The sequence below is a fragment of the Alosa alosa genome, chromosome 5 (assembly GCF_017589495.1).
Source record: "Alosa alosa isolate M-15738 ecotype Scorff River chromosome 5, AALO_Geno_1.1, whole genome shotgun sequence".
Classification (NCBI taxonomy): domain Eukaryota; kingdom Metazoa; phylum Chordata; class Actinopteri; order Clupeiformes; family Clupeidae; genus Alosa; species Alosa alosa.
In genome coordinates, this window is record NC_063193.1 from 2,054,979 (window position 1) to 2,343,336 (window position 288,358).

General features: G+C 39.9%; 8 protein-coding genes across 32 annotated transcripts in view; 5 read left to right on the plus strand and 3 right to left on the minus strand.

The window, feature by feature from the left end:
* The window catches only part of LOC125294227 (2-oxoglutarate dehydrogenase, mitochondrial), a 40,046-nt gene extending 5,171 nt beyond the window's left edge, over positions 1–34,875 (plus strand). For 2 of the 8 annotated variants that reach the window (XM_048242702.1, XM_048242703.1), the window contains exons 3-25: positions 6,855–7,043; positions 7,897–7,999; positions 11,097–11,141; positions 11,686–11,727; positions 14,577–14,692; positions 16,179–16,333; positions 16,584–16,730; positions 17,922–18,012; positions 18,120–18,299; positions 19,187–19,315; positions 20,081–20,260; positions 20,455–20,607; positions 26,727–26,829; positions 27,072–27,200; positions 27,334–27,484; positions 27,759–27,886; positions 29,196–29,374; positions 29,597–29,668; positions 30,570–30,695; positions 31,093–31,165; positions 31,296–31,459; positions 31,975–32,129; positions 33,654–34,875. In XM_048242702.1, the coding sequence (XP_048098659.1) occupies positions 6,855–7,043; positions 7,897–7,999; positions 11,097–11,141; positions 11,686–11,727; positions 14,577–14,692; positions 16,179–16,333; positions 16,584–16,730; positions 17,922–18,012; positions 18,120–18,299; positions 19,187–19,315; positions 20,081–20,260; positions 20,455–20,607; positions 26,727–26,829; positions 27,072–27,200; positions 27,334–27,484; positions 27,759–27,886; positions 29,196–29,374; positions 29,597–29,668; positions 30,570–30,695; positions 31,093–31,165; positions 31,296–31,459; positions 31,975–32,129; positions 33,654–33,774 (2,931 nt within the window). In that variant the 3' untranslated portion in view covers positions 33,775–34,875. The other 6 variants (XM_048242708.1, XM_048242709.1, XM_048242705.1 and 3 more) reach the window with 6 other exon arrangements.
* A 2,295-nt stretch (positions 34,876–37,170) lies between these two features.
* Positions 37,171–68,297, plus strand: LOC125294479 (zinc finger MIZ domain-containing protein 2-like). 2 transcript variants are annotated; one of them, XM_048243273.1, is made up of 21 exons: positions 37,171–37,848; positions 42,366–42,465; positions 49,230–49,344; positions 49,427–49,620; positions 50,944–51,124; positions 52,307–52,510; positions 52,896–53,066; positions 53,736–53,834; positions 58,263–58,446; positions 59,315–59,456; positions 60,440–60,518; positions 60,884–61,015; positions 61,635–61,740; positions 63,847–64,004; positions 64,103–64,170; positions 65,725–65,793; positions 65,903–66,189; positions 66,629–66,792; positions 67,049–67,243; positions 67,639–67,719; positions 68,056–68,260. In XM_048243273.1, the coding sequence occupies exons 2-20, from the start codon at positions 42,416–42,418 to the stop codon at positions 67,693–67,695; spliced, it is 2,655 nt and encodes an 884-aa protein (XP_048099230.1). In that variant the 5' UTR covers positions 37,171–37,848; positions 42,366–42,415; the 3' UTR covers positions 67,696–67,719; positions 68,056–68,260. The 2 variants fall into 2 exon arrangements, with proteins under 2 accessions (XP_048099230.1, XP_048099229.1); XM_048243272.1 differs by lacking the exon at positions 67,639–67,719 and having other exon boundaries at positions 68,056–68,297.
* Positions 68,298–79,082: 10,785 nt separating this feature from the next.
* Positions 79,083–109,485, minus strand: atp6v0a2b (ATPase H+ transporting V0 subunit a2b). Of its 4 annotated transcripts, none has more exons than XM_048243140.1 (21): positions 108,689–109,485; positions 107,995–108,073; positions 105,655–105,752; positions 100,289–100,426; positions 98,900–98,997; positions 98,583–98,709; positions 98,359–98,441; positions 98,171–98,264; positions 96,264–96,292; positions 96,080–96,170; positions 95,422–95,572; positions 94,681–94,820; positions 94,188–94,345; positions 91,492–91,582; positions 91,282–91,400; positions 89,894–90,104; positions 88,819–88,938; positions 88,577–88,696; positions 85,294–85,411; positions 82,173–82,344; positions 79,083–79,606 (listed from the first exon to the last, which is right to left on the minus strand). In XM_048243140.1, exons 1-21 carry the CDS (start codon positions 108,800–108,802, stop codon positions 79,504–79,506), a joined length of 2,454 nt encoding a protein of 817 aa, XP_048099097.1. In that variant the 5' UTR covers positions 108,803–109,485; the 3' UTR covers positions 79,083–79,503. The 4 variants fall into 4 exon arrangements, with proteins under 4 accessions (XP_048099097.1, XP_048099099.1, XP_048099098.1 ...); XM_048243142.1 differs by having other exon boundaries at positions 95,422–95,498; positions 96,080–96,138; positions 96,215–96,292; XM_048243141.1 differs by lacking the exon at positions 96,080–96,170 and having other exon boundaries at positions 96,215–96,292.
* A 9,148-nt stretch (positions 109,486–118,633) lies between these two features.
* On the minus strand, positions 118,634–176,405 carry si:ch211-225b11.4 (thyroid adenoma-associated protein homolog). 5 transcript variants are annotated; one of them, XM_048244623.1, is made up of 32 exons: positions 176,233–176,405; positions 175,906–176,080; positions 164,013–164,099; positions 163,900–163,927; positions 163,654–163,802; positions 160,867–160,989; positions 160,670–160,790; positions 154,316–154,458; positions 153,899–153,980; positions 153,667–153,803; positions 147,803–148,000; positions 146,812–147,523; positions 146,563–146,715; positions 144,626–144,735; positions 142,066–142,226; positions 140,234–140,388; positions 138,548–138,706; positions 138,068–138,213; positions 134,312–134,449; positions 134,095–134,199; positions 133,311–133,511; positions 132,650–132,800; positions 131,625–131,874; positions 130,694–130,933; positions 127,532–127,736; positions 127,252–127,440; positions 125,939–126,162; positions 124,464–124,634; positions 122,098–122,143; positions 121,868–121,910; positions 121,567–121,760; positions 119,293–119,430 (listed from the first exon to the last, which is right to left on the minus strand). In XM_048244623.1, the coding sequence occupies exons 1-32, from the start codon at positions 176,328–176,330 to the stop codon at positions 119,401–119,403; spliced, it is 5,124 nt and encodes a 1,707-aa protein (XP_048100580.1). In that variant the 5' UTR covers positions 176,331–176,405; the 3' UTR covers positions 119,293–119,400. The 5 variants fall into 5 exon arrangements, 4 of the variants coding, with proteins under 4 accessions (XP_048100578.1, XP_048100579.1, XP_048100582.1 ...); XM_048244621.1 differs by having other exon boundaries at positions 118,634–119,430; positions 121,868–122,143; XR_007193655.1 differs by lacking the exon at positions 119,293–119,430 and having other exon boundaries at positions 121,663–121,760; positions 121,868–121,964.
* tctn2 (tectonic family member 2) lies at positions 162,699–210,966 on the plus strand. 5 transcript variants are annotated; one of them, XM_048244628.1, is made up of 15 exons: positions 162,699–162,805; positions 184,035–184,135; positions 187,495–187,694; positions 189,422–189,542; positions 190,608–190,746; positions 190,832–190,927; positions 191,052–191,180; positions 191,661–191,735; positions 191,822–191,908; positions 196,836–196,953; positions 197,141–197,244; positions 197,809–197,941; positions 200,012–200,149; positions 200,832–200,920; positions 210,099–210,966. In XM_048244628.1, exons 1-15 carry the CDS (start codon positions 162,736–162,738, stop codon positions 210,218–210,220), a joined length of 1,722 nt encoding a protein of 573 aa, XP_048100585.1. In that variant the 5' UTR covers positions 162,699–162,735; the 3' UTR covers positions 210,221–210,966. The 5 variants fall into 5 exon arrangements, with proteins under 5 accessions (XP_048100585.1, XP_048100587.1, XP_048100583.1 ...); XM_048244630.1 differs by lacking the exon at positions 162,699–162,805 and adding an exon at positions 168,130–168,469; XM_048244626.1 differs by lacking the exon at positions 162,699–162,805 and adding an exon at positions 181,636–181,848.
* A 19,640-nt stretch (positions 210,967–230,606) lies between these two features.
* On the plus strand, positions 230,607–237,270 carry gatc (glutamyl-tRNA amidotransferase subunit C). Of its 3 annotated transcripts, none has more exons than XM_048244633.1 (6): positions 230,607–230,839; positions 233,050–233,100; positions 234,495–234,664; positions 235,331–235,434; positions 236,400–236,469; positions 236,651–237,270. In XM_048244633.1, the coding sequence occupies exons 1-5, from the start codon at positions 230,666–230,668 to the stop codon at positions 236,423–236,425; spliced, it is 525 nt and encodes a 174-aa protein (XP_048100590.1). In that variant the 5' UTR covers positions 230,607–230,665; the 3' UTR covers positions 236,426–236,469; positions 236,651–237,270. The 3 variants fall into 3 exon arrangements, with proteins under 3 accessions (XP_048100590.1, XP_048100589.1, XP_048100588.1); XM_048244632.1 differs by having other exon boundaries at positions 236,666–237,270; XM_048244631.1 differs by having other exon boundaries at positions 236,400–237,270.
* Positions 237,271–238,954: 1,684 nt separating this feature from the next.
* Positions 238,955–271,941, plus strand: polr3d (polymerase (RNA) III (DNA directed) polypeptide D). Of its 2 annotated transcripts, none has more exons than XM_048244618.1 (9): positions 238,955–239,117; positions 239,523–239,710; positions 243,886–243,929; positions 245,755–245,909; positions 260,446–260,570; positions 264,649–264,805; positions 264,942–265,192; positions 265,672–265,821; positions 271,503–271,941. In XM_048244618.1, exons 2-9 carry the CDS (start codon positions 239,552–239,554, stop codon positions 271,617–271,619), a joined length of 1,158 nt encoding a protein of 385 aa, XP_048100575.1. In that variant the 5' UTR covers positions 238,955–239,117; positions 239,523–239,551; the 3' UTR covers positions 271,620–271,941. The 2 variants fall into 2 exon arrangements, with proteins under 2 accessions (XP_048100575.1, XP_048100574.1); XM_048244617.1 differs by having other exon boundaries at positions 238,957–239,117; positions 264,649–264,832.
* Positions 271,942–283,772: 11,831 nt separating this feature from the next.
* The window catches only part of arid5a (AT rich interactive domain 5A (MRF1-like)), a 21,015-nt gene continuing 16,429 nt past the window's right edge, over positions 283,773–288,358 (minus strand). For all 3 annotated transcript variants that reach the window (XM_048242475.1, XM_048242474.1, XM_048242473.1), the window contains one exon: positions 283,773–286,598. In XM_048242475.1, coding sequence (XP_048098432.1) covers positions 285,339–286,598 — 1,260 coding nt within the window. In that variant the 3' untranslated portion in view covers positions 283,773–285,338. The remainder of the gene's footprint in view (positions 286,599–288,358) is intronic.

Consider the following 288,358-nt stretch of genomic DNA (forward strand, 5'->3'; position numbering starts at 1 on the left):
AACTTGCAGGCTGATTTCAAAACTGAATTTATACATAATCTTGTCTGAAAATGTCTTTTTGAAAATGTGTATGTACAAATTGATGTTTTACAAAACCTGTGAACAGTAATTCAGAAGAAAGTGTACCCATTTTAAGCAGGCTTCTAAATATGCCTCTCCCACCCACAAATGCATCATATTACGTAGGAGAAGGTAAACATCTTAAATTGGTGCTTGAGCTCTGCTGTCATTGCGGGTGTAGTTACTAGTCTGGGGTGTGTTTCCCAAAACCATAGTTGCTAACCTGTTAGCAACTTAGTTGGTTGGCAATGGGAAATTGCATTGCAACCAACAAAGTTGCTAACTTAGTAAGCAACAATGGTTTTGGGAAATGCACCCCTGAGTAGTGGTTCATAATGGTCAATCATTGTGTTTTGTTCCAGCCTGTCGATATATCATGTCCACCATTTTCCTAAGAAAGGCAAGGGTTTTCCTGCTTGGGTGTGTTTTGTGCAGGTAGCCTAAATAGAGGGGACTTCACCGTCTCATCTGTCACAAAACGGTTACGTGCAGATTTATTAAGTTAAACGATATCAAGATAATGTCAATAGATGTAGACACAGTGTTAGCCACTGTTATCACTGAGTGATTCACCAAAACTCTAGGGGCCCTATCATGACAATCAAAAGCGTATCGTCACTCGTCAAAAGCTTATTCAAATTTAGTAGGATGTCCAGTCCACATTGGGAGGGTTTTCCTTATCAAACGTGGGTGGTTCCTAGGTTTTTTAATCAGTCATGGGTGTGTTTGGGGCGTAACATCATTTAAACCAATTAGAATGACATCTGTCATTCCCTTTAATGGCGCAAAGCGCAATGTGAAATAAATGCATCGGTATTTTGACATTCAACGGTGCATTTGAAGGAGGCTGCTCGCGAGACTGTATGGAATAGTCATTCCACTAAACCATGCTTTACTAAAAGCCTAGCATATAGTAGCCTTCACGCATTTGCACTCCTCTATTATTTGAACTTATTGGCAAAGTGAAACTAACTTCACCATGATGTCAGTCAATGACAAGACTGTTATATGCAGTTACTTTCACTATTGACTGACAATGGGTTACCATCGAAAACATAGATTGGAAAAAGACTCAAATGACTGAATAAAAAAACATTTTTTTTATTCAGTCAAAACAAACAAAACATATCCTGCAGAGGAGTTGCTTATATCTCGGGACAGTCAGCAGCTGTGCTCCATACGTGTCTCTCGCCTCTCCCCTAATCACTTTTAACCGTCATTACCAATTTGCAAATGATGGTGAATAACTACTCATCATGAGATGTACAGTATTTCATAATATCTTTATTCTAATTATGTTTCCCATTATAATCGTGCAATTTGTATTGTTTTGCATGGACGTGCGCTGTTGTGCGTTCATGGATGATAGAAGGATGGTGCATTGTGTACCCACCCGAGTTTTACGCCATGCGCCAGGGTGCAAAATATGGCCCTAGGCCGCTCTCCTGCCCGTCGTTCCTTCCCCATTTCTCTCCCTGGCCCCTATCTCCGCCTAGGTTGCTCATAATTAAAGGGCGGTGGCCTGTATCCAGGATCCATTACACCATTCATTGAACTTGACCTGTTTACCCTGTTACCTCAGTTCCGGTTAGTGGTTTATTAATTCAGAAGTTATTATGACCGCCACGCAGCGAAGCTTTAGTTTAGTCAGATTTTTTTTTTTCACATGTCCAAATTTCCGTCAAGGATTCCCGGGACACTGAAAGACCGGGGTACACGAAACTTGGTGGGCATGTAACCCCACATGGATAGCATGGAACCATTGTTTTTCGTTTTGATCTGTAGCCCCCCAAGGACTGGACCCCGAAGGAGGGTAGGGCAGACACAGTTTTCTGTGAATATCTCGAACCACAGGGTTTAGGAGGACCCTTTTTTTTTTTATGTTGATCTCAAGGGGCCATGTCAACCCATTCCATAACCACTCATTTCATGTATAGCGCCACCTAGTTAAACACAAAAAAGTAAAAATGAGGTGTTTTAATCACAGGTATCTGTGACCTAACATAGTCATAACTGCACGAAATTGGAAGTATAGGATCATTATGACACCCTCTGAATGCACGCCAAGTTTCATGGAATTCCGTTCATGGGGGGCCACACAATAAATTAATTTAGGTTACTATACACCAACTGGCCTGTAGGTGGCCGGAGACAGTTTTCTGTGAATATCTCGAGAACCGTAGGGCCTAGGAGGTCCATCTTTTTTTTGTATGTTGGTCTTAAGGGGGCATGTCAACTCGTCCCATTAGCACTTATTTCATGTATAGCGCCACCTAGTTAAAAATTAAAAAGCAAAAAATTAGGCGTTTTCATCACTATCTCTGGCTGACATGGTCAAAACTGCACGAAATTGGAAGTGTAGGATCATTATGACAACCTCCGAATGCATGGCAAGTTTTGTGAACTTTCGTTCATGGGGGGCCCTACAATAAAATAATTTATGTGTACATTTAGTGACCGTACACCAACAAGGATTCCTGGGACACTGAAAGACCGGGGTACACGAAACTTGGTGGGCATGTAACCCCACATGGATGGCATGGAACCATCGTTTTTCGTTTTGATCTGTAGCCCCCCTGCTGGACTGGACCCCCCGAAAGGAGGGTAGGGCAGACATAGTTTTCTGTGAATATCTTGAGAACCGTAGGGCCTAGGATGACCAATTTTTTTTTACTTATGTTTGCCTCCAGGGGTCATGTTAACCCATTCCATATGCACACATGTGCATAAACCGATACACATGCACACATTCACAGTAATCATACGTATGACGCATACTCACACAGTAGACATATGTACGCATGCATGCACATGCACAAACACAGGCACATACGCAGGCAATATGAACAGGCAAGATGGGGGTGGGGTTGTATAAAATTAATTTTACATGTGAAATCTATGAACTAATAATGTTTTGGTACTTGTTGTTTAGCAGGTACCAGTGAGAATTTAGTGAGACAGTTAGAATCATATAGGCCTTTCAGCGTGATTTATTTTTGTGGAAAACATGTGCTGGACTGGGCGGCGGTCATATTTTATCTAGTTTTCTCACAATTTTCTCACAATATGTTGTTTCTGGCGTAGTTATCATTTTTTTCTTTCTGAGAATCTAGGTCCTTCATCATTTATCTACGCTATGCTTTATAGGAGTTTCCGTCCTGCAAGTTGTTCTTTAAAAGCAGAGTTGTAGTCGATGAAGAGCATCCGTACATAGGTCTTTTTCTTATCTAGGTGAGAGAGAGCACAGTGTTCAAAGTGAACCTGTTTGGCCTATAGGGAAAGTGGAGTGGGTCTAATTTGGGAGGATGTAATATGATCTTTAACTAACCGCTCAAAGCACTTCCATGACCACAGAGGTGAGAGCAACAGGGCGGTAATCATTAAGGCAGCTCACTGTTAATTTCTTAGGAACTGGAATGATGGTAGCCTGGCTAGCGCCACCACTTCTCAATGAGACGTGGTCTGGGAACCAAACGTTAATTTTCTCGTATTTGAAAAAAATGCCCAGATCCGTTTATTGGGTGCCACGGATGTCTATCAAATGCATCTGTGCATAGCTCATCATCGTCTTGCTTTCCCCCTTGTTCTGTGATTGGTCCCCTATCTCAGGCGAAAATTTGCTCCATGGTCTCCAGGCTGCCTTAGCAGCGTGAATCAAATCGCGCAAGGCAGCATGGGAACACCCAGGCTAGAATGATGGTGGTCCTCTTGAAACATGCAGGGATAACAGACTGAAACAAAGGGAGACTAAAGATGTCTGTGATGGGATGTTGTCAGGTCCTTGAGCTATATGTGTATTCACCCTCCTTTAAGGATTTACACACATCTCTTTCAGATATCTGAAATGGGCAGCAATCTTGCTGCAACAGAGACTCTGGGCCAGATGTACGTACATTTGTGAATGTAGCGTTATTAGCGTCATGGACAAACCGCAGATTCTGAACGCTGTCAGACCCAAGTTTCCGTCGTATTTATCAAACTAGTGTAAACTGCACCTTTCTCTGCCTTTCTCCGCCCATAAACGCAATTTACGAACGTCCACAACTGAATGGCAGATCCTATACAAGCGCAGTTGAATGAAGTTAACTGATGACAACATTAAAAAGAATCAAATGTTTAGCCATCATGAAATTATACCATACATGATAAGATGTCAACAAGCAGGGAGATAATGAAGATCAGTAGTTTTACTCAAAGTACTTGTGCACGTAGGCTATGGAAAATTGGTCAAATCTAGCAAGTAGGAAAGTTTAAGTGAATGACGTGAAAGTGAAAGGAAGACATTCAAAAGGCCAACGAAAGATAAGGTTGCTTTTGATAGTACAAATACTTACAAAACTGCACCTAAATAGCGATTCTGTTGTCTTTGAAAGGTTCTCTTATTGACGCATTGAACTGCAATTTGGATTAACACTTGCAAGGCGGAAGTATTTAGGCGCAGAATAGACATGCACTTTCAGGAGCAATCTTTGTACATACCGCGGAATACATAATTAAGCGCTCTTTATCCTTCCCCTTCCATCTTTTTACGCTAAACTCCCAATTTCCCCTGGATCCTCCCATGAATGCATATAGCATGACACGAAAAATGCAATTAGCCATGTTCAGCTCCCGTGACAGGCAGTTTGCACTTTTACATCATTGCGGCCTGTTTGTACATACCTCGCAATGATTTTACATGCACGTTGCGAAACAAATACGCCTGAAGTGGGCGCAAACGCGTTAGTACATCTGGCCCTCTGTTCTCAAAGCGGGCATAGAGGGAGTTCAGCTCCTCTGCAAGAGAAGCAGACACCTCCTCTACTCTGCACTTTCCTTTGTAGTCTGTAATTGCCAGTGCTAAGCCTCAGTGCTTTAATCAGAAAATAAATGTATTCCCATGTATAGCCCTCCCCTGTGTATTAACCTCATAGCAAAAGAAATGTGCAAAATCAATAAACCTTGGTTAATAGACAGGAAATTATACCTTGTGAAGGATGCTTTATGTGCTTAACTGTTAATATTCCACTGGGCAAAGATGACAACAGCAAGTTCTGAAACTTTGCCTGAACGTTCCTCGCTATGACGTTAATGCCGAGGTGGCATTGTGGGCGGGATTTAGACACAGAGGGACTATCAGCCTGATGATGGGGAAGCAGATGTTTTTTTTTTTTTTTTGTGAAGCCCCAACTGTTATCTCGAATATTGCCTTATCTTGGCCTGGCTCGAAATAGGATTTGCGGCTATTGTTTTCAACCTTTGGTTACACTAGTCACTTGTCAAAGACTTGCATCAACAACAACCGCCTAAACATTTACATGTATTCATTTAGCAGTCGCTTCATATGTCAATTATATTACAAGGGCCTGAGCAACTTGGTGTCAAGTGCCTTGCTCGAGGGCACAACGGTGGAAGCCGGGAATTGAACCCACAACTTTTTAAGCTAGTACATGCTGTCCCAGCTCCTTAACTTAACCACTACGCTACCACCGCCCACAGCTCTGTACTGAATGACATTTTTAAAAGGCCATAGGAACTGTAATTCAGTGGAATAAAATAGTCAGAGATGTACTTAATTTATATGAATTATATATTTAAAGGTGCTATGTGTACCGGTAGTTTATAATGTTCAAAAATGATGTAGAAGTAGCAACAGAAGGTGAAGAAACAACTGATTTGACATAATGTCAACAATGCCATTGCTTTGTGTTGTCCAGATATCCACTAAAGTTGGCACCCAAACCAGCTAGTGTTGGGCTGACCTTCTTGTGATACCACTTTGTAGCACGTTTGGCATTGTATTAAATACAATAGAAGTAAATGGAAGCAGTGTTTCCCATACATTGACTTATTTGTGGCGGCCCACCAAAAGATCAACATTGACCACCACACAATGATTTTCCAGGTTGTACTACATTGTGCTTAAATCTGGTTAGCATCATAACCACGTTGCGCTAATTAGTTAAAAACTGTTGCATTCAAGTTCATTCTCCAAACCTACCACCACAAATAGAATTCAATTCTGTGGGAAACACTGGGAAGAGTATAGCATTTTTAGCCCACCTTTGCCTCTTACGCCATCTTTCCAAAACTCCTAGTGACCTTCATTATCACCATGTAATAGGATAAAATAACTTATAAAGCTGTACTGTATGGGCCTGACTAACTATTGATTTGTAAGGGTTCCCTAGTTACCTCAGGTAGCATGCATTCAATCTATTATTATTTATAATACGGCTCTTCACAATGTTAGTAGAATGCTCGATTGGCTTGAACGGGATTTTCCTAACGTTCTACGGTCAAATATGCACCATGTAATGACCGCTGTCAATGGAACAGGTTTTGTGCTTCTGATTAACGTCTTTCATATCACTCCACAAGTAGTCCGGTAACTTCTTGAAATGGAACTTCATTCAAAAGTGAAAGCAGACGGTTGATCAGCTGTGTTCTAAATACTGTATGATTTTAGTTCAGCGTGTGTTGCGAACTATTTGTTTCTCAGCCAAAGCCACGACAAAACTGTCAAAAATATTTTTTTTGTTTTGGCAAGGAGCCGTATAATAAGTGGGATAATGTATAGAACTCCGGTCATTAACAGGAAAATAAGTCCCTTCAGGGTAAAGCAAGACCCCTCCGCTGGCGTGTCAGGGTCCGGTTCGCCCTGTCTGGGCTTATTTTCCCTATAATGACCGGCATTCTGTACATTACATACAATCACGTATCTGTAGAATGTGGAACAAGTTATTTAATGCAATAAAACCGGTTCAGTCTCCCTTTGTGTCTCCCAGACTAATTATATTTTTCCCCGTTCCCAGTCTTGGGATATTTTTTTCAGGAATGCTAATGCAGGGGCTCCTCCCGGCACAGCTTACCAAAGTCCCCCTCCACTGGGCACCAGCCTAGCAAGCCTCACACAGGCCCAGTCTCTGGTTGGGGCACAACCAAATGTGGATAAAATGGTGGAGGATCACTTGGCAGTGCAGTCCCTCATCCGTGCATACCAGGTTAGACCACAACCAGGCCAGCCTTATTTATAATGAAAATAATAATTGTAATGTAATTTAGTAGTCGAGTGATGGTTAAAACATGAAAAGCATGTTTGTAGTTTGATGAACTGCTCTAGGTTTAATATTGGTAACTGCAGCTATAACTGCTCAAGGTATAATATTGATGTTAACAGTCTACAGGATGTATTTCAGTCGAACAGGGGGATATTCTACAGTAAGTTGTCAAATACATTCAAAGATAAGTTAGATAAAGATAAGTGGCTAAATTTGAGAATGAAGTAGTGTTCAGTGAAATTGATGATTCAGTGAGTTCCATGAATTCAGTAGGTAAAATTAAAATAAAATCAGTCATGTTGAGAATTTAGTCAGATCAGTTGAACATGGCACAGTAGTCGCATATTATCATATGACTGCTGTTACCTTACTTTCAGGTGATGGGGCATCACAATGCCCATCTCGATCCCCTTGGCATCAGTTGTGTAAATTTTGACGATGCCCCAGTAAATACTGGGTTCCAACATGTTGGTGAGAAATGCTCAACTCCTCTAGCTCTGCAGAACACCAATAATGAGCTTGTGTTGTGTTAATGTTGCTTTCCCTCTCCCTCCTCCTCTCTGTCCCCCATCTTTCCCTTTCATTTTCTCACAACTTTTGTCCTGTCCACTGTCCTGTTGTGACATCTGTCCTCTGACTTCATCAAAACACATCTGATGTGTTTGTGTTGTGCTACTCTCTCCCATCTCCTCTACGTTTCCCCACCTTTTCCCCTATCTACCTCCTCTCTTCTTTCTCTCCCCTTGTTGGTCGTTGTTGCATTCCGGCCCCACTTTGGGGTTTTATTCTCCTGTAGATTCGAGGGCATCATGTTGCTCAGCTGGATCCCTTGGGAATAATGGACGCCGATCTGGACTCTAGCGTTCCATCTGACATTATCACATCTTCTGACAAACTGGGTGAGGAGACAAAAGCAAGCCAAAGATGACTGATTTGTCTGAGCCTTTATGAACCTTCTCACTGCTGGATGACATGGCCACAGGGAAAGCAAGGCCCTCTGCTTCTGCTTACTGGCCATGTTTGGCCTTTCTTTCTGAAGAGCAAGCCTGCTCCCCTGTTTTGCCTAGCGCAAGTCTTGCACCTGGGTTTATCACGATGCTTATTTCTTGCTAAGCTTGCCCTTTTCTATATTAGCGTTGGGCACCTTAGCTGCTGTTATGTGTCTTTTCAGCTTCAGTTCCCTTCAAAATATTGTAGTCTAGTTTCCATTACCTGCCTTTTATATTCAGACTGTACCAGTGCTCCTGTCTTTTTGGGTCCCTCTTGATTAACTCAGAGGTTTATTTAAGGCTGGAATCATGCTTGTATTCAAAATAATGCATATCTCACCTCAACTTTACAGGATTAGCACAAAGTGAAGCAAAATTTGATTCAATGTTAAACTGGGAAATGACTGAAGACTGCTTCCACTGCTTTCTCCTTTGACTGACCGTACTAATCTTTCTGCTTGTCTTGCACATTGCTGGAAAGAATTTTATTTGCACTAAATACTGACTACGCTTTCTTCATGTAGCAGCATATTTCTATCTCTCAGACTATAAACACAGCAATTTATCATATTTATTCTAGTACAATACATACTCGTATATAATGCCCACTGACTTTTCGTTATTATTATTCAGATCGTCAGCGGCAGGCCATGTCTTGATGTATGGAAAAATGTGTATTTACTCAGGTTAGTTACTAAAATACACATGCTATTACCATATAAATCTGTTAAAAAGAAAATGTTTTTCTTCGATAGTTACTAAAATACAACATAAATAAAGAAAACAGCAAACTCAGACGTGACTTTAAATTTGAAAAATGTTTCTTTGCATTTAGTACAATTTAGTACAATTGTGTATAATGTGCACACCTAATATTAATGTTTTAAAATGGGGGAAAATGGGTATTGTACACAACTAAATGTGGTGTATTTGCTTTACATTTGGGTGGCATGGCTTTTGTGCATTTGTAGTGCCCTAGAATTTTGACATGCTTTGCACTGTGTAGTCACCAGCCTCGCATGAAACCACACAATTAACATGTTCTACATTAAGGAGATTAAAAAACATAATGCCGTTTTTTACTTTTGGGAAATAAGCTGTGTTGCTGACAATTTCTCACCAGAAGTCGCTGTTGGCTGTCTGTAATGTCACTCCTATCATATATGAAGCGCTCACCTTCTAACTTTATTGATGGGGCTGTTGAATATCTATTAGGTGTGTACAACATCTGTTTCCATGTAATGAAATGTACAGATATTCCATAGGTCAATAATTACATTATAAACCTAGGCAATGCTGGATGCAAAATAAGTCTGTACAGAAGGAACATCTTGTCAGTGTAATTTGATTTGAGTGAAGGGGAATGATAGAAAGCAGTGTTGATGTAGTTTCATGATAATCATAATGTATGCTAATAGATTTTTTTATATTATTAGCCATTTGATTGTAGTCATTAAAATCAGCAATGTCACATAATGTCAATAGCAGAATCGACACTTTATGACAAAGAAATCTACTAAAACTAGCATGCTAACCAACAAATACCTGAAGTGGCCAGTCACTTCAGTAAAAAAAAATAGTAAGAAAGTTTTGCAAGTTAGTAACAAGCCCATTGGTTAACATTATTGGTTAGTTTGTCATCTAGTTTAAAATCGCCAGTACAGATATGCAAGGATCGATTTGTGTTCGCTAAATTACTATAACATATAAACATCAAACTGTTTTGATAAAGCCAGTAATGATTACCTAGATACATTATGCATTTTTTCATGCTACAAGTGGCCTTTAGCCTCCTCTTTCTAAACCAGACTATTTGGTTCATCCTTTGAGAGGAAGGAGGTAGGTCTGGATTAACCTGCCCCCACTTTGCTAGTTAGTCCTGCATATTGTGCTTTTATTGCCAAATTAATGTCCGGGGTTCATATTATGCACTAAAAGAAAGAAATTGTTTCGGCAGAAAAGCAGTTCGGGGTCATTCCATATAAAGTCACCTGATATCGGTCCAGTAGTGACCATAAAGGTTGTGTGACCATAAAGTCTCAACACTACAAATGACTTGTTTCACAAGTTCTGAGGCTTGTCCACATGCTGTTTGGCATATTGTAAGTGAGCCGTTTTGTGACATTGGCACAGTAATAGCTTTTTTCCTGGCAACCCAATTGCAGCTCATTTTTGTTCAAGTGCCTCATTATTGTGGGTCATGAGTCACACCATTTTCTTGCAACGAAATACTTATTTATGGTGAAGTAGCTTGAGGGTTTTTCTTTGCATCCCAACCAATTTTCCTGGTAGTTGAGGCCAAAATCTATGTTGGTTTGCCTGACAATGGCTTGGTGTAATGTAATGCTAGCTGTCTAAAAGTAAAAGTTATATTTGTTTTCTTCAAGTGACACGCATATTATATGAGGTGATTAGGTGGCTTATCCACAGACATAGCTCTGTTTTGTTAAGGTTACATATTAGGAATCCATAGGGAGAGCTGGGAGGAATTATTTAATTTAACGCCTTTAGCAGATAGATCATACCAGACTGAAAGTAACTATTCCATGTGTTACATTAATCCAATGCTTATTGTGTAGCCATTGTTATCAACTGAATCCCTTTAAAAAATCTGATCACTGATCGAAAATCATAGCTTCTAAAGCAACTCTACAGAGTTTTAGGCTGAAGTCTGAGTGCGGCTGGTACTGATCTGCTTTTGGCTTATTTGCGTTCGATTGGCAGGGCTTAGCGATAGGTCAATAGTTTGGGTGTGTGTGTGTGTCTGTGTGTGTGTGAAGGTGGGCATGTTGCTTCCCGTTATAGTTTGAGACGCTTTGTGTGTAGAATACTGTGTGCAGTATGTAGAAACATTTGATGTTATGCGCTGTGAGCTATCAGCAGCAGATGTGGTGCGAAGCGCTAGCTTCTTGTCCTGCTTCATCATAGCTTCATGAGGACCCAAGCAAAAACTGGGTGGGTGACTAACCCCATTGGGTCTCTTTGTTTCTTCCACTGCCTTCCCCAGACATGAGAATTGTCAAGGAGCGACTCAGTGTTCTAACTGTTGGAGGTAGGCTCTACAGGATCGAGGTGTTTGTGTGTGTGTGTTTGTCGTCTTTTGCATTTTTTGGTCAAGCCAGAGCTTTTCATGTAGAATTTTTTAGACAGTCAGACAATCTCTATAATCAGAATTTCTACAGTATTCTTTATATTGCATACAGCTTTAGAATGTCTGATATGGGCTATACAGTGCTCCATTTTGTGGCTAATGGGCTAGTGCATCTCAGAGTTATAACTGAACTCTTCTCTTCTAGTGATTGTCTACAGTACAGTGCTCTTTTTACTTGGTGTCTGTGCAGCCTTTACCATGCAGTTTTGAATTGAACTCATGAGCACGATACACAATTTGAATGGGTATTTAAATCATGGGTTTTTGCAATAACTCATCATAGTAGTTAAATATTAAATGAAATGTAAATATTTTTAAAGATGGGCTGTTATATGAGTGGCCAAGTGGTCATTACTTTAATTTTCTAACATTTACTCTTTAGTCCCTTCTGAAAACAAACCAGCATATGTGTGTTATTTCCTGTCTTCCTCTTTTCACTTTTCAGAATCTGATTGTGTTCCCTATGTTAGGGACTGTGTGGAACAGGGTAATACTCATCTTACATCACACACTATAGCTTTTTCAGCTTGTGCCCAGTAGTTTGGTTTTTTGACAGCAAGATAAAAGGTTGCACTGAAAGATACGGTTTGGCATTCGGCTTTGGATGCTGATCTGCTCTTAGTTTTTGAAGGTCACTGAGGACTCGAGACACTGTCATGGTTTGGAGTTGTTCTGTCTTGATACTTAAAAACAATATCTGTACAAAAAGGCATGTTGCTCAAGGAGGGCCTCTTTTTCTCCTTTGATCTTTATATTGCCCATATAAAAACGTTTTGCTGCCTACTTGCACCTTGGAGACCTCCATGTGTCCGCCTGTGACTTCACATTGTATTGGTTGGGGTGGGGTGCAATTACCCTTGGACTTTGTACCACAGCTGGAGGCTCAAGCCTTAACTTTTTTCCAAGTGCATTGTGATCCTCTTACACTGTAAGCCCTGCTTTTGGGTTGTTGAGTGCTCTTTAATTTCCTTCTCTTCTTCTCTCCTTTCTCATCTCTTCTCACTTTCATCACTCACCTCTCTAAATCATATTCATTTACAATTTTGAGCATATCCAGATTCAGTCATGTACTCCTGTAGATACACAATGATACTCACCCATAATCTTACTGGTTTTCAATCCCTATTCCCTAGACCCTAGACTAGACTTAATTTTTTCCTAATAATTTTCCTCAATTTCGTGTTTGCCTTTACTTATCTGAATAAGTTCAAGATGCTATATAATATAGAAGATGTGTTCTCCATATTTCATGTCTCCCATATAACCTATTTCATTGTACATAAAATGCTACAATATTTTTTCCATCACTGGCTGACCCATAATTACACAACATTATGCAGTATGCTACTTTGTATGATTTGCCAAAAGGATGTTGTGCAGTGTATTAATTCACACTAGTATTAGTATACATATTATTAGTATTAATGTTAGGATATTCAAATGCAAGAAGAAATTAAATTGTGCATGTTGGTGCCATCACCACTACAGAATTTAATTCTACACTTACATCTGCTGCTTCCTCTTTGAAACACTTTATAATCAATGCCATGTCATGACTTGCTGGTCTTCAAAGTGCTTGCATCATTTGGCTTCAACTGAGTCATATTTTTTGAGGTCAACACTTGTTTTGGAGGTTATGTAGTTGGTCTAAACGGAGCCTCCTGCAGTTGCCTGAGAGAGTGTGTTTGAGCGTTTTGTCTTTTTTTTTTACTTTTGCCTAGGCATCCACCGATATACATTGGTATCAGTCAATATCTGCCTTGTTGGCTGGTAATGGCCTGTTAACAAATAATATGACATTTACCAGTGGCAGTAGCAGATGTTTATCTGTCATGTTGCATCAATTCTGCATGTGCACAATATATTGTGTTATGCGCAGACTGGCACATTTAGAGATAGTGCTATGAAAGGCTGAAAAACTTGGTTCAGTGATTTTTTTTTTTTTTTTTTTTTTCTTTTTTTATACATAATGAATATTTCTGTTTCATGGCCACTAAATGGTATAATTAACAAAAAGTGATTTGCCACCATCCATTTATGCATGATGGTCATCTGCCTTTTGCTAACTGTGATCTGCCTATACCATTGTAGTGGATTCAACATCAAGAACATTAGGTATATTTTAGAATATGGGAGTAGTAGACACACCTGCTGATAGATGAATGAAAGGTAATTCAGTATAATTCATTTTAATTCTGGCCCATTTGCCTGTGCTTGTTCATTTCATTTATGTCTAAGTGCAGTAGCAGGAGCTTTTTCCATAGGAATACATCAAAAAATGAGTCTGCTTGTTATTATGAGCAGGTTTTGTTCATCGAAAAACATTTTGTGGTACAAGAGGCAGGTGCTGGATCAAAAAGTATAAAAGTGTACAACAGCAGGGAATGTCTGCACACTTGCTCCCCTTTCAGTTCTTTTATTAGAGCTTTCACCAGCAGTTACGTTTTGAGCCTCACACAGATTTTACAAGTCTGATGAAGAGCGTGAGGCTCGAAACGGAATTGCTGGTGAAACTTCTAATAAAAGTTTTGTTCATTGCAAATGAATTTCAGCATTAGTTTCTCTTATGATTTTACTAACATACACTGGTGTAGATGCAGTGACAGTACGTTTTTTGAGGCATTTACCATTATGAGAGAAGTGCAACAATCTTTATAAGTCAACATAAGCCAATACTAGACCGCCATAAACATACAGTATATCACTACTACTGTCAGATTTGGAGAGTGTATGTACTGTTCAATCATGTACATTTTACAATTTGTATATTGTGATTACATACCGGTAATTGTGTTACTTAACAGTATATGCTTTTTTTGTCTTTACCTCTATCATTATTTAAATCTCTCTCCCCCTCACTTCACCCCGTCTTCCTGCCTCTCATTTCTCACCCTTTCTAACTGTGCTTGTCTTCTGTGTGTCTTCATTGTGTTTGTTCTGTTATCGGTGGCCATAAAAAAAAACTCTTTTGCGCTACCTTGCATATATGTTGTCATAACATTATTAACACGTTTTGGCTTGACATTTTTCATTTGTTTGCTTTTAAATTAAAATCACTGTGTTTTCCTGATGACACATCTCCATTTTGCACCCCCAATTAACCCAACTTTCTTTTCTCCCATTTTTACCACCCTTGATTTTTTGGTTTGGCTTCTCTTTCTGTATCCTTTATTCCATTTCTGTGGACTGACTACATTGTCTCATTATCTTTCTCTATCTCTATCTCTATTATCTATCTCATTTTTACCTTGGCATCTGTCCTCTTCTGCTCCTGTTTTACCGTTACACTATCCCCTCCCTCCCAACCCCATCTCACTGGGGTTGCTGGAATATCAGGCTTTTATGGTCTAGATGAATCCGACTTGGATAAAGTGTTCCGCCTACCAACCACAACCTTTATTGGTGGGGATGAGAGTGCACTGCCCCTCCGAGAGATCATCAGACGGTTGGAGGTGAATGGAGTCACATGCTCTGTTAGCTCACCACCACACTACACATACACATCTCACATCTCACAGTAACCTAGCATCCTAACCCAAATGACACACATACAGTACAATCACAGTTTTTCCATTGTGATAATGTTGTTACTGTAGGTGTGTAAAATGTGTACAGGTGTGTATTGTGCCAACCTAGGTCTAGTCTTAGGGTGTTTTCACATATAGTTCCTTTTAAAAGAACCAAACTCGGTCCACTAAAGGGGACCAGAAGGTGGACCAAAACAAAAGGGACTTGGTTCATACCTTCTCTGCTGGTCTCAGACCTGCTATGGATTATGGGCTATGTAGTTGCTCTGGGTTATGTATTTTCATTATCATTCTTTATCAGGTTGAAATAATTGCCATAACCCATAATTGGTGTGGTGATTTTTGTTTCATTTTCTGAAAAATAAATATTATAATATCTTTTCAGAAAGAATTCTGATCTGAAGTTATTGCAAACATCCTCTTGTCTCTTGTATATGTATGCAATGAGATAATAGCCTAGCACAGGGGTGGGCAAACTGTGGCCCGCGGGCCGGATCCGGCCCGCCAAGCATTTCATTTGGTTATCAGGCTGCTCGCTATTTTTTTCCCTCCGATAGTTGGTTAGCTTTACTGCAAACTGCTTTTCACTCTCCTTAGAGAACATTTACAATGTCACTGTCAAAACATCATGTTAAATAGAGATAACATCATGTTAAACTAAGTTAACTCTTAGTTATCTCCTTTGCAGCAGATCTAACGTGAACATTATGCGATCCATTTAATTGGGAACGCGTCTGCACTCACGAGAGGGAGAGAGAGCCGCAGGTTCTGGCTTGTCATTGTTGATAAGTGATATGTCCTTCTTATAAGAAACTTTTAAAAGGAAATCATGAAGGCAACAGTAGATCCCACTACTGACCATTTAAAAACTGAGAGGGCCCAGCCGTAGGTACAGCACTAGCCATAGCGGAGCAGGCAGAAGATCATTGAGAAATAAACGTGAATTAAAGCGTGAATTAAAATTTATACATTTGTTAAACAGCATAAAATTAGCAGTATTTTTATATAAAAATATTTTATTTTGTGTGTGGGGGGGTTTGTTGTGCGGCCCGCCGGGGCAATTTTCAAAACCCAATGTGGCCCTTGAGCCAAAAAGTTTGCCCACCCCTGGCCTAGCAGATCATGAAAAATAGTGAGCAATGTATTCCAGAGTCCACTGATTTCTACATAGTTAGTTAGCCTACTAATAGATTGGATGAAAAGATATTCAGAGTTTGGTTGGCGTGGCGTGTTCACATATGCACAAAAAATGCTGAGTCATCGACCTGAGTTCGTTTAGAAGGCTGAAAGGGACCAAGTGTGAAAACACCCTTAATCTACCAATTTGTTAATGGAATATAAACTGTAAATGTTTCTAATGCAGTCTTTTCCTTGTGCTGCCCATAAGCCCATTCTTTGTGTGTTGTGTTAGATAGCATATTGCCAGCACATTGGTGTTGAATTCATGTTCATCAATGACCTGGACCAGTGTCAGTGGATCCGACAGAAGTTTGAGAAACCTGGTATTATGCACTTCACCATAGAAGAGAAGAGAACCCTCCTGGCTCGTATGATTCGATCCACCCGGTAGGCCTACTAAAAACGTACCACTATAAACAAACATGTGCTTTAGTTTTCCAGGCTGACCTGTCTTGGAATAGAACATGGCCATTTCTATTTTTACGTTTTTGTTCATGGGAGGTTGTAATGATGTAGAAAATGCGGATCTTAATGCTGTTTGAGGTGTCTTGGTGCTGACTTTTTTGCCTGATCAACCAAATATGACGCTTTTTCTACAGTACTGTAAGATCAAGCCATTTGTACTGGTATGTTGCAGGTTTGAGGAGTTCTTGCAAAGGAAATGGTCATCTGAGAAGCGTTTTGGCCTGGAGGGCTGTGAATCACTCATCCCGGCACTCAAAACCATCATTGATATGTCCAGTGAGAAAGGAGTGGAGAATGTCATTATGGGAATGCCTCACAGGTTAGTAGTACACTCAGACCACTGCAGAGATTGATGGTGTTGGGAGCTGACCAAGCCAGCATAATGTGTGTGACAGTGCAGTGAGGCAGTGATCAATAAGAAAAAAAGTTTTAAGACTTTTAAGTTTTAAAGTTTTTAAGTACAACTTGATACAGGACATTGAGCACGTTTTCATGCCGGGATGAAAACGTTTTGAATCAGTTTATTGCCCAAATTCCGTTTATGTCAATATTCCGTTTAACCTGTTTACATATAGAATGTCACTTTTTGAGCATATTCCTGGTTACAGAGAAATCGACATTATTCCGAATAAGTCAGCGACGCAGCCCACAAATAGGCTCCGAACGTCATGATGTAAATCTCCGCTGGTGGAGGGTGGAGCTGCTTCAGGGTCTTCCATCTGTATTTCAGTTCTTCAGGTGTATGTCGATAGCCAGCCTCATTAAGTCTTTTACAAATCTTTTTAAAAACGTTGCTGACAACATTTTCTCCCGTCGATGAACTCCATGACATTTGCATGATTGCAAGACATAAGTTTGTCTCCTCGTCTTTCCAAAACTGTGCACGTTGTTTCGCCATGATTAGGAAAGTGAGGCAATTGCGTGAGGCAATTGGTTCATTTTATCCTAATTCTGTGTGAATTGAGCATGCGCAGGCCTACAACACTCTTCCTTCTGGAAGGAAGGTTTATTAGTAAACCGAATATGGCCTTTTTCAGTTTATTTCAATCAGAATAAGGTGTTTACAAGACACACAAATTCGGTTTATTCCCAATAAACTGGTTTGAAACCGTTTATTGGCTGCATGGAACCATGGTCAATGTTGAGAAGTGCAGGCCGGCGTATTCAATATGTATGCACATGTGGAGCAAGTTAATGTCATCACATGCCACAACACAGTGTAATTGTTGTTGTATCTATGTTGTTTATTATGTATTGCATACACTGTATGTTTTGTATTCATTATTTCTTTACAAACGTAAACCCTCTTCACCTACCTCTTGTGAAAGATAACTCATACATGGTTTCTTTCCTTCAGAGTTACTACACATTCATTGTGTCATTTATACGGTCATCTTTGATCAGTATTCCAATGACCAATGGTTCCTAGAAAGTCCTGAAAATCCTCACAGATATAAAGCATTCCTTCGATCATGGTATGTCTGAGCTTTTCAGTGTTCTGTCTGTCTAGGGGTCGTCTGAATGTCCTGGCCAATGTAATTCGCAAAGAGTTAGAGCAGATCTTCTGCCAGTTTGACTCGAAGTTGGAGGCTGCAGATGAGGTGAGTCCACTTACAAATACAGTGGGCAGTCTGCATCCATGTGCAGATCACACCAGCCAACACACTGTAAGGGTACGGGCGTAACCATGCCTTTTTGTGTTTATCAGGGCTCTGGTGATGTGAAGTATCACCTTGGTATGTACCACAGAAGAATAAATCGTGTGACTGACCGGAACATCACACTCTCTTTGGTTGCCAACCCATCTCATCTGGAAGCAGTCAATCCAGTGGTTCAGGGCAAAACTAAGGCCGAGCAGTTCTACTGTGGAGACACGGATGGCAAAAGGGTAATGCATCTCCCCAGACATGTTTCATGCTGTAATGAAATTAGGCATTAGGAGTTTCCACAGGGTCTTAAAAAGTCCAAAAAACTCTAAAATCTAATGAGTGTTATACTTTTCATGCAGTAGGTCTTAAAAACGTTTAGGTTGGTCTTAATTTGTTAACATTAATTTAACGCTACTTTACAGTGGTTATTTAACATTTTTGCTCAGCAATTCTGCGTACATTGTATCAATGGTATCAATATTATGAAATTATTATGATAACTACAAATGAAATCAATATGGAACTGATAACTGATGTCCCATGTCCATGTGGCCTGTGGTTTTATGTGCAAGTATAGTGGTTGTGTGTATGTACACTATATGTGGCTGTATAATGTGTGCATGTATAGATAGTATGGCTATGTGTGATACTGTACATTCTTATATTGTCTCGTATAGAGCTGTCTCTCCTGCTTCAACTCCCCTTGTTTTGAGCTTTTGGCTGCCAAAGCTTACCAAATGTGTTTGTCACTTGTAACAATTTGGTGGCCAAGGGCAATTGGGCAGCCATTAATGTCGAGCTGTGTTTTCCTTCGTATTTTACATCTTAAAAAGGTTAAAAAGAAAGTAACTACTTGAAGCCTGCAGAAATCCTGAGGGTATGCAGAGATATAGCTTTGGGCTCAGATCACTATGCTAATTGCTGATATCAAGGTGTTTCCTGCATCACTACTTGCAGCTTTATTTCATATGATTTTCATGTTTTTTTCTTGTTCAAAAATTCAGACTTTATGTGTGTGTGTGTGTGTGTGTGTGTGTGTGTGTGTGTGTGTGTGTGTGTGTGTGTGTGTGTGTGTGTGTGTGTGTGTGTGTGTGTGTGTGTGTGTGTGTGTGTGTGTGTGTTTCAGGTCATGTCAATCCTGTTGCACGGGGATGCAGCCTTTGCTGGTCAGGGTATTGTCTATGAGACATTCCACTTGAGTGACCTGCCGTCATACTCCACTCATGGCACTGTGCATGTTGTTGCTAACAACCAGGTACCTGACCATTAATGCTGTCTGAAAAGCACAGTGGCAACTCATTTCCAGCATTTTGTAGAATAAGCACATAGAACCAGTTGGTTGAGAATAAGTTTGCAACAATTAATTAGTTGTCAACAATTAAATGAATTGCCAACTATTTTGGAAATCGGTTTGTGTCATTTTTTTTAAGGAAGATGCCTCAGAATTATCTGATTACAGCATTTAAAACTAGAAAATGTTAAGCTTTAGTTACTCTTCTATGAATGTAAACTAAATATCTGGACAAAACAAGGCATTTGAGGACATAAACTAGGGTTTTGTCAATATTTCAACATTTTATTGATGAAACAACTAATCCATTAATCGAGAAAATAATTGACAGATTAATGTACTATGAAAGTAATTGTAGTTGCAGCCCGAGTTTAGAGCTAATTCTGTGCAATAGACAGATAACAGACAGGTACCAGTAAACTCTAAGGGATCTCAGTGGGAAACTCTCAATTTTAGGATGTCAGAGAGTAGGAACAGTGTGTGAACTGCAAGGCAGCTTGGTGAAATTTCCAACCTATTGTAGTTTTAGATGGGTATAATCCCAGAATCAACTATCAATTCATTTTTTAAATAGGTTAAAAGGCCTTTCTATAAAAGTAGTCCAGTTTTGGTCACCTTGTATAATGATAGGCACCAGTCTTTTGCTGAAGTTAACATTCTGTCTCTGATATAAGGAGAGAGATTTTTATTGACACCTTCATCAGTTTTATCTGCCCTCTGTCTATCCAGATTGGCTTCACCACCGACCCTCGAATGGCGCGCTCCTCGCCCTATCCCACTGATGTTGCACGTGTAGTCAATGCTCCCATCTTTCACGTGAACGCAGATGACCCTGAGGCTGTGATGTATGTGTGTAATGTTGCCGCAGAATGGAGGGCCACCTTTCACAAGGATGTAGTGGTTGATTTGGTGAGTGTGTTTGCTTGCTTTAGAATATCAACATTCTGACTTTTTAGGGAACTGGAATATTGAGTGGTGTTTTGAAGAGTAATGTCTCAGTATATTTTATTCTGTCTTTATTCATGTGCATTTCAAAGAGCTTGTTCTGTTAGTCATTGAGCCCTTAGTGACTTGGTGTGTGTGTGTCTTCCTCTATTCCTTAGGTGTGCTACAGAAGGAACGGCCATAATGAAATGGATGAGCCCATGTTCACTCAGCCACTCATGTACAAACAGATCAAGAAGCAGAAGGGTGTTATGCAGAAGTATGCTGAAAAGCTCATTGCGGAGGGCTCAGTAACTAGACAGGAATATGAGGTAAGGGGCCCAATGTACCGATCTTTTTGTACAACTTGCTATAGGATCCTCCTACAATTATCCTTGAATGGGTCGAGACAAACTTTACATTTGCCAGATTAGCATACATCTTGCAGGTAAATCTCCCCACAGAAGGGTCGTCTTCTGTGGGGATGGATGGATGGAGGTGAACTATTCCTGTTGTGTCCTATAGGTTTATTAGGGGAATTAACTACAGTCTGTTACATTGATTACATTGTGAAAAGCTGACATTGCCGCAAAACACATTTTAATACTGGTTTCAACACTGTTAAATGGTACTGGTAGAGTTTACCCGTCACTGACCGATGTGGACATTCATATTTCACAATTCCAGCAACACACAAAATGAACAACTACTGGGTGTATGTTTTATAGTCAAGTCAACTTTATTTATATAGCACATTTAACACAACAGAATTGATCCAAAGTGCTTAAAGCCATTATAGTACAACAGAATAGAACAGAACAAATTAGAAACGCTTTAGGGCCTGTCTCCACCAATCACGTTTTTTTTCGCTGACAGCGGCTATTTTCTATACAAATCCTGTGAAGTTCAGGACGGCGCTATCCGTTTTTTTTTTTTTTTTTTTTTTTTTCGCAACGCTCCGAGCTCTGAAAGTTGAAATCTGTTCAACTTTTAGAACAGCGCTAGGCTTGTCAATGTCACTTCTCTCTCGATGACCAATCAAAGCATTGTAACCTAGCAACAATAAACACTTGACTGAAAATAAGGTTGAGGGCACTGTCTGCACAAAAAACGTGATTGGTGGACACAGGCCCTAAATGTAACAAATGTATTTTGGTCCAGCGACAGCAAAGGCACGGCCCTCTTTTTGTGCAAGCAGACCGTGGGTCAGTACAAAGCGATTGAGATGCAGACCTCAGGATCTTTGCCTGTTGAATTAAATTAGCTGAAAATAGGCTAAATTAAGCAATAACTAGGTCTACAAGAAATAATTGTCCACCTTTTAATGTCTTAACCATTATAACCTTTCCTGCTATTCTGGTTTGAAACATTGATTGATTGAATGTTTGTTTTTTGTCTTTTGCCTGCTCCATTTCTTTATTAGAAGTTTGTTGCTTTCTGCAATAATCCAAAAAATGTGGGATGTCTGTGAAGATATTTCAGAGCCTTGCTAATATGTAGAGTAGAGCAAAAGTGCAGGGCTGTTCATAATGAGTGCATGCAACACCCTATAGGCTAGGCACTATAAGTTACATGATCAGTAAAGTCTTTTTTTTACAGCAAAACCAGACCTATGCAAAATACAAGTTAATTTTTGAGTTGTCAACATGTTTTATAGATCACACGATATTAGGCTACAGTGCTGGCCAAAAGTATTGGCACCCATGCTAAAGTTGACTGAAAAGAGGAATATAAAATCATCTTTTGGAAATTGATCTTAACCCTTAGAACCCGATTGACGCAAAGTGCGTCAAAAAACACACCCTTTCTTCTCTGTTACATTGCTCCGCGGCTGTTCATCGCAGCGAGATGATGAAATTTTTATAGCATGACAGAGAAGAAGTGGGGCTTTCCAACGAGACCACGCACTTGTCTGTACGATCAAGTATGAAAATAAAAAAAAATCATGAAATTAAATCAAATAGCATCATATTTACAGTCTATACTTCTCTACGTTCACCTGCGCACCCATTACTCTCGTTTGAATTACTCGCGAACCCGTGATCGCATAGATATGGCAAGCATATCAGATGAAAGAGGAGACACAGGGCTATCCATTGGTACCATGTATATCGATCCTTCTGGCTTATAAAAACAGACAAAGTGACTGCAAAATGTTAACGTCATGTACACAAACCAACGCTGCACACCCATTACTCTCGTTTGAATTACTCGCGGACCCATGATCGGATAGATATGCCACACATGTCAGATGAAAGAGGAGACACAGAGCTATCATTTGATACCAAGTACATCCTTCTGGGTTATAAAACAGACGAAGTGACGGCAAAACAATGACTTCATATAGCTGGACTTACCCCACGTTTTTGTCTGTTTTTGTGGCAAAGTATGTTTATAATCCAACGCTATCGTGTGTTTCTCTACGGCAAAGCATGTTCATAATCCGGTTTTGAGATCCTAGCAAATTCCTGCATGGCATCCAATTCAAGGCTCACATTGCATCCCAATTTGTTGAACAAAGAAACGCCTTTTTTGCCTTTTCTTTGTTCATGGCAATGCAGTAAAAAGTTGAGAATCATTATGGCACACATGCTAACACGCAAACTTGGGTCAAGTCAGGTCAGATCAGTTTGTGTCATAGATATGGAGCGCAGAAAGGTCATTTTTCATCACTAAATAAAAAATGGCATTTATTTCCATAAATCACACACCACATATTTCTGTAAATTGCTCAGCCCCAGAGTATCCCTCCAACATGGCAATTATATTGCCCGATTCAGGACAGTCTGCCCTACACACACATGAAATGCATGTAGAGCTATGAGCTTGCTATGGTGAGATACAGGTCAAAATATAAGAATTTTTATAATACGCTTTTTATATTTTAATTCTTTAAAAATCAAAATAAAATCAATGCTATTACTAATACATGACATGATGGCATGACGGATCTGGATAGCCTAGACTCTGCTGAAAAAAACAGTATATAATATGTGTGTGTGGCACTCACAATGACCAGAATAAATCCTTATGAATAAAGGTAGTGAAAATGCCCTAAAAATGGTCATAAGTATTGGCACCCCTATGTTAAATTCTCAATGAGCATCAAACCAGCTAATAGGCTAACTGAAATAACACCCATGCCAATCTCTAGGTATGGTGAAGGGTATGTGATGATGTGGGGCTATTTTAATTCCAAAGGCCAAGGTAACTTTATCAGGATGCACAGTATTCTGGATCCATGAAATAACTGGCCTTTAAAAATAACAATCTGCCTGTCTCTATGGGAATTTAACATAGGGGTGCCAATACTTATGACCCCTGTATTTTAAGGAAGAACATTTATTTATTTATGATACATTATTCATTCACTAAGAAAATTGGTGTCCTTAAAGGTTAGATATTTCCTCATTTTTCACTTAAGGCATTTAGATCAATTTCCAAAAGATTTTATATTCCTCTTTTCAGTCAACTTTAGCATGGGTGCCAATACTTTTGGCCAGCACTGTATTTGGTATGGTTATGGTTATTGTTATGGGATTTGGCAGACACTTTTGTCCAAAGCGACATACAAATACAAATACAAAACAATATAATACTTTAAATTTAGCTGGGAACAATTTAAAAATGTTGGTCAGACTACATTAAGGAGAATAGCAATAATAAACAACAATGTCAATTCAGTCAATTCAACCAATAGCCTAATGAAAATGAAGGGAAATGGCAACAATAAACAATAATGTCCATTCAATGAAATATAATAACAATAACAACAGCATGGTAAGACTACATTAAGGAGAATATCAATAATAAAATATAGCTGCAAAGCAGCAATGAGGGGGCCAAGGTGGTTGCAGATACTTGAGCTGCCGAGATGGCAGATAAATTTGACATTACCAAGGTCTCTACTGCTTCGCCTGCCAACTGCCTAAAGGTCTTTACTGCACTGCTTGCCCATTGCCCAGGGTCTCTCAACTGCACTTCACTGCAACTGACATGCATCAGCACTTCCTGTTCCTCTAGCGCCACCCTAGTGGTCAAACATTACTAAATGTACTGTGCATCCTCAGGATGGGGTCCTGAGTCTACATACCAAGTTTGGTGTCGATACGAGAATGTGTGGCTAATTATAGCGCCCCTTGTGGTCAACGGTGACTAAATTTATTGTGCGTCCTCAGGATGTGGTCCTGAGTCTACGTACCAAGTTTGGTGTCGATACGAGAAAGTGTTGCCAATTATAGCGCCCCTTGTGGTCAACGGTGACTAAATTTATTGTGCGTCCTCAGGATGTGGTCCCGAGTCTACGTACCAAGTTTGGTGTCGATACGAGAAAGTGTTGTTAATTATAGCGCCCCTTGTGGTCAACGGTGACTAAATTTATTGTGCGTCCTCAGCATGTGGTCCCGAGTCTACGTACCAAGTTTGGTGTCCATACGAGAAAGTGTGGCTAATTATAGCGCCCCTTGTGACCTTATGACCAAGTTTGGTGTTGATATGAGAAAGTGTTGTTTATTATAGCGCCCCTTGTGGTCAATGGTGACTAAATGTATTGTGCGTCATCAGGATGTGGTCCCGAGTCCATGAACCAAGTTTGGTTTTGATATGTGAAAGTGTTGCTGAGATATGAGCCTACTTCCTGTGATTATAGCGCCCCCATAGTGGTCAAAAGTCACCAAATTTATTGAACCTTCTCCTAATTGGGTCCTGAGCCCATGTACCGAGTTTGGTTTTGATACGTGAAAGCTTGGCTGAGATAACATTTCACTTCCTGTTTGGCGGCTTTGCCACCAATTTCGATTGGTCGTCACAGCCGACCAATTTTGAATAAAGGTCCAAAAAGCAATGCGTTTGTGAGGCATGGTCTGAAGATCATCTGTGCCAAGTTTCGTGAAAATTGGATGAAATTTATGACCTGTGAAAAGTGTTTTTGATGAAATTCACTTTGAAAAGTGTTTTTGATGAAATTCAATATGGCGGAACGTCAAACATGGCGGATATTGACGTCATGGGGTGCGTCGAATTCGGTCTCATCCAAGGATTCCAGATATACCTTAATTTTCAAAATGTGGTGCATGGTTGAAACGTTAAGTGCATAGATGTAATAAACAATTTTAAATGTTGGTGGCGCTAGAGCACTCGGAAGTGCAGATATGAAACATATGACAAACATATGACTGAACCGAATCAATGTGCCAAATTTCCCAACTTTTTACTGTATGGTTGTATGGCAAATTAGCGTTTTGTAATAATAATAATAATAATAAGAAGAAGAAGAAGAACACGTAGAATCACTATTGTGCGTCATCAGGATGTGGTCCCGAGTCCATGAACCAAGTTTGGTTTTGATATGTGAAAGTGTCAAATAACAACAAATAACAACAATGTCAAATTAATCAACAGCCTAATGAAAATAAACAATACTATAATATACAAACCATAACGCATAAGAAGCGCTTCATTTGATATAATTGGTATATTTCCCTTCTGACGGTTACATAATTAATATGTTTATCTTTCAACTACACATGGTACCAGTTAATATATTCCGGTTAATTTCCCTTCGCCTTTGGAATTAAAATAGCCCCACACCATCACATACCCTTCACCATACCTAAAGATTGGCATGGTTTTATTTCAGTTAACCTAATAGCTGGTTTGATTTGCATTGAGAGATGATCTTATGGAAAGTACCCCATGCCAATCGTGAGATATGGTGAAGGGTATGTGATGATGTGGGGCTATTTTAATTCCAAAGGCCAAGGTAACTTTATCAGGATGCACAGTATTCTGGATCCATGAAATAACTGGCCTTTAAAAATAAAAATCTGCCTGCCTCTATGGGAATTTAACATGGGGGTGCCAATACTTATGACCCCTGTATTTTAAGGAATAGGCATTTATTTATTTACGATACATTATTCATTCACAAAGAAAATTGCTGTCCTTAAAGGTTGGATATTTCCTCATTTTTTTTTACTTAAGGCATTAAGATTTACAATTTTCAAAAGATGATTTTATATTCCTCTTTTTAGTCAACTTTAGCATGGGTTCAAGAACGTATGATCCTCACTGTAGTTAACAATATGTGAGAATTCCTAACCGCAGTCACACTGATCATGTAGGCTCTGTGCATCATCGTTACTTCCTCTTGCTTACTTGCCATCACCTATCAGTAAATCACAGATACTATGCTTATGCCGCCACAAGACCATGCACACAGGTGTGCATGTTTTCCTGTCAAGTAACTTGTCATAAATGTTTTATGTGTAGAAAAGTGCTCATCACAATTTTATCATGTGGCCCATAGAGAGATATAGTACACTTCTGTTTTAAGCAAATTTAGCACTGAATTAAGCCCTGAAGTGAGTGAGAACAGTGACTCGCCACAAAAAGACAATTGATATTTTGGTCATATTCTGATGCACATATCCTTCTCTTTACATTTGTTTAGGAGGAGATTGCTAAGTATGATAAGATTTGTGAGGAAGCACATGCACGCTCAAAAGATGAGAAAATCCTCCACATTAAGCACTGGCTTGACTCCCCTTGGCCTGGTAAGTAGAAAACAATATTTTCCATTTTGGGAATACATGATTCAAATGATGTGAGAAATCCTTCACTTTTGTTCTGCATTATTAGAACGACTAATATGTAGGTTGTTAATGTGTATTATGTAATGTATATGCATGTCTTGTAGGTTGTTAATGTACTGTATATGCATGTCTTGTAGGTTGTTAATGTACTGTATATGCATGTCATGTAGGTTGTTAATGTAATGCATATGCATGTCTTGTAGGTTTCTTCACTTTGGACGGCCAGCCCAAGAGCATGAGCTGTCCCTCTACTGGTCTGAGCGAGGAAGAGCTGACACATATCGGACAGGTGGCATCATCTGTACCTGTAGAGGACTTCACTATTCATGGAGGTGACACTCTCAAACCTCAAGCTAATTTTTTTAAATTCCATCATTTAAAATAACAGATGCTTCCTATGCGTCTCTCATGTCCTTTGTATTTCTCTTTGGCTCCCATCTACCACTCTCCTCTCCTTCTTGCCAGGGCTAAGTCGTATCTTGAAGAGCAGAGGTGAGATGATTCGTAACCGCACAGTCGACTGGGCTCTGGGAGAGTATATGGCTTTTGGCTCTCTGCTGAAAGAGGGCATTCACGTGAGGCTCAGTGGCCAAGATGTGGAGAGAGGCACCTTCAGGTAACAACAGAATAGATATCTGGACAGTAGAAAAGATTCCAGAGTCCCCTGTTGAATGCTGGAACAGATTATTTTCTTAATCGTAAAGGAGGTTTTTGAGTATTCTTTCATAAGAAATGAAATGTAGTCATAGCTGCAGCATATATGTGAGGCAGAATTTTAAAAGTCTACTGCTGCCACGTTGGGGTTTAAATCTTCCCAGCTGTTTGTTACTGGCTAAGAGTTCTTTGAAGCCCTTGCTGTTTTCTGAACAGTTGTTTCCGTCTTCTGTCAGCCACCGTCACCATGTACTTCACGACCAAAATGTGGACAAGAGAACCTGCATCCCCATGAATCACATTGACCCCAACCAAGCACCATACACCGTCTGCAACAGCTCTCTGTCTGAGTATGGAGTCTTAGGTCAGTGAGTAAGGTATAATTTTCAATCAGGGTAACAATTAGAAACAAGTTAAAACAAGTTGTAAAATAAATACTGTACAGATTGTATGTGACCATCCCTCCTAATTAGTAGGTTGAGTTTCCAGAGCCACACCCATTGCAAGTGCACAAAATGAACCATGCAGCCGTACAGTGCAAGACATTTGCAATAGTGTGGGTTGCACTAGAGCTTAATGGCTCCAGTAGTGTATTTAGTTACTGTTTTGGATTGAACACCAGTGATGCTGTAACTGTGCTGTAAAGCAGGCTGCAGAGCACACAGGTGCACACAGTGCAGCACATAAAAGCCAAAGGCAATCGAAGGATGTCTGTTCATCAGCAATTGATTAATAATTGATATTTGGCCAAGGTTGTGGGCACATATGCTTGATATGCAAAATTGTAGGCAGATATGCTTGTATCTTATTTGGCTGTAGTGAAAAGAAAATGCATAAAGGGAACTATGATTTAATTTGTGAATGTCTTCTATGATAAACAACAGGCAATGTGCAGAATTTACCCCACCATGGAATAATCATTGTTTTACAACTTCAAAGTAGAAAAACATTTATGTCTAAATCTGTCTCTGAAATCTGTGAATGACAAATGAATGGCTGAGCCATTTTGCATCTGAAATGAGGCTACACATATAATATTAGCTTTATTCTTAAGATGCAATCTGACAAAAATGTGTCTGTGAATTTCATAACATTAAGGCCATGGTTCCCAACGATCAGTATCCCAAAATTAATGGTGATTAGTTTAACTCTGTATGCAAGTAAGCCTGTGTTATTTATCTTATACACAAGAGGGCACACTTGAACAATGGTCAGCAGAGCTGGCTCTGATTGTCAGCAACACCGATATAAGAAGCCTAATATCGATACAAACTAATAAGCATCAAAGTAGGGCAGTAGTGGTCTATACTGTATATCAGCAAAACTGATATATTGGTCTATCTCTAGAGAGCACCCATCGACAAATCAAGGTCCTTAAAGAAATATCCCTCTGTATGCTATGAAAAAACTGTAGTGGCCCACACAGAGTCCTAACCTCAACCCCTCTAAACTCCTTGGGAGTATGAGGAATGTCTGCATTCTTACCCAAACTCACTAATACTTTTGTGGCTGAAGGGGAACAAATTACTGCAGCTAGGATCCAGTGTCTTACTAAAAGCTCCAAGATGAGTAGAGGCTGCCAATAATGACAAAAACTATGTTAATACCCTTGGGTTTAGAATGATGTGTTCAGTTCTTTTTTTCTCTTGTCTGTTCTCTTGCATGATTCATAGGCTTTGAGCTTGGCTTTGCTATGGCAAGTCCAAATGCCCTGGTCTTGTGGGAGGCCCAGTTCGGTGACTTCCACAACACTGCACAATGCATCATTGATCAGTTCATCTGTCCTGGGCAGGCCAAGTGGGTTCGTCAGAATGGCATTGTATTGCTGCTGCCACATGGTATGGAAGGCATGGTGAGTAGTGGTTTTCTCTTCTCTTCATCCTGGATCTGCAAGTTGTTTGTTTGTCTGAGTGGACATAAAGGAATGTCATAACTGAGTCACTCCACCTCAAATCAACAAATGAAGATCTGTAATGTTTGACTAAAGGCATTTGTTGATTCGGTATGGAATGTTGACTTTATTTCCCAAATCTTTGCTGTTAATTGTTTTGTATCATTTTACCCCTTGCTACAGGGACCTGAACATTCTTCAGCCCGCCCCGAGCGTTTCCTCCAGATGTGTAATGATGACCCTGACGTCTTTCCGGTAAGATGCTGTGTTTTCCACAGAATTGGATTCAATTTGTGGCGGTAGCTGACTTGGACAGGGGGGGGGGTGTATAGGTCTAACTGAGTGCCTGTCACTTTAAGACGTTTGTGAGGGAATCCTTGCAATTGTAACACAGTTAAAAGACTGCTGATGTGTGTATGCAATTCATAACGTTTTCTACATAGTTAAAATAAAGGTTCGTACTTCTCCTTGGGACAAGCACTTTTGAATCTTGAAAAACACTTTTCCATTTACATCGGGATTTTGCAAACATTGTCAGAGTCAATAAAATGAGCCCTGCATAAGTAACGAAATTGACAAGCAGCTGTAAGTAAGCATGCTAAACTCGACATCCAAACAGTATTCTAACGTTAGCTTTGAGATACTTTAGTTTAGTCTCCTCAGTGTAGCCTGTATGTTGTGATAAGACCTTAGCAAAGTTAACTTTAATGCAGCAGTTTTGAACAAATTTGCGCAGCATGGTCACGATGCTAAGCGGATTTAATAGCAATTTAGCCCGACGTCTTCTATGCAAGGCTTCTATGTGGCAACAACAATCCTTCAACAATCGTGAATCTTTTGTTAAATGCACATGCAGAGGAGGGGCAGCGGGCTCGTTACGAGAGAGAGTGGGGGGGCAAAGGAAAGGCTGCGTGCGTAAAAAGCACAACTCAATGAACCGTGCTCAATGAAAGGATTTTATCATATCTTTAATTTAAATAGTACAACATATAACATTAATGTCTGGCGGCCGGTTTGGATTTCGTGGCGCCCCGCCACAGATTAGTCAATGTATGGGAAACACTGAGATGGCACCACCCATGCACCACCACCTCACCTCACCTCTCCCCTTTTCTCTCCAGCCAATGTTGTTATCACTCTCTCTGATCTCTCACAGAAAATCACTGAGGACTTTGCTGTGCGCCAGCTGTATGACTGCAACTGGATTGTGGTGAACTGCTCAACTCCAGGAAACCTTTTCCATGTTCTGAGGAGACAGATCTTGCAGCCCTTTAGAAAGCCTGTAAGTCAGAGTGGAGTTTTCAGTTCTCTAGATGAAGACTGTAAAATCCTTTGGCAGTTTTTGGTTTAGTAAACAAACACTGAGAGGTACATGTAGGATTGTGTGACCATTTGTGTAAAGTAGTGTAGTGGCTGAGCAAAACGTGCCTGGGCCATGCCAATACAAACATGCTTGCATTAAGACTGCATGCACAGTTCACAGTGTTGTTGAAATCAGGAGTGCTTTCATTGTTAAGGTCATTGTTGTCAGGAGTGCTCCTGTTGGAGTTTGTAATTTCATATTAAAACTTAGGAAACCTCTTTTCGTTCTACTACATGCTTTAAAATGGTCATTTGTAAGAATTACAAGATTTGTAATGTGGCGAAATATTTTATGTTTCCTGTCTGGCTCATTGTAGCTCATTGTATTCACGCCAAAGTCTCTTCTGCGCCATCCTGAGGCCAAGTCCAACTTTGACGAGATGCTTCCAGGTATGATGTATGCGTTTTGAATACATTTTTGTTTCATGATGGTATGATTATGATCTTCGTCTGTGATTGTAACTGCTTAAAGTGAATGAATTGTACCAGAATCACTCTATCAGACCTTCTATCTTGATAGGTACTCATTTCCAACGACTGATCCCAGAGGCTGGGCCTGCAGCACAAAACCCAGCTGATGTAAAGCGTATAGTCTTCTGCACAGGCAAGGTTTACTATGAGCTGAACCGTGAACGCAAGGCGAGAGGCATGGAAAACACTGTTGCTATTGTTCGCATCGAGCAGGTAACCCAGTTCTTATCATAAATAGGGGAAATGTCAAACAAAATTATACATATCAATAGCATTTAAAAAAGCAGATGTTTCAAAAAAGTTTGCACGTGATAGAATGCACGTGAAAGAATGTCCGTTCCTGAAAATGGGGGCAGGTGGCTCCATGTATTTGTTGGTTGTAAAAGCACACAGAATGAATACAAAATCTGAATTACAAATAAAGCTGTTATTGCAAGAACAAAATTACAAGAAATTGATTCAGAATTCAGAGAAATTAACAATTACCGGTAATCACAATCTTTTTTGTATAGTGGTGGAAACCAGCTTCTATAGATTTGGCTAAATGTTCCCCAGTGAGAAATCTGTAGCCAAATGTTTGTTATTTCAAACTTAAGCATTATATGACATGTTAAGCTGCAAAGCATCATACTTATAGAGCCTTTAGGCTTACTAGGCTATGAGATAAGGAGGAATGAGTATTGACTCAAAAACATTTGACATTCACTAACCATTTCTTTTTCTCTCAGCTCTCTCCATTTCCCTTTGACTTGGTGAAGAGTGAGACAGAGAAGTACCCAAATGCTGACCTTGTGTGGTGCCAGGAGGAGCACAAGAACCAGGGCTACTACGACTACGTGAAACCCCGCATGCGCACTACCATAGACCGTGTGAAGCCTGTCTGGTAATTTTTCATCTTTGCATAAAGCAGACATAGAATGGAACAACTGTTTTACATTAGCTTTTCAATTTCAAAGAAAATACACGTCTATGTTGTTTAATACTAACCTCATTAGGGCAGCCATTGGTTGCACACAAAGCAGGGATGGAAATTAGGTCAACTTACCAGCCACTGTGGCAGGTCAATAGAGCTAGCTAGCTAGCACCACAAATATACAGTCAGATCCAGTGGCACTGATGGTTAAAAATAAGAAAGTGTCTGGTAGGGATCATGTAACATTAGCAGTAGCCTATGAGGGTAAATCACGCTGAGGTTACCTACAATAACTACCTGTGAGCCGCCGTCTCCCCCGCAGCAGCCACTGGCGCAGCGCGTCACTGTTTGCAACTGCCATTTAGAAACTGCCACTGTGCTTCCATGTGCCACTGCTATGCTTCTTTCAACATAAACCTAGCGAGATACACAGATACAGTAGATCTTTTTTGAAGTGACACACTGTTCATTGTTTTTAGGCTACTTGCACTGGTGTGTCAGTAGGTCTGCAATTCTGCACACCAGTTCAGAAAAAGGAAACGTAAACACTCAGTGGAGGGACATGTCAGTAGAGAAATCTAGTCTGTTTAGCGTTATGTTTGTCTTTCCTGCCTCAGCTCCAGACCGTAGTCATATACTTAAATCAAGTTGGATAGTTGGATTATAGAATGCTTCAGAACTCACACAAACGGAGTGTCTTTTAAAGGAGCCACACCACTTTCATTACAAGACACCTTGGTATATGAATGCTGTTCTGCTGACCTTTTAGTTTTGTGGACAGGCCAATTATGAGTTCTGTCCAACATTCGTTGTAGGTTTAGAAATAGATAAAAAAGAAAATATCATGTCGCAATAATACTGATAACCGTGATCATTTTGGTTACTATAATCATGATATCAAATGCTAATACTGTTACATTTCTAGTGGTTGGTAAAAAGGTTGAGTGGCTGGAATCCACCAGCCACAGTGGAAGTTGGACAAAATGTTTAAATTCCATCCCTGGCACAAAGTGATGTCAATTGTCATACTCATTGTCATTGTATAGCCTGTCCCATTTTTATCCTTTATTTGACAAGATGGTGAGGAGATATGACAGGATAGTGGGGAGATATGACGGGGTAGTGAGGGACAGAGGTGAGTAGTGGGTTTGGGAAATGACCTCAACCAGAGTGCCTGTGGATACTGAACCTGTTCATGGGATGCCGAAGCTACTGCTGCGCTACGGTTCCCCAATCTTCACCTTTTTATTACCCCTTACCTGTTTGCATCCCTGATTTGAGGTACATGATTTTATTTAACAGTTGTGAATTAGATGGTTTTTAAAGCAAGCAAACAGAACAATCTGTTTCTCACTTCACATTTACATCATCAATTCACTGCCATATATCTAAAGCATAATTGAGCTATGAATACTGCATATTCAAGATCCTGTCTGACATTGCAATGCTGTGTGTGTGTGTGTGTGTGCGCCTATATGTCTTGTCTGTCTGCAGGTACGCTGGACGTGGACCAGCGGCAGCACCAGCCACTGGAAATAAGAAAGCCCACTTGCTAGAGTTGACTCGCTTCCTGAATACTGCTTTAGACTTGGACGCCTTCAAAGAGCATGAGTAACAAACTGTCACAGTCCTGCAGATTACTGTGTCCATATTTAACTTCAAAACAGTGTAGATCCTATCTCTAAGTCAGGCGTTCCTCCCATGCCCTGTTTTTTTTTGTGTGGTCATTTTGCCCTCTTTTCATATCCACCCACTTCCCTTAACCCAAACAATCATGACTCAGAACCCCAAGCTCAAACTATTTGTCGGGTTAATGTCTGCAACCCCTTTTATGGATAAAGTAAAGTTGCATCTACTGCATTACACCGTTATTACGTCCTCAGGAGAAAATGTATTGATGACAAAGTTTAATATTTTACCCCAGGTTTGAAAATAATTTTATTTCTCTAAAATCCAAAAACGAATGCCCTTATGTTCTGTACTTTTAATCTCTCTCTGGGTGCCAGTTCTACATCACCACTTTGTGGCAACACAAGGCTTTAAATTATTTTGTGCTGTGATGCATTTTCTTTCTTTCCTTTTGATTGTATTAGCTTCAATATGAGTGTCCATTAACTGTTTAAGAAAACGGAGTAAGGGAAGTATGATCAGTTTCCAGCGATGTACTAATTCAGAATGGAGCAGTGCATCAGCATCTAAAAGAAGTAAACCTTCCCTTATTGCACAGTGAGTTAGTTTGTAATTTGGAATAAGGGTAATGGGCACATGGGTGGGCACATATTCCTGGGCTCATAATTACAGATTTGCCATAAAAATGATGTGTAGTGTAAATGTAGGGGTTGTATATTGCATTTGTGGCCTTGATCTCGGTTTTCTGCTATAGAAAAAAAACTCTGATCACAATTGAAATGCGTACTGAATAGCATGTGCTCAACGTACATGCACTTACAGCAGTATGATGGAATTGCAATTTTGTAAGGTGCACCTAATCTTGGTTAGTTTTATGCTCACTTCACTACACTCCGGTGCCAAAAGTTGGAAGGGGGTTGAATTATAATTCAACATTCTACAGAGGAAATCATGTCATTTTAGCTCGACACTTAACTAGAAAAAAAATTCTGTGGAGAGAGCAAATGATTTATTTATTTTCGTAAGGAATATTTTAATTCTTTCCATGTTATGCTGCTTCATTGAATAAAGACATCTTCTCACCCGCCATGTGTTACAGCTTTAAATTAAGGCTGCTTTTTAATTCAACATTGATGAGTGCAACATTTCAATGCCATTCATTATGAAATCTGAAGAGGCTAGATTAAATGAAAACTCATTTTGTCCATGTTTGCCTGTTAGCTTCTTTAGGGAATCATATTTTATGCTTTATATTTGATCTTTTTATTATTATCTTTATTAGTACTACCATTGTATCAGTCTCTAATGCTATGTTAGGCCTACAATGGTGTGTTGGGCCAACTCGGACCACGGTAGGATTTGTTGTATAGCAGGGGACTAAAGATCAGGATGGTGAAGTTGCTACAGCAATATGACATGAAGATCTCACCATCAAATATTTAGTAAATTTTTTATAAATTAAATAATTATACATTTTATTTCAATACAGGTAAGATTGCATTTACACGTAGGGGTACAGCAAAACAGGATTTGAAGGATACAAAGCAAAATTAAACAAACCCTTTGAAAGGGTTCAAAAAATAAGTCAGGAAGTAGCCAGATCCTTGAGCCGAAGTATATGATGGGTTCAGAAGTGGTGGCACCGAAACAAGCATAAGAACAGACCAGACATAAAATGCAGCAGTCCAGTCGACCACTATGTCAAAGTTTCAAAAAATCTTAAGAAAAGGTTTCCAAAGGTACTGAACACAGATCAAGAAACTGTGATTCTGTGCTTACAAATGTCAAAAATATTGTTTTTACAAAAGGAGAATTTTTTTTTTTTTTCCCTTTTGCAAAAATGCGACCCTAAAAAACTGAGAACTATATATACGTATACTCTTTTGATCCCGTGAGGGAAATTTGATCTCTGCATTTATCCAAAATCCGTGAATTAGTGAAACACACTCAGCACACACTAAGGTGAAGCACGCACTAATCCCGGCACAGTGAGCTGCCTGCAACAACAGCGGCGCTCGGGGAGCAGTGAGGGGTTAGGTGCCTTGCTCATGGGCACTTCAGCCGTGCCTACTGGTCAGGGTTCGAACCGGCAACCCTCCGGTTACAAGTCTGAAGCGCTAACCAGTAGGCCACGGCTGCCCAACAAGCACGCCTGCTTGTTTCTGTAGAATGTCCATTGTATCTGTTGCTTATCCCCAACAGTCAGTATGATCAGAGACTTTCTAATTAGGAGACAAAAATCTCCCATAGAAATGTATGGGGTTAGTTTGTAACGCAAACATGGCAGTCGTCTATACTTCTGCCCCTTCCGCCGCCAAAAGTTCATATGTGAATACATCGTGCCAATCATGTGTGCCAATCAATAAGTGACCAAAAAGCATTACATTATAGCCGTGGAGTGGAGGGACTTGCCTAAAAGGACTTTGTTATGATGTAGTAGGAAAAAAGTCATGAAAAAGTTTACATAGGTCAAAGACTCCGTGACATAAGAGGGTGCTAGCTAGTCCTTGGGCCACACCCGGGGCCAAACTTTTGTTTGACAGCTGATGCATGCACAGAATTATTCCTGCATTCTGATTGGCTGCCAAATTCCTGCATTCTGATTGGCTACTGGAGTCCTTCATTCTGATTGGCTTTTGGAATCCAGCCTAATGATAGGCTGTTAAAATTATCAGATAGCTAATGGGCTTATTCGACTTTGAGGCAGCGCTGCAGATCTCACTTGATATGATGGACGTGATGCATGGATTGAACGCAATGCATGCTGGTTAGAAATGCTATCCAACCAAAGATTGTTAAGGCGGAGCAACTTCATCCCCTGGACAGGAAGTCACCATGATGTCACCACATCACATCATTTGGATCACAGAGTTGGAGAGGGGGAGTAGCCTACAGTTAAATATGAAAGTGTAGGTCCAGTACATGTCCAGTGTTCTGGCTGCTACAGGAGGCCAATGAAGATGACCATGGAGGAGTTACAGGAGTAAAATAACAAGAATCACTGAAAATAGGTGTTGTGGCGCTGCCAGTGTTACTTGTGTCAAACAGTAGACCTATTTTTCACCCCCATGAAACGAGTAACACAAATGATAGACTGTAAAATAAATTATGATATTAAGTGTATTTCTCCCAATAATGCACTTCTTTCAGTGACCTCTTGATCCAGGAAAGTGTCCTGTACACTGAGACATACTTTAACGGTCGTTAATAATAACCTTATTCTACTTCATTAGGCTAATAATAAGTAGTATTTTTTTCCCAGCTCAATGTCCTATTTAATGTAAGCTAATGTTAATGTAAAATGTGATAATTATTGCAGGGAGTGCAATTGTATGTGATTATTGGGTCAACTTAACGGATTTTGTGTCTACGAAAAGTGTGATGGCACTTCCACCTTTGGGCATCTTGGCTGGGCAAATGTAATAATTTAGTTGTAGCAACATTGACGTGGATAGTTCTACATTTTTGTTTTGCCCTACGATACTCATTAAAATACAGCAGTGTTGTGCAATAGAACGAATGGAATGGAGTAAAACACAGATTGCTACTTCCTAGGCTGTGAGCTGTCATAGCTGTCTTGTTGTTTGGGATAGCGGTTTCACGGTCTAGCCAGCTGACGTTGTAGTGCGAAGATCCTTGAAGATGGGCAACGTAAAATATTGTCATCTTAAGTCGTTATAGAGTTTCATCTTTGTAAACTCCCTTTTATCTTATTTTTACTATCACAATCGACATGGATCAAGCAAATGGATACAATTTGTTTAAGAATACAAACACGTTTAGCTGTCGTCAATGAGAAAAGGCTAGCAAGCGTTATCATTAACGTTAACGTTGCTGCAGTCATCTATGCAGTCAACCCACGCTAGCTGGAGGGCTAGGTAGCTTGCTAGCTACCTGATCTGACATGTAACTTACGGAAGGTAATGCTAAGTTACGATTAATGAAACGCACCAATAGCTTTGCTGAATTAAGATCCGTATAGGTGATCTTTAGCCATATGCGCTGCGGCCCATCCTACGCACCAAATATTGCAACGATCAACGGTGGATAGGAGGCAAAGGTAAGGTTCCTTTGTCAACGTAAGTTAGCTGGTTTACCAGCGTTAGATGTCTGTCGCTATGAAGTTGTAGGCTGATGTATTGCTGCCATTATCACTATAACGTTGATTTAGTTGAGCTGTCTGCTGTCATTTATATTGTTAACATGTTTGACACCTCGAAGTTAGAATTCTATTGTGATTTCACGGGTATGCTTTTAATATGGCATTGCTTCGTTAAGTGTAACGTTAGCTAGTTAGCGATGGCTAATGTTAGTTTGCACATAGAAGAAACGTGCTAAGTTAGCTATAAGCTAACTAGTAAAGTCTACCCTTTGCTAAGATAAGGAAGAGTGTAGATTGCTTGGTAGCACTAGCTAGCTAACGTTTGAGCTTGCGATACAAGTCGGAAGACAACTGACAACGTGAACGGTTCTATGCAGAAAACATGAAAATAATGTGTTTTGTTTCCAACCACTCCCTAGCAAGTCCCTAGAGTTCGATAGTTTTCAGGCTCTCTTCGCGAGACCATGAAAATGAACAATGTTTCCCTTGGTATGCTAGTTATTTTTCTCCGGGTAGAATCAGAGAATGTATAGGTAGAATTCATTGTTAGCGCAGTAACTTAACACTATCGAAGTCAGCAACGTAAAATGAGAAATTGTTCAGGCTAACTCAGGCTAGCATTATTTCTTCAAAATTATAGCTGTTGCTTTAGAAAGCGTAACGTTACTGGAATGAAACAACTGCGAATATTCTGTCAACCTAAGTGGATGAGAGTGGGTCAGAGACATGATTTGACCTGCGTCCTTGTATAATGACTAACGTTAGAGAATGTTGTGCCATTTTGTGTGCAGTTACGTTAACGTCAGACTACAATATCTTTGGGTGAGCGTGCTAACCTTTCAGCTGGTAACAAACTGACTATTTGTCGGTTGATTCACGTTTTGGCAGAAGCGGCTAATTTCCTTTTCCCGAAGAAAAGATAAGCTGCAGATGACATGGCTCCAGACATCAGACGCAGGATGTCAAACGATTATTTATAAAGAGAGGGACTGTTAAACTATGTTGCATTTGAATTTATATCTCCAGTTTCTATATGTTTTTGGGTAACTACTTGTTCTCTGGAGGTGGGATAGGGATGTGTTTGACAGCAGGTATCAATAGTCAATTCTTCTCTGGACAGGGCACACAGGGCCTCAGAGTTGAGAAGAGGAATAGTTATGGCCTGTCAGTGACTGGGCCTTGAAACTTGCCCTTGGGCTTTCATAGGTCTTGCAGGGTGAAATATCTGACTTGTATTAAAGGTATACAGACGTTTCTACTTGTTACCATGAGTTAAAGGTGGGGTATGTAATTTCTCACAGCCCCTTAAAGGCGCAGTCAGGGATTTCGTAGGGAGTCACATTTGTTTGTGTTTATGTTTACATTTATTAGCAGACATTAAAATGTACATTATATTTTAACCAGGGACCAAACGAAACACGCCAGAAAGGTTGCTTACCTCTACCTTTAGTATTCCCAGAGAAATTCCACGCAAGGTTTAATTTTTGTTTGGGGGAAGGCTGCCCCCACTTTGTTTGTTTCCAGTTTTTTGAGCCTGGAGTGTAGTCATGAAGAGATCATTTCTGAATATGACAAAACATGTTATGGGTTTGAAATCGCATAAAATCCCTGACTGTAGCTTTAAAGACACACTATGCAAGATTTTCACCTTTATGAAGCCAATTTGATGGTAAACGAACTTTGTAATAGGCGAATAGTTCACCTAGCATAGCTATACAGCATAGACGTAGCGAGTCCCTACCGAGAAAACCAGCCATGCAACTTCCAAGAGTGGTGCTCCGTCATTACCTTGTTAGTAGATATAGCTCTTTGGAGATAGTTTTTGCCTGTTGTTAATCATTCACCTCCACAACAAAAGCATTGTGTACAGGGGGGATAAGTTGCGAGAAGTTTGCTATTTACAAAAGCAGAGTAACATACTGTAAGCTTAAATACATCGCGACTCTATAGGGAGCTTTAAACTCACCAAAAATACCTAAACCTGCATAGTATACCTTTTACCTTTGGTTACGTTTCTCATGGAGTGTGGTGTAACCAGTCCAGGAGTTTTGTGGAATACTTTGATTGAATATTTCAACACGAGTACAAAATTACTTTCAATCAGTTCTAATTGAAACCGATATTCGTTTGCACTTTAATTCTGGATTTTAGGGGGCCTATTAATACATTTAGCTTGGGGACATGTACAATGAAGTTGTGGTCAGGTTTACAATCCATGTTTTCTGCTGTTGGTTCAACTGAGGAAATTAGTTTTGTCCTTACATTCAAAGAGATTTGTGATCATAGGTTGCTTTAATCAATTCTTCCGCACTTTGCCGTTGGTGTGTTCAATTATGTTTGGGTGGCCTCATGGCTTCGTTTGTGAGCACTTGAAACACGTGATGCATTATGGCCTTCACTCATTCAATGTAACAGTTTCTCAATTTAGCTTGTTTGGTCTTAGTGTCACATGACAAAGTAGACATTTCTTCGTAATAAGCCAGTCTAAGCTGAATGGCAGCCAATTTTGAATGGCTGAACACCTTTTGGACTTTTTTCTCTTTTTTTTTTTTTTTTCTTTAATACTGGACTCTTTCATTTTTATTTTATTTATTGCTCCTCCATTATGGGGGTACTATTTGCTTAGGCTTTGCCATATCTGCCATATGTCTAATGTGTGTGTGTGTGCATGTGTGTTTGTTTATTTGTTGTCTGTACTGTTGGGTCTGGACACATCTTGCTGCTCCTTCACATGTGAAGTTCCTAACGGATAAATAAAGTTCTTTAAATTTAATTGAATAAGTAGCAGTACGTTCGGTTCCTTGTTCCCTGAGCAAAGTGAGCGATTCATGACGGACTGACATGATCTGTCACAATCATATTAGAGTTTCTATGGCCTAAAGTTAACATGAGTAAAAGTAACAGACAAAATATTCTTGCTTTATTGGCCCCCCATCTGGATGCATTTTTCATGATGCTGCACAATTTTGTACTTGCAAATTATTCTGCTGACCCTGTCTAGGGGTCGCAGACTACCAGGAACCCACTTTGAGAACCACTGGCCTAGTCAATATGTCTAGTAAGATTGCGGTAACAGAAAAACTGTGTGACTGATCTGAGGTCTTGAATAGTGAGGAGAAGGCAGGCAGTGTCCCATCTCCTATTCAAGCATACAAGCTGAAACCATTAGGTAGACAAATTTCTGAACAAATTGCAAAATACAATTATAACTGTACATGAGGATTTTGCACCTTGTTATAATTTATTATAATTTGGGGTGGTCTGTTAATGTTGAGGTGCTCTAGTGCTGTTGAGTGTTGGTATTGGTATGTCTGTCGGTTGCCTATCAATTGTGTTGACCATTTAAAATTATAAATATAAATAAATTCAGTGGAGGGAAAAATATTTTCCTTTGAAATTAATTTGAGTGGAAATATAGTAGTGTAAAATTGAATTATTATTAATTCAATATTATTATTGATTTACAAACATCAGAAAAACTGTGGTTGAGTACAGTAGCTTACTTAAGTATTCTCCCCCACTGGATCTGATAAAGTACATCACACACTATGAACAGAGGCCATCTGCTCATTTTGAATATTGGCATTCATTTTTTCAGCAGAGTGGATCTTTCTTAGAGCATTGCTTATTTATTTCTTATCCAACAGGTGGCAGGAAAGTCACATCTTTCTCTGCTGCAGAGGCAATACATTTGCATTTTGAAAATGGTGCTACTGACATAAAGTCTAGGCAGCGTATTATGCCACCAGTGCACTGTGGCCAGAGCGAGTCAGATGCACAAAGTGGGCAGAGTCTAGCCTAGGTTAATTCATATAAGATTTAGTGAAAGCAGACCAATAGCAGTCTTGAGCAATGCCTTTAAATGGAATGCAGAGACCAAATTCCATACATTCACTGATTTACATCTGAAGCGGTTCGATAGGAAGGCATATGAAAAGCCCACTGCATGATGGTAATCGGAATTAATAGCATTTTAGCCTGTTCTCTTCAAACCATAGACTGTAAAAAAAAAAACAATTCCTGCACGATAGCATTTCAATTGATGAGCAGAGGAGTGGCGCGTCCGTACAGAGAGAAAGGGAGAATGGGGCAGAAGCTGTAGTTAGAGGTGCGCATAGAAGGGCGCGTAATTAAACAGGACTTCACTGAATTTGAAAAGACAAGAAAAAAATCTTTTATGTGGCGGTCATTTTTGAATTTGTGGCGGTGCAGCACAAAAAAACTCGATGTGTGGGAAACACTGACAATCTTAAGTTGATGGCCAAAACAATCTGACGGAATTTACAAATTGGACATAATTTTCACAAGTTCATGTACCAGCCATTTCCACCTTTTTTGTAGAATGACCCAGTTATTCTTCACATTATGGATTTATTTGTTTATTACAGGGATGTCTTCACTACACACAAAGGTTAGCTTGATTATGTGGTAATAGCTTGTCACAAGTGTCGTTAACATCTTCCTATTTTTTGTAGACTGCCTGTAGGTTGAGCAGATTTGGGTGTGGTAACCCCCAGTTCCTCCAATGATCCCCATCAATTCCATGAAACCTGGGCTGCCTCCAACACCGCACAGGTAAACAAAATAAAACCATGCTGGCAGCAAAATGTAATGTTAGGCACCTAACCAACATGTCTTTGGTGAAATGGCACTGAACATTATCTAATATTTTATAAACAACATACAAAAAGGATTGTTTTTTTAAGTTAGTCTACAATTGGATGTTGTGTGTGTTGCAGCAAAAATATGTTGCTACACCCTTGCTCTAGGTTTTACTATGCAGCAATTACGCATTTTAACTTGAAATTGGAGATAAACTGAAAATACTACCCATTCAGGTTTTCTGTGTTATTATTAGTACTAGTTCAAACATGCTATTCCTGTAGAAAACCCATAGCCCAATTACAGGCCCACAGAAAAAATAAGATGATAGGAAAACATCATTCTAGCTAAGCATTCAGTAATGACTACTGAGTATTACATTATAATACATTATAATAAATGTGCAGTGAGCGGAATTTAAGCATGGCTGAATTTGACATTTTTTACAAATTAAAACGGCTGTTTTGAGTTAAAGCTATATGTTTATCCTATTGAATAACTTGATGATGGTGAAGACAAATTATTTTGTGGAATGATGCATCAGATATTTGCAATGATATGACTCAAATGTCTGCCACTTGTTGTCTGTAGCTGATCAAAAAGGCATAAGCCTAAAGCTTTGAGTTAAGGCTATATCGCAGGGCTCTATAGCGCGACCAATTTGACCGCGCATGTGACCAAGCGTTTGTTCTTCTTTGACCTGTGTTGCACGGTGCACCAATACTGCAGAAGGATGTACTTGGTATCAAATGATAGCTCTGTGTCTCCTCTTTCAACTGACATGCGTTGTCTATGCGATCACGGGTTCGCGAGTAATTCAAACGAGAGTAATTCAAACGAGAGTAATAGGTGCGCAGGTGAACGCAGAGAAGTATAGACTGTAAATATGATGCAATTTGATTTAATTTAATGATTTTTTTTTTTTTCCCATACTTGATCGTACAGACAACTGCGTAGTCTCGTTGGAAAGCCCCACTTCTGCTCTGCCAAGCTATAAAGGTTTCATCTCGCTGCGACTAACAGTTCCGGGGCAATATAGCAGAGAATAAAGGGTGTGTTTTTTGATGCACTTTGCGTCAAAAAGGTTAAGACCGACGGGTCTCCACTTTTTAAAAGTGGGAGAACAAATGCAGATTTCCATGACTTGAGAATAGAATCACTGTGTGGACTAAGATTGAAAATGGAGGAGATCGGATCAGCAATCAAGTTTGCAGCAGTTTTGAGGAAATATTAGCCTAGAAATCTAGACGCACCCTAGCGGCGGCAAATTAATTTGCTCAGCCTGTACGTCTAGTAGCAAACCATAGGGATTTCTATTGGCTGACGCCCTGGACGTCATCCAATCACAGCGCTCTATTTTGTTAGAGAGTCTTAAGGCGGGCTTAACAGGATGATGACAGTCCTGCGACGGTGAACAACAAGGAAGGTGGCTATTAGTCAGGGGGCCTATGTGGTTTCTGTGGGATTGAAATGTTGGAGAGTGGTTGGACTGTCTTTAGAGGTCATTGAACATGGAGAAAAATTATGTCTCCATTTTTTTTAACCTGTTTTAACCCTATTTTTGTGAAATTGTATATTATACTATAATTAACACCATAAATTTCGCCTAAATTACTGGCTATGTTGAATAAAGTTCACAAAAGTTATTTTCTTATTTTCAACAGTATGATTGTATGTCAGTATTATGATTGTATGTCAAACAATTAGGGATAAGATCAATAACCAATCAGTTTCACCAAATACACATACTCCATTGCTGAAAGATAGCAAAATCACTGAATCACAGATGAGACCTCAAACAACATTTAATTAATTTACATATACACAACATATTAGATCTCACTTTCACAATTTCCTCATCAAAATCTACAACTAGTCTACTAGACCCTATTCCTACTCACCTTCTTAAGACTGCTCTCCCCTTCCTGGATAATGTTTTGCTCTAGATTATAAATAATTCTATCAGGGCATGTACTGCAGTCGTTTAAGACATCTGTTATTAAGCCCTCCCTCAAAATTTCTTGAATTTCCCCTAGGGATCAATAAAGTATCTATCTATCTATGTATCTATGTATCTATCTATGTATCTATCCATCCATAAGTGTTAAAAACCTAGGATTTATAATTGACCAGGACCTAGCACTAAGTAATCACATAAAACAGATCACCAAAACTTAATTTTACCATTTAAGGAACATTTCAAAGATAAGGAAGTCCTTATCCTTACCAGATGCCGAGAAATTAATGTTTTGTTATCTCAAGGATAGACTATTGTAATGCTATTATGCTGGCTGTAATAATACCTGTCTAAAGAGCTTGCAGCTTATTCAAAATGGAGCTGCTAACACACACAAAAAATATGAACATATTTCCCCAATACTAGCATTTTTACACTGGCTACCTGTTAAAAGTCATTGACTTCAAAATATTACTTATAGTTCTTTGTTGGTTGCCTGCATTGAAAGAGGACACCTCATGAAGACGCTCTTTTGTCTGCTTCTGACAGAAGAAGCACTTATCTATCCTGGCAGCAGCTGCTGCTGAACAAGTGTACAAAGTCCCTCTAGAAGGACTTGATGCAGTTGCAGGTGTTACTGCAGGTTCAGAAGATGGTCTACCATGTCTTTTCTGAAGACACTGAGTCCTGCTTGCCTCACATGATTTCTACTGTAGTAGCGAATCTTAGCATGCTGCTCACTGTTACAGGTGGATTTGTAGCAGTTCCTGTGCCAAACTGCTTTGTTCTGTTGTAAAATAACTGCACTGTAACAATGTAATCGTTGGCTGATCTGTGACCCCCATCTCCAAACTCTCTCATGGACAAAAACAAGAAATTTGGCATATGTCTCTAGTGATGGGTCATTCAACAGTCCACACATATCTGCCACTGAATACATAGCCCATACCTGACTAACAGAAAGACACACCTCAGAATATAACCTAACTAGACTGTGCCACCATGAACTATGAAAATGTGCTTGCTCAAATGTAGAAGGCTAGAAGGCCACTAATATCACCAACCATGAAGAACAGAGCACTATGTGCTTCGGGTTATTCGATATTCTAAATTCTATCACTGCCAGCTATCAACAGCCAACTGTCACTGGAAGTCAGGGATGGATTACTGCACGGGCCTACCGGGCCCAAGGAGTCAGGGGGCCCAAGCCATTGCATGGAATCATTGCCTCAATATCAACACATCATATCAACACATAGGCTATGAATCTGATTGAATTAAAGTATTGGCCATCACCCAAAATGCACCAGAATACAGGAAATCACATCAAATAAATTAAAAACAATTAGTGGGGTCTTCCATGTCTTTTCTGAAGACACTGAGTCCTGTCTGCCTCACATGATTTCTAGTAGCGATGTCATAATACATCATAATACATCTGGGCCCAGGGGCCTGAAAGTTCATAATCTGTCCATGCTGGTAGTGTCTCTCTTTCTCTTTCTCTCTCTTACACACACACACACACACACACACACACACACACACACACACACACACACACACACACACAACCTGTCTGTTTGTCTATCTGATCCTTTACCCTTTCTTTTCTTCACACTTACATAGGCTACGGAAGGCCTTACAGACTTCAGCTGGTACTATGTAAAAGTCTATTAAACTTGATTTAACAGAGATTTCATCACTTTGTGCTCTGGGTGTAGACAAGAACTGACAGAGCAAGCTAGGCCTACACTCCAGCACACTATTAGGCATGCATTGAAAGTATTGAGAATTTCTTGTTAAAGAGATCAATCATGAGCCTAAAAATGTTTTATAATGTTGTATTGTTTATGTGGACCACTTTTGCACACTACCTTGTAGAACAGGGGTCTCAAACACCCGGCCCGCGGGCCAAATCCGGCCCGCGTCTGGCCCAATTCCGGCCCGCGACGTATGTCAAAATAATAATGTAATCCGGCCCTTGAGACTTAATTGTGACAAACAACGATACTGATTAAAATAGACGATAGTTCCAAGTACGGTGACAAATCTCATTTGTACTCATTTGTGCTCCACTATGTGCTAGACATCCAGAGCTTCATTCAAACCCAAAATCGCTGCGCAAAGTTTTCAGGAAATACTTGTATTACACGTGAGAAACACAAAGACGTGCATTTGTAATGACGCGGAAGCGATGCAGGCCATAGTGTTGCATAAATTGAAGCAGAAATTAAGCAGAAATAGGCCTACACCAAATGTTGAAAAACGTTTACGTATGATCGATCGTCTATTGAATGGAGGTGCGTCTGCGTGTACGACGATGTCCACTAAGCATACCATGCTTATTTCGACCCTCTGCCCAACATAGCTTGGAGGTTGCAGTGGTAATCGTGATGATGGTGTCTGTAATGGATGTGGTACAGACAGCAGGGCTAGTAGAAATAGGGCTCTAAACTACAAAGTCACCCGCAATATGATGCGAACTTCTGGGTACTCAGATTACCCGCGATAGGAACTCATTTAACCAGAATACTTTATTGTAGGCCTTGTGGTTTAGAAACCATATACATCTTAGGTGTTGGTATACTTCTTAGGTGTTTTCCTGTTAATTTGTTATGTGGGTGATATGAAAAAAGTAAAGTAAACCTGCTCAAATATATATTCATCCAGTATTTAAAAGTGCATAATTTGAGGTGCTTGCCATCCAGTGGCAAATTAGATGGGTAAATTTACCCCCTTCATAAACTTTTGTTTTACTCAGATTTTTACATTTACAGTAGGACTTTATCTCTTTATCTGATATAAAAATCCAATGGTGTTGCTTTCTTAACCCTGACGCCTATAGTTTGCCAGGTTTAAAAAAAGTTATTAGAGGAAAATATTTTTATTTGGTGTAAAACCTGTTTTTATGCTTTTCATTTGTTTTATAATTTGTATTAATATTTATTTTATCATTATTTTATTTATAAGCTAAGGTTGCTAGCACAGGTGTCTAAAACTAGATAAAAACACTTGCACTTTCTGTTTGCAGTTTTGTGTGGTGTTTGAAAAAAAGAACATTGCATTTTCAGAAATAGCCGGCACTCCAAACAGATGAAGTTGGCAGAATTGGCCCCCAGCTCATTTGAGTTTGAGACCCCTGTTGTAGAATATCTTCGCTTTTTGGCACCAAACTCTATGCTAAATTGAAATTATTCAAACTTGCATTAGACGAGTCTGTGATGGAGGTTACACTATCCGTGGGGTTGGCTGGAAGTGTTGACTGAGTAGCTATTCCTGCATTAATAAAGTGCTTGTTGAACAGTGTTTCCCATACATTGACTTATTTGTGGCGGCCCACCACAATATCAACATTGACCACCACACAATGATTTTCCAGGTTGTACTAAATTGTGCTTAAATCTGGTTAGCATCATAACCACCCTGTGCTAATTTGTTAAAAACTGTTGTGTTCAAGTTAATTCTGCAAACCAACCACCACAAATGGAATTCAATTCTGTGTTGAAAGTATAACTATCTACTATATTTTGTTTACCCCTTACTTCACCCTGGCTTGTTTTTATAACAAAGGGGCAGTCGTGGCTAGCACTTCGGACCTGTAACCGAAGGGTTGCCTGTTCGAACCCCGACCAGTAGGCACGGCTGAAATGCCCTTGAGCAAGGCACCTAACCCCTCACTGCTCCCTGAGCGCCGCTGTTGATGCAGGCAGCTCACTGCGCCGGGATTAGTGTGTGCTTCACCTCACTGTGTGTACACTGTGTGCTGTGTGTGTTTCACTAATTCACGGATTGGGATAAATGCAGAGACCAAATTTCCCTCTCGGGATCAAAAAAGTATATATACTTATAACTTCAGGGATAGTGGGGGGTGGCACGTCATCTGAAGAAGATTTAAGCTTAATTGCTTTCCAAAACATTTTGGAGTCATTAAAGCTTTCATTTATTATATTCAGATAATATTCACTTTTTGTACTTTTTATTAGTTGTGTGAATTTGTTTCTTAATACCCTATCATTTAACCAACATTTATCATTATTATTTCTTTTTGCTTTGATCCATGCTTCATTCCGGTCTCTAATAGCAGTTGCAATAGAGTCATTAAACCAAGGATTATCTCTGCCCCTCACTCTATATCTTCTAATAGTGGCATGTTTGTCAACTATGGCTAAAAAGGTCTTTTTAAAATAAAAACGTCTTTTCGTCTTTTGCTTGAACGTCTTTTCGTCCTCGTCATCCGACATTTCATATATTAACTCAAAAGTTATTTTAGGGAAATCGATCTCCATTTTTTTTCTCCAATTGCAATTGCCAAGGCTACTTGCTTTTTTGAATGATGAAAACTTTCATTTAATTTTAATTTAACGATTATTGCTACATTGTGTCAAAGCATTATAGAATCTTCGCATTGTATCGCGGAGTGATTTAGGCCTATTATTAGCTGTGCAAAGTCTGAGTTGATATGTTCAGGGATATTCCAACTCATGTCTCTCGGCCAATCAGAAACAAATAAATAGTTTCATAGAACCCAATTGTTCTATAATCATAAGTAACACACATAATGAATTTTGCTAGCACCCTATAACCCTATAGCTTTTGCTTGCACCCTGTAGCAGGCCCTTTTTAATAACATTTTACATGACATTATCAAACAATTGGAGGTAAGAACAAAAGGGGAAAATCAACTACATGGTAATACAGCTGTGTATGATTATCCATTAGCAAATTCTAATGTTGAATTGTATAACATAGTTTGACTCACAATGTTGTTTTATGGTCTCAGTGACAGCTCCTACCTATATGACCCTGCATCCTGGCAACAACAAAGCAACCAATCAGCAGGATCCCTTTCTGTGGTAACCACAGTGTGGGGTGTGAGTAATCCTACGCCAAATCAGGTAATGACCTTATTATGCATTGACTAAATTGTCCAGATATTTGTTCTACCAACAACAGTGATGAAATGTTATGATTTGGCAGGTTCTGGGCACTCCTATTGGACCAGGTGGGAATCACGTGGGTGGTGCTATGATGTCAAGTGGAGGGCCTGGTGTGAATTCTGCTCAGTTCATGGGACAGCCGGGTTACCCTGATGCAAATAAGGGCTACATGCAGCAGGGTGTCTATGGGCGAGGAGGGGGAGGATACCAATCTGGACCTGGTTATGGCGGGAGGTGAGTCTGTGTGTTTGTGGCAAAATAATATTGGCGTAATAATAGTGTTAATATAGGAAATATTTGTAATAATTGAAGTAACCATGAGCTGTCCGCATAGGCGTCAGTTTAGGTGGGGACAGTTGGGATGTGAACCAACCACTTTTTGTCATGATTAATTTTGTCCCCACCACTTTTTGAAACCACTCATCTGTCTATAAAGTACAGGAACATTTGTCTGTGTGTGTGTGTGTGTGTGTGTGTGTGTGTCGCATATCTGTCGAACCGTTCGTCTGATTGATTTCATGTGTCTTGGTACTGGTTCGAGTAAGTGCAGTGGCAAGTTTGACTTTGTTTGGATAAGAAATACAAAACATATCGGTAAAAGAAGCACACCATTGGCTTTCGCCGCTCTACACTAGCCGTTCCCTCTCTCATAAAGCACTGTAGGCTACCAGAGAGGATAGAAGTGGGGCTTTGGCAGAAATGATTCAGTGTAGGTTACAAGGGTAAAAAGTTAAGCTAGTGCAAAATGTGTGGATGATTATCATATGACATAAAGACCCCCTGTAAGCAGTTTGCTTGCATAAAATGATTTTGCAATAATTTGCTAACTAATGCAGTGGCTGTTCAAAACGACGTAGAAAATGATGTGCAATAAACTGACATTTCGAATAGCACAGGTTACTTTGGACTGTCTTTAGAAAATTTACCTGCACTGTAAAAAATTAACACTGAAATGCCGTAAGAGGTGTGAGAACGAGAGGTGTGAATTTGGTCGTGGGCGTCATTTAAGGCAGGAGGCGTGAGTTGTCTAAGCAGCCATCAAAACTAAAATGAACAGTGGGAAACACTGGTCAAGTCCTGCATGACAAACTATTTCCAATGTCCGCCAGTCCACAAGGTAATTTTTTAGTGGTGATGTTTAGGTTCAACACTGTTAAACATTTGTAGAATGCTTCATAGAGAAATTGCAAATGCATATTATGTAGCCTTACTAAAAGTAAAAAAAAAAAAAAAATGAAAACGTCATTGTCCCCAGCAGTTTCCTAAGCACACTTAAGTTGATGGTTATTGTCCCCATCACTTTTCAAAACATACGGACGCCAGTGGGAGTGCGCAGAAGCTTGCCAAGGCCTTAAGGCCCAGAAACGTCCAACTTGGTGTGTTGAAAATACCACCCACTGCTTAGGCACATAAAATGACACACGTTGACCTCAAGGTGGTGCTGTAATAACACATCTTGGTATCCTGCTGTGTTCTCGAAATGATAACCTACCTGTACGAATGGCATTATGGAACATAAGGCATAATGGAAAATTATCTTAACTTTTGCATTCTCAGTTACTCTGGAAATGGAGGAGGCTCTATGGGCATGCCTCCCCATGGGGCTCGATCTACAGACTTTACCCAAGCTGCAGCCGCTGCTGCTGTAGCTGCTGCCGCTGCCACAGCAACAGCCACAGCCACAGCAACTGTTGCTGCCATCCAAGAGAAGCAGAACCAGGAAATGAACTATGGCCAGGTAAAGAAAATGCCTGTTTTTTACTGTACTTCTCCACCGAAGGTACTTATCCACTTATGTACTTGATTGTTATATCGAAAGCTTGTCTGACTATGATCATGATTTGCTTGTCTGATTATGATTTCTATAATCCCCATTGCATCCGGATGGACTGTCTTTAAGCTATGCGTGTCCCACAAAGAATATGCAGTGATTGTGCATGTACATGAGTTTGTGTTTCATCTGTCTAATGATTGCTAAAGGACGATGAGTCCGCACACCAGAATCTGCTCCTTAGCGTTTGTATATCACCATGTGTAACGTTTCGGGCCCTAGCCCTTCATCAGACATAAAAGATAATAATGATTGGTAGCTGATGGTAGCAGCTGATAGGACGGCATGCTACTGAATGGATTATGGATGACCAAAGATGACAGGATAAATAAATAAATGCAGATGATATGTAGGCTACAAATCAATAAATCTATCTAGAGTTTGGTCAAACTGGTAGGCATAAAATAGGCTAAATTAGCTTGAGCTAAGTGATGGCCGTCTGTTTAATAACTAGGTTTCATGACCAGACTCATCTATTCATTTGTAAATCTCATAATTTATTTCTGCATTTATTTATTTATCCTGTCATCTTTGGTCCTCCATGCTCCATTCAGTAGTCTGTTGCTGTGCCAGCTGCACTTGGAGTGTCCATTACAGTCATATCCATTGCAATGTTGAATCATCTGGGTTTTTAAAAAAAAAATTAACTTCATGTTTTGGTCTCGGTGGAAATGGGAATGGTTCCGCGACCCACTATTGGGTCCCGACCCACCAGTTAATAAACACTGGTTTAGTACATGCCCCCATAACATTGCTTGTAGGCACTTTGGCTACTTTAGCTGCTAGCCAGCTAATTTGCGTCAGACCACCAATTGTTTCCCCCGTTTTTTCTGACCGACAGTATTCCGTGAACACGATCAACTGAGCTCTGTGTTAAAAATGAGGAAGAGTTTTCCTTTCACCAAAAAGGCCCTAAAATAAAATAAATTATCTGAAGACTTTTTCAAAATGTTGTCTTAGTATCTCAGAATTCTGACCTAGTATTTCAAAATTAAAGCTTAACACAGAAATAGGCATAGCCGAGTGAAAATAAAGATGTTTGACCTCAGAATGAAGTCATGCACAACACTTTTGCCTTTGTATTCCCAGATGGGCAACCCTGGCCCCTACAGCTCCCAGTTCCTTCCACCCTCTGGATCTAGATATCCCCCTGGGATGGGACCCTCACGACCACCCTCCATGGGTTCTGTGTTTGCTCAGGGTCAGAGGATGCCCCATCACCCATCATATTCTGTAGGGCAGCAAGGACCTCCACGACTCCCTCAAGGCCTCAAACGGCCCTACAACTCAGAGGTATATCTGTGGTGGAAGTAAGACCTTAACACAACACAACTTATCACCTAAAATAATGTCCCACAGATCTTAAAAGTAATTTAAATCATGTAAAATTAGAGTTATCAACTTGAATTTTTAAACTTGTCCTTTGAAATGACCTTTTCTGTTGTCTCTTATGACTTTAGTTTTTTGATGCTGTATTGACATCAGATACAAACAATCAATCATTTGTGCATTAAGATTTCACATGCTAGTCATAGGAGATTGCATCATGAAAATAGGGCTTTATTTGTATACACCAAATGAAAAACCCTTCCCCAACATCATACAACCAATCTTTCATGGTCACTTCCTTAGATATCCTGTGCTCTTTTTCTAAGCAGTCTTTCTTTTACTATTCAAGGGATATCCTGGTCCACCATATGGTCAAGGGCCAGGACCGGGTCCTTATCCTGGGCAACCTATGCAGTACTCTGGTCAGGCTTCCTCCTCTCCCTCCTACCCTGCTGTTCAACAGCAAGGGAACATTGGACAATACCCACCTGCACCTGGAAATCCTGGCCAGTACTACAAAGTAAGGTTTAACATGGATTTGTTAGAAATGAAAACTCTTTTTAGAAAGTCCAATGTATGTACACAACAATGACTGAGTGTATCTCTAACTTGTTTTAAATGAAATCCTTTTTGTTTTCTGTCTCACTGTCTATTTTGTGTAATTATTTTGTAAATAGTCAGATAGTAATATAAATAGTAATACAGACTCAGAACAGAATATACAGAGGTCAACTGCAGTGTACAGAGCCAAGTAAAGAAGTGGGAGAGCACTGAATGTTGTGCCTAATTTCTATAGAAAACCAGTATGTACAAACTGTTCCTTGATAATGAGCCCCGGGCAACACCAGGTCTGCAACTGAAGCGCTCCGTTTGGGGGTATATAAAAGTCCAAACGTACACCCCGCCGTCATGTTTGGTGTAGCCAGTTCCATTGATTACAGTTGAAGCTAATTGTTGCAGAAGATGGTCCGCGAATGGAACGCTTTACTGTAGTTCTGTGCCAGGTGTAGCCTCCCTGAAAGAGTGCCCATAGACAAAGCACAATAATGGCCACAGTCAACTGGAGCAAGACAGACACTGTATGAATTTGTGAATTAGACAATCAGCCATTAACTGTTAACTTATAAATATGGAGTATAAAGTAACTTCTAACTGTTATAGCGTTGATCAACATGCCTGTGTGTTCCAGGCAGAGCAGTTCAATGGACCAGGCAACACATCTCTGAACACATTAGCGGGGAGTGCTGGAGGACCATACAACACATTTAACCAGGTCACAGTCAATGGGGTAAGATATGAAAACATGCCACTTTCCCAGCTGACAGCTACTAGAAATCTCAGTAAAGTAAAGGAATTGTGATTTAAATATTATAAAAACAAAAATGTAATAATAAGATAGAGTACACAGATTGATCATAAAATGCAGCAAAAAGACCCCGTCATAATTTGGTTTTGGTAAAGACCCCTTATGGTTGTAGTGTACATGCAATCAGATATTTGGAGGTGTAAATAAGGGCTAATGTACTGTATGTAACCGTCAAGAAGTGTTTTGTATGTTTCCAGTGGTGCTATGATTTCAAGTAAGTAACATACAGTGGGCATCGCTTTCAAATGGCCACTTCAGTCGCGCATTAAGAGGCATGAAGCTGCGTGAAGCTTTAGTACCACTTTCAGCCACTGTGCGTCGCTCTGCCACTGTACATCGGCCCTTCTGAAAAAGCTCGATTTACCTCGATTTAGGCTACTTGGGTATGGCTTAAGGCTTGACTACACGGTGGTAACGAAAATCGAAATCGAAATTTTCTGTCTACATTATTGTCAGTGTTGGGGTAACGCAACTACGCAAATCAAAACAGTGGTGTGATAATTGAGCCAGTAGAGAAATAACTGTTCAGAAATAATCTGTAGCCTTGGGTAGGCTTCTGCGACGTTTTTAACAGGCTACGCTATAGCGGCTTAGACAACTACAGTATGACCCACGTTTTGGTTTCGTAAATTCATTTGCCCTATTTCTTGACTGCAATGTAGTCAATTGACTGTTTGACATGTCATTTTTATTTTTCTGTACAATAAACAAATACATCTGCTTTATGCCGCAGAATTACATTCATATTTGGAACTTTGGAATAGTCCAATGCATCGTTACACTACGTTAGTGTTTTCCAAAACCATAGTAGCAACGAACGTTCACAACCACTATCGTAAAGTTGTGTAGTTACAACTACACCTCTCGACCTGTGGTAGAATGCTAGTAGAAGCATAGTTCCAGGGATCTTCATGTCAAAGACGTCACTGACTCCAGTTATTTGTTTGCAAATTAATAATTATAAATATATTTAGGTTTCTAATTGATATTTACACTTCTAACCACCATACATCCATATTTTAAAATGCCCAAGGCAGAAAATACATAAATTAAAAGTCAATTTGCAGCCATGTGCACGTAAGTAAAAGTCACACACCTGCAGATAATAATAATAAGGTGGTGTGCACTTTTTGACGAGTCAGCTGAGAATATGTAGCCTCTGATTTTCATGGGGGTCCTTGTTAGTTTACGCAAACCAAGCCAAGAAATCTGATTCTGATAATATGATCTGCACAAAAGATAAACTTAGGTAAACAACGATGTCAATATTGTTGTCAAAATCTTAACCCAGATTCGAACTCTTGGACAGGGGATTGGTAACTGCTGTGCAACGGCGGCTGTCATCTGCCGGCCTCAACGCAATGCGCCACAGAAGTATGTGCAGGTGCGCGTTCACGTGCTATTAAACGTCATTAACCAGGGGCGGACTGGGACCAAAAATCGGCCCTGGCATATTTGGCCCAAGCGGCCCTCAAATCGGTCGGGCACACCTAATTAAATACAAAATTTTGCATTACCCTTAAATATGCATGTATTTTCAACTGTCATGGAGCACTGAAAGTGATAGGCCTCATTGGCTATCACTCTGTCTGATCAGAGGTAGCCATGGAGTACATGATCTCCATATTCAAGTAGCCTAGGCTATACAAGCAATTATTAAAGGAGAATTCCGGTGTGATATTGACCTAAAGTGTGTTGAAACATGATACTGAGTGTGAACGTATGTCTCATAGCCCATCTCGGCTTGTCCCCTGCACTCCAAAATCTGGCGCTAGTTAGCCGATGCTACCAACAGCTTTTTCAATGGTGATTATGATGACTTATTAACATCGCACTTTGTGACCACACCGACACGGCATCACATTGATTAGAGCAGTGGTTCCCAAAGGGGGGTACGCGTACCCCTGGGGGTACGTGAAGGCACTCCAGGGGGTACATGAGATTTTAACCCTTCGAAGCCGATTGACACAATATATATGACAATATATTGTGGAGCAATAAAATATAATCAATAAATTGATTACAAGCTACTATATTTGATCAATATATTGACAATAGCCAACTCTGTTTTAGTGACTGCTGAAAATTAGAACACTTGCCTAAAAATCAAATTTTCTTTTGTTTTCTTGAAGTACAGAGCATGCATCCATTTTATGGTGGGTACTTGTACATCACTATTGTCAACATAGTGCATAGAAATAAAAACAACAACATTTTACTTCATCTTGTGATTAGTTTGTGAAATATAGGAGGGGGGGGGGCCTTTAACCCCAAGGGGTGTTTTCCCCCACTCTACCCATGGAGTAAAGAAATTAAAGTACCAGGGGTTTGCTTTTGCGCGGTTTGCTGCAAGAAAATTGTTTATGGATGCAGGAAAACGTTTTAGTACGCCACCAATCAGAAGCCCGCCATAAGATTAACGTTCGTGCATTTCAGGACATCTTCCCCACCTGGTGCAACTAGCCACCACAACAGCTACCGTTTTTACGCTTAGAAAGTAGGCTACGATGTTCTTTCATAGCAACACCTACCTGTCCCTCACCATATCGCAACCTCTTGTCAACCTTATACAATCTGTTGCTGAAGACAATAGCGCCCTCTCCAGATTGTCGTTATCAAATGTGCAGACCGCCTGCATGAGCGCACACAGTATTGCTGCTCATTGGAAAACTGAGTTGTCTGTAAAACTCAAAATTACCATGTTTTCATTAAATGCGGATGAGGCAACAAATGGAAATATGAACAATATCTAGAATGTTCTGATTCGTTACTTTGATGAGGAAATTGGAAGTCTTGCAAACTTGATTTTATAGATTTTACTTGTGTTGAATTGCATATTAACAAGAAAAAAATCTCCCCTTTAAACACTTTTGGCCTGAAGTAATTAAATAAGAGTGTAAGTTAAAGCCTTTCTACAATATTGCTGCAGTAGAAAAGAACAGCAATGGCTAATCAGCAATGGTCAGGGATGGTACTAAAATATATTTTTGTTCATCAGGAAAACTTAATTTCAATCAAGAACACTCTCAATTCGCCTTATTCACATGGTGGCCATTGGCAGCTAAAACGAGGCTACAGGGTACACAACCCATAGGATTGTTATGTTCTATGCATTCACCTGTAGGTGGCATTAATTATATAGTAAGTGTCCCCTGTAGCCTCGCTTTGGTTTAAAACAATGGTCACCGTGGTGAATAAGGCTTAATACTCCCTTTACTTTGCTGTTTTGCGCCTTTTGTACATTAAAAACCAATAGGTCGCGACCGCAAAAGGGTGCTATCTCTATAGGTAGATATGAATGTATGACTTATGGCCTAAAAAGTTCAGTCAAACGATTTTTTTTTTTCACTTTAATCCCTGCATCCCCAGCACAGAGGAAGGCTAACGAAACGCTAGCGATTTTTTGCAAACGTGTGTATAATGGCAGAGCTGGCGAATAAGCAGCAAAAACCCTTGACGGAAGATGCAAAGAAAAAGAAAAGAGCTTCAGACCGAGCGAGGGCTCGCACACGTATCGACATGTACAGACGGTAGGGGGAGCTTCATAGAGAAAAAGCATCAGGCTTGCCTGGTATCCCTTTAAGAGCAATCATGTAGGCTAGCATTCCAAGTTACAGAATAGAAACGAATGTGTTAGCTTATGGCTAATGTATATGAGAAATCTCATAGAGATGCTAACGGTTAGCATAATCGGTAAACGTAGATACTTACGTAGAGCGAACTTCAGTCCATTTACAAAAGAGTTACATTAGAATAGTTCTTTGTTTACAACTGACTATTAAAATACTCAAAGGCTAATGTTTTCTCTCTATATAATACCGTGTGGGAAAAAACGTGACTTTCTCATCAATGTTACTTGAACAAAAGTAGCCGCATAAAATCCCTAGTAGGCTACTCTCGCTGCACAAAATAAACATTTGGCATGCGTGTGACAACGTTGTTGTGACCCACTAGTGATCACGTGACACTTGCTCTGCTGCAGCCAGGGGCTTCTCCCGCATACACCTCCTGGGAATGTATGAGTCTTCAATGCGTGATTTTGAGTGTTTTTTCCCCATAAGTAATTTAAATACTCGATAATGTCAATTTGCACATCATTAAAAGAACAATCACGATATTATCGCTGACGATATATATCGCCCACCCCTATTTTCCAGCTCCATTTCTTTTTACGAGACACCCTGCTCACTTGAGACCTCTGCCGGTTGTTGCAGCGTCGTTGCAGCGTCACTGGAAAAATACAAATTAAAGTCGCGTGATGCCGCGTGATCCCGTGCGCGGACCGCGAGGGAAGCTGGCCAAGTCGAAGCACTGCCCACTGTAATTCCACTGATTTTTTCCTTTTTCTAGCCTGGTAGAGCATTACCCAATTACCCCAGCTCACCACTGCCTGGAAACCCAACCCCTCCTATGACTCCAGGCAGTTCCATGGCTCCTTACATGTCTCCTGGCCATGATGTCAAATCCCCCTACCTGTCTGATGTCAAGCCAAATGTCACCACCTTGCAGCCTCCTGCACCTCCGCCACCCACAGGTGAAAGCACCACACTACATGTTTGCCAAGTGTGTTTATGCCAGTGTTTAGTCGAGCCAAATTATGTCTTACCTATTTTGTCTAATTAAGAGTAAAGAACTGTACAAAATTCAAGTGAAAAACTAAGAAACTCTTGTGTTATGCTTCAGTTTATAAAATGAGCTTTCCAACTGCAGAAGTTCTTTTCATGTCCAGATGAAAAGGCGCCATATCACTTGTAATGTAGTTGTGAACTACAAAGCTCCAGTAGCTGATCCTCCGCAATGTGCTTTTTTCCAGTTTTATGAGCAATCAGGGGTGAACAGTTGTAGTGACTGCTATGTGTGTGCACTTAACCTTAAAGGAGAAATCCGGCGAGTTTTCACATAGATCTCCTTTTCTCGAGGTTCACCGAGTACTGTCGGCACAGAAAAAAACGACAACAATCGGTTTTAGCCTAGCTTGAGTTGCTACAGCTAGCAGCTAACACAGCCAGGCAGCTACAACGCTAGAGTCTGGGAGCATGTAAATGGGAGCTCACAGATATGCCTTTGTATGTAAACATGCTGTAATAAACCTCCATTCTAACTTGCTGATATTGCCAGCTCAACCTGTGGGACAAGTTAGCATCTTTCTTGAAGAGAAAATAATGTAAAGCGAGTCACCGTGACCTTTTTTGAAATTATTTTAATTTTGTTAATTCATACGTGAACCATTTGCATTTTGGAAAGAAGTCATTTGTATTTATTGTATTTGTAATTTTGTTACCACTTAGCAGAGTCTGGTACTCCTTACTGAGCTTATGCTTACTAATGACAAAAAGATGGCTGAAATTTGCAGTTATGCTGGAGATGCTCACTAACTCTTCCTCTGTTAACCTCCCATATAGCCAATCAAGTAGACGAACTGCGGCTTACATTCCCTGTGCGTGATGGTGTGGTTTTAGAACCGTTCCGCCTGGAGCACAATTTGGCTGTCAGCAACCATGTCTACCAGCTGCGAGAGACTGTCTTTAAAACGCTTATGATGAGGTAAGCAGAGGGTGATCAGGTTTTAAACCACTTCTGTACTGCCTCAGTGACATCAGCTATTTAGTTGTGTAGTCTTCGATTATAATCCACTATCACACTTTTGTTGAATTCAGCGAAATTATGAATGAATGCCTTTATTGTCATTGTACATAACAATGAAATTCAATTGCACTTCCCCTAGTGATGACACATAGTATGACAAGACAACATAGTAAAACATGAATTAAGACATAAAAAAGAGAGCTAAGAAATATGAACACAGTAATAAATAAAATAGGTAAATACAGGGTTCCCACGGGTCATGGAATTTCTGGAATATCATGGAAATTTGATGGTCTTTTCCAGACATGGGAAGTCAGGGAATTGTATCATTTGTGGGGCAGTCATGGAATATCAGGGAATTTTGTTAGCAGTTTAAAATGTACTTGCCAAAATGCAATAATGCAAATTTATTTCCAGGCAGAATTGGTGTGCAGTATATCCGGTAATTAGCTTTACTGCTGTCTTAAGTGGTAGTGGTTAGCCCAACTTTTGTTTATTCAAAGTCATGGAATTTTACATCTGACTTAGAGTGGGAACGCTGTAAACAAATGATAAGAATTGATAGTGTCTAAAAGAAGACATAGTCCATAAAGTGCAGTGCAGTCCATATGGGTCATGAGTTCAGGTGTTTTATGGCACTTGGATAAAAAATATTCAAAAGTCTGGAAGTGCGACCCTGGGAAGATCTGTAACGCCCTCCAGATGGCAGCAGAGTGACAAGGTTGTTCCCCAAGCTGTTTATCCAGTGTGTGTGACCTCCAAAATAATTTGCTCATGCACGGTCGGACATGCACAGGCTCGGACTTAGTTAACAGTATTTGAATACACCATTATTATCATGATACGGTAGCCCTATTATTGGCCTGCATAGCATACATGTTACATACTGCGAATTGTTATTTTTTGATTAACTCTAAATTTTAAATTTCATTCACCCCCAGACCAGATCTGGAACTGCAGTTCAAGTGTTACCACCATGAGGATCGACAGATGAACACTAACTGGCCAGCCTCTGTACAGGTCGGTCCGGCATAGTTTTAGGACTAAACCTGTGACCTGAGGAAAAAAGCATTGTTATAGTGTTATAGTCTTATAATGAATAGGAATGTGAGTACTTATTACCTGTAGGTAACACATGTACCCGCAAGTTTAAAATTCTGGTTAATTCCTCATAACCATTGTACCATGTTTCCTGTTGACTTTTCCTGGTCAAGGCTGGCTTGGCTAAGCTCATGGAACCCTGTCAAAGAGCTCATCAGAGGAAAAACCTTAACTGTACTACATAATTTTCTTGCGGTCTTGTTGACATTTTTCTCAGAATTGAATGTGAACATATGTACAAGTTTATACCCAAGACGACATTTACAAGCCTATTTATCTCTCAGGTGAGTGTTAATGCTACTCCACTTACCATTGAACGTGGGGACAACAAAACCTCTCATAAGCCCCTTTACCTGAAGACTGTGTGTCAGCCTGGACGCAACACAATCCAGATCACAGTCTCTGCTTGTTGTTGTGTGAGTACAACTTTATGTGAAGCTCATCTATCTACATCACACATCTGTCCATCTACCTACATTCATTCATTCATCCATCCATCATCCATCTATCTTTCTACATCCGTCCACTCATCCACCCATCAATCTGTCTAATTCTCACATGCATCCATCATCTATATCTACATCATCCATCTATCTACATCCATCCATATATCCAGCCATGTATTCATCTATCCATCCATCTATCTATATCCATCTATATTTCAACATCTATTCACTCATCCATCCATCCATCTATCTACATCCAACTATTTATCTATCTATCTACGTACACACATTTTATTCATCTGTGTATTTATTTACATCCCTCCAATCTTAATGGTTTATCATTTACTTTACAATTTAAATATTTAAAAAAGGCTTTGCCACTGGCATTTCCTTTAGGAAATTAAAATCTATTTTCCCTTAGTATTTATTCTTAGCTGAGTTTTTGTAGTCGTGATGAGCAATAGATTGATTACGCTATTGATTAGCACTATCAAGTGGAGAGTGATTTTAGCTGTTGACAAATATCCTCTTTTCCCTCATTCTCCCTATGTGTTGGTGGACTCTCTTTGTCTCTGGATGTTCTATCCAGTCCCATCTGTTTGTGCTGCAACTGGTTCACAGACCATCAGTGCAGTCCGTTCTTCAAGGTCTAATGAAGAAGAGACTGCTGCCTGCCGATCACTGTATCGCTAAGAGTGAGTTTTCTACTTTGTAGTTATTGCATCAGTCACATTTGGAATTGTTGGATAACACTATAAGGGTGCGAGTTTCGCAGCAAAGTGGTAGTGGGAAGCTACATCAAGGCAGGGACTCTGAAATGGGCGAGACCTGAAGTAAATTTCGATAAACCAATCACATGCAACCAGCATGTTAAATTCTGATCTGTATATCAGCAAAAAAAAGTGCAAACATCCCTTTATCGTTAGAATGGGACATTCTGTGAAAAAGCAGGACAGTAGGCTAAAGCAAAAATGCATAGGCCTACGCTATTTGATTTAACAGAAAAGTGGTACTACACTACCCAAAATTCAAAAAATGTAAAAGCCTTTTGATTAGTAGATCACCTTTGCCATGGAAATGTTAATGCATTAACTCCCACCACGGCAAGCTCGTTTATTTCCTCGAACTGCTTGAACCAAGATGGAGGAAGAGGCAGTCAGAAGCGATGCGTGGCCATCTGATGAAAACAGTTTTTCTCACCTTTGAAAGTTGAATTTACTCAATGCAAACGGTAGAAAGTAAGTCATCTTGTTTTCTTACATTCAACACTAAGAAAACAATATTATCAAAATATGAGAGTTTTTAAATTGTGTTGGTTAAAAATGACTACTGGTCGATATATCGGTTATCGGCTTTTGAAACTCTCAAATATCAATATCGGTATCGGCCTTCAAAATCCCATATCGGTCGGTCTCTACCCATTACCCCCACGCGCACACTCACAAGTGAACACACACAAAACACACACACACATGCAGGTAAGCAGACACACACACCCCATTAACCCCACACACATACTTACAAGCGAAGACACACACACAGAGAAGCACACATATAAACAAAAGCAAACGCACACATGCACACACTCATTTACATACACAAAAGTTGCAAGAGTAAGGTATGGAGTAGGAGATGGAGACAAATTGACAAGTATGATTTATTTTTGCGGAGAGAATGTGCAGGACTGAGCACCAGTCATATTTTGAGCCACTTTGTCTAGTTGCTCTCCAGAGCAATTGAAAGCTACATCGCTGCAGTACCTTTTTTGGTTATACTGTAGGTAAAATATATAGTTTATTGTTTTTCGTTGTCTTTGTACTTCACAACCCTACCCTGGGAATCCAAAGTTCTGGCAGAGTTCTTTGCTCAACAAGTCACTCTGGCAATGAGTAATGATGCACGTTACTTTTGTCCCTTGTATCGCGAGGAACCAATCACATCTATCTGATATAGGCGGGCCAGAGGCGAGCTAAACAGATGAGAGTTGTAGTGTTATCCAATTGCGTCGAAGTCCAGAATAAGTCGGTAAACATTGGTCGTATAGTGTTATCCAATTGCGTGCAGTGAGATTTTCATATGCATGCTTGGTGCCGCCCCTCGAGTTGGGCCATTACATTATTCATGGACAGACCCTTTTGGATTTGGTTCTGGAATCTCAAGGCTACCTGTACTCTGCACAATGACAATAAGGTTGAATCTAATCTAATGTTTTTTTACATTAATCTACCGAAACTATGCCATTGCCGTGGCCCAAAAACTGTGATGCATATGGTGAACCATGGTCATACTGTACCATTGCATCCTTAATGTCCATGTTAACATAGTTTTTTGACTGATCAAACAATGCAGAAATGTAATTTATTCCAAATCAAGTAAAGACCATAAGGCGAGGATTTCATCAGCCAGCGGCACGCGGCAAAGGTAACGTAACGCTCAGACCATAATACGTTTTATCTCGTTCCTAAGCAACACCAATGGTTTGTCAATTGAATACGCTCGTGTTGTGCTTTGAAAGTTGAACCAAGTTCAACGCTCAGCTTGTTCAACGCTAGCGTTACGCCAGCGTTGCCACCGCTCCGCTGCCGAACAATAGAGACCAATAGGAAACCTAACGCTTGCCGCTGGCTAATGTGATCCCCGCCGTGTGGTGAGTAGCATGAGGATGCTGTTATTGCAATTATTCTTCTCAGCTTTGTATGAGCCTACCCATCTAATTATGTCATCTTGTCCCAACATAATTTGTTTAGAACAATAATAAAATGCCAGCTTCACACCTGTGCACTTCTTCGCTTCTTCTTCAGTTAAGAGGAACTTCACCAGTGGCACGATACCAGGCTCTGTAGGGCCAAATGGAGAGGACGGAGTGGAGCAGACAGCCATCAGAGTGTCCCTGCAATGCCCAATTACATTCCGCCGCATTCAACTTCCAGCACGTGGTCACGACTGCAGGCACATTCAGGTTAGCAGCTACAGAGCTTACTAATGCAGATATGGATGGTCTTCTGGGGAAGTGATTATTGGTGTATTTATTCCCCTAAAAAACCTCTCCCCGTCCAGTGTTTCGACCTAGAGTCATACCTGCAGCTGAACTGCGAGAGGGGAACCTGGCGTTGTCCTGTATGCAAGTGAGTCATCATTTGCTATATGCATCAACACTAAACCCATGCATTCATATATAGCAGGGTTTTTTTTATATTTTTTAGTAATGGGGGGCCAGTTCATCTGAGGGGCCTGAGAAATTCAGCTTGAAATATGAGTAATCACATTAACAGCTGTAGATACAGTAAAGTATACCAGCGACATAGGAGTTCATATATTTTATTTTGTAAAATATAATTTGCATAATCAGCAGTTGCCAGCTAGTTGCTGGTGGTTATTTTGTTGTATTTGTGTTGTGGGAAAATTTCACAGGCCTAGGCTACTGTAGCAGTTAAATTGTAAAGGTAACTCTACATTGCTAATATGGATAATGAAATCTGTGATAACAGATCAACAGCCATGAAATCTGTGCTTTGTGCAGACCTGTGCTTTCCAGTGAAAACAAACAGGATTAAAACACTATTCAGGTGAAATAAATGTGTTATCAGTTGCGTTTGTAACTCTTCTCGACTTCTTGTTTTCTTGGGTCATTCCATGTCAATTCAACCAGGGTCCACGCACTTAGGTCTCAAAAGATTTGAGCAATTCGTCAGAGCAAAATTTACAAAAATGTACACATTTTTTTTTTACATGACCCTTAATATCACCAGTTTTGCACTTTCTTCCATATCTAAGGTCTTATATAAAACGAATGGGCTTGCAGTACGGTACAAACTACGGTCTAGTCATACTGTGAACATGTTTGTCTTCTACCGTGCAAAGTTTGGGCAGGCTAGGAATAATACTTTTCAATACATTAATGCCCAAAAAATGAATAACCCATGTCCTTATGGTTAATTTAGAAACGCATTCACTCATGCTCAACCCAATTACTGTTCATGCTAAGCCACTAATTTCAATACATAAGATCATGTTCCTTAAGTACATGGTTTGAAATGAAGTTGTTGGGCATTATGTAAGGGATAATGTATAGAACGCCCTTACACCGGTCTTGTTCCGCCCTGAAAGGACTTATTTTCCCAATAATGACCGGCGTTCTATACATTATCCCGCTTATTACACGGCTACTTGCCAAAACGAAACTATAAACTCCCCACGATGTGACTCTTTAGCCTACATAGCCTAGGCTATAGCCTATTTGTTACCGTTTCATCGTGGCATTTGGTGAGAAACAAATAGTTCGACAACAGCACACGCTGAACTTGAATCAAACATTCTTTAGAACACAGCTGATCAACTGTCTGCTTTCACTTTTGAAGTTCCAGTCCTTGCGCAGTGATATGAAAGACGTAAATTAGAAGCACAAAGCCCATTTTCCTTGACAGCAGTCTGTTATACTTAGCAAGGGTCTGTTATTGAGAATTAGCAGACCACCGAACGTTGGGAAGGCCCATTCAAGTGAATGGAGCATTCTGCAGCACTCTGGTGCCCTTGGAGGCAAATGCCTGTAGCTCATTAAAATTATTTTGTGGCTCCAACAAGTGAATGACACCCATGTTAAATGTTAGCACTTATACAGCAGTATCTTATGACGTTAACTTTAGGTGCAAACACAATTTGACATGCTGCATTTTTCACAGTAAAACTGCATTGCTGGAGGGATTGGAAGTTGACCAGTACATGCTGGGCATTCTGATTTATATCCAAAAGTAAGTTTTCTTCTGTACAATTATGACCAGATATGTTTCAGTTTTTAATCATGGATAATAAATAACTGCCTGTTCTGTCTCTCCCACTCCAACCATCATGCTATTTTAGCTCGGATTATGAGGAAATTACAATAGATCCAGTGTGCAATTGGAAGCCAGTTCCAGTCAAGCCAGACATCCACATTAAGGAAGAGTCTGACGGGCCTATTCTGAAGCGCTGCCGCACCCTTAGCCCTAGTCATATGATCCTGCCCAGTGTCATGGAGATGATAGTTTCCCTTGGGCCTTCTTCAGGACCTGGACCTGCATCCACCTCAAGCTCAGGACCCACCCCTTCCTCATACCCCTCCATAACAAGTGGAGGGACTGGAGGGGGTCAGGACTACAATGCTCCAGGTAGATGGCAAACTGGGCATTTTTGTATTAACCCAATGGGGTTATATTTAGGAAGATTTAGAAGTATTTCTGGGAAGAGTCTGTGAGTCTTTAGAAAGATTGCCAATATGTGAGCTTAAAAGGCAATCAGCTGTCACTTCAGATATTATGTCATTGTTAGGCCAACAACACTCTGGAGTCTGAACCCTTTCTGAACCCGTTTGAGATATGGTTATTTGACATGCTGTTGTATATTTCTATTTTTCCCCTATGGAAAAAATAATGTTGAGCCCAAAGTGGTATACTCTATTATTAATCACGCTAATCTTAGAGCAGTAATCATTAGATTTCTTTTTTAGGTAACGTCCCAACAATATGGGATATTGTTCCCTCCCTACCTGTCATTTAGCAATTTAGCAATGCTCTTTAAGTCGCATTGTTCTCACATGTCATTTTGCAGGTTCAGGATTCACCAACCAGTCAGGCTTCACAGAATTCCAGAACTCCCCTGGAACTCCAACCTTGGGAGAGTTTCCCTCTGGGCGCCCATCTATGACCTACCAAGCTGACCATCCCAGAAGTGTCACAACAGAAAAGCAAGCAGGAGTTGCTGCACCCTCACAGGTCTGTCTCTTATTCTTTGATCGCCATGTTTGCATAAATGGGAGTGTAGTGGCTAAGGACTAGGCTAGCATGTAAAAAGTCATGGGTCTGATTCCCAGCTGCCACTGTTGTGCCCTTGAGCAAGGCAATTAACCTTGATGTGCTCCAAGGAGACTGGCTAAGTGTCATAATGATGATGACAAATTACTCATGATAATAATAATATGCAGCTGTTACTCCCATCAGCATCAGTATGGTTGTTTGTGCTCTCATTTAGGTGGCCCATTCAGGCAGAATGGACTCCCACAATTCATTGCAGAGGCAGCAACAACAGCAGAGTGTGCACAACAATGTTGAGAGTTCAGGAGTACCTTTGCCTCCACACACCTCCCAAAATCCACGGCTGAACCCAGAGGGCTCTTTTGGATTTGTGGGCCCCTCAGGAGCAGAGATGACAGATCCTGCTCTGGATGTAAGAATATTACATTTATGTTATTAAACTTATCTTATGTAACATATAAGCTTTAAACACAAGTAATAATACTTCAACAAAATACACTGCTGTACAACTGCAATTTTAGATGATTTACGCTCTAGCAAAATTTGCATGCAAGGTTTTTCTTTCATTCTAAATGAAATCACTCCAATTGAAATACTCCATTCACCTTTTACATCTGATCTGAATACTGATCTAATCAAGTGAGTTTACATGTTCTCAAAATGTGCCAAGAATAGTATCTTGATGCACTAAAAAAATAGTGGGGTGTACATACAAAAATCATGGAGTTTACATTGTCTGCTTTGCAGTCATTATGTGGATTGTACGTTTACTTGGCTTTTAGTCGCTGATATTTTCCTATCAAATAGAATGTCAAGGGTTTAATCCAGCCCTTCCAATCCAGCTGTTCAGACCATCATAAGTAGGATGCTCTGAACCATCGGAATAAGGTGATTACATGAAATTTCATTCTGATTGGACATATAGTGGGATTATTAATAGAATATTATACAAGTTGCCATGGAGCCATTCATATTAGTTGGATTATGTTTTCACATTATACAGTAGGTTACTTAATTTAACATTACTTACTGTATGCACAGCAAATCTATATGGAATATAACAATTAGATTAAATAATTAAGTGAAGAATAATTCAGTTATTCAGTTTGAAAATCATGAAAGGTGTATATGAATTACTTTACTTAACTCTGACTATTTAAGTTTGGCTCTTGTGTGTTTTATATTGTACAGCTAATCAGTTCTGTATTTGCCTCTCTTCTTTAGTTGCTCCCTGAGTTGACCAATCCAGACGAGTTGCTGTCATACCTTGGTCCTCCTGATCTCCCAAACAACAGCAATGATGATTTGCTCTCTCTTTTTGAGAGCAACTGAAAAGGACTTCATTCACATTGTTTTAAGATCTTCTCAAACCGTCCTCCAACCTAAGTGTGTGTGTGTGTGTGTGTGTGTGTGTATCTGTGTACCTGTCTGTGCGTGTGTGTGTCTGTGTGTGTGTGTGTGTGTGTGTGTGTGTGTGTGTGTGTGTGTGTGTGTGTGTGTGTGTGTGTGTGTGTGTGTGTGTGTGTGTGTGTGTGTGTGTGTGTGTGTGTGTGTGTGTGTGTGTGTGTGTGTGTGTGCGTGCGTGCGTGCGTGTGTGCGTGCGTATGTGCTCACACATATTTGGTTCCTCCTTTGCTTCCTGAAGAGATTCATAGATTTTATTCAACCCCCCTGAAAGTCATCGCCATTTTCTGATTTACAAAAGATACTCACACATTTTTCAAATCAGTATTTTCATTTTGAACACTTATGCAGTACTTCTAAAGACTAAGTTATTTTTCTAAAAACCTAAAATATTCCACTTGCATAAGTATAACCGTATATGAGCATAAGCATAAACCGTAAATGATGGTTCTGTTCCAAACGGGAAAAACTGCTGCCTTTCAAGATATCTAACAGGGACATGAGACAACAAGTGTGTTTGATCAAACTCTTTTCATGCCTTCTAAGATCCCTTCAAACTACCCCCAAAACGGTAATTTTTGAAGGCCATGTATCCTCTGTGTTGCCTATTACCCACAAATCTATGCGGCAACTCTCTGAGACAGCTTTTGCTTAGATTTGTAAATCTAGCAAGAAATAATAACTGTACTATTTGATTATACCGTTGTTGTTACCATTGATGGCGTCTGGTCTGATTTATGTGCCGTCTGTCAGACAACTTTCTACCATTAGCCTGCTAGCCTCTGTAAGCTAGTTTAACGTTCTTGCTTGTGCTAAAGCAGAGACTTTCTAATGAAGAGATTTTTTAAAAAAAATCCTCCAAAGTTAAATCCTCCTGTCAAAGTTATCTTAAAAGACTGTTCAAAACCATCATTCTTAAAAGGTGCCGTCACTCCAAAGTCAGTCTTATGAGACACCCTCTCTACCACAGCAGCGAGGCAGCAAGACAATGCCTTCCGTTTGGAACTGACCCGATAATAGGAGAGAAACCTTTGCTGCAATAACAGCTTAAGATTTTCAGACGGTCAAGACAGAACTATCTATGTTCATTGTTCTGAAGTGTTACCCCCTTTCTTCTTGGTAGAATTTGATTCTGACTTTTGTTGATTGGATAGTTGTCCTACAGTAGAGTGCAACAGGTTTTCTGTAAGATTTTGATGAGGGCTCTGAGCCATTCTACAATATTCACTTTGTTGTTTTTGAGCCACTCCACTGTTGCTTTAGCCTTGGGTGATTGTCTTCCAAGCCTCACTTTTACAACAGACTGCAACAGCTTTCTTGTGATATTGTATAGAAATTAATTCCATTTATTTTCACTTAAATTCTAAAAAGTTTCCCTTTTCCTACAAACAAGAACTATCCCCATATTGTACAGTTGGTATAGCATTTTTTGAGGCATTGTCAGTTTTTGATTTGTGCCACAGGTAGTGCTTTTAGGATTGGCCAGACGGCTCTCATTTGGTTCTTGCATGGCCATAGAAAACTCCACATCTTTACCAATCTCCACACATGTCTAATGCAGTCCAGTTTCATTAATAGTTATTAAGATTGCACCACCTACACCACTTCCAAATTCCAGTCACTGAACACTGAACTTTGAAGATTTTTCGGGGTGGTGGTTGAATTCTGTTTAACCTCCTCCACAACTTAATATTTCCTGGAAAGATTAGTTAGAGTCACAACATTGTAGGAGGGACAATCCTACAAAGCAAGCAAGTGATGTAATGCAAATTTCAGTTTTCTTCTTCTGGATCCAGTGGTGCTAATTTGAACATCAAAACACTTGGATATTTTCTTGGAGAGCTGCACGAAAGCGTTTTGCACCATTCAATTCCATTTGAATCTCTAGCAAAAAGGTAAATGGGATAGAACTGCTATGCTATAGACTGTACAAATAGATACTTGCAGGAATCCTCAGCTCTCTTTCTCCAGACTGCTGTCCATGCATTGCCCCTCTATCGTATCCGAGGTATATGTTTATAGTTTGTTAGAGACATTTCTTGCGCTGTACAGTGGTAACAGATAATTGCGATAATTGCGGAGGGTGAAGTGAAGTGAACCCGGTCAGAGCCGCTCTGTGATCAAAGTTAGAGTTGTGGCACAACAAAAAATGTAACTTCAAGTTGAAGCTCCCCAGTTCGACCCCATTTGCCACTGACTTTTCAGTGTTTAGACAATGATTTGACAGTGTGACACAAGCATGGGCAGAAATGTAAAAGGTTCCACTACAAAATGAAGAGGCTAATTTCATGCATTTTGAGCTTCCCGGAGCTGTATAATGTTACATCTAAAGCTTACCATGATCTAAATTTAAAAAAAAAACTCCTGGAGAGAGAAAAACGGCGGGATGGGACTTCCAGGTAGCCTAGTTAATTTAATGCAGGCTATTTAACACATGCACATGTATTTAAGCTCAGATACAACCTTAAATATCAAGGTTTTGCGTGCTCATTAAAACAACACTTCTGGGAATGCATATAGCTATATTTCAGAGAGAGTGTCGCATCAAGCCCAAGGTTAGCTTTGCTCTGACCCCCCAACAGCAGTCATGAGTACGCCTTTAGACAGTGACTTTTATATCCAAGGAGGAGTAAGGATAAAGGACGTACATACTTTACTAAGCCATTTATAGATAGTACCTAATAATGATTATTTAACTAAAGCATCATCTGAAAATAATTTGTCAGCTTCTTTAAACTGGAACTCAAAAGCACAGATGTTTTAATACTTACACAAAGAGTCAGGTTTTAATTTATATATAATGTTATCACACAAATGAAATATACTGCTTTTGGCAATATTAAGTGTAAATGTTCACAATAAAAATACTGATTGGGAAAATAAGTGTAAGTATCTTTTGTTATTGTGAAAATGGTGATGACTACTGTACGTGGGATTGAATACTTTTGCAAGCCATTGCAGAATCTAAGAATATAATGGAAATTGATCAAGATATAAACATTGTTAAATTCACTGGCAAAGTGGGAAAGCAAAAAATATAAATAATTTTTTGACACAGTGGCCTATATCTGTGTCACTGTATCTACTATGAACTGAATGATAATATTTTAATGTTTTATATCTGTCAACAACTGCCTCTTGTAGCTTAATTTTTACTCACAGCTTTAGTTGACAAACTGAGGTTTTGCTCTTCTGTCTGTGCGTGAGTGTGGAGAGCTCATTTCTCACATGTATTGTACATTTAAATCAGTGCAGTTGTAAATTGCACAAGTGCAATGTGTATGGTGGATATGCCCAAATACCTATTTGTGGGTAGTGGTGAAGTCCACCTTGAACCAAGAAAAATATTCTTTTTAATTTAATAAATGGTAAACAGAACAAAGCACTGAGTATGGTAGTATTGTTGTTGTTGTTGTTGTTATTCAGAATTGTCCAGTGCTTATTGCTGCATTATGGGTCATTCCATGTCAAATCAGACAAAATCCAGGAAATTGGTTGCTGCACCGTCTCAGATGTTGCTCAAAGTTTGTCTACATAATATTTAGATCCCAAAACGAAGACCTTTCAAATATGTTTGTTAAATTCCAATGTTTTCATAACACTTTTCACCCTTGATTTTGTATCATTTTTACACTCTCATGAATGCCTTATCTTGGAGGCCATGTTTGGGCATTAATATCTTGAAAAGTATTATTCCTAGCCTGCCCAAACTTTATTGGGTGGAAGACATGTTCTTAGAATGACTGGACTGTTAAAAGTTTGCACTGTAAGTAAGTAAATTAAATTATAGAGCACATTTAAAACAGTTTCCACTGACCAAAGTGCTGTACAGAGGATATGGCTTAAAATAGAAAATAAAAGCAAATCAGAACAAGCAAAATATAAAAGGCACTGCATGCCCATTTGTTTTATATGGCAGTAAGGCAAGCGGGACGCAAAAGTAAAGTTTCAAACTGAGGATTTATTTTTACAAAAATAAAAAAAACATAAATTGTGCCTTTAAAGTAAATCTTTAATTGAAGAATAACAAAGACATTCTAAACCAAAGTGAGGTCAACTGAACAGAACTTAACACAAACGATAACAGAACTGAACTCAACCACTGACCTACCAGACTGAGACACAAAGGGAACATATAGGCTGATCAAACCAATAAAACACAGAAGGGAGAACCACAACAACATTCAATTGACAAGAGGACAACCACGAAGACCAGGCCAGTTTAACATAAATCACTAAGGTGAGTAACTAATATCCTATAACTATAAATAAATATAAAGAATATCAACAAGGCATAAATCTAACTAAAGTAAACATAAGTTCCTCCTGTCCCCATGACGTCATAAGGCTGGTAGTTGTGGCCGAGGGACTCAACTTGGCTTCCTTCCAACCTCGGGTCTTTTACCGGAACCAGGAAGAGATGCGCCCCGACACTTGCCACTAAAAGTGAAAGGAAGTCCGCAGTCACATTGGCCCATCCCGGGACATGGTGAATGGTTGCATTGCTAGGACCAGCGAGTCACCCTGCTGTTTGTGTCCTTCATCCTTCCCATCCATTCCAGAGCCTTTTGGTCAGTTTCCAGAATGAATTCCCTTCCCAGCAGGTAATATCTGAACGAATCAAGAGGCATCAGTCTGAAGGATAAACATCTGCTCAAAGTCTGGACTGTATAAGATTGGTTTTCTGTTGGATTGCTTTTTTCTGTTGGATTGCTTTTCCCAGCCGTTCGTTCATGTCGTCAATTGACCTGTCGCTAAGCGCCACCCTTAGAACACTGATGAGCCGGCCCCAGCTGTAGCGCAACTGGCTGGGGCACCTGCACCGTACGCCGGCGACCCGGGTACGATTCCCGCCCCGTGGTCCTTTCCGGATCCGAATGACAGTCAAGCCTCAATGAGACTCGGACATCAGCTCGGACAACTACATAGGAAACAACAGGGAGGAGGCATAAATTATTTATGGAGTTTATTAACTCAAAAAACCCCAACAGATAACCGTGATCAAACGTTTTGCATGGGGGACATGTAATAATGATAGCCGGTACCCCGAGAGGCTAGAAAACGGGACATTTTCATCAACAGTAGCCTACAGGACGTCTCTCGCATTTGCAACAGCTCGACATAATGTATGCTACTAAGCCAACAACATGGGCACAGGTTAAATCCCAAGATGAAACTGCTCATTAACCAAAATACTATATTTTTACTACATCAAATATTAAAGGAACCGTATGTAAGAAATGTATTTCAGTTAATCATAAAATGGCCCGGATATGTCACTAGACATTAAGAAATCATGTTAATTTCAAATACTTATATCACTGACAACAGCAGTCCGGCCAGGACATTGTCATTTCAAAAGTGAAGTTGCAGCCCTCAACTGATGTTGATGTTGTGTTTTGTCATGTCATGTGTTTTGGCCTGATGCGCCACCCTCCACCTATGTACTAATCACGAAGTCAGTAGTGTTTCGGCAACCTCGAGTCGAGGGGGAGGGGATACACTGCTCTACTGTCATTTGAAAGTGATTGCAGTACCAGTTTTGACCACAATCTTACATATGGTTCCTTTAACGTAACCTAACAAATCTTAGTATCAATCTTCCACTAGCTAGCTAGCTAGCATTAACATCAGTGGTTTTTGCACGGTGATTTACAAGGCTACTCGCCACAACTGCTTGTCACCTTGTATGTATTCTAAAGTTTTGAATACATCCTCCATAGCATAATTAAGTCCCTTTTGATAGCTTCTGGAGGAAAGTAAATCCTTTATCGACCAAAACGTCCTCAAAGTCTGCTTTCATATACTGTCAGCTGCCATTGTCCACAATGTATTTCTAATCAAGTCTGGATTGTTTGTCTGAGTTTTCACACGGTAACAATGGGGGGCGGAGTTTAGTGACAGGTCAATTCTAGGTGTTGGGTAGCAGTCAAACTTTGACACAGAGTTCAAATAGCGAAAGTCAATACAGAACCTAATCGCACCATCTTTTTTTGGTACTAGCACCACTGGGTGGCACCACTCACTCCTTGATGGCTCGATAACTCCCATGGACAGCATCTGGTCAACCTCCTCCTTCAGGGACTCCAACTCAGGGCTCAGGGATCCTGTAGCTCATGCGCCTCACTGACACCTCCTCCTTCAACACAATGTCATGAGAGACAACATGTGACAGCCCAGGAGTCTCAGAAAAAATGTCAGGAGTGCACAGGGCCCTCACCTCATGCTGTTGGTCCTCAGGGAGATGTTGTAGCTGTAAGTCCAGTGGTGTTTCCTGGGTAGGTACTGCTCTTCATCATTGTCCTCTTCCATGGGAAACACTCCTTTAACAGGTTGGCATGAAGGACTTTGGATCGCCTCTTCCCTGGGGCCGAGACCCGGTAAGTAATTGGCTCAACTTTCTCCTGTATGACAAATGGATCTTGCCACTTCGCAAGCAATTTACGGTCATGACTAGGCAACATCACTAAAACCTTCTGACCAGCAGTAAAGTTTCGGTGGCGTGCTAACCGGTCATACCAGGACTTCTGACTCTTTTGCGCCTGGGCCATGTGTTCCTGTGCCAGAGTGGACATCTGCTGCAGCTTCTCCTGCATCTGTATAACATAAGCAGCTACATTAATGGGATCTTCCTTCCCTTTCTCTCTCTCCCAGATCTCTTTAAGGAGTGACAGGGACCCCCTCACCTCATGGCCGTAAAGCAACTCAAATGGCGAAAAGCCCGTGGAGGCTTGGAGTACCTCCCTATATGCAAACAGAAGGTAAGGGAGCAATTGATCCCAACCAGAACCAGTGTCATTGACAAATTTCCTCAACATCTGCTTAAGCGTCTGATTGAATCTCTCAGTGAGTCGGTCAGTTTGGGGATGGTAAGGTGTTGTAGGTAGGCTTCTGATACCTAACAGTTCGTAGACCTGCTTTAGTAGAGTGGACACAAAGTTGGTGCCTTGGTCAGTAAGGATTTCCCTTAGGAATCCAACTCTCGCAAACAGCTGCACCAAACAGAACGCTACCTGTTTAGCCTTGACTGTTCTTAAGGGAAATACTTCAGGATATTTTGTTGCATAGTCAGTCACCATCAACATGAAGCGATTACCTAATCTGCTCTTTTCTACAGGATTCATGGCTTGGTCAGCTATCTGCACCTCACCATCTCACCACAGGGGTCCCCCAGGGCTCAGTGCTGGGCCCCCTTCTCTTTGCTATCTACACCACCTCCTTGGGACAGATTATCCGTTAGATGGCTTCTCATACCACTGCTATGCAGACGACACACAGCTCTATCTGTCCTTTCCACCTGATGACCCCTTGGTTTCAGCACGGATCTCGGATTGCCTCTCAGACATAGCTACATGGATGAAGGCACACCACCTCCAGCTGAACCTCTCAAAGACTGAACTGCTGGTCCTCCCAGCTAAACCTACCATACACCACGACAAATTCAAGTCTCTAACGCTTGCCTACAAATTAGTCTCAGGTTCTGCTCCCACCTACTTGAATGCCCTCATACAGACATACGCTACCTCCAGACCATGCGGCTCCTCAGGCGAACGACGTCTAGCTCTACCCACCGGGCAGCTCAAGCCAATCCAAACTTTTCTCATCTGTTGTTCCTCGTTGGTGGAACACACTGCCAGTTCCTACAAGGGCAGGGACATCCTTCTCCATTTTCAAAAAACTTCTGAAGACCCAGCTCTTTAGAGAACATCTCCTCTCATAGCAACACTTACAACAAGTCTTACTGATCCTAGCACTCACCAGCCGTCTTAAACTGACAAGTAACTGTTAAAAACAGCACTCACTGATGCACTTATTCTTACTGTACTCTAATGTTTTTAAATTGTCCTAAAATTGTTGAGAATTGCTCTAAAACTTAAACTGTTTACCATGTTGTTATAGTCGCTTTGGCTAAAAAAAGCGTCAGCCAAATGTAATGTAATGTAATGCAATGATTCCAAAAGCCAACCAGAATGCAGGATTCCAACAGCCAATCTGATTGCAGGATTCTGAGAGCCAATCAGATCGCAGGATTCCTAGAGCCAATCAGATTGCAGGATTCTGGAAGCCAATCAGATTGTGTCCTGGCTAAATTCTGAGAGCCAATCAGATTGCAGGATTCCCACAGCCAATCAGATTGCAGGATTCCGGGAGCCAAACAGATTCCAGGAGTCTGGGAGCCAATCAGATTACAGGGTTCTACGAGCCAATCAGATTGCAGGATTCCCACGGCCAATCAGATTGCAGGATTTCCACAGCCAATTGGATTTCAGGATTTTGGGAGCCAATCAGATTGCAGGATTACAACAGCCAGTCAGAATGAAGGATTCCAATAGTCACTCATATTGCAGGATTCTGGGAGCCAACCAGATTGCTGGATTTCCACAGCCAATCAGATTGCAAGATTATGGGATCTAATCAGAATGCAGGATTCTGGGAGCCAATCAGAATGCACGATTTTGTGAGCCAATCAGATTGCAGGATTCCAACAGGCAATCAGATTGCAGGACCCTGGGACCCAATTATATTGCAGCATCCCAAGAGCCAAAGTGCACCATACCTTTCCATCTGAACTTTGAAGTTTGGCTTCTTTGGAACTTTCTTTTAAAACTTATTAGATGCTGTTCTGTGACCTGATAGTTGGTGGGCTTGACTGTTTTTTTTTACTCCTGAAAGGTAAGTCTATACGGTAATGTCAATCTTGCAGTTTGATTGACTGCTCAGCAATATTTTCTTTCACTGACATTTCTTTGTCATCCAGTGTCTCATAAAATCATAGTTGTACTGTTGTACAAGAAAATCTTCCAGCTGTGCAACTGATATTCTATTTGTTGTAAAACTAGTCAAGTCAAGTCAAATCAAGTTTATTTATATTTCATACACAGAGGTCATTCAATGTGCTTTACATAAACAAAACCAAACAGTAATAACAAATAAAAGCACAAAAGGGCAATAGTGAAGGAATAGTTGCAAAGGTAAAGATCATAATAATGATAATACAAATAAAATAAATACATTTTAAAAAACATAAAACGCACAAGGTAAAAAACATTTAAAAATAAAGAATAATTAAAAAGACAAAATAAAAGACACAAGGTAGATTAATTTTCAAGGCAGATTCAGAATTTGTAACTCAGTGCAGTTAGCAGAAAGCATCTGAGAACAGTTTGGTCTTAGATCTAGATTTAAAACTGGCTACAGTTGGGGCCTTTTTAATGTCATCCGAAAGTTGGTTCCAGAGCTGAGCCGCATAGCAGCTAAAAGCTGCGTCACCATGTTTAGTTCTAACAGCAGGTTTTACTAACAGGTTTTTCTTCTGAGACCTGAAAGGTCTGGAGGGTGTGTACTGCTGAAGCATGTCTGAAAGGTATTTAGGTCATGCTCCATTTAGTGATTTATAAACAAGCAGTAGTGCTTTAAAGTCAATTCTGTGACTTACTGGAAGCCAGTGCAGGGACTTAAGAATTGGAGTAATGTGGTCAGTTCTTTTAGTTTTTGTGGGAACCCTAGCTGCTGCATTTTGTATCACCTGAAGCTGTTTGATAGTCTTTTTTAGGAAGGCCTGTGAATTAATGAGTTTTTCTAAATCATCTTTTAACATCAGCCCTCTAAGTTTGGCAATATTTTTGAGGTGGTAAAAAGCTGATTTAGTTATCACTTTCATATGGATGTTGAAGTTTAGATCACTGTCAATTAATACACAAGATTTTTGACAGTATCCTTTGCTTTCAACCCTTTTGTGTCAAGGACAGTGGCAACCCCTAAGTCTTTCCTCCTTTTTACCAAATACTGTATAATTACTTCAGTTTTTTCTTTGTTCAGCTGAAGAAAATTGAGACATCCCGGTGTTGATTTGTTTTATACACTGACACAGAGATTCAAGGGGACCATAGTCGTTTGGTGACAGCTAAGTAAATTTGTGTGTCATCTGCATAGCTATGATATGAAATCAAATTATTTTGGATGATTTGTCCAAGTGGGAGCATATAGAGGTTGAATAATAGTGGCTCCAAGATTGACCCCTGGGGAACACCACAGGTCAAGGACGTAGTTTCCAATGGCAACAAAGAAACTCCTTTCTTGTAGATATGATTTCAGCCAGTTGATGACTATGCCTGTAAAACCAACCCAGTCTTCTAGTCTGTGTAATAAAATATTGTGATCAACAGTGTCAAATGCTGCACTAAGGTCCAGTAGCACTAGGACTGATGTTTTACCTGAATCTGTATTGAGCTGTTGGCTGTTGATTATTTTCCATGGCTTCAGGAGCATTGTTTCAAATCAACAACTCCCACTTCAGCTTTGAGTTTTGGGATATGGAGCTCACTCAGGTAAGGCCACCTAGAAAGCTCTTCTTTCCTTGGAATGCTTTTGATATCCACAGGCATACTTTTCTGAGTGTACACTTCTGGAAGCGCCATGAAGTTATTACTGTAACTTTACTGTACTGTTACAGTAATTTACTGACCTCTTATCCTTTTACTATGTAAGTATTCACAGATTTTACCTGATTTATGGTTCTTAGCTGGATGTTACTATGTTTCCCAGTGATGTTAAGTCTGCTCAGGATATTTTCTGTGCAAAAAGTAGCAGAGCGGCCTAAATCTAGAAAGGCATAAGTGTTGATGATGTTACTATTTTTGAACCTGCACAGTTACAATGGACAATGTGCATTTTGGGAAGCTCTGTGTATTACCAGCCCTACGATGCCCACTTGTTTTGAGAGAAATCTGCATAGTGGTCACAGGTGTTTGCGCTGTTGTCTCTTTCACTTTGATATGTAAGGCACTGGGATGTTGCTTATCACATACTAGTGGTGTGTTCTATAACAAAGCACAGAATGATCTTCATTAAATAATAACAAATGATTTTTAATCATACATTTAATCAGAAATAAAATGCAATGAAACAATTTGGCACAAAACAGCCAAAAATAGTCTAAATTCCACATACCATTTTAATTCACAGATAGATAAAATACCAAGTCAACCTTCAGTGCACAGAGAGAGACTGCTTTGCAATTACTTCATAGTAGAGCCTATGAGCATGTTTTAAAAAAGAAGTGCTCATAAACACAGAAGATAATATTTATTAAAATAAGTTGATTTCCAAACTGGTCTCCAAGCACTAGGAATGAAACAATACTCATTTAGCTGAATTTGTACAAGGATATCTGAAAAAATACATCTTAACATTTATTTTAAGTCAGCAGTGGTGGTACAGAAAAAAAGCAGATAAAGAAAGTTGGTCTCCTACTAGCTCCTACTGTACTTAGAGAAGGCTTTCACTGTTGATACAGTTGTGGAAGACAGAAAAAGTAAAGGGGTTGAACTTCGTGCCAGCCCCACTGTAGAACTTATTTTGAAATTCCACCCTTAAAAACAAATAGAAATTCAAAGTGACACACACATCACCACAGACCAATAATACAGTTGCAATGTAAGATACAGTATATCAAGCTTTCATGGCTAATCTTGCTTTAAATGAGTACAATTTTCTTGATTAATATATGCTTCTCATTCAGACCTACACAAGCAAAATTACGGGACTGTAGTGCCGTTTCATACTCCGTGAGCAAACAATCTTAGTTCGGAAAAAATGATAAAAATACTTGCAGCGTAGAACTTTGTTCTTTGTACAATTTTAACCACGCAAGTGAAACTTATTTCACAATGGGTGTGCTAATGTAAATACTATACACTCACTCTACTCTTAAAATAACACGCAGTGGGAATTCCCTTTTTGTCAATGTTCAACTGACTGGATACCCATTTAGCACTAACAAGGTACCTATTTGTTTAAAACTGACAAAAAAGGGTCATGCACCTGCCGCAACAATGTTACATAGTGCAATATCAGGCGTTCCAGGCACACAATTGTAATGTCAGAGACTCCATTGTTACATATTGTAACATAGTGCCAGTGTAGCATTAAAATGAGATTTAAGCTGTTATCTTAAGGTAATTAACTGTACAAAAGGTCTGACCATGACCAGACCACAGTATTTGTAAATTGTGCAGGAAGACTGTTCTTCTTTCACCCACTGTGGCATGCAACATGTTATGACGGTAATAGTTTTCTCTACCTAATAACTTATGATCCATCTGTTATCTAACTAGTTGGTAATTATAGCCGTATCATTTGTCCAGCTACAGTTTTGTATAGTTTAGACAAATTTAAAGGTTAAAATGGGGGCATACAGGGCGGCGAGATTTTATTTTGGTGCCACCCCACTAAAAAAAGGAATATCCGTTCAAAAAGGGCCTATTGGTGCATTCCATTTGTACTTGCAAGTCATTTTCCCGAGTCGTTCCTCCCAGTTATAAGCCAGAATTGCAAATGAAACACCCCCGAAGACGTAAGTTCAACTTGTCAGCTTGTTAGAACCCTAAGTACCGCAAGTTAGAATTTTCCAGATGGCTGCGTCACATTAACACACACACACATACGTTTCATGCAATATACAGTGAGCTATGTATGGATAAAAAAAAACAGCAAACATCACCTCACCCTCTGCTAGCTGCCTATCCCCTGAATACACTGTAAAAAAGTGGTCTCTGTGGACAGCCAGGCTCCAAAAACGGCAACAAAAACAGCCTGGTCCAGTGTGAACCATAACAAACAGTTCCAGCCAATCGCAGACGAGATGTGCGTTCAGGAGTTTCAGTTGCACGGAAATGAGGTGAGGGATGAGCTAACTTTCTGTTTTGGTTGAACGCCAACAGAAGTAACGTTACCCAACATCGCTTAGAGCATCTTTAAAGTAAAACAGAATCCTACCATTCCTCATAGCCATCGAAATGAATCGGGCTTTTCCAAACCTTGCCATTTCATGTGTTTTTGGGCTTATAGTCCAATCGTTGCTGAACGCCTTACTCCTATGTTTTTTTTGTAAAGAGTTTTTACTTTTGAATGAAATGTATTGTTGTTGAATGCATGGATGATTCACATTTGGTTCGCTTAGGCTGAAGGCTATGACTGAATCTATTAATTAGGGAGAGGGGGAGATACCACACATAATTATTTATACATTTAGGATACCTTAATGCCATCTGCATGTAAAAAGACTGTTATAGTGCCACCACCAGGAACTGAGCAATTAGGGCTCCCAACATCAAAAACTCAAATTAACAAATTAAAAATTAGTTTAGTACACATGTGCAGGGTTTAGGCTAACCCGGCTACAGCCAGAAATTGGCAAGTTTTACGTGTAGTTGTCCAACATTACAAAGTATAAATGGACGGAATGTCTGGTGGAAAATATGCTAATGGATTAAAAACATAGTAAAAAGGCTATATTGTAAAACATAAAGTATGTTACCAAGACAACTTAAATAAAAACTAGGGCTGTCAAGCGATTAAAAAAAGAATTAATTACATACCCTGTGATTAATTAATCTAAATAAATCGCATGCATCAATTTTTGCTATGAACGTATTGAAGCTTGTTCAGCAACGTCATGTGTTGCCAGGTTAATGTGTGTACTGTTCTAATAGGCTGTATTACCTGGGCCAGAGTGCATGAATCAGGGGCATGAATCAGTCTATATTTTTTCGCACAATAACAGACGCCAGTCTTTAGCTTGGCCAAAAACTATCATTTGTATCATTTGAATTATCTACACTACACTGTCAACAACTAAACCAGACAGCCACAGACTGGGCAATAGGCTATTGGATTTGCGTCATAAGCTGCAGATAGATTCGATCACAGATGCATTCCATGTAACCAATGTTCTTTTAATTTTTGGTAACTGTTTATGCTTTCAACACTCCAACTGCAGACCGCGCTCATTCTAACAGGTAAGTCAACGATGTGCAGATGCACTCCAGTACTGTGCATTTGTTTAGGTCTGAGTGAGTGACATATATTTTTAAAAGAAACAAAGTGATTGTGTTTTCTTAAAAATCAATATTCAATAATACAAGCATAACACTAACCAGTGCAGCCTCAGAGCATGCAAGAATGCAGACAATCCCTCCATTATCAGCAGAATGGACACAGTGAGCACCGCAAACAGACCGAAAACTGGCACCAGAAAAACAACACCCACTCTGGTGTCCACCCGTAGTCCTACACGCATCACCATTGACCACAGCACCTCAGACAGCTCTGAAAGAAGAAAGTGCAGAGAAATCTGTTAGGGTCTGTGGAAGCAAATTGTCACACAAACAATAATCACAAACCTTAGTCTGCTTGGGCCATGGTGCACACTATCAGGTAGGTTTTTGAATTATGATTTTTGACAGAAAAACACTACATTCAACCATTTTAATCCTCTTTTGAATTGACTTGAATTCAGTTCACAATTAGTTCAAACAGAAAATAAAAATCTCTCCAAAAACATCCACAAGCAAAATTGTTCAACCCTTATCAGTATATCATTAATAAATCACATACTAGGCAGTGTGACAAATACTGTATCAGTTATGTACAGGCCTTTACTAATCCAAAACTTCATTACACCAGAGGTGTATTCTGTCAAGCAAGCTAAAAGTCTCACTAATTTAAGTGAGAATTCCATTCCATTACTGTGGCTTACACTGAACTAGCCTGTTCAGTCAGACATTCTCGCCAAGCATGGGCTTACATATTTACTAGTTAATATGGAGTGACACTTTTACAGAAAATTGTACCACTACGACATTTAAATTCAGTCGCCCTTGCTTGTTTCAGGTTCATTTCCCATGTAAACCCTGAGCAGGCTATAGTAGTCTATTCTGCTCTTGATATATAGCTAATCTATCGATGTTGGTATTATTTGTTAGTTATGTTAGTTATTGAGAAAGAAACCCAGAATGTTTTTATTCTCGCTACTTCATAATTCCCAAATGAGACAGGGGCTTCACCCTATTCTCAATCTGAATATTCTGAATGGTCATTTACGCAAATTCACCAGAATGCTCATGGGCATGATTAATCAACGATCGATAGTTGATCATTAAGAATTTCGTTGATCACGTTAATTTGTTGTCGATTAAAATAATGCAGGTTGCGTTATACAGTGTGTCTTGAAGCAATGAAATTAATTTCACTGAGTGGCAGCAATTAAACATTATAAACATTATACCACCAGGGAACAATATGACGCTATAGGCTACTCAGTTACCTACGAGTTTCCATTTTGATTTATGAAGAGTTCACGGTGAAGTGTGGCGTGGGACGTTAGTTCACTGCAAACACTGCGATGTATAATTGCCTACCAGTAGGGCTATCAGTGCACAAGCAGTAGAAGACATTGTTTCGATTTAACTCAATGAAATAAGAGCTCTTCTTAATATTTCATATTGTTGGTTGGTTTAATACCTTATTCTCAATGAAAAGTCGTTGTCCTACAGCATGGGTCTCCAACACGTCGTAAATAAAAGACCCCAGCCATAATTTGAGGATTTACGGTAGTTATTTTTTTATGAGGCTTTGTTAAATAGCCTAATTAATTGTTATAGGCTAATCTCTCACCCTCTTTCTCAACTCCGTGCCTTGGATAGTTTTGAGTTACATTTTGACAATACCAGTTAGATCTAAGCTTTATTATGTTTTTGGTTATATTAAGTTTATTGTTTAACATGATTCTTTTTTATAATTTATTATTTTGGAACAAACGAGGGTCTCTGTTTAATCTGAACGCAGGCTTGCATTCCGCTGCTTTAGAGCACCGCAGCGCTTAATATCTTCAAGTTTAGCCTAACCGAACGTCCAGTTTAACTGCCACAAGTTATTCTTCTTGTGATAAAGATCCCATCGAGGAAAAAAAACGCTGTATTTTTGTACATTTTTGTTTTCATTGCATTTTTAAAATGTATAAAAAGGTAAATAAATAATGAATTTTAATATAGGCCTAGAAATATTAATGATTAATCGATAGGCAATCGTTAATTCTCCCGAAAATTGTATTGAATGCCCATCCCTAATTCTTACTCACAAAACACTATTTCATTCAATTTGTCCTGAGGACTGGTTCACAATAGTAGATCTTATAGACACATTTTTTTCATGTGGGGGTGCCGTCATTACATGATCAGCCCTAGGCCCATCATCTCAGTTATAGGCTGTAAGTGAAACGAGTGTGGTGTACTATGTGATGAGCAAAACTTTTTTCATTACTTTATTTTGATGAGGCAATTTGAGGGAATGTTAATCATGGCATGTACCCTGAATTTTGCAATAACTATTTTAGATGTAGGATAGGCTACCCCGAAATGCTCTCAGTAGGGCCCTAATTCAGTTAGTTTTGAATGTCCTGTAGGTATTGCTCTGGTGTCTTACCTAATTATTAATTCCAAAGAAAGAGATGAGCTGCAATGGCTCCTCAGCACAGAGCCACATTGTAAAGTTAAAGTAAACGGTTACACTTTACTTGACCGTGTCAACATAAGAGTGACATGACACTGTCATGAACGTGTCATAAACAAGTCATACACGTTTATGACATAACTCTTCTGTTAAGTGACATTTGATTTTTGTCATAACAAGTTATACCAAGTTAGGATTAGAATTAGGGTTAGGTTTAGAGTTATGGTTAAGGTTGGGGTTAGGATTAGGGTTAGGTTTTACAGTATGTGTCATGTTTTCATGACCGTGTCATGTCACTTATGTCGATACTGTTAAGTAAAGTGTTACCAAGTAAACACATTCGAGTGTAGCTCAACATTTGTCTGCGCATTAGGTTTGTCTGCTTTCTACAGTCAGCTCATCGTCACAAAGGTTGAAGTGAAAATGCAAGCTTAAATTTAGATAGGCAGTGAAAACAGACTTAACATGGAAGTCTAGGAATACCACATGAGACAATGTCTACTATTCCATTGAAAAGGTGTCTGAAGCGATTATAAAAAATATATTGGCGTTTTGCCAAAATATTTGTTCAACTGTTAACTTTTGCTGTTTAGAATGATTTTGCATATTATTCTGTGGAAGGAATTAGGGTTTCTTTAAAACATGTCAGGTAGACTTTTAGTGTATTAAGTCTTTGTTGATGCCATTTCATTGAATTGTACTCACAACACCAGAAGTCTTGGAGATTAAGGGGAGTGAGTATGAAACAATGTGTTTCAGGTTTCTTACGTGCATGTGCCAAACTAAGAGCCCATAGTCGTAAGTAGGATGCCGTGTTGGAGATACAGCCGAGGCAGTACTCTATGGTATGAATAGCTTGATGCAAGAACTCGTCAGCAAAGTCAATCTGTAGAAGACACAAAGTCCAAAAGCAGAGTGAAATTACACACATACTAGGGGTGCAACAATACACAAAAGATTTTGAAGTCACGGTTTGATTCATTTTCGTTAGAGTAAGGGGAAAAAAAGCACAACAATTATAAATGAAACATAATAAGTAAAAACAAAAACATAGAATAATAAACAGAATTCCCAAATAATTTAATCAAACTTCTATGCCCTGGTGAGTGGCCCAGCACACACCCCTGTACACGTTAGGGAATTCAGTTGGTTAATGTAGCAGAGGTTCACAGGCATAGCCTGGCCTTGGCCTGTCTACGTACTTCCGGTCGATTTCTTTTCCCTACAGTACTCCGTCTGGAATAGGTTGATTCACGCTCGTTTACTTCGGCAGTTGGGCAGCCGACCAACCAGCGAACAGTGGGCGTCCCTGAGAGCGATTACGTACCCAGGCATGGTGTTTCAATTACTACGTCCCCGCCCCTGAAGCAGATCGCTTGGAATACATCAACGTAGGAAGCGAAAATGACTTAATACTTATGAAATCTTTGAGCAAATGTAAATAATAGTTTAGCCTATTAACAGGAGTGTCATGAACGAAGTCACAGTGGAGTAGAATGTTATATCGTCAGCTAAACTTTAGTAATAGATTTTGTCACTAAAGGCTACGAACGTACCCGAGTCAAACTGTAGTTTAGTAGGCTACATGGTCGGGTCAAAATCGCTATTTTTTCAAACACTAAGAAGGCTCGACATAACTTGAAACTTTGATCGGAGCATCATCAGTGTCTCTACATGTGAACTCGAGCATTAAGAACATTGTTCGTGTACACATAGTTTACTAAAAAGAAAGAAACTCCTTGCAAGATGCCAAGATGGCAGCGAGCAGAAAAAACAAGCGAGTTGTTCAAAACCTCTCTTTTAGTAAACTCTGTGTACACCAACAATGTTCTCAATGCTCGAGTTCATGTGTAGACACTGATGATACTTCGATCAAAGTTTCATGTTGTGTCGAGCCTTCATAGTATTTGAAAAATAGCGATTTTGACGCGATTGTATCAAAAAAGTAGTAGCCCTATAGGAATCCCATTCAAAAGGTAATTTCACCCGAAAACGACAACGCATACAAGCTTAAAAGTGGCGCTTTGGACGTACTTATGCATTTATATGAAAGTTTGACTTGGGTACATTCACAAAACACTATATGATGCATTTTGGCGAGAGTTACGCAGATGAAACGTGTGATTGTTTGCTGATAAGATGCACCCGTGCTTGTTATGGGCGTGCTGCAGAGAAACTTCTCTGTATGACGAAACGCCGGTTGTTAGTCATTGGTTCAAAGCGGTTCAGAGGAACTCCAATGATTCTAAACCTCAAAACTGTGCCCTCCCACCCGGAAATAAACGAACGCCGGGGGCAGGCGAATTCCTGGAAGTAGAAGAATCGACGTAGGCTGGAGGGACCACCTCTCTGCTAACTCCCATAGAAGCCCATTCATTCTAGGATTTTTTTGAAATACCATAACTTCATATAACATATATCCTGTGCCGATATTGTAGCTTCTGTGTAATCCACAAACACTACAAAGGCAAAACAGACTCCACTAACTCGTCCGTAACGTTGGTTAACCCGTAAGAAGAATGGTTAGCTTGTTCAGTTGGAGGGAAGCTAGCTTTGACATAATCTCTCTTTCGCGCCGTAGGGAGATAACCGTATTGTTTGGACAAGAAGCTCAGAACACCTTACTGTCTACGGAGAGCCTGGCCACTCCGTATTAAGTCACATTGTACTGAATTTTGGTTGCAGTTCCAACAGATTTCCACTGGGGGCGATTGCCATGAGTGCAGAATGAATGGGAGTCAATGGAGTTAGACGGCTAAATTTGTGTTTCACCTGATCGTCGTTGACAAATCTCAGATTTGATTGTAGTTTGTATAACTTCAACATGGGTTATAGGTCAAAAGTTGAATGAACGAGTACTTATGTCCTTTTGATTTCTTACAGTTTGGGTCATTGTTGCCCATAACACGCTAGCATTGTGCTAATGAGTGACATCATTGACACGTTTAAAACGCTTTTTAGAACAATTAAGTGACTTTAAAAAATATAATACTCCACCAAGTGTATTTTCTTTCTGTATTTTCCCCTTTCGAATACAATATTCAAATTACTTATAATTTTTTTTCATCCCGAGAAAAGTGGATTTTGAGAGGTACAGCTCCATAGACCTCCATGCATTCTGCACTCGTGGACGAGCGCCCTCATGTGGAACCACAAAAGGAACTGCAATCAGTTCAGAAACCGGAAGTTTTCTGAGAGTGGCAGTTCTCCCCTTATTAGACATTCTCTGGCCAGACTCTCGGCGAAGTCAGAGAGTCTGGTTTCCAGGCTATCACAGGCAGGCAACACAGAGTTCTGTTCAGAGCACATGCTGCAACAATTAGCTTCCATTAGAATCAATGGAACTGGCTATGTCGGTTTAATTTTCCCTCCAAGAGCGCTTAACTTTTAGACTCCGTAACATGATCAGGATATATCATGGGTAATAATGACATTCACTTGCACACCGAAAGCACAACAGCCAATCATCTTGAATCGTTTTTTTTTTTGAGTCATCGACTGAAATTAGTACATCAAATCCTGTCGCTCCACCTATCTTTGGTGTCACTGTCCAGTCGTACACAACACGAGTCTTTATAGGCCTAATGATGTATAATAATACAATATTTTACTCCGATGCTGTTTTTTTGCCATGAATGTGCTTGTAGTAACTTTCACTAGCTTGATCAATAGTTTTAAGCTAGGTCAACTTATGAGCCAAAGCCTGCTGGTAGGCTTTCTAATGTGTGTTTCTAACATGTCTCCTCTTCTCCTACTAAATCAAATATCGGAAACCAATTCATGATTCCCTATATGAATCTCTGATTGATGCAACTTAATAATTGCAATGCAGTTTTTTCTGCTGATTGGATTTCTTCCCTGTGTCATCAACTCTTGGAAGTAACATTCTGTCGCTCTAGCGGTCAACTTGTTAAGGCAAGTGACTCGTTAGAGAGCTTAGGGCAACGAGACAGCTGCCTTGTGTTTCGAACAGACCCATTATCTAATCAAACACCAAAATACTTTACAGTTAATTCACCAAGTAGCTTTTTGCGCTACACTCATGACTCACCTCTTCCGACTGGCTTTCTGAACTAGACATCAGACTATCATGGCTACTGCCCTCTTCCACATCATGAGCCTGCATGAGGCAAATTTCTTCTTCACTGCAGCGTCTAACCCGTTCATAGCCCTGTGAGACAAGACAAGGCAGTGCATCAAAACAACATTATATGACAAAACAATAATCTGATATTGAACTATACTGTATATCTCAATAACACACTTGCACAAACTCTCAGATTTAACACTTACCTGATACATATGGAGATGGTTTGTGCCTTTATGGAGCCAGTAAAGATACAATGGTTTTCCAAAAAGTAGGACAGGCACAGAAAGAAAGGCAATGACCAGTAAGAACGCTTGCACACCAGCCTGAAACACAAGAGGAATCAAGATTTCAAATGTGTCACAACTATCCCACAACCAACATCAGAAAGTTAATTGGTACAGTAAAACTATAAGACTCCAAAAATCATTCAATGGTCATCCATTAAAATTATGCATTTTCTTTTGAACATGGATTTGACTGTTTAAATAATGTATAAACTTATATGAGACATGAACATAAGATAACAGAACTGATGCAAATACACTAGACTGAATTCACACAGGTTAAGGACTAAACAACTATTGATTGGTCTGTCAAACAACAGAAGGCATTCGTGGGACAGGGGAAAGTTTTCTTATGTTCTGCTATCAGGTTAGGTTGCGCAAACATGTATTATTTGCTAGACAGACTTTTGCCGCACTGTACGTATTACCCTTTTTTCTAGGACTACAGATTATTGGATGTTTTTACATTTGTTTTTATTATATTCGGGATCTAATCTGGATGGATGTTTGGCAACAACAGACAGAGTGGTGAGACTCAGGGTTTTTAAAATAGGACTATTGTGTCCATTTTGCGTTCGCGGAAGAGCTAATACTTTGTAAAAGGACAATCTTATTTGCACTACAGTGCATGGACATTAAGTTATCAAGGTGTCTCGAGTTGTTGAGCAATTTGTTTGTGACAGTATTATGTGCAATTTTGGCACTAATCCAACAACGACAACTGGTAGGTTGATACTGCAAGTCGAAACAGATGTGTGAACACTCAAACGTAAGGTGGACTGCATCAAGTCTGCATGCCGCCATCTACAGCTTAGGAGGGCAAGAGAGAAATGTCATGTGGAGAAAATGTTGGTACGAAAATAAACATGCATGTGTTGATGCTTAAAGTAGCACTAAAGTATATTTGCTTCAGGGTCCCCCTACAGTTGATAGTACTGCATGGGTCACAGTCTTACTGAAGAACTGTTTGGAAGTTGTTTCTGAGAATTCTCACCTGTCCTGAATATAAAGGTTGGGTCGTGTCCCCCTGCATCAGGAACATGTTGATAAAATGGATGAGGATGCTGGGTGCAGTTTTCGAGTCCTTAGCAGAGAAAGCCAGCCATTTGTAAATTATCATGAAGACTAGGTATCCAAACACGCATAACAAGAAGAGAAGCTCAGGGATGAACGCCAAATATACACAAAACTTTTTTCTGAAATGCCTGTGAAAACACAACCAGAAAACAAAAACAGATTTAATCATGTGTTGCATTACTTGTGTGAATTTTCTCTCTCTCTCTCTCTCTCTCTCTCGTAGATTCACCCCTTTAACACATAAGACATTCTTAGTTGTCTACACAATTAAATAACATATTTATTAATGGGTCATTCCATATCCGTTCAGTAGGCGTGTTCGACTTCTTCCAGTGTTGTTCAGATCTGACTGTACGTGGTGCATGTTTGTATTCAGCCTGATCTGTGCAGTGAGAAGCAGCCAAACGCGCCCACTGATTTGATGCTACTGGAACAGGAAGTAAGGCAATGCAATGCCTTCAGAAACAGCCCTTGTTATAACCTCTCTGTACACTTTCAAAATTTACAATACTTCGGTTTGTCTGCAGGGACCCTATTCACGCTACTACCAAAGTGTAAGGCTATTTTGAGCCTCGTCTAGCGAAAAATAGCGATTATTCTATAGCTGCTACATTCTATAAACCATTTTGATGCTAATGTAATTAATGTTATTTTGCTCCCAAACGAAACTTTGAACTCGTTATCATCTATAAATGGACCCCAGGTTGTTTTAACTTCGGATCTTTCCTTTAATGAATTAACAGTTTACTCTTGGTTGCTCTAATTCTAAGACCATCAGAGTTGGATCCGTAAACAGGTGGCAAATAATGTCATGTGTGTAGGCCTATGCACACAAGATCTCTAGCTAAAAAAATGGCAACAAATTCCAGAAGGTTTGATGACTTGGAATGTAAACTATAAACTCTTGTAGTTTATAGTTTATCTCGAACTCTATCCGAAATTCAGGAGGTGCGTAAACCGCAATTACGTGTGTTTAGCCTCCACTACAGCTCTGATTCAGGCTTTAAAACTAAAATAATATGAATGGCTGAAAAATATGAAGACCTAGCTTTGGACCAGAAATGCTACTGGCCTTGGTTTTGGGACCCATTCATGATATGGACAAGGTAGGAACAAAATCTTAGACATCACAGCAACAACCTGACTTGACATCCAATGACCTCAGTGTCAAATCATGATTTATCAAGGACAAAATATTCTCACTGAACTATTAGCAAATAAGTAGAACGATTTGAAAGGGATTTAAGCCAAGGTGTGTGTAAATTAGGTATAGCCATGATCCAGACACCCAAAAGATACACTTACAGGTGGTTGAAGACTCCAAGGATAACACCAAAGCTCATATGGATGATTCCCAGAATCACAGACATTTTCATCTTGTAAGAGTTCAAGAAAGTGAGCCGATTTGATGCCATGTTCCATATCTGAAACACCAGAGAGAGAGACCTTTTAGGAAACCATTAGTGACCGGTACATCTGCTCTGACTGCAAATGTTATATATAACAGGTACTCACTGGGTCGATACCAAACGGATAGGGCCCACTGAAGACTCCAATGACACTGGGATCAAGAGCGTGCAATCCAGTTTTGCTTATTGTTCCTTGCCTATAGTATGGGAGATAATGTGAGTATAATTAAATATAGAGTTAGCTAATGACAGACATAAACTATTGTTCAAAAGTGTCATACCACATAGAAAAATGTGATAAGACATAGAATTTTTTTTTTTCTTCCGAGTTTTCTTTTTTTTCTTCAGTAATTTTGTGTCAACGATCCCTGGTACACTGAAAGACTGGGGTGCACACAAGCTTGGTGGGCATGTAGCCCCACAAGGATGACACAGAACCATTGTTTTTCCGTCACGCCCCCCCGCCGGACTGGACCCCCCGAATAGAGGACTGGACCCCCGAATGGAGGGCCGGACACAGTTTTCTGTGAACATCTCAAGAACGCCCCCACACACACACACACACTCACAAGCTAAAACTCACACACAGAAAAGTACACATATACACAAAAGCAAACACACACATGCACACACTCATTTACATACAGAAAAGTTGCAAAAGTAGGGGATGGAGACAAATTGACAAACGTGATTTATTTTTGCGGAGAGAATGTGCAGGACGGAGCGGTGTTGATATTTTGTACCACTTTGCGGTACATCTATTTTTTTGCATTAACATACTGCAAAAATATCCTTGATGTTGAAAACTCCATTTGGTAAATATACACCCACAGCACAATCATCACTGACTTGACTGCAAAATAGCAGTCAATTATGACATGATGAAAAGTTTGATAAGTAAAACAATGCAGTTCCCCAGGAATTGAGAATTTAACAACTCAGCATTGATCAGATTTGTGATTACAACAAATCCATGCATGCGCGTCAGAGCCATTATATGGGGGTGGGACAGGAACTAAAGTTAAGTCGGAGTAAGTGGTAAACATAATAGAAGAGCTATAGCTTCATTCTCCTTACAAAACAATGTCACAGGGCTCTTGTTGTAGGAGGTTTACCACATACTTGGAATATCCCTAGAACAACAACTCTGCGCAAATTACAAGTCAGCACCAGTCAGAGGCTGCATTTATTGTTTTACACTTTTTTGATGTCACTACAACTACAAAAATACACACCTATAAAGTATAAAGTATTTTGATGCAAAGTTCTTCAACAAAATAAAATACAAATGACAACATAGTATTTTATATTTGAAATACTTATTTTAAAAACACATGTATCAGAAATACTGCCTATCCCTGGCTGTTGGCTGCAGCAACTCAAACTAGGTAGTACCGATTTTTCAGTTTGTGTTTGTCAATTTTGATCCAAGTTGACCACTTTTCTAGACTACATTGTTTGCATTGGTCACCTTTGAGAAATTGTAGAGTTTGGGAACGAGTCGTGACTGCGACCAGAAAATAATCTTATTTGTGTTGCCGTGTACGTAGCCGACCTTACATCTATGAAACATTGTTACCTCCTGCATCTACATTTGTCCACGTTTCACGTTATTAGGACCAATTTCGCATTTATTTAGGAAGTGAATAGGAAATTAAATGTACCTAATTTGACCCACAGTCCAGTAATCTTAACTCCCATAATTCATTACAACTAGACCGTTGGACATATTCCTTTCAGGTTTACTTTCTCACCAGCGGGACCGTACCAGAGTTTGTTAGATGGTGCGGACCAAGACTTCCTCTAGCCTAGGCTGTCTTGAACCCCCTCAAGATATAGCATGTGTAGATGCCCCTTACAATGGCCAAGATAAGAGCTTAAAAGTAAAGGTAGTAAGTACAGAGGGTAAGCCGAGTTGTCAGCACTGAATCAAGACAGAACGGGTCAAGATTCAAAATGTTTTGGATGATATTCATGTCCTCCTGTATGCAGTTTGCATGAAAAGATTCCACGGATTTTACACGCCAACAAACACGGGTAGGCCTATGCAGTGGCTATTCAAAATGACGTGAAAATGAAAATGAATAAACCGACACTTCGAATAGCCCAGGCTACTTTGGATTTGAGACTTAGAATAAGCAAATGGTCCCAAATTGAAATGAGCAAATGGTCCTAAATTTCAGAATTCAGAATTCTGAATGTCACACAGCTAGACAATGAGTGCAGACAGAGCGACACTTATGGTACCAAAGACTGTTTGAGTCACATCGTTGAAAATCTCATATGATGATGGATCTTTCTACAAAATGGCTTGTCTTCTATATCATTAAGTTATTCAATAGGCTAAACATATAGCCTTACATCAAAGCTTTAGGCTTATGTCATTTCGATCAGCTTCAGACAACGAGTGGCAGACAGCGTGATTCACATCCTTGTAAATTTCATGCGATGATGCATCCTTCCACAAAATGGCTTGTCTTCTCTATCAGGAGGTTATTCAATAAGCTTACCAATAAACATATAGCCTTAACTCAAAGCAGGTGTTAGGCTTAGACCCATGTCATTTTTATCTGTAAAAATATCACATGCAGCCATGCCTAAAATCTGCTTACTGCACATTAATTATAGGCTAATATATTATATACTCAGTATTCATTATTGGATGCTTAGCTGGAAGCTGTCCCCATCATCCTATTTTTAAAGCAGGCACACCTGCGGACATGTAATTGGGCTACAGGTTTTCTACAGGAATGTCATGTTTGAACGGGCACTGCACTAGTTAGTCTTAAAATTGGAACTCACGTCCAGTTACCATGGGTGAACATGGCTGTCACATTCCATCTAGAGCCAAAGAGGTTGAGGGACTTGGAGAAACAATCATTGTAGATAAGTCCTGTGTACACCGAAAACAGTCCCATCAACAGAATAAGGTAGCGGCCTTCAAAGAAGGTGTTCCAGATCTATGGGAAAATGGGAATTGTGATGGTCTCATTTCTTGAAGTTCAAACATTGGCAATAAAGACTAATTTACATTGCAATTTCACAGACAGTTTGACATATGAAGTGTTATAATGCTGTCCCATATATTCAATAGTAAGTACATTACATTCATCAAACATTCATTTACGTTAGTGTGCAAAGCTCTTGCTGTCAAAACTATGGGAAAGTCTTTATTTCATTGGCATAGGCTTCCAAAATTACCTTCTTAAAAAATCACCATATAGTGACTTTGCAAAGTTACATTAGGACCATGAGAAGGAAATTCCAACAAGCAACATGAATGAACAACACGTACCTCATTTCTGGTGTGTTTCAATTTACGGTCATTTTCATACAGTACCATCCACAAAGCAAAGCATGCCATTAAAATGCCATGGCCCAGATCTCCAAACATCACAGCAAACAGAAAAGGAAAGGTGATGATGGTATATGGAGCTGCAGAAAAACATTTCATAATAAATATGAATTTATGCTAATTAAAGCTAGTAAATGTATTACAGCCATTTCAAAAGGATAGAGATAAGAGTAAATTAGTCAACCACATGTTTTATTGAACATTAATGATAACTATAACTTTATATTAATGTTTTATTGTAGTGAATTGTGTACTTAGAGATGAATACGATATATTGATGAGCCAAGTTATTAATATCGCTGGTCTGTACGGCTCTGATTATATGCAACGTGTGAGTGATCGCTAGCTTGGGAAATCAAGATGAACTTCTGGCAAATTTGGGATTTGCTCTGCAGGTCCTCCTAACCAAGAGCCCATTCAAGCCCATTTCCAATGTGCCTAAATTCAGGCACCAATCACACCATTGAGGCAGGCTTTAGACGATTATGATAGAGCACCGACATCAAAGATGGCTGCTGCTGAGGAACAGCACTCATTTTAAGCTGCTATCTCGTCGGTTCCAGACAGGGAGTTAGAAAACGACAAGTTTCCCATACCAATATTCTTCATTGTAACCTTCAGCATGATGCAATTCTCATTATACCTTTTTCTAGCTCAGAACACACACACACTGATACTGACCTGGGTTGACCTCTCTGTAGTTCCCCACACCATAGGCATCCACAATGTTCTGGAATCCTGAGGTGAACTTGTTGGTCCTGATAAGAGTGGGTGGAGTGTCACTGCTGGGAATGCGGTTCACAAATGATGGCACAGTGGCTCCACTCCTTCGCTACGTTTAAAAAATGTTAAAAGTAACATAAGTATTATTTAACAATAATTTAACAATATAAAATCATAACTGCAATCAGTGATTATCGGGATCGAAGCCAATGGGAAGAAGTGCCTTTAAAGGAATTTATGGATGATAATGGGTTCAATCTTTTGTTTTCGAACTAAATTACTTTAATCAAAGGAGTTCTGAGATGTTTACTCTCTTTTCTCTCACAAGGTAAGTGGAGAACTGCTACCCTGATTTGCATTTGTATAGCTCACAGCATTTTCATTTACATGTTAAAGCCTCATGGGGAGACGACTGCCAAGCAAGGCCCACGTCAATTTCCGACAATTCATTGCCGTTTTCGCTGTTGCCTGCAAATTGCTGTGTACAGTCGTATACCTGAACTTCCACAATCTACAGTGCCGCATACTGATGAAAATCCCACTTTTCATGCAGTGCTAGGTAGCTCATTCCACCAACAAGAAACTTTATCACAGGTTCACAGTTAAACACACTCACCGAACCTTCTTCCAGTGCCCTTCGCAGGGCTGGTAGGTCATTAAGGGGGCACCAGATCTCTGCAATTAGGCACTTGTTGGTGACATCAAAGCTGCAAAGGTTTAGAATATGATATATGGCCTTCATTTTCTTTACCTGGATTACCCAGGTATATACAGACTCAGACGCCTTGTTCAACACTTGCCGCAGATAGTCTTCAGTCCGATGAAGAACCTGATAAAGTGGTTATATAAAAACAATGGTCACATCATTAGGACAGTGGTTCTCAACCGTTGTGCCGTGATGAAAAGTGCGGTGTGCCATAATGCATAACAGAAATAAATGAATGAATAAATATTTGCATAAATTAATAACTAGTTGTCATGACCAAACTATATAGATTCCTTTCTCTATTGATACATCTAATAATCTATTTCTGACAGTGTTACCAGATTAGGCAGTTTTGAGTTCTATATTGCAGGTAAAAAATAGTTTAGGCAGGCGAACAAATTGGGCTGGTTTGAAATCAGTTTGGTGGGTTTTCATAACCATTATGCACCTACATTATGCACATACATACAAAACTGGAAGCAACTGGAATCCATGCATTTCCACAGAATTATTTTTGGAATCTGATCCCTTGTCATACCTGTTCATTCGTACTCGTCGCTCGACTTATCATGACTAAATTCAAGATTCAAGATGGCGTTGAACGGTAAACTTCCTCAAGGTACTGTCTGTATAAATCGTCTTGTAAATAAACTACCAGTGCTCTTTCAAAGTTCTCAATGTCTCGTTTTAAATGTCAAGGCCCTCGGAAGTCTACCAATGAAGTATGGAGCTACTTTGAGCCTCGTAAATGGTGTAAAACAGTGATTTATTTGCATGGCTAGGCCAATGCCCGAGGCACCCCCATCGAAAAACTGTTGGTAGCGTCAGCTAACTAGCGCCAGCTTTCTGAGTGCAGGGGACAAGCCAAGATGAGCTATGAGACATATGTTCACACTCGGTATCATGTTTCAACACACTTAGGTCAATATCACACCGGAATTCTCCGGAATTCTCCTTTAATGCAGTCAACAAGGTACACTGCAAATTCTGTAACACGGACATACGGGCTCACTTAAACAGGGTTGTAAAATTCCATGACTTTCCCTTTGAAATTTCATGACTTACTTTATAATGAATGGTACAATATACTGACCAATGATTTCAGAACAGCCATGTAGTGTTCGAGAATCTTTTACTTTTTTAAAAGCAGGAACGAATAAATGGGATTGAATAAACAAAGTTGGGATACTCAAGCAAGCAATAAAGCTATGCTTCGTATTTGAAACAAAAAAAAAAAAAAAAAAACATTGGAGATTTCAGTGGCACTGAATGAGGTACCAAAATCCACAGTTATTCAATGTCGTTACTACCGGCACTATATGGCGGTCTGCCATATTAGAATCAGGTTTTGGTGCCCAACCCTAATAGTCATATAAAATTTGCAACAATGTGACTGCAAAAACAGTCTCTGGTAGCCTAGAAGTGGCATCACGCTCTGTCTGCCATTCGTTGTCTGTAGCTTTTCATGTGTGGCATCCTGAAACCGTTCGGAACAGTTCAAAGACAGTCCAAAATAGCCTAGGCTATTCAAGTATCAGTTTACACATCCTTTTTTACATAGTTTTATGTAGCCGCTGCATACCCGTGTGGGTTGGTGATATCGCAAAATCCACTGAATTATTTTATGCAAGCAAAACGCATACAGAAGCAGTCTTTATTGTTGAGGTCAGACATGATAATCATCCAAACATCTTGCACTCACTGACTTTCTACCCAGCTGTAGGCCTACTGATTCAGTGCTGCCGAAGCTCCGCCACTTCTACCCTCTCTGGTGCGTGTGTGAAAGGGGGAGTGGCCAGCGGCTAGAGCGGCAAAAGCCAATCTGTGCTTCTTTTACCAATATCTTTTGCATGTCTTATCCAAACAACATCAAACTTAGCACTGCACTGTGTGTGTGTGTGTGTGTGTGTGTATTAGAGAGTGTCTGTGTGTTCTGATGAGACTGTGATAAACCATTTGTCAAAGGGTAAAAAGGAAACTGAAAGAACTGAGAGTACTTACTGTGTGCAGATCCTGGATACGTGTTTTCAGCCCATCAATCACATCAGCCCTTTCTTCATTGCTATTGGGGTATGGATAAAGGTGACAGTGATAGCTGGAAAAAAAACAGACACAAAATCTGTTCAGCAACTTTTCACGCATAGTTTGGTTTATTTGACTGATCAAGCATGTTGTCTAAAATTAGTTACCAGTCACATATTTTCTTCACTTTCTGTCCAATCTGATCACCCCAATAGGATATTAGAAACACCACAGTCCTTGGATCTTCAGCCTAGAAATAGAGGCAAATACAATGAGAAACTATTGTTTTAGTGGACCCATTTCCCACAATTTCTGATTTGTCTGTCTTTGTCATAGTTTCTGTGTGTTTTTGTGTTACATCTACTGCAGTGGTTATTTAGAGCAGTGGTACCGATTCAGGTTCCTGAAGGCATTCATCAATCTCTGAGTAACTGAGGATGGTGTAGCCTTTGCAGACCCTCCACAACATCCGTTCGAAGGCCTCTATTTTAACCCGCTGGATTAGGCCGGAGATGAAGCTGGATAAAGGTGTGGGTTGATGTACAAATAGAAAATAAATACATAATAAAGTTATGCAGCAATTGAAATTACAAAACATTTTAATGTATTGAACTTATTTTGTAATAAATCACACAATACTGTTATGATTGTCCATGACCAACAAAATCATAAATTCATATTTTTTTAAATATTCATAGTTAGACTCACCCAAGTTTAGCCCCCAGCCTCTGCATACTGCTACAATCCATGATGGATTCTTTTTCCAAGAAAGGGAACTCTTCATACTGGGTCTGAATAGACTCATACTGAAATAAACACATACATCACAAATGCACCCATGCACGCACGCACATGCACGCACGCACACACACACACACAAAGTAATTACACTCAAAGACAATCACAATAACAAAGGAATCAACAGTACTGAGCTGATGTCATCAATAATTTTGAGCTGTACTTGTAGAGAAAGGTTTGAGGAGAGCCAGTCTGTCAGCTGTACTTTTAACAGCCAACTGGTAGGAAAGACTTCATCAAGACACTAGGCAATTACTGTGGCCCTGAATGCAAAAAAAAAAAACTTCTGAAAGACAACTGCAAGTTGTTCAACCATTTTCCTAGACATCGTTAATGATTGAATCAGTGTTTATTCACTGAAGCTCTAGGCTACAAAGTTAATATTTCTGTTGTATCCTAAATCATTCGTGACATAGACTGAAACCTTTAACTTCAATGCATGAATTGAAAACGCCAAATGAGCAGCTTTAGTTAAAATGCCTTGCTCAAATGTTTTTTGCCACATAAACTAAAATTCACCAAGCTAATCTTACAGTGCTTTGTTCTGAGATCAAATCATTGTGAATGTGTGTTTGTGTTTCTTAACAGACCTAAAATGTCCTTACAAGTGCTGTGCAACATGAACATGATCCTTACGAGATACCACTATGGATGTTTAAGTTAGTAATTGTGAAGAAACAGTATAAATCCAATGTTTCGACTTTACAGGAAGTGACCGAGGTAAACAGAGGTATGTGACAAACTTTACAAACACTGGATACAATGTCTTGTAATGACATTTTGAGTATATTCTACAAAACTAGTTTTGGGAGGTCATGTCAGAGTGTATTCTTCAAGGGTAAAAATGTTATTCTAGTTTCCCTTATGGTGGGTTTAGGAGGAATGAGTTTTGTAGGAGAGGAAAGAGAAAGGTTTTGTATCTAACCATTTCTGTTTTCCTGTATCATAGATGTATTCTGTATCATTGATGCTCAATATTATTATCATATTTTTGAAAGAAGCAGAAAACTAAATGTACTCTGAAGCCTTTTATGACTTAACGACATAATCCACATGACTACATGGTTGCAGTAATGTACAGCCAATAGACCATAAAAACAGCCAAAATCACCTCATTATAACTCAGTAGTGCGTTCATGGTCATGGTCATCAGAAGCTATCCCTTCAACACCCACACTTCTGACACTTCAGAGAGGCCGTAAACTTAACAATTTGACAGTAGATGAGTTGAACTTTCCATTAGCCTATCTGTGACACTGAGGAGCAAAGGCTACAGCAAATCACTGTTCGCTTACACACCTCTGTGTTGCGCTGTGCAAAATTCTTTGTGATGTGCAGCATGTGGGTGTACTCTGTCAGTTCCAGAAGATTCTTCTGTAGTTTTTCTTTGTTCCTGGTCACCTCACTCAATTCCAGCTCAAGTCTCTGAAGCTGCTCCTAAAAAACAGGGCAGAAAGGAAGACAATCATCTTAACATTAATTATAGGACACAACATTATCATATAAGTGTTCTTGTATAGTATGAGAAAGGCATTTTTTAGAATTAAATGAAAAAATTAAATGCATGGCTCCAGACTGATTTGTTTTACCAGGCATATTGTATCCTGTTACTGAACATTTTAGGAGCACAAGCAGAACATTTCAGAGTGCACAGCTTAAATAGCCCTGCAATGCAAGTATCCGAAGCCATGTAAAAGCAAACTTTTATATTTTTGTCAGTCATATATTATATAGAATATATAGTGCAGAGTGCAGAATTGTTAAAGGTGCTATTGTTACAATGGTGCTATTGTGTCTATTTCTCGCTGTCTTTCACAAAATCCAATCTTTAAAAACCAGAGAAATTATGTTAATCTGCAAATATATCTAGTTCAGTGGCTCCTAAAGTGTAGGAGTGTAGTGGGGAATAGAGGGGGGGGGCAGGAAGGATGATCATACTGTAGATTCAAAACAAAATAGCCACACACAAACAAGTAATAAACAGACAGAAATATGAATTAAAATAACATCTGATCCAGCACACCGAGACGGGAAATGTAAACGTGGGTGTAATAACATTCCCATTTTGCTGGGTTGATGGGGTCAGGTGGGGCTTGAAAATTCCCCAGCTCCAAAGTGGGGAATGACAGAAAAAGCTTGAGAACCACTCATCTAGGACCATCTACTGAACTCTGTGTGCTATCTTGATTTATCTGGCAACCTGAAGGTCGCATTACTAATAGGTGCGTGATTGGTAAACTTGGCGAAGGGTGACGTGGCAAGCCAAAGCACAAACTCAAAATATAAACAGTATTTGCGGACCGTAAAAAGTGTAAGTTTACATTGTGAATATCCAGGCTGTACCATTGTTGTCAGTGAAGTCAGAATTTGAAAACAACATGTTTCCTTAATCTCTGATGGTATATTGTGATCATTTTATGATTTATTACAAAGAAAATCTTACATACAGCTCCTTTAACATTTAGAAAGATGTATAAGTTGAAGCATATTCTCAGGGATTAAAGTAAAAAAAAAATCGTTTGACTGAACTTTTTTTAGGCCATAAGTCATACGTTATTCTACCTATAGAGATAACACACCTTTTGCGGTCGCAACCTATTGGTCTTTAATGTACAAAAAGATGCAAACAGCAAAGTAAAGGGAGTATTCGCCTTATTCACACGGCAGCCATTGTTTAAACCAAAACGAGGCTACAGGGTACACTTACTATATAATTAATGCCACCTACAGGTGAATGCATAGAACATAACAATCCTATGGTTTGTACCCTCTAGCCTCGTTTTAGCCGCCAATGGCCGCCATGTGAATAAGGTGAATTGAGTGTTCTTGATTGAGATTGAGTTTTCCTGATGAACAAAACAATATTTCAGTACCATCTCTGACTATTGATTAGCCATTGATGTTCTTTTCTACTGCAGCAATATTGTAGAAAGGCTTTAACTTACACTCTTATTTAATTACTTCAGGCCCAAAGTGTTTAAAGGGTTTTTTCTTGTTAATATGCAATTCAACACCAAGTAAAATCTATAAAATCAAGTTTGCAAGACTTCCCATTTCAAAGTAACGAATCAGAACATTCTAGATATTGTTCATATTCCCATTTGTTGCCTCATCAGCATTTAATGAAAACATGGTAATTTTGAGTTTTACAGACAACTCAGTTTTCCAATGAGCAGAATTGTGAAAAACATTGTTGTACATGTCATAACAGGAGAGATAATAAATTGCATAGGCTACGGGTTATATTGCGTCGCTTTACACATAATGTTAGTTGCATTGATTAAAAACTGTAACAACTAGATGTACCGCATAGCGGTACAAAATATGACCGCCGCTCAGTCCTGTACATCCGTTCCGCGAAAATAAATCACACTTCAATTTGTCTCCATATTTTACTCCATCCCCCACTCTTGAAACTTTTGTTTAGCATTGTTATAAAACCTTTAAAATCTCTAAACAATCACAAGTAGGGCAGTTCATCACAGTTCATCCATTGCAACTGGATTGATGAAAGGTCACTTACACCTGTAGGCTACATTGTATTTGGGAAAAGCAAAAGGTATCATAATGCATAATGTTATTTATTTATTTATTTATTTATAAACAAAAACATCTCTGTCAGTTCCATGCCGTTTTCAACAGCTATCAAAAACAAAGGTCATTTTTGGATGGCTGGATTTTTTGTGAATGTTCTTCTTCTACATAAGATTTTAGTCATCTTTAGTTCATGTAATACTTTATTGTCAATGCACAAATTAAGTAACAGTAGTCTGAAACGTTATTGTTAATGCACAAATTAAGTAACAGTAGTCTGAAACGTTATTGTTAATGCACAAATTAAGTAACAGTAGTCTGAAATGAAATGTTGTTTTACATCTAACCAGTGGTGCAAATAACTGACATGTCCAAATGGGCCTTGATGAAATGCGTCGCTAGACTGTTCATACACATTTTAACGGGCCAAAGTTGAAGAGCTGTTGTCCGTTATTGTTCGTGCAAATATAGGCTGATTCATGTTCCCTTGACCCCCTTCATGTTCACCAGACCAAGCTCAATCTTTTAAGAAATCAAAAAATAAATAGCGGGTATATCAGGCTGGGTTCACCCAGCCTAGTCCATAGGCACCCGATATTGTTTAATTTTCCGATTGAGATATCCACGCTCTGGCCATTCTAAATGCAAAAATGCATCAGGGAGTTATGACAAAACTGTAACTAACAAACTAGATCCTAATAGAAAGCTGTTAGCTTCCCTAAGCTACAGGTAGGCTTATAAGGTAGGCCTATTTACAACATAAATTGTCAATAGGCTATGCTGGCGACACAAATAAAATCTCCTTTGGAAACCAATGGCTTACGCCGTACAGTATCAAGCGGACTTAAACTGCCCGTGGCAAAAAAGTTGTAATAAAATTCACGCAACTCCATGAGTCAAGGAAAGCGCGAAGTAGCCACTTCTAAATGGGACCCACTAGCTTAAGGTGTGTTGCTAAAGCAGCCATAATGAAATGAAGGTGTCATTGGATACTTCACACACACGTGCTTTTTAAATTTCACAGACTACAACTACCAAGCTGGAATCAAAGCACATCGATTCCCCTCTCACACCCTGCACGCACTTAAAACAAAATAAACAGGCGTCTCTGTCTCATGCATGTATAGGCAAAACTGTATCAGACCGGTGTAACGTTGGTAAATCTTCCATTGCACAGAATGATTTTTGTAGCACGTGCAACAAATGACAGTCGAAAGATACAATTACAGTGCTGTTATCAATTTGCTTGGTATAACCGCATTTATAGTTTTCTACAAATGCAATCAATCAAATTGGCCTCCATCACTCAACCAACGCTAACGGTAACATTACCTAGGTCAGGGGTGGGCAAACTGCGGCCCCAAGCACTTTTATCCGGCCATCATATATAGTGCAGAGTGCAGTATATATGATACCATCACACACATTAATTCATCGGACCTAATATTAGTTGCCTTAAAAAAAAGGAAAAGAAAAGGTGATGGGGGGCTATTTTTTTTCCTCATTTCTAAAATCAAATTGACGGAAATCCGTCATACAACGGAGAACTTTAATCCTTGCATTCTAGTTATCCATCTGAGACTGCACTAAGTTATAATGTAAATAGAACGGACAGAAGATGAAAACCAGAAGGATTTCCAGTTTTGTGAATAAGTTGGATTGAATAGAGAGGGAGAGCAATTTTATCGCCCACTACTGATTTTGGTTCCAAACACTTGCTCCATAAAGATCTTTTTATAAGATTATTATAAGATTATTTAAAATGTTTATAAGATTATTATTATATATTATATTTATAAGAAAATAATATCTCAGTCCACATCGGGAAGTTAGTGGAATGGCTTCCAGGTGATATGCATTGGGGTAATGTCTATTGCATTCTTTTTTTTAGCGCCAGTATGGTTTGTTTCAAGTTTTTTGTAACATGGTAAAAAACTACAGTTTCTTGTCACCAGATTGGGTGCTTCATCGAACTGATCAAAATGCCAATTTGCTTGACTGGCTGAACAGTTTTTCTAATGGCAGAGAACGATATCAACTGAGTGGTGATGACCTTTATGTACAGGTAATTTGTGCTGTGCCTCTACTCACGCAATTTTATAAAAGGCGGCAAAATATTGTCTGAAATTTTCATAGTTAGTAGATTATTTCTGTATACACTATATCAATTTTGCTGATTTGGCTTCATAATATATATTTTTAAAACTGCTCTTCAATAGGAACAAAACCACTAGGGGTGCTGTTTTTCACTTTCCCTCCCTAGACATATCAAGTAAAAAAAAGAAGATATTTGGCTGATGTTTTTGTTTAATAGTGAAGAGACATGGCAGACAATATTTGAGCAAAAATCTCCAAACCATGGTATTGAAAACCAACATTGTTGTGTTGATGTGGAATTACCCTATAGTTACTTTGAAGGATCTCTATACTGATGAAAACTTTGTACAATCAATTGTGCAATCCGACTGTAAAATGAGATGGTTGAAAGTACTCAGATCACCACCAAGATTTCAAAGAAATTCAAATATATAAATTAATATATAAATTCAAGACCATTTTAATATGTAATAAGCTGACAAACAAACACCTCATTAAGATGAGCTGAAATAAGAGTCATTCTGTGTGAAATCAGACAAAATCCAGGAAAATGGCTGCAGCACCGACTCCATTTGTCTACACAATGTCTAGGTTCCAAAACTAAAACCTGTAAAATATTTTTTATTGTTTTTATAGTATTTTTTCCCTTACACTTTCTAAAAGGCCTTATCTTGGAGGCCATCTTTGGACATATATCAAATCTTAAAAAGTACTATTCCTAGCCTGACAAAACCTTGTAAAATGGAAGACAAACATGTTAAGATTCAGCCATTAAAACTTTGTACCACAGTCTCATTGACTTTATAGAACTCCCTAGTTTCAGATTAACTTTTAAGTCTCAAAACTCTTTTATTGGGACACACCTGCCATCAATCAGTATTTTCTCTAGAAATATAATCCTTTGTGCGAAGATTTGCACAAAAATATTTCACAGGCCTTGGTTTTAGCACCCATTGATGATATAGACAAGGTTTGAACAAAATCTGAGACGGTGCAGCAACAACCGTATCTGAAAGTGAATGACTTGAACTCACCATAACAGCCAAAGCTTGTTTAGGTAGGGGAGCAATTGGATTCACCTGCCCCTCAGGTAGTGGAATATCTGACTTCTTGATCTCCTTTAGTAAATATCCTGCAATTAGGGTAAAAAACAATAATAAGAAAATCTGTAAAAACATTTCCCTCCCTACTACAACCCCTGGCAAAAACTATGGAATCACCACTCTTGGAGATTGTTCATTCAGCTCTTTTATTAACAGATTAACATTCTGGCTTTGTGAAACATAGCTCATTAACACTGTAGTAATTAACATTGTAGTGATTAAAGGATATTTACTTTTCAGATCATGTAAAAGAAAAAATATGGAATCACAAACCCAAAAAGTTCCTAATTAGTACTTTGTTGCACCTCTGGCACCTCTTTCTGACAGCTTGAATTGTCTGAGGCATACTGTAGACTACTCACGCAGAACTATTGGTTACGTTTCTGTAACCCTGGATCTCGGAGGGAGATAAGCGAGACGTGGACGGGGGTGATTGTGCAATAGACTAAACACTCTGTACTACATTTATAACAATTATTATGTATAACAATTATTTATCAAAATAACAGTTGCAATATGCAATTTTAACAAGCACCATACAAACTGTACAGCACTATACAAACATTTACAAATATTCCCATCATCACCATCCCAATGCTTAATGTGACACGCCGAGATAGCAACTAAAAAAACCTTGACTGTAGAGAAAGCTTTAGCCTGACCCAAGAGCTCTTGTAAAAAGAAGAGCACCACAGGAACAGAGCACTGGTAAGGTAACTCCTGATATTCCTCACACCAATTGGTTAACATTCAAACACCCTCCATTTCAGGTTATACAGAGACCTGGTAGATGGCGCTCTGGCACACTGGTACACTGATTAGTAGTGATTACATTTTGAGGCAGGCCTGCTGAACTTTAATTTAGCCTCTCACAGGCCAGGCCCAAAGAGCTCGTATGTCCGGCTGAGGATGAAGTATTTCCCTCCTCGCCTCGGAGAGTAAATCCCTTCGTAGGGGAAGAGAACAGTTGACAATGCGTGTTTTCTAGCAATACAAAGTTTTTTACACCTGACGAAGACCTGAGTGGTCGAAACGTTGTGTATCATCATCCACCATTAAACTGGGAGCTTTAGACACAGTGTGCGGATATCTCTTCTAGCAATCAACGCAACTTGCCACACCTGCACATCACCCTCTACCTGCTTCAAATAATAGCAGAGTCCCAAATAGACACCTGTCTCTTTTAAACGCCTGGTGTGGCTACAGGTTTGGGCTAAAGACCGGTCTGAAATAGAGGCCTGGTCTGTTTTTAGTTTTGGGTTGTACTTAATCTTCTAAAACCTGTCAGATTGTCTGTTTAAAGCCCAATTCACACCAAAGATTTTGCATTTGTTGCAGCGGTGTGAATTAGATGTTGCACATCGTTGCAAGCCGTTGCAAAGCATTCGCCATGTCTAGTCACAGTTGCAAGGTTTTAGAATGTTGCATCAAGTTGCTGGTTTATAGAATGTTGCAGCTCCTCTCGTTGCAAATATTTGGTGTGAACTGGGCTTAAGCCAGTATGGTGCAGACTGCGCACGCTAACGTTATGATTAGATAGCATTAAAAGACTGCGGTGGGGAAAAGCTAGAGTTCCAAATTGTAGGTGCGGGTGACCCCTGGACAGCAGGTCTGTCCCGGAGTTCAGTAGGCCCGGTACGTGTGTTGCTCGTAGGGAGAGCAGGTGAACACTGCTCCACAGCAACTGACAGAGCGCAGCCCGCCCTGGCGATTCATGTAGGCTATCACTGTAGCGTTGTCTGTCCTCACTAGCACATGATGGCCCTAGAGAAGTGCACAAAAATGTCTCAGGGCAAGAAAAACTTCCAGGAGTTCTAAGTAACTGATATGAACTCTCCGCAAGTGAAGTGCCCCTTAATCCTCTGCCCTCCAACAGAGCGCCCCAGCCGGAGTGGAAGGTATCTGTTGTCACGACTTTGCACATGGCTGTGCTGCCAATCAGCGCACCCACTGTAAACAATGTTTACAAAACCTATATGATAGTGCTGTGCTAGCAGTGGTCATTATTGCTAACATGCTAGTACTACTACACAGGTTGGCGTCTTTTTCAACTGAACCAAACGTTTTGCTATTATGTGAAAACCAGGTAAATGGAAATATGGACTTGGTGGAACAAACCATGCTTGCCTCTGCCTCATCCAACATCTCTTCATATATATAAAAAAAAAACTCTAGGAAAAACATCTAATGAGACCTACAAAGCCCATGGGGATCAAATGGCCCTGATAGAGATGAAGCAGTAGACAAAATTGTTACCTTTCTCCCCCTTACCTAAAATCCGCTCCATGTCTTCACATCTTTTAATTTCAGTTACAAATTTACGCTGAAAGGTGTTGACACTTGGATTAAGCTGGAAAGAGAGTAAACCTGTATTTAGTCAGGTGGGACATGAAACTTTTAAAGTTTTTACTCAATGGCTGTGACATTATTTGACCAAGGTGAAGCTGGAATAGATCATGGGTAAGTCCTCTCATTAAATTATTTGACTTTAAAGTTTTTTGCATAGCTACTTTACGTCACTAAAATTACTGACAGCCCTACTTACAGGGCAAGTTATTTTCAAAAATGCATGTAAAATGCACGAAAACAAAAAACATCCTGAGATAGCACAATAAGTGTTTCTCATAGTTTAAGATTGCCTCCATATGACTCAATGTTCAGATTCAAGAATACAAATATTTTTTCCAAGATTTCTTCCAGTAAGAAAAAAAAAGTTTCTGGTAAAATATAAAATTTGCAACAACTACACATTAAAATGGAATTGTGGGTGCTTGAAGGAATAAGCAACTAACGAATAACTGACAAAAGTATAGGCAAGCCTACACTTTGTATAGACTGTAGACAAACTAGGCTTAAGCAGTTGAGTACATCTAAAACTATAGTTAAGCTGATTTTAACCAGCAAAAACATCACGTCCAGCTAAAATTATTTTACAGTACTTGGATAAATACGGTTATGCACTCACATCTCTGAATTCCGCAAGTCCCAGTTCTCCTAGTTCACTGATGCAGTCATATGCCGATCCCGACTGCAAAAACAGCTGGGCCAAGCACATCTCCTCGCTCCGAAACAGGCCCATGTTGAGTCCTTCCTTATGTTATTTTGACTGTATGTCAAAAAGGCTGTGGCAGTTGTTGCGATGTAGCCTTGTGCGCTCGTTATCCGAGTTTTATTCGCCAGCACATTTACACTACTGTTCTTAAGGAGTGAGTGAAAACAAAGCTGGAATAGCTAAACGACCGGCTAATTTCTAATGTTACTCAAATCACTTGACACGTATTGCCTCTAGTTCTACCTGATGCACTACTAAACAATTCTGTCTTCCCACGCTAGCTGGTGACTACTACGACTGTGACAGAAATGTAGATGGTGTCGGACCATAGACAGTACAAGACTGACTACCCTAGGTCATCAACCAATAAAACAGTAACTATGACAAGATGGCATTGTTTTATATATACTTTTAGCAGCTCCTGTTTGGTACCCACATTAGACGTTTCCTTCCACGTTCAACTTCAGTCCACTTTGAGTTGTTACGCATAGACAGTAAAATAAAGGTTACGTATGAGTTGTGTGCTGACGTGTAAACATAACCAGAGACACGAGTATGTATGGCCAAACAGCTAACAACACGCTCAACAATACGAAAGGTTCACGTTCGATATCAATATATAACCCAAACCTTTCAAAAACAACGGCAAATTAAGTTACAGAGGCAAACCAAACAGGGATACTTCCTGTCGTTAACAGCAGCTGCGTGGAGCCGGCGACAATAACGAAAGTTACAATATCGTCGCATTTCGGCATTCCTTCAAAATAAAAGTCGGAACTTATTCGTTGCATTTTCCAACTAGATGTACCGAAAGCGGTACAAAATATGGCCGCCGCTCAGTCCTGCACATTCTCTCCGCAAAAATAAATCACGCTTGTCAATTTGTCTCCAGCTCTACTCCATCCCCTACTCTTGCAACTTTTGTGCATGCAAATCAGTGTGTAGCCTAGTCTAATCGTAATTTCCTGAACCCAGAAATGTTGAGTACCCTAAAGTTTTATTGCAGAAATGTCATCTATAGGCCTAATGGATGGAATTTAACTTGGTTGCCTAAAGTTGCACTTTGAGCATAATTAGCATAATAGGCAATTAAGGCGAGACAGTACAGGTGAATAGGGTAAAAAATAAATAAATAGATATAACCATGAAACTTTCTCAGTTGGTTACTTATGTTAAGATGTTAAAATGTATTGTATGTTTTTATATTTTAATGTTTAAATATGCAAATGAGGCCCTCTCATTAAAAATGCTCAAATTTGCATATACACCAAATCTGGTTTCTGACATCTGCACGAGGCTCTCTCCTGCAGCCTTCCACAACATGACCTGAAGATGAGCACGCAGTATGTGGAGCATCAGGTTGGTATCAGTTGGAGGAAGCTTTTTAAGTTTAGGAGGCTTTTTGCTGCGACTAGATCTGGTAGCGAGTGTTCATCGACTTGGCCTTCTTCTGCCCATACAGTGCGACAAAGAACTCGGTCCCAGTATCTTTTAGCTCACTATGAGTGGCATCAGGTTCCCCAAGCACTGTATTGAGACCAGGAATGGTATTTCCTAGGAGTACTTTCAGCGCAGATGTCTTGCCCTTCCCACAGGGATAGGAGGCAGTGTCACATCCCGACAGCGCATGCATCCCCAGGAGACCTTGACATCTGTCACCCAATTCTCTGACAGTGGCATTTATATGGTGCCATTCATGGAGGTATTATATAACTGGAGAGAGTGACTAAGTCCCGCCCTCCATACAAATGAATGGTGGAGGCTAGGCTAGTAAATCCGGCCAATTCATAGTCAACGCCATCTTGAATACTGGGGTTCGGATCCAGCGCCAGTCGGCTCTGACCATGCGCCAAATTCTAAAGCTGGAAATGACGCATGGACCAACGTCGATTTTTATTGGATATTCTATAAAAAGAGAGTTGTCCTCCAGTAAGAGGGTGGCGATAATGCACATACTTTGCTTGCCACGTAACAAGAAGAAGAAAAAGTTGCTCGGGAACGCGCGTGGAGTCGCCCTGAAGCGCCACTTAATTTCATTGGATAACAGCGGCTCTAACTAAGAGCGGTCTGCCTGACGTCTTGTCAAATATTTTCGAACATGACGTGAAATATCCGTTGTCGAACTATAAATAAACTATTCGGTTTTTAGTGCCATGTGTAACGCATTTTTACAGTCTATGATTAGTTTGTTTTTTATTTTATTGTTTGCCAGCATGAGCGGACAATTACGTCCCCAACTCATCTAAAATGTGGTGTCTGGAAATACTTTGGGTTGTACACCGCAGATGGTAAAGTAACGTTAAAGAGAATGTAGTCTGCATATACGATATCCAATCTTCGCGCTCACCTGTCGAGTTAGGCTACCATCCAAATGAGGCAGCGGAGTCAGAGGCACAGTAGACGGCCAGCATCGCCAGGCGTCCAACATCGTATGTGTGCATTCTTTCCGTAAATCCTACATTATGTCCGGGGTCTGCTATTTACTTAGGCTTCGCAAAGCACAGGTATTTATTTGGGGTAGGCTTATTCGAGGCAGAACTTTTGTTTGGAGCGGCATACTAGGCTATCAAAAGCAGACGATTTTCGGTTTTGGTATGGGATTTAATTTACTTTTGGACTTTTAATATATAGTTAAATGTTGAGACTGATGGACACTTAAATCTACGGGGTATTTGATGATCAGTGTAAAGTTTCGTGTAGTTGAAAAAGTGTTGGAATTTCCAGCTGCTTATTGTGAGACAAGGCAGTCCCTGTCACATTCATTAAACGTGCGCTGTGCTCTAATGGAAACCTTATTGCGTAGCGAAGTAGCCTAAATTGAGCTATTTTTTTTAATTATGCATGGTTTACTTTTATTAAATTTGTAGCCTGGAATGACTCGCGGCAATAATTGTGTTTCAATGTAGTAGCCTACTGATTCAGCCTCTGGCAAGCTCAAAAGGGGGCGGCTATGGGTTGACAGCAACGTGTGACCATGGTTCAACGAGACAACGGCTTAATGCCGCTGTTGTGTAATTTATTGTATTTAATCATGTTTAGGCTATTTTTGTTCGGGACAAACAACAACGAAACAAGATCAATACACTTTCTTTATTTGTCATATGATGCATAAATAACCATAATATAGGGGAGACCGGGGGCAGTTGCAACACTTTTTGCATTTGGCTCTGTTACTCAGAGACGGTTTGGATTACACAAACCAATTTTTTGATACAATACACTTACATATGTCTGTTAATAGTCTAAACCATTTAAAGATAATTACAGAATCTACATTTTTCACAATTTGCATTTGACTGTAAGGAGTCAGATGTTGCAACTGACCCCGGCCCGGGGACAGTTGCAACATTGTTTGGGGATGGTTGCAACATGTTAAAAATACAATATATTACAATATATGTCAATGCAGCAAAATTATTATTTTTGTATGTAAATACAAGTTATGTAAGTTATAATAATATTACAGTGTTATTTATTCACCAGCTTTGATTAGATGACAATTATAGATTTGTCTAGATGAGTAGGCCTTATGTGCAGATGTCAAATATTGAAATTGATATAAAATACAGTAGGACTTTAGTGACATAGGAAGAATGGAACAATTTGGGAGGCAATTCACTTTTATTTAGACTATTGTCATGTAAAACATGTTTTTAAAAATATATATTTTATATTATCATATTTATGCATTGTACGGGACTGTATGGGGACAGTTGCTTGCAACTGTCCCCTTTCCTGTCAGCCATGATAAAACCTCATGTGCTAGCTAAACAAGGGGACCTTGACACATGCTAACCATAGTAGCTTAAAGTTAACATATCACTCAATTAAATCATATAAGTTTGAGCTGAATCACAAAAACAGTGACAGCAGTTTAACAGAAACAAAGCTCAAGAAAATAAATACTTTCATACCTAAAAAACAGTTTTTTTACAATAAATCCTGGAGCAGTTCAGGAATCTCCTTGCTTTTTCTCTGCTAGGGGGGGCATCCAACTGAGCACATGCAGTGTGAGTGTCATCACTCTACCTTGTTTCTGATGGGAGAAAAGTGACATGTTGCAACCATCCCCTGTTGCAACCATAGACATAATATACGCCGCATTGGCTGCTGGAAACAAGAAATGCGGCCGCCATCTTGGACCGGTCATACTCCTCGTTGCGTTGCAGCAGAAGACACAAGATGACAGCACTGTGCAGCATGTTCCTTCTCAAATCGGCGGACCATACTCGGGGGATTTACTTTTCACAAGTAAGATTTAACATAACCGTACTATTGGTTGTATTTTGTGAATAGAATATTACCAGAGAGCTGAGAAGGAGCAATCTTTGATATTACTGTATGAAAATCGTAGCCATCTAACTAGGCTATGTTTACTCGGTGTTCACCCGGCTATGAACTGAGACTTGATAAGTCATATTCCATAACACTGACTTAGATTACAACTGACACAATAAGGGTATTGTAGAAATAAATCATACTAGATTTGGCTGGCAAATTTTACACAAGTGGCACAGACTAGCCTATTGGGCAATCGCTAGCTGCTACTTGTAGCATAAGTGTGTTGGTGGTAGCCTCACTATTTCCTGAATAAAGTAACTTTTCAATAGCTCAACTTCTTTATTTATCAAGTAGCTTAGCCAGACAAGCTACACTTTTCTTGTCATGTGAAATTAGCACAATTTAAAGTAGCTTCCTATGTAGTGAACTAGCCTACTGCTGTGTTTGTGTTAGGCTACTAATCCATTTGACTGGGTTGTAGTTTTGTGTAGTGTTTTATTCATGGCAGAGTAACTGATAGTTTAGCTCACTAAAATTTCGAAGTAGCTTGCCCAACACTGTGTTATTCACATGTCATTTACCCTAACAAGAATAAGATGCCTCTCAAATTCCTTTTCATTCATTTATTTATTATTTTGTATCTCTCCAGAACAACTGCCTTGTTCAAGAAGACTGAATGAACTGAACAGTCTCCTCACACCCCTGGAACTGAGGAAGGTGCAGCTCTTCATTGCAGTACTGCAGGGCATCTGCTACACTGTGACTGAATGTTTGATTTATGAGCTCCACCTTCATCACCTGCATTCGCCACTCTGTGTCCCATTTTCCCATCGTCTGGTTGACTCAGTCCTCTTTTATGGAGTACCCAGTTTACTATGCCATCTTATTTGCCCACCTGCTGTCTGAAGCACTTTTGTTCTCAGCCAAAGTGTACCCAAGCAATTTTAGCAAGGTGGGAACATACAAAATGACATGCACCAGTTGTCGAAATCATAGAACCAACTGCATCACGGTAACTCTGTCTCACTGAGCCTGTGAAGACACTCCCTGATTCTTTACTGATTGCAATGAACGGGTTGATCTTAGCAGTTTCTAAAATGTTTCTTAATTCCTTTTATTTAATCTCTTCATTGGGGCTGGAACCTTTCTGTGAACTGTAAATAACAGATGCTGTTCATGAACCCATTGACACTGTACAAGTGACAAGTCACCTTTTGTCTTGAATGGATGAACTGTTACACTTACTATGCCAAACCAATGTCTGTTTTTAAGGATCAGAAACAAACCTACAAACTTGCACTTTACAATATTTATGGAACTTGTCTAACAAATGCTGTTGATATTGAACCCAGTTACTCCATTTCCTTTATGCCACACCAATGTCTGTTCATCACTTTATTTTTGATGGCACTGAACTGAAAATGTTAATGGATTTTTTTTCTGTAAATTTAACTCATTAAAACTTGTATCAAACCAGTTTTGTCTATGCTGTCAAACGTGGATTAGTTATGTTCCCAGTTTTATATTGGATGTCATCACTTTATAATATATCATATATCAGAATATTCTATTACTGTTAAGCCCACTATGAATATTAAAATACACACAACCATGTTTCCTGTATCATACAGCTTTTCTACTGGGAGGTTTACAACTTATTCTGAGTCAATTTACCCAAGTGTGTCACTAAACCACATAGGCCTACTTGGAATACCCCTCAGATGTCTGAATGGCACTGATCTCACTTAAATGTTTATGGAACCTTTCTGTGGACTGTGAATAATGCTGTTGATGGAACTTTTCTGTCAACTGTGAACTATATTTAACTCATTAAACTTGTATCAAACTAGTTTTGTCTATGCTGTCAAACATGGATTATGTTCCCAGTTTTGATATCGGAAGTCAGGTCACTTTATATCATATATCAGAATATTCTATTACTGTTAAACCCACTATGAATATTAAAATACGCTAAATCATGTGTCCTGTATCATAGCTACATGTATGACCTTTGCAGCAAAAAAAAACCGCGTGAGAATCTGTTCGGTATTCAGTGAGATATGATTAATTAAGTGCTGACAGCTCATCTCACCGCCAAACAGATTACACTGAGTGGAGTGGATGACCGGTCCAAGATGGCGGCTCCAAATCTCGTCAGCGCTAGTAAGGAGTAGCGGTCGATGCGGCGTCTATGTATATTATGTCTATGGTTGCAACTGTCCCCGGTCTCCCCTACACGTCTTCTCATAGGCTCCTCAAGAAATACGCACTGAATAATGTTTGGCTGTAGCCGCCGGATAGGTACCCGCCCACCAACATGTAATGCCAAGATGAGAGCTCGTGCCTAACACGGATTTTTCGTGCATGGACCTGGTTCCAAATGCTCCATGCGGCGCCATACTTGAAAATGGCGTATGCTAACATGCCGAAGCTAATCTGCACGCTCTTGACCCCCTGGTGCCATTCCACTTATCCATCTGCACTATAGAGCATCACAGTCCCACCCCTCCTCCAAGAGAGCTTAGTGTCCGGAAGTAAATTTCCCATTCATTTCTCCCATTGACGTTTTGGAAAAATCCGTATCTAAAGAGTTTTAGAGCATGTCTTAGGCTAATCAGCTACGGAGTAACTCATAAGCATACAACATATCATTTCGAGTGAAAAAACGAAGAGAAAGTCCAAAAAAATACTAACATATTTTCATTTCCAAGCGAAGGAACTACTCATCGTATGAAGGCTACAGTAGCCTAGCTAATGTTAACTAGCATTACCAACCTCCCTGCAAAACTCACCACACAACTTTGTAGGTCTTGTCCCTCATGCTGGCCCTTACAAAACCCACAAGCTAACCCTCGGACACACAACAGTCAATAATGTGACCCGATTTAAAGTGGTTTTCACCCCTTTGGACACTCTTGATTTCGTCCTTGAAACAGTGAAATATTTACGGGGGCATGGACGGTTTGCTAACCATTTTACTGCAGTGTCTAGCTGCTAGCCGGTGGTAGCATCCAGCTTGCATGTGCTATCAGCTAGCTAGCTAGTTCAAAAGTTTAAGTACTTAATGAGGATATACAGGGCTTTTTATGCCTCGACTAAGTTGATGTTTCCTATAAACAACAATTCATGTTCATAGAAACAACAAGATCACTAAAACATTATATTTCATACCTGTTGCAGCATGTAGGCTAATGCTAGCAGCATTATAATGACATTCTAATGCCTGAAAGGCTAATGATAAAAAATAGCTAATGATTAGCCTATCGGCTACCTGAAAAGTGAAGTGTTTAAACTAGCATTTACAGTACAGTGTTCTTCTATTTGATGGTGTATTGGCCCTCATGCTTCACAATGCAGTCTGTGTGGTTCACCAATAAGATGTTATTAATGGTGAGATCAAATGTGCACAGAAGGCGTGATAGCTGGGTCTTAGTTGATGTGCTCTTCATCACAGCTTCTCGACAAGGAAGGGGTGAGTTGACTGTAAGCTTATAATCAGTTACACCAATTCCTCCTCGCCTTCTCCTCTCATGATCCTTAGCACTGGGTTCATCATTGTACCGGTCAAAGATGATGAGGATCTCATTAACTCCAGCTGCAGTATAGGCATTGGAGAGGCGGTATTGATGCTTGAGGCAATGTCCTTAATCATACCACCGGCCAGACAATGTGATCCATCAACTGACTTTCATCAACTAGAACAACATTGGGAAGTGAAGCATTTTCATCAGGTACTCCTAATTTTTTTGACAAGGACAGACTTGTCTCCCTTCCTCAGGCAACCAAATTCATCAATGAGTGATGGTGGAACTGGACTGAGCTCATGATCAAAAACATCTTTCAACTCTATACCACGCTGCTGCCCCACGACTAAGAGTCGAGCAAAGAGGGCCTCCAGGTCGTAGATGGGCTTGCCTTTCACAGTCAGAGCTTTCTTCATCACCTTCATGGTTGTGATTCTCTTACCAATGGGGCTATGGAAGCCTTCTGGAAGAGAATCTGCAAAATCTTTGCTCTGCTGTTCATCAATCTGAAGAGCATTCTGCACGTTCACAGAGTCTTGTCCATTCATGATGTACAGAATTTGCTGGTTCTCTTTTAAGGGATGAGAATGTTGCTGAACTCCTCCATGATTTTATTGCGATCTCTTCAATCAATTTCTCGTCTTCTCTCTCCTTCCTCCTTATGTTTCCATCTACTCTGCTTCACATTTTCATTCACATGAACATTTAATTTTCCTCCTCCTCTGGATTGTCTGGAATGTCCTGATTGATGTACATTTCTTCCACTGTCTGGGAAAGGTGGGAACAAATGGGATGGGAATTGATCCACACTGCAACTTCAATGGTTGAGATCCCTTTCAATCCACCTTGCCCTTTCCCTTGTTTAATGTAGGTCTGCTCACCAAACTGGTCAGCAGGTACAGCAGTTCCACCATCAGAGTGGCGACAGACGTGAGACCCTGCTAAGAGGTCATCATTGGCATCATGTGTATTCCCCTGAATACCCTGATATGTATAAACGTGAAAGGAGACAGTAAGGGCTGGGCGATATGGACCAAAACTCATATCCTGGTGTTTTGGGACTGAATGGCGATATCCCATATTGGTATTTTAAACAAAAAGGGCAAAGTGTTTAGTTTTAACTCAATGCCACAAGTAATCACCAACAACCGTATTTATTTAGACTTGTGCTGCATTATCTAAATATTCAACATTTAACCAATGTCCCGAATTTGACAAGTCTGAGTTTCATTTACGATCGGCAGTTGTCTTGGTTTGTCTTCGCCTTAATGGGTCGACACTGGCTCCTTACCAGGTTCCTTAAAGGCTTTCACCAACTCAGCCCCCCCAAGTATACATGTTTACCTTGGAAAAATAATTTTGAGCCTGGCTTTATCACACAATCTGATTTTGTGTATGCAAATTCAAGCATTTTTAATGAGATAGGGCCTCATTTGCATATGTAAACATTAAAATATAAAAAACATGCAACACATTTTTTTCTCATCTTAACATAAGTAACCAACAGAGAAAGTTTCATTCAATTTTTTTTTTACCCTATTCACCTGTACTGTCTTGTACATTTCTGGGTTTACTATTGGGCCTATGGGGATTACGACTAGACTAATATGTGTGCTTCTCTGTGTATGTTTGCTTGTGAGTGTGTGTGGGGGTAATGGGGTGTGTGTGTGTGTGTTAGCTTATGAGTGTGTGTGTGTGGTGGTAATGCCCGGGGGGGTGTGTGTTTATGTGTGTGCGTGTGCCTGCATGTGTGTGTTTTTATGTGTGTGTGGGGGTGTCGTGTGTGTGCGTGCGTGTGCGTGCCTGTGTGTGCATGTCTACTGTGTGTGTGTAGGCCTATGTGTGTTTGTTTACGTGTGTGTGTGTGTGTATGTTTGTGCTGGATTTTACAACGGCATCGTACACAATTCAGCCAATCATATTCAAGGACCGGAACTATCCATTTTAGAATCACAAAAAAATCTACTCTGACAAATAATTACAACAGAAGATATTCTTAACAGATGTGGTACACTTGATAGTGGGTATGATTTTCAAAAGCATTGGGACTGTCTTAATCATTTCATTTTCTTTAATGTATATATGTTTCCTAAAACAAAATGTTTACAAAGGCACAAAGAAGTTCACTTTACTCCCCTGTTTACTGGTTTCTCTTCATCTGCAATAACCATATGATAAGAAAAAACATTATGGGCCCAAATTGAAATGTTGGTCAAAGTGCAAAGTCAGTCTACGAGCAAAGTTCAATGTGCACAAACTAACGGCATCAAGTGGCATGAGACCATTTCATCTGACCTACTGTACTGATATTTGTGCTTCTTTCTCATGGTATTACATTTGCAAATAGATTTTACATCGTCATTAAGCACGCTTTAGTCAGGCTATAGACTTGGCACTTAGTCCAGCATTGGAATTAGCCCCCATGTTCTCAATACATTTACACTAATATTAGGACCTCAATCCAATAAAATATGCTGCAGCCACTGTTTGTCCCAGTATGTACTCTGTTAGCGATGGCAGATGATCCATGGACTGCTAAATTCAAGATATCAGCTTCAGTCAACTGGTAATATAAACCATCCTAGAGCACTTGAATATTTGATTTCTCCAAAAAGCTCATTATAGCATCAGGAAAGACTTGTGGCAAGAAAACACCATTCATACAAAGCTGTCTGTAGACATCCAGTAAATCTCTTGATAGAATGGTGCTATTATAGAGGAGATGCAACTCAGCAGAGAGCATCAGAAGTTGATTCAAAAAGATTGCTCTTGTGAAAAGTCCGCACAGATGGCTGTGGAAAAGAGGCTCTGAGAGAACGCTCAACCAAGAACACTCCAGACTTTGCTGGCCTGTGTAGAAAGAAAAGAAAGGGGGTGTAAGTTTAGAGCAGAATGCATCTTCCTATGAACATTCATGTACAAATAACATCTGTGTAAAAATGGCTCTGTTCGAAATTGTAAAAAACGCTGCCTTTTAAGATATCTAACAGGGGAGTGAGGCAACAAATGACCTAACTGTCTTCTCCTGCCTTCTAAGATACCTTCAAACTGTCCAGGTGTAGGTCAATTTTGAAGACAGCATATACTGAATCCTTGAAGCTGACTATTACCCACAAATCTGTGCGGCAACTCATTGAAACAACTGCTGATTGTATTGAAATGTCATTTGTTTTGCACAGATTTGTCAAAATCTAGCAAGAAATAAACACTGTACTATCTGATTATACCGTTGTTGAAACCATTGATAGTGTCTGGTCTGATGTATTGTCAGACAACTTTCTACTGTTAGCCTGCTAGCTTCCGTAAGCTGATTAAACTGATTTAACATTATTACTTCTGCTAGCGTCACACCATTGGAATTTATACAGAACTCTGCTGCTAAACTTTTAACTAAGACCAAGAAGAGGGAGCACATCAGCCCTGTGTTAGCTGAACTGCACTGGCTCCCTGTTCCCTGTTAATGACTTAAAAAGCTCTAAATAGCATAGCCCCTTCATATATTTCTGAGCTTTTAATATCTTATCAACCACTTAAAGAATCTTAGATCTTCCAAAGCACTGCTTTTGTCCATTATGCACAGCAGCTATGAAACACCCTGCCTCTGTACATCCAACAGGCAAATTCTGTAAAACATCTTTCAAAAAAGACATGAAAACATACCTGTATATGAGAGCTTTTAATTAACTCACCTTTATCTTGTAACCTATTTCTTCACATTATTTTACATTCTACTGCTGCTATTTACAGGGTCTTCCTATTTTCTGCATGAATTGTATTGTATGTGTTGTTGTTGTATTGTCTATCTCTTTTGAAATCTCATTTGTACTTAATTCTAAATGTATGTTTAATTTATTACTTTGTTTGTTTGTATTATTACAACTTTTTTTTCTTTTCTCTCTATTATTGTGCTAAATGCTCCAAATGTAAAGCACTTTGAGCTGCATTCTGTGTAGGAAAGGTGCTATACAAATAAGCTTACTATTACTATTATTATCATCATCATTATTATTATTATTATAATTGTGCTAAAGTTATCTTAAAAGATCATTCAAAACCATCGTTCTTAAAAAGATGTCACTCCAAAATCATATCTTATTAGACACCTCTCTATCAAGGCAGCAAGGCACTGCCTTCCATTTTGAACAGATCCAATATGTTGTAATAGTATGTAATATGTAATAGTATATGTAAAATGTAGTAGTATGTTCAGTGTCCTTTTAAATATGAGACATGTAAGCATTTACAATATGAATGGTATAAGTTACTTTATAAACTGCTTAAGTAATCTACTAACATTATCAAATGAATAGTAAATAGTTAATCAACCATTTAGTAATAGCTTGCTAATGGTTTGTTAACAGACCTAAACACCTAAACGAAACATCTTACTGTAGTTTCAAGAATATATTCCTGTAATTTCTTTCCCATAATTTGAATCATTATGTGACTGAAGGTTGACTGAAGTATCAGAATGTTTAATATGAGAAACAGATACCTCACAGGTCCTCAGCCCAAGTGGCTCTGGAATGTTGGCCAAGTTTTTAAAGAAAAGACTATCTCTGAAACGGGCCAGTGAAAGAAAAAAACTAATGTGGCAAAAAGAAGGAGATTTATGGTGAAAGATTACAAACATTTTATAAGCATAAAAACCTGAACTGAAGTATTTGCTAAGAAGAAGCCTTGTGAAGAAAAGATGCGGGAGGAATGCTGGACACAATCTTTCAAGCATTGAAGAGGAAATACAGTATGATCATCTTAGGGTTAGGGGTGTGTATACGAATAATTCAAAATATCCAAACAACCAATAATTCGGTTATAATTTTCCATTTCTGCAAGCAGTCCAGTTCATAAGGTTGATAAACAGTCTTAATAAGGCAGTTACACCATAGTTGGCAGTGAAAGGCAGACACAGAATTTGCAATACTTAAAAAGACATTCGGCATAATGCATTGCGTAATGTGGTCAAGGCCTGTCATTTCTTCTTACCTGATATAATCTTTTTACAGATTGTAAGGTTCTCCAGCATTTGAGCCAGATTATCATGAACCCAGTTATCAAGTATCTGTGCCAGCCCTGAAGATTCTGGGTACTTCTTAGCCAGTTGGAGCAAATATGGCAGAACACACTCACTGATGGCCAAAGGCTCCGCATACATATTAGCCTCATCTCGTTCATACAGACTGGTGAATCAGAGATATAAACATGTATCATATACTGTATGCTTAAACACAAAAATAAAATGTAATGTGTCATATTAAGCTCAGAAACACACAAATCGTTCACTCACTTTGTTTCCTTAGTATCTTTAAGAAGTCTGCTGAAGTCTGACTCTGGTAAATGGTATAACAAAACCCCTAAAAGGTCACAGTGATCCCAGAAATCTTCTAAAAGCAGATCCAGGAGCATGAGTATGGATTGATTGACATGTGCTAGAAATGAACTCTTCTGCTGTTGTTCTATTCCACCTGGAGTGGGATTTTGCACCTTTGACACAAAGACAGCAGCTTTCACCCTCACCTGTTCACTCTGATCCTGCAGTAGACATAAGCCAATACTGACCACCCTAAAGAAGAAGAAGAAGAAAAGTGTGTAGTATGGTCATTTGCTGATTTATGAATTGATCATATTTATGCAAGAATACATGTTATGCATCCACACCCATCTCCCACCCTCAACAAAACATGAAATAAAAATGTCCTAAATTTACTTGTTTTCATGATGAGATGTCTTAAAATAAGCTCTCTATAAATGAACTCTTATTAAATTAAGTCAAATGATTTTACAAGAAAATGCTGGTTAAAGGCTCTTTATACTAAAAAGAATAGCAACTATATTTTTTCATTTTAATAGAAGATTAATAACACCTGGTTAGATGAGTAGTTTTTGCAGTGCAATTCTTCTAATGCTAACGTTTTGACCAGCAAACCAATTGACCCTGCTCTTGCCCACGGTACAGAACTTGTAAAGCTGTCTTTCTCAATGTGTCTCGTTAATGAACTAGAAATATTGATCCTAGGCACCCTAGCAACCAATCTTTCCATTTCCATCGTTGGAATTACCACTGTAGTTACAGTGCATGCAAAGCAACACGCTGTATTGTAATCCGGTGGCTTCTTCTTATTATTTTTATTACAGTGCATGTGTAACCCACATGATTTGCCAAATCCATTATGATGTACTGTACCGATAATTCTCTGATAGCCCCTAGACAAATGTCAAACAATCAAATAATAATAAACAACTGCCACTTGAAATTCGAGACGGACATCGGAGCTGACTATGATCGGAGCCTGGCCACTATGCCCGAACCAGAGCAGTTCGGACCAGAAAAACTGAGCTGAAAATGCAACTGTGTTTAACAGAGGACAGATGTAGGTTGCTAGTGACATAATATTAGCTTTCAGTATGGTACAATGTCTTTGTAAATTACGTTTAATTACAAAGTATTTCATTCATCCCGGATCTCCCTTACAGAAACGCTGTTGCTGTAAGGTAGACATTAGATTTCGCCATTTTGTCTGTTGTAGAAGATATTGATAGTGCAATAGTTTTGAAAAAATTATCAGAAAACAATGTTAAGGGAATTGTGGAGAAGAAGGATGGTTCGGGTGTTCTTCATACAGGATTCACCCCCTGTATTGGTTGAAACACACCCCATAATCACATCCCAGCATTATAAGACCCATATTCTGACTAGAGTTTTGAGTATGACAACGTCAGGCTAGTTGGCGACCCCAATCATTCAAAACATCTCTGTTGTAACACCCAGTCGAGAGTGGGACTTTGATTCTCCCCAAATGTCCTAGCAAGCTAATTAGTTTGGCTTTCTTTGTGTGTGTGGTTATTTTGCTACTTTTTTTGATATTTGTTGATGTTGATCAAGTATGATTACCTCAATCAAGCACCTAATGTGGGCTGTCTAAGTTTATTTTTATGTAGCCAGATTGTAATGAATGATCTCATTACATGGGGTTTTTAATATTTTTCATCTAATGAATGTATATTTTAATGTAATCTACTGGTCAATTGTAAGATACCCAGTATCTCAGGCGACCCCATTTGAATTTCAGGTGACCCCACATGGGGTCCCGACCCCAAGATTGGGAAATGATGGGCTACTCCCTCATCGTGCAGGTTACGTCATGCAAAGCAATGTTTTTGCAGCACTGAATATCATGTCTGACCTCAACAATAAAGAATGCCTCTGTATGCAATTTGTATAAAATACTGTAATTCTGTGGATTTTGCAACACGCAAACAAACACAGGTAGCAATGGCTATTCAAAACAACATAAAAACTATGTGCTTCAATCCCAGGCTACTTTGGACTGTCTTTTAAACAAACAACAATTCCAACTGCAAGGTCCCAAATTGAAACGACAGATAATGGTCCCGAATTTAAGGACGTTTCAGAATGCCACACATGCACAGCATGACCAGCTACAGACAACGAATGGCATACAGAGTGTGATGCCACTTATAGGCTACCACAGACTGTTTTTGAGTTACACTGTTGCAAATTTTTATATGATGATGTATCATTCTACTAAATGGTTTATCTTCTATATTATCAAGTTATTCAATAGGCTAAACATATAACCTTAACTCAAAACAGCTGTAAGGCATGTCATTCTGATCTGTTAAAAATGTCACATGCATTTAATGCTTAGATGGACACAAAATGTTTACATAATTGGTTTCTACTGTACAACACAGCAGAAAAAATGGCTGCACAATGCAACAAAACCAACACATAAGGTATGATCATTTGTACAGTACTAACTTAATATGGAAACTTGGGCCTAGTTGAACACACAAAACAATATTTACTGTAAAATGGGTTTATCTCAAGGATAGAGGGTAAATTGAAGAGATATATCTACCTAATGCTCAATCCCAGTTTGTGTGGATTACTTTTCTGGTCTTTACACATCAGAGGAACCCCAGCAAGGCAAAGGGACTCAGCACAAGCCATTCTGAGTGCCTCTGAGGCGTTTGGCACCATGTGACGCTGTAATATGTTGCACAAACGTGGGAACAATGTATGGTCCAGGCTTGGAGAAAGGAGAAAAGAGAATGAGAGAGAGAGAGAGCAACATGTCAAAGATCTAAAGTGACAGCACCAAAGACACACAAAGTGGGGTTGGCTATACTCAAAAGCAACTGTTACTGATTATAAATTGATTAAATTTCCATGAGGAATATGTGTGTGTGTGTGTGTGTGTGTGTGTGTATCTTGAATGAATGAGTCATAGCTCATATGAATGAGTCATAGCTGTGTGCAGGCAGCCACTGTGGAAACTGTAGAAACAAGAAAGCCTATCCAACCTCCTATTTGGATAATGCAGAATTATCTGAGAGCCTTCCAGTGATAAATCTTTGTAATAACTTCACTGTATCTGCTTGAGAGAGAAGTGCCAGTGCCAGTGATTTCAGATTAGTGCCCAACATGTCTATCTGGGCTTCAGGTCCAATAATTAGGACCTCTGTCTTCTCTTAATTACAGGAATTGAGAGACATCAACCAATTTATTCGGTCTATAAGCTTATCAGTGGGGCCTTAGTGAGTGCGTCGAACTATTTCGAGGTGATAGAATTTGCATAACTTAAATAATGAAGAATGTCAGAATCTTTGTGAAAACTGAGGAATTTGGTTTTAAGAACCAATTTCTTTATAGGAATAGGTGGTGAATGAGGCCCATGAAGTTGAAGCTGAATTAGCAGAATGACCATCTACAATCATCAATCAATACAATTTACGATATTGAGCAATTACATTGAGCGATATTGATTTCAAAGCCATTTTGAATATTATTGTGCAGCCATATATATTACATGGGGGCAGCCGTGGCCTACTGGTTAGCACTTCGGACCTGTAACCGGCTGAAGTGCCCTTGAGCAAGGCACCTAACCCCTCACTGCTCCCCGAGCGCCGCTGTTGATGCAGGCAGCTCACTGCGCCGGGATTAGTGTGTGCTTCACCTCACTGTGTGTACACTGTGTGCTGTGTGTGTTTCACTAATTCACAGATTGGGATAAATGCAGAGCTCACGGGATCAAAAGAGTATATATACTTATTATATATACTTATACTTACTTATACATATAGTACAAGTTCAGTCACTTCACTTATTAATGGTTCAAAACAGTCACTTGGTCAATAACAGAATCATTCATTGCTTGCAAGCAAACAAAAGGTACACATCAGGCATGGACCACACATTACTGCCATTGTTGAACCCATGCTTTACAGTGATTTTGGTGATCGTTATGGTAATTATGGCTGGTGACAAAAGCAATGTCATATTAGAGAATATGATTTTAGAAAATAAAGTACATGATATGTTTTATGATAATACCTTTTAGAGAGTAGCAGGCTGGCAGCACACAGGGCCTGTGAGAGGTACTCTGAGCCCCCATCTGAGACTTCCAAGCTTCTAACCAGGATCTCTGAACATTCTTGGATGGCCGCTTCCTCAAGTACCAAGGAACAAACTCCTCCAGTCATGACTGATACAAAGGCTTTGAGATACACTACCCGGATTTCTGTATCTTCATTCAGTAAAACCTCCTTCAGGTTAACCTAAGAAAGATAATATGATGACTGCTAGCTTAATATTTTGGGGGTTGGTGTGTTATGACAATTAAAATGGTCTATTTTCAGAAGTAATTCTGATTCCACAGCTGATTAATAATAATACTCAGACTTTCAAAATACTCAGACTTTCAAAACCTGTATTAGCAGGAAATATTTTTTTCTTTCGAAAACAGAAATGATGAAGGCATCAAAGATAGGCAAGAGTAAGATAAATTGCTGGTCAAAACCTTAGCCTAAGAGGAAGTGAATTATCATGCTGAATGAAGCACAAGGCTTTTTTTTTTTTAATTAAAATCAATTGTTTTTTATGAACATCAATTTTCTCTTTAAATTCTATCACTGAAAAATGATCTGGCATAGGCTATGTCCAACTTTATCCAGTAGCTAATGGGCAGCAAACATATGAGCACCATGAATAAATGCAAGAGTAGGCCTAATATCTGCACTATATCCCCCATCCAACTTGTCTGGTACTACCAAAGGATTATTAGGCCTACTACCAAACTGTATATTCCAGAGGGAAAATTAAAACAAAACAGAACAGTTTGTTTGTCATTTGTAGTTCATAGGGGGGATGGGGTGGGGTAGGGGGGTAGATTAAAATCGTAAATAGTTTTTTTTTTTTAAAGGACATATCGCTCAGCCCTATGTCAAAGCTTACACTGTTCACACACACAGCGAACTAAGGTAACTTTTATTTTGTTCATGGCTGTGTAAAGTTGCCCATATTAATGTAGGCTAATATTGTCTGCCGTTAAATTACTATACAGTATGTCCTTTAAGCTGACTAATGTGCGAACCTACAATTGGACAAACGGCAGAGGATGCCTACCATAGCCTATGCATAGATAGACTAGATGGCTGTGCGTAGTCTGCGTGACATAACATTTATTCCTGCAGGCGCTCTTTGCCCATGACATCCCTTATCAAATGCCCACGAACACAAAGCTTTTCACTTTTACAACACTGCCCTGTACATACCAATGAGTACCCATTTAAGTTCATTTTGAGGACTAGTTTCACTGCTGCACTGATGTATCTACAATTAGTAAGAGATATGATTAGCCAACATACCTGGAGTATTTTTTCTAGCAGATGTGGCATATTGGTCATGCTTGAGCCACATGTCTCTGATGCCCATCTGAGCAATGACAGTTTAAAAACAGCATTCCAACTGGAGAAATTCTGCCATACCAGACACATCCAACTTCGATCTTTACACAGGAAGTGAAGGGCCACACCGTAAAAGGAGTCTGAGCCAACCTGTATGTGAACAAAACTTTTGATTTTGGCACACAAACAGTGACTGAAATTGATGCAAATGTCAGTTTATTAGCATATGGATAGTGCGCACTTGTAAATGGTGTGATGAGGTGTGAAGCTCTGACAGAAGCAGTGCACACAACTGGTGCAGGAAGTCCTTAGAGCAGCTGTTCCTGACAAGACTGATCACATCCAAATATAACCCTCTGATCATGAGGCACTGCTGTGTTGTTGTCACAAGCCACATCTTGGACTCCAGCACTTCCACAATAAGACTGTGTGAATTTAAGGCAGCCCTGCAATAAACACGAAGAACAACCATGTAAAAAGATTTTAAACATAAAAAGACCACACAATCATATTTTACTGACAATACTTATTTGTCAAATCAGAATGCTATCTTAACTGTAGATTGTTAGATGGATAGATGTACCACAAAAATATGACCGCCGCTCAGTCCTGCACATTCTCTCTGCAAAAATAAATCACGCTTGTCAATTTGTCTCCATCTCCTACTCCATCCTCTATTCTTGCTTTTGTGTATGTAAATAAGAGTGTGCATATGTTTGCTTTTGTGCATATGTGTGCTTCTCTGTGTGTGTTTTTGCTTGCGAGTGTGTGTGTGGGGGTAATGGTGTGTGTATGTGTGTGTGTGTTTGCTTGCCTGCATGTGTGTGTTTGCTTGTGAGTGGGGGTAATGGTGTGTGTGTGTGTGTGTGTTTGCTTGCCTGCATGTGTGTGTTTGCTTGTGAGTGGGGGTAATGGTGTGTGTGTGTGTGTTTATGTGTGTGTGTGTGCGCGTGTGCCTGCTTGCCTGCATGTGTGTGTTTTTATGTGTGTGTGTGTGTGCGTGTTTGTGTGCGTTTATGTGCATGTGCGTGTGTATGTATGCCTGCATATCTACTGTGTGTGTATGTGTGTGCGTGTCTTTATGTGCGTGTCTTTATGTGTGTTTGTGTGTGTGTGTGCATGCGTGCGTGTTTGTGAGTGTGTGCGTACCTGTGTGTGCGTGTGTGTGTCTGGGGGGTTTAGACAGACACTTTTTTCAGTTCTATCATTATTCTGTTGACTGTCCACAATCCACTGCTCCAATAATGAGCCTTTCTTTAATACATTATGTCCTCCCTCCAGGTCCATTCCAGAGACATGCAGAGGGCGTTAGCAGCCTGACCTTTAGTATCTACCCCAGAGTGAACCCATTCAGTAAACTTAAAAAAACTTTCATTGTTTAGCTAATTGTCTTGCATGTTATGTCACTGGGTCTGACCTCCATTTGTTTTTTATACACAGTTTATTATAGTCTTTTTATGTTTACCCTTTTTATTAGATTAGATCCAATCCCTACTAGATTCCTCAAAAAAGTATATGATAGCTTAGCTCCCTTTATTCTCAAGGTAATAAATACCTCATTAGAAACAGGTATATTTCCAACTGCTTTTAAAACCGCTGTTGTGAAACCTTTACTTAAAAAGTCAAATCTTGACCATACCAATCTGAGCAACTACAGGCCTATATCAAATCTACCGTTCTTGAGCAAAGTACTTGAAAAAGTTGTTTGTAATCAGTTAAATACCTTCCTCAACGAAAACAGTATCCTTGAAAAATTCCAATCAGGTTTTAGATCAAATCACAGCACAGAAACGGCTCTAGTAAAAATAGTCAATGATCTCAGACTGGCTACTGACTCAAACAAAGTCTCAATTCTTATTCTTCTGGATTTGAGTGCGACATTTGACACCAATGATCATAGCATCCTAATTCACCGCCTTGCGAAGTGGGTGGGTCTCTCTGATAATGCTCTAAACAGGTTTCAAACCTACATTACAGGCAGAGATTTTTATATCAGTCTAGGAGATCATGTATCTGAAAAACATGACTTGCCTTTTGGTGTGGCCCAGGGGAGCTACCTTGGTCCCCTGCTATTTTCTCTATATATGCTTCCATTGGGAAACGTCATAAGTCAGCATAATGTAAACTTCCACAGCTACGCAGATGATACCCAATTGTATATTTCTGTGGAGCCAACTAACCCAGATGGCCTTTGCTCCCTCACTGCATGCCTAACCTCCATTAATCAGTGGATGAGCAACAATTTTTTGAAACTAAATGATGACAAAACAGAGGTACTTTTGGTTGGACCAAAACTAAAGCGAGATATTATTCTTAGTAATCTGGGGAACTTGGCGCACCAGGTCAAACCAAAAGTAACAAGCCTCGGTGTCATCTTAGATGCAGAGTTTTAAGCCCCATATCAGTAAAGTTACTCAGACAGCCTATTTCCACTTGAGAAATATTGCCAAAGTCGCCCCTTTTAACTCAACAAGATGCAGAAAAACTAATTCACGCTTTATCACTAGCAGGTTAGACTACTGCAATGCACTTTTCACTGGTCTTCCCAAAAAAACATCTAAAGAAATTGGCACTCATACAGAACTCTGCGGCTAGACTTTTTAACTAAGACTAAGAAGAGAGAACACATCACCCCTGTGTTGGCTGAACTGCACTGGCTCCCTATTTCCTATAGAATTGATTTTAAGGTTATGTTAATTACTTACAAAGCTCTGAATGGCATAGCACCTTCATATATCTCTGAGCTTTTAATATCTTATCAACCACAAAGGAAACTTAGATCATCCAATTCTAATCTTTTAATCGCATTACCCAAAGTGCTCCACAAACAAAGTGGAGAAGCTGCGTTTATCCATTATGCCCCCAAACTATGGAACACCTTGCCTCTGTACATCAAGCAGGCGAGTTCAGTAAATATTTTTAAAAAGATCTGAAAACATACCTGTACAGGAAAGCTTTTAGTTAACTCATCTTATCCTGTAGACTACATTTTCAGATTATTCTACATCTGCTACTATTGGAGGGCAGCCAGCCAGAAGCAGATGGGCTCCCCTATTAAGTCAGGTTCTGCTCAAGGTTTCTTCCTGGAATATGGGAGTTTTTCCTTGCCACAGTTGCCATATGGCGTGCTTGTGGGGGTAAGAGGGTTAAGGCTGCCAGTCTTATGGCGCCATTTTCTATATTTTTGATATGTTGCTGAGTGGATCATAAACAGCCCCAGCAATGAAGAAAAGTGATTGATAATGACTGACTGACTATTATTATGTTACATGCTTCAAATGTAAAGCACTTTGAGCTGCATTCTGTGTATGAAAGGTGCTATACAAATAAAGCTTATTATTATTATTATTATTATAAAATCCTAACTAACACCCATACCTAGTCATTATACCTTCATACTTACTTATCAGTCTGCATAACTTGAGTTAGCATAGCTCTGATCTGTAGGAGTTGACCATGCAAATAGTTGTGAGAGTAGGGCTCCTCGGTGGATCGTGGTAACTCTTCAACCATCTTGCAGAGGAAAGCAGGATATTTTGAGGAAGGCATCATGGCCACCATTGCTTTGGAAGCCATCATTCTAACGCTGTACACAGGACTGGAGGCTAATTGGAGCAATGGTGTCACAGCCTCTGACAGTTCTCTACAGAAAAAAACACCACAGGAATAACATGAGACAATGTCCAACAAAAGTCACCGGTTCATCCCAAAGATGTGCACTCGCTCCACTTCTCAAAGTCATTTTAGCTGTAACAGTAATTTTGAAATCAGACACATTATAAAGTTTGCTGAGTTATAATCAGTCTATTTGTTTTCCGAGCTGATCTCATGGACACACTTTTGGATGTCTGGAATTTTAAAGTGAGGTCCTCAGAGTAATTCTCCCGACCCTCCCGATTACCACCTCGTCCATCTTTAATGTTTTATTTATGATGGTGCATGATGGGGGTTTGTCGGATATTTGTCTTTAATGTTTAATTCATTTTCCCTGACGACCAAAATGGTTAATAACACATCCTATATAAAGCAGTATTAGGAAGCGATCACACTGACACACTTTGTTCACCTCCAAGATGTGAGCTTTCCAAAATGATGAGTGTGGAAAAAAAACACAAGGTAGAAATTGATTGTATATACAGTATGCTGTTGCTATGAGACATCATAGTTAAATAGCTAGCTCCCCCTTACTTAGCTAAGATAAGTAGTCAAGCAATGACCCATTGTGTCAGTGTGACCAGTCGTCACTCAGTCGTCACTCAGTCAGTCATCAGTCGTCACTCAGTCACTCGTCACTCAGTCACTCACTCAGTCATCAGTTGTCATGGTCAGTGCACCTTGTTTCAGGTTGAATACCAGGCTGAAGTTTGGCAAGGAGGGTTAGCACAGGATACAGAGAGGGGTGAACACAAAGCCGTCTATGTTGAGATGAATGATGAAGATCTATGGCTGCATTTCTTAGTTCACCGAGAAGGAAGGGCAGTAGTGATGGGTAGTGAGTAAAGAAGGTCAGCGCGCTCATGCCACACTGGGCGGTGGCATGATCACCTCCGGGACTCTGGCCAAGCATCCGTGTGCACAACGAACCTGCCAACACAACAGGTTGATAATCTCTTGTCTATATACTGTAGACCATCATTCAAAAGTTTCAGGGCACTTAGAAAGTCATAAAAAAAAAAACACTTGTTTAGAGTGCAAACAGCATGCATCAGTTCAGTATCATGAAAATGCAATACTATACTGCTTTATTTGCCCCTATCTTCAGTTGAGATGTTCTGAACTGCATCAAATTTCAAGTGTATGATTAACCTGACATCCCCTGGGGGTATGCAAAGTTTCATGGAATTTCATCCATGGGGGCATAAAATAAATTAATGTATGTGTACATTTAGTGACTATACATCCATCGGCCTGTAGATGGTGGTGTTGAGCAAAGGGTTGCTGGTAGAGAATGATGAGAGGAGCATCAAGGCAGGACTGTCTCACACACACACCCTCTCTCTCTCACACACACACATATATATAAACACACATGTGCACGCACACACACGCATGCGCACACACACACACATCCACACGCACAGGCAGACACACACATATGCACACACACATCCACACGCACAGACACACACACACACACACACATCCACACACAGACACACACACACACACACACACACACACACACACACACACACACACACGCACGCACGCACGCACGCACGCACGCATGCACACATACACAAAATACAGTGAAAAAGTCAGAATTTCTATTCAAAGTATATCATCTGGAAGGAGAGATGTGTATGGCTGGAATTAACAATAATTTCTGGCCACTTGAAGAAGTGAATTCATCACTTACTATAAAGCTGCAATGCTGCATTTCTCACAGCCCAGCAGCGGGAATTGAGAAGTGTAAGCGCAAGGGTGGCCATGACTGTACAATACTTAAGAATGGCAACAGCGAGACCAGATCCACGAACTAAAGCATTCAGAGAATGAACTGCACACACCTACAAAAAGATACAGTACATTACAAGCTATAGTTAAGTAATGTTACGCTGAGCTGTTTGTCTTCATATATTTCATTGATCCAAAATATTAAGTCAATTTATATAGCACATTTTTGTATGCACAGATTAAGACAACTCAGATGAACCAATTAAAAACAAAACATTTAACATGAAAAACCCAACAGTCCAGCAAGTCATTCTTAGAAGGACCTTCTGTATCTCACATGTAGTTTCTCTGTATTTATCTTTATGTTGTTTGTGGTAATAATTACCCAATAATATACTTGGATTTACCATGTGTTCACTAGTTAATTACTAAGATATTAGGAAACCGTAAAAGGAGAGTTCCCAAAAAATCTTTCACATAGTACTGAAGTTCTGCTACAATATGTATATTTTAACTACTTTAAGTTGATACTCATACTAGGCTCACTACCATGTATCTTGACAATGACCAAATCTTAAGCTCTTGCATAAAATGGAACATCACAGACAAATACACAATACAACCTGTGGTAGATCAACTGTCTGGTCCCAGTTGTCTGGCAGAGGTCTATTTGCCACCTCCAGAAGGGTGTTAATACTGAGAGAGAGCAAAGACCTGCTCTGATTGGTTTCTGCTGCTGAAACCACACAGAGGAAAAGCATTGGGAGACCTGCAGCTCTACGAGTCACTGAGGTGCCGCGGGGAGACTGGAGAAGTTGGAGACCCTGGTATAAGAAATCATAAGTGATAATAATAATAATAATAATAATAATAATCACAATCATCATAATAGTCATATTTATTTATTTAGCACTTTTCAAAGCACATATATAGTGCTTTACAAAGGCAGCAAAATCAAACAGACCATAAAAGTAATACATTTTCAAAACCAAATGTATAAAGCAATACAATATAAGGCAAAAAAACACATAGGTTTAAAGAAAACAGATAAAACAATAGAATTATAAGCATTTGTTAGCAGAGCTTATACAATACCACCGCAACAACTTGCTGCGTTAGCCTCAAAATGTATCATTATTGTTAATATTATTTTCTTTTCTATTATAGTGTTAAATGTTCCAAATGTAAAGGACTTTGAGCTGCATTATGTGTATGAAAGGTGCTATACAAATTATTATTAATTTAACTTATTATTATTATTATTATTATTATTATTGTAAAATAAAATCAATACATTTTTTTAGAGATTACCAATATTAAAACTAGGATAGGTTTTCCTATAGATCAGTTTTGATGAGGGACTTAAAAGAGGAAACTTTATAAAGTAACCATCCCAACACTACTTACTTCTTTAAGCAACTGTGCAGGGATGTCTCGAATCTCTCGGTCAGCACTGACCAGCAGAGTGCTGCAAAACTTGGTGAATCCACGACAGCAACCTTCTACTGCTCCCTATAAGTTAAACAAGAATCTGAGTGTATTCAGAAAATCATTGATGTACTTAAGTTAAAAAAAGACTAAGATGTTACAGTGAAATCATTCACTCTAAACAAAGTGGGCTCACCCAGTGTCGACATTTCAAGATGATGTCTTTGAACAGTTTAGACATCCTTTTCATATCACCTGCAGTGACTAAGTGATCCATCTTATTCGACTCATCAGCCATCATCTCAATCAAGGAGCCCATAAATATTCCGATTTCCTGAACAAAAAAACCCTATTCCTGGTCAAACTGGGGGTTGCAAAGGAATCAACAAACAACAACAAAATCTACACAAATCATCAAATATGAAATGCATTCATACAGGGCAATCATGCACATCAGACTGATTTCAGCAGGTTAAACGTCTTATCTGACAACATGGCAGGTTCCCCACAGAAAGGTCTGTATCTGTTTACTTCAATAACGATAAAGAATCTGTAGAAAGCTATTGTTTTTATTGTTACTGTCAGGGTTCTAAATTAACACCCGCCAACCCGCCAAATGCGGGTTAAAATTCATTTTGGCGGGTGTTAATAAAAACTTACTAGCCAGTTTGGCCGGTGATGCATGAGGCATTACATGCATGATACATAAGGCTCTGTTTTCGGTCATATATCCCCGGCAGTACTTGCTACATTTCCCATGACCACTGTGCCGTAATGCTACCGCTTGCACGCAGTTTGCAGTGAAACCAGCCAGAGACCATGGAAACGAACGGAGCGTCTACCAGAAAACACAAGGAATTAGAAGAACGAACGGAGCCAGAGCAGGGAGCATAGACTGAAAGAGGAGGGAGTTAGCCAGTAAAGTAAAGTAAAAAGTACCTAACACATGTACATAACACAAATGCATAATGCATTACGAAATATTAACGCAATGAACGCTTTGTGTTTAACTATTTCCTTTGTGGGGGGCTGAGGTCATGTAATGGAGGCCGCAAAACCGGAAGCAGCAAGATCGTTTATTTTATTGTCTATGGAGTTAGCTGAAGATGGAACGTGGAGGAGCTTGTAGGCTAAATTTTTCAGTTTTAAAAGGTAGCCTGATCAGTTATCACCACCACCACACGCATCAACGCGCTGTGCGTGGGGCACCAAAGACAGAGGAGGGACCAACATTTAGCCAATAAATAGTAGCTGTACTGCAAACTGTTTTTCACTCTTGTTAGAGAAAGTATACAATGTCAACATGCACCAACAGCATGTTACATAAAGATGATACTTTTCGGGTCCTCTCTATAAAGATCCAACTTGAACATAGGCCCTATGCTACTCCATTTAATTGAGAATGCGTCTGAGTGTGCAGGAGAGGGAGAGAAAACGAGTGGCAGGTTCTAGCTGGCTTGTCATTGTTGATGATAATTGATATCTCCTTTTTATTAAGTTAAGATTAAACTAAATGTGGCAGTGGTTGGTACAGACTGATGGGGGCGAGAATAGGAATGAAGCAGGGGATGAGGATATCGACAGAGAAATAGATAGATAGAGATCCCAAACATGAAATGAAGTGAAGTGCACTTTCTGTGTATATTTTGTGGTATGTATTCATGCCAACAATGTTAATACAATGACCAAATGCATTCAGTGACACTCATCTCATAAACTCATAATTCTCTTATTTTCACCGGGAAAAAAATGGCTAATAGAAATTCTGATTGGCTAGTAACTTTAGAAAGTTATCAGCCACATTGGCTGGTGATCAAAAAAGTTAATTTAGAACCCTGGTTACTGTTACCTATAGTAAACTGCTCTACCAATGTAAGTAGGTGTCTCTGCAGAACACAAGATCCAAGGTGTGGAGCTGGATCTCGGTCCAGTGGGCCGAGTTAGATCTGCCTGAACACAAGATCCAGAGGTGGATCTGGATTTTGGTCAGATCAGCCTGAATGTCAAACGTCTCTTTTTTTGATTGGTAGACATACTCCAGAACATGATACGTCCTTTTGTTTTGTTTTAGCCGACCTTCTGTGAGGTTGTAGCACCGATAAACGTAAAATAAACAACACTTTAAAAAAATAAACTTAATGATGTTTCAAACAAGTGTATAAAATACATCAGAGGGTAGTACCCTATAGTTTGGATATCAATCATATCACAAACTTGCTTGACTGAAATATCCAGTTTCCGTTTTAGGAACATCTATAGCTATATAGGTCAAACTCGCCAAATACACACATATGGCGAAGGCAAGGACTTGTAACCAGACTACTAGGCTACGATGAGATATAGCCCAGCTCAGGATATCTGTTGCCATGACTTCTTCCCAAACTTCTACTGCTAGCGATCATAGAAAGGGATACGTTCCTGGTTTCTTTTTTTTCTTCCCCTTCTTCTTCTTCTTCTGGTGAGCGTTTATTAGCAGATTAGGCACCCTTCGATGCATTACCGCCACCTACAGGATCACGTCAATGTACAGTAGGGCGCAATCGTGGATATAGTGGGAGGAGTTGGATTTAGATTCAGCTCCAGCCCTTGGATCTTGTGTTCTGCAGCCAGGCACTAATCTACTCTCCCAAAGCCTTAAGAGTGGTGCAAGTGAGAGAGCTAGCAGCCTGTGCTTTTAGCTCGATTGCTAGCATGCAACACAACACAGGTTACATTCACAGCAGAGCTTTCTTCTGGCCGACCATGCAAGTTAAGCTCTATTCAATGAATCTGGCAAATATGACACGTTTGTCCAATGAAAACTGAGAAGAGACGGGCATGGGTCCTTGTTCACTACATTGGCAGGGAAACATACTCTATTCGGTGTAAATTTGTAAGGCAAAATAATTTTCCATGGCAGAGCTGAAGCAATAATATTTTTCTGTCAAAAAAGATGTTGGTGGTCTGCTAGAGTAATGTCAATAAAATAAGCTGTCAAAATTGGTTGTATTAATTTTAACTTGTGAGAAGGTGAAGCTTTTACAGGTGACAGTGAAGATACAAATGCGTAGACACGTACAGTTTAATGATTTAAGGCTCTGGCAAGATTTGTGTGTGCAAATGCACACTGTGTGTCTACCTGTCCTTTAGCTGTGTCTACTTGCCTACCTGTGCTGTTAGCCTACAGTTTAGAGCATTGAATTCCTTTGCTAATGTATTTTGAATTTAGTTGCTGAGTTTCGAGTTAACCTGCAGTTTATCCTGCAAACTTAACAAATTACCAAATCTAAATTGAGCATACCCATATCAATCCACACACTCTCAGTACCTGCCTTAGTTATTATTATCTGGAGCCTTGTTCCCCTATTTGATTTTGGAACTGTGAGAGTAACAATTGAGGGTAATTGTTTTTTTTATTTAACATACAGTATGTTTTACCTGTGCAAATAAAGGTAACTAAAGGTTACTCTATGTCTGTTTGAGTTATGCTAGCCAGGTCATTGAAATAGCATTTGTCTTCAAGCTGGTTCACTTTGTAATTTACAAAAAAATGCAAATAAATAAAGTAGCTTCTGATGTAATAAACTTTATGCAAAATATATGTAATTTAGCTTTTTACACTTGCTCTTGAGGAAGATTTTGTATTAAAGCATAATTTAATATAGGGTAGCTTAGCTCACTACATTAAAAGTGTCAATCACGTACATACATTAATATGATACATATTGCTTATGTGTTATCACCTGGATCTTGCCTGGATGTGACCTTGTGTATGTACTCAGTTCATCTAGCTTTAGTAGTTAACTCTGCCAAATCTGAGGAAGAAGCTTCAACTTGCTTGGGAGAAATTGTGCGAACACTGTGCCATAACAGACCAAACCATACACACACATACAGACAGCTAGAAAACTGTGTACCTTTTGCCCATAATGGCCTGAAGCACAATAATGGTAACTGCATGCTACTTACTCACCTTTAGTGAGACCCAGCAACAAGTGAGCACCAGACTGTGCTCCTCTGGAAGCAGGACATGCTCCTCTTCATGATCATCTGAACCTAACTGATGACCAATTACAGAGCTGATTGCATTTCCCATTTCACAAAAGGATGGAGGGACTTCTACAAAAGAAAAGATGAATGTCAGTTTTTAACATAATTTTAAGATGTATTATTTACTTTCCAAGAGCTAATTTGACTAAATTAGTCAATTTAGAGACACTTCAGGTAAATACAGGGTAAAAGTTTAAGACTAACAGATATAACCTTTGTTACTTTTAAAACTAAGATACAACCATGAAACTTCTTTAGTTAATTACGGAGATTAATAAAAGAAAACGTATTACAAAAAACGTATTACATTTAATGTTTAAACATGGAAATGAGGTATTATTCGATTAAATATTTTGCATTCATTTAAAGAAAACAAAAGACTGACATTATACAATATATCTACCTTTACTTTCTGTGTCCTGGTCCCCATAAAGTACACCAAGTAAGAGAACTGTCATGTTCTCCATCAAGCTGAGGGTTTTTGCAAACATGCCCTCATCCATTTCATTATACAAGACACCCGGCACCTCCAGCAAACATCTCTGCAAAGCATTCACTGCACCTAAAGAAATATTGGTTACACTTTACTTGAAGGTATCTACATTTCATGACATAACGGTTAAGTCAAGTGTCATTCATTTTTTGTCATGACAAGTTAGGGTTAGGATTAGTGTTAGAGTGTGACCGTGTCATGTCACGTGTTACCGAAACATTTTGAAAAATAATCGTTTTGACAAAATATTGTCAAACATTGCATCATATCTAAATAAGTCATAACATCCATAGTAAACTTTACCTATGGTGACCAATGTAAGGGATAAGAAGATCATTAAGGTCATTATTGGAAAATAAGTCGAAGTTTCTTTCCTCGTTTTGGCAAGTAGGTGTGTCCTAAAAAACTTGACATTAAAAATTACATTAAAAAATGAATGACACAGCCAACCCATTATTTTAGTCTACTGATTAAAATGGCATGCTCAGTGGTGTAAAAAGGACCAGAATGATCTAGTAGCACTTAAACAGAGTTGCCAGAGTTGCACAGTTGCCATCAATGAGTCATTAGTGAATCTGATAAGGGCAGTTTCAGTGCTATGCATAGGATGAAAGCCTGACTGAAACTTCTCCATGATGCCATGGTCCTTCAACATGTCTGAAAGATGCATCAAGACAACCTTTTCAAGAATAACAATATGGGGCCTCAGGACTTTGGGAAGGTTAATCAAGTTAATTGAACTTCCTGTAGCATTCGTAAGAGTTGTATAACAATACGTAATATGAGATTGACAGAACCAATGAATTCCTTAATGCTTAGTTAGGAAGCAGTCTACGTTTCCTAATGTGCTAACATTATATAGTTGGGAAGCAGTCTACGTTTCCTAATGTGCTAACATTATATAGTTGGGAAGCAGTCTACGTTTCCTAATGGGCTAACATTATGTCTTGCAAATCACCCCAGACATCTTCTTTGCTACAACAACAGGGTTTTCAAATTGTGCAGTGTTTATATCTCTGTATTTTTTTTTGTTAAAGCCAAACATATTGCATTACATGTGCGTGTCACAATCTCAGTTTATTTCTTCCAGTTTAGAACTCTCAGGAAATTGGAAATAAACTCTAATTGATTGGTTGGCACCTGTGCTGCCACTTTTCTCAACTTTCTACCACAAGTTAGCCTGGCTAGTGCCACCACTTCTCAATGAGACGTGGTCTGGGAACCAAACGTTCATTTTCTCGTACTTGAAAAAAATGCCCAGATCCGTTTATTGGGTGCCACGGATGTCTATCAAATGCGTCTGTGCATAGCTCATCATCGTCTTGCTTTCCCCCCTGTTCTGTGATTGGTTCCCTATCTCAGGCGAAAATTTGCTCCATGGTCTCCAGGCTGCCTTAGCAGTGTGAATCAAATCGCACGCAAGGCAGCATGGGAACACCCAGGCTAACCACAAGTAATGCAAAGAAACTGAACCACAATTCAGTTTAGCAACATATGACATCATCAAATGTTAATAAGAAGCATCTCCATTGAAGCCTGCAACACTACATTAAGTCTCCTGTGAAACATGTCAGTCGTGCAGTGTATTTTTCTCACCATGTATGGGTGCTGTCTGTGAAGCCATCAGTATATCAGTCTTGGCTGTAAAGTAGTGCTGCTGCATCAACTGAAGGAGGTACTGGCAGAGCGAGGTGATGTTTACATCTCCATTAACTCTACTGTTTAGCCATTCTTGTGACAGATCCACAGACCTGCAGACCCAAACCAAGAGCAGAGGAAAGAGACCTGACTGAACGACAAATCTCATACAGAAAGAATTATAACAACTCTTACATTAGTCTAAGGGGTTGAAGCAATTTAAAGTGAAGATATTACCTGCTATTCTGTACAAATGTCAAATACCAAGATCAGCTGGGGGGATTTGTGGGCTATGGATGCTAATTCTATTACATTTATTGTTGGAGCCACCTCCCAACTCCACAGAACCTCAGTCACTGCATGGTGGGGAATGCTACAAGTTGTATGCAGATGTTGGCTTATGAAAACATATTCTGTCTGGCTGTAAAACTTGTTTGACCCAGGTTCACTACCAAGAGTACTGGAATCAGTACTTAAGATTTTTATATTCAAAAGTAGTGTCCTACACTGCAAAAACACTTATCTAATGAAATCTAAATGTAAATGTAAATCAGGTTTCTAGGCTTAGACTTAAAAGCTATCCTTTAAGTACAAAAATGTTGCAATTATTATTTTTAACCTTGGGCTGTATTTTGCACCCTGGCGCATGCCGTAAAACTCGTTTTCCAGCCGGCGCAAAGTTTAATTCCTTATTTTGCACGTTTATTTTTTAAACAATGCGCCCAAGGGTGTGGCAATTAACAACCTAGGGAGTGGCCTAGCGCATTGTCTAAAAATCGCTATTGTACACTTGGTCAGAAGTCTATGGCGAGTTGTTTATATGTTATTTTAAGGGCGCATTGTCAACAGTCATATTGGCGGGTGCACAATGCACCATCCTTCTATCATCCATGAATGCACACCAGCGCACGTCCATGCAAAACATTACAAATTGCACGATTACAATGGGAAACATAATTAGAATAAAGATATTACGAAGTACATCTCATGATGAGTAGTTATTCACCATCATTTGCAAATTGGTAATGACGGTTCAAAGTGATTAGGGGAGAGGCGAGAGACACGTATGGAGCACAGCTGAAGACGCACTGTCACGAGATATAAGCAACTCCTCTGCAGGATAAATGTTGTTTTAATCAGTCATTTGAGCAATATTAGGGTAAGTGTTGCTTTTTCCAGCCTATGTTTTTGATGGTAACCCATTGCCAGTCAACAGTGAAAGTAACTTACTGCATATAACTGTCTTGTCGTTGACTGACACCATGGTGAAGTTAGTTTCACTTTGCCAATGAGTTCAAATAATAGACGAGTGCAAATGCGTTAAGGCTATGCTAGGTTTTAGTAAAGCATGGTTTAGTGGAATGACTATATATTTTAGTGGAATGACATATTCCATATGGTCTCGTAAGCAGCCTCCTTCAAATGCGCCGTTGACTGTCAAAATACCGATACATTCCTTGACATCGCGCTTTGCGCCGTTAAAGGGAATGACAGGTGGTTTAAATGATGTTACGCCCCAAACAGACCCATGATTGATTAAGAAACCAGGGAACACCTTGTTGCGCCATGCGCTCGACGTTTGATAACAAAAACACTCCCAATGTGGACTGGACATCCTACTAAATTTGAATAAGCTTTTGATGAGTGACGATGTGCTTTCGACTGTCATGATAGGGCCCCTTGACACTATTCCATTCCAAGTCGATGGATAAAAATATTTTAACATGAAATGTGACTTTCCACAGTAACACCATGCTGTACAGGTTGTGTATAATATGCAAAGCCCTTACTTCTGTAGAAGGACCTTCATCATGAGGGCACCTATTTGAGACTCTTGGGTTCGAGGACTGTGGAGAAAATGCTCAGCACGGCTGAATATCAAGGGCACCACATCATCCGGAAAATGTTTTGGAAAATACAAGACAAGCAACTCAGCAGACAGTTCACATATCTGTTAATTGGAAACAAGATTTACAATCACAATATCTGACAACAACTGGAATCATTGTGCAATGTTTTATACAATGTTTCCATGACATTAACAGTGATATTTATCAGTCATATTTGGCTTATTTAGCAAAAGTGTGAAGATAGGGCAGCAGAAATCAATGCTTCATTATTTACAGTTTGATGTCGTAAAGCAGCTTAGCCCTGAAAAGGTTTCAGATGTGGAAGTAAACTAGATAGCACCTCAAAGAGGTCAATGACCTCAGAATGGCCTAATTTTTATTATTTTGCAGCTACACAAAGAATAATGTATTGGATAGAAAATACCCAGTGTAATGCATCTGTCTGCACATAAACATTCTACAATTCCAATACCAATGTTAGTCATATCTTCATTAGAGGTTGTTGACCTCTCATAGTTGTATAACTGTGATGATGTGTAATAGCTACTGTACTATAATGTAGCAACGTACAATTGTAGCATTGTAAACTTAGAAACACCATATGGGGTAAACTTCCCCAGTCTTCAGAGGTGATTTCTGGCTTACCTCCATATCTGAAAATGAACCTTATGGTATGTTCTAACACCAGAGGAAATCTAAATACTTTTACCCAAAATACACAATTGGTATGGATCTCCACTAATGGTACTACCAATGACTGACTTATGTTAACATTCAAAAAAGTTTAGGTTTACAAAACATTGACTACATTTACATGCACACCATATTCTGATTAGGGTCCATATTCTGAAAGTGTTGAATTACGGGAATATTTCCATTTCGATGTTATTCATCTTATTTTGAATATACTAGAGATGTACAGTAGTAGTAGTAGTAGCAGCAGCAGCAGCGTCATGAGATCTGAATAAACTATGCACATAATTTCTCGCAATAATTTTCATCCCATGTCTACAAATTAATGAAAATGAAATATTCTTGCTATAGCTTTATATTGTGTTGTCTCAACACTTCAACATCATATTCAAATCTTTCTTTGCCCCATGTCACGTTTTAGAGCAACCAACCAAAACTACTTGCAAATTGAACAGGGGTAGACCGACATCAATATTCAGTTAAGGAGAACTTTCCAACCAGTCCTTCCAGGTTTTCACAGGCCTTTTTTGAGATTGGTGTGGCCAAAAATGCTTGATTTCGGGAGGAAGGAAATTGGGGGAGGAAGTGAAAATTGCAAATAGTTGGGATTTTTTAACATTTTATTCAGGGCAACTAATGTCAACGTTACACCATACAATTTTTGAACGATTTCACAGTCGGCAACTAAATGTTCAAAGTCGGAATGAAATCATGGGAGTTTTACTAGTCACGGCGCGCTCCTGTCAACTAAATTGTTTAATGTAAGGTGCCAATCTTAGCGGTTCTAAGTCAGTCCGAGTCAGTCTTTTTCTAGTCTTGCCGTTATGTCAATATCAAACATGTTTGATATTATCACAAGTCTTTTAGTCATGGCTCATGCAAATAGTGACGTGAACAATATAAAAACCATAGTGACCTCTCACCAACACCAAATAAGAAGGGGCAAAGTAGGTGATAGCTGTGGTATATATGATTATTTGTTATTTCATTTCTCATAAATTATTAGTCGGCTATTTCACATGGCAGAAGAACTCTATATCGGTTAGGGATGCCACACATGAAACAATGCTGCAGAAAAAAGGACATATGGCTTTGATATGAGTAGGCTATTGTTTGAGTTCCTGTTGATCTCTAGTGCACGATGGGAAATAATTTAAAGGAATCTAAATGCAGTCTTGTAAATAGTGACCCTGCAAGATCCCTAGTCGTTCCAAAATCATAGTCTGTGACTCTAAAACTCGATGACTTGTCTTTCAATGTGAAAGGGTCTGAGACCGTAGTCTTTCACAAATCTTTTCCAAATGTTTGCAAAGTCTTCTGGTATAAGGATGGCATTATGGTAGTAAGACCAAAATCGCACTAATCATCTGGTTATTATATCTGGCTTATTAATATCCTTGTATCTATATCTGCATAGGGGTGGGCACTCAACGGACAACCGATATCAGATATCCTGCGGTGATAGTAGCACAAATGTGAGCATAGGATGTTTTTAATTTGTGATGTGTTCACGTGTACCGAAGGATACACATTTGTGACTTTTGGCTACAAGTACAAAATCTATTGCCACAAGTGCTTAGGAGTTTTGCCCCAAATATACCTCCATACTAATATTGTGGTTAGTACAGGTATATGCCGGGGGTCTTTTGCAGGCTGTTAGTTATGATCATATTCGGGTTATGGCAATCGGGTTAAGGTGTTTACCAAACTCACACGCAATCAAAATATTGTCATAACTCCAATTAATACAGGAATATGGTGTGCATGCAAGTCATTGTCATGATATTAATCTCAGATATTAACTTAACTCATTTGTCATGTCCTCCAAACAGCTGATGAGAGCCAGTTGTTTTGACTTGGAAAAAAAGTCCCATCTTCCCTTTGACCGGGCCCAGGTAATTAGACTGGATATATTTGCTGGAAAATAATGAGGGGTTAATGCTTCACTCACAATGCAACGTGAACTCATAAGACTGGAACTTAACAAATTTGTGGCCATACAAAACAACCTATTCCAGAGTGTTGGGCATGAAGGGAAGTATGTGAAGCAATGCATTTATTGTGCATAGTGCCCACTGTACTAGCCTTTTAAGGCAGTGTTATGATAGGGGTTTGCCTGCGTTGGTAAGGATCAGCAATGTTATGTAGCTATGAAACAAAGTCAAATGACCATCTCAATGACAAGGTAATCCCACCAATGCATTTTTTTTCTTCCCCGACAGGCATATTCCAGGACGACAATGCCAGGGTTCACTGGACCGAAATTATAAAACAGTGATTCAGGAATAATTTCCATTTTCTGACCTTAAACCCACTGAAAGTCTCTAGGATGTGCTGGAGATGATTTAACGCAGGTTAGACTATCCTGTACTCCAGACAGAATCACAAAAGTACCCATGGTTGCGAGAAACCCATGTTTGGTGTCATGACTGATAGATAGATAGATACTTTATTGATCCCCAGGGGAAATTCAAGTGATGACCAACTGATCTTCTCTGACCATGTGGCCTCTGTCTCCCTGTCGTGCAGTTTTGTACTATTCAATAAAATAATCTAACTCCTAACTCAATACGCCACCCAGCTCATGGTATAGACCATGACTATCTCTCGCCTTGACCAATGTAACACCCATCTAACGGGGTTCTCGGCTTATGCAGTGAAACGGTACAGATTGTTCAGAACATGGCAGCACTTATGATTTTCAGCCAACCAAAAAAGGCACGTTACCCCCTGCACATTGATCTACACTTAGCTATCCGCATCAAATTCAAGTCATTAATGTTTTGCATACAAAGTGATCAATGGGTCATATCCCATTTACTTAAATGCTCTCATAAAACCATAAATAATTCCAGTCAATCACTGGTTCAGGAGCAAAGAAGAAAGGGGAATAATCTAAATTTCTAGACCAATTTTACATTTTATAAGAATAGTTTTAAACGTTTCTAAAATCATTGATTGTTATAATCCGGTGTTATCGCTTGTGAAATAGCCTTAGGAAGTTGCTGTTCGGGAAGGAACACTCCCCCCCCCCAATATAAATGGAAAAAAGCTGCTATGCTATAGACTGTACAGTACAAATAGATGGACTACTTACAGGAATTTGGAGTTCTCTTTCTACAGACTGCTGTCAGTGCATTCCCTCTATATTGTACCGGAGTTGATTATAGTTTGCTGCAATGATGCACACTTAGTTCATTTATTATTGTGCTTCTCAACTGTAGAGGGACCCCAAGAGCAAATCTTCCTTAGTGATGCTTTAAGTACAAATTCTAAAATGGATATCTCCGGTCCTTGATCATTGATCATGATTGGCTGAATCATGTTCAATGCCGTTGTAAAACCCAGCACAACACTTCAGGTAGACCACATTTCATTCTAAATTACTAATAACTACTCCACCACAAATTGATACAAAAGTTAGAGTTGCTGTAACGTGACTTTGCTTGACCACCTTTCTGATAGAAGAAATACATATTTCTTAGAGAAAAATTATTATCTATGAATAAATAATTAAATGTCTTGTTACCGTGCCTTTATTTTATGAAATCTTGTCAGGTATATGTAGTAACCGTTTTAGAAAAGTAATAAGTCTCGAGTCTGTAGGTTGCAGTGATTTTAAAACAGCTAAGGGGCATTGTTAGGCACGATGTGAAGAGGAGCCTAGGGCCTCTCGGGGCCTATTGCTTAAAATCATAGTGACTTTCTTCCAGAGACATCCAGTGATATATTCATTTTACAAACCTGGTGGCTGCCCTTTTTTCTTTTCAGGGCTCCAGGTGTCAGAGCAAGTCTCTAACACTGCAGACAACAGTAACAAAACAGTCTTCTTTCTCTGGTACTTGCTTCCAGGATTTAAGTAGTGGAAGGCAAGTTCTGCTACCCAATCCACAAACTCTAAAAGATTAGAGTTTAGACAAGTCAAATCAATAGATCAATACAAGCTTCAAAGGAAAACAAAAATGTTATAAATGAACACATTGACTCACTCACCAACCCCTTTACAGAGTGTGTTCTCATCCTCTAGAGAAAAGCCCATCTTGCTCTTGGTTTTCAGCACTTTAGCTAAACAAGTGTCTCTAACTCTGCAGAGAAACTTCTTCACAGCAGAGTAAAACTGCTGCCGAAAAGGGGGTGCCTCACTATTCAGATTGAGAGGGATATATTTCCTCATTGCTGAGAACTCCAGTGCATTTGGCATTTCCTTGGATTTTGAACTGCAGCACAGCACATTGAAAGCAGCCAAACGAACATCATCATCATGACAAGTCAGGGCATTTTGCAAAGTCCTAAATGCATGGCTTTCCTCAGATATCCAAGAAGACTCTCCGCAGGTGGCTCTGTGTGTGCTCATTATACAGGTCCATGCTTTAAGATGCCCCTGTGAAGTGGGGTCCAGAAAATCCAACAGCATCATTGGAGCAGATGGAAATGTACGCAGAGTCCAGGGTAGAAGGTGGCTGACTGCATTGGTCTGCAAGAGTTTCACATCTGAGGTCAATGCCTCCAGGAGAGTTGCTTGCCAATATTTACTCCATGTAGAGGCTAGTTCAAATTCTGAAGGTGGTGACGTCTGCTTTTTGCATAACTCTTTCCGTAACTCTTGAATGAGTAATTTATAGAACTCAGATGCACATGAAGAAAGCTGATTGGTGGAGAGGCATTTCAAGAGATGAGCAGGAAACTCATTATAACTTTTTAAAACCTGTTGAAATAAAAAAAAAGGTAATCTTGACTATGGAGTTGTCACATACACTGTTAGCTGGATTAGTCATGTTTACAACCACTAGACAAAGGTTTGGGATCCATGAAAACTAATCTAATTAACAATGCCCCTTAGTTGTGCTATAATCACTGTAATCTGACTTTACAGGGCTTATTGCTGAAGAAACTAACCATGTATAGAATGCAGTATGTTACTGAGCAATTTATTTAAATGATAAGGACATTTCTATGCATTCCATTTAGATAGATCTGTTCATACCACTTCAGAGCCAAAGTATGGCAGGAGAACACAGAGGAACAAGTACTTGGCTTTGGTCTCCCAAGGCAACTCAATAGTACGATGCAGCATTTCCAAGTAGAGCACCCTCTCTACATCACCATGATGCTGACAATCCAATTCATAAATTTCCAGAAATAGACACAGAGCATTGCGAGCAGAGTCTGTGATCCCCTCAATCTGGAAATACATAAGAAAAACATTTCAAGTTAACCATTAATGTCTGAAGTTAAGTGCAGTTGCTTACAAAATGCAGTAAAACTCTGGTCCAAAATTATTTGTCTTCCTCTGAGAACTCTCTCCTCCCTATCTGAGCAGTGGATACTAGGGCTGGGCGATAAATCGATTTTATCAATCAATTCAAATTTAATGTTCAGGTTGATTAATTTGAATGAAAATCAGTTTTCTCTTTAACTTCCACCCCTCTTTAACGCCTTCCCCTTGGACTCCGATAGTTCAGAGTTGGCTCACCGCTTCCCAGTTCCCACACACAAACTACATGGCAGCAAACAGGGAAGAGGTTGTTCCCAGGAGAGGCACAGTGTCATAAATTGTTTGAAAATTGGTTCGGTTTTGCGGCATCAGATCTAGAAAAACCAAAGCCTGCAAAATGCAAAACGACATATCCAACGTGACATATCCAACCAAGTCTTTTAGTTTTGTCTCATGTAAATAGTGCCGTGGGCAATTTATAAAAACCAATAGTGAGCTCTCTCTCTCTACCAAACAGGAACGGGCAAAGTGGTTACAAACAATAGTGAGCTCTCTCCAGCACCAAACAGGAACAGGCAAAGTGGTTACAAACAATAGTGAGCTCTCTCCAGCACCAAACAGGAACGGGCAAAGTGGCTACAGCTGCACTAACCTATACTGTATGATTATTTGTTATTTCCTTTCTTAGAAATCATTAGTATTCCACATGACAGAACAACTCAATAACCTGACCGAAAATACTGGACTTCTACGGATCTTGCTTGCTACATGATCTAATTGCTACGTGATCTAATTTGATGTCGTTATAGCTTACATAATACTGCAGGTTGAGGATGTCACACATGAAACAATGCTGTAGAAGCACGGAAATATGACTTTGATAGGCTATGAGTATTCAAGGACCTAGGGTAGGCCAGAGTGGTAGAGAAAACAGAGTGGCGACACTCCCATAAGAGTCTGTGGAAAAAAATGGCAGCGCTTTTCTTTGCCAGTTTTGGAACTTAAAACGGCCAATCACTTGGTCAGTAGTCAATGAGTTAATTGATTACGCCCTCCACAGGGTATATACAGCAATCCTTAAGTTAAATTTACTACTTTTTAATACCTTTTTTATTACCTTCAGATTTTTTTTTAAAACCATCACGACACTGAATTGCAAGTGTTAATCAGCGACCTTTCTATTATTTACACAGATTTTGACATGTATAACATACAAAAAAGAATAGATTTAGAGACTCACTGATGTTGACATATTGCACATATTTATTTCACTAAGTAAATAAGAATAAAACAAACTACATAAAATGTGCAATGGAGAGAATGGATAGTTCCAGCACACCGGCTGGCATTCACTGCAAGTTGATGCATTACAAACTGGCATCTGATGAACTGCTGATTCACAAACTGGCACCCACTACATGAACTGGTGAACTATTGTTTGCACGTGATGTACCCGGTTTTGTTTTTACCACACGTGAATGACTCAGAGTCGGGAAACATTTCTTTAAACAGCTCCGAAATTCCTTCATTGGAGTTCAATGAGTGGTGTTTAACTCATTGAGTGCCAAAAACGTAATATTACGTTTTTCCTTCCCATGCGTTGAGTGCCAAAAAACGTAATATTACGTTTTTAGCTCTTTTTTTTTAATTACGAAACTAGACACTCTAACACACCTTATATGTGATTTTGGCAACTTTGTGGTGAATGGAAATGAAATATATGACGATCGAAAACTTATGAAAACGCACAATCTGGACATTTTATCTGGACATTTTATCATAACTCGGTTGCCGCTTTGGGTCGAATCAGTGACGCTTGCACGTCAGCTCAAAACCAGGCCATTTTCGTGGGTCTATGGTGGCAGTCTCGCCAGGTTTCGCTGATCACTTCCCGGAAAGTTTACAGGCAACACTTCATATTTCATGAAAGACGTTTTATCTCCATTTCTAGAAAAAAAACAGCGATTTTGATGAAAACTAGCCACTGTTTAGCTTGAGATTTCTCAGGAACAAAGGTGTGTAGAAATACACGGTTTGCACCCACTGAGCGCTTAAAGTCTCACCTTTTAAACGAGCCATTGTATGTGTTCATAGCTATAACACAGAATATGCTGTGGCTGTACAAAAATCATCAACAATGGTCTAGATTGCTGGCACTCTAGGACAAAGCTTCCGAAAACAGCTTGGCATTCAATGAGTTAACCGCAGTGTTCAGACACCACAGAGCCTCCGCGCGGAGTATTGGTGTGGTGCCCATGGCCACCCGGAGGTCAGACGTTGCTGGAGCCGTAGCATGGTGGACAAGGGCGCAGGAGGCACGGGGGACGTGGGGGATATGTCCCACGCAGTTCTGAAGAGACAGCCGTCGTCCCCCTCACTTTTGATAAGGAAAAAAAGCCTTATAGGTACGCTAAATAAATAATAACCTATAGGGTTTGCGCTAACTATGTAAAACTCCCCATTAACAGCATCACATCACTAACCACAGCCATCTACAGTTTAAGACTGCACAATCTCATATTCACTCTGTTCGATATCCGAAGCCAATTTGTCTACTAACAACCACCATAAAATATTCCAGGCTACTTGCTTAGTGTAAATCCTCAAATTATGGCTGGGGTCTTTTGCAAAGCACAGCATCTTTATTTAAGGCAAGCTGGTAGGCTATTAGAGGCAGGCTTTTTTAATTTCTAACCTGCATTTAGACATGCGTTTCGTTTGGAGCGGCATACCGGTAGGTTATCAAAAACATTTTCGGTTTGGTTTTGGATTTAATTTACTTCTGGACTGTTTGATTATATTGCTAAATGTTTAGACTGATGGGCACTGAAATCTGGGAGATATTTGATGGTTCACGGTTATGTTTCATGCAGTTGAAAAAATGTCGGGATTGTGACATTGAAGTGAAACAAGCGCCGCTGTTTATTGCGAGACAAGGCAGCCATTCATTGTATGGGGTTGTGCTGTAGCCTAATAGGAAAATATTTACGTAGCCAAGTAACCTAAATTGAGTTATTGTTTAATTATGCATGATTTGGTACGTAGGCTGGAATGCCTTGAGTCGCGAAACAATTGTGTTTAAATGTAGTAGGCTACCCTAGGCTTCAGCCGGCAATTACCTCGAAAGGGGCGGCAAGAGAGTGAGCTTGAGAATGTGTGTTGGAGACCCATGGTAGGAAAACGATTTTTCTTTGCCAACCGTAGGCTATTAATCCAACCAACAATATAATAAAATATTTAGAAGAGGTGTTATTTCATTGACTTAAATCAAAACAATGTCTTCTAGTGCTGGTGGACTGATGGCAATTGTTGGTATATAGGAAATTGTTACCCCGTCTTGTAGGCCTATATGGGAACCTGCCATTATTTGTCCGACTATAAATAGAATCAATCCCGGGCATAATTTGAGGATTTATGGTAGCCTAGTCTCCTGCTCAACATGACATTAGCTGTTATGTTTATTGATAACAAACTCAACTAGCCTACTGATCAACTCGTTTTACTACCCTAACTAGCCTATAAAATACAAGTCTATACCCAACGTTTTTGTTCTAAGACATTTATTTCAAACATAATTTCAAGACACAAATTGGATATGTCAGTTACCTTGGTGCATACATCCAGAGCAGGCTACACCCCAGAGTGATGGACCTAGCGTTCTTACGCGTTCAGTGTGTATAAACAAGGTGAGAATTTAGTGGCATCACGTCTGCCTGTCACAGACGTGGGGAGCTCTTTGAAGCTTGGGATAATGTGGTACAGTTACTACAGTAACAGTATTTATTTTTTAATTTTATAAATGCTTTGTTTAAATGCTGTTGGAACAAATTGATTATAAAGTCAACTTTCTGTTGCAATTTTGCAATTCTGTGTGTTCTGGACTGGTATCTTGTTAAGCCAACATGTTCTAACGTTGCATAAATATTAACTGCAAACACATAGTGGAGAGTTGATTTGGTTTATACCAGACAATTTAAGTATAGGCCTAACTAGGCTATTTGATCATGTAGTCTATGTTTGGATAGGCATGATGATTCATTCATGGCTTAATAAAATATTAACATCCCATGTTGCTTTTAGAGTTTTCTACCATTGGCCCAAATAGTGTGAAATAAATCTAAAATAAATAAATAAAAGTAGAATTGCACATAGCAAGAAGCTGGTCTGAGGGCAGATCTGGCGTTGTGCTCATCTCACAGTTTTGACTATTTTTTCAAAAAATATTTTGAAAACAATCAATGGTATTATCTGAATATTCTGGCAAGTTTATAGTCGAAAGTGGACCAGAGGTAGCGATCCGATATCTGGAAATCTGATCTCACTATGGGTTTGTGTTCACAATTTGGTCCCCCTCACTTTCAAAATATCTCCTGCGCCCCTGGTGGTGGAGGTGCCGCTGCACAGACTGCTGAGAGTGGTAGAATTAACTGCTTTCTCCGAGCACGCATTCCATTTTTATGTTTAGTGGATTGCATATGCGACCGAAGTGCGTTAGCTCCCATCCAGTTGACATTGATTGACACACCACAACAATAAGCCTGCCTGTTATTCCCTACTACAGGCCTGAGCCAGTCCTTAAACACTGGGTCGTTCACCCAGCTATCAGAACACTTGCATTTTCCCATGAAGACGACAATGGTTGTCCAGTCGTTGAAGATATGCCTTGAAGCAAGTCTAAAATAAAACGTAAGCCAGCCACTTCTGTTGAGCGCGCAGTGTTCTGAGATGATGCCGAACGACCACTAAATATGACGTCAGCATCAAACATAAGTTGAGACAGAGACGAAAGATCTTTGATTATGAGCCCAGATTTGCTAAAGCCCACATTTAAACGAACTAACGCGAACTTAAGCAGATAGAATTTCAATCAGAATAGGACACCTGATAGTCTGAAAAAATAATACCTAATTTGGAAAAAATACTACCTCTAAGACCACATTTAACACTTTTAATGGCCATAAATTTGACAATTTTGATTTATCACTTTTTATTACTTTTTAAAACCCCGCGGACACCCTGCCTCCAGCATCCAGAAATACATCCCACCCTCCTGTGATTCAGCCATTCAGCAGTTTTTGTGGAACTTTTGATCGCATGGCGGCGACATCAAAGAGTGTCACAACTCTCTCTTTCTATGGCTCTGGGGTAGGCTATATGGGTATACAAGTTGGCAACTTTTGGCTTCTCAACTCTCAATCACTTCTGACCCTCCACATATTCCAGTTATCTGTCCCTCCTTTCTTCCTCACATATTCAGATTCTCCTCCTCCCCATCTACCTAACTTGACATCACAGCCATTCATTGTTTGGTACTAGCCTCACTCCTGGTCTATTTATGCCACCCAACTTTGAGCCTTAATTAGGCTCATTGAACTAGCTGTACATGTTATTTCACACCTCATTGGACTTTTATCAAAATCATGTTGGATGTTTATTTATTTACTGCACACACTTCACAACATTTGATTTATCAATTTACATACATTTCATATTTTGTGTATTTTTTATTATATCTCTCTACAAGATCTCACAAATTGATGCTCTGGGACAAGTGAAACATTTTGAATTTAATTGAATTGAAAAAGCAGAGGATCAATTCCTGGAATCCCTGGATTAAAAAAAATCATACTCACTGGAGACTCTGCATTTTTCCATATGATTTCAATGACTTGGTGCTGAAGACTTGAGTCTTGTCCCAGCAGTGGCACACTGCTCATCTCCAATATAGATGGCTGACACTCTTTTAGGCATTTTAGCCAAAGGGTAAACACTAAAATCAACAAAACATTAAGCACATCGTATGGGTCAATAAAAATAATGTACAAATAATGATAATACAATGAACGAACTTTAACACAAAAATACCTTGGAATGCATAGTAATGATCTTCTAATGACTCTTCACAGAGAGCAGAAACAACAGGGAACATATCCAGGAGAAGGCAAGTCTAGGACACAAACACATGTACTTGCATACACACACACAAAGAAAACCTCATAAAAACAACCATGGCAAGAGGAGGTGTGTAGTGTAGACTTCTGACCCAGCACACAAGCTGGTGAAAATAAAGTCACAATGACACAAATAATGTAAATCTTGTGTCATAAATTTAAAAATCTGATATTTACAACCATGCTTTACAAACTGGGCAATGGGGTAATCGGACTAATTATCTATCCACTGACATGTTCTAATCAGGTGATCAAGTAAAAAAATACATTAATGACCTCCTACTCCACCAATACCATCCTGCCCCACCACTTAATACCCTGATAAACCTACCCTGTTATGATCAAGGTCATAGGCAAGAATGTCCTTTCTGCAGGCAGTCAGTAAACCTCGGCTCAAAGCCAGTCTCTCCAATCTATCCTTGGTTCTGCAATGACATTGTACCTGAAGTTCTCCCAGAGTCAGCTTCCAGGGTTCTAAGAGACAAAGAAACTAATCATAATAGGCATTCAAACAATACAAAGTCAATCTCTGATGCCATCAATCAGCAGATGCGGTACCGTCACATCGGTGTGACAGGAATGTTGGAAATTAAACGTTCTAAAGAATATCTGGGTTCATTGACTTCAATATGGAATTTTGGAAACTTACATTGTTGCGGAACAGAACACTATAACGTTACAGCATGTCAATTACTTCTACTCGTGGAAGTGGATAACATTAGCCAAACGTGAAGATTACTATTAGATAATTAGCCCTGATTGTTTGCTCCTTCAGTCCCAATGAATTATGAAATGTATTTTTCAAGACCCAGAGGAGAAAACATCCGTTACATTTAAAGTTGCAAACCTAGAAAACATGTTGGGAAACTAAACACTCTGACCAGCGTCATTAACTTAATTATTAGCTATCCCGCGATCAACCACCGGTTTCAACCAGTGTTGATGTGGCAGCTGAAGCAGAGTCAAGAAAAAATAACTAATGAAAAGATGTAGGAGAGGAGAAAGAGAAAAGCTGCTAATATGCTACTGTGGAGAGCCAACTAGTGCAGATACAAGCAGAGATGAAGACAAACCTTTAAACATGACAGAAGTAGAATTCTAAAGAAATTACAACCAGGGTAAGAATTTCACGGCGGCCACAACGCGTCGTTGCCCCTTGCGTTGGCCGTGATGCCCCCTTAAAAATCAGAGGTTTACAGGCCACTGTGGCCTTGGTGCCCCCCTTCTTTCAATATTCTGCATTCTTCTCAGTTGAACTACTGGAAAAGTAGCATACTCATAACACAGACATCACAAGTATCACATCACATGAAAGACCTTTTTCCCAGCTTTTAAACGATGTTAGCCGCTAATTGCTGTGGTGAACGGTTCGAGAAAAGTAAATAATATGATTAAATTTAATCATAAATTCTACATAAGATTCTGCGCCCATCTCCCTACCCATTCATCTCGGTGGAATACTTCACGAACCCTTGGTTCAACACATGACAAACCATATATCTGAATAAACAGCAGACCTTACCGAACACAAAGTTGTAAAGCAGTCCCCTATACAGTTAGCCATTCCAGAGTAATCCGGTTTTGAATTTGCTGCAAATATCGACATGCATGTCTCCAAATGTGGGCTTTAAGTTTCACAATGAGTTTAAATTGTTCTACATGATTTCATAACAGGCCAAATACAAAATAAATGTTACAAATATCGCCTAGATATCGGTAAATATTAAAATCAGAGGATGTACAGCTGACTTAGTTTGTGAAAGTAGCCTTAATGATCACAAAATGTTCAGGCCAAATATAAAATAAATGTTAAATATAGCCTAGTTATCTGTACATATTAGATAATCAGATGATTTACAGTTCTATGTAATATGTCATGTTTCATGTTATTGTAATGTGACATACAGTGAGGCAGGTCTACTGCTGTGAATAGGCTAAATACTAGGCTAAAATGAAAAACTTTTGATCATTTTTACAGCCTACTACTGTATAGTTAACTTTGGCCTTGGTGCCCTGACATGTGGCCTTTGTGCCCCCCACCAAATATGCCCAACTGAAGGCCAAGTGGCATTGCCCCTAAAATGGTGAAGTTCCAAGCCTGTTTACAACTCTTGTGCCCCCCACCCCACTATCACCGAGCATCCTCTCATCGAGTTTGTGCTCGTCAGTGCACACCAGACTGTAATTGACAGTCAGATCTCACACAGCCCTGCTTTGATTGGACCAGAAGAACCTGGAGCTGTGGATTTTTGCAAAACAAATAACAAGCTCTTAGCCTGGCGAGCCAGACCCACATTAAAATGTAGGGTCTGGGCACTCACCGTTCGCAGTGCTCAGTCCGAGGGGCGGGATAATCAGTTATCTTTCGAGTTGCTAGTTCAAACGTTTGCCAACATAATAAAAGCTTAACTCGTGTCACACTGTTTGCCAGCAGCAACATCCATCTTATTTGTTTTCAAGTAGCAGGGAATTCAAGCCAAACCGTTGCAACTCTGCCATCAATCATTATGTTAAGCCCACCAAACGACTCTATACACGATTTCAATGGCCTGATTAAGTTTCGATTTCTGGAGCTCACAAGCCAACGGAGAGTTGCTAGACTAGCCCTGGCAGCAAATGTAATTTGCTGCCACTAGGGGCGCGTCTAGATTTCTAGGCTAACAGGCTCTAGGTGGAGGTAGAAGTGCGGGGTTTTTTCTAAAACCGGCTGATTTATGTTGTTCTGTCGGTGCATAGTGTCGGTTTCAGTGAATATGATCAAAAAAATCTTGTCAACTGAAGCTTTAAGCTTTTTTTAAGTTAAAAAGTTTGAGTTTGTTAAGCAAAAGTTTGAACTAACCAACTAGCTCCGCTGGTGTGAAAACACATGGAACTCATGAGTTGTAGCGCTACCCTATTGCGTGCAGAGTTAATTTGACAACGTTAAAAGACAACCAATTATCCCGCCCCTCGGACTGAGCACTGCGAATGGTGAGTCACCAGACCCTACATCTTGATGTGGGTCTGGCTCGTCAGGCTAGAGCCCGACAGCAGTAGAAAGGTGATTTTGTGAACAGAAAAACTATATTTATCTTACACAAGTCCTTTGACCGAAATGTAAGTGTCATAAGAGTGACAGGCTCAAACAGCGCATATTTCATAAAAAACGCTGTCTTCTAAAAAAAACAGGGATTTTGATGAAAACTAGCCACTGTTTAGCTTGGGATTTCTCAGGAACTGAATTGAAATAAACAGTTTGTACCCACTGAGAGCTGAAAGTCTCACCTTTCAAACGAGCCATAGTATGTGTCCATAGCTATAACAGAATACGCTGTGGCTCTACAAAAATAGTCAACAATGATCTAGATTGCTGGCACACTGAGCTAAAGCTTCCAAAAACAATGCAGCATTCAAAGTGTTAATGTGCAGACAGTAAAACAGTTCTTGTGTTTTGTGGTCTACTGTGGTGGTGCTTATTGTACAGTCTGACAGCGGCAAGAAGAAGTGTCTGTAGACCATGCAAGCAAAATGGCCTTATATCAGCTGCAATGAAAACGCCAATGTCTGCTGTTATTGCTGTGGCTCTAGCACTTGACTGCAGCAGTTGTGGTGCAAAGGCATTTGTCAGAGTTGTCTGGCCTTTCAGAGTTTTTTTCACAGCCGCATCAGTTATTAGTATAGAGCTGTAAAGGGTTCTGTAGGTGTGTATATTCTTACAGTGTTTGCAAATTGTTTGCGTCTTGTCTGTCACCGTTAATAGTTTCCACCAGGTACCCAAAATGCTGCCACACAGTTCATTTAACTCGTGTCATGCTGTTCGCCAACAGCAACATCCATCTTCTTTGTTTTCAAGTAGCAGGGAATTCACGCCGAACCGTTGCCACTCTGCCATCAATCATTATGTTAAGTCCACCTACCGACTCTAATCACATTGTGTGATGTGATTGGCCTTATTGAAGTTTAATTTTTCCAGCTCGCAAGCCAATGGAGAGTTGCTAGACTACCCTGGCAAATTACATTTGCTGCCACTAGGGTGCGACTAGATTTCTATACTAGTCGGGCTCCATAATTCCTCCTCCTCTTGGTCGGTAACGTCTGTGTCGCTATCACCGACATATTCGGCACTCTGGCAAGGACGTGCCCTCTTGCAAACGCGACTCGGCCTATCACCCACTCCGCCCGTGGTGGAGATGGAACTCCCTCCTCAGCACGGTGATCAGTTAGGCCTACTCTTTCTAATGTTTTTGACCTGGCGTGTGGTGCCCTAACGAGACCTGGCAAGACTGCCACTTAGTGATAAACCCACGAAAATAAATGGCCTGGTTTTGACTTGACGTGCATGTGTCACTGATTCGACCCAAAACGGCAACCAGCCGAGTTATGATAAAATGTCCAGATAAATCGTCATCTATTTCAGTTCTGTTCATGATAGAGTTCCCGAAATCGCACGAAACTTAGCTTTTTTTCCCGAAAAAAAGCTAAAAACAAAATATAGCTGCAAGCAGCAATGAGGGGGCCAAGCAGATGGCCAGAGTAACCATGGCAACGAAATGCTGTTAGCTCAATGCTGCAATCAGACGTATGGCCATAAGCTGTCAAAGCAAGTTTCACGTCTAGCACGTCAAAAGTTACAAGGCAAAATGCAAAATACAAGGCATTTTTGCTAATTGCAGTGACCCTAGAGGTCAAAGGTCACAAAATTTATTCGGCATTCACCTGATGGGGTCATGAGTCCATGTACCAAGTTTGGTTTTGATGCATGCAACGATTGCTGAGATATGAGCTCACTTCCTGTTTGGCGGCCATACAAATTCCGATTGGATGTGACGGGCTTAACGCTTCTATCAATTGTTACAGAAATAAATGAAGTGACAAGGCATGGTCTGAAGATGGTCTGTGCCAATTTTGGTGAAGATCAGATGAAATTTGTGACCTGTCGCGAAATTGTTGGTGTTTTGATCAAATCAAATATGGCGGCCGAATAAATTATATTGATGTGACAAGTTGCCCTCAGTTGACCTAAGGACCTTTCACAGTATTACCAGACACCACTAGTACAATTTAATTCTAAGCACAGCAGCAGCTACAGGCCAAAAGGCATGTTTGTGAATTACAGCTCCCCCTAGAGGTCAAAGGTCACCGAATTTATTGAGGGTCCTCCTGATGGGGTCATGAGTCAATGTACCAAGTTTGGTTTTGATACATGCAAGGGTTGCTGAGATATGAGCTCACTTCCTGTTTGGCGGCTTCACCACATTTTGATTTTGATTGGCTTTTACGGGCGAACGGTAATACTTCCGAAGACAAAAAGTGATAACTTTTGTGAGGCTTGGTCTGAAGATGATCTGTGTCAAATTTGGTGGGAATCAGAGAAAGTATGTGACCCCTGATACATTTTAAGTGTTTTTGATGAAATCCAAAATGGTGGAAAATCCATCATGGCGGAAAATGACGTCATAGGGTGCGTTGAACTTGGCTTGGTCCAAGGATTCCAACAATACCTGACTTTTGAAAATCGGACCAACAGGTCAAGTTACGTGCATGAACGCACGTCCAACTTTGGCCTGTTGGTGGCGCTAGAGGGTTCGAGTTGCAGAGATTAAACTTGGGGACATTAATCATGGGACCGTCCCCAATCAGTGTGCCAAATTTCCCAACTTTTTACCATACGGTTCTATGGGCTGCCATAGACTCCCATTGCATATAATAATAATAATAATAATAGGAAAACGTAGAAACACAATGAGGTCCTCGCAGCTTCGCAGCTTGGCCCCCAAATATTGCGATTTTGGCACTCAACGCATGGGAACAAAAAACACAATATTGCGTTTTGGGCACTTTTTTTTTGGCAAGTAGTTCTACTCATACTACTTGTGCACGTAGGCTATGGAAGATTGGTCAAATCTAGCAAGTAGGAAAGTTTAAGTGAATGACGTGAAAGTGAAAGTAAGACATTCGAAAGGCCAACGAAAGTTGAGGTTGCTTTTGGTAGTACAAATACTTTCACCACAAAAACTGGTGCTCTAAATAGCGATTTTGTTGTCTTTGAAAGGTTCTCTTATTGACGCATTGAACTGCAATTTGGATTAACACCTGCTTTTACAAGGCGGAAGTATTTAGGCGCGCAGAATAGGCGGCGCTTTCAGGAGCAGTTTTGTACATACCGCGAATACATAATTAGGCTCTTTACTCTTCCCCTCCCATCTTTTTACGCTAAACTCCCACTTTCCCCTGGATCCTCCCATGAATGCATATGCATGGCATGACAAACGCAATCTGCCACTTTCAGGTCCCGCGACAAGCAGTTCGCGTTTTTACATCATTGCGGCCTGTTTGTACATCCCTCCTAATGATTTTACACGCACATTGCGAAACAAATACGCCTGAAGTGGGCGCAAAAGCGTTAGTACATCTGGCCCTCAATGTGTTAATGCACTTCAACCGTGCATTTTTTTTTTTTTAGTAATTCAGTATTTCCTAGTATTTTAGGTATTACATATTTTTTTATAGATTCACCATACCTGTATACAGTAGTGGAACCCCCACTGTTGTTGTATTTGTACATTTTTTATCATTTTAATGTTATGTAATGTTTATTGATATCATTGTACATTACTTTGGACAAAAGTGTCTGCTAAGAACTATAAACATAAACATAGCATTATTCTACTAATACAATTGTGAAAATTACTAAGATATGGGTCACCTGGTCTGGTGAATTGAAGGAGAGACCATGCAGCCATCCTTCCAACTTTTTCCTCTGGAGCAGTGTTAATAAGCATGGCCACTGCAGTGCCTGCCAAAAGTCGCGTATCTTTGTTGATACTCTGTTCATAAAGAGAGGGCATTTGTGTGAAATTGATAATCATGTGTTAATACATAGTTGACAGGCAAAGGACCTACCCATCCAAGAATGATGTCCATGAGAAACCCCAAAATGCTTGTCAAAACTGGATTAGATTGTTCTGTCCCAAACACCATAGATGACACTTCTTTGGGCAATATCTGAAAAATCTGAAGACACACCTGAAAGCAAACCGTACATGTGGATGTAAATTCTTCACAACAGTGTCTTGTTGTAATCATGGATTGCTTTTCAAGCATCATAAAAGGTAATCTAAAGTTTTTCCAGGTGCCTCACATGGATGAAGGAACCACACCTCTCTTAAAGGTGCAGTCAGCAATCATACGCGATTACAAACCCATAACATTTTTGTCACATTCAGCAATCACCTCCTCACCATCCGCTAGCTGCCTATTCTGTGAGTACACTACAGTATGTAAAAAAGGGTGTCTGTAGGCAGCCAATTAAGATATAATCCTGTATACTAATAATTAAAAATGGTTAATGCGTTGATGATTGTCGAAGACTTCTCATTCTTCTAGCTTCTCGTTACACTGCCACCTAGATGTTTGGCATGCTCTTGACGGCATATATACATGGGTTAGTGTAAACAAACGTTTTTCTGAAAACTGTTTTTTTTAAAACGGAGAGGGTGAAATGTCCGCTTATGAAAGTAGCCGACCACGTGTGAACATAGCCTAACAACGTAGCCTATTGTGAAGTCAAACTACCGGTTTAGAAAATGTTTGGGTTTTAGGGAAGATAAAAGATAGACATAGAAATCACAGGTGCCTAATCAAACTCCATACGGGAAAAGAAGCAAAAAAGGCAGCGGTAAAAGTTTGCTGGAAGACTTACCACTGCGGACATCTGTGGAAATATTGTGCAGAAGTAACTAAGGGCGCATTCACACTAGACCGTTTGGTCCAGACCAGAGTTTGTTTGATTTTTGCTAATGTGAATGCAGTCTACTGAACCCAGGTGCAGACCAGGGTCCGCTAGAAAACGGAGGTCTAGGTTACGATTTATTAGAACTCCTGTGCAGTTCGAATGCTACCGCATTTTCCGGACTATAAGTCACACTTTTTTTTCATAGTTTGGCTGGTGACTTATATATCAAAATATATATATAATTTAACATGATTTCAAATGTTAATTCAAACTGTCTGACATGAACCAAGGAGTAAACATTACCATCTACAGCCGCGAGAGGATGCTCTAGGCTTGTGGAATGCAGAGCCGTATACAGTGTTGGGGTCGTAACTCAAAATAAGTAACAAGTTACAAGTCACTGAAATTACTTTACTCGTTAGTCATTTTGGAAAGTAACTTCACTTTTGAGTTGGTCTCTAACAGGGTGCAACATTCAAAGAATTCAAGTTCGGCACTAGTCAGCCAAAAGTAGCCTAGTTGGCCTACTTTCACGCCTAGCAATAGCCTATACTGTATTAATTTGGCCACCTTTGCTAAATTTACCTTTTGTTTAGTTTTATTTTACCGTCATGTGGGTGTGCTTTAACATCAGTAAAGCTTTGGGCTTCATTCAGCATTTTGTTCTTCCATCGGAAATGACTCCTCCATATTTGCTGTCAGCAACCTTTCTGTTTTTGTTGTTTAGAAAAAAGTTTTATACTATGGCCTTCATTGAATCACATTAGACCATTAGCATCTCGCTGCAGCTCAACCTAGTTGCTGGAAGTTAGCCTACAGGGACTATTTTCAGGTGCTGCATGATATCATTGTGCTGCTGCGCCCATGGTCTTCCTTGATTATTATGAGAGTATTGTTCCATGTCAAATCAGCCTAGAAAATCGGCACGTTTCATTTTCCGTTGGTCTTATTACACTTTCAAACTTTATTACTGGAAATCTTAGTCACTTTTAAACGTGATGCTAGCAGGCGAGATGGTAATGGTCTAATCCAATTCAATGATCTGTGCTAGGCTGGAGCTAAACGTGGTATCGCCAGACTCAGAACGGCTGGATGAACTGGAGAAAGGTAAAACTTTATTTTAAGGGGGTGCTTAGTGACATCACTCGCCAAGCAAACAATGTTTAAAAAAATGCACAATGTGCACAAAAGATACACAAACAATTCTAACCATTTTGGAGTCATTTGGGTGTTAATGGGGTGCTGAGTGATGTCAATCCTCAACTAAAAAGTGCTACAGTGTAAATAACATAAGAAACAATGATGCACAAATGTTTATTTTGACTGCACAAACAGTGGGTGCTTAGTGAACCCAGGTCACAAAACAAGTTAATGTTTAATTTCTTTTAGACCGTTTGTGCAAAAACATGCACAAACAAATCAGAATAATTGTATCAATGTTTTCATTATATGGGGTGCCAACTTCACAGGGGTCACACTTAGCCATCTGCATCAAATTCAAGTGACTAATGCTTGTCTACAAAGTGATTGCTGGGTCTGCTACCACTTACTTAAAAGCTGTCATGGAGGCTTGTTACCCCTTATCGGCCACATTCAAATGACGGTGGTCACTTTCACACTCTATAGGTAGGCAACTTGTGCGCTATTTTATAGTTACCCCTACCCCCTCCCCTTCCAAAATCTCTGTGTGAAACCTTCACAGCAACCTGACACCTGCACAAAATAGAGAGGACGCCCACTCCTGTCTACACAGTGACCTGATATAATCGATGTGAAGAGCAAATGACAGCAAACCGATTCACACAAATGAAAGGTCACAAATGTTCCTGTTATTTTTTGCAAAAAGAAAGATGCTGCGACCACCCATTTCGCCTATATGAACAACCATGCCTGCATATCATAGAAATGTCAATCTCTAAAAATCAGCAAGTAGATTGCATAGTAAAATTTCATACCTTGACAGCCTGGTAACACAAAGTTTCATTTCTTAAAACATCCTCTTCTTGAGAAGACACAAAGACTTCAGCAACTTTAGCAAGTACAGAATGGCTCTCTCGTCTTAAAATTCCTTGGCCAAGAGTGCTGCTTTCCAGGAACATAGACACTGTACAAGCAATTATATAAAAACATGAAATAAAATGGAATGAAATGGAAAATGCAGTATTTATATAATGCCCATGTTCTATATTTATCTGACACACCTAACTGGAGATCTCCAATTGACATTATCTGAAAAAGAGAACATAAAACATTTTTACTGCCTTGATTAAGACCATTGTTCCTTCATATGGTTTAACCTGACAATACATCTTACCTGGTCGCTGTGCATTAAAGTATTAATGTGTAGCTGAATTTCTTCATAAACAATATCTGAATTCATTTCACCAATGAACTGGACCATCTACAGCAAGCAAAAATGGGACAAATTATGGACAATCTGCATTTTGAATTTCCCCTAGGGATCAATAAAGTATCTATCTATCTATCTATCTATCTATCTATTTCACATCTAACAAATATTGATTAATACTTCATTTATACATACAGACAGTTACAATGTTGTAACAAGGCTGTGATGAAAACAAATTTCAATATAACAAAAGGATGTAGTGCAGCGTTTCTCAAACTGTGGGTCGCGGAGACATGCCAGGTGCGAACTGACGTGAAAAACAGGATTAAAAAACAAAAAAAACAATTACCTGTAGCCTAGGCGCCCTATGCGCAATGGACGCACTGTGTTATTCATAGAGAAGCGTTCGCATCAAGGCAGCTTAGTCCCGACCTGAATGAGATTTTGAACGAGGTTGTGAGACTGGCGAATTTCATTAAGACCTGGCCCTTAAAAGCGCATCTGTTCTCCGCACTTTGGCCTATCTTAGCGATATATTTGGAAAGATTACTGCATTCGCCAAAAACCTTGAGGTATGGGACAGGCACCTCGATCGAGACAGTATTGATGCCTTTGAGAATCTGAGTGAAATCACTGAAACGTCTGATTCGGGAGCCACTCTTGTGATCCCATGTATTAAACAGCACATCACATCCCTGCAAAGTTTATTTCAAAAATATTTCCCAACCAGCAGTGCTCAGTATGACCGGATTATGATCCATTTAATGCAGCAGGTTGGTATTTTATTGAATATATTGTACAATGCTGTGAAATATTGGCCTATGCTTGCTAATACGGTATGTTGCTGGAAAACAGAAATATGTGTGTTTAACTTACAATGCCACATTATGCATTTATTTATATTATATCTGCAGCACCAGCTGATTTTAACTCTGCTGAAGAGGATATATTTAGAACTTTATTTCAATAAATTTGACAATTTTAAGCTTGACCTACCACTTTCTTAGAGCGATGAGGGACAGGTGGGGCTTGAAAATGCCCCCTTGATCAAAGTGGGGAATGAAAGAAAAAGTTTGACCTCCACTGATGTAGTGACATACACCACCGGTCGAAAGTTTTGATGGATATTTCTTTTTTTTACTATTGTTATGTAATGGATGCCAGCTAGCTTAGCTGTGCTTGCGGAACGTTGGTAAACCTCACGCCCCGACGCCTCAAGAGTGCTGCTGGCATGCAAGCCAGTAGCCTGGGCTATTGGCTCAATTGTTAGCACGCTCGCCTCCCGATCCGAGGTGCTGCTGTTCACTGGTTCGAGTCCGGGCGTGTGCAGGGCTGAATCGCGCAGGTTCAACACAACGCAGGTTACATTAGTGCCGTGACCCGGATCGGGAGTGAGGTTTAGGGGGGTGAGTATAACGGATTAGGGCTGGGACAATGCGTCGACGTAATCGATGACGTCGATGCAAAAAATACGTCGACGCAAAATATGAGCGTCGATTCGTCAAGCATAACGTGTGCTGCTAAATATTTTTAATTTTACACCTTCAGTGTTTTCCATACGTTGACTAATCTGTGGCTGGGCACCACGAAATCAAAACCGGCCACCACACATTGATGTTCTATGTTGTAGGCCTACTATTTAAATTAAAGATACAGTGGGCATCGCTTTCAAATGACCACTTAATTCGCGCATTACGAGGCGTGAAGCTGCGGGAAGCTTTAATACCACTTTCAGCCACTGTGCGTCACTCTGCCACTGTACATCGCTCTGCCTGCCGCCCCTTCTGAAAAAGCAGGATCTACCATTAAACATAATTGTTGCCGAGTAATCCCAGCCTACTTAATTCAATAACAAAATGTAGTCAATTGACTGCTTGACATGTCATTTTTATTTTTCTGTACAATAAACAAATACATCTGCTTTATGCCGCAGAATTAGGCTACATTCATATTTGGCTAACTTCTGCAGATGCGCAAAGACGATATGAGTCTGTTGCATTTCGTTAGATGTCCGAGTCACGCATAATGTTTGAAAACCACTGGCTCGTAATCACAATAATTTAACACACGACAATAGGGTAGACTACCGTCGGAGATGCTGACTTGAATAGGCCTCGGGATAACACGTTATCTCCACTATCATCAGTCAATGCCCCCTTGATAAAAGTGGGGAATGAAAGAAAAAGTTTGAGAACCACTGGCTTAACAAGTTACCTGCAGTCCAGAACACACAGAATATTGCAACAGAAAGTTGCCTTTATAATCAACTACTATTTGTTCCAACAGCATTCAAACAAAGCCTTTATAAAAGTGAAAAAAAAAAATATTCCATAAGAAGTAAAATAAAATACTGTTACTGTAACTGTATCCCAAGCTTCAGCTCCCCACGTCTGTGACAGGCAGACGTGACACCGCTAAATTCTCAGCTTGTTTATACCCTACCCCACACTGAACGCGTAAGACCGCTAGCTAGGCCCATTACTGTGGGGTGCGGTAGCCTACTCTCTGGGATTTAAGTCAAGCAATATAACCATACAAATGTTTCAAAATGAGTAATTTCGGCTTTGTCTGAACTGGCCATTGTAGGCTACGTAAAAAATAAACAAGTAGGCCTAGGCCTATCCCCTATCCAATGATATCGGCAAATGTTTGTTTTCCAAAGTAAGAATTTCACTTCACCATGCACCTTCGACAATGAATAGCTCATTACACGTATGTTACTGTTGAACGTAGGCCTAACTGGTATCATTACAAACATTATTATGTGTCCTAAAAACTGGCATTTTATGGCATTGTGTCATGTAAGGTCGTTGCAAAATCTAGAGAAATGTGTGAGGTGGTCAACATTGGGTTAGACACCAGGGGCCATATTCACAAAGCCTTTTATCTTACCACTAGGAGTAGGCTACTCCTAAATAGCAATAAAAGATTTTAGCTAGGAGTTTCTCTTATTAAGTTATTCACAAAGCCTTTCAGACCTAGCCTAGGCTACTCTTAGTAAGGAAAAATGACAACTCCTGAACAGATTCTGGAGCTGAGCGCTCTAGAATCTTTGACTAAGAGTGAGTGAGTCTTCATTGCTATGGATGACGTTATTACTCATGCACGAGCTTGACTGAAGTGACCACCTTGATTGGCTGATGATTATAACGCGGGAAAGATTCCAAACACCTCCCTTACGATGAGTGGCAGGTGACAGGTCTGAGAATGTGTGTGCTACACAAGGGCGGAAGATGATAAATAACTGAATAAAAAGGCCTAGCCTAAATGAATCAAGAGTAAGGCAAAACAAATAGCCTAGTAGCCTAATGAAACATATGGATTGATGTAGTATCTTTGTAACATTATTAAATTAGCCTAATCTGTTACTATGCCTACGTTTGCAAAAGAGAACATTTTAATTTGATTCACAATAATGTTACATTTCATTTACATGTTGACAATGAGTAGCCTAGTTTTGGTTGTTGTTGGTGGCGTTATTGCATGTTAGTTATGCCTACAATGCAAAATTGCTTCCTCACGATTGCAAGCTCCTGTAGCCGCATAGGATTTCAAAACAGGCGAAATGCCACAAAACCGGTTTGTGAATAGGTCTGTGAGTTAGGAGTGTAGAATTCTGGGGTATTCTTACTGTATTCTGATGTGTTCATATGTTACTTCTGTGTGTAGTATACAACAGGGAGAGGTTATGTATTATTGTACATAACTGTGCCTTAGGCCTGTGTACCAGCAGGAAGGTCATACAGGCCGATGTTTAAGAACATCCGAGGAACATCAGTGATAACATGGGCAGAGGGAGACGGCATGTCTGCCTATTCAGGCGGGTTGTGTACACTGGTTGGCACCTGCCACGTTGGCATGATTGACGTTTGTATGTTTTAGTATAACAGGCTTTGTCTTAGGTTTTGACTTGGAGACGGATCGAGGAAGCAACCCAAGGAGCATCTTCTGTCGGAAGGCTCAGCAGCCGCTTCTAATAACAACCACAACTGTTTGAGACTTAGCCTGTGTTCTGTTATTCATTGTTGTACCATCTACAATAAATCATCATCTAATCGCCGATCCTGATCCCGCCGTCAAGCTTTATTGACCATCTTTAATACAGACATTAGAACTAAAACACAACGCAACAACCAGAGAATCCAACATTTGGTGCTGTTCCGTTTGGTACCCTTCTCGCAAAAGGAGAAGAAAGACGACAACATTTGGTTATCGTGACCCGACCGCAAGAGGAGAGGCAAGACGAGAACATCCAACGGGTTCAAAGAGACTTCGGGGGCAGATTTTGGATTTTGAACATCTGTAAGAAGAGTCCATCTTGGCACCCTGATTGACGTGACTGAATCCCAGCTGGAAGCCTGCCAAGAGGGGAAACACTGCTGCACTGCGCACCCTGCATGCAGTGAAGACATTCTGACCAGGTGAAAGCAAAACATCTTTACTCCTTTATGCGGAAAAAGAACCAAAGTAAAGCTAATTTATTACATAAATTAGAAATTAAAAGCTGCACATTAATGAGAGTATTGAAGTTTGTGTCATTAAGTGTTTTGACAAGTAACGTACCTATATCAATGATTGATGAGCTCTAGATGACATTTGATATAAGAAGTTTTCTGGAAAAAAGTAAAAGGTCAAAGTGTACACATATTTTGGGTAATTGGATAGATTCGTGAACGAATTAAAAGAAGTAATCGATTAACTACGGACAAGCTTGGGGGATCTTTTCTTTTTCTGTACTGCCATTACATGTTAAGCTGTGTGAGTTTTATGAGATGAATGCTGTGTGTGTGCCAGTGAGAAAATAGGAGTTGCTACAGTCATTATTTTGCTGACTGAACTGTGTGGTTGTTTCTCAACGGTCTTTGTTTAGTGCTACAATGATACGGAAAGGAGACGAAATCACCAGAGTGGGGTGTTTTGGTTGTGCAGTATTTGAAAAGTGGGATAGGGTTTCCACCTATGTTTTTTTGTTGACTTGGTCAACTGGGAATTTAACGAAAGATCGTTAAAAGTGTGAGTGAGACATTAATTTGTATCATTGTCCAGCCGTTTTGTGAGAAAAGAAACAGGGTGTGTTCGAAACGGGTAAAGTTGCTGCCTTTTAAGATATCTAACTGGGGAGCAAGGCAGCAAGCGCGGTTCGAAACCGAAAAAACAAATTCTGCTGCCTTTTAAGATATCTTAGAATTCCCAAATAACGGTCATTTTTGAAGGCAGCATCGATGCACACTTCATGCTGCCTCCTACCCATAATCCCTTGCGGCAACGTCTGAAACAGCTGTGAAAGGTAAACAAACATGGCGGATGACATCGGTAATGGCTGCTGAATCTGTTTAAAATGTCATTTGTGTGATCTTATTTTGCTTAGATTTGCAGATTACAGATTAGAAATAAACAATTTACTATCTGATTATGCCATTGTTGTAACCATTAATAGCGTCTGGTCTGATATATCTGCCGGCCGTAAAACTAATTTATACCGTTAGCCTGCTAGCTTACGTAAGCTAATTTAGTTTAACGTCAGGCCTTTGCTAATGTCATACCGTAGTGTTAACCAAAGATTCTAGAGTGCTACGCTCATTTTTAAAAGATGCATTTAATCCAAAGTCATGTCTAGTGAGACAGCTCTCTATGTAGGGAGGGAGGCAGTAGGCAGCTGTCTCCCGTTTGGAACACACCCAATGTCTGAGTTAAGTGGAACTGACACTGGTGAAATTTATTGTTGTGGCATCATGCTGTGAGTAAAATAACTTACCAAGTGTCAGGTCAGAGATAGAGAGAGAGTGTTTCCTTTTCCCTGGCGGGAGCGTGTGTGTGTGGGTGTGAGTGTGAGTGTGGGGAAAAAAAAAAATAAGAGATAGACAACTTGTGAACAATTGAGGCGAACAAATTACTAACCAAATTTTCAAAGTGCAAAGTTGTCACTATATCACTACCACATCACGGGAAAATATAAAAAAATATATTTAAAAGGATCACGTCACTGCACGAAACACATAGTACAATTTAATATTTAATGATTTGATATTAGCACAATCCAGATATGGTTCTTGGTAGGCAAACTAAGTTACAGGCCTTAGCTGAGATACAAGACTATGTGTCAGATTGGATGGCAGTGAAATTACAATTGGGCAAATTTGAGAAAAAATTACAAAAAAAAATAGAGAAGTTGGAATTAGAGATCCGAGACAGGATTTGCAGACATGAGACTGAGAGACGTGATTTGGAGGAACAACTCATGGAAGGCGGATGTGTTGCCAGAACAGAGTGGAATGAGGTGAAGAGGAGTAGTCTCAGAGGCCCACTCAACGGGGAGGAGCCAACTCCTCCCATACACACCGGCACCTAGTGGGGGCGGGGGTCGCAACCATGGCCGCAACAGGCAACCAAGCACCCGCCTCAATCCGACTCTGCCTGACTTGGACTCAACAGTGCCATATGCCATGGTGGAGACATCTAGAAGTGCAGTGGACATTGATAAAGACAGCTTCATTGGACAGAATGCTGCTGTTATGGGGACCCTACATGGGCCAAGAAACAGCACCCCACCTGATCAATAGCCAGCAGGTGACACAAAACAAATCATTCTGGCCCCATCAGCAGCCACTGCTTTCTACAATCCGCAAAAACAAGGAAGAACGTCTGCAACCAACCATCATCAAACTGCTCCACTCCAGTATGGCTATTCACAGCCACTAGCCATAGCTTCAGTACCTCCTCCTCCCCCATTGTTGTTACCAATGCCACTGGCTACAAGCCCTTACCCACCTCACCCACCTGTCAATTCTTTCCCTACCCCACCCCCACCCCCACTCCCACCTGTCAACTCTTTACCTCACCCACCCCCACCCCCACCTCCCTCACCCCCACCTGCACCAGTGAATGATGGGGCATCTACATCCAATGCTGCCCAGGGAGCGACTGCTCCGGTAACAAGGCCAAAGACAAAGAAAGACAGCTTCTTTTAAGCTGTCACAGCTGGTGGGAAGGTGTGATTTGTTGGGGGCAGGGCAGCGTCGGCGCCAGAGAGCAACTGGTGGGGGAGCTATGAGCACTGACAGGGGGGGCACCTCACCTCACTTTTATTCGTTATTTTGCCATATAATAAAGAGCATCCTTCGAGCCTTTTGGATAACTGAATCAATATGATCAAGGGGGGAAATAGTGCAAGAACATAGCGGTCATAGCCGTTGAATAAACTAGCACACAACGTTTAAAATAATAGAATTTTAATAGAATAGCGTTGCATAGGCTACAATACAAGTAAATAGGCTATAACAGACTCACCACTAACACGCCTAGGCTTTAGGCTTCACTGTGTCTTTCCATTCATTTCGAAATGTTCTTGTAAGATCCTGCTCAAAAGCAAATTACACATACTGATAATATCACAACACTGCACATAGGCTATGTGATCCCTCAAAATGTTCTTTAAAGTAGCCTACAAAACAAATTCTAACACATTTACGAAGTGGTAAATGCACCAACTGTGATGGAAAGTTTAAGAGCAAACAGGACACTCGGCATGACTTTTAGTATTTTGTGCTGCTCTGACAGTCCACTTTTATTGCCACTTTTAAGTCTACTGTTTTTGAGTTTGGAGAAGTACTTGCAGCGACAGGCTATAGCCTACGAATGCCGACTCCACTGTCGCATTTCCCAGCCAGGTCCATGATAGGCAGGGATGGATTACTGCACGGGCCTACCGGGCCTAGGCCCAGGGGCCCAAGGGGTCAGGGGGCCCTGAAGCCCAAGCCTTTGCATGGAATCATTGCCTCAATATCAATAAATCAGGATATAGGCTATGAATCTGATTGAATTTAGTATTGACCATCCCCAAAATGCACCAGAATACAGGAAATCACATCAAACAAATAAAAAATGTTCTGGGGGAGGACCCCCAACCCCCCCGCCTCCCACATATACGACAATAAGTGGGGGGCCCTTAGTACATCTGGGCCCAGGGGCCCGAAAGTTCATAATCCGCCCATGATGATAGGCTTTTTGTCACTGCTTCCAAAAATGTCTCCCTCTGGATAAAGCAGGTTAAGACCCGTGCTGTGTTGCACTCACTAAAGGGCGATTCTTAAAGTAGGCCTAGCCTACATGATCCAAAGCACTATCTCCATTGCTCGAGTTTATCATTAGCACTGGACAATATCGGAACAGATCATGCATTCAGCTTGGGTCATCCTGCGGTCATACGAAAAACCTTGTATTTTCCATTATATTCCCAGATCTATCTTGAGACCTTTTACTGGATTTCTTATGCAGCAGTGTCTAAAAACCCTACTGATCTAGATTTATGCTCATTTGGCGTTGCAGGAGTCGTGGTAAATATATCGGTGGCACTCATTGCAACGGTGTCCGAGTGTGCAGAATCCCTTTTCATCGCGCAGTTTGCATCACCAACAGTAGCATAGTTGACACATGTCATGTTTCATTTTGAGTAGGCTAAGTGTTCAACATCAGTGTTCAATATGGATTTAATTTCAATCATGCATAATAATATTTAGATTTTTTTTTTTATGTGAGGGAGAGAACTCAGTTGGGGGGGGCACTGGCCCTATTGGGCGGGCCTGGCCCCCTATGGCCCGCCCCTTGGCCTTGGCAGCTGGGGCAGGGCCAGATTAACTGGGCACAAATGTCTGATGGCCCCCCTGCCCCCCCCACAACGTGAATCGGGTGGTCAGTTAATAGGCCTAGCCTAGGCTATATCGTGAAGATTTTTTCTTGCCATCTAAGGCACGAAAGATCTGTGAGGCCAAGCCTGACCAAGTAGCCCGTTTGTTTACAACTAACATTACATTTAATTAAACTGCTTATAGGCTATGCCAAAATAGTTTTCAACATTTTGAATATTAGTGTTGGGTGAATTAGGAAATGTTCTCAAAGTAACCTTAGCCTATGGCTGAAAGCTGCTTGGGATCCCCTCAAGCGGCACTTATTGTTTCAAAAGGAGTAATTTCGGCTTTGTCGGGACTGAAGAGCTGTGGGCGTTCTGGCAGGGCATGCCCAATGAAAATAAATTAACGCAACCCAACATAGCGCAAACACAACACAGACCCCGCTTCTCTCGCGTCAGTCACTGAAATGAACGAAACAAAGAACCCGCTTCTCTCGCGGCAGTCACTGACAGTAGCCTAGAATAAATGCATGGGGGAAAACACTTCCCCATGACAAAGACATCGTAAAACACTGAAAGTTAATATTTTGTCACTAGCAACATACATCTGTCCTTTGTCAAATGTGTTACGTTCCAAGTAGCCTAGTGCATTCTGCTTCATAAAGTTGAACAAATACATTTGCTTATTTCACAGAAAAATATAAATAGCCAGTTTAGGGTCTACAGTGCAGAGTTAGTTTAGGGTCTACAGTGCAGAGGTAAGTTATGGTAGGCCAACTTGGAGTGAACATACAAACAGGGGAAATTATTTCTCTAGTAGCTGAGTAGCCTGGTAGGCAGGTGCGGCCGTGAACATCTGACCCGAACATGCAAGCCAATGAATCGTGCTCTCGGTGTTGTGTGCCTTCTGGTATCTCCACCTACTGGTTTCCTTCGGCGTGCATGCGCTGCAGCAGTTGTCAGACATTCACAAACAAGTTTTTTAGGCGGTTTGAAGTAAACTTTTCATCACGCCATGAGCACTTGGCTACATTACAGCCACTGGACAAAAGACATGTAAAAAAATATATGAATTGAAAACTAGCATTAAACTGGATTCGATCCATAAAAGCAACACACGCCATGACTCTCTCCATCCTGATTCCCTACTCTTTGAGCCAACTAATATGTTACGCGAATTAATTAACTATTGTAGGCTACCATTAATTAATAACGTAGGCAACACCCAGGTAACATGTTGTCCAGGCTATCTGAAACAAGGGGTTGCCTCTCATCTAGAACAACTGGTTACCTCTCATCTAGAACAACTGGTTACCTTGGGCTGCTACAGTCATCAGTGCACTGTGCACAGTAGGCCTATGCTACTCTGTGGTTGATCAACTAAAAATAAAAGATGTATTTGGTGATGACGTTATTGTAGGCCTAGTAGACCTACATTCTGAGAAACTAAATGGTACGAGAAATGATCTACATAGCGCACCAGACCGCGATGTCTTCAAGGGTTGAATGAAGGGAGTGTATTTTTCAAGTCAATAAACATTCTTAATTTTCGAATGTCTTTGTCAGGGAACATCTGACTTTTAAAAACCATAGGCCTGGTAGTCGCTCAGACAAGGAGTTATAAGATAAATACCATTTATGTCACCTAATGCAGTTCAGTGAATTAGCAAGATACCATCAGAGTCAAGCCTTTAAATGTAAAACACTCTTTAATAATCAAAAAAATAAACGCTAATGAAGTAGGTATGAAACAGGTATGATAAGGGATCACATTCCAAAAATAATTCAGTGAAAATGCATGGATTCCAGTTTCTTCCAGTAGCAGCAACTGGAATCTATGCATTTCCACTGAATTATTTTGGAATCTGATCCCTTATCATACCTGTTCATTCTTACTTTCGTTGCTTTCGACTTTATCGTGACTAAATTCAAGATGGCTGCAAACGCTAAACTTTGTGAAGATACTGTCTGTATAAATCGTCTTGTAAGTAAACTACCAGTGCTTTTCAAAGTTCTCAATGTCTCGCGTTTTAAATGTCAGGGCCCTCAGAAGTCTACCAATGAAGTGTGGAGATACATTGAGCCCTCGTAAATGAGTGTAAAACAGTGATTTATTTGCATGGCTAGCCTGATGCGAAAGCACCACTATTGAAAAAAAGCTGTTGGTAGCATCGGCTAACTAGCCAGATTTTGGAGTGCAGGGGACAAGCCGAGATGGGCTATGAGACATACGTTCACACTCGGTATCATGTTTCAATACACTTTAGGTCAATATCACACCGGAATTCTCCTTTAAGAGCAATAAACATATTGCAATGTTAAGAAATTCATGTTTTTTCATTCAGATATGTAAATAAACATGTATAAGTTGCTATTAGTGAATTAATGGGGAGTTAATCGATAATCGAATCGAGTCGAAATCCAATCGGACTGAAAAAATGAATCGTTAGATTAATCGATGCATCGAAAAAATAATCGCTAGATTAATCGTTTAAAAAATAATCATTTATCCCAGCCCTATAACGGTGGCCAGCTCGCTTAGCTGTGCTTGTGGAACGTTGGTAAACCTCACTCCCCGACACCTCGAGAGTGCTGCTAGCATGCAAGCCAGTAGCCTGGGCTATTGGCTCAACTGTCAGCATGCTCGCCTCCCAATCCAAGGTGCTGCTGTTCGCAGGTTAGATAGATAGATAAAAACTTTATTGTCCACTGAATGTACATACACTGGAAATTTCGAGTCCGGGTGTGTGCAGGGCTGAATCGCACAGGTTCAACACAACGCAGATTACATGTGCACCACCTACTTTGTATATATTGCACTTTTTCTGCTTTTTTGCACTTCTGGTTAGACACAAACTGCATTTCGTTGTCTCTGTACTTGTAGTCTGCACAATTACAATAAAGTTGAAACTACAGTAATCTAATCTAATTACCCTAGCAACCACTTTATTTAGCATAACAACCTCTATATCTACCCTAGCAACAACCTAACAACGTGTGTGTGGTTATTTTGTTTTGAATCTATGATCACTTCAAAGACAAAACGAAAGGCATCATTTAGATAGGGACACAAAAAAAATAATCCTCCTGTTCCTCAAGCCCCACACTTTATGAACCACTGCACTAACCTGAGTGCATGAGCAGCTGCTCTGAGTCTGAGGCCATGTTGTACATGTGATGTTTTGTTTATGAATTTAATTGAAATTGACATTGAGAGAGAAAGAGACACACCTGGTCAAGTTTTCGACACAGCACAGGAATGTTAACCGCTTCCATCTGAACAGCAACAAGCAGCTTCACGAGGGAGAGAAGCTGTAACCTCTCCAAAGACTCCAGCCGAACTCTCTCTTTGAGAATTTTGAAAGCTTCCTGGAGCGAACGCTCTTTGCAGCGTTTTAGGGAGCTCCTGTAATCAAAATTAACAAAAAATTTTTTTAATGATCTTAGCAATGTGATATTTTCTTACAAATCCTTATATCTTGTCAAATGCCATTGATCTGCTTTCTGCATGACCCATCAGTCAACTTCACTTGGCTAACATGACACGTGAAATATTACCTTCTGCATTCTGTTAGTTTGCCGAAAAGAAGCTCCAGAATATCAATATGAGATGATGATATGTCTCTTAGTTCAGGGTTATCAAAATGTGCATCCATTTCAACGTGGGATGACTAACTTGAAAACATTTCAACTGAACATGAGCTGCACGCACGCTCGTAATGCGTCAGTGTAACCGGTGTAAGCAGCAACTTCCCACGTGGCCGCCGTCAAAATACAAGTCCAGTCCAGTTGTATTTTGTTCCAACAATAACTTATTCCTACGTTTTTAAAGCAGGACTATGTGAGTTTTCGTCTCAAACTAAAGAGCTAAATACCTACAAAACCTTGTAAATACCGTAGAGTCAGAGCACCATGTGGGAGGGAAAGTGAAAACCAGCGTCCATGGGTTAGTTCATCTGGACGAGTGAATGGTTACGGCCCACACGTACCAAACCGATCTTTTTTTCCTCCGTCTTCCCTGGAACCGTATCAAGAATATTTGCGGATCCATCTCAACACGACTCAACACGTTACTTCATACACCAGGCCTATAGGTGGCACTGTTTCTTTACAGAAATTGACCAAAACTTGCGCTTTACAAACAGACAGACGACGAAGTGCAAGGAAACCAGAATTGTTTGTGTGGACTGATGGTGAACTGTCAACTGTAGTCAACTGTAAAACTAATCAACTTTATTTTATGGTTTGTGAAGGGTGCAGTCCCGTCCTTTATTTGGCTAACGCAGGTAGGCCTACTAATCACCTTTACTTTCTTTGGTTGTAGGATAGTCCGTGATTTACATTAGTTTTGGCTTTCACCGCAATTAGGCTACTAAACGCAAGGCTTACCCAAGTTCTAGGCTATTCTGTCGCCACATTTATAATATTGCTATAAAATCTTCGTTAGTATCAGTCAATACGTTTGTCTGCATCAAATCGTGCATTTGCATTCAGTGTGCTACCATTGGCTTAACGTGAGTTCTAAGAGTCTTTGTATGCTTATATCTGATTTCATTCGACTGTGAATGCATGTATGTATGTTGTAAGACATGTAAAATAAATGAATGGCACAAATTAATGTAGCCTAAACGTAACACACTTTCCTAATAACTTAAGTTCTCTCGCGGCACTGACAGTAGCTATAATGCATAAAAAAACACCTGGAAAAACAGTGTCCACCAAGTCATAAGCCAAGTCACTAGCAATCAAGCTAAAAGCTCAGCCTGCTAGCTCTCTTGCCAATCTAACTGCTACTCTTAATGCGTCGTGAGGGAGGTTTCCCAACTTACTGCACAGCCAGGCTTGGAACTTCATAATTTTAGGGTCAAAGCCACTCAGTTGGGCATATTTGGCAGGGGGCACCAAGGCCACGCGTCAGGGCACCAAGGCCAAAGTTAACTATAGACTACAGTACATAAAAAATATCAAAGTTGTATTTAGCCTATTCACAGCAGTAGACCTGCATCACTGTATGAAACATTACAAACATGATATATGTAAATCATCTGATTTTAATATTTATTTTTAGATATCTAGGGTATATTGAACATTTATTTTCTATTTGGCCTGTTATGAAATCATGTATTAAACAATTTAAGCAGAGCTCAGCTTTAAGAAACTCAAATAGCCTACATGCATGCTTAGCATTTTGTGATCATTAAGGCTACTTCATGACAAACTCTAGTCAGCTGTATATCCTCTGATTTTAATATTTACGGATATCTAGGCGATATTTGTAACATTTATTTTGACCTGTTATGATCATGTATTTAACAATTTAAACAGATTGTGAAACTTAAAGCTGAAAGTTGGAGACATTCATGTAGAAATTTGCTAAAATTCAGAACCGGATTACTCTGTACAGGGGAATGCTTTGGGATTCCCAAACTGTGGTACGTGTACCACCGGTGGTACGCAAGCTGCCACTAGGGGGTACGCGAGATGAAAAGGGCAATGTCGGAAACGTGTTAAAAATGATTAATTAATTAATAATGTAATTAATTAATAAATAATACATTTCAAATCGAGTTATAATGATATGGAAACGTGAAAGGGCAATTTTCTTCATAGGAAATCATTTGTAAACTCTATAGTAGGCTATGTTTTCAAAAATAAGCTACCCACAATGCACTTCCTGCGGGCAGCCAGAATATCTGGCGCGTTAGTTTCGTGGAAGTATGAGCTAGGTAGAAGGCCACGCAAACATGGAAAACTGGCTAAAAAGAGGGACACTGTCCAAAAGGCCTAATTAAAGCGATCGAAGAGGAGAAGCGAGAGAAACAGAGCAGGAGACAGATAACGATGGGATGGGGGGCAGAATGATGAAGGCGGAGGTGGCTCCGGAGAAAGAAAGGATGAGACAGAAAAGACTGCGCGAAGTAAATTAAAGTATGATGAGGCATAGGCCTAACCTGACTCTCGCCAGATGAATTTCGTTCCGCCTAGCTCCACTCATCCATCTGGGACCAATCCATTGGAGTGTTGCTTCAGAAGGCTGGGCCTAATCAAAAAATGCTTGCATATGATTGAATAAGCCACTTATCCGTCATCTATTGACGTGCTACCTCAACCACTCACATCGAAGCCAACCCGTGACGCTGATAACAGTCTCACAGTCGCTTCTACGCTATGTCACATCTATGAAACTCCCGCCCTGCGTCCTGATTGGCTGTACCATAAAATCGGGTGCAGAAATCACTCTCAATGGAAGAGGATGGATTTTTTGTCCCAGCCCAATCGGATGGTGGGGGTACGCGAGCCGAGTCAGGATGTAAAAGGTGGTCCGCGGGAAAAAAAGTTTGGGAACCGCTGCTAAAGCGGTTGGGAACCGCTGCTAAATTGATATGCAGATAAAGCTGCATATCGATACCATGTGCTCAGCTCATTACTCAAACAATGCTCAAACAAACGTTGCAACCTTAATAGATATTGTTCACAGAGGAGCAAAACTCTAATCAGTCGACTATTTTAAATACACATTGACAATTCAACATCAGTTTAAAAGCCATGAGAAAATAGTGACTTTACCTTGAAAGGAAAAGAACAAAGAAGGCAGGTGTTCAGGCATGGAGACCATGGAGTTCAAAGTAGGATCCTCCACTCCTTCTCTTATCCTGCCTACCCTGGTGAGTGTGATCTGGCACACACTGGAGTTGACCTAAAATGCTTTGCCACATTAACCAAATACCAGTTTATCCCAAACCTTAATAAAGCATGCTAATACAAGGTACCGACACAAAAGACACACTCGCAGACCACTTGAGATAGCTTACGGACCACCAGTGGTCCCCGGACCACACTTTGAGAAACACTGCTGTAGATGATGAACTCCCCAAATACTTCACAACTTCATGTTAAGAAGCATTGCAATTACATTGTTTCATCATTTTACACACAGGTTTACACAGAGTGATGAATACCCCTACATCTTTACTTCTAAGAGACCCTGCCTCTTTGGGATGCTCTTTTTCCTCCTTTTGTTTTCTTTATCATTACACAGCTTTTCCAGCATTTTGTTATCCCCGTCCCAACTTTTTTTGAAACATGTTGCTGGTAGGCTATCAAATTCAAAATTAACATATATTTTCCATGAGATTGTCAAATTTGTTGTTTTCAAATTTGACATGTTGTCTGTGTCCTTTTTGCAACTAAATATGAATTTAAGAGATTTGCAGATTATTACATTATCATTTTACACAACGTCCCAACTTTTTCTGTTTTGGGGTTGTAGTAGTAGCCTAGATAGATCAAGAAAAGACCTTTATATGCTGGCATTATCAACAATTATCAATTATCATCTTTAAAAAGAGTTTATGCTTTTTGTTCTTATTGTAGGCCTATTTAAGTAGCCTAGGCCTAAGTTGGCTAGTCATTCATGTCTCGAGAACTATCAAACATTAGGGTGGATTGCATATTTTGCTTTTCGGACTTCTGAAGTATATTACGATGTGAAGGCAACACATTAAATCCACACCCAATACCATTTTGATTAGGGGGCGTCCTAATCAAATCAAAACAGAAAATGCAGATAACACATTCATAGAAGAAATTATACAGATATCAGTGCTCTTAGTGCCAAACTGTCTGAGAAAATATACAGCTTCCTGTGGGACAATCAGTTGTCCTAATGTGGGACAATGTAAAGCCTATGTTATAAGGCCTAAACCATGGTGCACCTTTATTCATGAATGATAGTAACACTTCCTCAATAAGTAATTTCATAGGTCAATTTTATGTTCAGTCATTTTACCATTTGTAATGTTGCTCCTGTTTAAAACCAAGGTTTATGATGAAACATAAAAATAAAACAATATGGTTTGTTGATGGTTTTGATGCATTTATTATAAATTCATGAAATATATTTAAAGGTAAATATATAAAATGTTGCATATTACAATATAATGTGACTATCGTCTCCCCAAGCCCTACCTCATCCTCACTGCTGATGATTGGCTTTCTTCCTATTATGTGCTCAGGGTGACCATTACCTTACCCTGCGTTTGAGAGTAGACTTGGGTATGTTCCATGCCTTAGCCAGCAGTCTCAAGTTAGGGACCCCACCAATCTCAATGGCCTGCCTGATACTCCTCTGTTGCTCCTTTCATCTGTCTTGTCTCCACTGATTTAATTTCATTTTCTTATCTGCCTCTCTCTCTGTCGGATGAAGGTCCCTTGACCTTAAATATCTGTAATAAAGTATTTTAATACTGCAAAAGATCACTAAGAACATTTAAATAACCAACCAGCTCCAATATATATTCTCGACTGGATTGTAGCTTTACATTAGGCTAATCATACTGTCCCACTTGTGAGTGGGACAATAGAAAAAATCATTAAAATCACATATATAGCTTAAATATATACCATGATACTATTTTTAAATTAACAAACATTTCATAAACACATTAAGATAAAAAGTAGCATGATTAGGCCTTCTTTGATAATAATTATAGCCTAATTTATAGGCTACCCTTAACGCCAGTTTGGTCAAAACTGTCACTGACCTTCTGGTAGCTTTCAAAGCAGGTGCTTCCCGTTTGAACACTCTAATCTATGTTGCCACACCCTAATTTATGACTAGACAATTCAGATGTTATTTTGATCACAGGACCCTACAGCTTTGGCTTTCCTATATTTTCACTGACATTCATTAATTTGGGGAAGAGCCACACCCACTGGAGCTTAGGAGGTGTCCCACATTCCCAGTCTCATATGAGGCTCAATAAGTGGGATTGGTCTATGTTCATATGGTATTTTGAGACTTTGGTTCATATTCTCTGCAAGTTGCGTGTCTGTTTATTCTCGGCCAAGAAGTGAACAAAAAGACAAATGATCTGCAGCCAATGTCTCACTCCACACAGAGTTGTCTTTTATTTTGACGAAGTCCGTCTTCCGCTTATCATCTTTGGTTGCCATGGGTTCAACAGCAAAACAAAAATGGCGCCCGCAAGCTTAATAATGAGGACTAGCAAAGATGGTTTGGTTACCAACCGTCTCTGGGATTAGTGAATAACGTTGGTTGTTGTTTTTAACACAATTCTTTTGTTGCTATGGCCATTGAATTGAAATTCTGGACCTGGTCCCAATTTTTGTTCATTATCACCATTATTTCTAAAGACGTGAACAGCAGTACAGGTAAGTAACATTAGGTTGGTTAGAAAGCCGCTGCGATTAGGTTAGAACTAGCTTCTACGGTAGGTCACCGCTGCAAACTAACAGTTTAGTTAGCTTAACAGCCTAGAACACGCCGAGTGCGCCACAACCACCCACCATGCTCTTAACTTATTGGAAGCTAGACCGGTGTGTGTGTGTTGCGGGTCTTATGGGGAGTCTGTTTACTGGAAATGAACATAGCTTCTAGATCAGAAAAACGTGCATGAACAATATCACAAGCTAGTTTTACCTGGCTACTTGACAGCAGATGTTAGCTACACTGAATTCACAAACTGCTGTCTAATAACGTTAGCTACCTCAGCCTCTGCGAAGAAAATAAATCCTGCTCTGTGCGAATAATGTGGTATGTTATTAACGTCTATGACGAATAAAAATACCTAATCGAATTATTTCAATGGTTAGTTTCCTTACTAAAATTCACTATGGTTTCCTATGGTTTTAATGCAATAACTATGGTTTTACCATGGTGATGATCACCATGCTCCTAACCATACTACCATGGTTTATGCATAGTTCTTCATAGTAGCTTTGGTACCACCATGGTTCCCCTATCACACTTCATGGTGACTGTGGTAGCCTACTACAATGGTTTTAACATGGTAACCGTGTAACTACTACAGTCGATGATGTTACAAAGTTGGGTATTGACCGTAGTTTTGTATATTTACCATGGTATTACCTTTTCTATGATCCAGACAGAAAGCTCTTTGGTCATCCGTATTACATTATTTGTTTTACTCTACTGTCTAAAAGTATCCACTTCCACAACAATCCAAATGGTAAACCATTTACAGTGTTTCCCACAGGCTTTTTGCAGACTATGGAGACAATGTTGTATTTAATTTAAATGCATCAATCTGGTGAATTTTGAAAACCAATATGACATATCAATTATTAACAAACTGTTGGTACTGATATGAATGTTGATGACTGTAAAAGGGGTCATACAAAATGTGGTTCAAAGCTTGTGGAGCTAAACATTTAAGATATGATGAAAACAAAAATGACAATTTAGCACAACCTGGAAAATCATTGTGTGGTGGTCAATGTTGATATTGTGGTGGGCCGCCACAAACAAGTCAATGTATGGGAAACACTGGTGACTCAGAAAGCAGCTAACGCAACCTGACTTCGAATGAGAAGACCTTAATAATTCTGAAAATTTTCTTTATTGTCATTTAGCAGAGTACAGGTGCAGAGCCAATGAAATGTAGTTCACATCCAACCAGAAGTGCAAAAGAAGCATTAAATACCAAAGTGCAGGTTGAGTAGTATTCTGTGCTCTGTTATGTGTTATGCACTAGTGGTTGTTCTAGTGCCTTTAAAATCCAGTACACATTACAGCTGATGCTATTAGACATCGTCATAAGCCATACCGATAGATAAACTAAATGTTTGCAAGTGTTTAACAAGCTTAGCATAACTAGCTTAATATAATAAAAAACTAGCTGTGTTTTGTTTCTTGTGTTGGCATCATGCAAGGAGCAATCACAGCTAGACGTCATGATAAGCTAACATTACCTTTAGCCTTAGGCTATATGGTCCACTGAAAGTTATCCACATATCACATAGCCTAGTTAAGTCTACTAGTTCTATCAGGAAGCATACATGCTGGATATACAGTAACAAACTACAGCTAGCCTACAGCCAAATCAACCTTAAACTGACAAACTACAGCTCATGTATGGATAGCAGCTTATGTGCTAGAGTTTGTTTGTAGGTGGTAGACATGATTTAAAACTATTATTAAGTTTATTGTTCATTTCTGAATAAAGTCACAAGTCCATGGCCCTTTTATGGCCCTTTGTTTACTTCCTCTTTACACTAACAAAGTTAAAAATATTTCAGATTGTCTGCAGGGATCCTCCCCACAGTTGCAGAGATATTGATAATGATATTTTGAGCCTTGTCAGTGGCTTAAAGTAGCGATTTAGCGACAACTGGAATTGCCCCCAAGGCTACTGTATCACCATATGCTATTTTGTTGCATATTCCAACCTTACTCAAAACTGCTCTAAATTTGTATCGATCCCAAACAAAGTTTACAATCGTTATCATCCAAAAATATACCCAGGTTGTTGTAACATTAGACTTTTCCTTTAAGCTTTTTTTATTGACTTATTTTGTCATAACTTCCTCTTTGGCAGATAATAAAACAGAGATTCCTCATCAAGTGCACCAGCCTCTGGGGTCCTGTCCATGTGATCTCACAGCAGATATTTGTGATCTGCGTTGCTGCTGTGATATGGTAATGTGACACTTACCTTTATTGTCTGCATTGTTATTTTTAGTCTGATGCTCACCACAACAATTACATATATTTGAACATTTGGAATGCATTCATTTAGAAGATTTTTTTTTTTATCCAAAGCTACTTACAGAAATAGAATAACATTCAAGATACAGTGCCAAGGAGACCTTAGCTAGGAATTACTACTGCATCTGTCAATACCATTACTACAGAATAAGAGTGACAACATTGTACTAGTTGATAGTACATTTTTTTCTACCATATTTCTCTTAAGACTCAGTCAGGACGATGGAAAATCAGGATCCAGGCTTTATTCTTTTCAATGAGGGGGCAGTGCCCCTCAAGGGAGAGATGCAAGTTTGTGCCACCCCATCATGGGTTTCACCAGATTCTCAGTATTCTCTGACTACAGAAACAGTCTATCATATTTAAGTTACACACAAAGAGAAGGAGTGACCTACTAGTATGAATATGCAATGTAAAGGTGGGGATGTGGCCTTTTGGTGCCATCAAGTCTGGCCAGCTTCTATTGTCTTTTAATTAAAACTACCCCATTTCCTGGGAAGTCCTTCAGAGGCCTGACCCCTCACTGTGTCTACAAACATTAACATTTCACACCTGGTGATGAGCAAAAGGCCTCTAGACAGGCTTTCATTGAATTCTAATCATTCAAGGATAAACAATGGATACACTGCATACAGACCAAAGACACACACAGGGTACACATGGGTACAAAAATCACAAATGACCATAAGAAGTACACAGTATGTACATTTACAGAAATTAGTCTGATTCACAACACTTTCATAGTCAAAGTGTGGAGAAGAAAGTGGTAGAAGGAGGTAGTGAAGGGAAGAGAGGGAAGTGCATGGCAAGTGTGTGTTAGGTGTATACGGTGATTAGAAGTGTTAAGAGAGGAGGTATCCTTGGAAGAGTAAAGCCTTCAAGATCTGACAGATCTTAGAGGAGCGCAGCGGCATAGGGGTAACATAAGCCTTTATGAGAGCACTTAAATTAAGTATGGGTGCAGACCCAGCAATCACTTTGTATGCAAGCATTAAGGACTTTGCAAGCGGTTAAAGCAGGAATCACATTGGAAATAACAAATCTGCAGTGGTTAAAACCAGAAACTGATGATAAAGTGAGACGATTCATAACATGGCCATTTCCTATCAGTGTCAAGTGGGTTTCACAACTGTCACGCCCCTTTAGGAGTTTAATGAGAGGTCTCGTTTCTATGTATTCCTATGGTAGAAATAAACATGATCTCGGATTATGATTGAGTCCTTAGCCCTACGTTCGCAATGTGAGTAATGAACCCATAACCCACAAGCCACATGTCTTCCTGAAAGACTGAAATGCTATTTTCCAACAAAATAAATAGAGAAAAATCACTTTGTTCATGATCTGTCACTGTTCCAGGAAAGCTGTTGCGTGCAGCCACCTGTTCTCAAAGGCTCACTAGACCCAGAGAGAGTTGATACATACTTTTCTAGAACTAGTAGCCTACCTTAAAGTTGCTGAACGAATGTCATCTCAGGTTAGTTAACAGCAATACACAATCCTTAGCTGCTACCGAGCTAGCGAACATCACAAGCCATTCCCATTCACAAACGTTTCCTGTGCTAACGTTAGCTAGTTTGCTAGCTAGCTTGGCTAACAGGCAAATTCGGCTAACCGGCAAATGAATTATTTGTGTCTGAAAGAATATTTTATTGGCATCACACACAACCAATGACAATAAAACAGTACATGCTTTATATTTTTTTTATTGCTTATTCATAAAAAGGTTGATGTTTGTGATGTTATGGTCACGTTTATTTAGGAGTCTGGAACTAGTACCATTTTTGTTCTATTGCCGAATAGTTCAACTAAAGTATCTTTGATGTAACACAACGCTCAGACCATAATAAGTTCTATGTCGTTCCTAAGGAACACAAACGGTCTGCCTAAAGAGACAATTGAATACGTTTGAGTTACACTTTTGAAAAGTTGAATCAAGTTCAACGTTCAGCTTGTTCAACGCTAGGGTTCCGCTGGCGCTGCAACCTAAAGTGATATGAGAATACATGTGAGTGGATGTCTGGGCCCAACAAGGTGGTGTACACAGCAAAAGAAGGGGCCTCAGCACTGAGCCTTGGGGCACCCCTGTGGCGAGGACATGTGAGTCAGTGAGATGTGAACATGTGTCCTAGCCATGACACATTAAACGATTGCCCAGTGACCTGTAATGCCCTGTAATGTTTGAGAGTATGGATAGCAGGATGTGAAAGGCAGCTGATGGGTCAAGCAAGATAAGAACTGAGATTTTAAGACTAGAAGAGTACATCCATCATTATTTGAAACATTACATATAATTTTACAGTGTTATACGCAGTGTTAAGCCCATAATTGTCATTTTATGTGATTTTGGATTTGACCACGAAAACAGAGAAGATGGTAAATCTCAGATATTGCCCCTTTGTGTGCTTAAAATCTGCTTGATTTGCTAAAGTTTAGGCAAGGAATTCACAGTCTAATGAAGGACTGTCTTTGCATTGCATTGCTAGAGATTTGCTGCTAAGCACACCAGACCAGACACTATCCACCTTATGCTCTTGATAATGCACCCTCAAAATAGCAGTATCGGCAATGCTGATAGCGAATAATAACGAATAACACTGTTGGTTATTTGAATATTTAAAATTATTCGTAGGCACATATCACAGCCTCAATAGGTGAATTCAAACAGCATTATTTTATGGGTGTCAAGATATGGAATCAACACTGTGTACAAATAAATGCTTTAAATGCCTGTCATTGCCGCTTGTGTCATTTTTTAGATAAATCACTAAAAAGCAGATTTGTTACCTCTTTTTACTTAAGTTTACCAGGGGTGCCAATAGATTGAATATTTCTGACCTAGCTCAGTCCCTACTAGCTGATTATCGCATGGGAATTGTATTCGGATTATCAGACAGCAAACACTGAATCGACTGGTATAGACTGAATACTATGCTAGGTAGTAGGTCAGAGATCATGAAGAAGACGGGTAAGAAATTGACTAAATGGTGTGGTTATATTGGGATCTATCTTTGACATCCTAGTCAATGGTGAAAAGAAGTAGTTTACTTTTCAACATTTTTGTCGTTCCCGATAAGCTTCCATTGTATGAGCCAGATGAGTTTTAGCATAGAAGAATATTGGACTTTCCTATGTCTCCTAATATGTATACAGCATTCAATGTTCCTATGTCTCCTAAAATGTATACAGTATTCAATGTTCCTATGTCTCCTAATATGTATTCAATGTATTCTTGAGACTGAAGATAACATTTATTTCTCTCTCTCTCTTTCTACACTCCTATTTTCTGTCAGGATTGTTCCTTTACTGTCAGCCAGTTGTTTGAGTCCTATTGTCTGCCTGGACCATTGGGTGGTAATGCCAGTCATATCCCGGACTACCAGTGCTCTAATCAAACCTCTGAAAATACACCAGACTGGTTTCTTTTTCTGTGTGTCACATCACCAGCAGAAAACAATCCACTGCTGGGACTCCATTATAATGGAAAGACCGTGTAAGCATTCAGTGGGTCTACTGAAATTATTTATAAATAGGTTATTAATGAAGTTGTTGAAACTTTACAAACCATTAATATACAGTTTACACATAAGAAAACAGTAAATGCCAAATAGCGATCCCATATTCATATTGTTCAGCTTTGGATCGCAGTAGTTTTAGCTTTGTCCAGTCAGCTTTTTTGACATCTGTGACATTGCTCGGATTCTTTGTCCACCTTGACAATTTTTTGGCATTAAATTTATGACCATTTATTCAGGTCTATGTATATGCAAAACTCACTTTTTCTACTTACTTTCTCTACTTCTCTACTCTACTGCTACTTTCTACTTATTTACATCCATTTGAGTCTCTGATGCTCCAGATGCAAAACAAAACCGTGCGTTGATTTTTTTTTTGTGGGAGTTTTTCCAAAGGAAGGTTCAGTCTCAGTCAACGAAAAAGGGTTTCTGCTGTTGTGTCAGGTGCATTATAAAATCCCCAAAATACACTCTGCTAGGTAGGTACTAGGTAGTACCTCATATCCAATGTCTTGAGGGCATAACATGGACAGGAATGGGGCCCTTTCTCCGCCGCTGCCATTTTGAAAAGAGCCATAGTCTGTGATGTGCGTAGTTGAAGTGGTGGCACTATGTGTAGTGAACAATAAATATCAAGGATGCTGGCTGGACAAAGTAAGCTAAAACCAATGAGATCTGAGGCTGAACAAATGAATATGGGATCACTATTTCACAACCAAAAGGTGATTATTATCTAGGTTTAGGGATGTAACGATTACCGGTATAATGGTAAACCGCAATAAAAATGTTGACGATAACAATTACCGTTTTCATTTCAAATATCATAATTGTGGTTGATTACCACGGTGTGGAAACCATGTGTTTAATCCCTCCCAGCTTCATCCGAGCCTGCTTTTGACAGTAGGCCTGGTACAATGAAACAAAAAACTGGTACCCTACTAATTCTATTGTCTAATTGATGGTTTTAACTGGGACTCGGATTAGGCTCCACCTGATTTTAAAAGGCGGAACATTTTCACCACAAAACGTGCACTGTATCATGTAGCCACTCTGCGTCTTTCTATGTTCGCGTCCACATTAAATCCATTCCTCTCATGTTATCAGGAGAATACAGTAGCCTAAAGTTTTATTTCGAACATTTACTTTGGTCTCACTCATTGGATCCAAATAACAAAAATAGCAAACTCCAAGTCATGGTAGGAGTTTGCTGATGTGCATAGTTCCATCTGTAACAATACAGTTGAGTGATATCTTCCAAAGGGGTTGACACATCTTCACTAAACTCTGCACTGTTACTTCCAAAGTCAAGTTAAGCTATAAGTATATAGCCAATTAAACATGACCAAGGAAAAAGTGAACGGGACACTTTTGAAACTATTTCAGCTTGTGTAGGCCTATCAGTGCTTTCTGAACATATTTTTTAAAAATACCGCGATAATACCGTAAACCGTGATAATTTTGGTCACTATAACCGTGAGGTTAAATTTTCATACCGTTACATCCCTATTTAGGTTATTAAGGGTTATAACGGGTTATTAATGGTTTGTAAAGTCTTTACAATTTCATTACCAACATTTATAAATTAATTCATAAACCCTTTGTAAGTATACCCTCATTTTAAAGTGGTACCTCATTTACAGTCAAATACTGTTGGGTGTGCTAGCAGTGTAAAGATTATGGTTGGTTCTACACTTTCTCCCTATAGGGCTCCCAAGGGTACTCCATCATTTAAAAATCCAAAGCTGACCCTTCCACATTCTGCGACCAGTTATAGGCAAGGAAGGCCAATCATTACTGCCACAGATGAATATTTCACCATTCCACAGGTGAGAATTGGTATTCTTGCTGTGTATTCCAATAGCTAACTTCTATAGGTGTTTGTGGATAATAACTAGACCTACATTTCTACATCAGCAAGGAAATGCAAATGTAATTGTGCTGCAGCAGAAATCAGTCCTTGCATACAGGCCCATCAGCCCAGTGACCTATGCAGTTATATGGATGCCATTATATAAAAGATTTAGTAGACAAAAAGGAAGGTTTGACCCTCCCACCACCTGTTGGATGAATAATAAACATCATTCAACAAGCCACAGGACAGCAATTTTTCTAGCAATGGCCCACTAACTCACTCACTCTGCTTTTACAATATGAATCGGGTGATATTCAGGCAATTCAAAATGTGTTGATGGTCTCCCTGCATTGTGTGCATGTAACCGTCGGACGTGTCTGAATTCTCAATTGAATTGCTCACAGCATACTCGGCACACAGATATCACATTATTCCTGAATTTTCTGTCATATTGTAAGCTGATGATAATAGGTCCCTAGGTGTCTGGGGCCAGTTGCACCAACTGGTCTTTATCAGGCCTGGTCTAAACTGTGAAGTTGGTTGGTTGGTTGCGCCGACCAAACTTACACCTAGGCTTAACTACACTTGGTCTTAACGAAACACATTCATGTGAATGTTCACGGACCATATAACTACTATTAACTTGCGTGTTGCAAAGATTCTTTGCTGTCTATGCATGTTGTTAAAGCGACCATGTCCCCCTTTGGAGGAGATGCTGTTATAATGCTTAGATGTACACATTGGGTTCTTCTTGGTATCATCTTGGTATGGACTTACCAAAGGAAGAGCAAATGAGAGATGTGTAGCTTTATCTTTTCCAAGAGAAGACTTGATTCCGTTATTAGTCGAAGATTTGTAAGACGAATCAGATTCAACCATGAAAATCCCTAGTTGGGGAAACCCCTACCATAGCCACACTCATACACACACACACACACACACACACACACACACACACACACATCACAAGAGCATTGTTATAGTCTTTGCACTCAGAGTTTATTCCTATCTGCTGATCTACAATCTCTCCCATGTTTAGAGGTCATTGCTTGGCCAATGTATGGAAAACACACCTGTAGGTTTCCTGGAAAATGTTCAGACTGAATGCATCAGATTCCCCCTCTTCTGCCCACCCTTGCCAACTAATCTGGCAGAGGATATAAGAGATGGCCATGGAGGTAATTTTTCAACAGTTTATGGGTGGTGATTATATGACTACTAAGCAATACCGAAATCAAATTTGTTTTCATTCCTTTTGCTCAGGGTTAGTGACTATCGATGTAACTCACAAGTTAGGAACTGACCAAACACCCTCTGTGTCGTGGGCCCCAAATTCCCAAAATGCCAATAATTTATCAGGTCAGTGTGTAATTATATTGAGGTTCAATTGAAGTGCAGTATATTTTTTCTATAATATAAAATGTTCATATAATTTAAATAGAAAGTCTATTTGTCTATATATCTGCCCTTTTGTATTGATCAGCAGAATCTCATATGGTTTTGTGTGAGAATGTGACCTTGGCCTGGAATTACACTTTTTATTGGAGAAGAGAAGGCCTTTCTGGTATCACTCTTGTGCGCACCTTTGGAAATGTCTTTTTGGACCACCACTGTAAGTCTATTGCTGATTATTTGATATGGATTATTATACAGCTAAAATACACTGAACAAAATATACTGTAAATGCAACACTTTTAAAGCCTATTCTGGGGGCTGGATGGTTCTAAGGCTAGATGTGTAGACCAGGACTGTGTTCCAATTTGCATAGTTCTGTACTTACAATACCTAATATGAGTGCACAACTTAGAGCATGAAAGCATTGAAGTTGCCTTTCATGAATATGGTTGCAAAGCAAAACAGTTTGAAAGATCAAGAAGGCTCTGGGCTTAGACCATGACGTACTGTAAGTAACAGAGGCATCTCATTCTGTTCTTTAGGGCTAGACTGTCTCATTTAAAAAAAAAAAAAAAAAAAAAAAAAGGTTACGGAAGGTAGGTAGAACACATGATTTGCAGGTATATTTATGGGGGTGCTTTCCATTTTTTTCCAATTTGTAAAACAGTTTTCCATGCTTTCCTGCTTTTCTGTTTAGTGCCATTGATCACCAAAATCTCTGTAACATTTGTGAATGGAGATACTGCAGCTTCAACTCACTCGGGGGTGTCAGGTTAGTTTGTAATAATGTGGTGCTCCTAACATGTAATATAACCTGTTGGTCTAGTGAATTTCTTCTAAACGTCTTTTATGATTTAGGTTACCTAGTTGGAAAGCATGTCGTTGGTGGTGTGATGTCACCAAGCATGGTCATACACAGAGCTGCCTTGAATTTATGGCATTCAGGTAACTATGGATTTGACTATTTTTATCTGTAATATATGTTTACAACTGAATAATTATACCTCTGCCCATGCTATGTGGACTGATGTGCATAGTTCCATCTGTAACAATACAGTTGAGTGATATCTTCCAAAGGGGTTGACACATCTTCACTAAACTCTGCACTGTTACTTCCAAAGCGTACATTTTCTGATTTAGATACAAAGGTTAAGGTCACATGGAGTCCTATTTTCATTTTGAGATGGTGTCCCTAGCTTTGGAGAAATGAATTGAGTGACCACTCACCTGAGCAACAGATTAACCCGATTCTCATGACATTTACTGGACCATGGGCCAAGGACGAACCCTTGGTTAACTTTCACTTTCTATAATGGGAGGAGACGTTTATTTAGATCAATTGACTCTTTGCAGTTCTCATGCAGTGCCAACAAAAGCTGTAAAGCAATACATACATGTCTTTGCGATAATGACGTAAAGAAATACAAAATATGTACACACAAAATGCTTGTTTAGTGTTTAGTTTAGTTTTTCTTTGGCCCATTGCCTAATACTACTAACAAACCAACCAAGTAACAGATAGCAATGAAAACATAACCTCCATGGTGGAGATATGCACTCTACTGTATGCTCTATTCTCTCTCTCTCTCTCTCTCTCATATATATATATATATATATATATATATATATATATATATATATATATATATATATATATATATATATATATATATATATATATATATGTCTTTCATTATATGCCCATATTTTCAAAAGTCTAGGCTAGGCAATCAAGGACATGGGTAGATGGAGGAGAAATCAAAAATAATAAATAAAAAGTTCTATGGAGATGTGCAAAAGTTGGAGAAAGTCAGATATGTGTGTGTGTGTGTGTGTGTGTGTGTTTTGACGTGTGATGAAATAAGAAAATAAATAAAAGGTCTGGGATGGAGGGATGTAAAAGTGCTAAAAGTCTTGTAGGTGTGTGTGTGTGTGTGTGTGTGTGGGGGGGGGGGTCATGAGTGCTGAGTAGTGAATGAGTGCAAAGTCAGTATAGTGTGAGTTCAGAGTTGGGAAATGTTTGAGAGTGCTGAGGAGTGAAAGTGTGCAAAGTCAGTATAGTGTGAGTTCAGAGTTCGGATGGCCTGGGGATAAAAACTTCTCCTGAGTCTCTCAGTTCTGGCTTTGTGACTACATAGGCGTCTTCTTGATTTCAGCGGTAGGAATAATCCATTGTTAGGATGAGAAGAGTCCTTCAGAATCTTTTGGGCTCTTAGGAGTACTCTTCTGGAATAGATATCTTGTAGAGCAGGGAGTTGAGTTCTTATAGTACGTTCAGCTGAGCGCACTACTCTCTGCAGAGTACTACAATCTCTAACTGTGGAGTTCCCATACCAGGTGATGATGCTACCAGTTAGAACACTCTCAACCGCTGAAGTGTAGAAGGCCTTCATGATGGATGTAGAAACTTTGAATTTCCTTAGCTGACGAAGGAAGTAGAGTCGTTTGTCTGGACTTTTTCAGAACATATTGAGTGTTAACAGTCCATGTTAAGTCTTCAGTAATGTGGACACCAAGGTATTTAAAACTTGTGACTCTCTCTACAGGTTGCCCGCTGATCATTAGTGGGGGTGTAACTGTAGTTCTGCTGCTGCCTTCTGTAATCCACTACCATTTCCTTGGTTTTATTGATATTCAGTGTCAAGCTGTTAGATTGACACCACTGTGCCACCTCATCAACCTGATCCAAGTACAGCTGTTCATTGTTGTTACTAATCAGGCCCAAGATCACTGTGTCATCTGCAAACTTGATGATGGAGGTATGACTACTGTTGGCTTTGCAGTCATGTGTGTAGATGTTGTACAGCAGTGGACTCAAAACACAGCCTTGGGGAGCACCAGTGCTGATGGTTAATGAGTCAGATGTCAGACCCCCCACTCTAACCACTTGTGAATGGTTGGTGAGAAAGTCAAATATCCAGTGACACAGGGTGGTGTTCAGTCCTAAGGCCTTCATCTTTGTGACCAAGGTGAGAGGTACTATTGTGTTGAATGCTGAACTAAAGTCAATGAACAGCATCCTCACATAATTCCCATTCCCCTCCTCCAGGTGAGTTAAGGTGGTGTGCATGAGGTTTGAGATGGCATCCTCTGTAGACCTGTTGGCTCTGTAAGCAAATTGGAGGGGGTCGAAGGAGGCAGGGAGGGATGAGCAGATAATGTTTTTCACAAGCTTCTCAAAACACTTCATCACTGTAGACGTCAGGGCTACTGGGCGGTAGTCATTCAGACATGATGGACTTTTGTTTTTCGGTACTGGAACAATAACAGACCGCTTGAGGCAAGTAGGAACTGTCTCTTGAGCCAATGATGTGTTAAAGATATAAGTGAACACAGGAGCTAACTGAGCAGCATGGGATTTCAAAACCCTGTTAGAAATTCCATCCGGTCCAGTAGCTTTTCTACAATTAACCCTCCTAAAGGCATTGCTCACATCGACCTCAGAGACACAGAAAGGTGCATCCTCATTTGCTTCACATGCTGCAGCTAGTCCAATATAGTCTGTGTTTTTCATGTCAAAGCGAGCATAAAAAGCATTAAGTTCATCAGGGAGGGCTTTACTCACATTCATCATAGGAGGGACTTTCTTTCAAAGCCAGTGATGGTTCGAGTCCTTTCCACACTTTCGTGCTGGATCACCCTCCAAGAAATCAGCTTCAACTCTGTCTCTATAAGCCGCTTAGCATCTTTAATAGCTCTACGTAAACTATAAGATGCTGCTTTGTAATCCGTCATATCCCCTGAAATAAGTGTCTTTAATGCCGTTCTCACTTCTCTATCCACCCATGGCTTCTGGGAAGCTTTAGGGAAGCTTCGGATCTTTACAGTTGGGATGATGGAATCAGTTAGCGTATTGATGTAACTCAATGATACTTCCGTAAACTCATTGATGTCAACAGAGTTAGCCTTGAACATCTCCCAGTCAACGTTGCTAAGGGCGTCCTGTAGCCTGGCTTCCGATTCGGCAGTCCAGCTTGACCTCCTTCGTCACTGGGGGTCCGTCCGACTTCTCTGTTTGTACATAGGCAGTAGGAAAACAGCGGCATGATCTGATTTTCCTAAAGCTGGTAGAGACTTCGGCTTTGTAACTGTTCTTGAACTGTGTGTAGCAGTGATCCAGTGTGTTGTCACCACGTGTAGGGAAGTGAATGTGTTGAATAAATTCAGGCATGGACCGGTTCAGATGTACTTGATTGAAATCACCGGCCACAATAAGCGCAGCTTCAGGGTGCGTGTGTTGTTGTCTATTTAACACTTCTTGCAATTCTGAAGCCGCAGCATCTGTGATGGCTTGTGGAGGAATGTAGACAGCGTTGAATATTACCAAGTAAACTCACGGGGCAGGTAGAAGGGTCGACAGGCGATAAGCTAGATGTTCTAGATGAGGCGAGCAGGACTTTGAGAGAAACGGTGACATTTCTAGGATCACACCACTTGCTGTTCGTCATGATGCAAACACCGCCACCTTTCGATTCTCCAGATTCCTCAGTCCTGTCAGAGCGAGCAGCAGAGAAAAACTCCACCGGAGTGATGGCACTGTCCGGTACAAGTTCAGTTAGCCATGTCTCAGTAAAGCATTGAATGTTACAGTCCCTGATGTCTCTTTGAAACTGTATCCTCGCTCTTAGTTCATCCATCTTGTTCACAAGAGACTGGACATTGGCTAGGAGAATGCTAGGCCAATGTCCAATGAGGTAATGCTAGAAATTCACTGAATATCCTAGTTTAACATAGTTACAAGTGAACTGCACATTACTTCCTAATTGCTAATTGGATCATAAATTTGAGTTAAATGGACAGTGATGCGCTGTGTGCACGCTGCTGTAAACTAAGTGAAAAAAAGTGCTGTGCTGTCCCATTCCAGATTGACCCCCTACCCACTTAAAAGGTGAACAGAGGAGAATCTCTCTCTCTCTCTCTCTCTCACTCAGACACAAACACACACACACACCACCACCAAAAACACTCTCTCTCCATCTTTGTCCTTCTGTTCATCTAATATTTTTTTGTTGTTAATATAGTTCTTGGTGCAAACGCATGGCTCTTTACTGGCTCAAGTTTTCTCTCTGAAACTACATAGTTCTGTGTGTGGTTTATGATGCTATTAAAGTGTTGTGTCACAAATACACATCCTTTGTGGTTACTCGTCAATTTGGTGATTTATTTTGTATTTAAAATGCTATTTAAGAAGCTTTAGTTTTTATGGGGCAATATTGTTTTTAATTGTGATTAATCACGATTAATTCAATTTAAAATATGAGATTAATTGGTTAATTTTAGTCGTTTGACATCCCTAATTGAAATAGAAATATTAGACCTTTGTTTTCAAAATGTACGACAACTAGTATGTTGCCAAATTGAGAGAGCTGCCACAGCAATATCTGTGGTCACAGACATTCTTGCAAAGAATATTCATGCAAAGTTGTCATACAAGATCTCCTAGTGTTTTTCATTTTGAAATCAGAAGTGAATGAATTGCCTGTCATTTCCATGGCCCATATAGTGTAATTTACAGTTCACGATACAGTTGGGAAGTTATTTCTTACACTGTCACCATGTGTCACATTTAGGTTATCACATATGTATTTAAGGTGAAACATTTTAGGATTGTATTGTATGTATGATGATCTCCCGAGAAACCTCTCAATGAGGTCATGCAAAGTGACTGTACAACATACAATGAAAAATCACAGTCACATTGTTGTTTTTATCCCCTTCATGTTATCAATTCTTTAATTTATATGTTTATGAAGATAATTCATGGAATCTATAACTGATTGAAAATATTTATAAAATAATACTTTCTATCAGAGCAGTATTCTTAAGTACTCCTTAAGTACCTCTTAAAGACCTTTTTTTCATCTTTCATCAGGTGAACATGGGCTCTGTGAGTCTGCTAGCATGAGACCTGTGCTTTTTGGAGTCAACTCCACCTCAGGCTGCATGTTTCCTGTTAGCCTGGATAACTTCACTGAATGTAGCAGGCTCAGGTAGGTTAACCTTAACAACAAACTCTGTAAGATAATTTTACATGGGTACGTGTATACATTGTGTTAAAAGTGTGTTTGAAATTAGGCTTTCTTCACAAAGCCCCAGTCAATTGTTTAATCACCAAAACAGCTGAATCAGATATTCTTGTTGTCAATGTGTTTTTATTTTTGGATTTACTTTTTCTAGAGATGCTGTCCAAGCCATGTTAACATCGTTAGTGACCTCTACACTCATTGCTAGGAATGGAAATCCTAACTTCTACAGCCTGGCTGACTGGGTGAATGTTACCAGTGAGTAACATCAAATATGCTACAGTGAATGTCATCACAATTATACCCCGGTTGCCTGTATCTAGGTTCACATGTATATTGCCCACATTTAGTTCAGTTTAAAAAGAAACCAACCTGTTCAGTTTGGAAGCAGTACTACTTCAATCAGAATCAGAATCAGGGAATATGTCCCCATCTTTACTTTACATTTCTCTGGGATCTCTGCAAAACATTTCTCAGTTTTGAAATGAGTTTTTGTCTATGTCTTTTTGCAAATAAATGTGGGTATACATGATATGCCGATCATCACATTCTGTTGTTATTTAGATTTTACACAGTGTTCCAACTGTTTTTGAAATGGGTTGTGTTTGACTGGAAAGCTCTTTGATACAACTACTGTTCAAATGTGCTATATAATCTGACAACAAATTAAAATGTATTTTAATTTGTATGTATATATGTATAAGGTATACATTTTAATTTGCTGTCAGATTATATATCACTTTTGAACAGTAGTATAACAATTATTCTTGGAAATGTTCTCCTCAGTAGCATTTTTGATATTCTTCCCGTCTCTTCCATTAGGTGTTGTACATAACTCCAGAACAATTATAAGTCCTGCCTTCCCTGGTCTGTGTGAGGGTGTCCCTTCTCAACTCCATGTTGTTATCTACTGCAGTGGTGGACCAAAGACTGAGATAACAGCTGTAAAAATTCAGTAAGTCTCATGACACATGACACTAAATCAGTGGTGGCTGATGGTGGAAAGAAAGTATTAAGCACACAGTTGCAAACCCAACAATTGCTTAAATGGTGACTTGTCAAGAGTTTTGAGGGAACCAAAATGAGTCTTAGAAATGTATTTAGCTTAAGCCTTCCCTGATAAATTGTTCTTGTAGCTGCTTTTGGATAAATGTCTTCTAAGCAAATATAACCATAGGCTAAACTGTAGGGGTGTAAAAATATACTCAGCCCACAAGACAAGACACAATATTGGGTTCACAAGAATAAATAACACTTGTCTGATTGCTTCTACTCTCTGCTGCGTTGACGTTACTTCTGTGATTTGGGAAAAGCCTGACAAATTTGCTTGTTTTCTTGATGAAACATCTTAATTTTAAGTCAAATGATTTTAAGAGAAAGCACTAGGTAAGTCTCTTTATGCTGAAAACAATACCAAACAGATTTTTTGATCTTGATATAAGATTGGTAACACTTTGTTAGATTTTATTAGTGTACTCCAAAAGCTGAAAACATCTGAAAATGCTAAAACAAACATGTACAGTTCTTCAGTGATCAATGTCTCTACAATACTGGGTAAACTTCATTAAAGCAGCTTGCACACTGTCCCAACGAATGGCAACAAACCCCAACATTCTAAAGTTGGCATTGGCAGTCTTTAAATTCAGAAAACCAACTGGCAGTCCACAGTGCCCACACAGTAACAGACAAGACTAACTTTTGTCACCTCTATTTTCTTATTTCAGTTTTGGTTTTATTTAACATGAAATCCTTGTTAAATGTGACAGTGTTAACCCAGGTGTTCCTAATGTCACGTTTAAGTGCACATGTAAAAGATTGCAGCCTATTCAACAAGGAGCCTAGCCTGCATGCATACATTGCCTGTAATAATTATATGTTTATCTTATTAGAAAGCAATATTGTTCAATTGTAGGCTACCGTTTTTCTTTTTTTTTTGTGGCCTGGCCTGGTAGCAATTTTCTTGCAACATTATATTAATTTTCCTTTCCGTGCAGCCCAGTAGGACTGGAAAGTTGCACACAGTTGAAGGTGGCGGTTTGTGAACATTGGGCATAGGCTACCAGCCAACACTCCAGTTTTTGGGTGTCTCCCGTAGCCTATTTCATGGTCATCTCCCAGCGCCCTCCCGTTTTGTTATTTCGCCCGGAAAAGTCCCGTAATTTGCATGGCCAGGCAGGTGGATTGTAGGCCTAGCCTACATAATGGCATGCAACATATTGCTTTCAGTAAAGTAGGTTAAAAGCAATGACCAAAAATGCTGTGTTGAATGTAGGCTACAGTATGAAACATGTTATGAAAACACTGATAAGATAACTGTGGTCACAGAAATGTAGGACATTAATATAGGCTATCAAGGGAAGAGGTTTGTCAAGGCTTGTCAAGGGAACAAACTGTAAGAGTACTCTAAGAGCAGTTTGTTGGAAAACTCCATCTAACCAACGACAACTTCATCCAACAAACGGCCAGTGCACACTCACCCAACTGTGGGTAAATGTTGGAGTTTGTTGCCGTTTGTTGGGGCAGTGTGCAAGCTGCTTGATTTGCAATGTCAAATCAAACAAGGTTCTTCAGTAACCTAGTGTAACCTATGTTGTGTTTGACCGCACGGCTCAGCCCTGCACGCGCCGGACTCGAGCCCGCAAACACAACTCCTAGGATCAGAAGTTGAGCATGCTAGCAATCGAGCTAAGAGCCCAGGCTGCTAGCTAGCTCTCTCACTAGCATGACTCTTAAGGCGTTGGGAGGGAGGTTTACCAACGTACGCACAGCTATGGACCAGCTGGCTGCCGCTACTCGAGCACAGATCTTGAAATCCTTAGCTTCAAAATTCTATAGTTGCTTTTTTCGATGCTTTCATATTCATCAGCATGTCTTTACCATTATAAGTTATGAAACACAAATGTGTAATTCTGACTGAAGTAATTAACTGAATTGAACAAATTGGAATACTGCATCATTTAAATTAAATTCTGTATTTTATTACCATATGTGTCATATGTACATCCATGTTTTTTTTTTTTTTCAGTCTCAAACCAACAACATGGAGGTTACAGTGTGAAACTGGAACTTACTGTCAGGATCTCAATACAACTCAGTATTTTCCTCTCACCTCCACCATCACCTTCAGTGAAGAATTGTCGCACAGTACTCCTCCCAAAACAAGGTGAGCAGAACTTCATTACCTAATATAGCCTAAAATATCAGTAAAGCCAAGTTAACTTTAAGAACTATAGCCCTGAGTAATCAATAAAAAATGAAACATATGTTGATCATACATTCTTTCAGAATGATCCACCTCAATCATAGGATTGTGTTTTCCTTCAGGGAACTGAGGTTATTATATACATGAGATTGGAACCAATGGGAGTCAACTCAGGGGTCGGCCAGTAACTTTGGCCGAGGGCCAGTATTTTTCATGGCCAATAGACGGCGGCCCGCAGGCCAGAGCAGGCTATAGTACAGCTCCGGTCTATTAGTCCACACGCATCTGAGAATGGATAATAATAACTCGTCCCATTGATGGTCTACTTGAGTAATTAAATGGTCTTAATTAACTCAGTTTTATCCTCCCTTTCAATATTGGTAATAGTAAATGCCCTAGTTTTCCCACTTTGAGCAACCCAGTGTCTTCATGTTCAAAACACCCTGAGATGCCCTCCAAAAAAGGCGCACATTTGAAAAACAGAATATGTATAGCCAAGACTTTTGAGCTTTGAACATTGTAGACCATGTTCCCATTCCCCACTCTCAAATGTATTGTCCCAACAGTACAGAATGCCCCTGTCCTTATTTGACTGTATTGAACTGAAGTAGTGTTTTGAGACATTCAGCTATTTATTCCACAGATTCCAGATTACCTTTACAGAATTTGACTGTGCTAGGAATGATGTCTGCTGGCCAGAGCTGACATTTCCTCTCACTAGATATTATACAGGTGAGTGCATTCGGTACTTATTTGCTTACAAAACTTTAGATACTTTGTAGAGATATTTGTATTTTAAATATATACACTGCGTTCCAAATTATTATACAAATTATCGTAAAACCACCAATCACCAACCATTTCGTTCGAAAATTCTAAATACTTCAAAATAACATTTGATAAATGAACCTTACATTTTTCAGTAGCCATAGGTGTGTAGATTTGAACAAAATCTAGTTTGGTTCTTACCAGGGTTTAGTGCTGGGCTGGTGGGTGCCTATTTCCAACCTCACGGCACATCAACGGTTAGACCGAGAATTCTCGTAGCAAATTAAATTTCCACTGGAGATCCAAGCGGATTTGTACACGCAGCCTAACTGTTTACAGCTCTTCGAGTCACGGTAAAATTAAATTTTTGGTACATAGCTAATTTAGATACACTTATGGTGTGGGTGCTTGCGTTTCTTTAGGAATCCGCCGTCTTGGTTTGTATAGAAACGATTATTAAGTGACACACGTAAGAGGTCGGAAATACGGGACAGTTGGTAATAGGTGACGTTCCCATACAATTTTCTCAGATTTTTCTAAATAGTTGATGCAAATGACAGTCAGTATAATTTTCAAATCATCAACCGTTAGAGTATAATTAAAATTTGAATTTGCAGCATTAGGAGGTGATATAAATTAAATCAAAAGTGATTTCAATCAAAAACATTTTAACAGGCCAAGTTACATGTTAACATAGTACCCCTTCATTGATATCACCTTCACAATTCTTGCATCCATTGAACTTGTGAGTTCTTGGAGAGTTTCTGCTTTAATGTCAGAGGCAGAATAGCCTCCCAGAGCTGCCAGAATGTTATAATAGCCCCCCAGAGCTGCTTGGATGTGAACTGCCTCCCACCCTCATAGATTTTTTGCTTTATGATGCTCCAAAGGTTCTCAATAGGGTTGAGGTCAGGGGAAGATGGGGGCCACACCATGAGTTTCTCTCTTTTTATGGCCATAGCAGCCAATGACCCAGAGGTTCTTTGCAGCATGAGATGGTGCATTGTCATGCATAAAGATGATTTTGCTACGGAAGGCACGGTTCTTCTTTTTGTACCACGGAATAAAATGGTCAGTCAGAAACTACATACTTTGCCGAAGTCAATTTCACACTGTCAGGGACCCTAAAGGGGCCTACCAGCTCTCTCCCCATGATTCTGGCCCAAAACATGACTCCGCCACCTCCTTGCTGACATCTCAGCCTTGTTGGGACATGGTGGCCATTCACCAACCATCCATTACTCCATCCATCTGGACCATCTAGGATTGCACAGCATTCATCCATAAACAAAACTATTTGAAAATTACTCTTCATGTATTCCTGAGCCCAATGGAACCATTTCTGCTTGTGAGCATTGTTTAGGGGTGGCCGAATAGTAGGTTTATGCACACTTGCAATCTTCTTGAGAATCCTACACCTTGAGGTTCACGGGACTCCAGAGGCACCAGTGGCTTCAAATACCTGTTTGCTGCTTTGCAATGGCATTTTAGCAGCTGCTCTCTTAATCCTATGAATTTGTCTGGCAGAAAATTCCTCATTATGCCTTTGTCTGCATGAACCTGCCTGTGCTCTGAATCAGCTACAAATTTCTTCACAGTACCATGATCACGCATACGTTTTTGGGAAATATGCAATGTTTTCATACCTTGTCCAAGGTAGTGCACAACTTCACGCTTTTCAGAAGCAGAGAGATCCTTTTTCTTTCCCATATTGCTTGAAACCTGTGGCATGCTTAATAATGTGGAACATCCTTCTTAAGTAGTTTTCCTTTGATTGGGCTCACATGGCAAACTAATTATCTGAGACTTAATACCATCCATGAGTTTAATTGAAAAACGTAATGTTTAAAAAAAAATAATGTTTATGACACTTAAATCCAATTTGCTTAATAATTTGGAACACGGTGTATATACAGTGCCTATTGTAAATATTCACCACCTGGCTGGAGATTCGACGGGGCAATTTCCTATAGTCTGGATTGAAATCATACGAGAGTGATAGCGAGAGGAAGTGACAAGATATAAGCCACGTTAACATGGACAGTTTTTTTGTCATTCCGATTAAACTACTCCGATTTGTGCCGTCTGTTTACATGGAGTACGTTCTATTCCAATCAGGTGCTCTCAAACGGCAAATATAATTACAGTTTTTTCTTTATTCTTTGTTTTCGTTGTTTTAAGACTTTAACCCTTAATGGTTTGCATAGAGTCCAGGCATTACTCTGAACATTTGCTACCTTTATTAGGCTATTCTTTTGTATTTTTATTTTTATTTATTACTATATGAAGCAGCTCAATGTTGATATTAACACCAAAGAGTTTTTTGTACCTTAAAATAATGTTTCCAAAATCGTTTCAGTGGTTCATCAACTCTTAACAGTGTGAACGGCACTTCTGCTTTCGCTTCGCGGCCCTCTATCGGCTATAACCACACTACGGAAGTTTGCCAGATCTGGTAGCGGATCTGTAGTTCGATGGAATGAGACATAAGAAACTACAAATTTGACTTGCACCTGATGTCGCAATACATCGTACTTTCATAAAATCATGCAACATATTCTACCTTGTCTGTGGACATCGTTATTTTCAAACCGGTGCTGGATAAACAAATAGCGTGTGTACGATAGTGGACAAGTTATTTGGTGTTGCTTTAAAGTGTAATTCCAGCAAAAATTGACCCAAGGGTGTTTTTCTGCATTAAAACACATCAAATAAGCCGTGGAGACAGTCATTTTCGTTGATCACCCACTACAGAGCTTGGCCTGGTATGCTATAGCCCCAAATCGCAAATTAGCTAAGGGCAGTTAGCCAAACGCTTCCCAAATAGCATTTTTTTTTAACCAGTAATATTGTTCAAAACAGCACCAAACCACCAAGCTTGCTTAGGGCCTCTACACATAAAACAAAGCACCAACAACCTAGTTAGTGAACCCGGAGTTTATTAAGAAAACTTACCGCAGTCAAGCTATCCGGAGAAATTCTTTGGTCACCTCTATTAACGATTTACAGCTTATTTGATGTGTTTTAATGCAGAAAAACACCCTTGTGTCAATTTTCACTGGAATTACACTTTAAAGGGATACACCAGCATTTGGGGAAAAACGCTCATTTTCCACCTTGAGTTCAACAATTGATTTTTATCTTTCTCCAGTTCATCCAGCCGTTCTCCAGCCTAGCATAGATCATTGAATTGGATTAGACCATTACCATCTCGCCCGCTAGCACCACGCTTCAAAAGTGACGATTTCCAGTAATTTTCCTATTTAAAACTTCTTGTGTAATAAGAACGGAAAATGAAACATGACGATTTTCTAGGCTGATTTGAAATGGAACTATACTCTCATTCAGGCGTAATAATCAAGGAACGTGGGCGCAGCAGCACAATATCACATCACTCAGCACCTGAAAATAGTTCCCGTAGGCTATAACTCTCGGTAATGCAGCCAACATTATAGCCTACTATTTTCAGGTGCTGCGTGATATCATTGTGCTTTAAAAGGGTGAAGTTTGTTAGAGTGCCCATACTATGAAAAAATGATATTATGAAAAAATCACTTTTTCTGGGATTTGTTTTTTTTTCTGGTTGTTTTGTGTCTCTGTTGCTTCCACACGCATAAACTTGGAAAAAAACATCCATGCTGTTTTGAGTGAGATACGAGTTTCTGAATGTATCCTGCCTTTAGTCTCTGGGTGAGCTTGTCAAAATCGGCAGGGCCGTCTACGTCTTTGGCCAAACATTCGAATATACCCACCCACCACCCCCTCCCATCAGAGTTGAAAATTGGGCCTTGGCAGTTTTAAGTTTGGGAACCTCAGGCTAGCTATGCTGGAAGCGACCCAAGCCATCCGGTAATAGGCAGCCAATTTCACAAATGCTTTATGCTTTTTACCATATATATCGACCCAAATAAAGTTTTATCCATTATCATTTAACATTGTTAGGCCATGTTACATCATACATGCAGGTGTCTGAATTGATTCTGCTATGGTTACTGTATTTAGCAGACGTTTCGGCTAAACTCCGACAACTTGACTATTAGGCCACGTTACTATGAAAATTCAAAGAGACCCGTCAATGATGTTTGTCACACATTCTTTATCATTCCTGCATAACAAATTGCATTTTATCACTGACAGTCGGAGGCTTTCTGGTGGAGAATCCTCCAACACCATGTCAATGACACAACTGGCTATTCCCTAGCTTCTCTTAGGACCATGCTGCCCGTTGATGTAAACATGGAATCAGTTCCGGAGTGGGGCGTGGCCAACAACAGCTCATTTGTATTTAAGGCAGCAGGCCCCAGAAACAGCCTATTCTGAAAGGGACAGCAAACAGCTTCAGGGACATGTTTTGTGCAACCCATAGGCCTATTTTGACTTGTTGAAAAAGAAATATAATATGAGCACTTATCTAATATAGCATTATCTGATGGTTCACTGTCAAGTCAAGTCAAGTTTATTTATATAGCACATTTCATACACAGAGGTCATTCAATATGCTTTACATAAATAAAACCAAACAATAATAACAAATAAAAGCATAGAAGGGCAATATAGTCAAAGAATAGTTAAAAGGTAAAGATCATAATAAAAAGAAAACATAAAACGCAAGGTAAAATCATTTGAAAATAAAGAATAATTAGTAAGCAAAAACAAAGGCAAAAGTAGTAAAAAAAGTAATAAAAGACAAAGTAGAATAATTATCAAGGCAGATTCAGAATTTGTAACTCGGCACAGTTAGCAGAAAGCATCTGAGAACAGTTTGGTCTTAAGTCTAGATTTAAAACTGGCTACAGTTGGGGCCTTAATGTCATCCGAAAGTTGGTTCCACAGCTGAAAAGCTGCTTCACCATGTTTAGTTCTAACTGTAGGTTTTACTAGCAGGTTTTTCACCTGGGACCTGAGAGGACGAGAAGGTGTGCACTGTTGAAGCATGTCTGACAAGTATTTAGGTCCTGCTCCATTTACTGATTTATAAACAAGAAATAGTGCTTTAAAGTCAATTCTGTGACTTACTGGAAGCCAGTGCAAGGACTTAAGAATTGGAGTAATGTGGTCAGTTCTTTTTAGTTTTTGTTAGAGTCCTAGCTGCTGCATTTTGTATCACCTGAAGCTGTTTAATAGTCTTTTTTAGGAAGGCCTGTGAACAGTCCATTGCAGTAATCAACCCTGCTGGAGATAAATGCATGAATGAGTTTTTCTAAGTCATGTTTTGACATCAGCCCTCTGAGTTTGGCAATATTTTTGAGGTGGTAAAAAGCTGATTTAGTTATCGCTTTCATGTGGCTGTTGAAATTTAGATCACTGTCAATTAATACACCAAGATTTTTAACAGTATCCTTTGCCTTGTGTCAAGGAGAGTGGCAACCCTAAGTCTTTCCTCATTTTTACCAAATATAATTACTTCAGTTTTTTCTTTGTTCAGCTGAAGAAAATTGAGACATCCAGGTGTTGATTTGTTCTATACACTGACACATCAAGAGGACCATAGTCGTTTGGTGATAGAGCTAAGTAAATTTGTGTGTCATCTGCATAGCTATGATATGAAATCAAATTATTTTGAATGATTTGTCCAAGTGGGAGCATATAGAGGTTGAATAATAGTGGCCCCAAGATCGACCCCTGGGGAACACCACAGGTCATGGACGTTGGTGATGAGGTACAGTTTCCGATGGCAACAAAGAAGCTCCTTTCTTGTAGATATGATTTTAGCCAGCTGATAACTATGCCTGTAAATCCAACCCAGTGTTCTAGTCTGTGTAGTAAAATATTGTGATCAACAGTGTCAAATGCTGCACTAAGGTCCAGTAGCACTAGGACTGATGTTTTACCTGAATCTGTGTTGAGGCGTATGTCATTGGAAACTTTAATGAATCACTGTGTCGATGGCTTTACAAAAAAGCCTGCACATTTTCTGGCTTGAGGGATGAGCGAAGGCAGGTCACCATATTTCCCCCTGTGCTTAATACCCGCTCAACACAACAACAGATTATTTGAAGAAGAAAAAAAGTAATGTAGCCAATATAATGAATATTTTGATTATTGATTATTTATCATTATTTGATGGTGATATTCACCATATGAGTGTAGCAAAACTCTACCAAAAGATTCAAAAGAGCCCCCAAAAAAAAAAAAAAAAAACAGTTATTTTAATTTTCAGTGCCTTTCGGTACTTTGGGGCTTTTGTTAGTTTCTATCAGAGCTAGTGAGCAGAGCTGAGCGGTGCGAATATCCCGCTCCCTGCACTTGGCCGCTCCTCCGCTCAAATTCACGTCAGGTCGCTCCGCTCAATTTCGCTCCCCGCTCCACTTCAAAATCCTCCCGCTCCAGTGAAATCACTCCACGCTCGCTCCAATTTAAAAGAGGGAGAAATAATCTACAAGCCAAATTGTCACATTAAACGAAAAACTTAAATCCCAAAGAACTAAGAACAATGGCAATATATTTCACTCGTAGAACATTTATTTTAAAGGGACACCAGGCAAGCTTGATGCTTTTTCTCTACGAAACTCCCCCTCCCTCGGTCTGAAGCTCTTTTCCTTTTCTTTGCATCTTCCGTCAAGGGTTTTTTCGCTGCTTCTTCGGTGGCTCTGTAATACACACGTTTGCAACAATCGCTAGCGTTTCGTTAGCCTGCCTCTGTGCTGTATGCAGGATGTAAACTGATCCTGCTTCGGTCGGCGGGTACGATACACTGAACTTGCAAGCGGGATATTCTTCCTACAGGCAGTAGGGGCGGGCGAGAGAGTCTTCATTTGCCCTGTAATGAGTCATTTAACAATATACCGACTTACGAAGATGAGTAATTAACACGAAAACGTTGCCTGGTGTCCCTTTAAAATATAGTGCAACACCAATAGTGCAACAACGAACAAGCTTGCCATCGTCAATACTCATAAGCAGGGTAGGAATTTCACGGCGGCCACGACGGCCATGGCCATCGTAGCCCCTTGCGTTGGCCGTGATGCCCCTTTGAAAATCAGAGGTTTACAGGCCACGGTGGCCTTGGTGCCCCCATCTTTCAATATTCTGCTTTGAGTCCTACTAATAGCGATTTTTATTTAGCCTGTGGCCTGTCAAAATAATCTTAGCATTCACAGCGCAAATGAATTTAGTCTTTTAAGCAGTGGAGAAAGTGACAGCGCAAGAAAGAAAGTGCGTCCAAATTCACCCATTCTTCTCAGTTGAACTACTTGCGAAGTAGCCTACTCATCATCACACAGACATCACAAGTATCACATGAAAGAGCTTTTTCTCAGCTTTTAAACGATGTTAGCCGATAATTGCTGTGTTGAACGGTTCGCGAGAAAAGTAAATAATATAATTCAATTTAATCATACATTCTACTGAAGGTTTTGCGTCCATGATCTCCCTACCCATTCATCTCTTATACTTCACGAACCCTTCTTTTAACACATGACAAACCATATATCAGAATAAACAGCAGACCTTACCGAACACAAAGGTGTAAAGCAGTCCCCTGTACAGTTCCAGAGTAATCCAGTTTTGAATTTGCAGTAAATTTCGACATGCATGGATGTCTCCAAATTTGGTCTTTAAGTTTTACAATGTGGTTAAATTGTTCCACATGATTTCATAACGGGCCAAATACAAAATAAATGTTACAAATATCGCCTAGATGTTGGTAAACCAGAGGACAGCTGACTAAGAGTTTGTGAAAGTAGCCTTAAAGATCACAAAATGCTAAGCATGCATCTAGGCTATTTGAGTTTCTTAAAGCTGAGCTGTGCTTAAATTGTTCAATACATGATTTCATAGCAGGCCAAATATAAAATAAATGTTATATATAGCCTAAATATCTGTAATTATTAGATGATCAGATGATTTACAGTTCTATGTAATATGTCATGTTTCATGTTTTGTAATGTTTCATACAGTGATGCAGGTCTACTGCAGTGAATAGGCTAAATACAACTTTGATAATTTTTATATGCTACTACTGTATAGTTAACTTTGGCCTTGTTGCCCTGACATGTGGCCTTTGTGCCCCCCACCAAATATGCCCAACTGAAGGCCAAGTGGCCTTGCCCCCAGAATGGTGAAATTCCAAGCCTGCTCATAAGCCTAAAACTACAGGGATCAATGTGATTAATTGCCTAAAGAATACAGGCTTAGCATGCACGTTTTACTTTAGCCTTCTACTTGATAGGAAGGTAGCATATTCAAATTGCTCACGTTTTTTTCTTTGCTCTCCATAGCACACTCTAATGTTTCCGCAAAATGTGTCTTCTTACATTCCAAAATTAATCTTTACTCACTGAAACAGTGTCATCACATGGTTGTTCTTGCTCTACATTATTAGTATCTAGTTGTGTAGAAATAGTAGGCCTACACTTGTATGACTATCAGTTTCCTTTCTAAAATATTTAACTAACTCCATCCCCATCAACAAACTTACAATGGCCAATCTTTGAAATTTAATGGTCTTGGTTTTATTAGGAAGACATGAATTATCAGTGGATTTGGGCATGCATGCCTCAGACCCGTGGTGTGAGCAGTATCAGAGCGAAATTGGAGCGGATCAGAGCGGATGCTCCGGCCTCTAAATTAAAAAGCGGATTTTTTCAAAAAGGAATTTATAAACATTTTCTATAAACCAGTTATGATTCTTCATGCATATTTAAGAGAAACTAGCATATTGATTAATTCTTAATTTTTATAATAATCTTTTATCTTAAGTTTTATAATGAAATCATTTAAAATATTTGCACCCATATTTTTCGATGATCATACAAATAATTAAGTATAATGTGTATTTAAAGAAATTGAATATCACTAACTAAATCCATTGTAGCCATAGAAAAAACTGTTGGTAGTGACAGAACATGTTTTTTCATGTTACCTTCCTTCATTAGATTTAAAAAAAAAGAATCATTACACATGATAGACAGATGAATCAAAATCTTTATAGATGATAAAAAAGCAAGTAACAAGTAAGCATAAAAGAAAATAATGTGCTTCTTACATGTGTTTCATTTACATTTAGACTAAAATATTAAAAGTTGTCATTCTCATTCAGTGCGACGACGGATGGTACAAGTAGGACACAACGGGTGAATTTTGTTGCACTGAATGACAATTTTGGGTTTCTGAATGACCATTTACTTCCATCTTTTTTCAGGTGAGCCTTCCTCACAGGCCTTGGTTAAGGCCATCTATTTAATATTCCTCTTCATTATCGCTTCTCTGCTGGGATCTCCATGGACACAGATCAGGCAGGCATTGAGCAATACTGAACTTTAAACTATCGGTAGCAGATATGTACACAATAGAAAATCTAATAGAGGACCCCATTAATACTTCTGCTATGTTTTGAACCATGTTATCAATGAACTGAACTGACTTTTCCCGTTTGATTTTGGAAAAAACTATGTTTTTTTCTCTGTTTATGTAAATAAATGTAGATATTATTATGTATGTAAGTGCCAATAATGTAAGAGGATGAATTTTGTGTGTGTGTGTGTGTCTGTGTGTGTTTGTGTCTTTCATATTTTTGGGTAGAACTGAACAAGGGGTTTCTGTGCAGAAACTGAGATATGATTTCAGGAATAGAAGCAGTAGGATGTCCAGAATTGTTTTCCCATTCATTTTAGAGAGAATACAGAAACTTGTACAATAAAGCTCTTTGCAGCACAGAGACGTGCAGTAAATTCCCCTCAGATGGTGATATTTTAACAGATAGTGGAATGCAATTGCATAAAGGTGTCAATAAATACCAATCTTTTATAAAACCTAAAATCTGAAAATTGTTCTCAACCTCAAAAATAAACTCCCCTTCTTTATTCAGACCAAAGAAAATCACTGCTTTATTTATGTCTATTACCCTCCTGTTCTTTACCTCTGTGCTAACACTGTAGCTGTAGAATTGAGCTTATGACTCCAGCCTATGAAAGACATTGAGGCAAAATCATGGTCAGTGCACAATTTATTTGAATACATTTGTTACTTTTTTCTCCAAATAAATCACAACCCTTCATGTGTTAATTTTACAACACCAAAGTTTATTTTAGGTCTTCACAGAACTGTCTTTAGTCTGCTGGGCCATTTCTATAGTATTTTTGCACTTGCTTGACAGCAATGTATCAGAGCTAGAAAACGTAGAAGTTATCTAGTATAAGAAAGACATGCTGTGTATGAAATGTATTCAAGTAAAAATAAATATACTTTTTATTTATATATATATATATATATATATCCTGTAACTTTAGAGCTAGTGTGCAATACCAATCACTATGGGATGTGCTTTCTCATTCCATTTTTTTTTACATACTATTAGTTAGGCCTACACACTTTTGAGTTGCCTGTTTTCTTTTTTTTTCTTTTTTTTATTGCAAACACCATTGACATTACAGAAAATGCAACACTACGACATGCACAAGAATACTACATAAGACAAACAGATGTACATTACACAAACACATACTGTAACTTAACAAGACATCACATTGACTTGGCTTCTTAACACAACATAACATTAATAACAGAAAGGCTAAGGATGATTTGCGTCCAAGATGATTACAGATATGATTATCAGGGATGAAATTGATGACCGGAATGAAAAGAAGGGGGGATGGGGGGGGTGCGGATGGTAGTTCTGAGAGTGTGAATAAGGTGGTGTTGGGATGGGGGTGAGGGGTAGTGAGTGTGTGAGGATGTATGTGTGTGCATATGTGTAAGGCTGGCTTGCTGTTGGGCCAGGAGGAGAGAAGCTGGAACACAGAGAGGGAGGGTTTCAGAGGAGAGGAGTTGTAATTATTCTGTTAAAGATGAGTGTAATAATAAAAATAACTGATTGCCAACCTGGGCACCCATTAATGGCCACAGTTTCACCCAGCCCCCGCAGTTATACGGCGACGAGCTGACAGAGGGGAGGACCTGCGTGCCACCCAGGCCCCCAGCATATGCACACATCCCCCACTACCACGACCAACCACACCTCGCCCCCAGACCTCCACCCAACACGCCACTCTTGACCTAAATATGTATATGAATGGCTAGGTTGAGGGCTCTTTCTAGTGTGTAGCATTAAAAGAAGTGGGCATGCATGGTGAATATCTGTCAGGATTTTCCCATGCACACCACACTTGTGTAAGATGTATGCCTCCTCTGTAATGTGTGCATTAAAATAAGTGAGGCATGCCGATAGACACCTGATGAGGCATCTACCTGCACTCCACTCTTACCCTAGCCTGTTTTGTAGTTTTTGTTTATGTTTGATTAATGTCACCTAACATGTAGTGCAATTAAAAGAGAGTAAAGCGTGATGTGTGCTTCCAGGACAAGGCGTGTGCATGAGCGTATGAGGAGGGTGCACAACGGGGGCCCAGGGCCAATAGATAACCCACAGGACCCAACCAATGCCAAATCCACACAGCGACCCGCCAGGACCGAGTCTCCCAAGCCATCCAATGGGGCCCCGGCAGAATAACGATGAGAGAGGCAGAGAAAAAGAGTGAAATTAGTAAAGTTTATCAGAGAATGTAAATAAAAGGGGGAGGGGAAGAAGTGGATGCTATTTATATTACTACTACTACTACTAATAATAATAATAATAACAATAATAGTTCCAGCTACCATCCCCTGCCCAGTGTTCGATGATATGTGTATCTGTTGATGAAGTGTGTTATGATGGTGTGGAGATGGATCTCAGGCAAAGAGGGTCAGGACTGTAAGTAGGTGATAAAGGGGTACCAAGGAGAGGTTGTATCCAGAGTATTGATTAAGTTTGTAGTTGATAGGTTTTCTAATGATATATAGTCTGTTAACAAGTTTTTCCAATGAGTGATGTGAACATTGTTCCTAGATTTCCAGTTCATGAGGATTGTTTTCTTGGCGATAGTCAGCGCTACCAGCAGTGTTTTATTGCAGGAGTTGCTTAAATTGACTGTGGATATATCACCAAGTACGCATAAGGAAGGGGATGCTGGGATGTGACAGCCAAAGATGGAAGGGAGAGATTTTGTGACACTCACCCAGAAGTGGTTGATTGGAGTGCAATGCCAAACCGCATGAATGTATGTGTCTGGGTTATTTTGTGTGCAGTGAGAGCATAGATCCGAACCAAACCCCATTTTAGCCAATTTATGTGCAGTGAAGTGAAATCTGTGAAGAACCTTGTATTGTATTAGTTGTAGATTACTATTCTTTGTCATGAGGTAGATGTTTTTGCACATTTTGGTCCAGAAGTCGGCACCGGGAGTAATTGATAAGTCTGATTCCCATTTGTGATATGGTAGGCCAATTGTTTTTTCTGAACGAGATATAATTTTGTAAATTTGGGAGAGTATTTTTTTGGGAGAGGGAATATTAAGCAGCTCTGAGATTGGTGGGGGAATGTCAAGGTTAGCTGTCTGGATGTTAATTTTTCCTAGGATAGATGATTTAATTTGCAGGTATTGTAAGAAGTGTTTACTCTCGATGCCGTGCTTCTGGACGAAACAGGAAAATGAGGCCAGATTATTGTCTTGAAGAATGTGCTGAAAGTGAGTGATGCCCTTTCCCATCCATGTGTGAAAGTTAAGTGGTTTTTTATTGACAGTGAAATCTGGGTTATTACAAATCAGGGTGCGAATTGATGGTGCTATAGGTGAATCAGTGATGTGGTAGAATCTCCACCAGGCTGTCAGAGTAGATGAAATTGTTGGGGCTTTGGATGGATGTTTTTTGATCGACTGACTGCAGAAAGGGAGATCTGAGATTTTAATTTCTTTACAGATTGTTTGTTCTAGGTCTAACCAGGTGTTGTCTGAGGGGGTGGGGTGTAGCCATTTGTAGATGAAGTGGAGCTGGTTGGCCAGGGCTGGAAGTGTGGGGCCTCTAGTCCTCCCAGTGCTTTTGGTTTTTGGAGAGTGGTGAGTTTGATCCTTGGGGTCTTATCTTTCCAGTAGAATTTAGTGATTAATGAATCGAGAGACTTAAACCAGAGTGGGGTGGGCTGGGTTGAAATCATAGAGAGTAAATAGTTTATTTTGGGCAGTATTGTCATTTTGATTACTGAGATTCTGTCCATGATGGATAATGGGAGGTTCTTCCAGCGTTGAAGGTCATCATCTACAGTATTGAAGTGAGAGGGGAATAATTTAGGCTAAATAAGTCTGACAGCCTGGGGGAGACTTTTATCCCTAAGTAAGTGATATAGTTAGTGGGATAGGTGAGTGGGATAGGTGAAGAGTTGGCTGTCACATCCCAGCTGTTGGGATGTAATGGGAAAATTGCAGATTTATTCCAATTGATTGAGTATTCAGAAATTTTGGAGAATGTGTCAATGAGTTTGATGGTTTCTTTTACTGATGTTGTGGGGTCTTGAAGAAAGAGAAGAATGTCGTCGGCATAAAGGCTGATTTTATGGTGCATATATGGAGTCTGGACACCCTTGATGAGGGGGTTCTGACAGATGGCAGCTGCTAGGGGTTCAATGAAGATTGTAAATAGGGAGGGGGAGAGTGGGCACCCTTGTCTAGTTCCCCGGTGAAGAGTGAAACTTTGTGATGTTAGTCCATTAGTGATTACTGTGGCTGAAGGAGAGGTGTATAGCAGTTTAATCCAGTTAATGAATGACTCCCCGAAGCCAAACCTCCCTAAAGTGGAAAACAGGAAATTCCAGTTCATCAAATGCTTTTTCTGCGTCCAGAGTTGCTATGATGGTATTATCTTGAAAATTTGTGGAGTGATACATTATGTTAAACAGTCTGCGGGTGTTGGTGGATGAAATTCTGCCTTTAATGAAGCCTGTTTGGTCTGGGTGGATAATGGATGGGGTGACCTCTGCTAATCTGTGTGCTAGCATTTTTGCGATTATCTTATTGTCCACATTGAGGAGAGAGATTGGCCAGTAGCTGGATGGCAATGTTGGGTCCTTATTGGGTTTGAGGAGCAGTGAAATTAAGGCTGTGGTGGAACTAGTTGGAAGACGTCCTTTCTGTTTTGATTCATTAATCATTCTGGTGAAAAGTGGAGCTAAGATGGTCCAAAATTGTTTGTAGAACTCAGCAGGGAAGCCATCCGGACCTGGTGCTTTATTATCAGGCATCTGTTTCAGGGCATCAAACAGTTCTTGTTGAGTTATAGGTGATTCCAGGTTATTTATTTGGGTCTCATTGAGTTGTGGTAATTTGATGCTGTTTGGGAAATAGTCTATGAATTCCTGGTTGGGGTTTATTTCTGAAGAATATAGTTTATTGTAAAACTGGTAAAAAACATGATTTATTTCTTCAGGTGAACTGATTAGCTTCCCTGCTGAGTTCTTTATGACCGGGATTGTTGATTTTTCCTTGTTACGTTGGATTTGATTTGCTAAGTATTTACCTGATTTATTGCTATGGTGGAAGTTTTCCTGCCTTAGACGGTGAATCATAAATTGAGTGTGTTTATTGAGTATTTCATTGAGTTTGAATTTATGTTTCCTAAGTTTTGCCTGTGTTTCTTCAATTGGGTTGCTTGCATTGGTTTCTTCTAACTGTTTAATTTTATTGTTGAGTTCTACTTCCTGTTCTTTTTACTTCTTTTTTTGTATACTGAATATGAGATGATTCTTCCTTTGAGTACTGTTTTTCCTGTTTCCCACAGAAGGGAAGAAGATGATTCAGGGGAGTCGTTCATTTCTAGAAAGAATGCCCAGAGTTGCCTGTTTTCTCCCCTATGCGCACCAACAGAGTTAAAGTCCTACCAAATATTTGTTCCAACCATTTATTAAACCAACAGATTCTAGTTACCACAACTCCTCCTCAGTCAGGTAGATCAGCTAAATAGTGTAGTGCACAAGTAGAATCAATACATGGTAGGACTTTTACTTCCTGAAGTAACTGCCAGACTTATACAAACAGAAGTTCGGGAGGAGCATGACGGAGTTTGCCACGCCTCCTTCAATCAGACAGGTTATTTATTCGCAGTCGGCCTCTATCTGCCGAAGTTGCAGCATCGGCACCACTCCGCTTGCAAGAAGGAGAGCTACTCCGCGGACCATATCTTTGATTAGAGCAGAGTTGGATAGATCGATTGCCCTCGTTTCGCAAGGAAAGCAGACCTTCGTCGCCTTCTCCAACAATCAGTTCACTTTCCTCTCCTACTATAGCCGATCAACCGAGCACCAGAGCCGCAGCGTGGAGCTCCGTTCCTCCGGCGTCTCCCTCTCTGTTCTTGCAACACGTTTTTCAACTCCGCAAGTTATGGCAGCCCGCGTGCAGCCCTCTACCTTGCCTTCCGCTACTGCGGCCTCTTTCTCTATTCCTAAACAGCTTTCCCCCTGCTCACTCAACTCAACAAGTTATGGCAGCCCGCGTGCAGCCCTCTACCTTGCCTTCCGCTACTACGGCCTCTTTCTCTATTCCTAAACAGCTTTCCCCCTGCTCACTCAACTCAACAAGTTATGGCAGCCCGCGTGCAGCCCTCTACCTTGCCTTCCGCTACTGCGGCCTCTTTCTCTTTGCAGCTAATCAACCCTCCCCACTTTTCTCTTTGCCTACCTAGGGTGCTGCGCAACCTCCTCCCCCTTCCCCCGTAGCGACCACGTCGCTACTTTTTTCCCCTTTCCCAATCATCTCCCGTCGGCGCGAACCGCGTTCCAGCCCGCATTTTTTCCCAGCCAGGGACCGCGTCCCTGATTCCCCCTCACCCCTCTTTCCCTGGATTGGTGCCACCACCTTATAGGCTACTGTATCGGCATCTCATCTGAGACCATGTCTACATAAAATAGTAATACAATATAATCTATGTGGTGATGATCACAAAATGTATTTAAGGGAGCATCAATTTAACTCAATGCCAGCGTTGGCCCTTTAAATGTCGGATTTTTTTCGCTTTCGTCTGTGTTCATTGAGTGTCATATTAAAGCCCTTCCCTAGCTGACCAAGGGACCACCTGCACCTGCGTGTAGCTCTGCTCTGTTCCTCGGAATCCTCTCTAATAATGTGTTGCTGCTCATCACTTCTCTTGCCAATATAGCTACCACAGTTAGCTACAGCAGCCTATTTTAATTGCGTAGGCCTTACTAGCCTAGTAAACATTGGGGTGCATTAGATGTTGAACTTCTCTCCTGCAGCCCTATACAATTTGGCTAATTATTGTTTCCATCGCATGGAAAGATCCCCCCTCCAGACTACGGACGCTCCGTTACTTGCTTCTGATTTCAAACGCAGCTCAATGCTGTTCTAATGCAGATTGGAATCCCAGCAGGCCGTTACTCATTATTTTATGGTGCAGCCACCAACGCGGCACATAACGGCCTGTCCGATCAAGCGCTCAAAACTCTCGGCCCGTGGTCCTCCGACGCCTATCACTCTTATGTCAGATCAAGTCTCTTTGATCTGTGGGAATTAGCGCACCTCGCGCTCTCCCGTCCGCGCAAAATAGTAGAACGTCATTTGTTCGCGTGGTCCTGGCTATAGGGTCCCTCATCTTTAACGCATTTTTTGGGGTGTATTGCGGAATCCTGCAAGACTCCTGCCTGCGCAGTTGACTCCTGCACGATCCCACAAATCACTTCAGGACCCTGCCCAGAGACTTCGCCAAACATGCTTTTCTATTATGCTATTATATCTGTTTGCAAATTACGGAATGTGAACTAGTGAAATGGTGTTTACAAATGGAAGTTCGGGAGGAGCATGACAGAGTTTGCCACGCCTCCTTCAATCACACAGGTTATTTATTCGCAGTCGGCCTCTATCTGCCGAAGTTGCAGCATCGGCACCACTCCGCTTGCAACCCACCACCTCCCTTTACGCCTCCCGTCTTCCATAGTTCAAGAATAAGGGGGTGTATTGCGGAATCCTGCACGACTCCTGCACGATCCCGCAAATCACTTCAGGACCATGGCCAGAGACTTCGCCAAACATGCTTTTCTATTATGATATTATATCTGTTTGCAAATTACGGAATGTGAACTAGTGAAAGGCCATTTCTAGGCTTTTTCTTCCAAAATCACACTGTGCCTACTTTAAAGGGCACGGTTTCCACCTATTTTGGCCTACCATCAAATGCTTGACCTCTTTAGAAAACTGAGACACTGTAGTGTATTAGGAAACAATCAGAATAATGGTGTGAAGTACAGAGGCTAGAATATTTTTTCTTTCTACCCGGTTACAAACATCTATGAACTGACCACATTTCAGCCCTCTAAGTCACTTGAGAAACACAGCTGAGCCTTATCACCAACTCTTGTGAAGCTGTGTGTTAAAATAAATCAATATAGAAGAAAAGATGAGTGGTTTACACAATTATTTGTAAAGGTATGTCCATGCGTTTTACTCAATGCCCTATGGAGACTCCCCATAACTTTTGGTTACCCAAAATGCATACTGGCAATAAAAGGCTTACAAACCCCTTGGTGTAGAAACATAATCCTGCATATTGGGGCATTTGTCGACAACCCGCCAGCAGACCGCCAGATAACCGATGAGCAAAACGCCAGCAGACCGCCAGATCTGCCCCCATGGGCCGACAGTGGTCTGCCAGCCTCTTGCTATCTGGACAGCCACTGCGGCGGGTAATAAGGGCCCGTCCCAATACCTCCCCTACCCCTAGATTTTTGCCCTAACCCTCGTTTTTGCGCGTGCACGTGTAGGGGTAGGGTGTCCCATTACTTTAGGGAGCAAGGGTAAGTGCTATTTTCCCCTTAAAATCAACCCTCAAAATATAGCCAGGACCGATGCAGGCTTATAAAAGTGGGAGATGAAATTACCCAGGATATGAATTTTCATATATTTTCGCAAATGAGCATATTAAAATTTCGAAATATGTTGGAATATGCTAGTTTGATGCACATCCAATGGACTGTTGAGTTTTGAACACTAATGATAGAAAATATCTCACAAAGCTATCTGACGATGTCCATGATATTTGCTGAGTGCTTTTAGAGAGTCTGCCCATCAAATAACGTTATATATCTCATCTGGGTAGTTTCGTCAATATTTAGGATGTGTTCCGGTGTTCACATGAACACAAATATCTTTGTTGATTAACCAGACGTAGATAAACCAGCACAGCCCACACAACAATGACCGCTGGAACCAGCATGTTCCTGAATGAAAATAGTAGCAGGCTACTACCGGTAGACACGTCGGCGCTGCGTGTGACGTATGTGAGCATGTTCGCTACGCTAATTGACCGATCCCAAGCCCCGCCCCTTTTTACTATGTCACAATGAGGACTTTGGAGGACCTCGGTCAACCTCGGTCAATTTTGAATTTTCTAGTGTCCATTCTGTATGACAATACGCCGGTTATGCGAATGCTATAATGCTTCTTTTGCAAGTAGACTAAGTAACTAAATAACTAAAGAGCTCAAAAAGGTTCAAATATATGCCTGGGGTACTTGTAGAAGTGACATCCGATATCCTGACCTTGTGAAACGCTACCACACACAGGCCTAAGTTTGCATAACTTTGGATAGGCTGCTACTTTTCAGTAAAGAAATCTGAGTGTATACGAAATTGTTCCCTTTATTTGTGTTCATAACTACACACAAAAACATAACTAAACCTGGTTTCCACTGTTAAAACGACAATATAAGCCTACGCAAAAAATTATACCTACCTTGCAGGAACTGAACTCGCACACTCATACTCATACTCAATCACGTATCGCCTTACACACAACAAGAATACTTTCAGCTTTTAGGCACAGGCTACCTTGCCATGTTTAACTTGGGATAGAAGACTGTTCAAAGAAATAAGCTAATGATAATTTTTTCAACAAACGCAATATTCTACTGCGATGCATTATTGATGGATGAACGAGAGATAGCCAATGTCTTCTAAAGATAAAATCATGTGCCGATTCAAAACTATGCTTTGCTGTATAGGCTATGCAGTCTCGAAATCGCCAAAGGCCTACTACATTGCCCACATTTAGCCTAAGCGGGCACTGATGAAGTCTTATGCAAGACTAATCACGTCTGCAATTACTCTTGATAGCGTCTGCCTGCCATGCAGATATGTTGTGCGTGGTAGGTTTAATCTCAGATAGATCTAGTGGTTTCTTTTCAATACACTTGTATCATGTTTATTTGAACTCTTCCTTCTAAAGCAGCCATTCAAAATAATAAGTAGGCTATCGGCCTACCGAAGCGATCTCTCCACCTCCCCAACATGAGCTGCCTAGGCTAGCCACTCTCCAAAGTTGCGTGGGAACTTGGATCTGCAGCACTTGGTCCCGTCTTCAATTAATCCTCGAAATATGGTTAGATTTTGTTATGGCACGTCAACACCATATGTTTGCACAGACCTGTTTATTGAATCAGAGTCACATCTGCAGCAAATAAGGTAAACTACCTGCTTGTGATAACGTGCTAATTGTTTATCCCCAGTTAACATGCATATCCCATTAAGATCCGTAACACCGGATTGGTTTGTCCTCGATTTGTGGTGTTCCACCTTGTTGATAACAGCGGACATTGTAAATGTGTCCTTCCGCATACTGAAGGCCTTTCTTGCCTCTGTTTTTTGAATATATCAATATTACTTGACGCCCAGAAATCCAGCATACACTGTTGCACTCGGCTAAATGGGGGTGCTGCGTCCCCATGTTGAACACGCGTTCTCGCACACTTTCCTGCAAACTTGTCCGACTTAGCAACAGTAACTATGGGACTGACAATGGGAGGTGGGGCTTGGGATCGGTCAATTTGCATATAGTGGTGTCCCAATTCATAGGGAAAGATCTTCACCCCCACTTCTCTTGAGGGGACTTTAATGTTGAGGGCAATCAAGTGGAAGTTTTAAGGGGGGAGAAATGGGACGGGCCCTAAATAGAGCTAGATTACCACAAATAATCAGATCCGGTTTAATTTTCACAGGGATCATGTAACGTTACCAGCCTATAAGGGTAAATTGCGCTGATTTGAAGTTATCTACAATAACCAGTGTTGGGAGAAATGCGTTACAAAAGTAATGTAATTACTGTAATATATTGCTGTTTGCGGTAACGCGGTAATGTAAGGCATTACAAAAAAAATGGGGTAATATTTTACTCTGTACAAACTTCAGTAACGCGCGTTACAATGCATTTTAACCAAAAATTAAGCTGGGTTTTGTTTTGATACATATTCGCAAATACCACCGCAAAAACAACAGAGGAGAAAAAATCCGCGCAAAATAGTAGAACGTTATCTCCTGATACTGGTTGCAGATGACTGTGGCTGCAGCGGACTCTATTTGCGGGATGGACATAAGCCTACGCTCAGAGACAAGGATATGAAGAACATAATAGTTAGTGCACTTTGTGCGAAACTGAAAGATCTCACTATGCCTCGCGAAATAGCACAAGTCATTTAATGAAACATCTAAAGTAGTGCCACGCTAATCTTTTTGATTCTTGATTAAACACAAACGTCTAGTGCATGTCAGCTTTGAGCTGTGAACTTGAATTCACAATTGAACTTAAAGAGAATAAAGGGATAGAAATGCAGAAAAAAGATTGTGTAGCCTGGCAGTGCCACCGCTCCCACCACGCGCATCACACACTTTGCGTAGGGCACCAAAGGACAGAGGGGGCACCCACATGTAACCAATGAATTGTAGCTTTACTGCAAACTGCATTTCACTCTTCATCAATAGCGTTTACAATGTCACAATGCACTAACACCATGGTACATGCAAGTTTGAGACTTTTTGGGTTCTCTCAATTTCCACCACGTAGTGCTAGAATGGAATTGGTGGGTCTTCAATAATTCATTTTCCAAGCATTTACATGAAGCACATGATATGCAGAGTTGACAAAAAAATAATCTATTCAGATAGCTAGGTTCAGGATACCAGGCTCATAATTCACTTTTATTTGCAAAACGAAATGTGAAGCAACATGTTATTGCATACTTTCCAAAGCAATGAAGGCTGCTTAAAACAACTTAACATTGTGCATATTATTGTTAATATTGTGCCATCAATGTAACTCAACAAACAAGGCTTGTGAATGTAACAGGGTAATACTTTGGATCACAGTAGCCTGACTACGCCACCCTGAGGCCTAGTGCATCAGGGAATCTTTAAGAGATCGTACCTCTAAACCGAGACAGCTCTTTCAGGTTCGTAATTACACCATGGAGACATGATTCCAGGAAAACAAAGGATTTATTAATACACAAACGGGTGGGGCAGTGGGGATCTGAGGGTGGCAACTATGGACGTCCACACAAATATTTTACGTGCAAGCAAAGAAAAGCTCACCTATTACACAGCAAAGGTACACCGCAAAGCGATAAGCAATACACAAAACCACACCACACGTATGCTCAGAGCCACCTCCCTACTAAATAAACATAAAAGTTACAAACAGAAGGACAAGACAGGCAACACAAAAACCAAACATAAAATAACCAAAGCAAAACCAAGACAAGACAAGACAGCAGCACGACCCATGTTGCCCATCAGCATGACTGGGCTGCCTAAAAGAACAGAACACAGAAGATTAAACAAAGAACACACCACAATATACATAACATAAAACCACAAATGTTTATGGGGAGACAGCAGACAGGGGCTACACCAGTGGAGTCTACATTGCTACTGGCTGCTGCCCCTCTTAAGTAGCACTCCACTGGTGCCAGATTGATCAAATGCCTATGCCCCGCCCCCTTCATTAGTACTTGCAGGTGCTATGGGGAAATAGCAGGCAGAGAAGGTCTACCTGCTACATAAACAAGAGCTGGCAAAAAGGCATTATGAGAACGTAAAGATCAATGCTCTTAAAGTGACAGTGCACCGTTTATAAGAAAACAGCATGAATGTTTAAAAACACACAGTAATGGTCTGTAAATAATATACCTTTTATTTTACTTTAGGATTTTGAGTTATCATTTAAATGTCACTCACTCAAAACCACTCACTTAGGGCACCAAAATGGTCAGTAGGCCACCATCTTAACATGTCTTTATTAAAGGAACTGTATGTAAAAAATGTATTTCAGTTAATCATAAATGGCCCTGATATATCACTAGACATTAAGAAATCATGTTATTTCAAATACTTATATCACTGACAACAGTAGTCTGGCCAAGATATTGTCATTTAAAAAGTTGAGTTGCAGCCCTCAACTGATATTGATGTTGTCATGTTGTGTTTTGGCCTGATGCGCCACCCTCCACCTATCCACTAATCACAAAGTCAGTAGTGTTTCGGCATCCGTGTTGCCAGCTCTGTCAGTCAGAGGGGAGGGGAAGGGGATACATCCCTCTACAGTAGTTTGAAAGTGATTGCAGTACCAGTTTTGGCCTCAATCTTACATACAGTTTCTTTAAGCTTTGTAAGTTACAGTATTTATATCACAATTTACCAGACTTTGACCTTTTGTCGGTTTTTAACAAAATTCTGACTATGATTGAGCATAATAAACTGCATTTCGAATGGCAAATCCATATTTCCAGATATTTTGGTGAAAGTAACTTAAAAGTAATACAATAATAGTGTAATGCCTTACAATTCAGAGACAGTAATATTATAATGTAACAAATTACTTTGAAATGACAGTAATAAGTAATGCATAATACATTTCGATTTTGAAGTAACTTGCCCAACACTGACAATAACTACTAGTGAGCCGCCGCCCACAGCATAGCCTATAGGCACTGGCGCAACGCTTCACTTTTTGCCACTACCATTAAGAAACTGTTGCTATCATGTGCCACTGCTATCTTATTTCAGGATGACTGCATAAACATAGACTAAATCTAGCAAGATCTGTGGATCTGTGTTGTATCTTCACAGGCTAATATTCTCACACGAATAGTTCTCTTTTGAAGTGGCCCGTATAGCTATTTTAATCCGGCCCGTGACACCTTCACAGAAATAAATGACACGCTGCTACTTAGACCTATGATGCACATCTCCACACCCATTCGTCGTGGTGGAATACCTCACAAACTCTTCATTACATTCAAACCGTGCATCAGAATAAACAGCAGAACTTACCGAACACAAAGGTATACAGCATTCCCCTAATATACAATTAGACGTTCCAGAGTAATCTGGTTTTGAAATTGAAGCAAATGTCTGACATGGTCTCCAACTTTAGGCTTTTGTAATACATGATTAAATAATATAAAATGCCAAATACAAAATGAATGTTAAAAATATCAGATAAAAATACCTAGATAACTGTAAATATTAAAACTAGAGTTTTTAAATGTATTTTCACAAAATGCTAAGCATGCATATTTTAAGTTTCTTAAAGGTTGTATCAGCGATTGCGGGTGACGTCACTTCTGTTGGGTTTGAAGCGAGATCCCAAACAAACCGAGCTAGCTCGCCCCTCCCTTCCTGTTTCGTACATCATGAAAAAAACTATCATGATCGAGCATTTCTTGTTCGTTGACAGCTCCAGATAATGGCAGACACTGCCCTCCTTCAGCTCCGACTGCAGTCATGCACGAGCCATATGCCCCCTGTCGGTGATTGGTCGGAACACTATTTATTTTGGTTTTGAGTGGTTGGTAGCACCAATTGTTTTTGTGTACAGATCTCGAGCATAGGCTGCCTACAGAGAATTGTTGTTTTGGGCCAGAGTATGGTGTTCATTTTAGGACATCCTCAGACTCAGGTGTCAGACTCAGAAAAACATCTGTCATCTTCAGACTAAACTGCCTCAGCGTCAGAAAAAACCTCTGTCATCTTCAGACAAAACTGCCTCAGCATCAGAAAAACCAGACTCGGGTGTCAGACTCAGAAAAACATCTGTCATCTTCAGACAAAACTGCCTCAGCTTCAGAAAAACCTCTGTCATCTTTAGACAAAACTGCCTCAGCGTAAGAAAAACCTCTGTCGTCCTCAGATAAAACTGCTTCAAACCAAACGGCCTCAGAAAAACATCTCTAAGGCCATTTTTAGCAGCTGCTGTAAGGCACATACACAGACAATGACAACTGCTAACATTTTATAATGGTATTACAGTGGGTCCCAGTTAAGTTTGGACGGGTTCCTTCATGAATCACGCACCCCATTTTCTCAGCAGAAATGGCACAAACGGCAGTTGACACAAACAACCACAATTGGGAGTTCTGCCACTACTATTTTTGATGCCACTTGACTTACTGCTTCCATGACGCAGTTTCCAAGTCAGTCCAAGTCAGTAGAACAATCAGAGACAGTTGACCCATTACCAAACATATATGATAATACAATAGCGTGAGTTTATATATCTTATCAGGGGCGTAGCCAACCAATTTTGCCGGGGCTTCAGCCCCGAATGTTTCGAGTGTAGCCTCGAATGTATTTTGCAAAGTTGGGATATTCGGATCATGCATTGGAACTGTGAGAAGAGGTGGACCTATTTGTCAAATATAAAAGCAGGACACGGGTTTCCTCTCACCCCTCTCACTCTCCATAATGGTATTATATGGTATTACATCATGGCATAGCACATTTGTCTTTATGGGGGTTTGGGAATAATGATGTATTGATAATGATACAGGTTTCTTACTGGTAGGTAGTGTAGGCTACAACTGGGAAACGGTTAGCAAAAGTAAGAAATAATGGTCCAGGTGTCGTTCTGGACTTTTGTGGTGGAAAATGTTTAACCCACTTTTCTCTAGCTTATTGAACGTACCGTAGTCCTACGAAAAACAAATTATTTTGCTGTATGTAGTACGTAGCATACTCCGGTATGTGCCTTACAGCAGCTGCTAATGTTACTAGCGAAGTGAGGTGCGAAGTGAAGTTACATACATTTCCTACAATGTGTATACCATTGGATCACTTTCTACCTTTACTTATCATTTCTACATCTAACCAAGCACCAAATATAACATTCCAATGACAGAATAAATGTATTAAGCATAATATTAAACTCACCGTTCTGTATTCGTCGTCTTCTTTTTTCCCCGCAATAACTTTTCATTTGAGACTTTTTTGTCTGACTCTGTTTTTTCTGACAGCGTTTTTTCTGAGACCTGATTTTCTGAGACCTGACTCCACTTTTTCTGACAGCATTTTTTCTGAGACCTGACTCCACTTTTTCTGAAGCTGATGCAGTTTTGTCTGAAGAAGACTGAGGTTTTTCTGACGCTGAGGCAGTTTTGTCTGAAGATGACAGATGTTTTTCTAAGTCTGACACCTGAGTCTGAGGATGTCCTAAAATAAACACCGTACCAGAGGCCCGTTGTACAAAAGTAGGATCAAGACATCCAGGATAAGTGACTGAGTTGAACTCAATGAATCCAAAACAAGAGCGTCCAGGCTTAATTAGTTGCACAAAAACCAAGCCAAGATGAGCAGACACGGATTCATCAAGCCAGGTGAAACCTATCCTGGATAAGTGCGCGCTCACGGCTCCCTCAAATAGACCCCGCCACCGATCACAGATTCACTGATTCACCATGGCAAGTAGAGCGGCTTCATTGCTTCTTCTACGGTGTAAAATAGGTAGCAATAGCCTTTTCACAACAGCAACACCTCTGTTTAGGAGAGTATTGCAACTAGTGCCAGGACCACCATGCGCGAGTGTAAATGGTTATGGCGCTCCCGTGACGTCACATTGTCGCACGACAGGTACGAGTATGTAAAAGACATAATTAAAAAGAAAGGCAACACCGCCACAGTGATAAAGCAAAGCAGTCTTCCCTGATGACAACAGTGGTCGGCTGGTCAGGGACCTATATGTGTTAAATTAGTTAATATGCGTGCTTAAAATTTAAAGGAGAATTCCGGTGTGATATTGACCTAAAGTGTATTGAAACATGATACCGAGTGTGAACGTATGTCTCTTGGCCCATCTCGGCTTGTCCCCTGCACTCCAAAATCTGGCGCTAGTTAGCCGATGCTACCAACAGCTTTTTCAATAGTGGTGCTTCGGCATCGGGCTAGCCATGCAAATAAATCACTGTTTTACACCCATTTACGAGGCTCAATGTATCTCCACACTTCATTGGTAGACTTCCGAGGGCCCTGACATTTAAAACGAGACATTCAGAACTTTGAAAAAGCACTGGTAGTTTACTTACAAGACGATTTATAGAGACATTATCTTCACGAAGTTTAGCGTTTGCAGCCATCTTGAATTTAGTCACGATAAGTCGAAATTACAGTAAGAAATGAACAGGTATGATAAGGGATCAGATTCCAAAAATAATTCAGTGGAAATGCATGGATTCCAGTTTCTTCCAGTAGCAGCAACTGGAATCCATGCATTTCCATGCATTTCCAAGCAAGTTCCATCCAGTTCATTCTAATGTGTGCGTGCAAGGGTGGGACGGGGTGGGATGGGCAGGGGCGGTTGCGGCGGTGGGCTGGCTGGGGGAGGGGGAGGCGACACTCAGCCCTGGTTCAGCCCCATAAAATCAGTTATGTTTTGATGTGAAACTTGACCTTGTAACTCAGCCAAGCTTGGGTTGTATGGCATGGAACTTGCTGTGATTGCTTAAGGCTATATGTCTGATGCAACGCCATTGACTTACATGGCAAATCTGGCCTGCTGAACTGCTTGCTTGGCCCCCTCATTGCTGCTTGCAGCTATATTTATTTTTAGGCTTGTTGGGAAAAAAAAGAAAATGTGAATAAATATCAATTAGTTAAAACATTTAAAAATGTACAACTGGATTGTTTTACATTCTGTGACTTTCTAAAGGCTGTTTTTCCAGTAATATATTTCATCATTGAAGATTTCTTCATAGTGTTCATCAAATAGTGTTAAAATATCATCTTGTTCTCGTGAACCCAATATCGTGTATTGTCTCGTCTCATGGGCTGAGTGTATCGTCACACCCCTAATCATCAGTAAGCAAATTAAGACAACTATCCAATCGGAACACATGGAACCAGTTATGTGGTTGCCCTGCTCAAAAAGTTGCCCCATGTATCACCTAAAGCAATATCAAGCATTCCAGTCATGCAACCCCAAGTTGCTCTGGGGACAATGTAATCCCTTGTAATAGAATTGACATATGTAAGTCACGTTGGATGAAAAGTGTCTGCTAAATAAATTAATAAATGTAAAACAATTCATAACATAACGTGAATGACAGGGTTACCCAAAAGGAAGCTTTGAAACACGTTTTTGGGGTTCTCAATTTAATGTCAGGTGATGTTCCATTTCTGTTATTTTGAACCCTTACAGCCTCTCAAACTCAATCAGTTATCATTATGGATGTCAGTTAACTGACGTCAGGGCTTTTAGGAGGGACATTAAGATTCAGCAATTAACCCTTCTTTTATGTTCCAGTCAGGACACATGTAAGTCAAGACATAAGACACATGTAAGTCAAGACATAAGTTTGAATATTTCATAAGAATTATCCAGGCTTTAGAATTACAAGGTTCCAAAACAACTATAGACACCATAATCAAAGGTCTTTATTATGTGTGATGTGTGAGTGTGATGGCCTGTATTAAAAAAAAAAAAAAATCTGTGTGTTCTGGGTCATCACACTTCACATCATATAAAATACTGTTTTTTTGTTAATCTTTATTTGTCTTAAAAAATAAGCAAAACTCCAAAAGAAAACTTAAAGCTGCAGTTGGGAAGTCTGACAGATTGAGGGGAAAATGTTTAATATTTACAACCACGGAGTACCCTCTCATCGAGTTTGTGCTCGTCAGTGCGCACCAGTCAGATCTCACACAGCCCTGCTCTGATTGGACCAGAAGAACCCGGAGCTGTGGATTTTTGCAAAACAAATAACAGGCTCTAGGTGGAGGTAGAAGTGCTTTTTTTTTTTTCTAAAACCGACTGATTTATGTTGTTCTGTCAGAGCATAGTGTTGGTTTCAGTGAATATGATCAAAAAAATCTTGCCAACTGCAGCTTTAATTGGCATATAAATGTGTCTCTGTATGCAAACTGTTGGTGAAGAATCATCACCAATCATCATGGATTTGGTATGAAAACCAGCAGTCACATGAACACAAAAAACACAAACCCATGTGCTTTATAAACCATGTGCTTAAGACCCTTTCAACTGCATAAACAAACAGGGGCATTCATAAGGCTTTTCTGATGGCACAGAATTTTTGGTATTGCTGGCACCACTGTTGCGTGATGCAAAAGACTGAGCACCCATTGTGCGCACGCGGTATGCGGGCCCCCTCGGAGGCTTGCGGCCGGGCCCACACGATGGGGGACATGCATGTGGCCACTGATGCCAGCCACATTTCTCACTTTTTCTCTTGTGCTTACTATTTTTCTGTTCTTTATTTCTTAATAAAGTTCAGTTTAGCAGTTTAGTTTTGTTATCTTGACCTCTGAGTGACTACCCTGGAAAATCCAGAGTTCTCGCAAGAGCACAATTTGAATTGTCTCTGCGAGACTTACTTTTGCCACTTGTATCGCGGGGAGCCAATCACATCTGTGTATCTGATATAGGCGGATGACAGTAGTAGTGTTTCAATCCAATTGTGTCCGGAATCAGTCAGTAAACATTGGTCATATAGTCTAATCCAATTGCGTGCAGTGAGATTTTGAAATGTACGCCTGGTGCCGCCCCTCAAATTGGGCCATTACATTATTCGTGGCCAGACCCTTAATCTTTCTAGATTACCAGGGTCTGGAATATCCAGGCTACTGAGTGACCTCACAGAGACCCAATCACTTTCTGCCTCTCCTCAATGTAGTCACTTAGCAAGTGACAACAGTTTGCAAACGGGTGAGTCATCCATGTTTAAAGACAAATGTGTATAGAAAAAGGAGAGGGATCTTAGAGAGGGATTTCTTGATGGTTACCTTCTTGTCAGATGTCTTGTTTTTTGTTGTTTCATTCTGTAAGTGTCCTTGTTTGTGTCTGAGGTCAAAAGAATGAGGTGCAGTAAATAATATGCTCTTAGTAAATAATATGCTCTTGCACGTGCCCGTTTTCATTTTGGCCAGAGGCACCATCAGATAAGGCCAGCCAGACCAGAGGAAGCTAATGGTAGCCTAATTTGGAGACAAACATTTTTAGAATCAACATTTTGTAGTGTATGCTAAAGTCGGTAAAGTCTGTTTCATTTCAAATATCTGCGTTGGTTTTGAATGCAGATCTGGTTCTGGCTCTGGGAATATAGGACACCATGGACATAGGCTAGGACTCTTTAACTGGGGAACACAGGGCCCTGGTACCCTGGAAATCCAGAGTTCTCGCGAGAGCACAATGGAATTGTCTCTGCTAGAAACTCTGGCAAAGAGCAATGATGCACGTTACTTTTACCCCAACATTCCGGGAAACCAGCTAAACTGATGAAGACAGCGCTGCAACGTTGGATGACAGCACACATTGGTCGTAGTGTTATCCGATTGCGTCGAAGTCCAAAATAATTCAGTGTAAACATGGTCTAGTGTTATCCTGCATGCTTGTTGCTGCCCCTCGAGTTGGGCCATTACATTGTTCTTTGCCAGACCCTTAATCTTATTATCGGGGTCTGGATTTTCCAGGCTAGGGCCCTGGTAACATAAGGACCGTTTTTCAGATAGGGAAGACCCTATCTATTTCACCCCTCTTTAATGCACAACTTGTTTTCACAGCCACACATTTCCATCAGTATAATGACGATATACAAGTAGGTTAGGTGTCATTTTTAGTTAATTTCCATGGTCATTTATTATTTATTTTTTACTTTTGTAACATATTAACGGTTTAAATTAAAATCTAATGAATACATTCCGACCTTTATTTTGAATGATTGTCGAATCGCGGCTATAGGCCTACGCAGCTTCACGCAATTGTGGATTACCATTTCCTTCCTGGCAAGTAGCCTACTCAGTGGCTCAACCTGAGAACCTCTAACGTGTTGACGACAATGTTTTTAGAAACTATTAAGCCAGGCTTGCGACGTATTCCGTTTCATTTGAGGTTTATCAATTATCAACGCAATGCGTTGGTGACTTCTGGATCAGGCAAATTGGTGCAGTGTTCCAACTTAACGTTGTTTTCTCCTTATTTCAGTCATGTGAAATATGTTCACAATAAAAAGGTAAGATAGCTTCACGTAACGTGTGTTTTTCTTCCTTTAGGCTAGTCAGTAACGTACGTATTTCATAGGCTACAGTATGACCCAAAACGCCTAATAAATATTATTGCCCACAAGCGTAACAACCTCCACTTGATGAAAATGTATGTTTTGGTAATTACCGATCTAACTAGTACGTGCGTGCGCAGGAGTATTTGTTTATGTGTAGCCTTCTAACCAGAGGGGTATTTCACAAAGGCAGAGTTAAGAAATAAGTAGGATAAGTAGCCTTAACATAGTCTCTTGACAGCCTTGTCTGGGCATCCTCGCTCAACACCAAAGATTCTAGAGCAGGGGTGGGCCGGATTTGTTGGAGACCTCGTGGGGGGGCCGTCATATGGTCATTATCATTTTCTGCATGGGTATCAGAGTGTTGTTTGATTATATCACTTATGAGCAAACAAGTACTGTACTGTTGTCATACTGCTCTTTCTCTCTTGAAATGCTCTACTTCTATGTTAGTTTTTCTGCTTCTTCCTTCCTGAGGATGGTTTGTAGTGCTAGGTTTAATCAGTTTATCATATCATGGAGACATTGCAGTTACACTTTACTTGACAGTATCGACATAAGAGTGGCATGACACTGTCATGAACGTGTCATAAACAAGTCATAAACGTTCATGACATAACGCTGTTATTAAGTGACATTCAGTTTTTGTCATAACGGGTTAGGGTTAGAGTTAGGATTAGGGTTAGAGGTTAGGATTAGGGTTCAGCACCACAATTGAGAAAGTTCTAGTTCTTTTCATCCTTATTTTCCTACTTATTTTTTAATATTTTAATATGTACATGTCTTTAATTTCCAGTCTCTGAACTCACTGACTGCTTCAGTGGGGGACTGTGAGAAGTAGGCTATAGCAAATGTCGCAACCTTACATTCTCCAAAGAGAACTAGTTCTGTTCTCTCTTTCGGCCAAAAGTGTTGGCTTCAACATGGTCACTGTCGGGGAGACTCTTGGTGAGATTGTCAATGATTACCTGGTAAAACTGGGTCTTATTTATTTTGGGCTGCGATTCGGTGAGAGCAACCCCTGTGAGCTGTCCCCTGGTTATGCCTGTTGTGACTTTAATTTCCCCCTTCGGCCTTACAAAAAGGCTTACATCTGTCCCGTCTCTGTAATTTCAGGGAGAGTCCTTGCAGCTCATGCAACATGTCTTTCATTGTCGCTACATGTAAATCCTCAACAATCCCGGTGGATGTAAGATGCTCTAGAAAACCAGTGTACTTGGCTCTCTCTACACCAGAATGTGACCCATCTTCACTTCAGCTGTTAGAAAGTGATGTGCCAACACAGGAAAATCCTTAAGCACAGCTTTAACAGTGTTGAAACTGCTTTTTGTTTTAATTAGGCAACTTTTTTGCAGCGGTGCTTGAATTCCAGGAGCGACTACATTGTAAGGGAAACACTGCTTAATAAATTGTTCCAAAGAAACAATGTACCCTGGTCCAACTCAACAATGTCAAAAAGCAAAATGTCCATTCCCAGTAACATCGCATCTCACATCATGTAAGCACGGCCATGAATTGTGCTTTCATCAAGTGTAACGCTAATAAAGTGCTTTCACATTAGAAATTATTTTCTTTTTCATCTGTTCTGCAATGTGCTCGACAATGTTGGCGCACAAGTGATTGGATCGGTGAGCAGGGCCGACTGTTGCTCCATTCAGCTCATGGGATTGAATTTTGGGGCAACCTTTCTTTAGCAACAGTATAGGCTGCCCTGACCCCTTGGGCCCCTGGGCCTGGGCCTGGTAGGCCCGTGCAGTAATCCATCCCTGTGGAGACCCTCATGTATTTGCTGCTAAGCTTAATGGAGAACTCCAGCCATTTTTCACGTAGATCTCTGTTTCTTGATCCATACACTCTGGGGTCTTCTTTAAAATCATACCTCCAGAGTTTAGCACTGTCGCTGCCTGGCTGCTCTAGCTTGTTGACTGCATCAACTCGAGCTAGGTAGCACCAATTATTTTTGGGGTTTTTTTCCCACACAGACAGTACTCGGTGACTTTGAGAAACAGAGAGTCTATGTAAAAAATGGCCAGAGTTTTCCTTTACGTGTTAAAATAAACCAGCAACAGTAATTTGTCACTCAAGGTATTACAGTATATTATTTATATTTAACAGAATATTAACAGAAAAGCGAAAAATACAGTTACATCTTTTTATCTTTTCAGGTACCATGGGCACCTAAATGGCAGCCAGTTATGAAGACTCAGCCCTCCTCGGTGACTAATTTTTGCTACTTTTATAATGAGATAATATTGCACAAACCTATGTAGCATTGTAGTGGAGTTCAGTTTCATGCACACGACGCACATTTCTTTTGTCAGGGTTCATAATGAAAGGCACATGGATGACATGCAAACAACTAATCACTTTTTGTGGGATGGGGTTGCTATTGTTCTACATGATCCTCAACAAAGATGCTGAATGCAGAGGTATTGGAGGCAGATCTTTGGTTGCAAGCAAACGCTCAATAGAGTACCGAAGTGTGACATACCGTTTCCATGACCGTTCTCAAACTCTTCGGGCAGCTGCTGAGAATAAGCTTCAGCGTTCCCCTCTGTTGGCAGAGTTGGCAAGTGGGCGAGTCTGCAGTAGCGAGCTTCCTCCTCTTCGGCTTGCACCTCCTGCTGTATGTGCATGTGACTGACCTTATTGGCTTTACTGACGCAAAATGACATGCTGCTCCTTAGCCCATCCCGACGGGTCATCCCTGTGCCCACCAGCATGTTGTGCTGCAGCTCGTTTAACTGCCTCATGTACACGCCACTTTCTTTTTGCTCTGACCTCGATGCCAGTTGAAGAGACCTTCGCATTAGCAGGTCCCATCAATTTGACATTTGTAAAGTAGGCAAATATTCAGACTGTTTTAAATAATCAATTTGATAGTATTTTCCATCTTTGCTGAGCAAGGGATTTGTGGAAAATGAATTAAAGCCCTGGCCCATATAGAGGCATGTCTCAAATACAAGCAGGGTAGGTTTGGAGATTGAAGCAAATAAAAGCCTGGGATGTTAATCTTGTTTTTACGGTACATTATTTTGTGCTATGTCATATTTTTGATGTTTTCAGTATTATTCAACATGATAGCAGACATTTTTATTGGAGGCTGAGCCTTGTTAGGAGAAGTTATTGACTGAACAGACTGGTCCTGATTCTGACACTTTAGTGTCATAAGCAGGAAAAAGATGATACCATAGCCAAGGTGATGTAAGCTAGGCCAACAATTGAAAAGTCTTGTCGATTGTTAATAATGTAGTATGCGAAAACACAAAGTATGCCAAGTGTTATCTATGCATGATGTTCAAACCACACAGAATCATCTACATATTTCGGCTACCTTAATGCCGTATGCATGGGAAAAGTTCATGTTACAGCACCACAAGCAGGAACCTAGAAAGAAAGGTGTCCGAGATGTTGATGTCATTGGCACTGAGCCCAGGATGCCAATGCTTTCACCAGCAGTTTAACCTTGAATGCTCGTATATGATGGCTATGAGGATATGATATGAGGTGATATTTATCTATGTATAATTAAAAAATACACCTCATGTAACAACAAGTTTTGATATTAATGAAAAAAAAATGTTTTTTCCTTTTATTATTTTTCCTTTAGGCAATGGAAGTACGTGGTGAAGTAGTGGACAAATTGGAGAGACTTGCTCTGGTGGACTTCGGTAATCAGGAGGGCATAGATTGTTTGGAGAAAGCCATACATTTTGCTGATCAGCTTCACATTGTGAATTCAGTGGCTGTGGAACCATTGGACTCTGTATTACATGACAAGTAAGCTTAGAATCCACGGTCCTCTGATATTGTCTTAATGTTGCACAGTATACCGATACTAAGGTATCATTATTATGATACTAAGGTATCATTATGCCCTCCCGGGAAGGGATCGGGAAACGACCACAGGTCGAAATCTAACCTGGGTCCGCGCGGGCACCGAGACTCAAATGTGGTATGGTGCTGCCGCTTGTATCACAGCTCCCCCTTCGCAAGTTTTTTGAATCCATACTTTATTAAAATAGCGTTCGGTTGATGGGAGAATTTTTTTCTGTGTGGAGCGCACTCACTGCTCTCAGTCTGTCATGCTCCTCTTGCACGCATAGACTAATAGGTGTAGCGAGCAGGCAGAGTGAGTGAGTGAATGAGACATCAGACATGGCTACAAGTTCAGTTAGTCCTTGGATAAAACAAATGGTCGAAATGAAATCTGGAACTATTTTGGATACATTGCGGATAGTGAGGACAAGCAGACTCTATTTTATTTATATACACACACACCTGACTATGTAAGCAGAACAGACATACACACCTGACTATATACTGTAAGCAGAACGGAAGTGAATAGATTTACGGTATCATTTAGTCTATCAAGTGGTAAAAAGCATAAGCTTGCTAGCTTCGTTACCTATGTAATAATAGTAAGTATGTGTGGTTTCTCAACAGATCTATGCACCTGCGGAATGACATTATTACTGAGGGAAAACGTGCAGAGGAGCTGCTCCAGCTTTCTAGACGTGTAATTGATGAGTACTTTGTAGCTCCACCAGGTGAGCAAAAATATTATTTCAACACTGCTAGGAACTAGCTCCTTTGTTTCAAAGGCAGCAAGGTGCATTTAGAGGAAATAGAATAGAAGATGCTTTTGTTTATGTTTATGGTGTTTAGAGCTAAGATATTTGTCGCGCTTAAGTAGCATTTCTTTGAAATTGAATGCCATGATAAAATGGTTCAAATGTGAAACTAAACTCATTGCAAGTCAGAGAGCCTGGGGTCGATCTGTGCACACAATTGCTTAATTTTTCAGGGGTGCTGAGATGAAATTTAGGGGTGCTTGAGCACTCCTAGAAATAGCCTAAAATCGCCTATCCATATGTGGAGAGAATTACTTTAGCTTTAGAAAGTGCAACAGTAATACATATTTTTTTTCAAGGGGCGAATGGCAGGTGTATGGTTTTTGTAATGTATGTATTTGTAGTATGATGCGGTCACACTTAAATCACTATAGTTTCCCGGCTTTCTGAATGACACTTTTCTAGCTGTCAAAAAGTTCAAGTGGACTTGCAATGTCTCTTGGGCTATCTCCAGGTTAGAAATGTTTCTCTTTTGGACGTTTTGTGCACCTTCATGCCGTACATTCTTGGGGCGAGGCCTCTACAATGAGTATACAAGGATGTGAGCCCGAGACAGTGAGGTCATCAGGTGGGAATGACTAGTATATCATTTTAAACATTATCTAATCTAATTTTTAACATTAGATTTCTGTTTCTTGAGATTACTGTCAGTACAGTAAAAAAAGAAAAAACAAGTTTTTTAAAAATCATGCCCCAGGAGTGTACTACTGTAGCTGCATGGTAGCTTTAGCTGTTGGGTTTTCTGTTAAAGCGTATTGTGTCTTCTTTCCAATAATATCTCAGTTTTTAATTTTGGGTCACCGACTCATTTTGACAGGTCACGTGGATCAGGAACATGTGATATTGTGTATAATAATGAGATGTTATCACATTTAATACAGGTAACATCCCACTTGAAAGGAAATGAAGAAAGCAGCAGAACTGAAACATTCTAAATGAATGGCTAAACTGGTAAGACTATGACCAGATAATCAAATCAAATTTTATTTGTCACATACACATACATAGTACAACATGTAGTCTCTTCCTAACTCCAATGGTGTTAGTAGATGGTACAGGATGATGTAGTGCATCGCAATTTATTATTTATTAATGAATGAATAAATTAATAGCCAATGGAATTTATCTACAGTTTTGCTTATATCAGGGTGTCAGTCCTGGGAACACAAACTGACAGAAATGTGCCATTGTACTCTGCGTCATAACCTAGCTTCATCATGACATTCAAGGTGCCCATGCGTTTGCTATGAAGTGGTGATATAGACATATAGATTCTAATTCCTATTCCTAAATGTTCCTTTAGTATATATCAAGATGTAAATCACAGATGAAATGCATATAAACTGAACTTAAAAGTATAAACTGACAATCAATATTGTGATGTAATGATTATAAATATGTGCAGTTTATTTTATATAGCTACACAGTTCAGCAGTTGACCATGCATATGTGTGACAACTTGTAGAAATATTTGTTAGGATTTTGGTGTTGCAAATCATGAACTAACTACTTAAAGGAAAATTATTCAACCCCTTAAAGAGGAGAACATGCAGTATTGAGCAAAAGTGTTATATAACCATTAGATTTGTTGTTTTAGCAATGTTATAATGACTATACAAACTCTGTAATTCACTTCCCTATCACATCAGGTATTGTGAAATCATTGTACAACAATACTCTGTTACGTTTTATTATTTGTATTTGTTTGCAACCTTGAGTGTCATGAATAAATAAAATATATTATTCCATGCATTCATGCATTCATTCTATGTATTCTTTTTATACAGCCTATGAGATAGAAGGAGAGCACTTACACCTTTGTTTCCCCTTCACAAAAGACTAGTTTAAGCATGTGCAACTAGAAAAGCAATTCCAAGGAATTACCATTGCATGAAAAATGCAAAAAATGGTACGTAAAATATCATGTATAGTTAAAACAGATAATAGAGTGTGGTAGTCACCCGGAAGGTTGTGGTTTTTCGCGTTAGCATTTTAAAGCTTCCTGGTTCATAAAAAAAATCTCTGTAAAAAAAAAATGGCCGTCGAAAACATTGGCGTTCAGTTTGATAAGTTAAAATGTATTTACTATTCGGTATTTTGCCACAAGCTGTAGTTTTGTTTCGTAAAAATAAAGATGTTGCTACCAAAATGCTACAGCAAAAATGAAGTGGACTACAGCGCGCTGCTTGCCTGGTGTGCACAGTTGAGAGGTATCCATAGTTACAGATGATTCTTCACTCACTCCCCTCGACTTTTCATCTCGATTTATACTATCCAACTGATTGTGGCTGCCAAACCCTTCTGTAATAGACATGTTCATTTTATTTAACAGTGTGATTGTTGTTGTGAAAAAAGTTATTATCCTTGCTTAGTAAAGCTAACAAGCTACTGCTTGCCTTGTGACGCACAACGCGGGAGACAGTTTGTAGTTTAATTTGTTTCGCTGGTAGCAGAGGCATAGCAACACTCATATTTTAGTGATATACAGTGTGGCAGATCTAAAGTCCTCATGGAGACAACATACACGCTGATTTTATTAAATGGATATGAACGTGGGGACTCACGACTATTTAATTAACTATTGAGGGGCATCAGTTTTTTATCATTCCCGAAACCCCATTCATTCGCATATTTTCGCACGATTCACACGATTTTTTCTTACAAACTGGAACATGCAATAATGCTAAGCGAACGCATACAAAACGACGGTATCTACCACACTCTATGGAAGCATAGTTGCTTGGTTGTTGGAAGAGTATATGGGGCCAGTTTCACAAAGTTATTTTAGACTATTTTAGTCAGGCTAGGAGCAGATCCGACTCAAAGGGAATTTCAAAGTAACTATAGTAGCCTGGCTATTTTTTTTTTTTTTTTTGCAACAATAGCGAAAGAAAAACTTGGAGAGTGGAGGTCTCTGTGTCCATTTAGTGAATGATAAAATTGGGCGTAGGCTATTGCCGGTGTCATTCATTTCTTCACGTCTTACAACATAAATAAATGCAATAGTCTAGTGAAGTCAGAAATGAGCCTGAGGTTTATAAGTAAATAAAACTCAAAAAATCAGAAAGATATGGTGACCTAGGAAAAAACACTTATTTTTTTTGTAATTTATTGTTGCAAACTTGTACATTTCAGTTGACTCAACTTACATATTTAATTAACTGTATCAGTGCAAAAATCCTCTAATGCAATTTACCTAAAGGAGGCACAAAGGCATTTACTACATGCCCTCATAGCATAGACACTTTGGCTGCTAGCCACTGGCTAACTTGCGTCAGCACTGATTTTTTTCACGTTTTTTCTGACCGACAGTATTCTGTGAATATGATCAACTTCGCTCCGTGTTAAAATTGACCTGAGTTCTCAGACTGGCTGTCATGACTTTTATTTTGAAAACTATCTGAATTGCGGCCATATTGAAATCGTTATTGTTGCTGGCTCCACTCACGCAGCAACCAAGCCAAACACCACTGGTAGCCAGCCAGCCAACTGCACTTGTGTACATCACGGTCTGTCAATCCTTTTTTTCGTCTACCACGTGGACATATGCTGGACAGTGGAAGTCGGTTTTCCTGTAGGACTTCAGCATCTTAATACTGGTAACGTAAATGTTGATGAATGAAATGTAATGTCCTAATATTTGGTAGATTATCCGGTGTGATTTGTATTTGAGTTCATTTCGCCCACCAGCTAAGTTAGCTAGTGAACTTATTGTAACTTACTTACCGTAGAGCATTAACGTTAAGCCTGATTTCCAATCACATCACTGATAACGATGTGATGTTTATAGTTTAACGTTAGTGAATTAGCTGTTACAGCTAATTGGTTCTCTTATGTTTCATGGAAAGGTCAGGCACAGTCCAGGCTATGGAAGCTATGAACGTTGTTTGAACATTTAGGCAAACGTTTCTGTCCATGGAGACGTTGTTTGATGTTGGGTAAAGCACGAATAAGTTACAATGTAAATGTATAATACACATGTTGACTAATAGGCATTGTCACAGCCTGTCCCTAGGCACAACTGCGGAAAAGGATGGCTGCACCTAATGCTAGAGACTCCAAGACGCCGACTGTAAGCTTAGATGGGGCAGGAAAAAGTGTTCCAATGGGGCGAAGGCTGCCTGCTTCTCTCTCCCCTGGTCGTCTGCCGTCCATGCGTTCTCGGGACCTTACGCTGGGAGGCGTGAAAAAGGTAGGTAACTGTTACACGTCTGATGTCAGGCGATAAATTCAGAGTTTGTAACTTTGATATGCTAAGTTCAGTGGTCCAAACAAAGGTATAGTGTGTGTGTTTCATTCCAGTTCAATAGTAAGCAACGGTAATTGCATGCACATCAATTTTCCTTGAAATTAACTGTCAAATAAAGATATTGCAAAAAGTGTAGCGATTAAGGCCATGCCTGCAATTTAGACCAGCTGTCATCTTTCAGATGATCAAATCAAAAAGTAAAATGATAAAATAACAAACAATATTTTGCCTATTTTGTGGCTCAATTAAGCTATTGTAGTTAAAAGGTGCGTGCAGTCAGTGATTACGCAATTTCAAGACCATAACTTTACTGTCCTTTTCAGCACTTATCATAGTTCAATATGGAACACCCTTACTCCATGTCAGCTCATGTCAAGCTAATGTTACCAAAGTGCTTTTTCTATGCATACAGACGCCGAAGACAGAGCTGTATTTCACATATGTCACATATCACATATTCCCTTGCTGCTGGCCACCGTTATTTTAAAATGGCGCACGTACATAAAAAGTCGACCTCAGCTATGAGTATGTAAATGAAGATTTCTAAGCCAATAGGTATGCTTCGAATTGGTGGTGGTGGTAATTAAACAGGAATGGGGCCACATTTATGAATGGGAAATGTTGATTTGGAACAAACAAATGAAAACATTACACAAGGGGGCTTTAACTAAACTATAGTAGGCCTGAGGTAGACAGGCTTTGTGGTTAAAACTATATGAAAACCAGTAGTCTGGCACAGCTAACTTCAAGCACAGTAGCCTACACATGGCAGAAATTTAAATTCAATATCAGCATCATGAGATTGTTATCATTATCGAAAATCCCGACAGGGTGAACCTGGTGCAAAGCTACAACGAGAGAAAAAAATAATTGAAAACTTCATAAATGATGTCTTTTTAAACAGAATTGTTGACCTTTACCGTTTCATGGCTTCTGCTGAGAAACAAATAGGCCTATTTCGCCACACACAACACTAAACTAGAATCAAACATTCTTTAGAATGCAGCTGATCAACTCCTCTGCTTTCACTTTCAATGAAATCCATTAGTGAGCGGGCTACTTGCTGAGTATTAAAGACGTGAATCGGAAACCAAAAACCTGTTGCCATTGACGGCGGTCTGTTCTCCTACACATAGCAAAGGACCTCTGAACGTTGGCGAAACGTAGGCTACCATTGCTGCACTCATTCTTTTGATTATGACAAGTGCCCAGGCATCAAGAGTGTGAAATCGACGGTGAAATCATTACAAAACTGAAAAAAAATGATGTTTTTTTTTTTAAAATTCTATGAATCAAATCATTCTATGAATTGGCAGAGCTTGAATCGCTATCACGAATGTGAATCGATTTTTTTTTTTTTTTTTTTTTACACCCCTAGTGTGACCCCGCAGGCTATTTGCTTTATTAGAGGGTTGCACCGCTTGAAACCCTTCACTAGGCCTTCTGAGCCCTCGGTCCTGGAGGCATTGTGTGGTCCTCGGTTCAAACCTCTGGACTCAGTGGACATAAAGTTCTTATTCTTTAGCTTCAGCAAAGCGTGTGTCTGATATTCATGCTTTATCTGTACACCCGGTGATACAAGGGTCAGGTTATATCCTAACACTGCTTATGTACCTAAGATTTACCCATTTCATACCAGTTTATAGCCATTGAATTGCTTGCTTTGAAGGTTACAGGCTCTGTGTCCTGTGGGGGCACTGCGTACATATGTATCGTGCACTCTAGTTCCGGTAGTGTGACCATCTCTTTGTATGCTTCGCTAAACCAGTTTGTGGCAGGGTGCAGTCTAAGCACTCCACTGTCTTGTGGAGGGTATTACACTAGCTTACAGTTGCAAGGGCCTACCTTTGCCCGAGGGATTGCGTGCTTATTCCATTAAGGGGATGGCAGCCTCATGTCCTTTGTTTTAAGGAATGCCAGCGGAACAGTTATGCTCTGTGGCGTGGTGGTGTCACCCCACAAGTTTGTAAGCTTCTACCGTTTGGACGTCGTGGCCCCTTTGGTGGCTTCTTCCATCGTTTCCTCAAGGGCAGAGTGTCTGTAATTCAGTCTTGCTGTGTGTGGCGTGTTTAAATGCCCCATACAAATTATACTAATAACACTGAATCTAAATGAAGCCTAAAACAGTAACCACATAGTGGGTGATTAAGCATGAGATGCTTGCAATGACTGAGGCAGGGACTGAGCCTGTGATTCTCTGTGCATAGTAAGGTAAGGTGCTCTGTGAGAGTGAGTGTCATGGTGATGGTGCAAATGAGTAAGTCCAACAGTGCTAGAATAAAGTCTAGAAACCAGCATAAAATAAATATGGACATATAAGAGAGTAGGCAAGGTAATATAAAAAAAACTATATCTATATATGAATATAACTATATTAAGTAAAGGTGTAAGTGTGGCCACAATCCGGCTGTGGAATGGAGGGAGGTATGAGATACAACACTGGTTTGCCAGACTCAGCAGCAGTTGCTCGGTGAAGAGCGCTGGATTGAACTGAAGAGTAGACTGTGGTGACATGGTTTATGTAGGCTGGATGGAGCCTCCATACGTCATCACGTGTCATTTGCCTTTTTGCCGTGAATAGAGGTGTCTTCAGCCAGATACGAGAGCGCATGAAGTCCCATACAATCTGTGTTGTACCTCAGGGAATATTGCTTATATGCCAACTTCAGAGATAACAACCCTCGCTCCATGTGGCGAGGCATCCAGAACATCACAGACTTCAAGCAACGCCACAAGACCACCTCTTCTGCTGGCTCCTCTCTACTGGACCAGCTCCTCTCTACTGGACCAGCTCAACACCTTTTTCTCACGCTTTGAGGAAGACAACAGCAGACAGGCAGAGGACATACTGCTGACACCATCAGAGCATGACCAGCCCCCCACGATCCAACAACATCAAGTATTGCGGGTCCTGCGTGGCATCGACATCAGCAAAGCACCAGGACCAGATGGAATACCAGGGAGGGTGCTGAAATCATGCGCTTATCAGCTTGCTGCATTATTTACTAACACGTTCAACCGCTCACTGCAGCAAGCCACAGTCCCCGCCTGCCTGAAAACTGCCACCATAATTCCTGTGACCTCTGCCATCACAGGGTTGAATGACTACCGGCCTGTGGCCCTGACGCCAGTGTTCATAAAATGCATGGAGCGACTAGTGTTACAGCATATTAAGACCCATATCCCGCCCAGCCTTGACCAACATCAGTTCGCCTACAGGTCCAAAAGATCCACAGACGACGCCAACTCCATCGCCCTCCACACTGCCCTCAGCCACCTGGAAAGCCCTAACACATCAGGATGCTGTTTGTTGACTTCAGCTCGGCATTCAACTCCATCAGTCCCAGCCGACTGATCAACAAACTTATTGCAGATTGTACATCTCGAAGGACCTGAGCTGGACTGTGAACACCACCCACATCATCAAAAAAGCCCAGCAGCGTCTCTTCTTCCTGAGAACGCTGAGGAGAAGCAAACTCCCTCCACCTTTGCTGAGGAACTTCTACCACTGCACAATAGAGAGTGTCCTCACTTTTGGATGCACGATGTGGTACGCCAGCTGCACTGCAGCAGAGAGGAGACGACTGAATAGAGTCACCAAGACAGCTCAGTGGATCGTTGGCTCCCCACTCCCAAGCCTGGATGAGATCTACTCGAGCCATCTCCTCCAACGGGCCACACAAATACAGAGTGATCCCACTCACCCAGGTCACTCTCTTTTCACCCATATCCCGCCCAGCCTTGACCAACATCAGTTCGCCTACAGGTCCAACAGATCCACAGACGCTATCTCCATTGCCCTCAGCCACCTGCCCGCCACACTGCCCTCAGCCACTGAGTCTGCCGTCTGGCTGATCATAGCTGGTATAGGAATGGCTGCCAAATGAAATTTCATTGTATTCTGTGTGCAATGACAATAAAGCATCTTATCTTATCCTTGCCTTTTTTTTTTAATCGTTCTAAGCTGCTGTTCTGATCACAAAAAAACACTGCCTAAGTCAGTACAAAGTCATTTCATTACTTTTAATAATTGATTGAATTGAATTGTTTTTATTATTACCTGCATCTACATCTTACTGAGGTGAATAACTCAGAAACATTGTTTTGAAACTCCACAGAAAACCTTCACACCTAACATCATTGGACGGAAAGTCAAGGAAGAGTAAGTGAATGTTTTGCCATTGTATGATGTTCAGAAAATATATGATAATCAGCACAAAGTTCAGGGTTCCCACACATCCTGGAAAGCCTGAGATTTTCGAGACTAATTTTCTACAAACATTAACATACCAAAAACAAGAAAAACCTTTTTGCCACTGTGGGTCTTTAATTCAAGTCAAGTCTATTTATATAGCGCATTTTATACACAGAGGTCATTCAATTTGCTAAGCAAACAGTAATGACAAATAAAGGCAGAGAAGGGCAATATAGTCAAAGAATAGTTCAAAAGGTAATAGGGCTGTCACTTTACCTTCGAAAATCGATTGCCCAATTGATTGGACCAACCAACACAAGTTTCGAAAATTAAAATGGGGAATCCATTTTAACCAAATATGTACACTTCATTTTAAACAAATTAAACAAATAAAAAAGATAGATGTAACAAAACCCACAAACAAGCAGAAAAAGAAAATAAAGAAGTCCGAAAGTGCAGTAGGCATTACGAAAATGGAAACATCTAGACATAGAAAATTGATTTTACAATCGATTCAATGAACGCTTATGTCTCAAAAATCGAACGGGATTAAGGTAAAGATCATAATAAAAAGAAAACATAAAACGCACCAGGTAAAATCAGAGTAAATAATAAGCAAAAAAGTAGTCAAAAAGTAATAAAAGACAAGGTAGAATGATTTTCAAGGCAGATTCAGAATTTGTAAATCAGCTTTAGTCTACATGTAGATTTAAAACTGGCTACAGTTGGGGCCTTTAGTTGGTTCCAGAGCTGAACCGCAAAGCTGCTTCACCATGTTTAGTTCTAACAGTAGGTTTTACTAACATGTTTTTCACCTGGGACCTGAGAGGATGACAAGGTGTGTACTGCTGAAGCATGTCTGATAGGTATTTAGGTCCTGCTCCATTTACTGATTTATAAACAATAGTGCTTTAAAGTCAATTCTGTGACTTACTGGAAGCCAGTGCAGGGACTTAAGAATTAGAGTAATGTGGTCAGTTCTTTTAGTTTTTGTCAGAATCCTAGCTGCTGCATGTTGTATCACCTGGCAACCCTAAGTCTTTCCTCCTTTTTACCAAATATGATAATATGATAAGGGATCAGATTCCAAAAATAATTCCGTGAAAATGCATGGATTCCAGTTGCTGCTACTGGAAGCAACTGAATCCATGCATTTCCACTGAATTATTTTTGGAATCTGATCCCTTATCATACCTGTTCGTTCATACTCGTCGCTCGACTTAGTGTGACTAAATTCAAGATGGCGTCGAACGGTAAAATTCCTTAAGGTACTGTCTGTATAAATCGTCTTGTAAATAAACTACCAGTGCTTTTTCAAAGGTCTCCATGTCTTGTTTTAAATGTCAAGGCCCTTGGAAGTCTACCAATGAAGTATGGAGCTACTTTGAGCCTCGTAAATGGTGTAAAACAGTGATTTATTTGCATGGCTAGGCCGATGCCGAGGTACCACAAACTAAAACACTGTGTTGGTAGCATTGGCTAACTAGCGCCAGATTTCTGAGTGCAGGGGACAAGCCGAGGTGAGCTATGAGACATACGTTCACACTCGGTATCATGTTTCAACACACTTTAGGTCAATATCACACCGGAATTCTCCTTTAAGTACGCCACTACAGCCAAACGGCTTGCTATTTCTTTGTCCACGCCCCAAAGGCAAAATTTAGAAGAGCGAAATTTGCAAGGTGTTTCATTGTGTGGAAACCTACCATTACCCTTACCTCACACTTTATATCCTGTTCATATTAGTTCTGACTTGAATGGTGAACATCGATTTATCAGTTGTCTTTGACAGACAGAAGACTGATGGAGGACATAGACGGGACAAGAAAGACTTTGATAGAGGACGTCAAAGAGATGGGCGTGGCAGAGGGCGTGGGCGACCAGAGGTTATCCAGTCACACTCCATCTTTGAACAAGGCCCTGCAGAGATGATGGCAAAAAGGAGAAGTAAGAACTTTTTAAGCAATATGAGTTAGTTGCCTTAAGTCCACATGAAGGCATTGGATATATTTTCGGTTTTTAAAATTAGAGATGTACCAATATAGAATTTAAGGGCAGAAAGAGCTAACCGATATTTATTGGTTTGTTGTGGCCGATACTGATACGATAACAGATAATATTACTCTTGAAAAACTTTTTTTGAAACTTGTTGTCAAAGTCAAAGTCAGCTTTATTGTCAATTTCTTCACATGTTCCAGACATACAAAGAGATCGAAATTACGTTTCTCACTATCCCACGGTGAAGACAAGACATATTTTACCAATTTAAGTCCACAGACAAACATAACATTCAAGTAAACAAAAAAGTAAGTAAATAAGTAAATAAGAGGGCACATATAATAATGAAAAAATAAGAGCAGCAAAATTTGGTTGAAATTGTGCATAGACAGTCAATAAAATACTAGTCAGGCCAATAAAAGGCTTGGGTAGTTCTGTTTGACCTAAGTAAGAAGAAAGTGGCATAGTGGTGCAAGTTATGTAAGAGCAGCAGAAGTGTTGTGTTTTCAGGACAACAACACCAAGTTGTAAAGTGTACAAGTGTGCAAGTGTGCAAGTGGAGTAGTGCAGGCGGCCATTGTGGGTCCAATGCTGGCATCAAATTCAAAATGAACATATATTTTTCATGAAATAGTCAACATTTTCATTTTCAACATTTCCCACCAAAGGGTTTGTTTATTTGTTTCCCCAACTAGTGTGGTAAAGTGCAGACACGCCAGCACAAGACGGCAATTTGCTCTAGTTAGGCTGAGCTCCGCTCTGCTTATGTATAATGATAATTAGGGCCCGAGCACCGAAGGGCGCAAGGCCCTATTGTTTTTGTAAGTATTATTAGGGCCCGAGCACCGAAGGACGCAAGGCCCTATTGTTTTTGTAAGGATTATTATTATTATTATTATTAGGGCCCAAGCACCGAAGGGCGCAAGGCCCTATTGTTTTTGTAAGGATTATTATTATTTTTCACTATTATTGTTATTCCACTTTTTTGCTTTCCTGTTTTTGAGGTGGTTAACATGGTCGAAAACTTTTGAAATTTGGCACACACGTCAGGTGTCACGCATCGCAGTTAGGTACAAGAGCTTGACCCCGGGCGTGGCCCAGGGACTCGCTAGCGCCCCCTTAGGTGACTGATCTCGTGGTTGGAATATATTTTGAGGTGGTTAACTTAATCGAAAAGTCTTGAAATTTGACACACACATCAGGTGTCACACAAAGCAGCTAGGTACAAAAGCTTGGCCCCGGGCATGGCCCAGGGACTCTCTAGCGCCCCCTTACGCCCCCTTAGGTGACTGATCCCGTGGTGGGCATATACTTTCAGCTACACACTAAATTTGGTAGGTGTCTGTATCTCCCCAAGATGATCGACTTTCGTATTTACAATGCATTAGCCACGCCCAACAGGAAGTGAGGTATTTGGGATTTTGTGCAGACTAATATGTGATGAAATATGTGCTGAATTGTGATCCCAAAAAAGGTGCTTCCCATGGGTGAAAACGCATGAAATTTGGCACAGACATCAAGTGGTACAGTGCATAGACAGGGACAAAAGCTTGGCACCGGGCGTTGCCCAGAAACTCCATAGCGCCCCTTATGTCACTGTGACTTTTGTTTGGCATATAGTTTTAGATACACACACCAAATTTGGGGGTGTATGTAACTCCCCAACTATGCAACTTTTGTATTAACATGCTATAAGCCACGCCCACAGGAAGTGAGGTAATTGAGATTTTGTGCGTTGTGGACATGATCCATTTTAACATACTTCTCCTAGACGGTTGATCCGATTCATGTCAAAGTTGGTATACATGACGCCAAGATGTTTCTGATTCTAAATTGTGAAGCGTTTTTTTGATATGTTGTAATTTGACGAAATGGCGAAATTATTAATTTTAATACTGTTCCACATAAACAATAAATGTGACACAGTTCACCATGCATGGCTTGAAATGTTTAAAATTTCACAGGTCATTGAATACCGTGTTAATGATTTATATTCACATGCCCATAATGCATGTTTGGCATAGCGCCACCAACTGGCAACAGAAAGAATGACTATTACACTGATGTCACATGATCAATTTTAACACACTGCTCCTAGACGGTTTGTCAGATTCATGTGAAATTTGGCAAACATTATGCCAAGATGTTGCAGATGTTAAAATTGTGAAGGGATTTTTGATATGTTGTAATATATTATGGTTTTAATATCTCACCACATAAACAGGATATGTGTTATAAAGTCACAGTGCATTGAATGAATGGTCTGAAACTTCTCAGGATAATAGATATTATGATTATGATGATATCCAGAGACCCAATGGGCCTGCCTGGCATAGCGCCACGACCTGGCCAACTGGACAATGGACAATGCTGTAACTGATTAATCTGAAACTTTATAAAATATTGGATATTATTGTGATGACATTCACATGCGTTATTCACAGGCCTAGCATAGCGCCATCATCTGGCCAAGCAGGAAATGTGCCAGAAATGCTCTATGCTTTGAATAAATGGGCTGAAACTTCTCGGGTTAATAGATATTAGGATTATTTTGATATCCAGACACCCAATAGGCCTGCCCATAGACTGTATTATATAGAACTGGACAGTGTGCCGTCTGTTAAGAGTGATGCGAGCGTTAGTTACTTGTGTTTTAGTGAACACATTATTTGACCATAGCTTAACGTGAGGAGGGATTCAAAGTTACAAATGGCCAATTTGCTTAGTATGTTCAGAACAGCGGTATCTGCAAATGCGTTAAGGTATCATTGTTACCTGCGATTGCACTGCCGGAGAAGCATTTTGCATTCATATGATTTGATCAGGTCTTGCCAGTGATGTGTAAATCCTCCCGTAGACGTACATCATTTCAAAATAATACGTCTAAATTGAAAACTGTGACAACTTATTGATAGGCTCTCTCCATATGTCTGTAATCGTATGCCTCTACCACAGTCTTTCACCAGAGAGGGTGCTCCGTTATAAATCAGAAATGTAATATTGCAGGATACTGTAAACATTTCACACATAATCAGGAAGCTACTTTGCTGTTCAGTGTGTGATGTGTTTAAAGTGGTACTACGTTTAAAGAAACACTTTTATTCTTTGTTTCAAGTGCATAAGAAAATACCACATTATGATGATGGTTATGGTTACCCTTAACAAATACAAAACAATATAATACTTAAAACAGGGATCAATCAATAGCCTAATGAAATAAACAATGAAAATGAGGAGGGAAAGCAATAATAAATAATAATGCCCATTCAATCAATAATATAATAACAATATAACAAATATAATAACAAACTACATTAAGGAGAATATCAATAATAAACAATGTCAAATTAATCAACAGCCTATAATGAAAATAAAACAGTACTACTGCATACAAACCATAATGTATAAGAAGTGCTTAAAAGACCAAAAACTATCACAAGAACGAAGAGCACTGGGCAACTCATTCCACCAACATGGAACCACTGAGGAAAAGAGTCTTGAATTTGACCTAGCGTTTAAGACTGGTCGACACAACAGACGCTCATCAGAAGATTGCAGTGGGCGGTTGGGGATGCATATCTTGATCATTGAATTAAAATAACAAGAAGCAGATCCAGTCAGTGTCCTATAGGCCAAAGTGAGAGATTTAAATTTAATTCTGGCTACTGTAGGGAGCCAATGGAGAGTAACTAGGAGAGGAGTTACGATGTGTCCTCTTTGGCTGATTTGAAGACCAGTCATGTTACAGCATTCTGAATGATATACTGTATCACACAAAAGAAATAAAAAAAAAACATTCAATATTGATTTAGTATCAACCAATAATTACTCTGATATTAATATTCTTGTAACGTCTACATCTTTGTGTAGGCTACAGTTAAATACTAAGCAATGGCCTCTGACTTAAATACCAAGGCAGTTAAATGACCGTGGTATGGTATAGTCTACGTGATACACAGGACTACAAAGTAAACCCATTTAAAAAGCATCATCATCTCAGTATACCCATTTAAAATAGGCAAGGATACGTATTTAATAACATTTGGGGTTGCTCACAGTATACCCACCACTACAACTAACTAACTAGACTACACCACTGGTTAAATGGAGTTCAGGGGCATACAGAAAGTTGAAGTTTGGGTGACATCAATAAAGAAAATAGAAACAAAGGGATGTGTACAGCCTCAAGTATGAATGATGTCACATTAACAGAAGGTTCAGAGCAGCGGCAGACCTTTCTTGGTGCCACGCAAGTTATTGAAAGTCATGTGTTTTCAGAACGTAGTGGTGCTGTGCCATGTCCCATGTATAAGGGGCTTCAGGTTGATCCAGTGACGGTGGGTGATGTCAAGGAGATGGATGTCAGGGGACTTGGAGAAAGGGGGAGGACATGCCACCTCAGACCACTCCAGCCAAACCACTTCACGTAGGCATTCCCTTGCTTGCAGACTAATGTAGATCATGGAGACCACCTTGCCGCCACCTCCAGTACATTCAGCCATCACCCATATCTTACCTGCAAAAAGGAAAGTTACAATAAAGTTAGTCAGACAATTTTACAACATTACAAAGCATCTAATCAGGCACTCAACACCACTAGTAATACCAATTAATTAAATATATGTGTAAATAAACTTCACAGCCTACCTAATGTTAACTACACATTTAAATATGCGGTGTGAATGTTATTAACTTAAGTCCAGCTTGAAAAATAACGCTATCAGTATGACTGATCATGGACGTTAGATGACAAACTAAGGTCTTTCTCAAATGCTCACCGATATCCCTGGGAAGTGACTGGTTCTTGGCGTAGTGTTTAATGCAGGCGTTTCATTTATCGATCATTCACTTATGCGGTCTACAACCACCGACCTTCCGATCTATTTTTTACAGTATATGCTACCGACCTACCATCACAGAAGTAGCTCTAACAGAGGTGTCGGTCGTTAACGTTAGAAAAAATGCAACGCTGGCAAACTGGCTAGTAGTTACATTAACATGACGGGTTGATGAGGTTCATGCTTCACATTACGTTAACGTTAACTTGCGTTGCTTTATCACATCATACCGTTGCTTTATCACATCATATACTGTACTGACTGTCTAGTGTTATTAATCCCCATGTACAGTCAATGGTTACTCCATGTTGAGATGGCATGCATTAAGATTGAGATATTTGAAAACAGCAACAACTAATAAAACCAAGTATATCATGCATCGACTGTTACGGGAGCTGTGTGCTAATCTTCTCTTCAACGACTAACTTAGCCTCCCGTTAACGATAACGTTAATGTAGCTGCTAACGTTAGCATCTAATTCGCTGTCCGTATTTCTGTTGTTAGCTCATTAGTATTCACCATACTAAATTGTCACAGTCTGTAATCAACATAATAAGCTCTCTTAGACGTATTTAAGAACACCAATAGACAAAAAACTTTTCAGTTGATCATGCTAACACTTACCAGACAAGAACAAACCGATTGTTGTTTGTACTGTTTAGCTAACTCACAGCCGCGAAAATTCATCCAGCCAGCTAGCCTTCGGCCGAAGTCGACCTGCGTTGTGGAAAGGAGAAGGGGCGGGTTTCACTTGACAAGGGCGGTTTAACTTCGCTGAGTGGCAACTGAGTGGGCGTGCCTGACCGTGACTCCTCTTCACTGCGCGATGCTTCACCTTTTGCCGCGCAGCCGCGACTTCAAATTGGCTCCAAATTTTCCAAGATGGCGCCGCCGGCGCTTCAATTCCATAGAACACTGTAGAATGCAGCCACACTGTCCAGTTCTATATATACAGTCTATGGGCCTGCCTGGCACATCGCCACCACCTGGTCAAGCAGGAAATCTGCCAGAAATGGACAATGCCTTAAGTGATTGATCTGAAAGTTTACAAAAAATGTTGGATATCATTATTATGATGATATTCACATGGGTAATTTTTTCCATGCCTAACATAGCGCAACCATCTGGCCAACCAAAAAGTCTATCAGAAATGTGCTTTGCTTAAAATGAATGATCTGAAATTTCTCAGATTAATATTATGATTATAATGACACCCAATGGGCCTGCCTTGCATTGTGCCCCCACCTGGCCAAGCAAGTAAATGTGTGAGAAAATAAAATACACAAACAAATAGCACATGCATCAAATATGTACATTTCACAAACGCACCACGTCGGTGCTTTGTTGGATTCCGACATGTCACGGGTTGCGGCCCGCAGGTGCTCGGGCCCGCCATTGCCGCTTGCGGCTATATATAGGTTATATTTAATTATAAATATATTTAGGTTTCTAATTCATATTTACACTTCTAACCACCATACATCCATATTTTAAAATGCCCAAGGCAGAAAATACATAAATTAAAAGTCAATTTGCTGCCATGCGCACGTAAGTAAAAGTCACACACCTGCAGATAATAATAAGGTGGTGCGCACTTTTTGACGAGTCAGCTGAGAATATGTAGCCTTTGATTTTCATGGAAGGGGTGGAGGGTCCTTGTTAGTTTACGCAAACCAAGCCAAGAAGGCTGATTCTGATTTTGATAATATGATCTGCACAAAAGATAAACTTAGGTAAACAACGATGTCAATATTGTTGTCAAAATCTTAACCCAGATTCGAACTCTTGGACAGGGGACTGGTAACTGCTGTGCAATGGCGGCTGTCATCTGCCGGCCTTAACACAATGTGCCACAGAAGTATGTGCAGGTGCCCGTTCACGTGCTACTAAACGTCATTAACCACCTTAGTCCAGACTACTGAAGTTTGGAAACTATCATGGTCCAAACTTACAGTACTATGTAAGTACGACAGTTTTGGGAAACAGTCGTAACTTACATGTTGGTTAGTTGAACGATGCATCCTGTTAGTAAAAAGCTAACCTCCATAGTTGTACGGGAAACGCACCCCAGATCAGCTTGTAGGCCATTAGCAATCTGTTTATTTTATTTTATGAAGCCTACACAGTAGATCACATGCCACATTCTCACTTTCAATAGACAGATGCAATAGCCATTGGTCAAGTATTGAGTATAAAGCAATTAAGATAGGCTAGTACCCTATACAAAAAGTACTTCATACGATCATAAAAATTTGTTAAAACGAATAGCATTTTGCAACTTGACAAAACACTGGATTAAATATCGTAGGCACAGGAGAAAACTTGTACATCCATTGGCCCGTGGGGAGATCACATGCCAGTTGCCTCTCCCTTCAGTGCTATGACTCGTTCGGCTGTGAGCTTGTTTCGCCAAAAAAAAACTATTGTCTTTGTTCATGGGTTTGGCCTCACAGCAGAGGCTTAGACAACTATGACCCTCATTTTGGTTTCGTAATTTGCCCTACTTATTGACTGCAATGTAGTCAATTGCCTGCTTGACAGGTTATTTTTATTTTTCTGTACAATAAACAAATACATCTGCTTTATGCCGCAGAATTACGCACTTGGCCAGCCTATAGAACGGGCACATTTTGGAGAGAATAGAGAATGTACTCATGCAAGAATCTGTACGGTATTTGTGGCTGGTTACCAGCAAACAATGTTTAATGCATTAACTCAAGACGTCAAACATTTTCTAAACAATACAAACAGAAAGGATGCAGCAGGCAGCAAATGTAGAAGAGTCATTTCCAGTGGAAGAACAAAATGCTGAATGAAGCCCAAAGATATAAAGGCATATCTGGCAAGTTGTAAATGACGTAAGTGGTTGGGCTATAGGCCTAGTTTGCATATAAAATTCTTCAACAGAAGGCCTGCCGCGAATGCAGGCTTGCCCAAAAAAAGGCCTGTGGTTTGCGCAGCCTACAGTAAGTAGGTCTTAGTGAGTTAGGAGTCCTCTAGACTTCTTTTCAGCTGTCTCAGAGGTGGAAAGTTAGTTAGTTGGGGGCAGGGCCGGATTAACAATTCATAGACCCTTGGGAACAAATGTCTGATGCCCCCCCCCCTGCCCCAGCCAACGTGAATCGGGCGGTCAGTTAATAGGCCTATCGTGAAGATTTGTATTGCCATTTAAGGCACGAGCGCATCTGTGAGGCCAAGCCTCACCAAGTAGCCCGTTTGTTTACAACTAACATTAGGCCTACATTTAATTAAACTGCTTATAGGCTATGCCGAACATTTTGAATATCAGTGTTGGGTGAATTAGGAAATGCCTTATGGCTGAAAGCTGCTTGGGATCCCCCCCTGTCAAGCAATAACCATACAAAAAGTTAAAAACAGATGACATGATGCGCGTCACTGACATAATGCGCAAATAATATAGCCTAGATATTCCAATATATTTGAATACATGTGTTTATTTTAGAGGGGATATTAGCACCATTGAGTAGCCTATGCGAAATAGCCTTAAAATCGTTCCGGTGTTGTGTGCCTTCTGGTTTCTCCACCTACTGGTTTCCTTGCGCATGCATGCGCTGCAGCAGTTGTCAGACATTCACAAACAAGTTGTTTTTAGGCGGTTTGAAGTCGCCATACATGCCATGCATCGCTACACTACAGCCAAAAGACATTTGAAAACTAGCATTAAACTGGATTTGATCCCGCAAAAGCAACACACGCGTGACTCTCCATCCTGATTCCCTACTCTTTGAGCTAACTAATATGTTACGCGAATCAATTAAGTATTGTAGGCTACCATTAATTAATAACGTAGGCAACACCCAGGTAACATGTTGTCCAGGCTATCTGAAACAAGGGGTTGCCTCTCATCTACAACAACTGGTTACCTTGGGCTGCTACAGTCGTCAGTGCACTGTGCACAGTAGGCCTATGCTACTCTTTGTGGTTGGTAAACTAAAAATAAAAGATGTATTTGGTGATGACGTTATTGTAGGCCTAGTAGACCTAAATTCTAAGAAATTAAATGGTACGAGAAACGATCTACATAGCGCACCAGACCGCGATGTCTTCAAGGGTTGAATGAAGGGAGTGTATTTTTCAAGTCAATAAACATTCTTAATTTTCGAATGTCTTTGTCAGGGAACATCTTGACTTTTAAAAACCATAGGCCTGGTAGTCGCTCAGACAAGGAGTTATAAGATAAAGGCAATACCATTTGTGTCACCTAAAGCCCTCCTTACACTGACAGACTTTGGAAAGATTTGCAAAGATTTGGAAAAGATTTTTGAAAGACTACAGTCTCCGACCCTTTCACATCTAAAGACAAATAGTAGAGACTAGTAGTCACAGACTATGATTTTGCAATGACTAGGGATCTTGCAGGGTCACTATTTACAAGACTGCAACTAGATTCCTTTAAATTATTACCCGTCTTGCAATAGATTAACAGGAACTGAACTGAATGAAATGCCTACTAAACTCAAAGTCGTATTTTCGTGTTTCTGCAGCATTGTTTCATGCGTGACATCCCTACCGATATAGAGTTGTTCTGTCACGTGGAAGAGCCGACTAAATACTGTATGTATAAGAAATTACAAATATTAAGAATAACAAATAATCATATAGGCTACAGCTGTCGCCTACTTTGCCCCTTCCTGTTTGGTGTTGGAGAGAGGTCACTATTGGTTTTTATGGTTCACGTCACTATTTGCATGAGCCACGACTAGCGATAATATCAAACATGTTTGATATTGTCGTAACGGCAAAACTAGAAAAGGACTGACTCCGACTGACTTAAAACCGCTAAGATTGGCACCTTACACTTTAACGATCTAGTTGGCCGGGGCGTGCGGCGATTCCAGTACAACTCCCATGATTTCTGTCCGACTTTGGAAATTTAGTCGCCGACTGTGAAAACAGACCAAAATCGTACAATGTAAGGCTGCCATAATGCAGTTCAGTGAATTAGCAAGATACCATCAGAAGGCAACAATCATAAAAGCACAGTCTTGGCGCTGTACTTCTCCCCTAGCATAAAGCTGTCTGCGTGTTGTAGGCTAGATTTGCGTGAGTTCTTTCTATCTGCTTTACTTTTTTGTGAGTTGCGACCACCCTAGGCTATGTTATAGACGTTCTATGAGGTACCAGTGTTTAGCTGTGTCACAAAACGATAAGCTTTGTCAGACTACTTTTAAAATGATATTCAGGGGCTATATACATTTTTTAAACATTCGGGCTGAAGACCGACAAAGCCTTAATGTTAATTCTTCAGGTGGGAAGTGTCAGGGAATTTTCATCGAGAGGCGGCTCTTATTGGTGGTTAGTATACGAAGTAGGGAATTGACAGCAACATATCCAATCACATTATGAGAGATGCTGAATTTAACATAAACTTCGCGATGTTTGATTTTAAGCGAATGTAAATTTAGCGGGACTGTAAGCTGGCTGCGTGGGTGCTCGATGTTTTCAGTGGGTGCCGAGACTGAGCACCCACGGTATCGGCACCTATGACAAAAGCGGGATCTGCGGTTGCATCCATTACAAACAAACATGCAATGTGAGCGTCTGGGTTTGGGGGAGAGCACTAAACGCTCTTCTGAATAAGCACAAGTCAAGCCTTTAAATGAAAAAACACTCTTTAATAATCAAAGAAATAAACGCTAATGAAGTAAACTTGTGACCATCAAAATAGTTTATCGCCTGTAACTCTGTGATAACAGGACGTAACAGGAAGGCATTTGGCTGAGCAACGGAGGTTAATATGCTCTATATTTTGTCCAAATGATGTCTGTCTATCATTGTTGCACTTTCGAGGAAAAACCAGAATGTTTAATTTGTCCTGGGTTTCTTCTCTTTGGCTGCAAAGCGGGATTCACTTCGCCCGTTAACCAAATATTTCTTTATTAGGGCAGGGCAGGCATATTTCTGGCTATTAAATTATTTCTAAACCCGTCTGCTAAAGTCTGTAGTGAAGTCTGTGTAGGGTTTTCCAGCTCCATTTCTTTTCTGAGACACCCTGCTCACTTGAGACCTCTGCCGGTTGTTGCAGCGTCATTGGAAAAATACAAATTAAAGTTAGGATGATGCCGTGTGATCCGCCTGTGATCCCAGCGAGGAAGCTGGCCAAGTCGAAGCACTGCCCACTGTATAGTTTTAGATACACACACCAAATTTGGTGGGTGTATGTAACTCCCAAAAACAATCAACTTTTGTATTCACATGCCATTAGCCGCCCACAGGAAGTGAGTAATGGGATTTTGTGCATTGTGGACATGATCAATTTTAACATACTCCTCCTAGACGGTTGATCCGATTCATGTGAAAGTTGGTATACATGATGCCAATATGCTTCTGATTCTAAATTGTGAAGCTTTTTTTTTATATATGTTGTAATTTGACGAAATGGCAAAATGATTAATTTTTATACCGTTCCACACAAACAATAAATGTGACATAATTCACCATGCATGGCTTGAAATGTTATAAATTTCACAGGTCATTGAATACCATGTTAATGATAATATTCACATGTCCATAATGCATGTTTGGCATAGCGCCACCAACTGGCAACAGAAATAATGACAATTACACTGATGTCACATGATCAATTTTAACATACTGCTCCTAGACGGTTTGTCAGATTTATGTGAAATTTGGCAAACATTATGCCAAGATGTTGCTGATGTTAAATTGTGAAGGGATTTTTGATATGTTGTAATATATTATGGTTTTAATATCTCACCACATAAACAGGAAATGTGTCATCAAGTCACAGTGCATTGAATGAATGGTCTGAAACTTCTCAGTTTAATAGCTATTATGATTATGATGATATCCAGACACCCAACAGGCCTGCCTGGCATAGCGCCACCACCTGGCCAACCAGGAAATGTGCCAGAAATGGACAATGCCTTAACTGATTAATCTGAAACTTTATAAAATATTGGATATTATTGTGATTTATATTTACACGTGTAATTCACATGCCTAGCATAGCGCCACCATCTGGCCAAGCAGGAAATGTGCCAGAAATGTTCTATGCTTTGAATGAATGGTCTGAAACTTCTCAGGTTAATGGATATTATGATTATGGTGATATCCAGACACCCAATGGGCCTGCCTGGTATAGCGCCACCACCTGGCCAAGCAGGAATATGTGCCAGAAATTGCCAATGCCTTTATTGATTGATCTGAAACTTTACAAAATATTAGATATCATTATTGTGACTATATTCACATGCCTAATATAGCGCCACCATCTGGCCAAAAAGTGTATCAGAAATGTTCTTTGCTTAAAATGAATAATCTGAAATTTCTCAGGTTAATATATATTATGATTATGATGACACACAATGGGCCAGCCTTGCATTGCGCCCCCACCTGGCCAAGCAAGTAAATGTGCCAGAAAATAACATGCAAAAACAAATAGCACACACATCAAATATGTACATTTTACAAATGCACTACGTCGGTGCTTTGTTGGATTCTGAAATGTCACGGGTTGCGGCCCGCAGGTGCTCGGGCCCGCCATTGCCGCTTGCGGCTATAATGTATTATTATTAGGGCTGTCAAAAATAACTGATTCATTTCGATTAATTAATTTGAGAAAAAATAACTGATTAAAAAAAAATAACACAGATGAATCGATTCCGTATGACCTTTGACCCCGAGCCGTTGTAGTCAGTAACCATTAGACTGTAAAATTAAGGAGAGAGAAGAAAATGTGTTGATTGGAACATTTACTTTTAAACAACAAACAAAATAAAGTGTTGATTAAAATAAAGTCCTCTGCAATGTCTGCAGCAAGGAATTTGCATATCACCAGAGTTCATCAACTTTAAAGTCGCACATCAACGCAAAGAAATAGTGTTGACATTAGGGAAAGTGTTAATTTATTTTCATTGTGTCTCTTAGGTTATATCTGTGGCCTGATATACCTTGTATGTGAAAAACAACTTCTTCCCGAAGCACTTTTGAATTTATTTCCTCAGCATATTAGGTCATATCATAGATTATTATGGCCATTATTAAAATAATAATACAAGAGTTTTTGAACTTTAATGTCACTAATGCTGATTATTCAATGATTTATTTAAATTTAAAAATTTAAATACTTTCACAGCAAAAAATATATATATAGGCGATTAATTTAGATTAATTAATCACAGAGTATGTAATTAATTAGATTAATTTTTTTAATCGATTGACAGCCCTAATTATTATTATTATTATTATTATTATTATTATTATTATTATTATTATTATTATTTTAAACGGAGGATCATTCACGAGAGGATTTTAGGCTGCACAGATTCAGCACAGATCCACAGATCTTCTTAGAATGGTGAAATACATCCATATCCTCTGACATTATTTTGAGGAATACAGTAAGTAACTTAGAGAATGTTGGAGGACAATAGGATTAACAACAATGGCCCCCTGCATATACACTCACCGGCCACAAGTACACCTTAAAAATGTACTGCATTCCTTAGAGATTTTGATCCATATTGACAGCATCATGCATTTTTTTTGTCAGCCACATCCAATCTCCTGTTCCACCACATCCTAAAAGTGTTCTATTGGAATGATATCTGGTGACTGGGGGCCTTTTGAGTACAGTGAACTCATTGTCATGTTCAAGAAACCAGTTTGAGTTTATCAAACTTTGTAACATGGTCCGTTATCCTGCTGGAAGTAGCCATCAGAAGATGGGTACACTGTGCTCATAAAGATATGGTCAGCAGCAAGATTTGGGTAGGCTGTGGCATTTAAAGGATGCTCAATTGGTACTAAGAGGCCCAAAGTGTGCCAAGTAAATGCACGATAACACCACTAACACCAGCCTGAACCATCAATACAAGGCAGGATGAATCCATGTTATTGGATAATAACCATCTCAATGTTGCAGCAGACTTTTATTTTCCCAATTTGGTGAGCCTGTGGGAATTGTAGCCTCCTTAGTGTAGTTTCCTGTTCTTAGCTGACAGGAGTGGCACTCTGTGTGCTCTGCTTGCTGGGTTTTATTAGAGTTACTGTTGTCTTTCTGTCAGCTTGATCCAGTCCGGCCATTCTCCTCTGACCTCTGGCATCAACAAAGCATTTACAAACTGCCTCTCACTGGATGTTTTCTCTGTAAACCCTAGAGGTAGTTGTGCTTGAAAATTGAAAGTTCATTACTTTTTGGAAGTGTACTGTTACTGTACACAACGGTTATAAAAATACATTAATGGAGGAGGCGGGGAGGACTGTGGGGCAAGACACTGCAGCATATGTACCACTTTTGGGTCCAAATGCCCACAGGGACCAAGGGTCGAATATCTTTCCCTCCCATTCACTTCTTGTCATATCTAAATAAAGGCAAAAAGACCAAAGAAAACCTGTATTGTTTACATCTAAAGGATTTCTAGAACAATGTATTGTCTGACAAAATGTAGTCATTATGGCAAGCTTAGTTCTGATTGTGTAAATTATCGTAAAACAAATAAAGCTGTAATTGCAGAAGATTGCCATTATCTCCAATTTTGCCAGTGTATTACCTGTTTTATATTCATTTTCATATTTGCTTAAGGGTTGTATTCTGTTACTTGGGATGTGATGCTTTATTAACTTTTTTTAAGTTTTAATAAGATTACTCTTACTCATTGCAGCTGTCTTTGATGATGCTCGAGAAACACCAAACTCTGCCCCTTGTCCTATTATCAATATTAAAAAAGAAAAGAGGGAGACTGAGGAGGAGACCAAGGAAATTCTACGGAAGTTGGAAAAAGATAATGTAAGCTTCTATTTGTGGTGTTGCCTCTCTTTATAAAAGAATGAACATGGGCAAATGAAGACAGTATTGTGGAGGATATATCTTTAGTTATGCAATTTCCTTGCTACGTCAGAATGCTGAAATGAATGCTATGCACAAATGGCTTCATTAATGGTTATGTATTTAGTAGGGGTGTAAAGATTAACCGATACGTATCAGTATCCGTTTTTAACGTGTAAGATGCGGCTACATCGATACGTGAAACCCCGTATCGGAATAAAACTGAAATGAACCGGTCGTTATATCGATTTACTTGTTACGAATCGGTTCACAACCTTTTCTGCTCGCTCAGACTCTCATTACGTTCCAAGCAGCGCGTTCATCCCACGTCCGGTTTTGAAACTATACGTGGCACGGAATTGTGAGTAATGCAATTCGTTTTTGGCTACATTCATTACCCAAAGTTGTCAAATGACCTCATTACCCATACATCTACTGCAACTTAAGCATGTGACAACTCTCACTCGGTCGTTTGTTTTACAGTTTTTACTCTTTTGTTTTTCAAAATCCAGCGCGAAATTAAACACTAAACAGCAACGATAGTCTGTAGAGTATAGCCTTATGTTTGATGAAGGGATTTCCTTAATGTTAAATAATAATTTGGCCCATGCTAAAACGATGCACAAATTGTTAGCCAATTATTTTGTTCATATTCACTCAGTCTTGTGGCATTATAGGTTTCTGCATTAGGTCTACCGTTGGAACAAAATAAACCCAAAGAGTTCATTGATATGTAGGCCTATTTTATTCTTGTAGGCTATATGAGAAAAGGCCAAGAGTGTCTTAAGCACTGTTTTATTTTATTTCGGTATTGTCTTACCTCAACAAGGCTACAGCTCCATGAAAACAATCAGATATAACTCTATAAAATCTATAAAAAAATATGTTGTATTTGGCTGCTGTGTTTGACTGAAATGTAGACTATTCTTTTTTCATTTCAATACAGTATATGAAACAAACCTCAGTTTAGATAATCATATTCACACATTTCTTTGCCTAATTGACAACCATGACCATGATAACTGATAATATAAAATGAATGTGCACCTTGAGCAAATGATAAAAATCGTTCAGAATGCTTTCCATTCTTGAACTGCATCGAATTACATCGAATCGCATCGCATCGAATCGTACTGAATCGTTTTTTATGAACATGTATCTTTTCTTGTATCGAATTGTGCCCATGTATCTAGATGCTAATCGTATCGTCTTTTACATGAGAGATTCACACCCCTAGTATTTAGTTTATTTCAGAGGGTGGCTGGTATTTGTGCCCAGTCTTTCTTGTTTGAAACCGCACAACTAGATGTGAGAAGCTACTGTTGTTTGTCTTCAATGAGTTCTAGTTAATTTTACGTCTGCTACCTGTGCTGTAGGCTATCATAATATAACAGGAATGATGCACATATCTAATGTCATTTTAAGTTATCGATGGCAATGTGTTAGGTAGAGAGTTGTTGATGGCAATGTGTTAATTTGATTACTAATGAGTGTTTAATAAGAGGCTACACAACATGGTGGAGATGAAGCAATAAACAATATTACCGTTTTTCAGTTGCTTTTTATCTTTGGTAATATATGGTTTTACATTTAAACCTGAAATTCAAGTAGTTTTGTTGGAAAACAAAGTAGTAATTAAGATTTTTGCCAACAAGCCAAATGGTGTTACAGGAATGGTTCCTTGCAATGACTATTTACAGCCTTATAGTAGGCTTTGATAGGAACAAAGACTCATAGATTTATGTACTGTTATCAGGGTTCGTACACATTTTAACCGATACATTTCCATTGACTGGTTTTTAGCTTTTATCCAAAGCAACACAAACTTGCAACAGTTGGAATCAAATCCGGATTGACCGATTGTCAGTCGATGTTGTTCCCGCTGATCCACCACTCCTGTTAGATATATATATCTATCAGTAATATCTTTTCATAGGACAACTAGGGAACTAACGATTACCGGTATAATGGTAAACCGCGATAAAAATGTTGAAGATAATAATTACCGTTTTCATTTCAAATATCATGATTATCACTGTTGATTACCGCGGTATGGAAACTGTGTTTTTAATCCTTCCCAGCTTCATCCGAGCCTGCTTTTGACATACAGTAGGCCTGGTACAATGGAACAAAACAGGTACCCTACTGATTCTGTTGTCTAATTGATGGTTTTAACTACAATTCGGATTAGGCTACACCTGATTTTAAAAGGCGGAACTTTTTCACCGCAAAATGTGCACTGTATCATGTACTGTAGCCACTCTGGCGCCTTTTATGTTCAAGTCCACATTAAATCCATTCCACTCCGTTATCAGGAGAATACAGTAGCCTAAAGTTTTATTTTGAACGCTTACTTTGGTCTCACTCATTGCATCCAAATAACAGAAATAGCAAACTCCAAGTTATGGTAGGGTAAGTTAAGCACATAGCCAATTAAACATGAAGAAAAAAGTGAACGGGACACTTTTTGAAACTATTTCAGCTTGTGTAGGTCTATCAGTGCTTTCTGAACATATTGAACACACACACACACACAACGAAATACCGTGATAATACCGAAAACCGTGATAATTTTGGTCACTATAACCGTGAGGTTAAATTTTCATACCGTTACATCCCTAGGGACAACACTGAAGAAATGAAACTTTGCTACAATGTAAAGTAGTGAGTGTACAGCTTGTATAACAGTGTACATTTGATGTCCCCTCAAAATAACTCAACACACAGCCATTAATGTCTAAACCGCTGGCAACGAAAGTAAGTACACCCCTAAGTGAAAATGTCCAAATTTGGCCCAATTAGCCATTTTCCCTCCCTGGTGTCATGTGACTCGTTAGTGTTACAAGGTCTCAGGTGTTTTGAGGGGACAGTAAATTTACAAAGTTATACAAGTTGTACACTGACTACTTTACATTGTAGCAAAGTGTCCCATTAAAAGATATAAAATATTTGCAAAAATGTGAGGGGTTTACTCACTTTTGTGAGATACTGTATTAGGGATGTTAACCGGTAGCCGTTTAACCGGTGGTTGACCGAATCAACGTTGACCGGGTAAAATTTTCTGCCGCCAGTTAAAAAAAAAAAAAAAAAAAAAAAAACTATTTTTAAAGCTCCCGAATGCCAGCCAGCGTCTGTTAGTACACTGCGCACACACGTGTTATTGGTGTTGTATTGTATGGGGCGATATGGTCACTCAATATCTAAAAATGATAAATGTGAGCATGAGCCGTCCCACGGCGGAATTTATTAAGCGCAACCACAGCACAGAGCCATGGCTCTGCCGCAGCAGAGCTCACGTAGCCATTCCGAAAACAGTTGAACAAATGTAGCGTTCTCTGTTTGTGACTTTGTAACATGAGCTTTTTATAGCCCGAGCTCGGTGCCGCGTTGCATGGAAGGTCGACGTTGTGCATAATGTGTGCCTGTGCGTGGGTGTGCAGGGAAAGCAATTATTTTTCTCCCCAAAACAAAACCCTTATTCCTCCACAAGTAGTGGACAATGATTGGGGAAAATGTATAATACAAAGGGCACGAACTAACATTGTGTGACGGGAGCCTAACCATTCTAAAATGGGGGGATAACTTGTTTCACAGGCAGAGAAAGACGCGCGACAGGACACGGGTATCATAAATGGCAGTTATAGAATTTTCGGTGACCGACTTTTTAAATTTCGCCATCCCTATACTGTATATTTGTTGGGCTTTTTGCCTTTATTATGATAAGACGAAGAAGCTTACAGGAACCGAATGGGAGAGCGAGATGGGTGGGATTGAGAAATGACCTGGGTCAGACTCAAACCCAGGGCCCTGGGCACTTGGACCCGAATATGGTACAGGCACTGTAGCCAGTCGCGCCACAGCGTCCCTAATTCACTCATCTTTACCAGGGATGTGAATAATTGTGAAGTGTACTTTACAATCATTTAAATTCACTAGCAATAAATGTTGATTTGAAACTTCTCTATGCCGATATAAGTGATTGTAGCCTGTTAACTTTGTTGTTTTTGACATAATCACTTATCTCTCTTTTTAAACACAGTTCTTGGATGACCCACATCTGAAAAATGATGCAAAGAGCTGCCCTGTGCAACTTCCCTTGTCTGTATCTGGCTGGGTTTTCAAGGAGGAGTTTAATGAAGATATTGCTGAGGATGTCAGAAAACACGAGAGTTCTGAGGAAGATTCTACAAACCCAAGTACAGAAACTTCACCACTTATTAAAAGTGAGGGGTAAACGTCAAAGAGAAACAGACATTCTAAGCCATTGATCAATAAATTGATTATTTGTCTAAATTGGGTCTGAGTTTAGTGATGCCCTTTTTTTTTTCTCAGTTAAGCAGGAGCCAGATCTTCCAGAAACAAAAAAGCTGAAGCCCACTTTTAGGCCTCCGCCTATTCCTCAACCTGATGTACTTTCAAAGCTTCTGGAGTCCTGCAATCAACTTAAAGGTGTTGAGTTGTTTTTTATGCAACTACCTGATTCACTTCCTGGCCAGCCACCAACAACTGACAAGACAAGACAAGCCAAAACAGAAGTCCAGTCTGAGTGTGGTCAATCAGTCCTACAAAAGTCAGAGTCACAGGTGGGTATGATTTCAAACATAATGGCAGCCTCTTCCAATCAAGGCGCAATCAAGTGATCAATGGCTGGGACACTTTCTCACTCTGAGGTCATAACTTAGCCTTGGTGAACCTAAACAAACCTGTTAGTGCATTTGTATGCTCTGCAGGTCTGTCTGGTAATTCTCCCATTGGAGTCTACTTTCAAATGACCAAAAACCCAGGAATCAATTACAACCGCTTATCTGGAATAGGGAAGGCTTTGGACAATTACAGACATATGAGGATAGTTGGAAAGATGTGTATACTGTACTTTGGAAATATGTGTATACTGTACTTCGGAAAGCATTCGGCAAGAGTTTGGAAATCGTATTTCCAGACCAATCTTCTTTTGAGAATCTGCCTTGAGTCAGCCAGGCAAGTCATGACTAAAAGTGTAAAATTTCTCAGCAGACATTAACTTTTTGTTGTGTTTCACTATCATTTTATTTGGATGTTTAAGGAACCAGAGGAGGACGGGAGCTGTAATCTGAGGGACTTGCAGGAGGGTCTGGTTGGGCGTGTTCTGGTGAGGAAGTCCGGTCGGGTGCAGTTTGTTCTTGGGAACGTTACCCTCGATGTTGATCTTGGAACAACCAGCTCCTTCCTCCAGGTCTACTTTTTTATTCATTGTGTTTCATGATTGATTATTTGATACTAGTTTTTTGTTGTTTGCTGATAACTTGATATGAAAAAAAATTAATTTGAAAAAAAAAAAATCTGAGCATTGGATAAAGACAGGTTCAAATCTTTTATCATGTTGATATATTAGATGAAATTATTTTTTTACTGACGAAGTTATGGATATCTCATTTGGCTACTCATTGAATCAGAAAGTATTATACCGAGGTCCAGAAACGTAGCCTGACGTAGCCAACTCAATTCTATTCAGAATTTGAATCTGGAACCGGGGAACATTGGGATGTGATTATGAGCCGTGTTTCAACCAACACAGGGGGAAAAATGCCTCTGCAAACAATGTGATAGCTCTAACCAATCAGAGCAACGAAATAGCCTACCTTGAATCCTGTAGGGAGAACATCCAAAACATCCTTCTTCTCTACAAATGCCTTAATCGCTGTTTTCTGTTTGTTTTTTAAAGTTATTGCACTGTCAACATCTTGGACAACAGACACAATCTAAACGTCTAGGTTCTTTAACGACAAGCTTTTGTTGTCAACCGAAGAGTGCTCAGGTCATGTCAATGAATAGACACCGTTGCTCATCTGTATCATTGTATAAAGCCCGCCCGGATTATGTGATTGGTCGGCTGATTTTCATACAGGCATAGAAGCTTCTCAATAGAGCAATGCCAGACCAAATTTCCCAATCTCAAATGTTGTGGGCAGGATTAAATTCGGGGTGGCTTCCAGGCTACCAAAAACTGAGCTCTGAACCACTAAATAATCTTCTATGCTGAATGCTTTCAAAGTGCTAAAATTATTGGCTTGGCTAAGCCAGTGTACAAAATGTAATTAATGTACACTGGATGGATATTTTTAAATATTTAAAAAAGCTCACCACATAAAACCTTTTCTTCTTTCTTTCTTAGGGTGCTTTGCTTACATTATTACCTTCACTTCACAGATGAAGAATGGGTGAATTTATCACAATATGACTAAAATTGACCCTTTTGCGCCTGTGCCGATAACCTCTAAAAAATGACATATGTTACAAGCCTTGCTCAAAGAAAGCAACAGAGTAGGGAAAGGCCTCACACGGAATAGCAATATATATATATATATCTTAGATTTATTAAATGAATAGAATTTAACAGAATGGGTTAAGTAAAATTAGTAATCGAGTTGGCTTTGCAAAATAAAAGTGTAAGCAATCGGTATATGTGCAATGAATAAGCAAAAACAAAATCCTAAACGGTGCAGGAGAGATGGAGCGGCGGTGGTAGACAACCCGGTTTTCTTTGAAGTGTTTTAAAGGCCCAGACCAGGAAGCAATTAGTGCGACACCATACACCTGCGCCCAGCTCACCTGTAGGAGACACAGATGCAGCACACAGACAGGAGGAGGAGCCAGGCAAGGCCCGTGACACATACCATCAAAGGGATATACATACCATTTGAAATGAAATGATAAAATACATATGGTAATGTTGATATAGTAATGAAGTCATTGACAAATGTTGAATACATGTGGAGAGGATTTTCAATTTCAGTTTATTCACATAAAAATGAATTTTCATCATATTTCTCTACAAGAGAACAATATAAAGTGTATTGGAACATGAACAATTTGGCCCACGATCCCTGCAGAGACTTGGTTCCCCAGTAGTGATGGATGTTATGGAGGGAAGTGAACCCCATGTTAAACATAGCTGCAAGCAGCAATGTGGGGGCCTAGCAGTACACTAGCAGGAATGGCATTGCCATGGCATGAGCAAGCAACTTTCATGGCAATTGGATAAAGAATGGCTGAGATATGAGCTTACTTCCTGTATTGCAGCACCCCCTGTAGAGGCCAAATGATGCCAATTTCCCAGTGCGTCATCACAATCACTTAATAAGTCTCCTTACCAAGTTTGGACTTCATACATCAAAGCCTTGCTGAGATAAGAGCTCACTTCCTGTTTGGCGGCTTCATTGCCATATTTGATTGGCTGTCACGGGCAAATAAACGTGAAATTGAAAAATCTGACAAGTATCGTTTGTGTGTGAATATCCCATATTTTAATACTCTCATAACAGCCCTGCCATCGGGCCTGTCTCTGTGTTGCCCTGTTGCTACCCATTGCCCTTCCAACGAAACAGATGTCTTCAAATCATCGTTTTCCTTGCTTGAAGGCGAACTTAGAGTGATGTTAACCTATTTAAGTGTAACGGCGTTGATTGTGGTGAGAGCCACGATTCATTGGCTCTACCCAAGGCTACAGATTAATTCTGAACAGTTATTTCTCTACTGGCTCAATTATCACACCACTGTTTTGATTTGCGTGGTTAATTGCCCCCAACACTGACAATAAAGACAGCAAATTTTGATTTCGATTTCGTTACCACCGTGTAGTCAAGCCTTAGGCCATACCCAAGTAGCCTAAATCGAGGTAATGTTTAATTATGCATGATTTATTTTGTTATTGAATCAGAGGGCTGGGATTACTCTCGGCAAGTCTTCTGCTTTTCAGAAGGGGCGGCAGGCAGAAGCGATCTACAGTGGCAGAAGCGACACACAGTGGCTGAAAGTGGTACTAAAGCTTCACGCAGCTTCACCGTAATGCGCGACTGAAGTTGTCATTTGAAAGCGATGCCCACTGTACTACCATAGTACACCGAAAGTGGCTATAACGAGGGTATATTTCGTCAACAGTAGCCTACAGGACGTCTCTGCATTTGCAACAGCTCGGCGTAATGTAGGCTAACTAAGCTAACAATGTGGGCACAGTAACCAGGTCCCCTGTTAAATCCCAAGATGAAAATGCTCATTAGCCAACTACTATATTCTTACTACATCGAATGTTAATATAGCCTAACACTCAGTCTCAATCTAAGTAGCTAACATCAGTGTTTTCTTGGCGTCTGCAGTAGTCAGCCAAATATGAATGTAATTCTGCGGCATAAAGCAGATGTATTTGTTTATTGTACAGAAAAATAAAAATGACATGTCAAGCAGTCAATTGACTACATTGCAGTCAAGAAGTAGGCAATTAATTTACGAACCAAAGCGTTGCCAGATAGTATTAAATCGGCAACAACATTGTTTTCTGCAGAAGCCTAGCCTACCCAAGGCTACAGATTAATTCTGAACAGTTATTTCTCTACTGGCTCAATTATCACACCACTGTTTTGATTTGCGAATGCTACTCCCCAACACTGACAATAAAGACAGCAAATTTTGATTTCGATTTCGTTACCACCGTGTAGTCAAGCCTTAGGCCATACCCAAGTAGCCTAAATCGAGGTAATGTTTAATTATGCATGATTTATTTTGTTATTGAATCAGAGGGCTGGGATTACTCTCGGCAAGTCTTCTGCTTTTCAGAAGGGGCGGCAGGCAGAAGCGATCTACAGTGGCAGAAGCGACACACAGTGGCTGAAAGTGGTACTAAAGCTTCACGCAGCTTCACCGTAATGCGCGACTGAAGTTGTCATTTGAAAGCGATGCCCACTGTACTACCATAGTACACCGAAAGTGGCTATAACGAGGGTATATTTCGTCAACAGTAGCCTACAGGACGTCTCTGCATTTGCAACAGCTCGGCGTAATGTAGGCTAACTAAGCTAACAATGTGGGCACAGTAACCAGGTCCCCTGTTAAATCCCAAGATGAAAATGCTCATTAGCCAACTACTATATTCTTACTACATCGAATGTTAATATAGCCTAACACTCAGTCTCAATCTAAGTAGCTAACATCAGTGTTTTCTTGGCGTCTGCAGTAGTCAGCCAAATATGAATGTAATTCTGCGGCATAAAGCAGATGTATTTGTTTATTGTACAGAAAAATAAAAATGACATGTCAAGCAGTCAATTGACTACATTGCAGTCAAGAAGTAGGGCAAATTAATTTCACGAAACCAAAAGCGTTGCCAGATAGTATTAAATCGGCAACAACATTGTTTTCTGCAGAAGCCTAGCCTACCCAAGGCTACAGATTAATTCTGAACAGTTATTTCTCTACTGGCTCAATTATCACACCACTGTTTTGATTTGCGAATGCTACTCCCCAACACTGACAATAAAGACAGCAAATTTTGATTTCGATTTCGTTACCACCGTGTAGTCAAGCCTTAGGCCATACCCAAGTAGCCTAAATCGAGGTAATGTTTAATTATGCATGATTTATTTTGTTATTGAATCAGAGGGCTGGGATTACTCTCGGCAAGTCTTCTGCTTTTCAGAAGGGGCGGCAGGCAGAAGCGACAGTGTTTTTTTTGGCGTCTGCAGTAGTCAGCCAAATATGAATGTAATTCTGCGGCATAAAGCAGATGTATTTGTTTATTGTACAGAAAAATAAAAATGACATGTCAAGCAGTCAATTGACTACATTGCAGTCAAGAAGTAGGGCAAATTAATTTACGAAACCAAAACGTTGCCAGATAGTATTAAATCGGCAACAACATTGTTTTCTGCAGAAGCCTAGCCTACCCAAGGCTACAGATTAATTCTGAACAGTTATTTCTCTACTGGCTCAATTATCACACCACTGTTTTGATTTGCGTAGTTGCGTTACCCCCAACACTGACAATAAAGACAGCAAATTTTGATTTCGATTTTCGTTACCACCGTGTAGTCAAGCCTTAGGCCATACCCAAGTAGCCTAAATCGAGGTAATGTTTAATTATGCATGATTTATTTTGTTATTGAATTCGTAGGCTGGGATTACTCTCGGCAAGTCTTCTGCTTTTTCAGAAGGGGCGGCAGGCAGAGCGATCTACAGTGGCAGAGCGACACACAGTGGCTGAAAGTGGTACTAAAGCTTCACGCAGCTTCACGCCTCGTAATGCGCGACTGAAGTTGTCATTTGAAAGCGATGCCCACTGTACTACCGATAGCCGGTACACCGAGTGGCTATAACGAGGGTATATTTCGTCAACAGTAGCCTACAGGACGTCTCTCGCATTTGCAACAGCTCGACGTAATGTAGGCTAACTAAGCTAACAATGTGGGCACAGTAACCAGGTCCCCTGTTAAATCCCAAGATGAAAATGCTCATTAGCCAACTACTATATTCTTACTACATCGAATGTTAATATAGCCTAACACTCAGTCTCAATCTAAGTAGCTAACATCAGTGTTTTTTGCGCGGTGATCTGGCTACTCGCCTCCACTTTAAGCTTCTCACCTTGTATACATTTTGGATATACCCCTCCATAGCATAATTAAATCCCTTTTGATTGCTTCTGGAGGAAATTAAATCCTTTATCAACCAAAACGTCTTCAAAGCCTGCTTTGATGTTCTGTCAGCTGCCATTCTCCATAATGTATTTCTAATCAAGTCTGCTATGTTTGTCCGAGTTTCACACGGTAACAATGGGGGGCAAGGATCATACGCATGAATGCATGTGCAACATTGAACTGGTGGTGATGCTAGAGCGTTCAATGCAGAAAAATTGCTGAGAGTGATTGAAACTGTGTCCTGACTAATGGTATCAAGAAATCTAGACGCACCCTAGCGGCAGCAAATGTAATTTTCTGCCAGGGTAGTCTAGCAACTCTCCGTTGGCTTGTGAGTCACAAGCTGACGACATTTTGTGGAACTTCAGTACATAGTCAATGGTTAACTGTTGACAGTTTTGACCTTGATTGTACTTTTTTTCTCTTATCTACTTTTTTCATCTTTCAGGAGCTAGTATCTGTGGGCATTGAGGGCCGAAGTGGGACAATGTCTGTTCTGGGGCACATCAAGCATAAGCTAGTGTGTTCCCCTGATTTCCAAACCCTTCTGGAAAACCAGGCATGAAAAAGTATTTTTCGAAGACTGCAAACCAAAATCAGCATTGTATTAACACATAACTTTTGTGTGAATAAAATTCTTGTAAATGTGCATCAGCTGTAATGCAATGGCAATACAACTTGAGATGCTTGAGCCTGAGATGTGTTTATATAGAATGTAATTGTATGAGTTGATCTGGGGAAACTCTAGGGAAAAACATTTTCTTTCCCTTAATATAATTATCTGTATCAAGTTTGAATTATTCATTTGGGATATTGTTTCTTGTCACATTTCTTTTCTCAAACCATGTAATCTATTCTGACCAAATAAAACTAGTTTGGACTTCAAATCTGGTTGTTGTGATGCACTTTTTTTTCTATTCTATTCTATTTCTATTTTCTATCATTACTATGTCTGTAGTCTTAAAGGAGCCATGCCATAGACTTCTCAATAATTTTATAACATATCCTGAGATGCCTTTTTTAATGTGTGTACCCTTATTGGTAACACTTTACGGTACATGAATTATCATGAATTCATGCATGAATTAATTCATGATTTATGCATTACTTCATTTCTTAATATCTCATGATCATCAGGAATTCACATAAGTTCATAGTCTGTTATTTGTGACCTCATACATGACCTACAACAGCTCATCAACCAAAGCATTAAAAAAGGCATCTCAGGATATGTTATAAAATGATTGTAGTGCATAGGAAGTTTCAACGTAAGGTTTAACATATACCTTACACCTGAAATTACGATCAAACATGCACTCGACTGTTGCACCTAACTGCAGTAAAAGGATTTGATTTGGTTGAAACACATTCTGAATTGTATGCAACTTGTATACTGCTTTCTGGGAAGACCAGAAAAGAAAGCATTACAGTAAAGCCTGCAAGTGATAAAACATAAACCAACTTCTGAATCTCCAAGGTTCATGCTTTTACAATATTTTTCGGAACTGATAAATGGCAATTTTGGTGATAAAATTGGATCTAAAAAGGCTTAGGGTTTTCCACCACTTGTTTTATATTTCTCTCTGGGTCTTTGCTCCAAATAGTGTTAATTCTGTCACCTATTTTTAATTTAGTCTTAGTCTTAGTCTTGTGACGAAATGTCCTTTTTAGTCTTTGTCATATTTAGTCATTCAAATATAATTTTTGTTAGTCAAGTTTTAGTCAACTAAAAGTCTCGTCATTTTAGTCTAGTTTTAGTCAAAAGAAAACTAAAGGTATCTTAGTCTTAGTCAGTTTTAGTCAACACATTTTAGTCTTTTTTTTTTATAACAAATTATTTCTGATTACCATTTGAGTCAAATAGTGTTTCACACATCTCAATTTTCCAACAATATTGTGTGTCCACAGGGCTACTCGTCTGTTATAATTACTCATTCTGATTTTTTGTCAGACAGTATGTTTACATGCACAGGTAAGTCGAGCTACAGTTATAGCTCGGCTGGGATTTGACCATAGACAGTAAAGATTTGACTGGACCACTGTCATTAAGTAGACCAGTGTTTCTCAAAGTGTGGTCCGGGGATCACTGGTGGTCCGCAGCTATCCCAAGTGGTCCTTGAGCAGGCGTGGTAAAATATAATATAGATGAGTTGTTTGCAATATTGAACCAACTTGTATGTAAAAACAGTTCTGCAACACTGTCTATGTAAGATATGCCAGTTTAAATCATACAGTATGAATCCACACAATAAGCAAAGTACAAAGACAATAAGCAAGGTGGTTCAGTGAGTAGGCCTATTGTGTAGACTAATTATAGGCTACTGTTGAAGTAGGTCTAATCTTTTTTTTTTTTTTAGCTAGGGTTAAGTGGTCCTGAAACTGAAAAAGTTTGAGAAACATTGTCAGTAGGCCAAAATATTAATGTTTTACTCCGCCTCGCTAGATGGCGATATGCACCCAAACACAACACATTCCCCAAAGCTTACTTGCTAGCAAACTTTGCATCATCAGTCTAACTAGTTAAATACTGTAGTTGACATTACATAATGAACGTTTTCGTATGGACATTCTTGGGGATGTTAATTTGTATGAGAGAAGCTTCAACTTCTGGGTATGTAGCATTGTGGCATAAAGCTTAGGTAGTTAGCTTGCTAACTCTGGTAGAAATCTCCAGTGTTCTTGTTCCATGTAGTTTCGTGTTGCAGCCACAGGGTTGCAGCAACAGCACGTAGACTAGCCTACAGGAAAGCTGTTGCGTATGAACTCATTCGGAATATTTTGAAAACGTAACAGCTAGATATCCTTCTCTTCTCTAGTCTTCTCATTTTGTAGACGAAAATGAAGAGAGATTTGATCTTAGTTTTTATTCCATGCAAAACATTTTAGTCTCGTCTCTTTTCGTCAACAATAATGCATCTTAAGATAGTCTTAGTCAGTGTTTCAGGACATTACTGCCGTCTCGTCATCGTCTCGTCTTAGTCATGAAAAAAAAAGGTCGTTGACGAACATATTTCCTCTCGTCTCGTCTGACGAAATTCACACTACCAAATACATTTCTAAATAGATGCGACTTATAGTCCGGTGCGACTTATATATATTTTTTCCTGTTCATGACGCATTTTTTGACTGATGCGACTTATACTCCGGAGCGATTTATAGTCCGGAAAATACGGTAATCTGAAAAGGCAAGTTATTCAACTTACACAGAATGTGACCAGACGTCCTGGTTTAACTGGACAGTCCCTATTTTGAGTTGCATGTCCCGAGTCCCGACAAAAGTCTGTCGGGACGCTAAAATGTCCCGGTATACACCGATCAAGCGTCCGGCGTATGATTTCAATAATGTGTGTGTGCCCGCGTGTCAGTCAATTGTAACAGTCTGCATTTAATCTTTGCAGCCAACCTTACAGTGCATCTCTGTAGACATTGTTGCAATGCCTCTTCATATGCCTCGTTTTAATGGTTAGAACAATGCAGAAGAGAAAGTCATCACTCTCAAAATAACCTATGGCTGTGTTTTGTTTTCAAATGTTTTCATGCATGTCCTGATAACGGGTGAGGAATGTTTAGGAGACAGACTATTGTAAATTCTCAAATTATGGCTGGGGTCTTTTATTTACTTAGGCTGCGCAAAGCACAGCACCTTTATTTGGGGCAGACTTGTATTCGAGGCAGGTGGTGCGTTTTATTGTGAGACATGCGTTTTGTTTGGAGCGGCATACCGGTAGGCTATAAAAAGCAGATGTTCAGTTTGGTTTTGGATTTAATTGACGTTTGGACTGTTTGATTATATTGCTAAATGTTGAGACTGATGACCACTGAAATCTGGGGTGTATTTGATCGTTCACTATTAAGTTTCATGTAATAATAGTCATTCCACCCGTTTATTGCGAGCCAAGGCTACTGCTTCAGCCTCTGGAAAGCTCAGAAGGGGGCGGCAAGCGATTGGTAACTTAAGAGCGACGTGTTGGAGACCCATGGTGTAAGAAAACGACTTTTCATTGGCAACAGTATTAAACCAAGCAACAATATAAAATATTAAGAAGAGCTCTTTTATGAGTTAAATCAAAACAATGTAGGCAATTATTACTGGCCTTTATTTGTCTGAATCTGAGGCCCGGCTATAAATAGAATCCCGGCCATAATTTAAGGATTTAGGAATGCATGCGTGTTTCAGGCATAGTGCAAGCACTAATCTCTGACTGAAAGGGAGAGGCAAGAGACACATACTGTATGGAGCACAGCTGAAGACACACTGTCAGAAGATATAAGCAACTCCTGCAGGATAAATGTTTTTTTTTATTCAGACATTTGAGCAATATTAGGGTAAGTGTTGCTTTTTCCAGCCTAAGTTTTCGATGGTAACCCATTGTCAGTCAATAGTGAAAGTAACTGCATATAACTGTCTTGCCGTTGACTGACACCATGGTGAAGTTAGTTTCACTTTGCCAATGAGTTCAAATAATAGAGGAGTGCAAATGCGTGAAGGCTATGCTAGGTTTTAGTAAAGCATGGTTTAGTGGAATGACTATTCCATACGGTCTTGCAAGCAGCCTCCTTGAAATGCGCCGTTGAATGCCAAAATACCGATGCATTTATTTCACATTGCGCTTTGCGCCATTAAAGGGAATGACAGATGTCATTCTCATTGGTTTAAATGATGTTACGCCCCAAACACACCCATGACTGATTAAAAAACCTAGGAACACCTTGTTGCGCCATGCGCTCGACGTTTGATAACGAAAACCCTCCCAATGTGTACTGGACATCCTACTAAATTTGAATAAGCTTTTGATGAGTGATGATGCGCTTTTGACTGTCATGATGGGGCCCATAGTCTGGAAAATACGGTACATATGCCACCGATTACACACAATTTTTTTACGTGCTTTTATTGACTTTTTCAATTACAATACAAATAGACGAAACCGAACAAAGCAAGGCACATCAATAAGTACAGATATTCCAAATGTAGAGATGTTAGTGGTATGTTTTACTGTTGTGGTAACTGACTGATTCTCATCATGGCGTTTAAGGAAAAGAAAAGAATAACACTAAGGAGTGACAAACATGTACATGCACAGATGGACACGCATTGTGTGCATATAGAATGTTCCCACAGTCCAAAATATGATCAGTGATCTTATTAAAAATAAATAAAAAAAAAGGTTATATATATATATATATATATATATATATAAAAAAATACAGTAGACTACAAAGCCGCAATTAAATCCTCCCCCTCCAAAAACTGCATATATGAGCCCCAAATCTTCACAAATATATACGTTTCTCTAGAGTAAGGCATTGCAGTAGTCCTTCAACCCATCTTTGCTGTGAACAGATTCCCATGACAGTGAAATTTTATGACAAAATAAACAATCTTCTTCCTGCAGTTGTTTAATGTACAGCTTGCTGGGAAACATCCAAAATTACAAAGTTTGGGACATAGTGGAAGTTCATTGATGAACATAGATCCAATTGTAATAATCTCTTTCCAAAATTCTTGAATGAGGGTGCATTGATTACACACATTTTGGAAATCTTATGGACCTAGCAGTTACTGCGCAAAGCACTCTTTGCTGTCGATCAGTTATCAGATTTCATTAGCCATATTAGCAATATAGAGTCAATTCACCTTAACAAATGTAACCACTGGCTGAAATATTCCTAAAACAAATACCAAATGCAAGTAACCACCAACAACTGGCTAATGATGTTACACATATCAAAAATACAACATATTAACTCTAAACTTGCTGTTATTTTACTTCATTGTACCTACAATTGTTAATGTGATTACTCATATTTCAAGCTGTTCTCTGGCCCCTCAGTTGTGATATTTCATGAACTGACCCATTACAAATTGAATAGCCCTGCCCTATTGGAACCTCTCCAGAATGCAGCTGTTTAACAATTTTCTCTAAATTTTTTCTTAAAAGGGGTGGTTTGATATTGGCCTGTAGTTATTCAGGACTGCAGGGTCTAAAGTGCTTTTCTTTAAGAGAGGGCTGATAACTGCAGTTTTTAGTGTCTGAGGGAAAACACAGATTGCAGGATTTACAAAAGTATGTCATTCAAGACAGTTGAAAACAGGATGGTGTGTGATCGTGCAATTTAACTGTTGGTGCACACAATGACTGATTTGTCAATCATGTCTACACCTTGACAGTGGCATACCATTGACATACAGTATATTCAGGACTTTGCAAAATATAAAACTTGTGCCTGGTCAAATTAGTAACTCCACTGTCACCCATTTCTTAGGTCATATGGGTAGCAAACTGGTACTAGCTATTACAGGTGCTGGTCATATATTGGGCAGCCGTGGCCTGCTGGTTAGCGCTTCGGACTTGTAACCGGAGGGTTGCCGGTTCAAACCCCGACCAGTAGGCACGGCTGAAGTGCCCTTGAACAAGGCACCTAACCCCTCACTGCTTCCCGAGCGCTGCTGTTGTTGCAGGCAGCTCACTGCGCCGGGATTAGTGTGTGCTTCACCTCACTGTGTGTTCACTGTGTGCTGAGTATGTTTCACTAATTCACGGATTGGGATAAATGCAGACACCAAATTTCCCTCACGGGATCAAAAGAGTATGTATACTTATACTTAGAATATATGAAAGATCTAGCCTGACGAGCCAGACCCACATTAAAATGTAGGGTCTGGGCACTCACCGTTCGCAGTGCTCAGTCCGAGGTTGTCTTTCAAATTCCCTCTGCACGCAATAGGACAGCGCTATGAGTCCCATGTGTTTCCCACCAGCGGAGCTAGTTGGCTAGTTCAAACCAAAGATTCTAGAACAGAGCTCTAGGATCTTTGGTTCAAACGTTTGCCAACTTAATAAAAGCTTAACTCATGTCACACTGTTCGCCAACAGCAACATCTATCTTATTTGTTTTCAAATAGCAGGGAATTCAAGCCAAACCGTTGCAACTCTGCCATCAATCATTATGTTAAGCCGGCCTAACGATTTGATTGGCCTGATAGAAGTTTAATTTTTCGAGCTCACAAGCCAACGGAGAGTTGCTAGACTAGCCCTGGCAGCAAATGGTCAGGCACTGCTAGGGTGCGGTGCGTCTAGATTTCTAGGCTATGAAAGATCCACTTTTTGAGATAAATTAGGTGGAAAAAATGAACTTTTCCATGATATTCTGTTTTTTTAGACCCACCTGTATTGGGGCAATTGCTCTGTGGCTAGCTTAGCCACTTTTTAGTGTTTAACACAGTGTTAAAACTCATGTTAAAACCACAGACTGTATAAAATAAGTTAAAACGAATAAGTCACGTGACCACCTAATTGCTGTGTCATCAGCACCTCCGGTTTAATCTGCTCCTGCGTTTTACCCATATGTATAAAATAGGTTTTACCAGTTGCTGTGTCTTCAAAAGGTTTTGTATTAACCACTAGAGGGCACTTTATGTCTGTATTAGTTTAAGTTTAAGGAAAGATCAGAGCGGTGTTATCCCAGAAATACACATATTATCCCCTCTACACAATTGACAAGCTTGTATGTTATTCATTTAATAGAGTTTATTTGAATGTGTGAATTAAATGCTAAAATTACATTATGTACAAACATGGACTACTGCTGTGCTCTGTAGGCTAAGGTTGGTGAAGTGTGTTTTCCCGTTCTCATAAAAAAGACACGCAGGTTCCAAAAAGCAAAATATCCCCACTGTAGGCTTTAGGCTAGTATTAAGCATAGCTGTCAACCCTCCTGTTCTAGGTTTCTCACGTATTTTAAAGGGGAACTATGCAGATGTTTTAGCTTAACTGCATGAAAAGGGGGATTTTTTTCAGTAAGCGGCACTGTAGATTGTTGTGGAAGTTCAGGTTTAAGACCGTATACGGCTATTTGCAGGCAACACCGAAAACTGCCGTGAATTGTCGTGGGCCTTCCTTGGCAGTCTTCCACCCATGACCCCCCCTCCTCCTAATTCTAGGGGAGCTATACAAATGCAAATCAGGGTAGCAGGGGGAGTTTTACCCCAGGTGACATTTTTCTAAAAGGTATTAACTTCATTTTAAGCTCTGGTATAAATAGATCAGGTTCAGTATAGCCTAATTATACAGTAGACTCTTTTAGCTTGAATTGATCTATTTAATGAAAGTATGCTAGATTAATTACTGTGTCATTAGCCATGGCCAATGTTATGTAAAAAAGATAGACAAAACTATTTATTTCAACAAATAGTTTTAATCAGGTTTTGTCACAAAGGTAAAAGGTGCTTTCCATGCAAACATCACAGTCTCCTAGAGCTCAACCCCTGTGCATGGTGGCATGACTGTGACCTATTCTTTGGTCTTAAATGCACAGTGGATGTGTTAACTACACAACTCCCAGCAATATGCTCAACCAGCAGAAATGATGCTGGGTATGACATATCTGTTCCCTGCAAGCTCCAATAATGTAACCCGACTTAAAACAGTCGATAGACTCAAGTTTAGATTTGGATTTTCCCTTCACACCAACACAATGAGAATTTCAGTGGCAAATATATAAATGATTGTCTTTATCGCTATTTTCATTCAACAAAAATATGCAGTTAAATAAATATGTATAAAAATAGATATTTTCCCAGTAGTAGACTATTCTAGTGAGCAGTGGAAGACCCACCCGTCGCTTCCGCCAGTAGAACAGCTGATCGGGTAAACAAATAGTGTGGGCTTGCCCAGCACCGGCGGCAAATTAAAACAGAAAGGCTAGCCTACAGTTTGGTTACGGCTCCCACACACAGTTGCGTTCCGTCAATGCATGCCAGTGGGTGTTCCTGAGGATAGCTATGCAAATGACTTATGAAGTATAATCGTAATTTTATTGGCTGGTGCCTTCTGTTGTGGTTGCAGCAAAAGTTTAACTTTTCAACGCAAGCGACGGGAGCAACGTGACGCAACGGACCCACAATTCAGTTCGGCAACGGATGACGTAAGCCCATGTAAAGTGGACGGGATGCGTCTCCAGCACTGCAACGCACGTGTGTGTAGGAGCCGTAAGAATTTGGTTCATACAGTAAACAACCCATCCACGATCGTCCGCGCTTATTCCTTCTAGAAGAGGGGACCTTGAAACGAACACTTCCCTTTGCTTGGAGGAATGGTGAGCGTTGGATCATCTAGTGCCAGACGAGCGGTTACTTCTTCAGGTCGGGCCAGTGAAGGGACATCAGCCGTCGGGAAATCAGAGGCCGGCCTTCAGCCGTAGCCTACCAGGGTTCACTCGGAGACAAATTGTAGGCGCTACGAACCGGAGCAAGGGTAAGATTTAAAGAATATGCTTTCATTCTGCTGTAGGGTATAAGGAAATAGATAGGCTATGTTCCTACCGATCTTAACCGTACATTTTGTTTTCACAGACTAACCTCTGAGTGAACTTCTCTTTGCTCGGAGCTGTCTGCAAGTCATGACGGTATTGCGTATAAGTAACTTTTACTGTTTTCTCCTTGCTTGTTTAATTTTACTGTGATTTCCGTTTTTTCATTCATACCACTTTCGTTTAATTGTTTTCCAGCTGCCTGTAAGACCTATTACGAGACAGTACGCAGGAGCTTCAGGTAGCCTTAACAACCAGACCTTGCATCTCAGGCGGAAGCTTAGAAGAGTTCAGAGCTTGGAGTCGATCGAGAAGAAAGAGGGTAAGATCCGTTTTTTAGGACTATTTTTCAGGTGCAGTAGATGTGCTTGACAAGCTTGAATGCTAGCCAGCTACAGTTAACCTAGCGTTCGTCATTGACCAGCTGATGAACAGCTAGAGCCATATACCGCCCTGCATTTGACATGTTTGACACGTGCACTCAAATCAGACAGGAGACCCATGAGAAGTGAGAACCTAACGTCGGGAAGTAACAACATGGATAACGGGTGTTAGTGAAGGCGTGGCCAGGGGATGATATATTTTGATTTGTTATGGACCGTGTTCCTGAGGGACAGGCAGGCTGCAATTTGACGATAGCCTACACACAAAAAATTAACTCACCATTTATTTTTTAACAATATCATCGCGTTATTGACCGATTGACTGATCATAGTTGTTCCCACAAGGCTTCCGTTTTAATATTCCATATGTTATCTTGATGAAGCGGAAGTAGATTGGGAACATTTCAACGTTCAAGCATTGTTTTTGTTTTTCTTGTTGAAAGGGTCTATATCGTTGGTATGAAAGAATATTTATTTATTTATTAATTTATCTGAGGTGGGGGAACTGTTCTCCACATAAGTCATAGTTCGTTTCTGACAATATGTGGCACAGACGAACGCGACTGTAAATTGTCATTAACTGCCGAAAATTAGGGAGATTTCGGGGTGTTTACGGGGACGGAAATCCCACATTTCATGCAATGTAATTTACCTTAATTTAACAGCTTCAGGGTCATTGGAATGGTTATATGACTTTTTTGGGGTTGAATGGTGACTGTCTTGCTTCTCCCTATAGCCTGTGAGTGGAAAAACCAACCTTGCAACTTTGGGCTGGCGGGCCGGCGGCCTCAGTGTCAAGCAACGAGTGTAAGGAATTGCTTTACGGCATTTACACACATACACTCCAGGCACCGGATAACAAGGTAGCGATGGAGTTTCTCAGACATTCGTCATGGCAGAGCCAACGAAAAAGAAGCAGAAAGTGAGTAAACCATTGTCGGAGGAACAGGGAAAGAGGAAACTGCAGACTGACCGATTGATGAGTGTCGTAAAATATATGCTCTGAAGCTGTAGGGGGAGCTCTGCAGAGATACCTGCGAGCAAAAAGTGAGAAAACAGCAAAGAAATTGTCAAAACTGCATAGGGGGGCTTTAACTTTATTTCCAGCTGTCTTCCTGTTTGAATATTTTCCTGTAAAATATCCCATATTTTAATACTCATAACATTAGCCCTACCCTACCACCAGACCTGTCAGTCTCTATACTGTTGTCATGTTGCTACACCTTTCCCTTCCAGACAAACCCATGAGTAAGCTAACAAAACAACAACAAAGGATTAATTATGATAATACCCTCTCTGTCTCCAAAGGCCAATTAATTTGGTAAAACAATAAACAAGACATTCTAGTATAGCCTAGAAATCTAGATGTACCCTAGCGGCAGCAAATGTAATTTGCAGCCAGGTAGTCTAGAAACTCTCCGTTGGCTTGCGAGCTGGAAAAAACAAACTTCGGTCAGGCCAATCACATCGTGTATAGAGTCGGTGGACGGGCTTAGCATAATGACGGCAGAGTTGCAACGGTTCTGCATGAATTCCCTGCTACTTGAAAACAAAGAAGATAGATGCTGCTGCTGGCGAACAGTCTTTGAATGGCGACTCGAGTTAAAAAAACAATTCACTGAAGAACAGGCCAGTGAACCCTTCTTCTTTAATCGGTGAGCTTTTTTTGGCAGTTTGCAAACGGAGTGCATTACCACCACCATCTGCTGGACTGAGGTGTAATGGCAAGTGTACCCCTCAGCTTCGTTATGGCAGCCGGGTGAATAAGGCGAATGGCCCCCAAGCTCTGGTATTCCTTCCCTCAATCCCTCCTCTGTCCCTCCTCTCCTTTCTTCAAAGCTCATCTCATGACCTTGCTCTGTGTGTGCTCTGCTTGTGTTGACTGTGTAAAGTATTGTGTATTATTATTAGTGTGTATTATTATTGTTATTTGCTTAACCTGAATCTTAAAGTCAGTTGCGTGGGTAAAATTAGCCTAATCTTTTGAATATAATTGTTGAGTTGATTCATAGGCTATGAGTCAATCAGTAGGCGAGACTTCGGTATGGCATTGGCAGTATAACATAGCCTACAGTATTCTTGATCTATTAATGAAAAACATCTTTTATTTTTTGGTGGATTTAATGTTGATTGCATAATTAGTTTATGTAGGGCTGGGATAAACGCAGAGACCAAATTTCCCTCACGGGATCAAAAGAGTATACTTATACGAAGGACCATTTTTTTTACAGCAGGCCCAGGTGGTAACAATGACATTTATTAAGGTGCTGATTCTGCTAAATTGAACAGTGACTTCATTAAGGTGTTTAGTAACACTTGTCCTTTCCCTACTTTTGTCAACTGGCTGCTGTAGGAGCCAAATTGGCACAAATTTAGAAACCATGGGGGTGCACTATGTGCCCATGGCCTCTTCATTTCTACACTAAGGATGGAAATGAAGCTATAAATGGCTCAGTATTGATCAAATGCTTGTTACATTTTTTTTATTACCTAGCAGTGGTAAAAGTAGTCGATTGTTTCTTGTCAGATCTAACAGTGCTATGAGACAACCCCATATTCTTGCCACGCATGCAGTCGAAGCAGTAACGTTATTCCAGGATCTTTGATTTGCTCACTATCAATCTTTTGACATGATTAGCCTGCGGTTGGGCTGGGATGCAGCTCAACTTTTCAAGGTTTGTATCTTTTTATCTCTTTGTTGGTTTATTCAAAGACAACAACAAGCAACCGAGCAATTGATAACTTTACTGTAAGGTTAACTATGTTATTATACTAGCTTGTTAGCTTAAAGTGGGGAAAAAAGCCATCACAATAACTATTTTGGAAAAACAGTGATTAACACTAACATGATCACTGATGATAAATACAAAGGTGTAATTGTGAGTTATTTTCAAAAATGAATAAATGGCTTATGTTTATTTTGTGTTGTTTCAGATTGACCATGGAGATGACTGAGGCATTAACATTACTTAAACTTTGTCTGGGATTGCACTTCTACAGCCAGGTCATTGATATAAATAAAAGATTATGACACTTATGTGTAAAGCTTTTTTTCCTTATTGTGTTTAGTAGCCTAGCTTATGCTGTTTATTAGTTTAGCTGTTGGGAAAATGTAACCAACTTGTAGACTGGGTGAACCTAAACGAACCTGTTAGCAAATGTGTACTGTATCTTAATTGCAAACAGGTTTGTCTGGATAATTAGCAATCACATTTCACATGTCAATAAAGCCAGCTGTGAACTGATAAACGGGTCCGTGCCACACACAATAAGCGGACCTGGACCAGTCTTAGCCCCTATTGGCACCAGATCCGTCAAACGAATCCAGACCCATTTTGGACCGGTGTGCATTTGGACGCCGGGTCAGGTGTATTATGCAGATCCGTGCCGGATATTGTGGTAGGTGTAGCCCAGTTCCGTTCCAGTGTATTTTTGCTATCTGGGAAGGATCAGTCAATTTTACAGTTCACATTATTCCACCTCTCTCATTTTAGAAATGTAGTTTCTTCCGCCTTGTGTTCCGGTCGGCTAGTTTTGACTAGTTAGTTTTATTAGGATAATGCAGCAGAAGAGGATGGAGAGGCTAACTTGGGAGGATTAGAAAAAAAAATGCCATCAGGAGGTCAGATGGCAAGATTATACTTCGCTACCGAAGGCTATTCACCTCTACAAAGTGGGTAGATGATATGTGACAATGGCCTGTGGTATGGAGATATATTTTAGAGAGGGACTGGCCATTCTCAGCACAGTATGTCAGTACATAATTGTCATAATATATTCTTATAAAGTGCACCCAGTGCATTATCTGATTATTTACTGTCTAAAATGCAAAAACCAAAACACTTCCTGCGGAGCCGTATTACAGAAATTTCCTAACTCGCAAACTCTTATCTGTTTGGTAACCATGTTAGCTATGTTTAGAAAATCATTACATAACAGCTGCTCCTAAGTCAATGTTCTCCTAACTTTAGATAGGAAAGGTGAATTACAGAAATGTCTTACGTCACCAAAATCCTAAATAAACGTTCCTTACTTTAGGATGCCCCATGGTACTATGGTACTATGGATGAAATTGGTTCAATTCAGCATTCCCAAAATTGGTAAATTAGGATTGTTGCCGTTGTCTGTGATTGTGCTGCCTACAGGTCTCTCACATTCTACTGTTCACATGAAATATGCTGCTCCTTGCATCTCTCTTTATGGCGTGTCCTAAGTATAGTTATGATCACTTAGGTTTTATCTGAGGGGATTAGATCATTTTTTATGAAAACCTTTTTTATTTTCCGGTATATGATGCAGTAATGTTGGCCAATATCAGACCGATACCGATCGTGAGTATCGGATCTGCTCATTCCGTGTAGACATGTACAATATTCTGAACAATGCAAGTGAAAAGACCAACATAACCTACATCATACAATATAATAATACACAGTTAGTCTCTGATTGTCAGGATGGATTAAGGATCAAACCTAAACTAACAAAAGTCTGTGTGAAATTTTAGAAAACCTTCCGAACAATCACAGAAACATGTATGGCAGTCACTTCCAACATCCGCTCTGATATGCCTTTTGTAGGACAATTTATTATCAGAGTCTTGTATTGGATGGATATGGATACAGACCAGTAGGGGATGGCCAGAATGGTAGGGTGTAGGAGTATGATTGAAGAGAAAAGTCATATGGGGCAGAAAAGCTGGTGACACCTGGCATTAGATGTGGTTGGTGTGGGTTCAGTTGAGGCATTGGCAGATGGGTTGGACAATGAACTGGATTTTGACCTTGTAGACACTTCAGATGGTTCTCAGACCCCTGGTAAGGTACTTGAGGAACTACTGCAGAATGTTTTATATACTGCACACTGGGCAGCGGTTTTGGCAAGACATGCATAGCTTTATCTTTTTTGTCTATGAAATGCAAAGGAGGTAGCCCTCGTAGTTTCTTGGGGGACTGACTGAATTCCTGACCATTTCTCATATATATTTTATTGGTTGGCTCATGAGTTAGAGGCAAGACTTTGTGAAAAGGGTGGAGGGCCACTGGAGAGAAAACATCCTTGGATTTCGGCATCACTTTTGTGAAACTAGAAGCTGAGGACACCCAGGACTGGGTTAGTATGGGGTGTTTTAGAATAGGGGGCTGAGAACTCCCCCCGTGGCTTTCAGGGCTCCAGGTGTACGAGGCTCTGTAGCTTTTACTTGCAGTGGTGGTGTTCAATTGTTTTGGGCTTGCCTGAAGAATATCTTGGTAATGGTGCAAGTGAAGGTTGCCCAGATGTGTGGGGTAACAGCTTCGAGGTTTGCATAATGCAGGAAAGCTGGGTGCTGAATAAGGAGGAGTAGAGAGGGCAACAGCAGTTGACAGTGTGCTTTTCTTTGTGTCTGTAGATAAGCCGATGGGTTCAGTCGTTGTTAAGCATTCCTCAGATGAAACAGAGTTAGGTGAAGGGCTGCGAGAGCATGTGACAGAGGGTGAGGAGAGAGGTAGTGGGGAACCATCTGAAGAGTTATGGGTTCTGCCTAGCAGTGAACAACCAGGGGTCGGAGAGCACTGGATAACTGTTGGCCTTCTTGAGCTGTCTTCTGCTTTTGGACTCTGCAGGAAACACAGGCTTGCTTGGGCCAGAAGCTTCTTTTTCTCCAAAGGAGACATTACCCCAGTGGAACCTAATGGCACAGGGGCAGAGATGTCCTGGTGAGACTCATGGACCACAAGAGCAGTTGTCTGATGGTCCCCAAACTTGTTTTGGGATTCTGGGCAATCTAGGTGGGGTTGGTCCTGATAAACTGCCCAGTGACTATTGTGAGGGCATGTTCCTGGCTTACAGAGATGGCTACGATGAGCTGTTTCCTGAGGGAAAAAATAAAGCTATAGGTTAACATCTGTTTTAATTTAACATGAACACAATTTAAAAAAACAAAGGCCAGAAGTGGCAATAAATGTGGAATCAAAAAATGCCACTTAATTCAGATTAGGCTTAGAGATTTTGGAGATCAGCACAGGGTTCAGCACATGTAGTTTCAGGAATTTTTTGATCTACTTGCACGTCTCAGTAAGTTTATCCAACAGTCAAGTATGCAGTTCTGAATTTTTTTTTCATAATAATACAAGATGAACATCAATCTATTCATCAATCTATACAGGAATGTCTGTGTCTGTTCGTCTGTGTGTTATTTTGCATATCTGTCAAACTGTTCATCCGATTGATTTCAAACTTGAGTACAGTGCCAAGTTTGACGTTGTTTGGATAAAGAAATGCAAAAGATATTAAATATCAGTAAAATATATCATTTAAAAATCGGTAAAAGATGCACACATTGGTTTTGCCGCTATAAGTGCTGGTCACTCCCCCTGTCACACAGTGCAGGACCAGAGAGGGTAGAAACGGAGCGTAATCAGTGCATGGGTAGAAAGTTATTTTGGCTAAACTCCAATAACTTGACTAGTCTACTTTACTACGGACATTCAAACAGAACCCGACATTGACGTTTGTCACACATTCTTTATTATTCCTGCATAACAAATTGCATTTTATCACTGGCAGTCGGAGGCTTTCTGGTGGAGAATCCTCCAACACCATGTCATCAACACGACTCATATTCCCTGGCTTCTCTTAGGACCATGCTGCCCGTTGACGTAAACATGGAATCAGTTCCGGAGTGGGGCATGGCCAACAACAGCTCATTTGCAGGGCCCGGCAGGGCAACCTTAAGTTTTTTCTCTTAAGTATGACCCTTAGGGCTTAATTTGTAAGGTACAGTGTAAGGGGTTTACTTAAGGGTGTTGCACAGAATACCTTAAATTGTTTCCTTAGTTAAGGAAAAACATTAAGAGATTTACTGCATTGAAAGGGATTTTCTGGCACAAAAATTCTATAGTGATTGTTCAACTGCTGTAGCTGTAATTAGGCAATTGTAACAGGCAATGTCGTTACGTTAGTTAACAACCCACCGAACACAGTAAAGCTTAATGATCTTATCATTAATTTTACCGTAATAATATTCGCTGAAATTATCCAGGTAGCAAGTAAATCATGTTATAGACATGAACTGAACAATACTAGCTGGCTCGAGATGATCCTGACTGTCATCAGTGCACCAAAGCAAACTTTTTTGTTTGTAACGTTGTTGTAACGTTTTTGTTTTCTATACAAATATGACATTTCTATACAAATATGGTATTCTTATATATTATTTTCTATACCAATATGATATTTCTACTGCCATGCTTCTTGGTGACATTAATGCAAAAACATGAAAAAAATAATGAGAAGCAAATTGTTTTTCTTTGATATAAAGGCTGAAATATGCAAGTATTAACACATATAGTATTATCCATATTTGCAAATACTTGTACATATAGCAAAATTGACAATAAAGTTAACTTTGACTTTGGTCTGGACAGACATGTGATGTCTGATTTGTCTGCAACAAGTTAGTTATGACTGCCCGGCAGCTATATAGGTCATATAGGTTTATAGGTTTTTTTTTTTTTTTTTTTTTTTTTTTTTTCGCATGCCCAAATTTCCGTCAATGATTCCCGGGACACTGAAAGACCGGGGTACACGAAACTTGGTGGGCATGTAACCCCACATGGATAGCATGGAACCA

Bases quoted from the DNA above. Each gene is read 5' to 3' on its own strand.
- LOC125294479 (XM_048243272.1), top strand. From the start codon at position 42,416: ATGATCCCCATCAATTCCATGAAACCTGGGCTGCCTCCAACACCGCAC. The intron at 49,621-50,943 runs GTGAGTCTGTGT...TTGCATTCTCAG, and splicing joins GGACCTGGTTATGGCGGGAG to TTACTCTGGAAATGGAGGAG. The intron at 61,016-61,634 runs GTGAGTACAACT...TGTTCTATCCAG, and splicing joins CAGTCTCTGCTTGTTGTTGT to TCCCATCTGTTTGTGCTGCA.
- atp6v0a2b (XM_048243139.1), bottom strand. From the start codon at position 108,802: ATGGGCCTGTTTCGGAGCGAGGAGATGTGCTTGGCCCAGCTGTTTTTG. The intron at 91,401-91,491 runs GTGAGTACCTGT...CTGGTGTTTCAG, and splicing joins ATCCGTTTGGTATCGACCCA to ATATGGAACATGGCATCAAA. The intron at 85,412-88,576 runs GTGAGTCATGAG...TGTCTTCTACAG, and splicing joins CAGAAAGCCAGTCGGAAGAG to ATTGACTTTGCTGACGAGTT.
- si:ch211-225b11.4 (XM_048244621.1), bottom strand. From the start codon at position 176,330: ATGGATGCACATTTTGATAACCCTGAACTAAGAGACATATCATCATCT. The intron at 154,459-160,669 runs GTGACCCATATC...TTTGTCTCTTAG, and splicing joins CCTTCAATTCACCAGACCAG to AACCCTGGAAGCTGACTCTG. The intron at 119,431-121,566 runs GTAAGAAGAAAT...CTTTCTACACAG, and splicing joins CTGTAAAAAGATTATATCAG to GCCAGCAAAGTCTGGAGTGT.
- tctn2 (XM_048244626.1), top strand. From the start codon at position 181,764: ATGGCCATTGAATTGAAATTCTGGACCTGGTCCCAATTTTTGTTCATT. The intron at 187,695-189,421 runs GTAAGCATTCAG...TTCTCCCTATAG, and splicing joins CATTATAATGGAAAGACCGT to GGCTCCCAAGGGTACTCCAT. The intron at 196,954-197,140 runs GTAGGTTAACCT...TACTTTTTCTAG, and splicing joins ACTGAATGTAGCAGGCTCAG to AGATGCTGTCCAAGCCATGT.
- gatc (XM_048244631.1), top strand. From the start codon at position 230,666: ATGTTTTTAGAAACTATTAAGCCAGGCTTGCGACGTATTCCGTTTCAT. The intron at 233,101-234,494 runs GTGACTAATTTT...TTTTTCCTTTAG, and splicing joins TGAAGACTCAGCCCTCCTCG to GCAATGGAAGTACGTGGTGA. The intron at 234,665-235,330 runs GTAAGCTTAGAA...GTTTCTCAACAG, and splicing joins GACTCTGTATTACATGACAA to ATCTATGCACCTGCGGAATG.
- polr3d (XM_048244617.1), top strand. From the start codon at position 239,552: ATGGCTGCACCTAATGCTAGAGACTCCAAGACGCCGACTGTAAGCTTA. The intron at 264,833-264,941 runs GTGAGGGGTAAA...TTTTTTTCTCAG, and splicing joins AACTTCACCACTTATTAAAA to TTAAGCAGGAGCCAGATCTT. The intron at 265,193-265,671 runs GTGGGTATGATT...TGGATGTTTAAG, and splicing joins TACAAAAGTCAGAGTCACAG to GAACCAGAGGAGGACGGGAG.